Source organism: Oncorhynchus nerka, linkage group LG27 (genome assembly GCF_034236695.1).
Source record: "Oncorhynchus nerka isolate Pitt River linkage group LG27, Oner_Uvic_2.0, whole genome shotgun sequence".
NCBI classification, from domain to species: domain Eukaryota; kingdom Metazoa; phylum Chordata; class Actinopteri; order Salmoniformes; family Salmonidae; genus Oncorhynchus; species Oncorhynchus nerka.
Window position 1 is genome coordinate 59,779,337 of NC_088422.1, and position 241,327 is coordinate 60,020,663.

At 43.0% G+C, this 241,327-nt stretch overlaps 3 protein-coding genes across 4 annotated transcripts; 2 read left to right on the forward strand and 1 right to left on the reverse strand.

Moving 5' to 3' along the window:
* Positions 1-12,263: 12,263 nt before the first annotated feature.
* LOC115112071 (lysosomal acid phosphatase-like) lies at positions 12,264-24,123 on the reverse strand. Its single transcript, XM_029638817.2, has 11 exons — positions 23,915-24,123; positions 23,297-23,392; positions 22,578-22,664; positions 22,161-22,313; positions 21,921-22,019; positions 20,790-20,879; positions 19,986-20,118; positions 16,757-16,845; positions 16,253-16,359; positions 15,918-16,093; positions 12,264-13,471 (listed from the first exon to the last, which is right to left on the reverse strand). The coding sequence occupies exons 1-11, from the start codon at positions 23,999-24,001 to the stop codon at positions 13,341-13,343; spliced, it is 1,248 nt and encodes a 415-aa protein (XP_029494677.1). The 5' UTR covers positions 24,002-24,123; the 3' UTR covers positions 12,264-13,340.
* Positions 24,124-58,396: 34,273 nt separating this feature from the next.
* LOC115112072 (activating molecule in BECN1-regulated autophagy protein 1A-like) lies at positions 58,397-203,588 on the forward strand. Of its 2 annotated transcripts, none has more exons than XM_065011844.1 (19): positions 58,397-58,754; positions 59,420-59,617; positions 59,724-59,782; positions 59,894-60,077; positions 61,654-61,826; positions 61,965-62,031; positions 62,114-63,630; positions 68,653-68,739; positions 79,067-79,249; positions 82,912-82,992; positions 83,663-83,766; positions 100,206-100,316; positions 120,685-120,873; positions 124,365-124,519; positions 130,010-130,149; positions 141,648-141,758; positions 142,087-142,283; positions 159,515-159,649; positions 198,411-203,588. In XM_065011844.1, exons 2-19 carry the CDS (start codon positions 59,486-59,488, stop codon positions 198,446-198,448), a joined length of 3,663 nt encoding a protein of 1,220 aa, XP_064867916.1. In that variant the 5' UTR covers positions 58,397-58,754; positions 59,420-59,485; the 3' UTR covers positions 198,449-203,588. The 2 variants fall into 2 exon arrangements, with proteins under 2 accessions (XP_064867916.1, XP_029494678.2); XM_029638818.2 differs by lacking the exon at positions 198,411-203,588 and adding an exon at positions 161,895-169,182 and having other exon boundaries at positions 58,400-58,754.
* A 20,172-nt stretch (positions 203,589-223,760) lies between these two features.
* chrm4a (cholinergic receptor, muscarinic 4a) lies at positions 223,761-239,213 on the forward strand. Its single transcript, XM_029638820.2, has 2 exons — positions 223,761-224,280; positions 235,748-239,213. The coding sequence occupies exons 1-2, from the start codon at positions 224,226-224,228 to the stop codon at positions 237,286-237,288; spliced, it is 1,596 nt and encodes a 531-aa protein (XP_029494680.1). The 5' UTR covers positions 223,761-224,225; the 3' UTR covers positions 237,289-239,213.
* Positions 239,214-241,327: the final 2,114 nt, after the last annotated feature.

Here is a 241,327-nt window from a genome sequence, read left to right on the forward strand (position 1 = left end):
ACAACCAACCGCAGAACAGAATGGTTGGGGAAATGTTGTATTTATTTTTTATCCAATTCATTTATCTAATCTTTTATTGTCGCAAAACATTTTATTTATGGTCATGTGTTTTTGTTTATCTATTCATTTGGTCATGTTCATGGAAAAAAAGTAATGTTTTTGCTCTGCAACATCTTTTGTGTTAAACTGGTGCTAATGAAATAAACGAGGAGTTACTTATTTACGAGTTGAAGAGCTAAGTATCTTTCGCTCGACTTACACAATATACTGTTTTGCTGTGTTCGAGATGGCAAGAGACCACGTAGTCTGCCATCACTGTAACACAGCACAGCACAGTTGAGAAGCCTCTTTTTTATGGTCTTTGAGCTTCTGAAAAGCCTGCTAGTTCTCATTATAAACATTCTCAGTGTTGTAACAGTAATTAACATTGACTCGTGTCTCAAACTATGCCATGTTGGGTCCTTGAATTTGAAGGAATTGGGCCTGGAAAGTCCTTGAATTTGATGATTTAAGAAGGTGTGGGAACCCTGGGATAGACACAAGGACCAGGAGGGGATCTGCCGCCATGTGCCAGAGGGGAAGTCTGCTGCTCTGCAGGATATTTCAAGGATGGTGTCCAACAAAACAGCAAGAGTGGCAATCTGTGTGCGGGAGATCTTCACCTCCTAACAGAGGGTGCTGTTCCCTGGCAACACCGTAAACTACACTATGCACAACCAAAGGCTATTTTACGAGCCATCCGCATTGCAATAAGAGTATTCTTCCATTTACTTAGCTACATTTGAAGTCTGAAGTTTACATACACTTAGGTTGGAGTCATTAAAACTCATTTTTTAACCACTCCACAAATTTCTTATTAAACAAACTATAGTTTTGGCAAGTTGGTTAGGACATACTTTTGTATGACAGAAGTAATTTTTCAAACAATTGTTTACAGACAGATTATTTCACTGTATCACAATTCCAGTGGGTCTGAAGTTTACATACACTAGGTTGACCGTGCCTTTAAACAGCTTGGAAAATTCAAGAAAATGTCTTGGCTTTAGAAGCTTCCGATAGGCTAATTGACATCAATTGCCAGGTCGCAATTGTAAATGAGAACTTGTTCTCAACTTGCCTACCTGGTTAAATAAAGGTGAAATTAAAAATGTATAATTTGAGTCAATTGGAGGTGTACCTGTGGATGTATTTCAAGGCCTACCTTCAAACTCAGTAACTCTTTGCTTGACATCATGGGAAAATCAAAAGAAATCAGCCAAGACCTCAATTCTGGTTCATCCTTGGGACCAATTTCCAAACGCCTGAAGGTGCCACGTTCAACTGTACAAACAATAGTATGCAAGTATAAACACCGTGGGACCACGCAGCCGTCATACCGCTCAGGAAGGAGACGCGCTCTGTCTCCTAGAGATTAACGTACTTTGGTGTGAAAAGTGCAAATCAATCCCAGAACAACAGCAAAGGACCTTGTGAAAATGCTGGAGGAAACAGGTACAAAAGTATCTATATCCACAGTAAAACAAGTCCTAAATCGACATAACCTGAAAGGCGGCTTAGCAAGGAAGAAGCCACTGCTCCAAAACCGCCATAAAAAAAGACAGACTATGGTTTGCAACTGCACATGGGGACAAAGATCGTACTTTTTGGAGAAATGTCCTCTGGTCTGATGAAACAAAAATAGAACTGTTTGGCCATAATGACCATCGTTATGTTTGGAGTAAAAAGGGGGAGGCTTGCAAGCCAAAGAACACCATCCCAACCGTGAAGCACGGGGGTGGCAGCATCATGTTGTGTGGGTGCTTTGCTGCAGGAGGGACTGGTGCACTTCACAAAATAGCTAAAATCACGAGGGAGGAAAATTATGTGGATATATTGAAGCAACATCTCAAGACATCAGTCAGGAAGTTAAATCTTGGTCGCAAATGGGTCATCCAAATGGACAATTACCCCAAGCATACTTCCAAAGTTGTGGCAAAATGGCTTAAGGACAACAAATTCAAGGTATTGGAGTGGCCATCACAAAGCCCTGACCTCAATCTGAAAGAAAATTTGTGGGCAGAACTGAAAAGCGTGTGCGAGCAAGGAGGCCTACAAACCTGACTCAGTTACATTAGCTCTGTCAGGACGAATGGGCCAAAATTCACCCAACTTATTGTGGGAAACTTGTGGAAGGCTACCCAAAACGTTTGACATTTCACATTCTTAAAATAAAAGTGGTGATCCTAACTGACCTAAAACAGGGAATTTTTACTTGGATTAAATGTCAGGATTTGTGAAACTGAGTTTAAATGTATTTGGCAAAGTATATGTAAACTTCCGACTTCAACTGTATGTCAACAGCAGTTATTAAATTATAGTTCCTCTCCCTTTGATTTCTCAGTTTAGCGTGCTGTTTACAAAAGAGTGATGTCTGTACAAAAACAAAACAGGCTCTTTGAAGTCACCCATATTGAAAACATTTAGGCACCTACACAGTCGTGTATCAATGTGATTGTGGGGTACAGCAAGCAGGCTCAGGTGTATTACTGTGGCTCCTTCCTCCTTCAAAGAATAGGCAAGAGGACCAACCATGGAGAATAGTAAGACACTTCATCATTTCTATAACTACGCTATATTGTTTGTCATTGTGTGTCTGTGCATGTTTTTCAGCATACAGTACTCTGCAGCCACTTAGTGTGGACACCAGCTGAGGCCACACACACAGAACACTGTTTCTTTAACCACCTTATTTTCTCAATAAGTCTCTCTCCTTCACTTCATCCCTCTCTCCCCTTCTCCCTAAATCCTCTAGGTTACATCAGCTGTGTCGGTGAACCCCTCCAGCATCTGAACTGGCTACATAAGAGTGCACAGCATGATCAGAGGTGAGATGTCACTTGGTCAGGTCAACAGGAAGTATTTTTAAAGAGACGCTTTACATTGAAATACAGATGTAGTTGTTCCAGATTTAATGATCCAAGGTCAGTTCTGCATTTCACCTCCTGATGATTGATGACTGACACAAGGCTTGAACATGCTCTCCCTCTCACCATCTGTCTTTCATCTGCACTTATGTTTTGATGTGAGAGTGGATGCCAACCCCCAGTTCTATCATTGCCACCTCAACCTTCGGGCCGACTGGGAGCCCAAGGTTGGTTAGAAGACACCACTAGAGAGACTATTATGTAATTGTGAGAAACAGAGAATATGAGGATAGTACTGTGATTCATTAAATCATATGCGGTCTTCCCTACTCCTTGGCTCTTACCCTTTCTGACTTTTACACCTCCCTCACCACCTTTCTCCCTCTGTTTTATAATGCACACCAGAAGTACAGATTTAACTTGTATTTATAATATTACAATGAAATACTCCAGTTTTTGAGTATTTACATGACGCATAGGGAGTGTACTGTTATTTAAATTATATTTCTGTATATATGAATTACAAATCAGCCATTAACTAGTTAAATCATGTTTCTAGTCTATTGCATAGTTACAATGTGTACCATTGATGTCCCAGACCCAGGATTGGTAAACACTGTTGAAGTGTATACTTGTAATACATACATGCAAACACAGCATCATTCAAAAGACTGGAATTTGATACTCCTGGTATTGGATATGACTGAAAAATTATCTCACAGCATTCATACCTGAACTGCACCTTTATTTCACCACGGGGCATTAAATCTGCCACTTCCCTTGCGCCAGAGCCGACTATATGGACAGGGCCTGGCCCGCCCTACCGTACCTCCTTGCCAGTCCAATATCAAGATTTCAATATTTTATTTATTTGACCGAGATGCGCAATCACAGAAAGACGTATTCATTTCAGTTAAAGCATTCATGCGACCGACACAGCGGCCCTCTGTCTCAGTATATGAAGACCATGTATTAAATGCTGTCTGGACCAAAAGAGTATGGCATGTCATACTATTTCTGTCCAGGCAGTATCATTTACATATAGAGAGGCACTGTTTTGTTTGCACGGATGCTTTCGCTGGTGATAGTTTCAGCAGAGAGGAAGAGGCTACGCGAGAGGGCTCACTCTCTGCAAAATCTGTCCAGTATAAGCCCAATGCGTTTCTATAGGAATAATATGCAGACCTACCCTTGTCGCTTGCGTTCCTGCCTTTGAGACAAAGACTCCCATTGTTAGGGAGGAGACATGAGCATCTCGTCATTATATAGAGATCTCTGGTTTCAGTCTCTTGGGAATTGGAAAGGAAAGTTAGCGAGTGCGCTGCTAGGATGCTGGATAGTTCTTTAGTCAATTGATGTTTTGCCAAAATTAGATAATTACTCCTGTCTAAATAAAATCATTCAAAATACTTCAACAGGGAGCATGACTAACATGCTGACTACACCGGGCGCGTCCACATGTTGATTTTGTCCACCAACACCAGACGTGATCAGGACATGCAGGTTGAAATATCAAACCGAACTCAACCAACTGTATTAATTTGGGGACAGGTCAAAAATAATTCAATATTTATGGCAATTTAGATAGGTAGCTTGCTGTTGCTAGCTAATTTGTCCTGGGATATAAACATTGGGTCGTTATTTTACCTGAAATGCACAATGTCCTCTACTCCAACAATTAATCCACACATAAAAGGGCAAACCAAATGTGTTTCTAGTAATCTCTCCTCCTTCAGGCTTCTTCTTTGGACCAAACAACTTTAAGGTGCATTACCACCACTAACTGGACTGTGGACCTCAGTTAATCTTCAAATCACCCACGTGGGTACTGAATATGCTCCTAAAAACCAATGAGGAGATGGGAGAGGCGGGACTTGCAGCGCATCAAGCTTCACTAATAAAACCAAGTTCTATTTTAGCACCTGGCTACGCCGATGCCCGCAAGCATTGTGGATGCAATGATTGAATAACATGTATGTTGTTGATGTTCAAATACTGGAGAGTTGAGACCAAATCACGGACGCTGGACAGAGTGGATTTCAGCTGTAACAAAAGGCTGTTTATTGAGTCAAAAGATATCTTGTCCTGCAGTTTTACGTGCACAGACCTAGTTCATATAACTCATTAAGTGAGTCAGGTGAAAAAGGGACTTAGACATTGGTCAAAGCAGATTTTATACATGGAATATGTAGGTGGAGTCTTGTCGTGTTGGTCTTCTGACTGGTCCCGAAGGGTTGGAGGCGGACCTGCTCTAGCCAGAGCAGGAGCCCCATTGGTGCACAGCAGAGTCTTCTGTTCTGAGCACCCGACCAGTAGAGGGGGGTTGAGATGTGTGTGTTTATGCAAGGAGATATTTGTGTGTCAGGGGATCGTGAGACAGGAGAGCAGAGGGGGTCGTGAAACAAGAGAACAGAGCTGAGGGGGGCAGTTTTATGGCTGGGTGTATGTGTTCTTGCAATGGAATGTCTTTGTTTCCTGGGGTCGTGAGACAACAGAGCTGAGGGGGGTAGTTTTATTGCTGGGTGTGTGAGCTGGTTCCTGTTTTAGCAGGGGTACGTAAGATGACTTGAGTCAGGCGGTTTGGCTTGGCGCTGTATAATATATGAGCTATGTGTATGAATGTTTACATATATATATATATATATATATATATGACAATGTGTAAATATATTTTTCAGCGCACACTGTGGTCAGCATGTTCGCCACAGAGGTTCATTAGCTTCTTTAAAAAAAACAGCTGTGGGTTGTTTCAAATCACAAGTGTGTTTGGGAAGCCTGCAATTTGGGTAGTGCGCATGGGCAATAGGTCTAACTGATTTGAGTTACGGCTGTCAGTGAATAGCGTCAAAAATGTGTATGAAGATCATGTCTTGAGTATAATTTTAAAACGTTGCACCCAAGGCGCTCCCGAGTGGCGCAGCAGTCTAAGGCACTGCAGTGCTTGAGGTGTCACTACAGACCCGGGTTCAATCCTGGGTTGTGTCACAGCCGGCCGCGATCGGGAGACCCATGAGGCGATGCACACTTGGCGCAGCGTCGTCCGGGTTAGGGGAGGGTTTGGTCGGCAGGGATGTCCTTGTCCAATCGCGCTCTAGTGACTCATGTGGCGGGCCGGGCGCATGCACGCTGACACGGTCGCCAGTTGTATGGTGTTTCCTCCAACACGTTGGTGTGGTTGGCTTCCGGGTTAAGCGAGCAGTATGTCAAGAAGCAGGATGGATTGGCAAGGTCGTGTTTCGAAGGCCGCATGGTTCGTGACCTTCGCCTCTCCAGAGGGGTTGCAGCGATGGGACAAGACTAACTACCAATTGGGGAGAAAAAGGGGTATAACTAAATATATATACATACAAATAAAAAAATGTTGCATCAAGAAGGGGAGGGGTGTGTGGTGACTATATGGTGCATCTGCAGAATGCATGCATATGTAGGAAAGTGCCCATTTGGCAATGTCTTATTTCTTGTCTTAACTCACCACGTACACCACACATTATTGTTCGCCTCACACAAGTAAACAAAGTCTCTTGTTCTAACATCCATTGTGATTGCTAGTTCCTCAGTATTTAAAAATCCTTCCAACACTCCCGCCCTCGATAATCACCAAGCCTCGGTGTGAAAGAGCATAATACCTGTATCATGATCTGATGATCCCATATATCCATTGGAAATGACATAAAAATCAACTTTCTGTCCCGAGCTCACCATCGTAGTAAACTTTGTGGGCCCGGAATAGGCTAGTTGATACTTTGCAAGTTCGTTAGCAAGACAGATAAGGGAGGCAGACATGCAGAGAAGAGATTTGAATGTGAATGAAACAACCAGAATTTCACAATAATTTCTGTTTTTATTTGTCAGCTTTAGGATATTTTACTTAGTTGATGTAAGTTAAAGGCCAACTGCTGCATTGGCCTATAGGCTGAGTTCTATGCTCTCATTTCTTTAGCCACCAGTGGACCAATGTGTCAGAGGCTAGTGCTCTAGCCATAGTTGAATTTGAACTTTTTCGATTTTACTTCAGATTTGTATGATTAACCACATGACAATGATTTGGAGAAACTATAACTTTAACGCAATGAAACTGTCCCATGAAAATGTGCATATATGAATATTAATAAGAGGCACGCTTATCGGGAGAAATGGTAGGACAAATTGAAGCTTCCCCAAACTTGAAACTAATGACCTGCCTATGGTCTTCACAATTACACCCATTAAGAAAATGCAGGCAGGTGTGTGCACACACACAGGAGGTACCGTATTCACACACAAACTGTTTTTCCATAACGTTATCGAGCCAATTAAGAAGGAATATCATAGTAACTTGTAATGACGTTAGAAGCTAAATGTGAGTTTCCTCAAAATAATTATTGCAAGCTATGACATTGCTTAATCATAGCAATCAAATGAGTTCAATAGGCAGCCATGAATGAAAAATGATCTGGAAAGTTGAATAAGGGGAAATTATATTTATTTTTCTCCTCACATTCAAATCCCTATATTAGATCATAAGGTACAAGGGTTATGGCATATGGCCAATATACCATGGCTTAGAGCTGTTCTTAAGCATAACGCAAACGCGGAGTGCCTGGCTATATACCACAAACCCACGGGGTAATAAGAGCTTGTTTCCCAAAAGCCTGCTAGAATAGGCTACTGAGGATGGGGGTCATAATTTCAATCACTGAATTAAATAATATGTATATGAACTAAATATTCTTGTCAACAACCACCAGTGTTTATTTTTTTTTTTAAGGTTTTACCTGTAGCCTAATCTGACTACTGTTACCGTCAATATAATGCGTTCATAATAACAAGGCTACTACAACTAACTGAAGTCATAGGCTTTATATTAAAAACTGGTTTGCCAGATCCAGGTAGGCTACACAAGTTGCACAAATTGATTTGCTGAGACTCCAGTGATTTCAACATTTATTTTATGAAATGGTAGCCTACAATGGCATATAACGTTACATTAATGGGCTACTTGATGGCCAGAAGCAAATGTACTATTCTCCACATTTAGCCTAATGTCAGTTACATTGAGGAATTTCCACTATACAAAGAACGCGAGACTTCCATAACTTCCATTTCAAACAGTGATGTCAATTTAGCAATTTTGTTGCTAGATTTAGCAACTTTTCAGACTACCTTTTTTCAAACTGCCCCTAGCAACACATTTAGCTACTTTTAAAAATGTATTTTTACATTTGAGCAACTTTTGAAAAGTGACAAACGCTAAAATGCACGCAATTTCCCAAAAACGATGTTCTCTGTCACACACACACTCAGTCACAACACACGTGCCTGGCTGCAAAAGTGCATTGTGAGTGACGTCAGCAGCAGGCCAGCAGCAATTTCAGCAAATTGCAAATCACTGTTGGCTGACTGCAGCAGCAGTAGTACGGGTTCGACGAGCCAAACCCAATGACTATAGCTGCTCACGAATGTTTGATCTTGAACAGAACTTACATCAATCAACATGTCTCAAACAAATTTGTACGGCCAGAAGTACAGAAAAGAGTCGTAGTCTGTACTTGAACAAACGTCAAATCATATTTTTTGCCGAGCTGGCCAGTCAATTTGAGTAAAGTGAGTGTATTCAACGTAATAACGCAGTTTTACGTTATCACGCAATGACATCACAACGTAATTGAGCAACAAATCAACCTACCTCTAGCAATTTACCCTGAAAATTAGTTGGCAACACGGATTTCAAATATCTACTCGGGCTGCCCCCGAGAACCAAGATCTGAGCATGCATAAAGCCCTTCGCTTGATACCGTTTCATTAAGCAGTCAACAGTAGAATACCGTTTAAACCACCTTTGAGATAATTTATGTAATGCGCGCTAGTGCGCCAAAGTCATGTTCCTGTGCTTTGTCTACATTAATTATTGTGCATCAGTTATTGCATATAATTATGTTGTATGAAAAAAGGGGTGGAAATAGGTCTCTCCATAATGTCAAATAGCCTACCTACAACTTTAAAAGTTTTGCTGCTTTCTCTCCTCTAGCTAACGTGACTCAACCAATAACTGTAGTGTTATCTCAACAAAAACACACATACACAGCATGCGCCACTGCCCGACAGTCAGCAGCATCATCACAGTGAAATATATATATTAAGAAAAATGCCATGGCGACCGCGGTGCAATTTAGAAAACGGCCAAAACCCGCGGTTTCAAAGTAGCCCAATTTGTCCTGAAAAACCGAACATGGCAACACTGTTTGCAGGTGTGGTTCCCTTGCATGAGTTGAACACATTTAATTAATAACGGCCGAAAACCTTCCCACTTGCTGGTTAACAGATGTTCTCGTGGAGTTCATTCAATATGGGTTGCAGCACATTTATCAAAGGCCATCCTTTTAAATATGGTGTAGTGTGAATTCAGAAAGAGTGGGACAAACTGGGTCAGTTTAATACTGGCGTATTTATTTCTTGTTCTGACGAGAGAAAAAATCACAACTATTGTTACTAATCCCCTTCAGAAAAACCACATGATCAAAATCACGTCACTTCATTGGTGTGAGAGTGGGATAGATAGAGCAAGCTTCAAACAGGAAGCTCAACCCGCAAAGCACAGGGTAGGATCAGTGACATTAGGAAACATCTTGAGTATTTTATTAATGTATCATGTGTTGGGCTAATAAATTGGATAGATGTCGAAAGAGGTTACAGAATATGGAACTGCAAAAAGTGCTCACTTAATCCAAATTCACTTTACCAATAATTTGAATTTTCTCCACAGACTCACTAAAATATAGAGAACAGTTCAGAATATTAGGTATCAATGAAAGAAAGTCATGTATATACACCATTTTCAGCACCAATTGTAAGCTTTGAAAATCTGATACTGTATATTATTTAGGGTTAGGAAAGTTCTTATGAATACTTTTAGAAAACGGGATGGAGAGCTTTTATGCACAACATGTATTGGTGGATCAAAAATAGTGGTTGGATTCATCCTGAAAGTTAACATATTCAATGGATCCACCCATGAATATTGGAAGGTGAGAAGTGTACAATAGGTGTTGAACAGTAGTCCTACAAATCTACCCTAATAATCATCAACTCTTGTAGGTTTGGCCCTATACGGTCATTTGCGCATGGCTACAGAAGCCGACAACTTGGGTCTCCAAATTTCATCCCTGAAAGGTTATAAAGCCAGCATTTCACAAACTCCACGGTGGAAAAGGTGTTACAGTATGTTGATAGTCACATGTGTCTCCAGGTAAAATAGATGTAAAACAATTGTCATTTATATTTACAAACCCCTTTCCCAAACAGTTTATTAATTTACGTAGCTCTTATCAATTTGTAAATTAAAGTGCATGTAGAATGGTGTTAATTCCATCGGGAAAAATTATGTCGTTCCAGTAGGAACCGACACGTTGCTCGACCTTATTCATCGTGCGTTAAAGTTGTGGAATGAGGGGAATTAAGTCAATGTAAGAATACAGTATCTGTAGACACACCGACACACGTTAATTTCTTTGATCTCCACCCAAAACGAATAGCGGGTGAATCGCATGCAATTTTCATGCTTAAAGTCAAGGTCAGAACACGCAGAAAGAAATGTGCATTTAAAGGATATTACTGTACGTTCCATTTACTCGGGCTCCACTTGGGTAAACTCCCCCCTTGTAGAATCTATGCCAAGACGCATTGAAGCGATTGTCACCTCGTGGTGACCCAACGCCCTATTACTTAACTTTAATTCGTCAGTCACCTGTATATTCCCCTACGTCTCGGAACAAGTACTAGCCCAAATCATTTTAAGAATGGAACTTCATAAAATAAAAAAAGTGCAATAAGACTATTGATAAAAATATACTCAAAATGCAGTTTAAGCAATCCAAACATCAACAGTGACTCAAATAAAGCCTTGCGAATTCCCAGCGCATAAAATGCTTACAACTAATTTCCAGCATATCAGGACATAAAAGCATTAATATTAAACAGCATTGCAAGCGTAAAGGCAAACAATCTCAAAGTATTGTTGCAATAATTCAAGCACTATGGTGAAACCAATTATCTATGACTGTTAGCACAACATATTACAGATCAGAATTACTTTCCAGTCTGTCAATACACATAAATGATGTACAGCTCGACTGCAGCGACGTGTTAAAATTGAGACATGATTTGGACCTGTAAAGAAATGCTATTTCTTATGCAGGTGACCAACCTATTGCTATTACATTGATACAACTCACAGTAAAGCCTGTGGGGTCCCCTACAGGATAGCTCCCACATTACACACTAACTGCCAAACCAGCGCACACACATAATCTCCTTTCTAGCCGAACATTGTGTGCCCGAAGAGGATTCTACGATGACGGACAGACAACTGAGCCAATGGCGGAAGACTACAGACTACACCCAGCCTGAACCAATCCAAAGATCCGATCTTCTAGAATCAACCTACTTTCTGTTCCACATATAAGGGGTGTGCTGACTGTTAACGGTCTCTTGCCTGCTGTTCTATGCGAGCTAACGGAAGAGCCGTAATTACGCTGTACCAGATATCTTCACTCTGAATAAACTGTCGCTTGTCATACAATTTACCACTTTGTCTGAATCGATCCTTGACCGGCTCACCCTTCTACATATCTAATTACTAACAGACCCCATGATGTATGCAAAAATCAGTTGGACAACTTTAACCAGACATCTGGTTCAACAATAGGCACCATTATAATTAGTAATTGCCCATGAAAACACAATGGGATGAACACATGCAAATGAAACTACAGCCAGCGCTAAGAGATTAACCGACATGTCGGTTATTTTTAACCAATTGATCTCGGTTCAATTGTGCTTTTTCCCCCCGAGCTCAACATGCACATTGCGCCGTTTCTCGGGTGATAAAGCCAACTTCTCTGGTCTGTGTTTCTTTTACACCAGCTGCATTACGTTAGTGTGGGGAAGACATGGAGAGTGAGAGAAAAGACAGAAGAATGGGCTCTCGAGAGGGATAGCGAGTAGTTTGCTTCAAGGTATCTCTACATGAAAATAGATCTAAGTGATTAATAGTTGGTATTCAGTCATAAAATTATACCTTAATTTACTTAACTACTAAAAGTGATTGTCAGACAGCATAGGCAGCAGCTCTATAGAAATGAAAGTAAAATAAAATACAGATTGTTTTTATTTATTATAGTATAATTATAGAATGCATGATGGTTAATAAGTGATAAGCAGTAATCTACAGTCCCTACCAACATTGTGGACTTTTGTTTTATTTTGTATAGAGCTGAGATGACAGAATGAAATAGTCAAATAAAATCTAATGTATATATAAAACTGAAATATTTTATAGTAAAGTCATGTAAATAAATGTCTAATAAGCAGTCACTACAAACATTGGACTTTTATTAATTGTTTATTTAGCGTTACAGCATTCAACCCACAAGGCATTTAAGGTTTAAAAAAATACAACCAAAACACCTCAAAAAGCACTAATCACTCAGCACTAATTACAGCTGGCAGCTGCTTGAAATACTCTGACTTGTTTGATGGAGAGCCTCCTCAGTTTGTGAACTCTGCACTCTAATTTAGAAAGGTATATTACTGTAATAATTACAATGTAGTTATTTATTTTAACTTTTTTTTGTGTGTGGGGGGGGGTGAAAACTGATGTAGATTCAAAAGTAATCACTTGTGCTTAAACTAAACAACCTCAGGAGGCAGTTTTAAAAGAGCAGAACGAGGGCACAGTGACAGATACATGTAGCAGTTTCAGCAAATACATGAATTGCTGTGCCTTAAATGGAATCTAACAGCCCAAGGCACAAAGCATGACAGGCTTGTTAGTAGGTTCCTCTGACATATAGAGCAAAGCCTTCACCAAGAGTACCGTGATGTGAAGGCTTCTCCAAGTACCATGACAGTCACCACCAGGGGAAATAAATAGCATTCTTTATAAAATTACTTGCTAGAAGAATGCTCAGTACAGTGTTGGACAAAATCTGTTCTTTGGAGAGAATGAAGCACAAGCAGTCCTCAGGTTCAGTGTCACAATGATCATTATTCTTCAAGGGGAGAATCAAACAAGCATGAAGCATCCAGTGGTCCACATTTTGTAAGAACGCTGGATAGGTGACTTGGACCCGTGAGTAAAATGAGTACAAGTAGTATTTGAAAACATTAAAAAGGCAGTTGTCCAAATCCAGTAGCCGACTTCATTTACAAGCTTAGGAATACTTACCATGACAACAGATGACTAGAGGACTAGATCATCTTTGTCCTCTCAAGTAAGTTTCTGTGCATTTTTGGTAAAAGGCCACAGTCCACTTTGAAGGAAATATTTAAAAAATAAAAGTTGCACTAAAAGCAGTCCAGTGTTCCCTTTTCCTGCATCCCCACCAGAGGGCAGAACTGAGGCATTCAAACATCTTCACTATCCCATGAATCCTGCCTATGGTGGAGTTTGAACATTTGTCAAGACTCAATCTCAGTGTGAATCTGACTGTATCCGTTGGAGGGATCACGTTGCCGACAAAGCACAGCGAGCAGGAGGACGATAAGGAGGAAGAGCAAACAGCCACAAACTGCTAGTCCGATGACCACCTCTGATGAGACCAGAGAAGACAGTAGATATGACAAACACACAATATTAGTCGTTCCATGTCATTTCAGCAAACAATGACACCCAACATCTCAAAGTGTTCTGAAATAGTTCCTGCAGCTAGAAACATAAGCATTCCTGCAACTTTATTCTGTTGAAATATAATTTATCTGAAAAAAATTCCACTAATTGCACCCAAAATTGGCAATTTTAAATTTATATTATTCTTATATTTAATAAATATATTGTCCAAATGTGCTCCTTTTTCCTAATTTCTAGGTGGTGGCTCAGCTTTAACATTGTAGATAGTTTGTAGCTTCCATCAATGTAATTGTCTGCATCATTTCCAATCCCCCATATATTATTTTTTAGGGGTAAAAAAATAAAATAACATGCATACATTTGTTCAAAAGTTGAGTCACTTAGAATTGTCCTTGTTTTAGAAAGAAAATACATTTTTGTTGGTCCATTAAAATATTAAATTGTTCAGAAATAAAATGTAGACATTGTTAATGTTGTAAATTACTAGTGTAGCTGGAAACAGCTGATTTTTATGGAATATCTACGTAGGCAAATTATCCGCAACCATCACTCCTGTGTTCCAATGGTACGTTGTGTTAGCTAATCAAAGTTTATCGTTTCAAATTGATCATTTGAAAACCTTTTTGCAATTATGTTAGCACAGCTGAAAACTGTTGTCCTGATTTAAATAATATTAACTGGCCTTCTTTAGACTAGTTGAGTATCTGGAGCATCAGCATTTGTGGGTTCGATTACAGGCTCAAAATGGCCAGAAACAAAGACCTTTCTTCTGACACTAGTCAGTCTATTCTTGTTCTGAGAAATGAAGGCTATTCCAAGCAAGAAATTGCCAAGAAACTGAAGATCTCGTAAAACGCTGTGTACTACTCCCTTCACAGAACAGCGCAAACTGGCTCCAACCAGAATAGAAAGAGGAGTGGGAGGCCCCAGTGCACAACTGAGCAAGAGCACAAGTACATTAGTGTCTAGTTTGAGAAACAGATGCCTCACAAGTCCTCAACTGGCTGCTTCATTAAATAGTACCCGCAAAACACCCGTCTCAACGTCAACAGTGAAGAGGCGACTGACCTAGGCAGAGTTGTAAAGAAAAAGCCATCTCTCAGACTGGCCCCAAAAAATAAAATTGTAAGATGGGCAGAAGAACAGACAGTGGAAGCTTGGAAAAAAAGTGTTATTGACAGAAATCTAAGTTGAGGTGTTTGGATCACAAAGAAGAATATTCGTGAGGTGCAGAAAAAAATTATGATGCTAGAGGTATGCTTGACGCCACCTGTCAAGCATGGTTGAGGCAATGTGATGGTCTGGGGGTGCTTTGGTGGTGGTAAAGTGGGGGATTTTGTACAGGGTAAAAGGGATCTTGAAGAAGGAAGGCTATCACTCCATTTTGCAACGCCATGCCATATACTGTGGACGGTGTTAAATTGGAGATAATCTCCTCCTACAACAGGACAATGGCCCAAAGTATGGCTCCAAACTATACAACAATTTAGGGAAGAAGCAGTCAGCTGGTATTCCGTCTATAATGGAGTGGCCAGCAGTCACCAGATCTCAACCCTATTGAGCTGTTGTGGGGGCAGCTTGACCGTATGGTACGTAAGAAGTGCCCATCAAGACCATTCAACTTGTGGGAGGTGCTTCAGGAAGCATGGGGCGAAATCTCTTCAGACTACCTCAACAAATTGACAACTAGAATGCCAAAGATCTGCAAGGCTATAACTGCTGTAAATGGAGAATTCTTTGACGAAGCCAAAGTTTGAAGGACACAATTACTACTTCTATTAAAAAACATAATTTCCTATTTATTTTGCAACTAATTTCCTGTATGTAAGTGACCCCAAACTTTTGAACGGTAGTATATAACATTCTACTGGTTACAATAATTTTGTAAAATAATTAAACGTGTGGTGTGCGCAGAGGGGAGGTGCAATTTAATTAGGCTAATTTCTCAGAGATCAAATGATATTTCAACAAAATAATGTTGACTGAATGCTTATCTTTTCCATTTCTAACTACAGAAACCATTTCAGAACAATCAGAGACAGTGGGTGTCAAAATCTTCTTTCTTGCATCTTTTTAATTTCAAGGGATACTTTGAGATTTTGTCCCTTTATCTATTTCCCCAGAGTCAGATGAACTCGTGGATACAATTTTGTGTGTCTAGTATGAAGGAAGTAGGAGGTAGTTTTGCAAGCCAATGCTAACTAGCGTTAGTGCAATGACTGGAAGTCTATGGGTAACGCTAGTGAGCAACCTTCTTCAAACTGCACACAGAGACATAAAAATTGTATCCACAAGTTCATCTTACACTGGGGAAGTAGATAAACGGCTTCTGACAAAATCCTGAAGTATTCCTTTAAAGTGTTCTACATTCTATGGCTTCAAGGCTCTTCATCAAACGGCCATCATACCTTTATCCTTTCTAGGAGACTCCACCATGCACTCCTTGCCCCAATCCTCTGGGATGGATGGTTTGGTGAGGCGCACAAAGTCCTCCAGGGGGCAGAAGAGGTCACAGCTAGGTACAGCCAGTTGGTAAGGCGCTCTTCTGGTGTCATTGCGGTAAAACATGGCCACTGTGAATGATCTAAAGAAGAGTTAAACTTTCTATATCAGACGGACAGCAGATCTCAAAATCGAATATATATTTATTTTGACTGAATTTAGCTTATTCGAGATAATACAGTATAACCACATAATGCTTGGAATAGCTATTTGGGTCTTATTCCATCACAGTACAACCTACCCGTTGTCTTCCTGATAGAGTTCAAATATGTGGCAGGAGGCATAGGGTGGCTGCTTTCCATTGAAGATACTCAAACTCGACTGCAAAGCCACAATGGTGGTGTCATGCTGAAAAGTAACACAAGACTCAAGCATTGGATTAGGGATAGGCAACTTTGATGGGGGTGGGGGCCATACACACAACAACAAAAAATCATGAGGGGCCACAGTGGCTCGTCAGTATGAGTACCCACATTTACACAGCCCCCCCCCCCCCCAGCTGACGCACAACCAAATTTCAAAAGTCCACCATGTGTATTTTATTATTCTAACTCTAAACAGTAAGTTGAGACCCCGATTGAGTTCTCCTCCCCCAAAATTTAAATTGATCCGCGGGCCTACAAAACAGGGGCCACCGGCTGCATGAGCCACCAGTTACCCGCCCCTGCATTAGATGAACAATTTCCAGCAAACAGGCTAAAGCATCCACATAAAAGGAGATCATGCACAAGATTTAAAAGCTTACCGCAGAGAGCATCATCATCTTCAGACGGCGATTAGAGTCAGGAAGTGCAGACTCTGAGATGTTATTTACAATGCTACCCAATAGGACACCTATTTGATGGAGTAGTAAAAGCATATAAGTGAGCAGTTATCTAGACAATGAGAATATTTACCATCTCTTATCTCATTCCTTCAGTGCTATTGGCATTACATAAAACATCAGCTGACATCAAATGGTGGGTGTGTGGTTACTCTTATCTCGATGATGTGCAAAGTAGTTTAACCGTTTGGCTTAGTATGCTCAACTCAAATATGTATGAATGCATATTCAAATCTCTAGTCTCTCTTCCATATATTTGATGGCCAAATGAATAATTGCAATAGCTAAACGGAGTGGCTGCCCATCCAACTTTTATGGACCCCTCTTCCCGACAGATAAAGGTCCCGAAGCTTCTGCGCATGTGCAGTACCCTCTACTTTACGCACAGTCTATGCTCTACCCGTAGAGAACAGGCTACTCTGGCAAATGGTGCTTGTTACTAAAGTAAGATCAAAGCTGAATCAATGTCTGCAAGAGCACAGAATTATAGTCTTCAACATAATTTAATACCATTGTTTTGAAGTTATTGTAAGACAACACAACCTCATTTATTTTGTGATTTTAGGATGATTGTTCAAATGGTCACATTTCTCTCATGTGGCCAAGGATGTGTGAAGGCATTTTCTGTTAAACCTTACTAATGCTTTTGTATTAAAATAACTGTCTTTAAGCCTAGGCATTGTGCTTGAGTTCATTTCTTTAAACTCATAAGATAGAAAAGCGTGTGCGCATTAATAGAGGCCTGTCTAACTGTTCTGTGTGTAGAATGACCCCATGATGTCTGGGCACTCAGCCAAGAATTGACAGAAACGGACTGGTTCTTCTTAAGTTAGCTGGAGACAGTAAATGTTATATCCTGCACACCAACGATAAAGCTATTCTGTTTGGAGCCTGTTTCTGGGCCAAATATTAATGTTTTGTGTGTGTGACCAGTACGACCATACATAATCTGGGCCGTCAGTTAAAGGCACTTGCTTGCCCAAACTGGGGGAACAGTTGCGCTACTGTTAGGAAGTAACTCCAGACATACTTCCTCTGTCATTCTGGTCCCGATTGTCCTCACTCAGTTGTAACAGACAGAGGCAACCTTTTCACCCAGTTGTCTCCCTTCACACACACACACACACACACACAGTGGCTTGCGAAAGTATTCATCCCCCTTGGAATTTTTCCAATTTTGTTGCCTTACAACATGCAATGAAAATAGATTTTTTTGGGGGGGTTGTATCAATTCATTTACACAACACGCCTACCACTTTGAAGATGCAAATTTAAAAAAAAGAATGAAACAAACTTGAGCGTGCATAACTGTTCACCCCCCCAAAGTCAAAACTTTATAGAGCCACCATTTGCAGTAATTACAGCTGCATGATTCTTAGGGTTTGTCTCTATAAGCTTGGCACATCTAGCCACTGGGATTTTTGCCCATTCTTCAAAGGCAAAACTGCTCCAGCTCCTTCAAGTTGGATGGGTTCTGCTGGTGTACAGCAATCTTTGTCATACCACAGATAGTCAATTGGATTGAGGTCTAGGCTTTGACTAGGCCATTCCAAGACATTGAAATGTTTTCCCTTAAACCACTCAAGTGTTGCTTTAGCAGTATCCTTAGCATCATTGTCCTGCTGGAAGGTGAATCTCTGTCTCGGTCTCAAATCTCTGGAAGACAAACAGGTTTCCCTCAAGAATTTCCCTGTATTTAGTGCCATCCATCATTCCTTGAAATCTGACCAGTTTCCCAGTCCCTGCCAATGGATAAACATCCCCACAGCATGATGCTACCACCACCATGCTTCACTGTGGGGATGTTGTTCTCGGGGTGATGAGGGATGTTGGGTTTGCGCCAGACATAGTGTTTTCCTTGATGGCCAAAAATATCAATTTTAGTCTCATCTGACCAGAGTACCCTCTTCCACATGTTTGGGGAGTCTGCCACATGCCTTTTGGCGAACACCAAACGTGTTTGCTTATTTTTTTCTTTGAACAATGGCTTTTTTTCTGGCCACTCTTCATTAAAGCCCAGCTCTGCAGAGTGTAGGGCTCCAATCTCCACTGTGGAGCTTTGCAGCTCCTTCAGGGTTATATTTGGTCTCTTTGTTGCCTTTCTGATTAATGCCCTCCTTGCCTAGTCTGTGAGTTTTGGTGGGCGGCTCTCTCGAGAGGTTTGTTGTGGTGCCGTATTCTTTCCATTTCTTAATAATGGATTTAAATGGTACTCCGTGGGTTGTTCAAAGTTTTTAATATTTTTTTTACAACCCAACCCTGATCTGAACTTCTCCACAACTTTGTCCCTGACCTGTTTGGAGAGCTCCTTGGTCTTCATGGTGCCGCTTGATTGGTGGTGCCCCTTGCTTAGTGGTGTTGCAGACTCTGGGGCCTTTCAGAACAGGTGTATATATACACACTGAGATCATGTGACACTTAAATAAAGTCCACCTGTGTGCAACCTAACTAATTATGACTTCTGAAGGTAATTGGTTGCACCAGATCTTATTTAGGGGCTTCATAGCAAAGGGGGTGAAAGGGGGTGAATACCACTTTTCCATTTTTTGTATAAAAAAATGTCAGAATATTTTTTAACAAGTCATATTTTTCATTTCACTTCACCAATTTGGACTATTTTGAAATCCAAATAAAAATCTATTTAAATTACATGTTGTAATGCAATAAAATAGGAAAAACGCCAAGGGGGATGAATACTTTGCAAGGCACTGTACACAGGGTCACGTGTTTTTGCAGATGCTTGAATGGGATAACTTGACTATATAAGGCCAGGTACTCTTTGTACAGGAGGCTCTTACTCCATTTCACCTGTGTGGTGCAACCAGCCTCTTATTATAATAAGTTAATAAAAGTGATATTTTGATTATTGACTTTGCCTCTCCTCATTATTAGTTAAAGGTAGAATTTCCACCACATGTCTGTTCTATTCATTCCATTTCTATGCAATTAAACCTATCCGACAGGCGAAATCCAGATAGAACTTTTGAAAAACTGGGCCCAGGTGTGGGGAAAAGGAAACCAGAGAGGTGGGACAGGACAGTTACCTACAGCTCCGCAGCCTTGGCCATCACTAAATAGCACATACAAAGGGAATGTAGATAGCTAAGCTAAAACAAGTTTCTGCCCTTCCCATTCTGACAGTTGGCATTACCTCCTTGGAGCCGGCTTTTCTCCTGATGCTTGTAGACCTCAAACATGATTTCAAAGCCAAAGTCCTTGAGCTTTCTCAGATCATCCATGATGTTAGGGGTCACCCAGTCAGGAGCGGTCATGTTGTGCCTTGCCTGAAATTACATGGATGGAGAATGAAAACTAAAAGTCCAATATAATCATGACACTGCATCAAGGTGAAATTACACAACAATGTTTGTAAGATAATCCAATTCAATCTACATGCTGTTGTCTCTAAAGTAAAATAGCATGATATTGCTACCATTACAGTGTAGAACATCGAATAAAACAAGGTTACCAAGGTAACCACCAATAAAATGAAAGTAGATATCGGCTAAATTTCTTATTGAACACATTTCTTGATATACAAATAATTGTTTTGATCTGGCCAGAAACAATCTATGACCACATTGCTGCATTTGTGTCTCCCCAACCATTTCCAAATGTCTTTACATGTCAGGTTGATTTCAGCTGACCAGAGTAGACTGACATGACTTCCCGCACCTCTCAACAGTCATAAGACTGAGTAGCCACAGCACCAGCACACAGTTCTGTTTTCACTTTCACATAAACCACTGTGGTTTCTCACTAGCTAAAATTCTGCCTGTGGTAACATTTCCCATACTAACGTAAAAGTTTAACATTCACTTAATCTGCATGATTTATGGCAAACTGTACGGTGGAAATTCTGTAACATGTCGCAAAATATATTCTACATGGATAGTAAGCAAAGTGATAAAACTGTAAGGAATTATAGCTATCATAGGTAATATAAGCTTCGTACCTCACAGAACAGGGTGTCATAGACACTCCAAACAGTCTCAATGTTGGTGTTCTTCAGACCAGTTCTCTCCTGTATCATCGTTATTAAGTCCTGTAAGAGCAAAGGATCAAACAATGATAATCTAGACAAGGGGCATTCAAAGTTAAGATTGATGAAGTGCCAACATGTGTGGTTGGCAAGTGATGGAGAAGAAATTCAAAACAAGGTAGAAACAAGGCAACTGCAAACATGCCATCCCCCACAAATTATGCAGCGCCCCCTAGGCCAATCAGTGTAATTTTGTAAATGACGGATCTCTATGGCAAGACGCATTATTCACCCAAGTCTCGTCAAAATCGGCCAAGTGGTATCTGAAATATCACGTGGGTTAACTAGACTTGTATCCCTGAGCACGTGTACGTAATTATCACTCGGAGTCAAACAGATCAAGAGATGTAAACGTGCCCATTCTAGCGCCACCATGTGGCCAATATGAATGTTATTGTATATGTTCAGTCTCGACAGTGTTTGCAACATGTGTACTAAATTTTGTTAAAACACAAATATCCTTGACTGATTTATATGAATTTATGTGCCAGACCACGCCCATATGAATGTTTACTGGGCAATAGCGGCCATGTTGTTTTAGGTACTAGTCTGGAAAGTATTGTGTTGAGAGACCTTTGTCCATAGAGGCCACATATCATGTTTCGTGCAGATCGTCAATCGGTGACAGAATAGCGTTTTTCAAAAAAGTCTTAGTGGCAGAAAATTAATCTTGGGTCCCTGAAGCAAATTTGATCCTTGTGAGGAGAGGCAACCATGTCCATTATTTCATGACTTTAGGTCAAACGGGGTTAGTAGGGACGTGACCTTTCAAAGTTAGCATTTTCAATCACCTGTTATAGCGCCACCATCTGGCCAATCAGTTTAATTTTGTAAATGCAGATCTCTGGCAAGATGCATAATTCACAGTTTCGTCAAAATCGACCCAGAGCTGCCTTTGATATTGCGTGTGACGAACAAAAATACAGATGTACTAACGGTTTGTGCCTCAAACCATAGACAATTAACGAAAAGGTAATCCCTTTTCAAAGGAATAAGTATCTAGCCTCATTAGCCAGTCTTCGCCTTAATTTCAGTGACACTTACTTTGTATAGAAATGTCACGTTGAGGTACTTTTCTGAGTGTTCCGTCTCATTCATGAGGATTTTATAACGAGGGCAACCCGGAATGGGAAACGACAAAAGCTGAAATAAATACATTTTTAGATGGAAACATTAGTATGGAGGTAGCCAATAACTTATTATTTAAAACAATCCTATTCAGAATGTATTTTGTGGCAGCTGTTCATCTTTGGATGTAACCAAAGACCTCAGCACCCTGCTCACCCTCTCCTCAAACTGGGGTACAGTGTGAACAGGAATAGGCTGCCACTCCAGTGTTGGGTTGAAGACCTGTGATCCATTGGGAGGGTACAATCCAGCCAAGTTGGCCTCTGCACTCATCAAGGTCCGGTCATAGTCTGTGCTTCTCACAGCAATCTAGACAATGAACAATAGGAGGGGTAGTGGTTATCCCTTATTTATGCAGTTGTGGCTACAGCCTAGAGCTGGCTTTACATACTTCAAGACTTAGTGCATTATAGGAAGAGAGTCCATTACTTGGACAGAGTGCACAGTTTGTTTAACATGGGCGATACACACAATACAATTTGAAAATCTTTATCTTCACTTTTCTCATTGAAATGATTGTGTGACAGAGATAGAACCATCATAGTTTCAACAAGGAACTAAACTATAAATTACCTCACGTCGGTCATAGGTATCATTGAGAAAACCCTGATAGCGTTTCCGCAGCGCTTGTCCCAGCTCAAAGTGCTGCCTCATTCCTACCTGTAGGGATCATAGAAACGGTGTGCTATTAGTACATCAAGAACCACACCCGTCAGTGCATCAGGATCCTTCTTCAACACTCATTCTAGCTTGGGTAAAAGTTAGTTTGAAGTATCATTCCACTCCTTATCAAGTTGGCAGGTAGCCTAGTGGTTGGAGTGTTGGGCCAGTAACAGAAAGGTTGCTGGATCTAATCCCCAAGCTGAAAAGGTAAAAATCGGTTGTTCTGCCCCTGAACAAGGCAGTTAACCCACTGTTTCCCTGTAGGCCGTCAATGTAAATAAGAATTTGTTCTTAATTGGGCAGCAGGGTGGTTAGAGCGTTGGGCTAGTAACTGAAAGGTTGCAAGTTCGATTCACCGAGCTGACATGGTACAAATCTGTCTTTCTGCCCCTGAACAAGGCAGTTAACCCACTGTTCCTAGGCCATCATTGAAAATAATAATTTGTTCTTAACTGTCTTGCCGAGTTAATAATAAATAAAGGTTAATGGACTTGGCTAGTCAAATATAAAAGACTAAAAGCTAAACATGACATTAGCATGACACTGAGTACAAGTAGTGGAATGTTAGCAAAACAGGTTCTGAAATTTAGGCTAGTGTTATTCAGTCAAAATACATTTTTGGCCTTTACCTGCGAGAGCTGTCCAAAGCCCTGAGGCCAAGAGCTCTCCTGGTAGCGATCAGTAGGGTAGGCTTTGACAGGTGATCGGTCACCATGACGGTAAAGCTAGGTAAAACATGTAATAGGATACAGACATTGTTCAACATTGAAAATCTATTAAAGTCACCCAAACATGATATTCTAGGCAAGTGACAAACTGATTGAACAGCTGGGCTGTTCCATTTCCAGCACAAGCAGCATAAAGAAGTTCAGCGAAAACCACACCACAATTAGGCTAAACTCAAATGTGTATTTTGTCTTGCATTAACATCGCCACACTTACTAAAGCAAACTCAACATAGTAACAATCCAGTATCGTAGTTAGTTAACGTTACGTGAAATAGTCATTGGGGTCACTAACGTTAGCTTGTACAGACCTAAAACAGGCAACAGTTAATCGTTATTAGCTTAAAGTTAGCAAGATACAAAGCACTAACTGTCCAGACTCGATAAGGTTTACCAGAGCCAATGCTAGCCAACAGCAGAACAGGTTTTGATAGCTAACGTTATTTCCCCTAGCTGGCGAACTTAAGCTAAACAAGTCAACTTGCATATCAACTATATACGCTAGATAACTAGCATACTCACCACAGTTACAAATGTCAGTCTTCTGTCTCCAACAACTTTGCCTAATACAACGGACATTGTCAATAATAGCAATACAGTGGAGTTCATCTTCAACGGCTAGTCGGTTGAAAACTGTAGCTATAAAACAACCATTCAAATAAAGAATAGAGGCACAAACAAGCTAGAGATGAACTTCTTCGGTGGGGTTTATCGGCGGTTGGCATCCAACGTTATGGTGCATTACCGCCACCTACTGTACTGGAGTGTAGGCCAGCGACAGGGAGAACTGAAATCCTACCTGCCAGCCCCGTTGCTCTTAAAAAAGATAACAACATATTTTAGACTGCATCTAATTATGTGCCTACTCAATATACTCTTTAAACTAATTTCCTGTATTCCCTTCACCCTCATACTATATCTCATCCTCTCTCTTTCCCTCCAATAATGTTCCCGCTGTATCAATACATGCTCCACTGTCTCTGTTTCCTGGCAATACTCACATTTTCCTGTTGGATGCTTTCCGATCACATGCAAGGTCTTATTCAACTGGCTGTGTCCCACCCTTAGTCTTGTATATATAGCCTCCTCTCTTCTGTCCCTTCCTTCCATTCTCCCCTGCCCTACATTCCTCTGTACTTGAAATAAATGCCTGCCATTAGTATCTCTACTCCACTGCTCCTGCCATTTCTCCACCATCACTGTCCATATCATGCTTTTTGCCTCTGCCTTGCTCTTTGAAACTACCACATCAACATCCCCACTACTTAGTGCTTGTTTAGCCAGTACATCAACTGCCTCGTTCCCCTCCACTCCCACGAGCTGGGACCCATGTAAATATTATCTGTACACCCATTTGTTTACTCCTGCCATGGGTTTGTAGCACCTCATAAAGCAGGTCGTCTGCTACGTGATATAAAGGACTGGAGACTCCTTAGCACTGCACATGAATCAGAGCAAATAACTACACTTGCTGGCTTAACTTCCTCCACCCACTGCAAGGCCAACAGTATGGCCATCATCTCTGCCAGATATACAGCCAGATGATCTGTAATACATTTCCTAACTCTCACCCCACATTCCTGCACTACAAAAGCTGACCCAGTGCATCCTGTCCTTGGATCTTTTGAACCATTTGTGCAAATGGCCACAAAATTCTGATACACAGTATCCAGACATCTTTTAAACAAATCTGATGGATCAACACCCTCCCCATCTTTCCCTAGTCTCTCCAATACTGCTAAATCTACTATTGGAGGTGGGAGTAGCCATGGTGGGTTCACAGAGATAGCTACCATTGGATTAAACTCCCTTCCATACAGTCCCATCTCCTTCGCCTGGGTATTACCAACCCACCCAAAGCTCCTGTTCTGTCTTCGCTCATGTTCCCAGCATGCCTGAAATCCCTTTCGCAGGATGAGATACCCCATGTCCCTGTAGGCTGACCCAATAATTCATTGCCAGCTGCTGTCTCCTAATCTGCAATGGCATTTCCCCCCATCTCCACTTGTAGTGCAGCCACTGGGGATGTCCAAAACGCCCCACTACATATTCTGAGTCCTTGTCCCTGTATGACATCTAGTCTTTCCAATGATGTACGGGCTGCCTAACCATACACTATACTTCCATAGTCTATTACAGATTGGATCAATGCAACATATATGGTCTTCAATGAGGCACACCTAGCCCCCCACCACTCCTTCCCTGTCCGACAGCACATCACATTTAGTATCTTCTTACACTTCCCACCACTCTCTCAATGTGTCCTGCCCAAGTCATTCTAGTATCAAAGTATACCCCAAGGAACCTGAAGGCCCTCACCCTCTCCAAGTTTCTCCCATATAACCTCAAGCATACATCATCTCCCACCTTCCTTCTTGTAAAGAACACGGTCTGAGTACTCTACAGAGAACCTGAATCCCCACATTAATGCCCACCGCTCTACCTCATCAATTGCTTCCTGTACCTTCCTGACTATATATGGCACATTTCTTCCTCTCTTCCATAAGGCCCCATCATCTGCAAATAACACCCTCCCAATATCAAATCAAATCAAATGTATTTGTCACATACACATGGTTAGCAGATGTTAATGCGAGTGTAGCGAAATGCTTGTGCTTCTAGTTCCGACAATGCAGTAATAACCAACGAGTAATCTAACTAACAATTCCAAAACTACTACCTTATACACACAAGTGTAAAGGGATAAAGAATATGTACATAAAGATATATGAATGAGTGACGGTACAGAGCGGCATAGGCAAGATGCAGTAGATGGTATCGAGTACAGTATATACATATGAGATGAGTATGTAAACAAAGTGGCATAGTTTAAAGTGGCTAGTGATACATGTATTACATAAAGATGCAGTAGATGATATAGAGTACAGTATATACGTATACATATGAGATGAATAATGTAGGGTATGTAAACATTATATTAAGTAGCATTGTTTAAAGTGGCTAGTGCGAGCGTACCAAGTAAATAGGCGTCACTCTAAAGCGGGAAGGTGGAATAAACGAGTCAGGAGTAGGTTCTTGATTGAACACAGTTCTCTATTGAGGGCATTTTGTCAACAAAAACATTCTAACATAATCAATGAAAAATCTTCCAAGGAAAAACACACATCTTCTTCTCCAGATGAAACAAGAACACAATAGGATTATCTTTAAACTACAACAAACATAAATCACGGGTTTGTCACCGTCTTAGTGGTTCTTCCAGCACAGCTTCTCTCTCTCGGTGGCCATCTTCCAGAGATAGTTTCCCCTCTCTGCTGGTTCCATTCTCTCTTTTATAGGGGAAGGAGGGTATCTCATTAGTACTGTCAGCTGTGCTTAATTGACTCTGGTTACCTTGTCTCCCATGCTTTGTTGGGCTACTATCCATGAGCCCAGCCTGCCCTCTAGTGGTCCTTCCACATACCTTCCCCCCCAGGACCGAACCGGAGGGTCGGGCGCCAGACGCACCGTCTTGGTAGCGTCGGGACAGCGCGTCTGCATTCCCGTTCCTCGATCCGGCCCTGTGGATGACATGGAACGAGAACGGTTGTAAAGACAAAAACCATCTGGCTATTCTGTTGTTATTGTTTCTCTTACCAGCCATCCACGTGAGGGGCGCATGGTCAGTAACTAATGCAAACCTCCGACCCAGTAGGTAGTACCGGAGATAATCGAGGGCCCACTTGATGGCTAAGGCCTCTTTCTCTACGGTCGCATACCTCTGCTCCCGATCGCTGAGTTTCCTACTAATGAAGAGAATCGGCTTTTCTGCTTCACCTTTACCCTGAGCTAGTACGGCCCCGAGCCCTGTATCCGAGGAGTCGACCTGCACAATGAACTCTTGTGAGAAGTCCGGAGCCTGTAGAACGGGATCAGAACACAGGCCATCTTTTAGCAATTGAAAGGCCTCTTCCGTCTCGTCTTTCCACTCTACCTGGTTTGGCAGGTTTTTCCTGATGAGGTTTGTGAGGGGGTTGGCAATGGTTGCATATCCCGGGATAAAACGGCGATAATATCCTGTTATTCCTAAGAAGGCCCGAACGTCTCGCTTGGTCCGGGGTCGAGGCCAGTCACGAATTGCCCTGGTCTTCTCTGCCTGCGGGAGTATTTTCCCATTCCCCACGGTATACCCCAGGTATTCCGCTTCGGACAGGCCCAGGCAGCATTTATTTGGATTGGCTGTCAACCCTGTGGCTTCCAAACTCACGAGCACCGCCCGTAATCGCAGGAGGTGACTATCCCAGTCCTCGCTGTGGATGACCACATCGTCTATGTACGCCGCTGCATACTCTTGATGGGGCCATAGAATGGCATCCATGAGGCGTTGGAAGGTTGCAGCGGCTCCGTGCAGTCCGAAGGGCATCCTCACATACTGGAAAAGCCCCTCTGGGGTGGCGAAGGCAGTCTTTGGGCGATCCTCCGGAGCCACCGGCACTTGCCAATATCCCTTCGTCAAATCCAGGGTAGTGATGAACTTGGCCTTTCCTAAGCGCTCCAAGAGTTCATCCACGCGGGGCATGGGGTACGCATCGAATGTAGAGATGGCATTCACGCCCCTAAAGTCGTTGCAGAGTCTCATACTACCATCGGCTTTGGGGACCAGGACTATGGGACTGGACCACCCGCTCGTCGAGGTCTCTCACGCCCATCCTCAACATCTCCCTCACCTCTTTCTTAGCGATGACTCGGCGAGCCTCAGGAATCCTGTAAGGGCGGATATGCACTTTCTTGCCGGGTTCAGTGTGGATATGGTGGAACAGGACATCTGTTTGTCCTGGGAATGGAGAGAATATTCGACCAAAGTTCATAATCAGCTTGTCTAGCTGTCTTGACTGCTCCGGTAGGAGAGTTTGGCCACGGCGCACCTGTGGTAGAGCCTCTTTTTTTTCTTTGCCCTCCAGGGCCATCAAAGCCACCTCCTCCTCTCGTCCATGGTACGTCTTCAGCAGGTTTATGTGATAGAGTTGGACCTTCTTCCTCCTGTCAGGTTGCTTGATGAGGTAATTGACCGGTGAGACCCTTTTCATTACCTCGTAGGGCCCCCTCCACTGCGCCAGCAAGCGATGTTCGGCCGTGGGCACAAGCACCATCACTTTCTCTCCCACGGTGAACTCACGGGGGGTCGCGGACTTATCATAGGCCCGGCCTTGGGTCCTTTGGGCCTTCTCCATATGCTCCTTGACTATGGGCCACACTGCTGACAGGCGGTCTCTCATCAGGGTAACGTGTTCTATTGTGGATCGAAAGGGGCATGGTTGGGTCTCCTTGGCTAAGTCGAGGATTCCTCGACAGGGTCTGCCATAGAGCAATTCAAACGGAGAGAATCCAGTGGATGCCTGGGGTACTTCTCGCAGGGCAAACATTAAGTGTGGGAGAAGCATGTCCCAGTTTTTCCCGTCTCGGGACACCACTCTTCTCAACATGCTTTTAATTGTTTTGTTCAAGCGTTCACACAACCCATCTGTTTGAGGGTGGAATATGCTTGTACGTATCTGTTGAACCTGATATAACCGACACAAGTCCTTCATCAACCGGGACATGAATGGGGTTCCTTGATCGGTTAAGATAGTCTTGGGAAGGCCCACACGAGAGAACATCAGGAATAACTCCTTGGCAATTCCCTTTGACGACATGTTACGCAGGGGTATGGCCTCCGGGAACTTGGTAGCGTAATCTATAACCACTAGGATGTACTCGTGTCCTCTGGCGGATTTTGGGAGGGGTCCTACGAGGTCCATAGCTATGCGTTCAAAGGGAGTCTCTATGATGGGGAGAGGAATCAAAGGGTTACGTAGGTGTGGCCGTGGGGCTGTACGTTGACATTGATCACACGTCTTACAATACCTGGCCACATCTCGGGTGACACGGGGCCAATAGAATCTCTGCATGATTCTGTCAATAGTCTTGTCTCGTGCCAGGTGTCCTCCTAGGACGTGGGAATGGGCTAACTGTAGAACTGTATCCCTGTATGGTCTAGGCACCATTAGTAATTCCTGGTTTTCCCCCCTTCGTCGTACGACCCAGTATAAGAGACCCCGCCTGATTGCATAGTAAGGAAGAGGGGGCTCACCTGATCCGTCGACGTTCCTCCCGTCGATCACCTTCACCTTCCTCATGGCCTCCCTTAGGTCTGGGTCTCTATGCTGCGAGGTGCCGAACTGTCCCTTTAATTCCTGGGGCAGGTCAACCTCAGTAGAGAGATGTGGAGGTTGTTCCACATCCCCATCAGGGGGGACCGAGGAGAATCCCTTCCAGGTTCCCTCCTCGGATGGAGCTTCAAATATATCCCTTAGTGCCTGGTTGCTCCTTCCTTCCTGCGTTGTGTATAACCCTTCACAGGTGTCTTCATCGGTGGTTTCCTGGAATATCTGTCGTAAACGTTGGGTCGCTATTTCTTCCTCTGCTGTAGAGGACGAGGACTCGGCTACGTCTCCTTGTAGTACTACTACCTCGGGCTTGGAGTTTCTCTTCTTTCTTGTCCCCCTTCTTCCCGTGCATAACGTCATCTGCCGAAGCTCCTTATATAGGGGACAGTCTCTCCCGATCAATAATGGCACCTTCAGCTTGGGCACTTTCCCTGCCCTGACTGTACACCTTCCTTTTGGAGTGAGAATAGGCAGATTCACAGTGGGGTAATAGTGGGTGTCTCCATGGATACAGGATACGGCTACTTTGTCTGGTAGCAGTGTTGCGGAGGTCACCATCCGCTCCTCTACTAACGTAACCATACTTCCCGAGTCGAGAATAGCTACCACATCTTGTCCTTCAACTCGCACCGGAATCTCTGAGGCTGGGGCTATCTCTGCTAACCAACAGTGTTGATCCTGCCCCCTCAAAACGGGATGGGTGGGGGTAGGCAGTGATGACTCTGTGACCATGGGCTCATCCTTGCTAGGACATTGTGGGGCATAATGGTTGGGAGACTGACATTTATAACACCGACCCTGCTGTGTGGTGGCTGACTTCTCCCACCTCCGGGGCTTGGACGTTTCGGTGGCGGGCGCGCCGGGTGAGTCGTGGTACGGGATTGGAAGACTCCTTCCGTTCCTCCTTGTCACTTTTTAACAACTCCCCTGTAGACCGATATGTTTCCACCGCCTGGGCTATGTCGTCGGCTGACAACGGGTTGGCTTGCCCCACAACCCTTTTTAAGTCACTGGGTAATTCTCTCAATATCTTGTCCACTACGAGAGTCTCTATCACATGTCCTACTCCCTTTCCAGGTTCTAGCCACTGTTTCGTCAGTCGTATTAAGGCGAAGATCTGGGCACGGACGGGTTGATCAGCTGTATAGGTCCATTGATGGAACTTTACAGCCCTATCTCTGGCAGTCAGCTGGTACCGGGACAGAATCTCGGTTTTTAGCCGCCCATAGTCCGCAGCTTCGCGGGAATCCAGGTCAAAATAGGCTTCCTGAGCCACCCCGGTCAAAAGAGGAGCTAATGCGCTAGCCCATTCTGTGGGCGGCCACTCTTCCAAGGTGGCCGTCCTTTCGAAGGTCATGAGGAAGGCCTCAATATCATCCTCCTTGGAGAGACGAGGTAAGATGGCGTGAGCAGCCGCTCTTGGCCTAACTCTAGGTTCTTCTCGTCGACTCAGCTGTTGTTGCAGGAGTTCTATGGTTGTCTGCTGTGCCGTGATCAATTGTTGTAGTAGGGTGTTATCCATCGCTCTTGAATGGTTCCTCCGGGTCTACTGGAAGAATATTGATTTACTCACTTCTCCTTGTGTCACTCGTCCACCTAATGCCCGTATCCTCCACCAATGCGAGCGTACCAAGTAAATAGGCGTCACTCTAAAGCGGGAAGGTGGAATAAACGAGTCAGGAGTAGGTTTTCTTGATTGAACACAGTTCTCTATTGAGGGCATTTTGTCAACAGAAACATTCTAACATAATCAATGAAAAATCTTCCAAGGAAAAACACACATCTTCTTCTCCAGATGAAACAAGAACACAATAGGATTATCTTTAAACTACAACAAACATAAATCACGGGTTTGTCACCGTCTTAGTGGTTCTTCCAGCACAGCTTCTCTCTCTCGGTGGCCATCTTCCAGAGATAGTTTCCCCTCTCTGCTGGTTCCATTCTCTCTTTTATAGGGGAAGGAGAGTATCTCATTAGTACTGTCAGCTGTGCTTAATTGACTCTGGTTACCTTGTCTCCCATGCTTTGTTGGGCTACTATCCATGAGCCCAGCCTGCCCTCTAGTGGTCCTTCCACACTAGTGATATATTTTACATCAATTCCCATTATTAAAGTGGCTGGAGTTGAGTCAGTGTGTTGGCAGCAGCCACTCAATGTTAGTGGTGGATGTTTAACAGTCTGATGGCCTTGAGATAGAAGCTGTTTTTCAGTCTCTCGGTCCCAGCTTTGATGCACCTGTACTGACTTTGCCTTCTGGATGATAGCGGGGTGAACAGGCAGTGACTCGGGTGGTTGTTGTCCTTGATGATCTTTATGGCCTTCCTGTGACATCTGGTGGTGTAGGTGTCCTGGAGGGAAGGTAGTTTGCCCCCCGTGAAGCGTTATGCAGACCTCACTACCCTCTGGAGAGCCTTACGGTTGTGGGCGGAGCAGTTGCCGTACCAGGCGGTGATACAGCCCGACAGGATGCTCTTGATTGTGCATCTGTAGAAGTTTGTGAGTGCTTTTGGTGACAAGCCAAATTTCATAAGCCTCCTGAGGTTGAAGAGGCGCTGCTGCGCCTTCTTCACGATGCTGTCTGTGTGGGTGGACCAATTCAGTTTATCTGTGATGTGTACGGCGAGGAACTTAAAACTTACTACCCTCTCCACTACTGTTCCATCGATGTGGATAGGGGGGTGTTCCCTCTGCTGTTTCCTGAAGTCCACAATCATCTCCTTAGTTTTGTTGACGTTGAGTGTGAGGTTATTTTCCTGACACCACACTCCGAGGGCCCTCACCTCCTCCCTGTAGGTCGTCTCGTCGTTGTTGGTAATCAAGCCTACCACTGTTGTGTCGTCCGCAAACTTGATGATTGAGTTGGAGGCGTGCGTGGCCACGCAATCGTGGGTGAACAGGGAGTACAGGAGAGGGCTCAGAACGCACCCTTGTGGGGCCCCAGTGTTGCGGATCAGCGGGGTGGAGATGTTACCTACCCTCACCACCTGGGGGCGGCCCGTCAGGCTGTTCCTGAGAGTAAACATCATTGATCATGATTGAGAACAACAGAGGACTAATCACACTCCCCTGTGGTGTACCATTATCCACCACGTAGCTGCCTGAGAGAGACTTCCCCACCCTCATCTGGATAGACCTTCCAAACAGGAAATCCTTTATCTAGTTGTACGTTCTTCCTCCTACCCCCATAATAACAAACTGGATTAACAACCCCTCCTTCCACATCATTGGTTTTCTACACATCAAACAATACAGCTACAACAGTCCTTGTTCACCTGAGCCTTCCTGACCTCTGCTTCTCAGCAGAGCACTGGGTCCATTGTTCCCCTACCCTTCCTGAATCCGTTCTGATGTGGCGATACTAACCCCCTGCTCTCTAGGAAGTAAGTTAGCCTCTCCGTTATCATTCACTCCATAATCTTACATACATGTGATGTTAAGGCTTTTGGCCGATAGCTTGTATGCTTCGTTGGGTCCTTCCCCGGCTTCCGGATTGGTACCACTACTGCCTCCTTCCAGCTGCCTGGTAGTTTCCCCTCCTCCCACACTCTGTTGTACAACACCAATACCTTATCCAGTGCCTCATCACTAAGATGGGCCAGCATAACACAGCACACCTCATCTTTCCCAGGTGAAGTTAACCCAGCATTACATATTGCCCTTTTCAACTCTGCCATTATAAATGGTGCATTCAACACATAATTTACATCCTGCCTACTATCCAGCACTCAAGGATGCTTCTTTCTTGTTCTCGCTCTCCCCCTCTGACAAATTTGCCGAGATATGCACATGGACAAACGCTTTGGCCATCATCTCTGCCTTCTCATCTGTTACTGCCATATCCTCCCCATTCGTCAACACTGGATAATCTCACTCCCTTTAACCCCACTTCTACCACTGGTGTCGCCCTTCCAATGGTGTCACAGAATCGACGCCAACATGACCTCTTTGCCTGACGAATAGTTCTCCTCAGAGCCTGGGCCTGCTTATACGGAATCAGATGTTGGAAGTTGTGTCCTTTTCAGTGCTCTAAATGCCCTGTTCCTACTCCTCACCATTGTCCCACACTCCTCCGTCCACCGTGGGACTGCTTTCCTCCTCTTCCCTGAACTCTTAGGTATCACCTCAGTAGCTGCCCCCACTAAAGCGGCTTTCACCCAGTTATTCATACTATCCCCTTCCCCTCACAAATCTAGCCGAGCCATCACCCGCTCACTTAACTCCTGAAACTGATCCCACTTTGCCCTTTCAAACACTACTCCATCCACTGATACCTCCTCCTCCCTCTGGCTTACTGTGCATACTATGGGGTAATGATCACTCCCTACTGTCGACTCCTCCCATACCTCCCACTGACAGATTCCTGCCATCGCATCTAGATACCAGGGTGAGATCCAATGCAGACCCTTTCCCTGTAACTACATCAATCCTAGTCCCTCGGCCATCATTCAGGCACACCAGATCTTTAACTTCGATCAAATTTACCATCACTTGGCCATTTCCATCCATCCAGATCGTGTTGTCCGTCCATCCCCCCCAGAGTGTGTTGTGGGCATTAAAATCCCCACATTACAGGACCTTACTTCTATCCTGGCTCTCCACCCTCTCCAACTCTTCTAGGTCCAATACCTGACACGGATTAAGAGCTTGGGGAAGGGCAGGTGCGCGAGACAACTTTACAAGCATCATAGCATACGTGTCGATGAATCGTTGATTGATATGAAATACGAGTGATAGTTAATACACATTGTTTACACTATGTAAAAAAAAAAATATGAACGCGTTAAATTATGTGACGTGCAGTCATATTCAGGTCCTGATTGGTCAACAAGCTTATTTGCAAATCGCGCAAAAGTTTTTTTTTTTAAGTCACCCGTTTACTTATACACAATATCACAAATTGTAGTATATATTTTTGTCTGTTTCGAGATGCGTTCTGTTTCTCTGATCATACCCTCCCATTTTCATGCTATTTAAACTAGGTATTGAGGCTTCGAATATATATTTTTAAACAAACAGGTGTAGACTAACAGTGAAATTCTTACTTACGGACCTTCCCGACAATACAGAGAAAATTTGAAATAATACAAGAAGAAAAAAATAACATGAGTAAATACAAAATGAGTAACGATAACTTGGCTATATACACGGTGTACCATTACAGAGTACCGGCTTATTGTTGAGTTCTATTGGTTTTTTGTATTTATAAACTGGGTGGCGAGCCCTGAATGCTGATTGGCTGACAGCCATGGTATATCAGACCGTATACCATGGGTATGACAAACATTTATTTTTATTGCTCTAATTACGTTGGTAACCAGTTTATAATAGCAATAACGCACATCGGGGGCTTGTGGTATATGGCCAATATACCACGGTTAAGGGCTGTGTCCAGATACTCTGCGACCCCTGTCGTGCGTAAGAACAGCCCTTCGCCGTGGTATATTGGCCATACACCCCCCCCCCCCCCCCCCCCCCGAACCTTACTGCTTAAAATAGGTACTCCGTTCCTAAACATAATTATTTTAATAAGGAGCATCAAAATGTATTAAACAATAATGTTAAATGTAAATCAATTGAAAAGGAACTAATGATTTGACATTTGAATATCTGGTATAATAGTTTGATTTCCATTCCACTAGATGTCACTGTCCCCCATGCTGCTCTCTGCCATGGGTCTGAGGATTCTGAAAACAAAATAGGCTCTTGAAACAAATCTGTGCATTGGTAGATGTGCTATACATTGTTATAAACAATTATTACACTGCTAATAGACTCATCACTTATTGACTGTTATAAACACATGTTACATTATAAATGTGTGATACTGTAGCGCATGGCATTGCACCGCCAGGGTTGTGGGTTTGATTCCCAGCGCCAAACGCACGTAAAATCTATGGATAAATTACTGTATCTAGCTTTCGATAAAAGCGTTCGCTAAAAATGGCATATATTATTTCATTGTTAAAACAGACACACATTTACATTGTATGTTGCTTTTTCAAATGAATATGTGTGTGGAAAGTTCACATCAATTGGAAAGGCAGCTCATGTACGGTATCGGTTTAATTAATACCGGATTCCAAAGTTGTGGGTAGAAATAAATAAGGGAAGGGTGTAGTTAGTATTAACCTGTGATCTACTATAACACAGGGCATAATGTAAAGTTAAAATAAGATAACACATCTTGTTCTTTTAAGTCAGGGTAACTTGGTTATCATGGCTATCTGTAACAGCATTGAGATCCCCTCTGGAACGAGAACTGATTTCATTATTAGTGAACCGATAGATCACCAGCTACTGTACACACAAACACCATTCGGAAAGTACTCAGACCCCTTGACATGATCCACATTTTGTTAAGTTAGTCTTATTCTAAAATGTATTAAATTGTTTTTTCCCCTCGCCAATCTACATACATTACTCCATAAAGACAAAGCAAGACCAGGTTTAGATTTTTTTGCAAATGTATCAATAAAAACCCACCGGAAACGTCACATTTACATAAGTATTCAGACCCTTTACGAGGTACTTTGTTGAAGAGCCTTTGGCTGTAATTATAGTCTTGAGTCTTCTTTGGTATGACGCTACAAGCTTGGCACACCTGTATTTGGGGAGTTTCTCACATTCTTCTCTGCAGTTCCTCTCAAGCTCTGTCAGGTTGGATGGGGAGTGTCGCTGCACAGCTTTTTTCAGGTCTCTCCAGAGATGTTCTATCAAGTTCAAGTCCGGGCTCTGGTTGGGCCACTCAAGGACATTCAGAGACTTGTCCCGAAGCCATACCTGCAATGTCTTGGCTCTGTGCTTAGGATCATTGTCCTGTTGGAAGGTGAACCTTCGCCCCAGTCTGAGATCCTGAGCAGGTTCTCATGAAGGAGCTCTATACTTTGCGCCTTTCAGCTTTCCCTCAATCCTAACTAGTCTTCCAATATTTTTTCTTTGTTTTTTTTAATAGATTTGAAAACAATTCGAATAACCTGTTTTCACTTTGTCATTATGGGGTATTGTGTAAACATTGATAATGATTATTTCATTTAATCCATTTTAGAAGAAAGCTGTAACAAAATGTGGAAAAAGTCAAGGACTCTGAAAACTTTCCGAATGCACTGTATACATAGACACAGCAAAACTATTATGGCAACAGTATTGGAACAATGATAGTGTCTGTTGTGGAACTATTATTTTCAATGTTCAAAACCAGAAATAGAAAATGGCTCTTCTACAGAAAAAACTAAAGTGTAAACAACTTCCCCACTCAATGATAAGCAATGAAAGAAACAGTCTCTCTTGAGGATTGTCCAATAGTGTGCTCCATCATTCTTGCCAATGCAGATTAGACAAAACAAGTTTGAGTTTAGTGTTGTAATACTGTAGCAATTATTTGACAGAAGGTTGTACGAATGGGGCTTTAGAGTAGAGACATGGTAAGTAGTTAAACCATGCCCTCTCAACCCTCCTGTCCAAATTCCTCCGTGAACCTCCTGACCTTGAACACGTACGCCATGTTGACTGTGGGCCTCATGGAGGATAGTGAGCGCAGCATGTCAGTCTGGAGTGCAGAGGGACACACCGAGAGGACGAACAAAATCAGGAGCACGGTTCAGCAATTACACAAATGTGAGAGTCAGTTTGCAATACCTGGACGTGTATGTTGAAACAGCATGTTCTAGTAGGTTTGTGAGCAGTGAATTAACATGTTAAGTGTGTCTGTGCTGTGAATGTGTGATTATCATCATGCAGATAATGGGCATCAGCAGCTTGTCGCTTGGCACATCCATCCAGGTCTATTCTATGGCAGCCGGGTCCCCAGGCGAGCACCGGGTCAGTCATCCACTATCAATTGACTGTTGGCACGGGATGGCCCTCACCTAGAGTACCATCACACAAACAAACTCTCCTCAATAGTAGAGAAAGCGATACACCTTTAGTGTGGTGTACAAGAGTCAACTACAATAGAGTTCCTACATCATGTGTATAAGTTACCTTTTTGAAGTGTGTGGTTGACTGCACTTTCCTGACAGGCTGCATGAGCGCATCTCATACAAATGATGCTAATGTCAGCCCCAGGGTAGCCTGTTGTCTTTTTGGCGAGCTTACACAGGTCTGCGTCACTCAGGCTGTGGGTCAGGACGCCCAGGTGTAGCCGGAACATCTGGGTCCTTGTGGGCTCCTCTGGGTGAGGGATGTAGATACGCTTCTCAAACCTGACAGTGACATAATGCACTGACGAGAATTATGTATTGTGATAGAGACGGAGCGGATGGCTGCCGTCTAATTGGCTCTTAACCAACCATGCTATTTTGTTCGTTTTTTCACATTGGTCGTGACTTTTACATAATGTTGCTGCTACCGTCTCTTATGACGGTAGAACTGGGACATCAGAACTAGGATTACTCATCTCAGATTAGACGAAGAGTGTTTCCACATTGAGTCGGATGGGAGGGAGACCCGACACCGGACCAGGCCCAGATCCCAGTCATTCACTGGAGAAGGAAACTGAGATTTGGCGGAAAAAGATCAGGATGCCTTGTAAGGATCAGGTGACGAGTGGCAAATCTGCCTTCCGTCTTGCTAGCTAACGTTCAATCTCTGAAAATAAATGGGACGAACGGAAAGAATGTATATCCTACCAACGGGACATTAAAAACTGTAATATCTTGTGTTTCACAAGTCGTGGCTGAATGACAACATTAACATACAGCTGGTGGGTTATACCCTGTCGGCAGGATAGAACAGCAGCCTCTGGTAAGACACGGGGCGGGGGCCAATGCATATATGTAAACAAAAGCTGGTGCACAATACCTAAGGAAGTCTCTAGGTTTTACTCACCTGAGGTAGAGTATCTCATGATAGTGTGGTCTACAGCCTATCTACCGAGAGACTTCATCTGTATTTTTCATAGCTATCTACATACCACCACAGGCCGATGGTGGCACTAAGACCGCACTCAATGAGCTGTATACCGCTATAAGCAAACAGGAACCACTCACCCAGAGGCGGCGCTCCTAGTGGCCAGGGACTTTAATGCAGGGAAACTTCAATCAGTTTTACCTAATATTTTTATCAGCATGTTAAATGTGCAACCAGAGGGGGAGGGGGATTGAGACCACCTTTACTCCACACACACAGAGATGCATACAAAGCTCTCCCTCGCCTTCTGTTTGGCAAATATGACCATAACTCTATTCCCCTGATTCCTGCTTACAAGCAAAAATGAAAGCAGGAAGCACCAGTGACTGGATCTATAAAAAAAGTGGTCAGACGAAGCAGAAGCTAAACTACAGGACTGTTTTGTTAGCAGACTGGAATAGGTTGCGGGATTCTTACAATGGCATTGAGGAGTACACCACATCAGTCATTGGCTTTATCAATAAGTGCATCGAGGACGTCGTCCCACAGTGACCGTCAGTCTGTACATATCCCAACCAGAAGCCATGAATTACAGGAAACATTCGCACTGAGCTAAAAAAGGTAGAGCTGCTGCTTTCAAGGAACATGACTAACCCTGAAGCTTAAGAAATCCCACTATTCCCTCCGACAAACCATCAAACAGGCAAAGCGTCAATACAGGACTAAGATCGAATCGAACTACACCGGCTCCGACGCTCGTCGCATGTGGCATGTGGCAGGGTTTGTATACTATTACAGACTACAAATGGAAGCACAGACGAGAGCTGCCCATCGACACAAGCCTACCAGACGAGCTAAATAATTTATGCTCGCTTCGAGGCAAGTAACAAGCATGCATGAGAGCATCAGCTGTTCCGGATGACTGTGATCACACTCTCCGCAGCTGATGTGAGTAAGACCTTTAAACAAACAGGTCAACGTTCACAAGGTCGCAGGGCCAGACGGATTACCAGGACATGAACTCTGAGCATGGGCTGATAACTGGCAAGTGTCTTCACTGACATTTTCAACCTCTCCCTGTCTGAGTCTGTAAGACCACCATAGGTCACCTTAGTGTTCTTGGGCACAGCGACTGCCTAAATGACTACCGACCGGTATCCCTCACGTCTGTAGCCATGAAATGCTTTGAAAGGCTGGTCATGGCACATACACCATTAACCCAGAAACCCACTTCAATTTGAATACCGCCCTAACAGATCCAGATGATGCAATCCCTATACTGCATTCCACACAGCCATTTCACACCTGGACAAAAGGAACACCTATGTGAGAAATCTATTCATTGACTACAGCTCAGCGTTCTACACCATAGTGCCCTCAAAGCTCATCATTAAGTTAAGAGCCCTGGGACTAAACACCTCCCTCTGCAACTGGATCCTGGACTTACTGACTGTCCGCCACCAGGTGGTAAGGGTAGGTAACAACACATCCGCCACGCTGATCCTCAACACGGGGGCCCCTCGGGGGTGCATGCTCAGTCCCCTACTGTACTCCCTGTTCAGCCATGACTGCACGGCCAGGCATGACTCCAAAACCATTATTAAGTCTGCCGATGACACAACAGTGGTAGGCCTGATCACCGATAACAATGAGACAGCCTATAGGACGATCAGAGACCTGGCCGTGTGGTGCCAAGACAAACAACCTCTCCCTCAACGTCATCAAGACAAAGGTGATGATTGTGGACTACAGGAAAAAGAGGAACGAGTACACCCCCATTCTCATCGACAGGGCTGTAGTGGAGAGCTTCTAGTTCCTTGGCGTCCACATCACCAACAAACTAACATGGTCCAAGCATACCAAGATAGTTGTGAAGAGGGCACGAAAAAAACCTATTCCCCCCCAGGAGACTGAAAACATTTGGCATGAGTCCTCAGATCCTCAAAAGGTTCTACATCTGCACCATTGAGAGCATCCTGACTGGTTACGTCACTGCCTGGTATGGCAACTGCTCGGCCTCCAAACACGAGGCACTACAGAGGGTCGTGCGAACGGCCCAGAACATCACTGGGGCCAAGCTTCATGCCATCCAGGACCTCTATACCAGGTGGTCCTAAAAATCGTCAAAGACTCCAGCCACCCTAGTCATAGAATGTTCTCTCTGCTATGGCACGGCAAGCGTTAAGTCTAGGTCCAAGAGGCTTCTAAACAGCTTCTACTCCCAAGCCATAAGACTCCTGAACAAATAACCAAATGGCTACCCAGACTATTAGCATTGCCCCCCCCCCTTTACACTGCTTCTACTACACTGCTAAAAAAATAAAGGGAACACTAAAATAACACATCCTAGATCTGAATGAATGAAATATTCTTAAGTGGATAGAAGTGTGATTGACTTGGAGTTACATTGTGTTGTTTAAGTGTTCCCTTTATTTTTTTGAGCAGTGTATTATCTATGCATAGTCACTAATAACTATACATGTACATATTACCTCAACACCGGTGCCCCCGCACGAAATATAGCCCCACTATTGTCATTTACTTATCATCTTTATTTGTTATTCTTATCTCCTACTTTTTGGATGTTGGTATTTTTCTTAAAACTGCATTGTTGGTTAAGGGTTTGTAAGTAAGCATTTCACTGCAAGGTTAACATGCTGTTGTATTCAGCACATGTGACAAATATATATTTGATATTGACTATTGTATCCTTTCATTTTGTTTTTGCTTGAACAGTACAACACAAAATAGTTCATTTAATATCCATTGTTCCACAAACATTAAGAAATATTTAGCATAGTTAATCAAGAGAAACGTAAATTAACCACCTTCCATGTTCCAACACAACTATGGAAATCAAAGGTCTGGGTAGTTATAAAGATGAATGACAAACCATATGCACAAACCCTGCACTATGTGGTGGAAAGTCTAACTTTGAAAATGACAAGAGACACAATAATCAATCAAGGTATTACTTTTAAAGAAATCTAGTAAAGGAGGCTGTTGCACCACCCACGTAAGTGAAATGGATTGAGAGCCCCTGCACAGAGAGTACAGGAGCATTATACACACACTAGTCAAGCTATCCCATGCAAGCATCTGCAAAAACACGTGACCCTATGTGTGTGTGTATGGAGACAACTGGGTGAAAAGGTTGCCTCAGTCTGTTGCAACTGAGTGAGGACAATAGGGGCCAGAATGACAGGAAGTAACTCCAGACATACTTCCTCTAACAGTAGCTCAATGGTTCCCCCAAGTTGGGCAAGCAAGTGCCTTCCACTGTCGGCCCAGATGATGTATGGTCGTACTGTTCACACACACAAAACATTAATATTTCGCCCAGAAACAGGCTCCAAACAGAATAGCCCTATCACTGGTGTACAGGAAATAACATTTACTCTGTCTCCAATCAAGCTAAGAGAAACCAGTTAGTTTGTCATTCATGGCTGAGAACCCAGACATCATGGGGTCCTTCGACACACAGCACAATTAGAACAGGCCTTTATAAATGGAACACACTTTATCTTATGTGTTTAAAGAGACTCACATGCCCAATGTTTAGGCATAAACAATAACTTTAGCACAAGCATTACTAAGGTTTAACAGAAAATTCCCTCACACCTCTGACCCGTGTTTAGTTCTGACCTGCAAGCCAACATTGCTGAAGAGGCGGGTGTCTGCTGCGTTGGCCATCTGCAAAAAGGTAGCTCCGCCCCACACGAGAGACTTACTTTTAACGAGGGTGAATACGTTGAGAGAGCCTTCAACCCGAGAAGGCCTGTTGGGTTGATGGTATCCTAACTGAAATGATAAAGTACAGAGCAAATTTCAATTGGCTATACTTAAATTCTTAACATCCTCAGCTCTGGCATATTCCCCAAAATTTGGAACTAAGGACTGATCACAGCAATCCACAAAAGTGGAGACAAATTTGACCACAACTACTGTGGGATATGCATCAATCTTGGGGAAATACTATGCATTAACATTACTTGTATATTTCCTCAGCGTAAACAATCTGCTGAGCAAATGTCAAATAGGCTTTTTACCAAATTACCGTAAGACAGAACACGCATTCATGATTTGTTGATTTCAACTCAATTTGGCATGAGGGTCTGCTATACAAACAGATGGAAAGTGGTGTTGGGGGCTTAAACACACATCCTTGTAGACAAACAAGTGTACGGTTACAATTGGCAAAAAAATAAAAAATTAAAAAAACTTCCCACAGGGGGGAGAGAGAGGGATGCAACTTAAGCCCCACCCTCAACATATATCAATGAATTGGCGAGGGCACAAGTACAGTCTACAGCACCCGGCCTCACCCTACTAGACTCTGAAGTCAAATGTCTGATGATTTGAGACTTCTGTCCCCAACCAAGGAGGGCCTACAGCAGCACCTAGATCTTCTGCACAGATACGGGGGATTTTCCAGTGCATGTGTTGTGCGTCTCAGAGTGGTGAACAAAATCAATGTGGGCTTGGGGGGAGGCCATTGTGTGTTTGTGTGACTGGGCCATTGTGTGCTTGAGGGAGGCCGTTGCCTAGTCCTGTGATGGTCCTTGGACATGCATTATGAATGCATTATTTGTGTATCGTTGCTATGGTTACGCCACCAATATAATCTATTCCCTGAAGTATGCACCAAGAAGGGGAGGAGACCCAAAGTAAAGCTGGGTGCAGACAGACTAGAAGTAAGATCAGGAAACAATGGCGGCAGAATACCAAAAGATGTGGATCAAAAACAAAGAGAAGTAAATATGCATGTTGTGTCAAACTGAAACTGTATATAACATGATCTGAGTCTGGTAGCGGCAGTTGCTCCATGGACCAGCTCGGCTTGTTACTTTGTAATAAAGTCTTGAATTCACAAGCTCTGGTGTCAGATATTTTTAAGATGCATTTCCACGACAGATTCTGTCAGACCTGACCCGACAGTAAATCTCAGTAAGACAATGGTGTTCCAAAGGTCCAGTTGCCAGGACCACAAATACAGATGCCATCTAGACACCGTTGCCCTAGGAGACACACACAAAAAGAAACTATACATACCTTGGCCTATAGATCAGCGCCACAGGTAACTTCCACAAAGCTGTGAACGATCTGAGAGACAAGGCAAGAAGGGCATTCTATGCCATCAAAAGGATCAAATTCAATATACCAATTAGGAACTGGCTAAAAATACTTGAAACCGCTATAGAACCCATTTCCCTTTATGGTTGCAAGGTCTGGGGTCTGCTCACCAACCAAAAATGTTGCAATAATATCCTCAGTGTACAACATATAAACACCAAATAATGCATGCAGAATTAAGCCGATACTTGACAATTAACCAAATCTAGTAAAGAGCCGTTAAATTCTACAACCACCTAAAAGGAAGCGACTCCCAAAACTTGCATAACAAAGTCATCACCTACAGAAGAGCCCCCTAACAAGCTGGTCCTATGTTCAAACAGACCCCACAGAGTCCCAAGACAGCAGCACAATTAGATCCAAATAAATCATGAGAAAACAAAAGGGAACTACTAGGCACATTGGAAAGGATTTACAACCCAAAAAACCCAGCAAAATCAAAATGCTTGTAACGGAGATGCTAGGAGTCGAGAAGCTGGTGGTGAGTTTAATGCAAACATGGAACTAGGGATACACAAAAGACCGATATTAGCTAAAAACACCAACATTAGTGTCGGCCGATGTCTCGTTTAACGCCGATGTGCAAAACAGATGTCAAATCTGACATGCATACCTATATAAATGTACATGACAAAACCCTGTATACTCCACCACGGCCGCACTGCTAATGCACTCACGTACACACACGACCAGCCCCTAATACAACCACCTAGCTGCATCACAACCATTGATCACTACTGCAGTACTACTTTCAAAAGGCTGCAGAACACTGCACATTGTTATAAAACTTCTACAGAACACACTGAATTTGTCATGATTGAACTACCTCACATGAAGCCTAGCGTGAAAAAGAGATTCTAAAATATCCACAATACTCACTGAGACATAGAACAGTCTAACTGCTGATCAGGGTCAGCTGGCTGGCTTTAAGTCAAGGGAGTACATCTTTAAAAAATTAAATGGTTGAACACCTCTCCAAAAATAGAACTTAACCTGTAAGAGAGCAGCACAAGCCATCTACATCACCTGAAGCCTTGAGTAAAAAAAAAAAAAAAAAAAAAAAAAATGCTATAATATTCACTGAGACATAGACCGTTCTAACTGCTGCTCAGGGTCAGCTGGCTGGCTTCCCTCTGTCAAAGTACTGGACAGCAACATTAGACAGGAAGAAGAGACAGAAATATAGGAGTAAAATAATGGTAAGTAAGCAAGTTATAAGACATGTCGCAACTCCCTTATTGGAGGAGCAATTCTCTCAACAGCTCGCTTTTCTCTGCAACGCCATCGATCACCATGTCAGTATCCAGGGCCATTAGGATGTCATTCTCGGTGGCCATAAGCATGAAGGCCTCTAGGTGTTCTTGTGAGATAGTGCTCCAGAGTCTGCTGGATATACTTTAAAAGGTAGAGAAACTTTTACCCAAGTAGCTTGTGAGCAAAATTTTTTTATTTATTTATTTATTTCACCTTTATTTAACCAGGTAAGCAAGTTGAGAACAAGTTCTCATTTACAATTGCGACCTGGCCAAGATAAAGCAAAGCAGTTCGACACATACAACGACACAGAGTTACACATGGAGTAAAACAAACATACAGTCAATAATACAGTAAAAAAACAAGTCTATATACAATGTGAGCAAATTAGGTGAGAAGGGAGGTAAAGGCAAAAAAGGCCATGGTGGCAAAGTAAATACAATATAGCAAGTAAAACACTGGAATGGTAGTTTTGCAATGGAAGAATGTGCAAAGTAGAAATAAAAATAATGGGGTGCAAAGGAGCAAAATAAATAAATAAATTAAATACAGTTGGGAAAGAGGTAGTTGTTTGGGCTAAATTATAGGTGGGCTATGTACAGGTGCAGTAATCTGTAAGATGCTCTGACAGTTGGTGCTTAAAGCTAGTGAGGGAGATAAGTGTTTCCAATTTAAGAGATTTTTGTAGTTCGTTCCAGTCATTGGCAGCAGAGAACTGGAAGGAGAGGCGGCCAAAGAAAGAATTGGTTTTGGGGGTGGCTAGAGAGATATACCTGCTGGAGCGTGTGCTACAGGTGGGAGATGCTATGGTGACCAGCGAGCTGAGATAAGGGGGACTTTACCTAGCAGGGTCTTGTAGATGACATGGAGCCAGTGGGTTTGGCGACGAGTATGAAGCGAGGGCCAGCCAACGAGAGCGTACAGGTCGCAATGGTGGGTAGTATATGGGGCTTTGGTGACAAAACGGATTGCACTGTGATAGACTGCATCCAATTTGTTGAGTAGGGTATTGGAGGCTATTTTGTAAATGACATCGCCAAAGTCGAGGATTGGTAGGATGGTCAATTTTACAAGGGTATGTTTGGCAGCATGAGTGAAGAATGCTTTGTTGCGAAATAGGAAGCCAATTCTAGATTTAACTTTGGATTGGAGATGTTTGATATGGGTCTGGAAGGAGAGTTTACAGTCTAACCAGACACCTAAGTATTTGTGAGAGGGTGAGTAGGAACTTGAATCCAAGGCCAATGATATGGTATGCATCAGTCAGTAGGTTGCACCATCTCAGCATCTGGTAACACAGTGGACATTCTTAGCAGGACGAGCAGCATTTAATTCTTCATTTCCACCTCATATTAATTTCCATTAGGGCCATCATACACTGTCCTGGTCATGTATTCCCCTAATCATGAACTTCTCAGTCGTCGTTTCCACTGTACAGCGAAGCTTGTCGGCTATCAAATCGAAGCAAATATTTGCTGAGCTCTTGAAGGGCTGTCTCTGGAAGACCATTGGATGTTATTTGGGAGAGATTTCTCGGGTCCAGAAGGACTAGGTCAGCAAAGTGTCATGTGACAGAAATCACCTGTGGATACTGTGACTGTATCCATAACTTGATTGTGGACTTGAACTTTATAGGCACTCTCTGCCTCTGTCAAAGCTTCATCTCGCCAGACAGGATTTTCTTCTTTCTGGCCCTTTTGTGGCAGAGCGGCTTCCATCTCCTCCAGCGCTGTGTCCTCATTCTGTTCTTTAATCTTCTTATTTTGCAAACTGAACAAAACGTGTCTGTAGCTGCCTTAATGGTGTCAAAGTCTCTTGACATGCCTTTCAGGGTTTCCTGTGTATCCACAAGCATTCGATGGGCAGACAGGATGTCCAGACCACTTGTCTGCAGGTATTTGGACAGCGGTGACGTGTTCTCAAATACCCTAAGAAATATTTGAGCTGTCAGTATCGTCTCATACCGGAGAAGAGCCTCAGTAAATCCTCTTTCCTTCACCCTAACAGTTGTCTTCATGTTGGCCTGTCCTTGTATGGCTGATAGTGAGGAGTACTTCAACATAGAGACCCTGGTCTAGTTTTCCAAATACCTTCATCAAAGCACTATCCTTAGTCCACCAGCATGTTTCTCTGATTGGAGATAGACGTCTGTGGTCGCGTGTCCTGGCTCTTCTCCCACACATCCATCCTTTGGTAGGATTCACCAAGTAACACAGCAATGTCATTAAGGAGCACAAACAGTCACCCACTTAAGACAATTTCAGTTGTGTCAAAACCAGATTAAGGACATGCGCATAGCACCATACATGCACTTGCTTGAGGTACTTTTGAAGATAACAGAGTAGAGAAGCACATATCTGCCCTGCATATTGGATGCTCCATCTGTAACATTGCCAATGCACTTGCTCATGTCTAATTTTAGTTTATCCACGACATCTGTCAACAACCAAAGTACTGTCCAGTTGATGACAGAGCACTGGTCTTGAGAAGTTATGTCCTCAGTTGTGTCGATCTGGGCAAAGAACATTCCAGCTTGCTCAATATCACTTAACGTGGTCTCTTGGATACTGCTCTGAATTGTGTGAATGAGTGTTGACAGTATTTTTTGAATGGAGTGCGACTAGAGAACCTCTCCCTCTTGCCCCAGACTGATGTAGGTTCTTGCTTTTCTCAATGCATTGGGTGAGATGTTCTTTCAAGCACACAGCATACTTTCCCAGCAGCATTATCATCTCCAAGAAATTACCGTGATCGATACTGGTGTCCTCTAATGTATACGCAGCCTCAGACTGCATCCCCCAGACTGCATCCCCCTGTAACTGAGCCCCCATCTTGCCAATGACTTTCACCGTCTACGACATGTTCCAGCACCTGCCTTCCCCTGCGTACCTGCTCTTTGTGGGCAGACACCTGTCACTGAGCAGACATTGAATGTCTGCTTTGGAGGACCTTAAAAGTATGCCTCAGCACTACTTCTGTGCATGTTGCTCTTCAAGCGCTTCTACCCTTTGGGGAACATGTTTCCAATCGGTCCTTCCACTCATAAAACTACTGCTGTCAGTAGGCTTCGCAATTGCCATCCAAATTTAACAGTAAGGCATAGCTTTCTTTGTATGACAGCCACTTTCGATTGGTACCGTATTTAAAACAGTTTTTATTTTAACTAGGCAAGTCAGTTAATAAGAACAATGTCAATGATGACCTAGGAACAGTGGGTTAACTGTTCAGGGGCAGTATGACATATTTGTACATTGTCAGCTCAGGGATTCAAACTTGCAACCTTTTGGTTACTAGCCCAACGCTCTAACCACTAGGCTACCCTGCCACCTCTGTACCACAGAATTTTTTAAATTCCTGGATAGGGTGGAAACTTTTTTTTTTAAGGTCATCAGACTTTGGTCTCTTGAAATAATTGGTCTAGCCTTCCCTGGCTCCCTCTTCCACTGAAACGGACCAATCACCAACCTGGATATGAATAAAATATAAATTAAATACATTTAAATTTTAGTTTTAGTTTAGTTTATTTTTACAGGGACAGTGCACATTAATCAACGTTTCAGTAAAAGTGCCGGTTTTAGCCAGCCGGCTAATTTTCAACCGCAGTCCCTGGGCAGGTTATTAAAAACAATTACAATATAGACAATAGCACCATAGAACAAGCAAGACATAGCAACATAGGACAAGCAAGACATAGCATACAGACAGAACAAAAAGCAGCAAAACAAAATTAATAAAAGCAACAAAGTGTTTCCACACCTCACAAGCTACAGACAACAGACAACATGGAAAGCGGCAACACACAGCTAGGGACCATGTTCACAAATCTGATTGACCTTTAGCCAGGTCTTCAAGCATTTTGTGAAAGTGTGATATGTGGTGCAGTTGTGTGTGTCTGATGGCAGTGTATTCCAGACATGGGAAGCTCTCACAGAGAATGCAGATTTACTAAAGGTGCTTTTCCTTTAGGGGAACTATACAGTCACCTCTCATGGCAGACCTTGTGGATCTGCTGCCATATGTCTGGGTTTTCCGTTTAACAAAAATATTGAGTGGAGGGGGAGCCAGGCCATTAAGGATCTTGAATACAAGACATGCGTCGGTGTATTGCACAAGATTTTCCCAACTCAAGAGCTTATGCTTTCTAAGGATGTGACAATGATGATGGCTATTGGGCTTCCTATCAAGCACTTTGAGAGCCTGTTTGTAGACAGACTGAATAGGTTTTAATGTTGTACAGCAAGCTTGGGCCCAACTAGTCAAGCAGTATGTTAAGTGGGGAGTATCATAGAATTGAAGTACAGTTTTGCTACCTCTGTAGTCAAACAATTTCGTATAAATCGGAAATTAGCTAGGTTGAATTTGGTTATTTGAATTACCTTTTTCACATGCTTTTTAAAAGAGAGGTTGGAATCAAGTATGATGCCAAGGTTCTTAAAATCGGATACCACCTGGAGCTTCTCCCCTGACACATAGACATCTGGCTCAGTAGCATCTGTTGCCCTCTTTGTGAAGAACATGCAAACAGTTTTTTTCACATTGAGATGCAAACACGAGTCACTGAGCCACTTTGTAACCTGGACCATTACAGTAGTGAGTTCTTGTGCAGCTTGTTGTTTGCTCTTTGCATGCACATATATCACTGTATCATCTGCATACATTTGAACTTCAGACCCAGTACAGACAGAAGGCAGATCATTAATGTACAGGCTGAACAGGAGGGGCCCCAGTATTGACCCTTGGGGCACGCCCACATCATAGCTGCGAGTGGGCGACAGCTCATTGCTCACTCTGACACACTGAGTTCTGCCTTCAAGGTATGATTTCATCCATCTCAAGGCATCAGGGGAAAAGTTGAACTTGGACAATTTTGTGATGAGAATCTCACGGTTAACAGTATCAAAAGCCTTCCTTAGGTCCAGAAACACAGCCCCAACAGCACCCCCTTTGTCCATCTTGGACTTCACATTTTCCAGAAGAAAGCAGTTGGCCGTTTCTGTGGAGTGTTTCGCTATGAAGCCAAACTGCATGGAGTGTAATGTGAAGGGGCTGTTGTTGAGGTGGGCAATCAGTTGTTCTGCTACACACTTTTCAACAACCTTTGACACCACAGGTAGTATACTAATGGGCCTGTAGTTACTCACGTCAGCAGGGTCGCCTGATTTAAAGATGGCCGTTATTATGGCCGACTTCCATACCCTTGGAAACACACCGAGACCAATAGATGTGTTGGTGACCTTAGTAATGGGACCAATGAGTGACTCTTTGTAGTTTTTAAGAAAGGTAGAGTCCATCCCAAACACATCTTTGGCTTTAGAGTTCTTTAGTGAGCTAATCACCTTGTTCACCTTTGACTCAGAAACCTCCCTTATGATGAAGACAGGTTGAGTGTCATTCACTAGCACTGAGCCCAATAAATCAGTGGAGGGGTTCTGTGTCAGTAACCTGACAGAGTCAATAAAGTAGGAATTGAAGGCTGTTGCTATTTCAACTGCATCCTGTGTTAGATTGTTATTCACCATGATTTCTAGTCTTTTTGCAGTGTTACTATGGTCTTTCCCTGTTAACTTGTTTAGATTCTCCCATATCAATTTAGAATTTCCCTTTGCTTCACCAATTATGTTAATAAAAAAGTTTGCCTTGGCCTGTCTGATTTCTTTTATCACCTTATTTCTCAACATGGTAAACCTACGTCTGTCATGCTCCAATTTAGATTTTAGGGCTATTTTTAGAGCATAATCTCGTTCTTTCATCAATTTCCAGATTTCTCCATTTAGCCAAGGAAGAGTGCTCTTTTGGCCAGGTTTGGATTTGATTTTCTTTAGGAAGCCATTTATTGTAGTCTGGATTGTGGATAGAAAAACCTGACTATCAGCTTCCACGTCTGTATAGGACAAGAGATCATTCCAGTTTATTCCCTTAATTGCTTTTTCAAAATAGTTTAATTCACTCTTAGGTATTCTGAGTTGATCCGGCTTTCTAACAGTAGAGAGGTTAAACCTGCTCTTAGACAGCTTTCTGGCTATAAGTGTCAGATTATGATCAGATAGCCCAGTAACCATATTGAATGATTTAGTCACTCTCTCTGGTTTATTACTGAACACCAAATCAATCTGTGTTTTAGAGCAACAAGTCACCCTGGTTGGCCCTTTAACTAGCTGTGTAAGGTCAAAGGTATTAGTGATCCGTTTGAGCGTTTTCCTACAACACTTGTCTTCATAATTAATGTTAAAATCTCCCATTAAGATGACCTCTTTCCCAAAATCACATTCCCTAAGCATGGTATTAAACTGATCAAAAACACACTTTTGGTGGAAGGTGGCCTATACATTCCAATGAGGGTAAAAGACATTTGGGGAGACAGTGTAACGTTCAGGCCGATACATTCTAGTTCATTATCACATGACCACTCAATTTGTTTACATCGGATATGTTCTTTAATGTAAATCATCACACCCCCTCCTCTTCCTTCAATCCGGTCTCTCCTGAAAACATTGTAGCCAGGCACAATCAAAGCAGCATATGGAGAGTGTTTATGGAGCCATGTCTCTGAGAGGCAGAGAAAGTCAAGGTTGGAGTCTGTGAGTAGATGTTGAATTTGATCACTTTTTGGAATGACACTACGAATGTTCAAGTGCCCCCCTAGTAGTCCCTTGGACTTAGCTCGTGGGTCCCAGATGACTCGAGAGTGATTGACACATTGAAAAAAGTTAAATTTTCTGTGTTTTCTGACGGATGGGTTTATGCCGTTTTGTTTCGTTTTGATTAGGGGCAGTTCGGTAGCGCAATTAACAATCCCTCCCGCCTGCACTGGATGCGGGGAACTAATTAAAATAGCTTGCGTACCAGAAGCAGAGTAAGGGATCGCATATAGCAACTCTGGTATGTTTGAAGAGTCAAAATCTATCCTGGAGCCGGGTGAGTCGAGAGAAACCATAGCACTCACCCACTTCCACAGCGGCGACGACCAGTGGACGAGGCCTTCCACCGCTCTCCACTCCGGTGCGTATCACTGGCTCGGTGATATTGGGCCCAGGATTGAGTTGTACATCCCCGGAGAGCAGGAGGGTAGTGAACAGGTAGTTTAACAGTTTCCGATAAATGTTGGACTTGTGTTTGTTACGCCTAAGCGGTTCAGTAGAATAAGGAGCGAGGTAGACTTGGCCATTATTCAGAACATTATGGTATGCTGTGTACTGGCCGCTCCCGTGGAACGGTGAACCAATGTGTTTGGTGTTGATATTCTCCGGTAGTAGACTGATTGTGTCATCCCAGCAAGGACGCACTGAGATTATCAGTAGAGCAGCTACATAACTGACAATCATGGCAGAGTACTGGAGATAAAACACATAATTGCGCTTTAACTCTTTGCGTGAGTTACTTAGCTGGGGTCGGCGTACACCTGATGGTTTAGATAAAATTACAGCATTCGAATGAGAAGCAGCACCTGCCGCACCACCCTGTCTTCCGTCCGCCATTTTCCGTGTGTGCGTCAATGCGCGCGTAGGTCGTTTATTCCATGTGTAACTGTCGTTGTATGTGTCGAATTGCTTTGCTTTAGCTTTGCCAGGTCGCAGTTGCAAATGAGAACTTGTTCTCAACTAGCCTACCTGGTTAAAAAGGGTAAATAAAAAAAAATAAAGGCCCAACTTTGAAAAACTAAAAACACAACAGCAGCCCCACTATTTCATATCAAGTGAATTAATGACAAAACTTTTTTTTTTGTGTGACTTTTACTCGCCATTTTACACCAGCCTGTTGGCATGATGAGTTTCAATGCATTGTCTCGAAAGAGGCGAAGTGGTAGGAACCGGTGGCGATGAGGATCATAGTTAGCAAATCACTGTTATCACATTCTCCCGCACAAAATATGAATTTGAAAGGGTAAGGACATGATTAGTTTTACAATATGTACACTATTTGCAACCAATGTTCGCGAAATCTAGGCATCCAGAGCTTTTGCTAGGCGTCAAATTGAGTTCTTTACGCTATCCGGTTTGAACACCCGGTTACTGAACGTCTTGACCCCAGTTCTTTCTTGCACATTTACACAGCAGTAGCTGACCAATAGTATTTGCATTCCACTCAAATTCGGATATAACATACATTTGTAACACATTTAGTGCAGGCGAAGTGGTAGATATGTGCCCATATTTGGCTTCGCTGTCCTCTCAGTCTACTCTTCCACCCGCAAACCGGGTTGTGGCATCTTCCTCTTGGCCGGTCGAGCACTTCAATGTTAGCGTCTGTGGCACTAGTACTACCACCACCGAATAAGTCGGTTCGTTTTTTTACATTCACTTGCTTTTCCGTTTTCTATTGTAGCTAGTTTTCGAGCTGTCAGTGTCAATGTAAGCGAGACAAAAGGGGCTAAGGTTAACATAAACGTTCGTTTGGAATAGATCAACGGGCCTGGGGGAAAAGGGGAAGGGTTGGCCAGTGTCGCTCAACCTTCTGCCAACTTGATTAATAAATCTATATATTTTAATACTAAAGGCGGCCCACTGGCCCAGAGGTTGACTAGCCCACTGAGAATTCTCCTGGGGCTCAGTCCGCTACTGCTTGGTACCTAGCTAGCGAGGCACGACCGGACCGGGTTGTGAAGCTGGCCACAATAAGGATAAGGCTCAAGTGAAATTAGCTGTTTCCCTTCAAAATAAAAAGTATTGTAACGACCCTGCGTTTACTAGCGCGGATATCGACTCAGCAGTATGCTTTTGGGGCACAGTCGATTGCGCGCTGGACTTCGAGCTAGAAGGTCGAGAGTTCGAGGCCTGCTCCCTGCCTGTTTCATTACAGTAAGTAATTGACAGCGATGCAAATATTAGAATTATGCGACACTTATTTTTAACGCTAACCGCACAGTCCACTATTGTGTTTAATCCTTATTGTGGCTATTTTAGATGACACTTGGCTAACTAAAGCTACTGAAACAGATGTATTTGGGGAAGAACATTTTTTTTGCAACACATCCATCAGTTTAAGCTTTTACTTTTACGACAAGCACGGTCCAGAGCTTGGGGAAGGGCAGGTGCGCGAGACAACTTTACAAGCATCATAGCATACGTATCGATGAATCGTTGTGAAATAAGTGATAATTTACGTAGTTACACTAATGAACGTGTTAAATTATTATGTGACGTGCAGTCATAGTCAAGGTCCTGATGATTGTTTCTTTGGGAAACAAGTGTTATTTGACACGCAAACGGAGTTCCATAGAAGTCCTGTTTGAGGATGAAACGACTACGAAACACCAAGTAAGTAAAATAAATATGTTTTGATTATGTTTTACTTGCAAGAGGGACATACATAAATGCCAGAAAAATAACTAATTGATTAGTGGTGTGTGTGTAACCTTTATCTAACTAGGCAATTCAGTTAAGAACAAAATCTTATTTACAATGACAGCCCGAATGATGCTGGGCCAATTGTGCGTTGCCCTATGGGAATCACAATCACGGCGGGATGTGACACAGCCTGGATTCAAACAAGACTGTAGTGATGCCTCATGCACTGAGATGCAGTGCCTTAGACCGCTGCGTCTGTTTTAACTATACTAATTAAAATAAAATTAAAAAAAAAAAAAAAAAAAATCGGTATCGTTTTTTTGGCAAGGAACATATCGGTAATAAGTCACTACATGGAACAGGAGTTGACATAGCGAATAACATCACTCACCAAGGTTGGCCACCAATACTTCTTGGAGATGGAGTACTACAAGTAAAACATGGATATCCAGCGACAACGTCACTCCTTGCGGGCGGTTCTGGTTGCCTAGAAAGGAGACAACTTCCTGATGAAATTGTCACGGCTCTGCCTTGACAAATAGTTGGTTGGCCAGGAGATGTTCCAGGACTACTCAATGTGATCCTCCAAGGTAGCCAAGTAGAAGAGTAGGTTGTCGATATAGACAGCCACCTGGCATCCGAGCACGTCCCGTAACACCTAGTTGGCGAATGGCTGGAACACTGACTTTTGGCTAAGCCAAAAGGCATCAGAGTGACCAGACATCATGCTGAAAGCAGTCTTCTATTCATCTATCTCCCGGATGAGATTGTATGCACTCCGCAGAGATCCAATTTGATAAGAACGCGGCCCCGCGGAGCTGTTCGATAGCTGCCGGCACCAACGGGAGTGTAACGGGACTTGGTGAGCCACCACACACTAGCAGGAGAGGTGGACGTGTGGATGAAACTTTGTTGGATCGCTTCACGGATGTAATCCTCCATGGCCTTAGCCACAGACAGTATAGATGCATCTGCGCCGAGTCCGCAAGCAAGTCAATGGCACAGTCCCAGGGACGATGAGGGAGACTAGTGGCGCGGGTTTCGGGAACCAACTCCCACAGGTCCTTGTATACCTCCAGGATGTTGGGCTAAAAGGCAACCACAGGACTCAACCGACATGGAATTGGAAAGCAGGTCATCCAGCAGTCGGGTGCCCAGTCCGTGATTGTCATCATCCACTAATGAAGGGAAAGTTCTCATGATGGACTCCACGGTGACTGGTCCCAGATCCTAGTAGATGCACCAATCATCAAGGGCTTGAACTGGAAACAGAGGAGAGCAGGTATGAGGTGACATTCAGAGAGGGACTGTAGTCAATAAAGAGCCCCAGGTCACCAGAATCCACAAGCAATGTATTTTTAAAATACATTTTTATTTAACTAGACAAGTCAGTGTAGAACAAATACTTATTTTCAATGACTACCTACACCGGCCAAACAGACGACACTGGGCCAATTGTGCGCCGCCCTATGGGACTACCAATCACAGCCAGTTGTGATACAGCCTGGATTCGAATCAGGGTCACCTCCGCCCCAGGAGGTGGAAGATCACATGACCGTCCCTCTGCTCTCGTGGATCCCAAGTAAAAACATACCAGACACTGCTGAAGCTCCCCTTAACGACAACAGGGACAGAGCCCCAGCAGTTTCCGTCACTATGCCGCGGGGAGGTTGTGTGACCCCTACCTCCAAGGGTTCAGGCTCTGATAGAGTGGTCACTGAGGGAAGGACAGAAGCAGTGGTACCGACGCTCCCAAAGTTAGTTAAACAGACTGATGGCTATCGCAATGAGTGCAGCCAAGGAGGTTGTCATCCCGACATGCAAGTTCCATCTGGACCTCCTCATGCAGTCCTCTTCTGAAAAGCATACAGAGCACTGGCTCATGCCATCTGCTGAATGTTGCTACTGTCTGGAAGGTGAGCGTGTACTCAGCAGCAGTCTTGGCATCCCACCATAGTTGGAGTAGGCACTCATCACCTTTGCCCTCCGGTGGCTGAGCGAAGATAGCTGTGAACACTGCCATGAACCCCTCATAAGAAGCCAGCGCCTCTTCTCTCCCAGATAGCCGTAGCCTACACCCACCCAGGCATCACTGACCTGGGCAGACTGTTGGATGGGCTGGCTCAACTGGTGGTAGAGTATCATCCACTAGTATCCTCTCAGGTATGTTCGAGATGTTGAAGACCACAAAGAACCTCTTCCATAGCCGTCACCAGTTGCATCAGCTGGTCGTGGTGTTGACAAAGTAGTTATCATTGTTCGTCAAACATCAGGGAGATGGCCTGATATTCTGCTGCTTCCCTTTGTTGAGGAAGTATTCTGTAACAGAGACACTGGGAGTCAAGAAGCAGGTGGTGAGTTTAATAATGCCGTGACCATTGCACAATACAAACCAAGCATACCATCTGGAAATGAAACACATAACCAATAGTGCCTGGGGGAACAACACTAAGGGAGTGACAGAAATAGGGGAGGTAATCAGTGAAGTGATGGAGTCCAGGTGTGTTTCATGATGAGGCGCAGGTGACCGTAACAATGGTGCCAGGTGTGCGTAATGATGGATGTCAAAGCCTGTGATTAGTAAACCACCCGGAGAGGGGGAGCGGGAGAAGACGTGACAATGCTTTTTGGCCCTAAACAGAGAGTACACAGTGGCAGAATACCTAACCACTGTGACTGATCCAAAATCATGGAAATCTTTGACTATGTGCAAGAGACACATATTTCCCTCCTTACACAGACCCACAAAGAATTTGAAAACAAATCCAATTTTGATAAACTCCCATATCTATTGTGTGAAATACCACAGTGTGCAATCACAGCAGCAAGATTTGTGACCTGTTGCCACAAGAGAAGGACAACCAGTGAAGAACAAACCCCATTGTAAATACAACCTGTTTGTTTATTTAATTTTTTGTTTATTTTAATTCTGTTCATCTATTTCACTTGCTTTGGCAATGTAAACATGTTTCACATGCCAATAAAGCCCTTAAATTGAAATTGAATTGAGAGAGCCCAGGGGCTCCAACAGTTTTTGAGATGTTTTTGAGATGAGGAAGACTGTTTCAGGCCAACCAGAGTTACTCCTAACAATACATTGCTTATCTTTATAGAAAATATTATGATAGAAAATTATCTAATTAGCCTCTTGAATGTCTATATCTGTATACCAGACGTAGTAACCATCTCACATAAAGAAATGCATGTCGGTGTGTGCTTATGTCAAATCAAATAAAATTTATTTATATAGCCCTTCGTACATCAGCTGATATCTCAAAGTGCTGTACAGAAACCCAGCCTAAAACCCCAAACAGCAAGCAATGCAGGTGTAGAAGCACCTGTCTATCTAGCTCTCTGGGGTTAGGCCTAAGCTTCTCTTCTTTCAAATAGCCTATATATATATTTTTTTTTTATTAAAATGTTAATATTATACAGTGGACACCGTAGCCCCGATACATGTGGTGCTCAAATTTCTGACAGCTGAACCGTGAGGTGGAAAATGTTTTTTTGGGGGAAGTAGAATAAAAACAAAAATAGGCTATAAGGTGTGCTGCACATCGAAACACGAGGAATAGTGGTTTTGTCATTTGTTATAGGCTGTTTTTAACGAAACGAAAATGTGGCTCATTTGGCCAAAATCTTCCCTGTCATGTTGTCCCGGCGCTAAAATGTCCGAAACGAAACTCTGAAATATTGTTTTAAAGAATATTTTACAATATTCGCATGAAAATCTGTCGTCAATTGGATGGAAACCTAGCTAGTGTGCTAGTCCAGTGTCACTTTGATCATTTATGCACATCATGGTTCACCAGCAGCCCCAAACATCTAAAGAATAAACTACCAGCCAAACAATCTTGTAAGAATTGTATGTTAACTCCCCTGATACTCATCTGGAGGTTGAGCATTTTTTCATCTCTATCTGTAATTTGTCTTTATCACTGTAATTGTTTATGTATTTATGTTAAAAATAGGGACCAAAATGGAAATAAGTCCCCGACTATATTGTGCAATACCGGTCACTTTTACAAATCTTTGTTTATATGTATTTTTTTAAATGATCAAATCAATCAATCAATCCAAACTGTGCAGAAGCTAAAATGTTATGCTTGATCAACGTCCAGTGTTTTAGTAGAAAACGTGTTCTCTTTGGTATTAAAGTTTTATTTATAAATCATTCTAGCACATATGACAACCATAAGGACCGTTATTGTATGAACCGTTTGGATGAGGACCAGGATTTTATGGCCCAGACCCCGTTTGGAAAACGCTACGTTGTATAATCATGAACTTATATGTATACATGTTTTCTGTAAAACATATAGAAATAGCGATACATGTAGATTATAAATACATTGCTTACTTTAAAGCAATATTGACCCTTTGTAAGCTAGCTATTTCTTGCACTGCAACAAAAAAAAACTATCGGTTTTGTGGCGCCCACCTATGTTCCTGTGTTCAACTAGTAATGCCTGGTGAGCTGTGGCTGGTCTGGCCAGCTGGCTAATGTTTTGGAGAACATAGCTAATAGCTAGCCTAGCTACACTGCTAGCTTGTTAACCACAGTTGGTCAACACAATATTACAAACATCGGAGAAAATATACCATAATTATACGAGATAGTTTCAGTTGCTAGTAAAAGTCGAATATATGTAACTTGCTAAGTCGACAAGAACATTCCAACCGTAGCAGTGGGAAAAGGTAGGGACATGGTCGAGTATCGCTAACGTTAGCTAGTTGTGTTAGGCCAATGCAATGTCTTGATGGGGTTGGTTGTCAACGCCAGTTCTTGCTTGAGTTGGACAAACGCTGGCATGTTAGCTAGCTAGTTAGTTAATTGGGAGACCGGTAAGCTACAGATTGTAACACAAGATAATGTGATTTAACCAAAAAATATACTGGTAGTTACAGGCCTGGTTGTACAAAACGTTGTCAGATTTTTCAACTAATAACTAACCTGTTATTGGCGATACTATCTTCGACCTCCAGTATAATGGCCCACATTTGTTGGGTTAACTAGCATTTTTAAGTTTCATGACAGCGTGTTTTCGTTGTGGTTCTCTGTATTTCGGTTGTTCTTCCTGAACCCACACCACTACAGTTGTTTTGCCATTAACGTTATAATTGTGTAAAACTAACATATGTTCATTATTCATGCCACTTGTGGCAACATTTTCATCAGCACCTCATGGCTGTTAACAAATGAGAACTGCAGTGATTAGGTAACTAATAATAAACATTTTTCTTTTAGCTAGCTAGTTAGCTACAAACATGGTTATGTCATCAACAGCTGGATTTCATCATGCAAGGTAAAGGTGTAGACTACAAGCTAGCCACAGACACACTTTTATATGGCTTTTGCTTAGACCCTTTGGTGACTGAGACCAACAAACACCAGTGTGAAGGAGAGGAATGAAGGCCTGATCTTTGAGATGACTGTCTACCCAAAGAATTCGGTGCGGATCTTATCTGCCCGGGAGCGTGGGGCCCGTGGCCTTGGTTCCCAGCGCCTCCTGCAACAGCTTGTTGAGGAGAAGACCCGGCGGATGAAATGGCAGAGTCAGGTAAGGAGCATCCTTGGTGAGGCATGGATGGAAATCGTGCAATGTAACAAGTTTAACTGACATGAGAGGGTGCTTTTTTTATGTGCTCTTATTTTATTTTCCTCAGAAAGTGGAGTTGCCGGACAGCCCTCGTTCTACCTTCCTGTTGGCTTTTAGCCCGGACAGGTCAGAATGTCATCCAATAAAATGTTGTAAACATTTTTTGTCTGGAGGAGATAGAAAGACACCAAGACTGGAAGATTGTATGTTAACTGTTAATGTTTTCCCTTCATATAGGACCTTAATTGCCTCCACTCATGTCAACCACAACATTTATATCACCGAGATTAAGACAGGAAAGTGTGTTCACTCTCTGGTGGGCCATCGCCGCACTCCTTGGTGTCTGACCTTTCACCCTACCATCCCTGGTTTGGTGGCTTCGGGATGTCTGGATGGAGAGGTTCGCATCTGGGACCTGCATGTGAGTGGCTGTCATCTTCTCATGCAAAGGAACCTCGGGGACTACATGTGCTACAATAGACTTAATTAGACGACTCATCTTTGGGATATTCTCCTAGACTCCTCCGTGAACTGGAAACCGATATGTGGTTGAGGACGGTGTCAATTAATTAGTAGGCGAATGGAGGAGTTTGCTCACTTCCTTGATACACATGAGTATTCCACTCAGCGGCTAGTGCAGAATTGTTTTAAAATCTACCACACCCCCTTTGAATCAGCTGTTTTCTCAAAGGAGAAAGCATGCACACATTTAAAAAGGATACGCCACTTATTATTTCATCTGCAAAATGTCTTCCACAACTAGCTATATTTGTTTTTTATCACTTTACACATTTATCTAGGGATTTCACCCCTGTAAATGTAATTTGCCTTATGGAGCGGAGAGTCTAATTTCATACAAGCTCATTTGTTTATTCTCGCCGCCGCTCCTCGATTACCTTTGAACTTTTTCAAAAGCAGGACAGATGAGTTGAGTAAAACCAATTGAGAATCTCTCGTTTTCTGGCCCATTATGGCACCTGTAAGAGCACGGGTAGCGCCATTGAGGCCATCTCCATTTTGAAGTAGTCTATTTTCATTTTTTTTTTTTTGAAAATAGCATACAGCGTATATTGGTGTTTTACCGCCACCTGCAGTGCAGGAGTCCTGAACCAAATCTTGTCATTCATTTATTGTGGCCACAAGATGGCGGTGATACAGTTTAAAGCCATTTACAAACCAGGTAACCCAATTTGAAGAAGAAGCCAATGCTCTGAGCATTGGCTGATCCCTCCCAACCCTTATGAATCCCCATCCAGTTGACTACTTTAAAATGGTGGAAGCCCTCGATAGAGTACCACAATATGAGTCATAATACCCATAAAACCTAGAGGTCAAACAGGGAAATGGTTTTAAAAAAAAATTCACCATTTCATTTTTCCTATAGGGGATTTTAGAAACACTTAAAATAAGGGATGTTTTGTTTAGGCTTTTCCCGGTGTGATGTTTTGATAACTGTAGATCTCTCAAGGACAAAGTGGCTTGTATCAATATATTCGCCTGTATTTATCCCACAAAAATGTAATGCTAATGTGGCTATCATAAAGAACTACAAATGTTATGATGATCTGGACTAGACTGACGAATCGAGGCAAAGGTAAGAATCTCTGGATTAACTATCTAATGTTAGCTAAATCTAGTAATGAATAAATTGGTAAGATTTCTTTCAATTGACAATTCTGTGAACAACTTTTAAGTTGTCATAATCCCTGTTTGACTACTAGGCTTTATGGGTACTATGACACCTCCACTGTGAGGCTCTATGGCAGTGTCCATGCAAAAATGGGTTATATCCAACTAGAGATCTCTAACTATCTCTGTGTGTGGCACTGGTGTAGGTAACCATGTCCTCTCTTGCATCACAAGTTTTATTCCTTACCAATCGATTTCTGTGCATTCTCTTAAAAATAGTTGGATGACATTCTGGGTTTTTGTGCATGTGCATAATATTGACACTAATCTTCTTCTTTTGAACATTGTGTGGCCCCTCTGATGCCCAGGGTGGCAGTGAGAGCTGGTTCACTGAGAGCAATGTGGCCATTGCCTCCCTGGCCTTTCACCCTACTGCCCAGCTCCTTCTCATAGCAACAAACAATGAGGTTCACTTCTGGGACTGGAGTAGGAGGGAGCCATTTGCCCTGGTCAAGACTGCCAGCGAGACAGAGAGAGTCAGGTCTGACAAAAGCTCCACCTTCTTGATCTCCCTATCATTTCCACAGTGTTCGATTACTTGACTTGTTGAAATATCTGAATTTGGAAACCGAGTCAAAGCAAAATGTAGCTAATGACACATGCAAATGCTCTGTTGCAGACTGGTGAGGTTTGACCCACTGGGTCATTACCTGTTGACCGCTATAGTGAATCCCTCTAACCAACAGGTGAGACTGTTTAATACTTTACATTATTTAAGGTCAGTTGCATCATATCAAGAACATTGTGTTCCAGTTGTGTGCTTTTCAGCAGAGTGATGATGACTCGGAGGTCCCCATGGATAGCGTGGAGATGCCCCACTTTCGCCATCGATCCTTCCTACAGTCCCAACCGGTCCGCCGTACACCCATTCTCCACAACTTCCTGCACATCCTGTCATCGAGGAACTCCGGCTCACAGTCTGAGGAACAGCATCCTCCTGCACCCGCTGCCAATAGTGCTGTTGACTCTCCTAGTCTTCCCTCTGGACATTATTCTGCCCTGCGGAATCGCTCCCGACCCCCCTACCAGGGTTGTGTGCAACACCTTGGTATGGTTTGCTTCTGCAGTCGGTGCTCTGCCACCCGAGCCCCTTCACCATCTGGAGAGGACCCCTCTGACCCTGAGAGCCTGGAGGCCCAGTCTCATGCCTCCACCTTCTCCTCTGCTCGCACTGAGCCCCGGCAGCCCTCTGAGCCTCGCTCCTCACACCGTCCCTCTGCCTTCAGCAGTGTGTACGGCAGTGCTAGAGGACACTCTTTACGCACTCCATCTTCAGGCCCTGGCCAGCGCAGCATCCCAGGCCTTATAACCAACCAGGGCCACCAGCAGCCAGGCCTGGAGTGCTCTGGGCGACTGGCAGGAGCAGACTGGATGGGCAGCATGCTCAACATGCGGCCTGAGCGTAGTGGGGGTGTTGGGGTATCTCCACCCAGGACTAGTGCATCCTCTGTCAACCTGCTGTCTGTGCTGAGGCAGCAGGACGGCTCCTTTCAGTCGCCTGTCTACACCTCTACCACAGAGGGAGGAAGCTTGCCCCCAGCAGTAGTGAGCCCTCACACCAGTGGAAACAGCTCTGTAGATGGACCCAGCACTAGTAGTGGACACCACTCTCTTGGGGAGGGAGGGAGCAACAGCCCCACCTCGATCCGTAACGTGCTGCAGTGCAACTTGAATCGCTACTTCATGGAGTATGATCGCATGCAGGAAATGGAGCAGTCAGGTGGTGCTGGTGGAGAGAGCAGCCAAGAGCAACAGACACGGGAGATGCTCAATAATAACATAGAGTGTGAGCGGCCTGTCACCCCCCATTATCAGCCCCCCAACAGCAGTGATGGTGGTTCTGGTCCCTCCCGCGGCCATATGAACCGCTGCAGGGTCTGCCACAACCTGTTCACGTTTAACCAAGGGACACAGCGCTGGGAACGCACTGGCCAGACCCCATCACAAGAGGAGGGGAGCACCTCATGGCAGCCCCCAAGCCCCAACCCTGCCTTTCACACAATGAGGCCGACGGTGCTACATGTTCCCCAGTCCTCTGACAGGAGACAGTTATTACAGCCACAGCCCAGTGCTGATGAACCTGGAGGGGACACAGCCTTCACTCACCGGGGATCCCCTAGCTCACAGAGAGAACAGGCGGTGGGGTTGGTATATAACCAGGAGACAGGCCAGTGGGAGAGAGTTTACCGACCGTCTGTCAGTCCAAGTCCAGCGGTGAATGTACCACAAGAGGCCTTAAACCAAGAAATGCCTGACGAAAACCACGATGACGATTACCTGAGAAGGTGAGAGAATCAGGTGTTAAGTTCTGTGTTATCGATATTTTGTGCAATTTGTTTAAATGAAAAACATAATTGATGCATAGCTTTTTCCAATATGCTGGAAGTAGCATGAATGGCCTGGTGGCTGAACTCTGACTTTGAGGCAGTACCAGATGCAACATTCAACACATCTTATAAGCTTATAAGTCTGCCCTACCACAAGACGTACACATCATCCCAAGTCACCCCATGCTTGTCATTTGTCTAATCATACAGGCAGACTTTGCATGTTATGCTTTTGTGCTCATTCAACTGTGCAGCTCACATCAGTATCCCAGATGTTTTTTTTTATTAAAAAAATATTATATCCCTTAATATGGTAATATTTCCCCCTCCTTTTTAAATGCATTTTTATTTTTTGTTGATAAAAGGTGTTTTCCAAACTTGTGCAGTCATCAGGGTTTTTTGGACACGCCTTCTCATTCAAGTCTATTTCTTTATTTGTACTATTTTCTACATTGTATAATAATAGTGAATACATCAAAACTATGAAATGACACACATGGAATCGTGTAGTAACCAAAAACGTGTTAAACAAATAAACATTTATTTTAGATTCTTCAATGTAGCCACCCTTTGCCTTGATGACAGCTTTGCACACGCTTGGCATTCTCTCAACCAGCTTCACCTGGAATGCTTTTCCAACAGTCTTCAAGGAGTTCCCACATATGCTGAGCACTTGTTGGATGCTTTTCCTTTACTCTGGGGTCTAACTCATCCCAAACAATCTCAATTCATCTGATGCAGCACTCCATCACTCTCCTTCTTGGTCAAATAGCTCTTACAAAGCCTGGAGGTGTGTTGGGTCATTATCCTGTTGAAAAACAAATGATAGTCCCACTAAGCGCAAACCAGATGGGTTGGTGTATTGCTGCTGAATGCTGTGGTAGCCATGCTGGTTAAGTGTGCCTTGAATAAACATTTTTTTTAAATACACTGACAGTGTCACCAGCAAAGCACCATCACACCACCACCTCCATGCTTCACAGTGGGAACCACACATGCCGAGATCTTCCCTTTACCTTCTCTGCGTCTCATAATGACATGGCGGTTGGAACCAAAAATCTCAAATTTACACTCATCAGACCAAAGGACAGATTTCCACCAGTCGAATGTCCATTGCTTGTGTTTCTTGGCCCAAGCAAGTGTCTTCTTATTTTTGGTGTCCTTTAGTAGTGCTTTCTTTGCAGAAATTTGACCATGAAGGCCTGATTCACGCTGTCTTCTCTGAACAGTTGATGTTGAGATATGTCTGTTACTTGAACTCTGTGAAGCATTTATTTGGCCTGCAATTTCTGAGGCTGGTAACTCTAATGAACTTATCCTCTGCAGCAGAGGTAACTCTGGGTCTTCCTTTCCTGTGGCGGTTGTTATGAGAGCTAGTTTAATCATAGCGCATGATGGTTTTTGCGACTGCACTTGAAGAAACTTTCAAAGTTCTTGACATTTTCCAGATTGACTGACCTTCATGTCTTAAAGTAACAATGGACTGTCGTTTCTCTTTGCTTATTTGAGCTGTTCTTGCCATAATATGGACTTGGTGTTTTACCAAATAGGGCTATCTTCTGCATACCAACCCTACCACTCCCACAACACAATTGATTCGCTCAAAGAAGGAAATAAATCCCACAAATTCACTTTTAACAAGGCACACCTGTTAATTGAAACGCATTCCAGGTGACTACCTCATTAAGCTGGTTGAGAGAATGCCAAGAGTGTGCAAAGCTGTTATCAAGGCAAAGGGTGGCTACTTTGAAGAATCTCAAATATAACATATTTTGATTTGTTCAACACCTTTTTTATGGTTACTACATGATTCCATATGTTATTTCATAGTTTTGATGTTTTCACTATTCTACAATGTAGAAAATAGTACAAATAAATAATTTAATTAATGAGTAGGTGTGTTCAAACTTTTGCCTGGTACTGTGTGTATGAATTTACTTTTGCAAGATGTCTTTTGTGAAGTTATTACACTGAAAGCCATTGCGTTACGTTTTTGCAAATTGAATACCATTCAAAAAGCCTACAAAAGGCTTTTTTTCCCAAAACTACAAGGTCGACAATGTGTCGCTTTTCATACAGTATTTTATTTGCGTAGAGCTTTCTTTTGGCTGATTGTGATACTTAACAAGTGGGAAGCTCAGACCTCATCTTTCTAAAAGTTTCCAAGTTGGAAATGTCAAAGTTGTGTTGAATGCAGCATTACTCTCAATCTTGTTAATGCTGAGTTCCAAAGCAGGGATGCGTCGGGTCTCATTTTTAGAGTCTTTGGTGTGACTCGGCCGGGGATCGACTTCCCACCGTTCCAATCAAATGGTGGACACAAGCTAATTTGTAATAGACCTGTAGAAGCAGGACTGTCTCCGTATTGCTTCAGGTTTCCACTTGGTGGCAGTATGCTACTGACTAAATATTTAGAGATGATTGCCAAGACAACTCTGCCTCTCCTGTGGCAACTACCATTGACAACTTTCTAGAATAGGAGTAGTTAGACCTAGGCTATTAAGATTGGTTTGGGAATTAGCATAGGTATTTGCTGTGAACACTTATAAAAGCTATTTAATGAACAAGCTATTGTATTTGTAGTTGCACAAACTATGAGGATATGATGGGCTCTGCAAAACACGACACAAACTGAATTCTTCCGCTGCTCTATTGTTCGCAACATAATTCAGTCGGAGACTGGTTTTATCTTCATTGATGGCAATGAAGAGTATTGAAGACATTGACAAATTTTCGAAATGCCACTTTACCCATGTGTGCTCTGGCCCAACCCATCAGTTTCTGGAACCAATCAGATGGTCTAGAATGGATTTCCATTCAACAAATCGTCTGGAAGGTACTCAGATCCAGACTCATTGCGGAGAAGAAACTAACATCCTTGGGCGTGGCGTTTGGCTGGAGCAAGGATTTTGGGTAGCCAGGCAAGAAAGTAATGCCTATTTTAGGAAACAGTGAAATGGAAAAAGTGAAATATTTGATATCTTAATATTTGCATAACATTTAGCTACAGTCATTGAAAACACACACGGTAATGGGTTTTTTCCCCCCTCTCATTTTCCTTCTCGCTTCAATCCCAATCCATCCCCCGTTCCCTGGAAGGTTGCAATTAGCCTCTGTTTCAAGGGCAGTGTTGTGAACTTTAACAATGTGAAGTTGCCCTTCCTGCTCAACCCCTCATTATCTAGCCTAATGCTGGGGCTTGTTGTGTGGAGAGCTCTCCAGCACCCTGAGGGTGCTGCTCTACTTTGTCTGACACGAGGCCAAGGCATTGGGTTTAATCTGTAGGCCGTCAAGCGTCTGGAAAGCAAATTACCAAACTGAAGTTTGGTTCTCTGTTATGTTCACATCTCTTTTAGATTCTAGTCTATCTCATCGACTCACAGCTTCAGGTCACCCTAGATGGAATATGTTCAAGGTTTTATGTGACTATATTAATGATATTTGATCTTTAGGCTACTTTGTGTTGTTGAGCCTACATTGGCACAATGGGTTCTTTCTCGTGTCCACATTCTGAAGTTAACCTTCTTTGGGCAAGGCATTGATATAGCAGATTAAAAGTGATTTAACAAAATGAACAGGCCTAGGCTTATATTAGGCTGTATTTATTGCAGTAATGGCTTTTTTCTGTGAGGTGTTTTCTACTGTATTCTTAGACATTTTCTGACTTGTTTTGAGCCCAAAAGACTAGAGCGGTTGAGGTTATAATCTAACAATTGAAAATGTAGTGCTTTTTTTGCATACCAAACGTTCCTCAAAACCACTAAAGTATAAAGACCATTGTTATATTAGTTGCCTCACCATCCTCTGTATAGGAATGGCATTCAAGTCCCGGCTCAGTAAAAGACTGGACTAATTTAATGGGTTGTTACACAGGGCTGTGACATTTCACATCACTATAATTCTTTTTACTTGATGTGCTGCCGATAATGGGCAAATTAATGTCCCTTAGGAATTTAATGAGACTTTTTTTAATGACTAAAATGGTGGTTATAAAAGACTCCTCCAATGAGCAAGCTGGATAGGATGTCAATAAATGTGAATCTCAAGGAAGGGAATGCTTTGAGTGATTCCAGTAATTTGGCTATTGTATCCCTCACTGTAATGAGCACGTTGTTTTGTGACTTTGGGGTGAGGATTATGGCAGGAGGGTGGGAACTGCATGTTCTGTCTCATTAACATGTCAACCACACAATCATTTACAGACTTGTTTTCATGTTGACAATGTCGGGCTAGCTCTCCAGCCAATCACTTGAAATAGTCTGCACCGCTTATGTGCTATTTTAGAGCACGTTTTGAATCCAACAATATATATATATTTTACTTTGCATTCTAAATCTGAATTAATGATTGCTGCCTTTCCATATTTGGAGTCACTCTTTGTCTTATGGGGCACTAAAATGTCAAATTCAAGATTTGAAATTGTCATGTCGTGTCTCCGTTGCCACTCACATGTCCCTGAGCTTTTCTATATTCACTCTATTTCAAACGTTTCAGCTTTAATGGCCTGAATAACAACCTAAAGCCAATCTTTCTCTATGATACATCCAGTTTTATCCAAACTCAAAACTGAAAAATAAGAACTGGACTGCTGAATGCAAGTGGTGTATTGAAATGTTGGCATTGTTCATGGTCTTTGCAACATCCCTAGGAGACATTCGTATCCATTGAGGAAGCACCTGATATGTAGGGCTCTCTATGGTGTGTGTGTGTTTTTAAAATTTTTTATTGTGGAGATATTCATTCTCTTAATTATACCTCTGAAAAGTAATGAGATAGGAGAGAAACATTGTTTGGTTGCGTCAGTCACAGAAATGGCTCCTTTTTTTCCGCTGGAAAGCGGTTTAGACTAGTTGGCGATAATGAATATGGAAAATATTTGAGCTGATTATTAAACAACAGGTACAACAACTTTGTTTGTGCTGTTTTCATTAGTGGACATGAAGATCTAACCATCCCTTTTGCTCCGTTTCTCTTTCATAGGAGGCTTTTGGAGTCCTCTCTTATGTCGCAGTCTCGATATGACATATCTGGCTCCCGGGACCATCCTATTTATCCAGATCCTGCCAGGTGAGTCTTGTGGTCAGTGCTATTGATGTCTTACTTGTAATACGTTATTTATGAGAATACAAAAAAAAGTTCCAAGCATACTAGATTAGCATGTAGCACACACTACAAGGACCAACAATAATTTGCCACTTCGATAAATGGGTGTGTCAAACAAAGTCGATTTGCCCTCAGGTGGTTTGAGTAAAAAGAAATTGAAACTCTGCAGAAATGATATTGGACCTAAATTTATACAGTCTCTTCATTTTGTCTTCTGTCTAACAATCACTGAACATAAGGGACACTGTCAGGGAGCATTGACAATTCTGAAAACAATGGATAGAGCACCATTTTATGGCAAATATTGATGCCAAGGAAATATGACACATTTTCAGGTCGGGCCTCGGTGTAGTGCTCTAACAGGTGCAGACAAGCCAGCAAACAAATGGAAAATGGTCCCACTATCAACATCATCCTTTCACTAGCCTCGTAGAGAACCAGGCTTCCCTAATCCTGAAGTCTGGCCTAAATGAGCTTAAAAGGGGTGGAGACTTGGTCTAAATCTGATGCCTCACAACACGTCAAACCAATCCAAGGCCTTGCTTGGGTGGCGCTTAAGACGCAGCACTCCCTCAACAGTCATGTGGGGAGGGTTCTTGGAATGTAACGTCCAATAAAAATGTAGCTACTGGAAGCCAGCGGACCATTCAAACCGTTTCGGCTACTACAAAATTCTTCAGATCTTCAAAGGAGGCGTGACGACAACAACATTTTGGGAGGACTAACATTTCACTAACCTGTGCACACTTGTCTCTGTGTGGTTCTCAGGCAACAGTATGTCATAGCGTTGACATTATATACTGTAAGACAAACTAGACAGTTTAGCTTCAAGCATATGACGCTTACATGAAGTATTTGTCAAAGGTAATTTCCCTTTAACATCTGCCAGAAGGCCAACCGTGTAGCAAATATTAACTTATTCTAATGCATGCTGTTCTTTTGAAATTTATTATCACTGCTATAAATGGAATTGTAACTGGTCGTCGTTAAATATAAATGGAACTAGGACATGGTCTTTTCATGGTAATACATTTTTATTCATTGCAGCCCTACACAAGTTGTGATGTTTCTTAGACCTTTGATCAAAGTGGGGACGTTATCAACATCTATCTGTGTCCCACCTTTCTGATACTGCCTTGCTGAAGAGTGATTCATTACACCGGGTCTGCTATGAGCCTGGAGGTTCTGAATTTAGTGTCTGGGATTGAATGCCAGCTGACCTCCAAGGTGGTGCCTTGTGGGGTGGATAGTAGGGCCTAGTCCTCTCAGTAAAACCACATTCATCTAGGGACAGTGCTGCTCTGCTTAGGAACCAAGGTGCTATATAGAAAATCAATGTGTGACCCAGAGCAGTGACATAATGATCAGTACAGCCAATTTTTGTAGAGAGTGGACACTTGACAATTGACTACTCACTCTATGTCGTCATTTGCTTTGACCTTTGATCTTAAACGCCTTTCTAGTGGCGAGGATAGCGCCGACACTTCCCTCCCACCTCGTTATTCTCTCTCTCACATGTATTTATTGCAACTTTATTTAGTCAGGGTGGAGTTCCATTAAGACCAACGTGTCTTTTACAAGGGAGCCATGCATGACTAACGCTTACACAATCAAGTCAGCATAGGCGCATAGAAAGTACAGAACCTTCAAAAACACAATCATAAAAAAACAACATTCCTCGGTTAAGAGGTCTTCAATCAGAATTTTCCAAAAGGCATATTCAGACTGAATATAAGGATCCGTTAAAGGTTTTCTACTTTGAAAATCCAAATCTAGTTCCTCTTCCATTTTAATATCCTCAAACATTCAAGAGTAAGAAGTAGCCTAGGCCTATCTGCAAGAGTAACCGTTACAAATAGTTCCCACATGAAAACATTTCCCATGTGTTCTGGCCATGAACATTTTCTTACATGCTGTCAACCACTCAATACAATGCATTGATACCGCTGAAGTATCTGAGGTGAAAATGGGTCCTTTTTATGGCCAGTTCCTAGAATGCCTTTTCTAGGGAATTACACAAATAATTTCCATTGAACATTGTGAGAAAGCTAGTGGGGCTTTGTAGGTGCCTTGTCATTTGTAATTTGCCAGTATGGCTTGCATCCAGGACAGAACTACATTAAGAGTAGGTAGTGTCCAAACTCAGATATTCGCTGCTGGTAACCTGTTTCAGCGCTTGACAGTGTCTTTGATAGTGTTTCCTCGTGGGCAGACCCAGATATTCATGGCCACTGCTGTTCACCTCCTGGAGTATTGGGAACTTCATATAAAATAACACCATGTACCCTGTTACTTTCTCCTCCCTTTGCATTCTGAACTCCAGAGTAGAGATTTATGATTTTAGTTTCTAAGATGTCAAAAGATGCTGTAATGGAACCTGCCTCCTTTATTTTGGCCATTTTGAACATGTTTGTCCCCTGTCACATCAAATTCATAACGCTTCAGTGGAATTGATGCCAGATCTGACAAACTCATTTGTAGAGTCAATTTAGTATCACTTTTAATACTTGCCAGGTGTTGATTTATTTCCCTGTACTCGTTTTCATTTCATTTCCAATCCAGTATTTTGAATTGTAATCCAATTACTGACCATCTGGGTGTCATGCAATAACTTTGATTAATGTTACTCAGGTTTTTCCACCTATTCAAATAATTATCCAGGCAGATAAACTCATTTGTGACATGAATAGCTATACAGAGATTGCATAGCAGGCTACACTATAACTTGAAGAAAAATCATCTTAATACCGAAGTATTGCATGCTCCTTGAGCCCTGGTAATACAGTACAATCATTGGGAAAGCTAGACTGAGGTCTGCACACAACTTGACTAGTGATAATTGCATGGATGGGTATTGGTTTTGAAAAACCCTAATCTTCTGCGAGTTAAGTCATCTATTTATATTTGTGGAGTGTCAACATTGACTGTCCCAGACCACCTTGTCTGCTGTCGGCAGCAAAAACGAACATATTTACTTTACTGATTTAGCGATATCTCTTCATTCACCTCTTCTGACTCTTGAACTATGTTTACTCAAACCAACATTTTGGATTAAATCTAAATACTGTAGTCTGTGGCCCTAGCCCATAACTTTCCAGTTTAGGCTATTATTTATTTAACATCATCAATTTTCCTTGATTTGGGTACTCTGACTAGGCTGTAGATATACCATACAAGCTTTTCAGATTCCCAAACCATTTCTACACAATGTTCCCAGCTTAGCGAAGCCCGATGAAGACAATTGATAGGTTAGCATTTACACTTTACAAAAATGTCTACTACATTTTTACTGAGTCTTTCAATCAGTCAATTGAAGTAAATTAATTGGGCCCTAATCTATGGATTACACATGACTGTGATATATATGCATCTGTTGGTCACAGATACCTTTTAAAAGAAAAAAGGGGGGAGTTGATCAGAAAACCATTCAGTATCTGGTGTAACCTCACGCCTCGTGCAGCGCGACATCTCCTTCGCATTAAGTTGATGAGTGGAATGTTGCCCCACTCCTCTTCAATGGCTGTGCGAAGTTGCTGGATATTGTCGGGAACTGGAACACGCTGTCGTACACATCGGTCCAGAGCACCCCTAACAGGCCATGGAAGAACTGGGACATTTTCAGCTTCCAGGAATTTTGCAGAGATCCTTGTGACATGGGATCGTGCATTATCATGTTGAAACATGAGGTGATGGCGGCCAGTTGAGAACAAGTTCTCATTTACAACTGTGACCTGGCCAAGATAAAGCAAAGCAGTGCGACAAAAACAACAACACCGAGTTACACATAAACAAATGTACAGTCAAGAACACAAAAGAAACATAGAAAAATCAATGTACAGTGTGTGCAAATGTAAGGAGGTAGGCAAGAAATAGGCCCTAGAGGTGAAAATAATTACATTTTAGCATTAATACTGGAGTGATAGATGTGCAAGTAGAGCTACTGGGGTGTAAGAGGGTAAGTAATAATATGGGGATGAGGTAGTCGGGAGTGCTATTTATAGATTGGCTGTATACAGGTACAGTGATCGGTAAGCTGCTCTGACAGCTGATACTTAAAGTTAGTGAGGGAGCTATGAGTCTCCAGCTTCAGAGATTTTTGCAATTTGTTCCAGTCATTGGCAGCAGTGAACTGGAAGAAAAGGCGGCCAAAGTAGAGTAGGTGTTGGCTTTGGGGATGACCCGTGCGATATACCTGCTGGAACGCGTGCTACGGGTGGGTGTTGCTATGGTGACCAGTGAGCTGAGATAAGGCGGGGCTTTATCTAGCAAATATTTATAGATGACCTTGAGCCAGTGGGTTTGGCGACGGATATGTAGCGATGGCCAGCCAACGAGAGCATACAGGTCGCAGTGGTGGGTAGTATATTTATTTTATTTTTTATTTCACCTTTATTTAACCAGGTAGGCTAGTTGAGAACAAGTTCTCATTTACAACTGCGATCTGGCCAAGATAAAGCATAGCAGTGTGAACAGACAACAACACAGAGTTCCACATGGAGTAAACAATAAACAAGTCAATAACACAGTAGAAAAAAAAGAGTCTATATACATTGTGTGCAAAAGGTGTGAGGAGGTAGGCAAATAATTACAATTTAGCAGATTAACACTGGAGTGATAAATAATCAGATGAACATGTGCAAGTAGAGATACTGGTGTGCAAAAGAGCAGAAAAGTAAATGAATAAAAACAGTATGGGGATGAGGTAGGTAAATTGGGTGGGCTATTTACCGATGGACTATGTACAGCTGCAGCGATCGGTTAGCTGCTCAGATAGCAGATGTTTAAAGTTGGTGAGGGAAATAAAAGTCTCCAACTTCAGCGATATTTGCAATTCGTTCCAGTCACAGGCAGCAGAGAACTGGAAGGAAAGGAGGCCAAATGAGGTATATGGAGCTTTGGTGATAAAACAGATGGCACTGTGATAGACTACATCCAGTTTTCTGAGTAGAGGGTTGGAGTCTATTTTGTAAATGACATCGCCAAAGTCAAGGATCGGTAGGATAGTCAGTTTTACGAGGGTATGTTTGGCAGCATGAGTGAAGGAGGCTTTGTTGCGAAATAGGAAGCCGATTCTAGATTTAGTTTTGGATTGGAAATGCTTAATGTGAGTCTGGAAGGAGAGTTTACAGTTTAACCAGACACCTAGGTATTTGTAGTTGTCCACATTTTAAGTCAGAACCGTCCAGAGTAGTGATGCTAGTCGGGTGGGCGGGTGCAGGCAGCAATCGGTTGAAGAGCATGCACTTAGTTTTACTAGCATTTAAAAGCAATTTAGAGGCCACAGAAGGGGTGTTGCATGGCGTTGAAGCTCGTTTGGAGGTTTGTTAGCACAGTGTCCAAAGAAGGGCCAGATGTATACAGAATGGTGTCGTCTGCGTAGAGGTGGATCAGAGAATCACCAGCAGCAAGAGTGACATCATTGAGATATATGTTTACAGAGAAAAGAGTCAACCCGAGAATTGAACCCTGTGGCACCCCCGTAGAGACTGTCAGAGGTGCGGAGAACAGGCCCATCGATCTGACACACTAAACTCTGAGAAGTATCTGGTGAACCAGGCGAGGCAGTCATTTGAGAAGCCAAGACTATTGAGTCTGCTGATAAGATTGCTGTGATTGAGTTGAAAGCCTTGATCAGGTCGTTGAGACGGCTGCACAGTACTGTCTTTTATCGATGGTGGTTATAATATCGTTTAGGACCTTGAGCGTGGCTGAGGTGCACCCATGACCAGCTCGGAAACCCGATTGCATAGTGGAGAAGGTACGGTGGGATTTGAAATGGTCGGTGATCTGTTTATTAACTTGGCATTCAAAGATTTTAGAAAGGCAGGTCAGGATGGATATAGGTCTATAACAGTTTGGGTCTAGAGTGTCTCCCTCTTTGAAGAGGAGGGTCCAGATTGTCTATCCCAGTTGATTTGTAGGGATCCAGATTTAGCAGTTCTTTCAGAACATCAGCTGTCTGGATTTGGGGGAAGGGGGGGTGGGGGCGGATTGGGCAAGTTGCTGCAGGGGGTGCAGAGCTGTTGTCCAGGGCAGGGGTAGCCAGGTGGAAAGCATGGCCAGCTGTGGAAAAATGCTAATTGAAATGATTGATTATCGTAGATTTATCGGTGGTGAGAGTGTTTCCTATACTCAGTGCAGTGGACAGCTGGGAGGAGGTGCTCTTATTCTCCGCTTTAGTGTCCCAAACTTTTGGAATTAGTGCTATAGGAAACAAATTTCTGTTTGAAAAAGCTAGCCTTTGCTTTCCTAACTGACTGAGTTTATTGGTTCTTGATTTCCCTGAAAAGTTGCATATCGCAGAGGCGATGCTAATGCAAAATGACATGAGATGTTTTTGTGCTGGTCAAGTCTGGGGTGAACCAATGGCTATATCTGTTCTTAGTTTTAAATTTTTTTGCAATGGGGCGTGCTTATTTAAGATTGAGAGGAAAGCACTACTGAAGAGCAACCAGGCATTCTCTACTGATGGGATGAGGTCAACTATCTTCCAGGATACCCAGGCCAGGTCAATTAGAAAGGCCTGCTTGGTGGTCGTTTGACCGCGGACACATTACGGACGCAGGCAATGAGGCAGTGATCGCTGAGATCCTGGTTGAATACAGTAGAGGTGTATTTAGAGGGCAAGTTGGTCAGGATGATATCTAAGAGGGTGCCCATAGTTACGGATTTAGGGTTGTACCTGGTAGGTTCCTTGATCATTTGTGTGAGATTGAGGGCATCTAGTTTAGATTGTAGGACGGCCGGGGTGTTAAGCATGTCCCAGTTTAGGTGACCTAACAGTACGAACTCTGGAGATAGATGGGGGGTAATTCATTCACATATTGTGTCCAGGGCTGAGGGGGGTCTATAACAAGAGGCAACGGTGAGAGACTTACAGTGGGGCAAAAAAGTATTTAGTTAGCCACCAATTGTGCAAGTTCTCCCACTTAAAAAGATGAGAGGCCTAATTTTCATCATAGGTACACTTCAACTATGACAGACAAAATTAGAAAAAAAATCCACAACCTCAAACAGTCACATTCCAAACTCCACTATGGCCAAGACCAAAGAGCTGTCAAAGGACACCAGAAACAAAATTGTAGACCTGCACCAGGCTGGGAAGACTGAATCTGTAATAGGTAAGCAGCTTGGTTTGAAGAAACCAACTGTGGGAGCAATTATTAGGAAATGGAAGACATACAAGACCACTGATAATCTCCCTCGATCTGGGGCTCCACGCAAGATCTCACCCCGTGGGGTCAAAATGATCACAAGAATGGTGAGCAAAAATCCCAGAACCACACGGGGGGACCTAGTGAATGACCTGCAGAGAGCTGGGACCAAAGTAACAAAGCCTACCATCAGTAACACACTACGCCGCCAGGGACTCAAATCCTGCAGTGCCAGACGTGTCCCCCTGCTTAAGCCAGTACATGTCCAGGCCCGTCTGAAGTTTGCTTGAGAGCATTTGGATGATCCAGAAGAAGATTGGGAGAATGTCATATGGTCAGATGAAACCAAAATATAACTTTTTGGTAAAAACTCGACTTGTCGTGTTTGGAGGACAAAGAATGCTGAGTTGCATCCAAAGAACACCATACCTACTGTGAAGCATGGGGGTGGAAACATGCATTGGGGCTGTTTTTCTGCAAAGGGACCAGGACGACTGATCCGTGTAAAGGAAAGAATGAACGGGGCCATGTATTGTGAGATTTTGAGTGAAAACCTCCTTCCATCAGCAAGGGCATTGAAGATGAAACGTGGCTGGGTCTTTCAGCATGACAATGATCCCAAACACACCGCCCGGGCAACGAAGGAGTGGCTTCGTAAGAAGCATTTCAAGGTCCTGGAGTGGCGTAGCCAGTCTCCAGATCTCAACCCCATAGAAAATCTTTGGAGGAAGTTGAAAGTCCGTGTTGCCCAGCAACAGCCCCAAACATCACTGCTCTAGAGGAGATCTCCTCAATAAACCGTATTTTGGCCAAAATACCAGCAAGTGTGTGAAAACCTTGTGAAGACTTACAGAAAACGTTTGACCTCTGTCATTGCCAACAAAGGGTATAAAACAAAGTATTGAGAAACTTTTGTTATTGACCAAATACTTATTTTCCACCATAATTTGCAAATAAATTCATTAAAAACCCTACAATGTGATTTTTTTGGAATTTATTTTCAAATTTTGTCTGTCATAGTTGAAGTGTACCTATGATGAAAATTACAGGCCTCTCTCATCTTTTTAAGTGGGAGAACTTGCACAATTGGTGGCTGACGAAATACTTTTTTGCCCCACTGTATTTCTGGAAAGGTGGATTTTTGAAAGTAGAAGCTCGAATGGTTTGGGCACAGACCTGGATAGTATGACAGAACACTGCAGGCCATCTCTGCAGTAGATTGCAACTCCTCCCCCTTTGGCAGTTCTATCTTGTTGGGAAATGTTATAGTTGGGGAAGGAAAATTCTGGATTTTTGGTGGCCTTCCTAAGCCAGGATTCAGATACGGCTAGAACATCCGGGTTGGCTGAGAGTGATAAAGCAGTGACTAAAACAAACTTAGGGAGGAGGCTTCTAATGATAACATGCATGAAACCAAGGCTTTTATGGTTACAGAAGTCAACAAATGAGAGTGCCTGGGGAATGGGAGTGATGCTGGGGGCTGCAGGGCATGGGTTAACTTCTACATCACCAGAGTTAGAGTAGGGTCAGGGTACGGCTAAAGGCTAAAAGAACTGGTCGTCTATTGTGTTCGGAACATAGTGTAAAAGGAGCAGGTTTCTGGGTGCGTAAGAATAAATTCATGGCATAATGTACAGACACTGGTATGGTAGGATGTGAGTACAGTGGAGGTAAGCCTAGGCATTGAGTGACGATAAGAGAGGTTTTGTCTCCAGAGGCACCATTTAAGCCACTGGGCCTCAGGATCTCATCACGGTATCTTTGTGCATTGAAATTGCCATCTATTTAAAATGCAATGATGTTTGTTGTCTGTAGATTGTGCTTGGCCATACCGTAACCCCACCGCCACTATGGGGCACTCTGTTCCCAGCGTTGACATCGGTAAACCGCTTGCCCGCACAACACCATACACTCTGTCTGCCATCTGCCTGGTACAGTTGAAACCAGGATTCACCCGTGAAGAGCACACACCAGCGTGCCACTGGCCATCAAAGGTGAACATTTGCCCACTGAAGTCGGTTATGACGCCAAACTGCAGTCAGGTCAAGACCCTGGTGAGGACGACGAGCACGCAGATGAGCTTCCCTGAGATTGTTTCTTAGAGTTTGTGCAGAAATTCTTCAGTTGTGCAAACCCACACTTTCATCAGCTGTCCGGGTAACGATCCCACAGGTGACGAAGCCTGATGTGGATGTCCTGGGCTGGCATGGTTACCAGTGGTGGAAAAAGTACCCAATTGTCATACTTGAGTAAAAGTAAAGATGCCTTAATATAAAATGACTTGAGTTAAAGTCACCCAGTAAAATACTACTTGAGTAAAAGTCCAAGTTTTTGCTTTTAAATATACTTAAGTATCAAAAGTAAAATTGTTAATAATAAAAACATCTTAATAAGTAAACCAGCAAATACTTTTATTTAAAAAATTGTACAGTTAGTTAGGGGCATGGTCCAACACTAACATATAATTTACAGACGAAGCATGTGCTTATTGAGTCTGCCAGATCAGAGGCAGTAGGGATGACAAGGGTGGTTCTCTTGATAAGTGTGTGAATTAGACCATTTTCCTGTCCTCTTAACATTCAAAATGTGTACAAGTACTTTTGGGTGTCTGGGAAAATATATGGAGTAAAAAGTACTTAAAGAAAATTAGGAATGTAGTGAAGTAAAAGTAGTCAAAAATGTAAATAGTGAAGTACAGATACTACTTAAGTAAAAATGCTGAAGTACTTTACACCACTGTTGGTTGTGAGGCTGGTTGGACGTACTGCTAAATTCCTAAAATAACGTTAGAGGCGGTTTATTGAACCACACTGTAATTATGGCCATCAGAGTTGAAGCATGGAAGATAGGGAAGTTTACTTAGTTTTTTTAAAAGAAGCCTGCTCCATTTTTACCATATGTGGGCTCTGACAATACATGGTCTTGGGTTTGTTGAGGTTTTTCTGGTATTAGCACTGCTTTCTGCCTGCTTTGCTTGTTTTTATTTGTCAGTTCAAAAAAATACATATCTACACAATACATACAAAAAGAATGTGACTGGGATAGCACAAAGTCAGACTTATTTCCATTGTGGTCTATTGCTCCTGAGTTATCTGATCACCATTGATTTTAGTTGTGTGTCGTTGCTGTGTTCACAGGTTGTCCCCTGCGGCATATTATGCCCAGCGGATGATTCAGTACTTATCTCGGCGGGACAGCATTCGCCAACGATCACTGCGCTACCAGAGCCGACTGCGGCCTCTCTCATCCACCTCGGATAGCCCAGGAAGCAACCCCTCCCCCTCCATTGAGAACAACGAGGTGGACTTTGAGGAATTTGAGTGAGTTGTCATCTACCTACAACATCCAATGCCTTTTGTATCCCGTGACTATTGTTTATGAAGACATTTACAGGACACATTATGATAAAACATCCTACAATTGTTGAGAGCTTTGGGATTTATTCATGTAACAATTTGCATGAAACCATAACATAGCAGAATGCTGTGATTTCTCTGTCAGTGGATTTGGCTGTGAAGTTAGTGCCACCATTGCCAATGGTTGAGAGAAATTGATTCCCAATATTATGCCTCCACACACCCTCGGTATGATCTGGAGTGCATAATGACTAACAAAGCAAACAGCTGAAAAACACTCGTACCACAATAACTTGCGTATCGAATGCCTAATGTGTGACTCTCGAAGGTTGAATTTGTGATGTATTTTTCAAATTGATTAGTTTTTCTTTCCCCCTTCAATATGTAAATGTTAATTGCCTCTGGCCTGACTATGAATGCAGGTGAAGGGGGATGGTGTTGCTTGAGGTCATCAGTCTTCTCAGGCCTTTGCAGATGTGCTGTAGCATCTTTGGCCAAATGAGGTCAAAGGAATTCCCCTGGCGCTATTTCCTCCAGCATTTGACGACAAACTATTTTATAATGATAAGAACTGTTTGTCAGAATGAACAACTAAGTTATTTGTCGCTCTATCAACTATTTTAGAATGCCTTTTATTGTCCTTTGGGTTGGATTCAGTTACGTCAAACCAGCCAGGACATTTTCCTCGAGCATGTAAACGGTCCAATCACCATTTTGCTAGTTATAACTGGGTCATTGCATTGTGTGGTGTCAGCTCCACATCAGTGCGAGACAGTGTCTATTTTCTTCCGACAAGATTAGACATGTGCTGCCACCCTCTCATTCATTATTGAACCTGGTGGGATTTAGGGAATTCTAACAAGACGACTTGCCCTTATCTCCAATTCCAGATTTCCACTTCTGCTTACTAATTGTTTTAGATGATTGGCGTGGATCAGAACTTTGCTGCCATAGTGAGTGTAATTAACAGTATGGGGGATGGCTCTATGCATCACAGACACAACACTGTTGTTAGTTGAAGAGAGGGAGGTCTCAGATTTCTGGGGGTATGACGTTTCTCAACTTTCAATAATGAGTGATTGGCACCGTTTTAAAAAAACACATTTTGTGGTACTGTATGTCTTTGAGATGTGGAGCCTTGTGCACGTTGGCCGTTTTGCGTTCTGTGCTAGTACCACTGGAAAGTTTTTAGGGCATTCAATTTACAGTTAGGTTGATCAATTGCACAGCTAACTATGAGCAATATTTACAGTTAGCGATCTAGCAAATGTGTTTTGATTTCCACTTCCTCAGGTGGTGAATTAGCCCTAAATGAATTAGCCTATTAGCCAGTACAAACAATCATGTAGACAAATGGATCTCAAAACATTTGGAGAAGTCTGGAGCCCTATTGTGAAACTAAAATATAGCAACAATTGCCTAATTGTCAGCTCAAATTTGAATGACAAACTGGTTTGCACATAATTACTTGAATCATGCCTTCCTGCTTGGGCATGTTTGAAAAAAACGTAGTTTTTAATCACAGCATCTCAACAGTCTATTTTCCTCAATAAAGCACCGCGAATGACTTTGTAAGATTTACGATAATTTTCTATTGCATTACACAAAGTGTTGGTGCGACCAAATCATTGGGCTGGTGCCACCAACTGAAAAGGTTAGTTGGACCAACACTTTGTCTGAGCTGTGTTATTCTAGAGCAGGATGCTACGTGTGATGAAATAATAATAAAATAAAAAATACCAATTCATTCTTAACACAATACACACTTGATAGGTGTTTTTGTTTGATTTTCACAAAATCATATATTTTAACGTGCAGAATAACCGAGAACAGATTTTCACTTTTTCTTTAAACTGTGCCAGTTGCACAGTGAAAAGACATGCCCTTATAGCCAGCAAAACCCTATGGTGCTTTTGGAATGATGTAAGAATTCACTCATTGTAATGGAACCAGCAAACAGTGAAAGTAAACCTAGATTACAGTCCTGTGAAAACATATACAGCAGCAGACTCTGACTATAGATGAATCAGGATTATGCTCCCCTTGAACTGCACAGAGTGACAGTATTTGGTATTTTAAAGGGGTGTACTGAAGAAATAATTTTAGAGCTGTGGCCTAATTCTCTTCCAAACGCTCACCTTGTTTTGTAACATGCTGATCAGAGAGAGAGAGAGAGAAGAGAGCATCAGTTTAATAATGACACCACCGATGATGCTGTTGCCACTTTCCACAGAAAGCAGCTGACACTTGACCACTTATTAGCTCTCCTTCTCATCCCCTTTCCCAAATGAATTGTGGCTTAATCTAAATGAGTTATTTTTCTACACTTGCGAAGATTGAGGCTGGACATTTCTTCAACTTACTTATAGGTGTGTCTTGTCCCCATTTAGTTTTTTTAGTCTGTTTGCAAGTTTGAAGTCTTCCTAGACAAATTAACTGGTTCCTTATTTGCTGGACATTTATAACATGGCTAGCAAAATAGTTTTACTTTCGACTTGAGCTTCATACATGGAATGAAGTTATACGGCCAGTCGGCCACAGAGTATCATTGCAGTCGAAGCAAACAACATTTTGCCGGTATTAAAATGCAGTTCTGAATGACTGATTTGAGATGGGGCATCTTCAAAGCCAGAATATGACCTCACCGATTTGGTTTATGAATTATTCCGCTAACCTGACTGCCCGACTTAGAAATTAATTGCGGAGGGTATAAGAGTGTTGGCATATTTCATATCAGTTATTAAAATGTATATTTATGAAAGCATCTCTATTTCCGCCTGCTTTCCGATTTAGAATACTGTCAGAGGCTCCACGTTCGTCCGATTTCCTCTCTCTCACATCCTTCACATTGTCACAGTTTTCAGGAAGTGTAAAGCCAATTCTGAATATGAAACGTCCAGTGGATCAGAAATAGGCCGTGTCCTCTCAGCTGATACTCTCTGATGGAAATATGATGCATATTTAGTTCCTCCTGGGGTCAGTGAATAAATTACAGGAACCAATGTTCATGTTATGGCACAGTCTTCCTTTGCAAATGTAGATATTTACATTTTTAGCAGATGCTCTTACCCAGAGCGACTAACAGTAGCAATTAGGGTTAAGTGCCTTGCTCAAGGGCACATCGACAGATTTTTCACCTAGTCTCCACAGGGATCCGAACGAGCTACCTTTCGGTTACTGGCCGAACGGTCTTCACTGCTAGGTTACATACCGTCCTGATTCTATACAGTGTCTCCTCAGGCTGGAAATATGTTGTCTTTGTTTTTCCTCCTTTTGAATGTGTCCGGACTAGAGTGTTACGATGTTGTAAAAAGGGGCCTACTTACGAGCAGTTTTTCAAACCTGTAAATGGAGAAACATTGGAGCCATAAATAACCATCTTTACCATAAATGACCACCTTTATGCATTGCAGCATTTCAAACTTAATAATCACAAGCAGTACTGCAACTTCCTCCCTTTTGTCTGGGTCTCAAGCCACTAATAAGCTAGGCTAACATCAAACTTTTAAGTGAGCCTGCACTATATAGTGAGCCCAGCTTCGGTCTCTCAGTTAAGCTGAGGCTTTTAATTTGAAGTACTCCTTGTATATGTTTGTATATCTCCCTCTCTCTCTCTCTCTTCACAGGGATAACGGGGATCGTGCCAGACACAGAGCTCCACGCAACGCTCGTATGTCTGCCCCCTCGCTTGGCAGATTTGTTCCCCGGTAGGTGGCCCTGATATGATTAATTGATTGATTCTATTAGGAAAAAGATGCACGGAGTACAACCCAAGGGATAACGCATTAAAGCGATTCCACTGGTTTCCCTGATGGAATAACACACAATGCAGAGAAAACAAACAAAATCAGCCATCCCTACAATAAAAAAACAGCTTCACACAGCATATAATAAATACTGTAAATACTTAACTAAAAAAAGAAAGATACGGGAAAACAAGAAATAGTCAACCTATCCAGTTGTCCTCCTGGTACTCTGAATACATGACACTTATTGGCTCTTCATATTCCAATGGCTTTTTTTTTTGTTTGTTTTTTTGGCCAATAATATGAGCTGCCAATGACATAATGGGACTCTGTGTCCCGAGATTTGGATATAGGAAATGTTTGACATATTCTCAAACTTTTTTCATACGTTTTTATTTAGAATTTGTCTACCCAAAGCCAGTGGTGAGCATTAGCATAATCATACAGCACAATCATCAATTTGTGCAACAATGTATTCTAAAGACTTGCCTATGCTTTTTAGTCCCATGTTTTAGTCCCTTATTACGTGACATGGATGGTCTTCAATTTTCTCATGTCGTCTTCGTTATGGGGTGAGTAAACTCTCAGTTGTGTGATTCTATGCGACTTGATGCTTCTCTGTTTGTTCAAGGAGGTTCCTACTGCCTGAGTACCTGCCATATGCTGGAATCTTCCACCACGAGAGGGGCCAGCCTGGCCTGGCCACCCATTCCTCCGTCAACAGGGTCCTAGCAGGTAGGCAGAGTTATCCCTCGTGTTTTTGTCTCGTTTTCTGTTTTGGTATCTAGGCTGCAAGCAGAGCTGCCAATTCCTATAATATTTCAGATCACGTGGGTGCTTTAGGACCTGGTTGCCCACACAATGTACCATTTTCAGATGGATGAGCAGTTCAGCCACTCATGAGTATTAGTGCAGCAGCACAGGTAAGTGTTTGCGAAGAGGGCCTCTGCGTAATGACTGCCCTGTGCTCTCCACCCACGCTTTTGGAGCACAATCCACATGCTCCAGTGGTATTGATGTGGACGTTGCAGGTAATGAATTCGTCAAAGAGAGTGCTTCAGAACCTCTTTCCCCTGCCGCCCACACTCTTGCAAACATGCTGGAACGCCCACACCAGCCCCAAAGAGCAAACTTACCAAACTATTTTTTTCCCCTGACATGATTCATGTGCAAAAAATGTGAGGTTCTCTGAAGTCTCGTCTCAAGCGTGCTTTTGCATTCTTAATGGTTTCTGACTTCCTCATATCCAAAGGTAGAGCACATTCACAGCTCATGTCAAACCAAGCCAAATAGTCCCACTCACCCTTTGCTTCCATTGTCCGACAAGGACCGATAGTCACCGGAGAAATTAGAGTGCTGCTCTGGCTTCCGTGTTGTTTCTCATTGTACTGTATCACTGTCATTGTGCGTGTCTTGCCCACTGCTGAAACCTACGAATATCAAATGTTTTACAATTAGTGTTTCCTTTCAACTTGCATGAAAAGTGTCTCCGTTTGTGTGTGTGTGTGTGTCGTCGAATTAATAAACGGAGAAATAACACCAAGGTTTCATGCCTATTGAGTCAGGAGAGATGTTCTCCGCCCAGCCCTCCATTTGCTTCCTACGCTGATTACTGTGACACCTGTGTTGATGATGGTTTGTAATGTTGTATGGGGTGTTTGACTTTAAATGACTTTTCACAGCCATTCAGCATAGCTCCGTTCATAGATGGCCTAGTCTCTTGTTTTTGGATGATGTGTAAATGTAGTGAAAATTGAGAACTGGTATTTTTATATATTAATATTTATAATTTTCACCAGCAGAGGACAGTAGTAACCATACACTTGTATATGTGCCTTTTATGTAAGAGAGAGAAATGCAAATCTTTAATCATTCCAAAAATAAATAATGCTGGTTCACATTTATATAACTGGCAGTTATCTTTTTTTCAATGACAGGGTTTTGTCTTTTAGGGGTTCACTGTTTTAAATTTTTGTGATCCAAAAAGTGCATTTGAATTTAAACTGCATAAAGACACGAGGTACAGTGGACATGTCATTCAGAGTTTAAGAGACAGTCTAGACCCAGTTTAGCCTCTCAACTATGTCCCTTCCCATCTTGGTGGCCAATCAGTGTCTGAGCAGAAAGAGAATCTCTAAATGGAGAAGTGACCTGCGATGACATGTCATTGTCACCCCAAAGGTTAGGAGAGAAGGGAACAGACAGGGTGATATTATCTGCTCAGTCTGTAACCCTGAGTGTGAACCCACTGCAATTACCAATCCCAGTGGAGAAGGACCGTGGAGAAGGACTGTAATGGAGTGGACAGAGAGGGCTACAGGTTCAGTCAGCACACAAAATGGAAATGATCTGATAGAAACACAGACAATGGTTTTTCAGAATATTTTGGCTCATTTCCCCACTATTTTCATCGTACCAGTAAATCATACATCGTTAGTCTCTACCATCTCCTGTCTATGTCCAACTTCCTTTCGAAAATCTTATTAGCGCCATATTTTCGATGCCAGAAACCAAGTGGCAAGTATTGTATTGCGACGCATACTATAGAGAAGTTGCTTTTAGTTCTGCCCTACCTCTCTTGTCCCCCTTTGGCGTTTTTCTCCTTTGACTGGGCTGGTGGCAGATGTGTCAGCTTTTCACCCCTCTGTGCATTGACATGTTGGTCGGGCATCACAGATATGCATGCAACATCGATATTGCTGGAACTGATGACACCCTTACATAAAGGCCCTCAGCCTTACAGCTTTTAATGCATAACACACAATACCTCACATCTGTACACTGCTATTTCATGCTTCTTTTTTTTCTTGGACGTCTTTCTCTATGTGAAAGTTCTTCCCTTTTCGATAAATGTATTATTTTCTTCCGTTTATTACTCGCAGGCCACAGCTTATAGTCCTGTGAAACTTTGATAATGTGAGATCTTGTTAAATGTTTTGTGGCTGAGTTTGCAACGGCCTATGGCCTGTGACCATAATCTAAATCACATTTTATTGGTCACATACTAATATTTAGCAGATGTTATTGTGGGTGAAGCGAAATGCTTGTGTTCCTAGGTCCAACAGTGCAGTAGTATCTAAAGATTCACAACTATACACACACATCTAAACATAAAAGAATGGAATTAAGAAATGTATAAATATCAGGACGAGCAATGTCGGAGTCGCATTGACTAAAATACAGTAGAATAGAATACAGCATATACATATGAGTAAAGCAGTATGTTAACAAGTAATTCAAAAATATATATATAGCAGCAGCTATTGCAGCAGCTTCTAAGGTGCAGGGTTGTGTAACCAGGTGGTAGCTGGCTAGTGATGGCTATTTATTGGCTGCTCTTATATTTTATGAAATTAAAGGCACAGTGTCGTCAGCAATAGGGCAGTGGATTTAGCCCAGAGCTTGTATTCTCATCATTGGTTAAATGTAGTGCACATTACTCAGAGGTCAAACCATTGGCATGTGTATGATGCAATATATAATGGTTTGTGCTTTAATCCATACTTTAATCCATATGTTATAATTCAATATTATAGTATCAGTCTCGAAGTGCGTGTTCAGATTTGGCAGTGAGAGTATCTGGAGGCATGTTGTATCAGTGAGACAGGAAGTCTTAATTCATTAAGGCAGCTAGCTCTAAGACATTCCGTCGGTCATGTTGGCTCTTTCCCAGAAGTTGAACAGCAAGGGGCCCGATGTTCCTCTTCCCCCACTTGGGCTTTGTCTTGGGACTGCCGCCAAACATAAAAATATGAACTTCAGGGAAATCACATGTGCAGCCAAGTGGAGAGAGGATATGCCAGGTGTATTTTATTATGTGACGCTCCAGCTCTCTGACATACTGTGAATAGAGGGGCTTGTCACTCTCTTGTCACTTTGCCCTGCTTCAGCCCCCTATAACCTCATTCCCCTTCGGTCTGTGATCAGTCTCTTTCTCACTCGGTTTGCCTTCTCTTCACCCCCCACCCTGTGTCTGCTTCACCCCTCTTCCCTCTCCTCCAACCCTCCGCTGTTGTCTTTCCAGCTTATCCCTACACTCTTTTTCTCTTCAGTCCCTCCGTCCTAAATCCACCTCTCCTCCAAAGTAAATCTCTTGAGCTTCTCTTCTGTACTGAGCTACTTCTTGCTGATGTGTAGCAGAAAACAATTCCCTCCTTTTGAATGTTAACCCTTTGAATAAGTCATAATTTATTCTCATGTACCTTGGAATTTGCAGTAGCAGCTCCCATGCTGATAACAGGTGGGAGGGTTGAGAACCGCATTATACATGTTAAAGAGCACTTCGTGTTTTTCTTTGATAGCTTCCTGGCAAAAGTAACAGAGGGCATATTTTGAGATGTAGCTTATGTACACGAGCAAGTTCCAAACTGATGTGTGTACAGTGTACCGCCTCCTCATTTCCAACACCTCTTCCCGATCACTGCTTCAATTGTTTCTCTGCTCAAGTTATTTGCTTTAGCTGTGCAATTGTGGCCCCTCATCAGGAGTTGATATTTATTTGTGCCTCCCCACCACCACCATCCTAAGTTGCCCATCCCTTTTCGAAGTACACTGTCACCCAGTTGGCTCATGCTCTGTCAAACCAAGATAAGTCTAACCGTCATCCCCATGTACATTGTATTGGGAAAGCTGTTGAATATGCATTCCCTGCACTTTGTTAGCCCTCCAAAAATATGGGTGCGTAGGCTATCCCCCAAAGCCCATTTGGAAAACTGAGCCTCCGATTAGAAGTTTTTCCTGTTGAAATGCATTAGCGAAGAGTAAACCATACTGTTTAAATGTTCGTATAAAATGTAGTTTTTGTCATTTGCATTTTTCACATGTATTTGCTCTTCACAATAACAAAGATGCGGTTTGAATCAAAGCGTCCCGGCTGGGGTTACTGAGTGCTTGAGTGGCTGCGTTAGAATATCTTAGCGGGTCCTGACTCCGTAATGCAGTAGTCTCTCTTTATAGATGGAAGGGCAACTACCTTTTTTTATTTCCATTATGGGAGCTCTCTTGGAGGCGTTTGACGCTGTGGTTGATGGACACTCAAACAGAGCAGTGTAGTGGTTTTAGTTTGGGAGAGCCTGCCAACATCATGCCTGTCATTTTAATAGGTGTAACTGTTGAACCCCCTCTTATAAGGGTGGAGTGGATTGTCATGGTGTTGAGCAGAGATCTCCAGTATGGCTGATTGCAACCCCACTCCTGCTATTTACCTCCTCTCTTTTACGTTTCCTGTTTGGGTCAACTTTCAGCGGATATAGAAAGTGTGTAATGCATTCGGGTTCCTCTCTGTTGTCTTGTTTCCCATTGCAATTTGTATTGTTCTCTTGTCAATGCTCTTCGGTTTTGCTGAAGTTGTGCAGAGGTTGTCTGATAATGATGTTCCGACTACGGTCAGGGAGGGTTATGTAACAGGATGATAACAATGTTAGAATATCTGAATGTTCTTTTCTGTGACCAGACTGCAGATCGGGCTGTTACTAGCCTAAATGCTGACTGGATACTGACAGCCTGCTGTCTGCTACCCGGTTGTCACCACTGAATGCTTATGTGCACTCACCATAGAAAAGTGGACATTTCCAGCTGTCAGCATTAAGCTCAATACATTGGGGATTTAGGAAATGTCCTGCTTTTGGACTAATTTCTCCACTGCCAGACGGGCAACAGATTTTCTGTTGTGCAGTGTGTCATATCCCAGGAAGTGTACCCAGCTGAATTCTATGTGCACAGTGCCTGCACAAGATGTTGTACCCTCCTAAAATAACCCTAAAATACCTAGGATATTATTAGTCTATCATTTATTCTCAATGTTTCATCAGGATGCAATAAAGCAAGACTTTAGAGAAGGGGGTCTTCAACCTTTTCTTGCCCAGGGACACATGCCTAGGTAAACCTGACGACCAAGGGACCCCCATCATATGTTAACTCAAAACAAATGTTCTCATCTTTTCTTATCAGGTGAATAGCAAGGAGAAGTAATCAACATTATTATACATTTTTGTTGATTGTATTTTGCCCCCCTTTTTTTTTCTCCTCAATTTCGATCTTATCTCTGAAACTCCCCAACTCGGGAGAGGTAAAGGTGAAGTCATGCGTCCTTCGAAACATGACCCGCCTAACCGCGCTTCTTAACACCCGCCAGCTTAACCCGGAAGCCAGCCGCACCAATGTGTGCCGGTGGAAACACCGTTCAACTCGCAACCAAGTTCAACTCAACTCAGCCTGCAGGCACCCGGCCTGCCACAAGGAGTCGCTAGGGTGCGATGAGCCAAGTAAAGACCCCACCGGCCAAACCGTCCCTTAACCCGGATGACGCTGGGCCAATTGTGCGCCGTCCTAAGCTGTGCCACGGCCGGTTGTATCACAGCCCGGGAATGAACCCGGTTCTGTGTAACTCCTCTAGCACTGTGATGCGATGCCTTAGACCACTCCGCCATCCGAAGGCCAGTAATCAATATTTTTTAATTAATAGTTTTGATACATAGTTTTTTTATTCTGACCTCCCCATATTATAAATGGAGTAGGGAGTGTGAACTCAGCCTATTAGATAGAAACGTAACTCCAAACACATTTTCACAAATAGCAGCAGTCAAGAAAGCTTACCAGTGGCACTTGCTGCGACTGGAACTCGCGGGTGCTTTTTCAAAACAAAATGTCAGATACTCCAGTTTGTGTATTTGGCTCCAATGAGTGTACTTTTCTCAATATTAGGAGTTGAGAAATAAAGTTTACATCATTTAGAATTATATTCCCTTTTCTACTGGAGGTATGTAATTCAAAATGTTTATTTTGTTGTTGCTAGCAATATTCATAACATTGAAATACATGCTTTTTAGTTGTTGTTTGTGTATTCTTTTTTTATTGAACCCCCTGCCGTACCTATGGGTCTGTGAACCCCCGGGTTGAATACCCCTGCTTTAGAGGCTATGGTGTATTGTGCATGTTGTCTAGGAGTAGTGTTGAGCTGTGGAGCCTGTGATGGTGGCCATTACTTGAAGATGTTTCTCAACCCTCCTAGGTCTTATGAAGGAGTGACATTTTATGGGGATAATTCAGGATGAGCTGAGTCAGGGTCTATTGCAGGAACACACCAGTGCGCCCTCATGCTGTTATGGGCTCTTGAAAATCTTGCCTGGAAATTCCCAAAGGATATGCATTTGGATTTTGTAATACTTTTCCTGAGAGCTGTGTCGGACAGCTGGCAGCAGCTTTCTCCTCACCAAATGATTTTTAAAAAGTACCTACTTACTCCATGAAGTATTTTTTTTATGAAGTAAGTCAGTGCTAAGTGTCGTCAGAGGCCCAGTGGTTAGAATAGAGTGTGTCTACAGTATTATATTAAGTTATTGTTCAGAGATAAAGTAGCCATACACGATCCCTTTTGAAAAATTCACTCTACAGAGACCATCTCCTCTCTGCTCTTCGATATTAAACATGGGTTTCAGGAAGGCATTGGTAGTCACTCTGCTTTTGCTTTAGGCTCACTTCCACTTTTGAGTAAAGCACACTGGCAGTGTGGTGAGTGGCAGATAATCCTTTTTTTTAGTAGACGAATGGTTTGTTGATTTGCAAAACACAGGTAATGCTGGCTCAGTCAAACCTTTACTTGGCGGAGTCTCACAAAATTTAAGAACGCTCAAGCAGTAGTTGGACACTGGACTCTAAAAGCTACAGCTCTTCAGCTGAAAAGTTTTTATGGCCTCTGCATAATTCATTCATCGTTCTGCTGTTTATGGTACCTTCAAAATGTGTACTTGGATGAGCCCGAAAGCACATCTCTTTGCAGGCTGTGCTAAAGGCCAGTTACAGCCTATATGGACTTTGAGCATGAATAATGGGTATAGACCTAATAGTTTGTGGTGGAGCTACTCTTTCAGACACATGTTCACACTGACTCAATCATGCACACGCGCACACAGATCTTAACCACATTAGGCTCGTTTTGACTATTGTAACATTTGCTTGCTTTCGGATTCCGTCAGGAATGGCCGACTAAAGGTATGTGGTTGAAGTTCGAAGTGATTGACTTTTCTACTGGCAAAATTTCAACCGTTTAAACTGTCAGAACAGAGACTGATTGTCGGTCTGATTCCATTCCTATAATGCCCCATGTTGTTCCATTCCTTACATTATTTCATAGTGTGGCAAATGAGATTAGCATTGCTCTTGTATTAGGGCTGTCATAAATATTCCCTGGTTTTATTTGGAGTGTTTTAATCCTGTTTTCAGCCTTTAAGCATTATTTGAATGATTTTATATTCAACAAATCTTCTTTGCCTCGTCTCTACATTTCATCAGTCATGCCCCAATGCACTGTGGATGTAACCACAGCAACCAAATATTTTGTGATTTATTGCTACTTTGATAAGATAGTGATTACTCTGTTGGGCAGTTGTCACACCTCAAACTCTAGCTGCACTTGATGTGCTTCCATACTGCTACAGCACTACATTATGTTTTTCATGTGTTAGTGGACCCACTGTGATTGAGTTTATTTTTGTTTATGGTCCCTTTTTTCTCTGCCTTGAACAAATGCACTCACACTGCATAGCTTGAAGCACTTACTGAACAATTGTAGCTCAGCCAAAAACAAACACCACTAGCTGTATCCTGACAAAGAAAGCCATAAGCATCTAGCAAGCAAGCTTGCTGGAGAAATGTCATTTTCATGTACAGAACAAGATGTGCAGTAAAGTTTATCTGGTTTATGGGGGTTGACCCCATGTGGGGATATGAGGGGCCAGGAAGGGGCCATTATTTCAGACCTCCCTATGAACCAAATACCAACAGTAGTAGCCATTCAGACCCCAACTGGTATAAAAATAGCTGTGGGGAAAAAGCAACAAGAGACTTGTGCCTCCCTCTCCTTTTTAAAGTGCAAACAACCCCAGCAGAGACATTTCTAAGTGATTTTGGAAAATGACAGTCCTTATTCTGGCTAGTCTGATCTTACTCTCCTAATAGGACGTAATAAAATGTGTGTTTTTGAAAATGCGTTCATGTACTAGTTTTTCTCTGAATTTACAGAGACTCATAAGGCCAGTGGTTGCGTACGCATGACTCAATATAACCCAGGTGCTTGATCCTCATATGGCTGATCTTCTGTGTATTATAGTGTGACTAACAGAGTCTTCTCCCTCTGGTCTAATAGACTGTAGCTACAGTTGAATTCTGAAGTTTACATACATTTAGGTCGGAGTCATTAAAACGACTTTTTCAACTATTCCACAAATTTCTTGTTAACAAACTATAGTTTTGGCAAGTCGGTGAGGGCATCTACTCATGGGGAAATCAGCCAAGATCTCAGTTAAAACTTGTAGACCTCCCCAAGTCTGGTTCATCCTTGGGAGCAATTTCCAAATACCTGAAGGTACCACCTTCACCTGTACAAACAGTAGTACACAAGTATAAACGGCATGGAACCATGCAGCCGTCATACCGTTCAGGATGGAGACGCGTTCTGTCTCCTAGCGATGAATATACTTTGGTGCGAAAAGTGCATATCAATCCCAGAACAACAGCAAAGGACCTTGTGAAGATGCTGGAGGAAACAGGTACAAAAGTATCTATATCCACAGTAAAACGAGTCCTATATCGACATAACCTGAATGGCCGCCCAGCAAGGAAGAAGCCCTGCTCCAATCCGCCATTAAAAAAGCCAGACAACGTTTTGCAACTGCACATGGGGACAAAGATCGTACTTTTTGGAGAAATGTCCTCCTGTCTGATGAAACAAAAATAGAACTGTTTGGCCATAATGACCATCGTTATGTTTGTAGGAAAAAGGGGGAGGCTTGGCAGCCGAAGAATACCATCCCAACAGTGAAGCACGGGGGAGGCAGCATCATATTGTGGGGGTGCTTTCCTGCAGCGGGGACTGGTGCACTTCACAAAATAGATGGCATCATGACGAAGGAAAATTATGTGGATATATTGAAGCAACATCTCAAGACATCAGCGAGGAAGTTAAAGCTTGGTCACAAATGGGTCTTCCAAATGGACATTGACCCAAGCATACTTCCAAAATTGTGGCAAAATGGCTTAAGGACAACAAAGTCAGGGTATTGGGAGTGGCCATCACAAAGTCCTGACCTCAATCATATAGAAAATGTGTGGGAAGAACTGAAAAAAGAGTGTGCAAGCAAGGAGGCCTACAAACCTGACTGTTACACCAGCTATGTCAGGAGGAATGGGCCAACATTCACCCAACTTATTGTGGAAGGCTACCTGAAACGTTTGACCCAAGTTAAACACTTTAAAGGCAATACTACCAAATACTAATTGAGTACATGTAAACATCTGACCCACTGGGAATGTGATGAAAGAAATAAAAGCTGAAATAAATAATTTTCTCTACTATTATTCTGACATTTCACGTTCTTAAAATAAAGTGGTGATCCTAACTGACCTAACACAGGGAATTTTTACTAGGATTAAATGTCAGTAATTGTGAAACTAAGTGTAAATGTATTTTGCTTAGGTGTATGTAAACTTCCGACTTCAACTGTATATCATTCCACTTTCTTTTCATGTATGAGTGCAGTAAGTCTGTGAGTTGTCATCAATCTCCAAACCCACCATGTGGTACTATTATGAACCGAGGTCCCATGTGAGAGAATTAGGGTCCTCTCTCTCATCCATGGTTCCATGTGACAGTGGTGTAGTCTGCATGGCCATGGAGATAGAACCAGTGACTCCACTTAGTTCTGACCCCTCTACCTATAAAAGGGTGAACTGTGAAAATGGATCTGGTTTTATATATGGACTGCGAGACCAGGGGGAATAAAATGCAGTCTATGATTAATATGCATCAAATAATGCCACTTATGCTCTCTCCATCCCTTGTTTTCCCACTCCCTTTTTTTGCCCATTGTCCCCATACCACCTCCATGCGTACTGCTTGCTACTCTTCTTCCCACACTGCCCCAGACACTTCCTTTCGATCCAGTTCAACTCTCCAATCCATCTCCCCCTCCAGTTTCATTCCCTAGTAATCATTAACTTTTTATCTGATGATGGTGTGAAAATGGTCGAGGCTTTTTTAGTATCAAATCAAATTGTATTAGTCACATGCGCCGAATACAACAGGTGTACATTGAAATGCTTACTTACGAGACCCTAAACAACAATTCAGTTTTAAAAAATATATACGCAAAATACTAAGAAATAAAAACTAACAAGTAATAAAAGAGCAGCAGTAAAATAACAATAGCGAGACTATATACAGGGGGGTACCGGTACAGAGTCAATGTGTAGGGGCACTGTTTTTTTTAGGTAATAAGTACATGTAGGTAGAGTTATTAAAGTGACTATGCATAGATGATAACAGCAGAGTAGCAGCGGTCAAAAGGGGGAAGGGGGGGCAATGCAATAGTCTGGGTAGCCATTTGATTAGCTGTTCAGGAGTCTTATGGCTTGGGGGTAGAAGCTGTTTAGAAGCCTCTTGGACCTAGACTTGACGCTCCGGTACTGCTTGCCGTGTGGTAGCAGAGAGAACAGTCTATGACTAGGGTGGCTGGAGTCTTTGACAATTTTTAGGGACTTCCTCTGACACCGTCTGGTATTGAGGTTCTGGATGGCAGGAAGCTTGGCCCAAGTGATGTACTGGGCCTCCGACCACAAGCCTCTTGTGTAATGCCTTGCGTTCGGAGGCCGAGCAGTTGCTATACCAGGCAGTGATGCAACCAGTCAGGATGCTCTCGATGGTGCAGCTGGAGAAGCTTTGAGGATCTGAGGACCCATGCCAAATCTTTTCAGTGTCCTGAGGGGGAATAGGTTTTGTTGTGCCCTCTTCACAACTGTCTTTGTGTTCTTGGACCATGTTAGTTTGTTGGTGATGTTGACACCAAGGAGCTTTCAACCTGCTTGGCTGCTACCCTGTCGACGAGAATGGGGGTGTGCTTGTTCCACCCTTTCCTGTAGTCCACAATCATCAATCCTTTGTCTTGATCACGTTGAGGAAGAAGTTGTTGTCCTGGCACCACAAGGTCAGGTCTCTGAAGACCTCCCTATAGGCTGTCTCGTCATTGCCGGTGATCAGGCCTACCACTGTTGTCATCTGCAAACTTAATGATGGTGTTGGAGGCGTGCCTGGCCTTGCAGTCATGAGTGAACAGGGAGTACAGGAGTGGACTGAGCATGTACCCCTGATGGGCCCCTGTGTTGAGGATCAGCTTGGCAGATGTGTTGTTACCTACCCGTACCACCTGGGGGCGGCCGTCAGGAAATCCAGGATCCAGTTGCAGAGGGAGATGTTTAGTCCCAGGGTCCTTTAGCTTATTGATTAGCTTTGAGGGCACTATCTGTGGATCTGTTGGTGCGGTATGCAAATTGGAGTGGGTCTAGGGTTTCTGGGATAATGGTGTTGTGAGCCATGACCAGCCTTTCAAAGCACTTCATGGCTACAGACGTGAGTGCTACGGGTCGATAGTCATTTAGGTTCTTGGGCACAGGCACTGTGGTGGTCTGCTTGAAATATGTTGGTATTACAGACTCAGACAGGGAGAGGTTGAAAATGTCAGTGAAGACACTTGCCAGTTGGTCAGCGCATGCTCGCAGTACACGTCCTGGTAATCCGTCTGACCCTGCAGCCTTGTGAATGTTGACCTGTGTAAAGGTCTTACTCACATTGGCTGCGGAGAGCGTGATCACACAGTCTTCCGGAACCAGCTGGTGCTCTCATGCGTGTTTCAGTGTTATTTGCCTCGAAGCAAGTATAGAGTTAGTTTAGCCTGCCTGGTAGACTTGTGTCACTTGGCTGTGCTTCCCTTTTGTAGTCTGTAATGGTTTGCAAGCCCTGCCACAGCCGACGAGCGTCGGAGCCGGGGTAGTTCGATCCTATCTTAGTCCTGTACTGATGCTTTGCCTGTTTGATGGTTCGTTGTAGGGCATAGCGGGATTTCTCATAAGCTTCCGGGTTAGTGTCCCGCTCCTTGAAAGCGGCAGCTCTACCCTTTTAGCTTAGTGCAGATGTTGCCTGTAATCCATGGCTTCTGGTTGGGGTATGTACATACGATCGCTGTGAGGGACGATGTCATCGATGCACTTATTGATGAAGCCAATGACTAATGTGGTGTTCTCCTCAATGCCATCGGAGGAATCCCGGAACATATTCCTGTATGTGCTAGCAAAACAGTCCTGTTGCTTAGCATCTGCTTCATCTGACTACTTTTTTATTGATCTAGTCACTGGTGCTTCCTGCTTTAATTTTTGCTTGTAAGCAGGAATCAGGAGGATAGAGTTATGGTCAGATTTGCCAAATTGAGGGGAAGGGAGAGCTTTGAACGTGTCTCTGTGTGTGGAGTAAAGGTGGTCTATAATGTTTTCCTTCTGGTTGCACATTTAACATGCTGATAGAAATTAGGTCAAACTGACTGAAGTTTCCCTGCATTAAAGTCACCGGCCACTAGGGGCGCCACCTCTGGATGAGCGTTTGCCTGTTTGCTTTTGGCGGAATATGTGTGGTTTTAGTGCCAGCCTCAGTCTGTGGCGGTATGTAAACAGCTATGAAAAATACAGATGAAAACTCTCTAGGTAAATAGTGTGGTCTATAGCTTTTCATGATGTACTCTACCTCAGGTGAGCAATAGCTCGAGACCTCCTTAGTTGTCGTGTACCAGCTGATATTTACAAAAATACATAATCCGCCGTCCCTTGTCTTAACAGTCTGGGCTTCAACTGCTGTTAGTCATTAACTAGCTAACTACGGTGCTCGTCTAGATACTGTAGTTTGTAATGTTTTCCACGTATGATTCTAAGTGTGATTTTCCAAAGATGATTTATCAGAGTTTCTAAACCCTGAAATTATTAGAAATGTTTAGCTTATTGAGTGCCATCTGCTTTCAAATGTAACTAACATTTGTCATAAAACATGTAAGGGTTGTTTGATCATGCATTATATTTCTGGTGTATAGGCCTAGTACATGTGAAATCCACTCTTTAAGATCTACTTTCTTTCAATCAGTCAAGTGCAGCCAGTGCACTACAGATGGTATCTTTAGTTATAGCTCCCCTCTTCCTCTGAGAATAGGTAGTTTGTGATATATTTATTTTCCTCAATCTAGCAATCATCCGTTGTAGATAATTCTGCCATGAGGTTTTTGGGCATTGTAGACAATGATGCATGGAAATACAGTAAGACGGTGGCTAATTAGAATTTTTTGGAATATAAAACGAAATGGGTTGAATAGAGCATAAGGGCAGATAACTTCCCAGATGAAACATAATCAAATGTAATGTGCAGTAGGGGCCCTTTTTAATTGCAAATACATTCATAAAAAATCCTACAATGTGATTGTCTGGATGTTTTTTCTCATTTTGTCTGTCATAGTTGAAGTGCACCTATGATGAAAATTACAGTCCTCTCTCATCTTTTTAAGTGGGAGAACTTGCACAATTGGTGGCTGACTAAATACTTTTTTGCCCCACTGTATGCACCTGACTATGTACAAAACCTGCATGAGTCTAGGCCCCTTCTCCCCCATCTGACATGAGCCATGGTGGGTCTGTCAGAAATGAATGGAACAAGTGCCCCTCTACATGTAATTTTCTCCAACACTTCAGTGACGTTATAAATTATGCTCTCTTAATGACTTAAATAAGAGCAGATGGCAGACAGCGTACCATATGTAAAGTCCATCATACTGTAGTTCTGTATGGCTGCATTGTTGACCACATACCGTATAGGCAAATTGCAACTGTGTGTAAGTACAAATTGTAACATTTAAGCTAACCAAGCTAAATTTGCCACATTACGAAGAGGGTCATTTCTTTCACATTCGTGAAAATGTTAGTTGCTCAGCAAACTTGATGTATTCCTGTAAGAAGGGAAAGTGCAGCCTTGAAAGAGGTTTAGCCCATTACCATGGCGCAGCAGATAAAAACATTAAGCACTTAATCCCTCACACTGCAGTTTCAGTAATTTTTTGATAAAATTGTGTCATGTAAGCGTAGCTAATTATGGCAAACTCGATCGGTTTTTAATCTACTTTGCTTTTTGAACACCTTGAAAGTAGAAGAAACACTCAGTATAAACAGCCATTGTCTCTGGTCTTTATCATTAGTTTATTTTGCAGTCAAGTCAATACAGCAACTTGTTTTTGTCTCACAAGCCTGAGGCCTTTATCTCCATTTCAAATTAACTGTGAAAAAATGATTGCGGTTGCAGACAGTTGCAGTTTGTAAGTGGCCTAGACTTTGACTTGGGGAGTGACTCGCACACATTCTGCCACAGACAGAAAATGTGTCAATTGTGTAATAATTTGAGGCATTTTAACGTAGCATAAGGGCAGTTTCTATTGATGTTGCTGCCTCTGGGTCAGTTACTTCAGACATTTTACTATGTACTGACTGATGGAAGTTTGTTCTGAAATCAAATTAGAACCAGTAAATGCGTTTGCATATATGATTTAGGCCTATACCTCATAATTCATTAGGACCTTGCAATTGGCGATATTGCAGTATTATGAATGCATTTATCATATATTTTACAGCATTTTAGAGCAGTTCTTTGCCTCTTAGGTTTAGACAATCTTATGAATAGTATTTGTACGAGATTGCCCATTTTGGTATAACAGCGTACAGACGCCAGTACCCTTTTTTGATGATTATTAAATGGTTTTAGTCTACTATAGTTTTTCACCAGCACCCTTTTGATTTGCCATTAGTCCCACACGGACATAAGTGCACCTGATCAGGATTCCATTATCATCAGCCACGTTTATGTGCGTCCTATTGTAGCGAGGTTCTTATGTACCACAGGAGACCCAAGAAATGAAGAGCGACACCACGGCTGTCTTTTAGGCTTTTATGTTGATCTGCAATAGTATTGTGAAAAGACAGGACAGGAACACATCAGTCTCCAATGCACCATCTGACAAGTTGTTCTTTCTCTCTGTGTTTTCTCGGACTCACACAATCACACTCATACATAAAGCCATAATGTATACTATAAAATAATAACCAGTCCTTAATACAAAGAATGTATCATCTTAATTCTTAGACAATAGAACCATACCTGCAATAGTATTGTGAAAAGACAGGACAGGAACACATCAGTCTCCAATGCACCATCTGACAAGTTGTTCTACACAGGAGCATGAAGAAAGGTAAAACACATATCCTGTTTCACATCTCCAATACATAGCTAGGTGCTTTCAGTGTTGACTACCAAAATAGAACAACTCATGTACAAAAACAAGTTACAACGTGAAATCGCCTCTATTTCATTCAGACCGTTGAGGACCAAACTACCAATCTCCCATAATGCAACGCCAGCACCGGTCGGCAGTTCAGCTTAACCGTCTACATCACAGAAAGGCATGCTAGCTAGCAACAGCAGCACTTTTAGCACTCTGTAAACTATATTAATAACAACAATAAAACTCTCAAAGTTACATGTTTCAATAGTCTCACACTCCCTTATAACAATATCTACAGCATTAACCTTGGGATGTTTAATTGATTTCACGTTATGGACTACAAAGGAGTAATCTGCAACACCTACCTTTCTCTCTCTGTGTTTTCTCGGACTGAGGAGAACGGGAGCTACGGGTAGTACCAGGGTGTTAGTAGGTGACACAAGCACCCAGATGAAATAAAATATATTTAATTAAACAAAACCCGAAGATGTTATCATTCAGCTACTGTAGCTTTCTACCTAACATCAACAGGCAGCACCAGTAGCGCAACAATTAAAAATAGACACCAAAAGAAAAGTTCCTGGCGATCATAGCGATCTGACTCCCCCCTTCTGTCTGAACTTGGAAAATTCCTATTCGCGGGCTTTGGCCACTGACCCTCAACCTGGTTGTTCTGTTCTGCGTTGTGTACTATTCTAATAATTTGAAGTTTGATGGAATAACCATTTTAAATCTACTACACTATTAACATAACACTCCAGGAAAGCGTCAACATAATGGCCTTAAAAAATATTTACAAAACAGCGTTTACTGAGAATGACTGGGCAGACAGGAAAAAGCGTGGACCTGGACCACTGCTGTTATCCCTAATGTTGGATGACCGCTCAACAGAGGCTTGACTGAATTACAAAACTGTATAATAGAAAACACTTTTTCCCCCCATAACCTAAGTACATTTTATAGAAATTAAGTGACTCGTGCTGTTTTTTTGTTTTTGCTCAACGGGATAAAGCTACATGATGACCTTCTGTTCTCTTCTCCTAGGTGCGGTTATCGGTGACGGTCAGTCAGCTGTGGCCAGTAACATCGCCAACACCACCTACCGCCTCCAGTGGTGGGACTTCACCAAGTTTGATCTACCTGAAATCAGCAACTGTGAGTGGACCAACATTGTTGAACTTATCAATTTGTTGGGATGGAATGAGAAACTTAGGCCTACTCATACAGATCTGCCCTGCCTTTTTCCATCTTTCATTCCTCTGTGGGAATTGTTTCAGATCCAAGCCTAGCACAATTCTAGGATGCCTTCTCTCTCTCTATCTTGCCTGCCGCTGGTCTTAATGGTCCGGTTCATTTCACAGTAGTCTCCCTGCAGGACCATGCTGAGTGCATTCTACTTTAGTATTTTGAGATTCAGTGGCTCTGTTTATCATCAGGCTCACATAGTGTCGTGGTCTGGTTGTTACTCTGCTTCAGGCCAAGTTATTCCTGACGTCAGGTCACAGGACAGAGAACAGAGCCCCGCTGCTTAGAGCACCACCTCTAAATACAAAACCCACTGGTTTATTCTGCTCTAATCCATTCAGTGCCCAACCAAGCACTACTGGGTGTAGTTTTCTTGAAACATATACTGTGTTTGACAAACTGTTCTTATAGAGGTTGTAATATGATATGTAATAGTGTCTATTTAAATAAAATAATTTGTCCAGTGACTGTTACTGTAATGTACACATAGCGGTTCAGTACATCATTATACCCAGCACCTACAATAGACATTGGGGAAGGACATTATCCTCAAACTACGCCATGACTTTTATAGAGGATTTCACATTTCTGTGCGTACCTGAAGGTCAGTAACTTTTGAGTGTTGGGTAGTCGTCCAAACTTGAGCAATGTCAAAAGATTGTTATTTTGGGGGTAAAACTCATTCCAGAATATAGGAAGCAGAAGCCTATGGTATTCCCTAGACCAGGGATCAAAATGTTGCCGCGGGATGTTTTTTGTTGTTGTTGAGAGTCAGAGGGCCAGAACTTAATTACAAATAATTTGTAGACTGAAAATTGACCACAAGAAGCCCAAACGGATATTATATTTGACTAAATAGTCATAATAATTTCAAACCTTGCTTACAGCGATCACATATACAGTGCCTTCAGACAGTATTCATACCCCTTCACTTATTCCACATTTTGTTACAGCCTGAATTCAAAATTGATTAAATATATATTTGTATCACCCATCTACACATAATACCCCATAATAACAAAGTGAAAACATATTTTTAGAAATGTTTGCAAATGTATTGAAAATTAAATACAGATATCGAATGTACATAAGTATTCAAACCACTGAGTCAATACTTTGCTGAAGCACATTTTGGCAGCTATTACAGCTGGGGGTCTTTCTGGGTAAATCTCAAATTGTGCAACATTTGCCCATTTGTATTCTTCAAGCTCTGTCAAATTTGCTTATTGGTCATTTTCAAGCAAATTTAAGTCAAAATTGTAACTAGGCCACTCAGGAACATTCACTGTCTTCTTGGTAAGCAACTCCAGTGTAGATTTGGTTTTAGGTTATTGTCCTGCTGAAAGGTGAATTTATCTCCCAGTGTCTGGTGGAAAGAAGAATGAATCAGGGTTTCTTCAATGATTTTGCCTTTGCTTAGCTCCACTCCATTTCTTTCTTATCCTGAAAAACTCCCCTTGGCCTTAATGATGACAAGCATACCCATAACAGCCACCACTATGATTGAAAATATGGAGAGTGGTACTCTGTAATGTATTGTATTGGATATGCCCCAAACAACTTTTTGTCATGAATACTAAATGTTAATTGCTTTGCCACATTTTTTTACAGTATTACTTTAGTGCCTTGTGGCAAACAGGATGCATGTTTTGACATATTTTTATTCTGCACAGGCTTCTTTCTTCGCTCTGTCAATTAGGTTAGTGTTGTAGAGTAACTACAATGTTGTTGATCCATCCTCAGTTTTCTCCTATCACAGCCATTAACTCTCGAACTGTTTTAATGTCACCATTGGTCTCATGGTGAAATCCCTGAGCGGTTTATTTCGGCTTGCCATAACAAAGGGGTTGAATAGTTATTGACTCAAGACATGTCAGCTTTTCATTTTTCAACAAACACATTTTTTTGTAAGAATGTTAAAGAACATAATTCTACTTTGATATTATGGGGTATTGTGACAAAGGCCAGTATCAAAAAATATAAATGTAATACATTTTTAAATTCAGGCTGTAAAACAACAAACTGGAAAAAGTCAAGGAGTGTGAATACCTTCTGAAGGCAAGTCTTTGAATGAATGTGCTTGAGTGGCCCAGCCAGAGCCCGGACTTGAACCTGATCGAACATCTCTGGAGGGAACTGAAAATAGCTGTGTGACAACGCTCCCCATCCAAGCTGACAGAGCGTGGGAGGAACTCACCAAATACAGGTGTGCCAAGCTTGTAGTGGCATACCCAAAAATACTTCAGGCTGTAATCGCTGCCAAATGTGCTTCAACAAATTAAAGGATATGATTACTTTGGTACGTTTTTCTTATTTCTTTTTTTATATACAGTGGGGGGGGGAGTATTTAGTCAGCCACCAATTGTGCAATTTCTCCCACTTAAAAATATGAGAGGCCTGTAATTTTCATCATAGGTACACTTCAACTATGATAGACAAAATGAGGGAAAAAAATCCAGAAAATCACATTGTAGTATGTATTTTTTACTGAATTTTATTTGCAAATTATGCTGGAAAATAAGTATTTGGTCACCTACAAACCAGCAAGATTTCTGGCTCTTACAGACCTGTAACTTCTTCTTTAAGAGGCTCCTCTGTCCTCCGCTCGTCACCTGTATTAAATGGCACCTATTTGAACTTGTTATCAGTATAAAAGACACCTGTCCACAACCTCACACAGTCACACTCCAAACTCCACTATGGCCAAGACCAAATAGCTGTCAAAGGACACCAGAAACTAAATTGTAGACCTGCACCAGGCTGGGAAGACTGAATCTGTAATAGTTAAGCAGCTTGATTTGAAGAAATCAACTGTGGGAGCAATTATTAGGAAATGGAAGACATACAAGACCACTGATAATCTCCCTCGATCTGGGGCTCCACGCAAGATCTCACCCCGTGGAGTCAAAATGATCACAAGAACAGTGAGCAAAAATCTCAGAACCACACGGGGGGACCTAGTGAATGACCTGCAGAGAGCTGGGACCAAAGTAACAAAGCCTACCATCAGTAACACACTACGCCGCCAGGGACTCAAATCCTGCAGTACCAGACGTGTCCTCCTACTTAAGCCAGTACATGTCCAGGCCCGTCTGAAGTTTGCTAGAGAGCATTTGGATGATCCAGAAGAAGATTGGGTCAGATGAAACCAAAATATAACTTTTTGGTTAAAACTCAACTCGTTGTGTTTGGAGGACAAAAAATGCTGAGTTGCATCCAAAGAACACCATACCTACTGTGAAGCATGGGGGTGGAAACATCATGCTTTGGGGCTGTTTTTCTGCAAAGGGACCAGGACGACTGATCCGTGTAAAGGAAAGAATGAATGGGGCCATGTATCGTGATATTTTCTAGAGGAGATCTGCATGGAGGAATGGGCCAAAATACCAGCAACAGTGTGTGAAAACCTTGTGAAGACTTATATAAAACTTTTGACCTCTGTCATTGCCAACAAAGGGTATATAACAAAGTATAGAGAAACTTTTGTTATTGACCAAATACTTATTTTCCACCATATTTTGCAAATAAATTCATTAAAAATGTGATTTTATGGATTTTTTTTTTCTCATTTTGTCTGTCATAGTTGAAGTGTACCTATGATGAAAATTACAGGCCTCATCTTTTTAAGTGGGAGAACTTTTGCACAATTGGTGGCTGACTAAATACTTTTTTGCCCCACTGTATATTTACATTTGCAAAAAAACTGTTTTTGCATTGTCTTTGGGGGGGACTATGTAATCCATTTTGGAATAAGGCTGTAACATAACAAAATGCGGAAAAAGTCAAGGGGTCTGAATACTTTCCGAATGCACTGGATCCCTCGCGTGGAAATACTTTGGAATACATTTCCTAAATGAAATCACTTGGAGCTGATTTGCTGGTGTTCTTATTGTTTTTATGTCCAAAAAAAAAAAAAATATATATTATATAATGTTTTACTCAGAAAACCAAATAAAATCCCTGCCCTAGGCATTATTTTATTTTTTGCCCAGCAATGTACCTCAGGTTGGTGAGATGTGACTCACCTACTCTAAACAACGTGATTTTTAGCTCCGCTGTGTGGGTTTGTATAGCGATGTCGGAGGGCTTGCAACTCTTATCTCCATTTACCAATGATTTGAATTGACAAAGTAAACAGTTTTGGGTTCTATGCTCGTTAATCAATATCTGGTGTTTTTGTTTGAGCATTTTGAGCCTGCAAAGTCTGTTATTGAGTTTTTATATCAAATCAAATTTGATATCTCAAAGTGCTGTACAAGCAAGCAATGCAGGTGTAGAAGCACGGTGGCTCGGAAAAACTCCCTAGAAAAGCCAAAACCTAGGAAGAAACCTAGAGAGGAACCAGGCTATGAGGGGTGGCCAGTCCTCTTCTGACTGTGCCGGGTGGAGATTATAACAGAACATGGCCAAGATGTTCAAATGTTCATAAAAATAATAATAATCACAGTAGTTGTCGAGGGTGCAGCAAGTCAGCACCTCAGGAGTAAATGTCAGTTGGCTTTTCATAGCCGATCATTAAGAGTATCTCTACCACTCCTGCTGTCTCTAGAGAGTTGAAAACAGCAGGTCTGGGACAGGTAGCACGTCCGGTGTACAGGTCAGGGTTCCATAGCCGCAGGCAGAACAGTTGAAACTGGAGCAGCAGCACGGCCAGGTGGACTGGGGACAGCAAGGAGTCATGGTCCTAGGGCTCAGGTCCTCTGAGAGAGAGAGAGAAAAAAAAAAGGAAAGAGAGAATTAGAGAGAGCATACTTAAATTCACACAGGACACCAGATAAGACAGGAGAAGTACTCCAGATATAACAAACTGACCCTAGCCCCCCGACACATAAACTACTGCAGCATGAATACTGTAGGCTGAGACAGGAGGGGTCAGGAGACAATGTGGCCCCATCCGATGATACCCCCGGACAGGGCCAAACAGGAAGGATATAACCCCACCCACTTTGCCAAAGCACAGCCCCCACACCACTAGAGGGTTATCTTCAACCACCAACTTGACCGTAGGGGGTGCAGCATGATCATTGAGGGCGTGTAGGGACCAAGTGAAATAAATACATATTAGCAACAGTGATGAATGTCATTGGAGTTGGGGCAGAGTTAAAGTCCGTGGCTGTGGGGGGGGGGGAGATTGGGTAGGGGGGGATTGGGTAGTGGTAGCTATTCTGCAGCCTGATGGTCTGAGGGTAGAAACTATTTGCCAGTTTTCCGGTTTTTGCCATGATGCTTCTGTACTGCCTGCGTCTGAGTGATTTGAAGCGGGGAGAACAGGGCGTGGCTGGGGTCCCTAATCTTCTTGGCCTTCCTGTGACACCTGGTGTTATAGGGTTCCTGTAGGGCAGGCGGTGTGCACCCAATGGTGCTTTTGGCTGCACGTATCACCCTCTGAAGCGCCCTGCGGTCCACGGCAGTGATGCAGCCCGAAAGTATATTCTCGATGGTGCTCCTGTAGAACACTGTGAGAACCCTCGGGGACAGGCCAAATTTCTTCAGCATCCTGAGGTTGAAGAGTCGCTGTCGTGCCTTCTTCACCACGGTGTCCGTCTCGTTAGACCATTTCAGCTTCTCTGAGATGTTTTAAGCCAAGAAATTTGAAGTTATTTACTTTCTCCACGGCAGCCTCATTGATGAAGATGGGGGCATGTCCAGCCTGGGTCCTCCTGAAGTCCACAGTCAGCTCGTTTGTTTTGCTGGTGTTGAGGGAGAGGTTGTTTTCCTGGCACCACGTCTTCAGGTGCCTACCACCTTCCTGACGGCTGTTTCGTCGTTGTTAGTAATCAGGCCTACTACTGTTGTCGTCAGCGAACTTCATGATGGAATTGAAACTAAGAGGCAACGCAGTTGTGGGAAAACAGGAGGGGACTGAGGACGAACCCTTGTGTTGAGAATCCATGTCAAAGAGGTCATGTTGCCTGTCTTCACCACCTGGGGGCGGCCTGTCAGGAAGGTCAGGACCCAGTTGCATAGGGAGGAGCTCAGACCCAGGGCCGTGAGCCATGTAATGAACTTATAGGCCACTGTGGTATTGACATCTGTTCTGAAAAGCTATTTTTAATACTGGTACGATATAGAACTCAAGTAAGGATGCCCTGAGTTGAAGTCAACAGTTCTGACCTATGTATTTCTAATAATAGCTCAACACCTACAGTACATTCAGAAAGTATTCAGACCCTTTGACTTTTTACACATTTTGTTATGTTACAGCCTTATTCTATAATGGATTAAATTACTTTTTTTATCAAACTATACACAATAAAAAAAAACATTTAAAAAAAAATTGCGAATGTATTAAAAATAAAACACCTTATTTACATAAGTATTCAGACCCTTTGTCAGATCCAACCTGACAGAGCTTGAGAGATTTGCAGAGAACAATGAGAGAAACTCCCCAAACACTGGTGTGCCAAGCTTGTAGCGTCATACCCAAGAAGACTGGAGGCTGTAATCACTGCCAAAGGTTCTTCAACAAAGTACAGAGTAAAGGGTCTGAATACTTGTGTAAATGTAAGATTTTTTTTTATGTATTAGAAAAAATGTCTAAACCTGCTCTGCCATTATGGGGTAGTTTGTTTAGATTGAGGATTTATTTCATTTTTAAAATACATTTTAGAATAAGGCTGTAATGTAACCACAAAATATGGCAAAAGTGAATGGGTCTGATGGAAAAAACACAAGGTACATCTCTGGAATGAATGTAAATTATTTAAAAATAATAATAACTTTGCCTCCTGATACGAACTTCATTTCAGAACTCTAGCACAGCAGATGTTCCTCCTCTCTGTGAGAGTAAGTTGTGAACAGTGTGATGTGTCTAGCTCTCCACTAAGCTCCACAGACAGACTTGGCTATGGGCCCTCTCCGGAATGCTGCTCATATATAATTGATGTGGGTGGTGCCTTTAACAATGAACTGTAACAGCTGTTTAGGAAAGAGGAAGAGATGCGTTATCCGGGGTGGGTGGGTGGGTGTGTGGAGTGAAGTGGAGCTTCTCAGCAATGATTAAAAGCAGAGGGTCTGAAATACAATCGCAAACAATGCAAATGACTCTCCCCATCGTGATCTTGAAGTTCATGCCAAATGCAGACTGACTGATATGCTAATGCACATATTCAGCGAGACTTATTGCAAAAAGAAAGCTGTGCAATTAAAAACAGTGTGGGATGTTTCAATTTAAAATCCTTTGTATTTGAACTTAACTCTACCATAATCTTATTTGTCACATGTGCCGAATACAACCGGTGTAGACCTTACAGTGAAATGCTTACTTACAAGCCGTTAACCAACAATGCAGTTTTAAGAAAACACACAAACACAAAAAATATATAAATGAGAATAACAAGTAATTAAGGAGCATCAGTAAATAACAATAGCGGGGCTATATACAGGGGAACCGTTACAGAGTCAATGTGCGGGGGCACTGGTGTCGAGGTAATTATGTACATGCAGGGAGAGTTATTAAAGTGACTATGCATATATAATTACAGAGTAGTATCAGCGTGGGGGGAGGGTGCGTGCGTGCGTGCAAATTGTCTTTGTAGCCATTTATTAGCTGTTCAGGACTCTTATGGCTTGGGGGTATAAGCTGGTTAGAAGCCTCTTGGTCCGAGACTTGGCGCTCCAGTACCGCTTGCCGTGCGGTAGCAGAGAGAACAGTCTATGACTAGGGTGGCTGGAGTCTTTGACAATTTTTAGGACCTTCCTCTGACACCGCCTGGTACAGAGATCCTGGATGGCAGGAAGCTTGGCCCAAGCAGTTTCTATACCAGGCGGTGATGCAACCAGGATGCCAAATCTTTTCAGTCTCCTGAGGGGTATAGGTTTTGTCGTGCCCTCTTCACGACTGTCTTGGTGTAATTGGACCATGTTAGTTTGCTGCTCCATTACAGCCCTGGCGATGAGAAGGGGGGGCGTGCTCGGTCCTCCTTTTCCTGTAGTCCACAATCCTTTGTCTTGATCACATTGAGGGAGAGTTTGTTGTCCTTGCACCACACGGTCAGGTCTCTGACCTCCTCCCTATAGGCTGTCTCATCGTTGTCGGTGATCAGGCCTACCACTGTTGTGTCATCGGCAAACTTAATGATGGTGTTGGAGTCGTGCCTGGCCTTGCAGTCATGAGTGAACAGAGATTACAGGAGGGGACCGAGCATGCACCCCTGAGGGGCCCCATGTTGAGGATCAGTGTGGAGGATGTGTTATTACCTACCCTTACCACCTGGGGGCGGCCCGTCAGGAAGTCCAGGTTCCAGTTGCAGAGGTAGTCCCAGGGTCCTTAGCTTAGTGATGAGCTTTGAGGGCACTATGGTGTTGAATGCTGAGTTGTAATTAATGAATAGCATTCTCACATAGTTGTTCCTTTTGTCCAGGTGTGAAATGGCTGTGTGGAATGCAGTATAGGGATTGCATCATCTGTGGATCTGTTAGGGTGGTATGCAAATTGGAGGGGGTCTAGGGTTTCTGGGGTAAAGGTGGTGTGAGGCATGACCAGCATTTTAAAGCACTTCATGGCTACAGACATGAGTGCTACAGGTCGGTAGTCATTTAGGCAGGTTATCTTAGTGTTCTTCGGCACCGGGACTATGGTGGTCTGCTTGAAATATGTTGGTATTACAGACTCAAACAGGGAGAGTTTGAAAATGTCAGTGAAGACACTTTCCAGTTGGTCAGTGCATGCTCAGAGTACACGTCCTGGTAATCCGTCTGGCCCTGCAGCCTTGTGAATGTTGACCTGTGTAAATGTCTTACTCACATCGGCTGCGGAGAGTGTGATCACGCAGTCGTCAGGAACAGCTGATGCTCTCATGCATGTTTCAGTGTTACTTGCCTCGAAGCGAGCATAGAAGTAATTTAGCTCGTCTGGTATGCTTGTGTCACTGGGCAGCTCTCGGCTGTGCTTCCCTTTGTAGTCTAATAGTTTGCAAACCCTGCCACATCTGACGAGTGTCAGAGCCGGTGTAGTTTGATTCGATCTTATTCCTGTATTGACACTTTGCTTGTTTGATGGTTTGTTGGAGGGCATTGCGGGATTTCTTATAAGCTTCTGGGTTAGAGTCCCGCTCCTTGAAAGCGTCACCTCTACCCTTTTAGCTCAGTGCGAATGTTGCCTGTAATCCATAGCTTCTGGTTGGGGTATGTACGGGCGGACGGTCACTGAGTCTGCTAGCAAACCAGTCCTGTAGTTTAGATTCTGACCACTTTTTTATATAGATTGAGTCACTGATGCTTCCTGCTTTAATTTTTGCTTGTAAGCAGGAATCAAGAGGATAGAGTTATAGTCAGATTTGCCAAATGGAGGGTGAGTTTTGTATGCGTCTCTGTGTGTGGAGTAAAGGTGGTCTAGAATGTTTTCCCTCTGGTTGCACATTTAACATGCTGATAGAAATTAGGTAAAACTGATTGAAGTTTCCCTGCATTAAAGTCCCCAGCCACTAGGAGCTCCACCTCTGGATGAGCGTTTTCCTGTTTGCTTTTGCCGGAATACAGCTCCTTATGTGCGGTTTTAGTGCCAGCATTGGTCTGTGGTGGTATGTAAACAGCTACGAAAAATACAGAAAGGTAGATAGTGTGGTCTACAGCTTATCATGAGATACTTTACCTCAGATGAGCAAAACCTCGAGACTTCCTTAGATATTGTGCACCAGCTATTGTTTACATATATGCATTGGCCCCCGCCCCGTGTCTTACCAGAGGCTGCTGTTCTATCCTGCCGACAGTGTATAACCCACCAGCTATATGTTAATGTCGTCGGTCAGCCACGACTTGGTGAAACATAAGACATTACAGTTTTTAATGTCCCGTTTGTAGGATATACATGCTTTCAGTTCGTCCCATTTATTTTCCAGCGAATGAACGTTAGCTAGCAGGATGGAAGGCAAGGGCAGATTAGCCACTTGTCGCTTGATCCTCACAAGGCATCCTCATCTCTTTCCACGAAACTTACGTTTCCTTTTCCAGCGAATCACAGGGTTTTGGGCCTGGTCGGGTGTCTGTAGTATATCCCTCGCGTCCGACTCAATGAAGAACAACTTCTCGTCCAATTTGAGGTGAGTAATCTCAGTTCTGATGTCCAGAAACTCTTTTCGGTCATAAGACGGTAGCAGCAACATTATGTACAAAATATGTCATGAACAACGTGAAAAAAAGAACAAAATAGCCTGTTTGGTTAAGAGCCGATATGACGGCAGCCATTCCCTCCAGCGCCATTTTTTTCTCCAGGTGTTGCTGCATTATTTAGTCATAATCATATCCTAGATCTTTATTTACTTGGGCAACCAGTAGCAGACCTGCCAACATGCACGCATTTTGCGTATCAACTACGCAATACTCTGTCCATTTACGCAGGTACGAGATCCGAGTTAAAAGTACGCAGATATTAATAGGGCCTGATCTGAAATTATGTATGCCCTGCAAAGAAAGGCTAAAACACCATATTATTCTAGCTAACAGTGTTCTGATTCCCTTTGCGGTAGCCAATTTAAGCTTTGTGTAGCCAGTTTGCGGTCTCTGTCGATGCGATCATTTGTTTTTGTGTTTTCAAAATGATTTTGCTTTGATTATGAATTATGAACCGTGTCTAAAAACCATCAGACTCACAAACAGAGAACGTGGTGGGGCAAGAAACCCCCAATTCGGCTTGTGCTACATCTCCAATTTGCCACGTGCTTCTGGTACTACTGGCATGATACAGGGTTTGCAGGTGTGTAATAGTTTTAAGTGTTTAGGTAGGCTATTGGTTCTCGACCAACCCATTAGTACATCTGCAGCAGCAGGGGTTATTAGTGTGTGATGCATTGGCATGCACATCAGGGTTTCCGCCAGGAAAATCTGGCACTGGACAACGTGACCGGCAAGATTTTAATTTACCTGACATCCATATGCATTGGGTGTGTAATGCATTAGTGTGTCCACCCACTGTTCTCCAAATCGCATGTGGATTATTGTAATTAATTTGAACAGAATAGAAATTAGCCTGTTAAATTGTAACAAAATAAAGTGACTTTATTTAAGTGGGCGACTTTAACCTCCCCACGTCTACCTTTGACTCATTCCTCTCTGCCTCCTTCTTTCCACTCCTCTCCTCTTTTGACCTCACCCTCTCACCTTCCCCCTCTACTCACAAGGCAGGCAATACGCTCGACCTCATCTTTACTAGATGCTGTTCTTCCACTAACCTCACTGCAACTCCCCTCCAAGTCTCCGACCACTACCTTGTATCCTTTTCCCTCTTGCTCTCATCCAACACTTCCCACACTGCCCCTACTCGGATGGTATCGCGCCGTCCCAATCATCGCTCTCTCTCCCCCGCTACTCTCTCCTCTTCCATCCTATCATCTCTTCCCTCTGCTCAAACCTTCTCCAACCTATCTCCTGATTCTGCCTCCTCAACCCTCCTCTCCTCCCTTTCTGCATCCCTTGATTCTCTATGTCCCCTATCCTCCAGGCCGGCTCGGTCCTCCCCTCCTGCTCCGTGGCTCGACGACTCATTGCGAGCTCACAGAACAGGGCTCCGGGCAGCCGAGCGGAAATGGAGGAAAACTCGCCTCCCTGCGGACCTGGCATCCTTTCACTCCCTCCTCTCTACATTTTCCTCTTCTGTCTCTGCTGCTAAAGCCACTTTCTACCACTCTAAAGTCCAAGCATCTGCCTCTAACCCTAGGAAGTTCTTTGCCACCTTCTCCTCCCTCCTGAATCCTCCTCCCCCTCCTCCCTCTCTGCAGATGACTTCGTCAACCATTTTGAAAAGAAGGTCGACGACATCCGATCCTCGTTTGCTAAGTCAAACGACACCGCTGGTTCTGCTCACACTGCCCTACCCTGTGCTCTGACCTCTTTCTCCTCTCTCTCTCAGATGAAATCTCGCGTCTTGTGACGGCCGGCCGCCCAACAACCTGCCCGCTTGACCCTATTCCCTCCTCTCTTCTCCAGACCATTTCCGGAGACCTTCTCCCTTACCTCACCTCGCTCATCAACTCATCCCTGACCGCTGGCTACGTCCCTTCTGTCTTCAAGAGAGCGAGAGTTGCACCCCTTCTGAAAAAACCTACACTCGATCCCTCCGTTGTCAACAACTGCAGACCAGTATCCCTTCTTTCTTTTCTCTCCAAAACTCTTGAACGTGCCGTCCTTGGCCAGCTCTCCCGCTATCTCTCTCAGAATGACCTTCTTGATCCAAATCAGTCAGGTTTCAAGACTAGTCATTCAACTGAGACTGCTCTTCTCTGTATCACGGAGGCCCTCCGCACTGCTAAAGCTAACTCTCTCTCCTCTGCTCTCATCCTTCTAGACCTATCGGCTGCCTTCGATACTGTGAACCATCAGATCCTCCTCTCCACCCTCTCCGAGTTGGGCATCTCCGGCGCGGCCCATGCTTGGATTGCGTCCTACCTGACAGGTCGCTCCTACCAGGTGGCGTGGCGAGAATCTGTCTCCTCACCACGCGCTCTCACCACTGGCGTCCCCCAGGGCTCTGTTCTAGGCCCTCTCCTATTCTCGCTATACACCAAGTCACTTGGCTCTGTCATAACCTCACATGGTCTCTCCTATCATTGCTATGCAGACGACACACAATTAATCTTATCCTTTCCCCTTCTGATGACCAGGTGGCGAATCGCATCTCTGCATGTCTGGCAGACATATCAGTGTGGATGACGGATCACCACCTCAAGCTGAACCTCGGCAAGACGGAGCTGCTCTTCCTCCCGGGAAGGACTGCCCGTTCCATGATCTCGCCATCACGGTTGACAACTCCATCGTGTCCTCCTCCCAGAGCGCTAAGAACCTTGGCGTGATCCTGGACAACACCCTGTCGTTCTCAACTAACATCAAGGCGGTGGCCCGTTCTTGTAGGTTCATGCTCTACAACATCCGCAGAGTACGACCCTGCCTCACACAGGAAGCAGCGCAGGTCCTAATCCAGGCACTTGTCATCTCCCGTCTGGATTACTGCAACTCGCTGTTGGCTGGGCTCCCTGCCTGTGCCATTAAACCCCTACAACTCATCCAGAACGCCGCAGCCCGTCTGGTGTTCAACCTTCCCAAGTTCTCTCACGTCACCCCGCTCCTCCGCTCTCTCCACTGGCTTCCAGTTGAAGCTCGCATCCGCTACAAGACCATGGTGCTTGCCTACGGAGCTGTGAGGGGAACGGCACCTCAGTACCTCCAGGCTCTGATCAGGCCCTACACCCAAACAAGGGCACTGCGTTCACCCACCTCTGGCCTGCTCGCCTCCCTACCACTGAGGAAGTACAGTTCCCGCGCAGCCCAGTCAAAACTGTTCGCTGCTCTGGCCCCCCAATGGTGGAACAAACTCCCTCACGACGCCAGGACAGCGGAGTCAATCACCACCTTCCGGAGACACCTGAAACCCCACCTCTTTCAGGAATACCTAGGATAGGATAAAGTAATCCTTCTCACCCCCCTTAAAAGATTTAGATGCACTATTGTAAAGTGGCTGTTCCACTGGATGTCTTAAGGTGAACGCACCAATTTGTAAGTCGCTCTGGATAAGAGCGTCTGCTAAATGACTTAAATGTAAATGTAAAGTATAACGATGTTCTTATACCAACAAGACAGGTTTTTATTGAAAAGCAAAACAATGCCTGTTGCATCTGCATCCCTGCTGCAAATCATAATTGAATATAATTTATACTTTATCAGGCTCCCGAGTGGTGCAGCAGTCTTAAGGCACAGCATCTCAGTGCTAGAGGTGTCATTACAGACACCCTGGTTCAAATCCAGGCTGTATCATAACAGGCCGTGATTGGGAGTCCCATAGGGCGCCGCACAATTGGCCCAGCATTGAACGGGTTTTCCGGTGTAGGCCGTCATTGTAAATAAGAATTTGTTCTTAACTGACTTGCCTAGTTAAAGAAAGGTTACGTTTAGAAATGTTTTATGGAAAATAAAAAAAACATTTGGCCTAGAAGAACAAGTCACCTACACAGTAATAAAACACATCTTCAAAATATATTTGTTTAATATAATTTGCGAATTATATTTCCTATAGGCTATTTGTATGAACATTTTAATAAATAACAAAAAACAGCTGTTTTCAAATACAATCTAGACCTCTAATACAATCCAGGCCCAATAAATAACACAAAAAAATGGCTGTCTATGAACACCAGGGCCAGCCGGTCAATGGCTAGAAGCGATCCAGCTTTTGTCAAATAAACGTCAGATTTGACTTTTCGTTGCTGGTTAGGAGAATTTAACCTGGAAAATTAGGTTAAGGTTAGGAAAAGGTTTAGGGTTAGGATTATCTACACTCAACAAAAATATAAACACAATATGTAAAGTGTTGGCCCCATGTTTCATGAGCTGAAATAAGAAATCCCAGAAACGTTCCATAAGCACAAAAAGTATATTTCCGCTCAAATTTTGTGCACAAATTTGTTTAAATCCCTGTTAGTGAGCGTTTCTCCTTTGCTAATATAATCCATTCACGTGACGGGTGTCGTATATCAAGAAGTTTATTAAACAACATGCTCATTAAACAGTTGCACCTTGTGCTGGGGACAATAAAATGTGCAGTTTTGTCACACAACACAATGCCACAGATGTATCAAGTTTGAGGGAGTGTGCTATTGGCATGCTGACTGCAGGAATGACCACCATAACTGTTGCCAGAGAATTGAATGTTCATTTCTCTACCATAAGCCGCTTCAACATTGTTTTAGATTATTTTTGAAGTGCATCCATCCGGCCTCACAACTGCAGACCATGTGTATGGTGTCGTGTGGGCGAGCGGTTTGCCGAGTTCTGAATAGAGTGCCCCATGGTAGCATTGGGGTTATGGTATGGGCAGGTATAAGCTACGGACAACAAACACAATTGCATTTTATCATGGTAATTTGAATGCACAGAGATACCGTGATAGGATCCTGAGGCCCGTTGCTGTGCCATTCATCAGCTGCCATCCTCATGTTTCAGCATGATAATGCACTGCCCCATGCCCCAAGGTTCTGTACACAATTCCTAGAAGCTGAAAATGTCCCAGTTCTTCCATGGCCTGAATACTCACCAGACATGTCACCCATTGAGCATGTTTGAGATGATCTGGATTGACATGTACAACAGCGTGTTCCAGTTCCCGCCAATATCCAGCAACTTCGCACAGACGTTGAAGAGGAAAGGGACAACATTTCACAGGCCACAATCTACAGCCTGATCAACTCTATACAAGGGAGATGTGTAGCGCTGCATGAAGCAAATGGTGGTCACCAGATGCTGACAGATTTTCTGGTGTCTGTGACAAACAGATGCATATCTGTATTCCCAGCCATGTGAAATCCATAGATTAGGGCCTAATTCATTTGTAAATTTACTGATTTCTTTATTTGAACTGTAACTCAGTAAAATCTTTGTAATTCTTGCATGTTGTGTTTATATTTTTGTTCAGTATAACATGCAAAACAATTGAACTTTTGACATTAATTTGACAAAAGCTGGACCCGTTCTCGCCGTGACCAGGCTGGCCCTCCCCATTCCCGCTGCGATTCAGCACCACAGCAGTGGAAAGAGGACACTCTAGGTGGCCACAAAATTATCAATTTATTAAACTGATGTTGTACAATCCAATTTTATTTTACTTATTTGTCTAGGCAAGTCAGTTAAGAACAAATTCTTATTTTAGGATGACGGCCTACCCCGGCCAAACCCTCCCCTAATCTAGACGACGCTGGGCCAATTGTGTGATACCTCTAGCACTGAGATGCAGGGCATTAAACAACTGCCCCACTCGATATGTAAACAAACTATATTTGTTAAGATTGGTTCATTGAGAAAAATCTTATTTTACAATGCTCTTGTAAAATGAGTCCCGTGCCATGCATTTCTGAAAGCACTTGTTTCCAAAGTTTAAATTATATCTCTCTTTTTACAGTTCTACTGAATGATGTTAATAAATGTTTTATTGTAATTTGAGCTATCATGGGATCGTGACTCATGTCATGTGTGATATACATGGTTTAGTGATAACAACTCTGTTTCCTGCTATAGGCAGTTGGCTGCCTAGTGATTGCAACATTGTAATTCTTCAATGTGAGTACTTGGCGACAACGTTTCTTTTCCAAGTGCTACTGAATAAACTCAACTGAAATGCACCAATTGCGCATGATACATATAATTTCTCGAGTCTATCAATCTATTCCAAATCTTTGTACTATTCATGACACAGAGGCGGCGTATGTTGTTCTTGCCTTGGGCGGCAGCTGAACTGCTAGGACTGTGCCTGACGTACACAATCATTTGCCTCTAATTTACCTGCGTTTGCGGCAGACCTTGGCCTGCTCAAAATGAGCCGTTGCTGTTGGGAAATCAAAGCTGTCCTTCTTGCAGCAGCTTGTGATGCATATCAGCCTCGTTACTTTGTCCTCAAGAAGGCGTGATCTTGAAGCCGTCTTTACTCTGTTTTGAAGAAGAAATCCCCTCTCGGCGGGCACACTGAACATGGGGATAATCAATACAATCTTTGCCAATTTTGCCCAGTCTGGCTACACTTAGCTGAAGTCCCTTATGAGAACCTCACGTCTTTTGCGGAAGTAAAAATAGAAACACACACACCCGACACTGATTTCCAAGCAGCTTGTGGATTTATTAGCCTATGAAGTATATTTGCCTTTGAAGTTGGAGAACATCAACTAGTATTTCCATCAATGGAAAAAAACATTATTTTGCAATGTATTATTTTTTTTCTTCCAGACAATTTGTCCGGCAACAATTTTATTTATCAACTTTTCATTTATTTTATCGGCCAAAAGCCAACATTTACCGGCTAATGGAAATCCTGCCGGGACTATACCAGTATTAGTGTTGTTTTCCTTGCCGAGATACTAAGCGGATTAAACTTCTTTAGGAAAAAGGCCCTAATGTTGATATTCAGTTTTCCAAGCTATTAGCACACAATATTTTACAAACAGCAGGTTTTTAAAGGACCAAAGAGTTTGGTGTCGTTTGTGTTTTCATTTTTGCCACCCCAAAAATATTGAGATACTGCTATCGTCACAGACCTAGTTCAGATGCTAAGATTGCGTGATGTATTTTCACCCTTGCAGAGTAATTGGTGGTTACAAGCAGATTGCATTAAGTGTGGAACCATGCCGATAAAGTGGAACATTTTCAAAGGCCCCGCTCTCTATTCTCTTGCTAAATCAATTGGTTTTTGGAACAGTGCGTTCACATCAAGACTCTTGCACTCATGGAAAGCCATATTCTTACAAAAAGTGTAAAACCAATGTGTCCTCAGATGTCTTGTAGAGTGGTTGGGGCATGGAGGAAGTGGGATAGTAAATGTCCAAGGAGCGATTACATTGCCCATCCGCTGATTTAGTTATTTTCCCCTATTAATGACATTTGGGATGGAAAAGGTGGCACCTCTCTTCACTGTTACAGTGAAAGTGATCTCCACCCGGCACAGCCAGAAGAGGACTGGCCACCCCACATAGCCTGGTTCCTCTCTAGGTTTCTTCCTAGGTTTTGGCCTTTCTAGGGAGTTTTTCCTAGCCACCGTGCTTCTACACTTGCATTGCTTGCTGTTTGGAGTTTTAGGCTGGGTTTCTGTACAGCACTTTGAGATATCAGCAGATGTACGAAGGGCTATATAAATAAATTTGATTTGATTTGAAGTGATAAAAAATATTTTATTTCCCTGCCATTTCTATCACAAAGTTGGTACCAGACATGCTTTTCATGCAGTGTTATAACTTTGTTGTTTTCAGTTGAAATCTGTCTGGTACTTTTTGACCTTGCTTGCCTAGACTTATTTGTTCTGTGACACACATTGTCTGCTGTCTTTCGCAAATCCAACCCATATGCCTGCTGGGGGAGTAGAGATCACAAGTCGGCATCCTCCAAAAAACTCAACTGAATGGCCAGGAAGCTCCCATCTTCTCCTCCCAGACCTGTCCTAGATTAGGAAACATAAGGGTGGGGGCACAAATATTGCTCTCCTCTCATCCCGACTTAGTCAGAGCTTTGCACCATTACTGGCAGAATATCCCGCCTGAGAGTGGCTGAAGGGGAAAGCTAATTTGTAGTGTGACACAAACTGCCAGATCATGTTTGGAGAGAGGGCGAGGGAGCAAGAGGAAGCTGGCAGAGGGGGGGCATCCTCTGTCCTCAACGAAAATGTGATTTTACCAATCTGGGAGTTGAGTAATGAGTGGTTGAAATTGTATGGCCATGCCGGACGAGTGATGTCGATTTGATCGATGACATGATATGGCACAACGGAGTGCCTTTTAAAAAACCTAGGTCAGCTATAATATTCACGAAGCCGAGAACAGTTTAAGAAAGAATGTCCATAGTTCCATCACCTGACAAAGCCATCCGTCCTATGGATGTTTGCCATAGGACTGTTCTCTTAAAATGCTAATCACAGTATGTTGGCAGCGATGGCAGGAAACTGGGCCAATTTTATTGCTGAGAGGCTTTGACGTTTAATTTCGCAGTAAATAAATGTATTAGTTTAGCATTTGAAAGTGAAAGCGTATTGATAATATAAAATATCCCTTTTAATTTTGACAATCATCCACTTATCCCACATTCTGTGTATGAGACAAATAAATAAATCTTACGCAACACACAACATTTTGATTATTGTTGCTTTAGATTGTTTGTCAGAAAGGCCAGCCATTCATTTTAATTAGGCTACTTAATAGTAAGGAAAAATGTAATAATGGTTTCTTGCTACAGTAATATGGTTACTCCACTTTAGCTGTTGATATTGTTGTTGTTAATACATTTTCATGCTTGGACAGTGTAAGTCATGGGAATTGTACTGCTTTTTGGTAGTATTTTTTAAGTGTTTTTTAAATGTAGTCTACATGTTTTAATTTATACGGAGCCACAAGCGATAACTGAAATCTGGAACCGTGTAGACAAATGTTATCTGGAGGCTAGTGAACTTTCTCAACATTTGAATCGACAACTGTGCTCAACTCTCTCAATTACTCATACATTGCACATTGTGTACCCTGTACAAGTTAAGTGTATTTGTTTGTGAAAGCACAAATGGACTTACACAAGTCGCTGCTTCACGCCTACTCTGTCCATTTAGCTTTGCTTGACGGATTGAGCTCATAAAGCTGAGAGGAAAACACCGGGTCTGCCCCCAAGGCCCCGGCCCTACATTGCTACTACTTCACTGCTTTACTTAATTAACATGGCCCACCTTAAATCTTCCCTACAAGCAGCTGTGATCACCCCTTGTATGGGCCATACACTATGCAGTGTCCACCCCTCAGCCATCACCATGGTCCTCACTGGACTCAAGTAGACCCACTGGTATTGGTTCCATGACAGACATCCTTGGGCTAGGTTATTGTAAGGAGAACTGCTCCCTCATCCAAGATGTACGCAGGGAATGACCAGCTAGAGGAACTGGAGCATTGTCTGCTTGCAGCTAACTGACGATATCCCTCTTCTGCCTGCTGTATGTGACCCATTTGTTCACTTTGACACAGCTTTGCCATAAGGGTACTCTTTCTTTATATAAGAAACACGAACACTTTTATACTCATAATTGGGACCCTTCGCTTTTTAGAAAAGCCTTTTAGTTGTTTAATGGATAATACAATATCAATACAATGACATTGCCAATGCACTTGTTGATAGTTTCCCCTCTAAAAACGGAATGCAATTTATTTAGCCTATTTCCATCAATACATCAAGTTGTCAGTATAGTCATTACCAGTATTATTTCCCTTCTTACAGTGTCTCAACACTTGGAGGAGAGTTAGGTGTTAATATAGCCACTGCTCTCAGCCTGCTTTGAGAAATGACTTAATCATGTTTTGGATTGTATATTCCTCTCGGGAGACAGGAAGGGATTATGCCGGGTGTTTGAATGTAACATTAAGATCAATGCCAAAATAAGTATTCAAAAGAGACGCACAAAAAAAACATTTGGTAAATATTTTGAACAGACTGAAATTAGCATTTGTTTGTTTTTTTGCAATGCTGTCTGGTAGTTTATTGGAAGTGGGAACTATTCTTTTTTTTTCTTTGCCGGTGCAGCTGTCTGAGACATGCTAGATATGTAAATGTTATCAATTTACTATGTCAATGCAATGTGGACTAGCTTAGGGGGGGGGGGGGATATGACTGAATGATAATGTGAACTTTTCTTCTCCTTGCGTACTCCCTCCAAGCTTCTGAGACATTCACCTGTTTACAATGTGGGTTCTTCGTATAGCTGATGTGCACCAGACATGTACACAGTAGGACATGTGTGAAACTGAATGGTCATATCACATCAGTGCCTCTCCTCCTGCCACTGCAGCCTCTGTCAACGTGCTGGTGCAGAACTGCAAGATCTACAATGACGCCAGCTGTGACATCTCTGCAGACGGGCAGCTTCTGGCTGTGTTCATACCCAGCAGCCAGCGGGGCTTCCCAGATGAGGGCATCCTGGCTATCTACTCTCTGGCGCCTCACAACCTGGGAGAGATGCTCTACTCCAAGAGATTCGGTGAGTCATTGTCTCTCTAAAGCACGTGTCAAACTCATTCTACGGAGGGCCGAGTGTCGCTCCTCCCGTGTACTTGATTGAAATTGAAATGGAAAAAACAAAACCAGCAGACATTAGGCCCTTCATGGAATGAGTTTGACACCCCTGCTCTGAAGTAACATGGTCCATGAGCCAGGCCCCTGAATTTGGGTCGTCAGGCTCACGTGGGCTGTCTCATAGTGATGTTTTGAAGGTCTGTGTCCCTGGAGTTGGAAAATGGGTGTAAGCAGTAACTTTCTGTGTGTTGTTACTCTTTAACCCCTCCATCCCATTCATTTTTCCCATACGGATTTTACCCCATGACAGTCAGTATACAACACATGATTAGTAACTTATACTCTTTAATCATTGGAAAGCTTAGATTCACCGCTGTCTATCAGAAACATTTTCAGTATACAACACATGATTAGTATAAATGGCTTTAAAAGGAAACTACTCATTTAATCATTGAAAGCAAAGCTTAGATTCATGATCTCGCCATCACGGTTGACAACTCCATTGTGTCCTATCAGAAACATTTTCAGAATGTTCGGGTCAACAGAACTTTGACCTTTTTAGGGTACATGTCAGAATTACCTGTATAAATGGCTTTAAAAAGGAAACTTTGTTTGACAGGTGGTTTTAAAATGTCATGCAATTACATTACATAATATAACCAACTTTGAAAGCACCAGCTACAACTATTGTCCATATGCCACTGACATCAGAATGTTGGAAGTTTAGCCATAAAATTATATGTAATGGGTAGGAATTGGCATTTGAAATTGTCACTATTTGCATAATATACATGTTATAACGATGTTATTTCTAAAAAAATTTTTTTTTAAATACAATTAAAAAAAATGTTCAATGGGGACTTGCTCGCGTGACTCAGGAGAAGTGGTGCGCTCTGCTTATTGTTTCAGCACAGAATGGCGGGAGAGGAGCAGGGGCTGGTGTGTCTGACACAGAGAGGAAGAAAGTAGCCAAACCGACTCGCACAAATTAGACAAACTTGTTGCTGTGATAGACAACCTATCATCTCATCTGGATGTGTCTGTCTTGACTTCATCAAATCTATTTAAAGAAGCTAGCTAGCTACACTAGCCAGCTAGCTAGCAAGCTAGCAATGATAATTGATGCTATTTTGCTGTGATCCTCGTCCTTGTCTACAACAACTCTATTTTAAACAGCCTACCTGTTGGCTGATCATTGTAGCCTACTCCTCCTCATTTAGCCAACTTCATTCTGTAATAGTAATTCCATTTTGCGTTGATTAGAAATCTCCCACTTCACTTTCTGCACATGGAGCCGATGACTGCTGCTTTGATTGACAACAGTACGTTACACTCTTAGTGTGTAGCCTAGGCTACCAGATTTTTTTTTTGATGGGGCGGACATAAAAAACTAACTTTTGTTTTATAAAAATGTTTAATGTCAAGGTCTGTCCTTGTATGTTGCAATGTCACATTTATAATTGCATTTTAGACAAAGCCTTTCATTAAAATAGGCATATGTTTTTTCTCTCAAATGAATACTCTCGCAAGTAATCAAATACTAACGGCCGTTTGTATTTTCGAGTATTCAAATAACCGTGCTAATCCCTAGTAATAGGGATTATGTTTTTGGATTGTAACTTTGTTGATCGAGGCACCAAATTGCACACACAGCAAGAAAAAACAGGGTTTTAAAAAGTTTTGTAGATACTGGGCCATCACAGAATTCCTGCATTAACTCCATAGAAGCCTTTTTACAATATGGCCGCCAAACAACTCAATGGGATCTTCTTGGATAATTTCACATGACCATACCTATATGAAATATAATTGTAGTAAGCCCAAAAATATCTTCACATGTTCATAGTGATGTAGAATACACAACCTTGTGAGCCATCTATATGAACATGTTCAATTACTCACCTAATTCTGGCAAGAATTTGCCCAAAAACCTGTCTGAATTGCTGATTTGGGAAGATATTATGGTCAATAATGGCAATATTTAATCTTCAAACATGTCAAATGGATATGAACAGTACATGTGAATAGTTATGGATGTGAGCTGATTACAATTATATACTATTAACTGTTTACATAAAACAGAGGACCAGAAACTTGACTTGTACATTTAAAATTCCATAGGAATGCCAATACATTTTCACCTGATGATGAGAGCAGCAAACCATTACACGTAGTTACTCTAAATGAAGATGTATTCTTACTATGGGGCCATAGCAGATTGGTCTGTTACTAGAATAGTAAAAGTAATATAATTGGCCTCAACAGGCCCAACATTGGATTTTACATCATTGTAATGGAATGTATGGGGTAGGTTTATAGTTCTCATAATAAAAGCAGTTACTAGGATAACATTGTATATCATTTTAATCAGCTCTCATCCTATGACTATTCACATTTTATAGTTTTATTTAATTTAACTAGGCAAGTCAGTTAAGAACAAATTCTTATTTACAATGACGGCCCTGACAACGCTGGGCCAATTGTGCGCCCCCCAATCACGGCCGGTTGTGATACAGCCTGGAATCGAACCAGGGTCTGTAGTGCCGCCTCTAGCACTGAGATGCAGTGCCTTAGACTACTGCGCCACTCGGGAGCCGAGTCAAATGTACATATCCATTTTACGTGTTTGAAGATGAAATATAAAATCTGTGTATTGTGTAAGTATTATATTAATTAAGGCATATTAAGCATGAAGATTGATAAAGGCAAATTAAAGCTTTAATCTAGGCAACACTTTTTTGGTGGTAAGTAGATATGGGAATGTGGGAGGCCTACTTATTTAACCTAGCCATAAATACAAAACAAATTATTTTGAGCAGGTCTGTGCCCAAAGTAGCTGTGAACACTGTAATTTACAGTTCAGCTACTCTCACGAGCAGTACAAACACTTACCAGTCATTTAAGACTAGGCAATAGCTTAATCAAGTACACAAATATAGCTTTTAGATTAACAGGTGCAGGCTGCATTCAACAGAGGGAGACTCCATTTTGGATATACTCCAGATTCCTAACTGGATAACAGCAGCGGTTTCCAAATGGTTGCCTTTGATGAGAGAGTTTGTTTTACTGTATGTTTCTCAAGTGGGAACAAACATTCAGCTGTCGTCAAAAACCATTCATTAAGAAATACTTAACTGGTTTGTTAGGAAATTCTACTGACTTGCATTAACCTGCTTGTACAGTATCAATCTAAGGCATCAGAGAGGGCAGGAAAGTTTAATTTAATGGTTCCTGTTGTCTGTTATTTATAGCTGCTGAGTCAAGAGACATTCAGAATGCAATCCCAATTATCTATAAAGCAAATTACAGTATGGAGTGTTTCAGTCAGACTTTTAAATGCTGTTTTAGGCCCTCATGTAAAACCATGACAAAGGGTGTTCAATAGTTGCTTTAAGTTTATATGCTAAACACATCCATGCTCAACATAAGTAGCCTAACCATCTGTTCTTTGTCTAGGTCCTAATGCCATCTCTGTCAGCCTGTCCCCGATGGGCCACTACGTGATGGTGGGCTTGGCCTCCCGCAGGATCCTGCTCCATCACACTACAGACCACATGGTAGCGCAAGTGTTACGCCTGCAGCAGCCCCATGGTGGAGAGACTTCCATGAGGGTGAGTTTGACCAACGTTAATCCTTTGGAATTTCATGGAAAAACAACAGTATTATGCCATTTATTTGAGCTTTCATCAATGCGTCTTGATTCAGCTTTATTTGAATTGAACTTGAAAATGCCAGCAAGAACCTAGACCCAAATCACCTGTGAGCATCCGCAGGGTGACAGTAACAAAATGAAACCGCCCACATCTGGAGGTAAAGGCGAATGTAAATGATAAGCTACTTCTGGCGGGCAAAGAGTACGACTCTTTATAAATAGCTACTTTAACTCCGTCATTTTTGGGGACGAACAATAGATTTTTACCCCATTATCTAACCAACTGAGGAGGAACGTGAGACACAGACATTACAATTCAATACAGCACAGTAGCTCAATAATACCCTTGCAGCTCCAGCCCGCTCACAATGGCCAGCCAGATTAGCAACCCCAAACAAACAAACCAGCGATGGCAGAGCCTGCATTGACTCTACTTTAACTGGATTCTGAAGGTACTAAATATCTTTATTGATCTGCTTTAGAATGTTTTTGCTCCAACAAGATTGGAATAGAAAATTGGCTGACAATCAATGAGAGTATTTTTCACATGCCTCCAGGTGACTCTAGCCTTTTATATTCCAGCTGTACAAAGTGATCTTATGTAATGGAGAAACTTCTTTGGCTAGACCCCAAGTAGAATCATGGTTATGCACATTTCATTTAGTCTTTAATCTACCCCATGAAATCTCAAGGCCCTTTGGCAGACCACAGTACAGTGTTTTCCCTTTCCTCTTTCAGAGGAACTTGTCTACTGATGGTCTTGATGATCTAAGATCAACAGCACTGTGAAACATTTCATTCTCCCTTTTAATTTGTGTTTTTTATAGTCATGATTACTGTTTAGAGAATGTACCACACCGTTTACACAGTCTCACAATGGTCCACACTTAAATAGTAATGAAGAGTCTTTGAAAGTGTTCTGTGTTTGGTGGCTCAGTATGTGACTCTGTTTTGGCTGGACATGTATCAGAATGTAGCAGGGGATGTGGTAGGTGGTGTGTGAAGGATGAGGGGTAAAGTGTTTATGATGCAGGGCTTGGAGCCAGGGTTCCATCTGTGACATCCCAGTGACCCAGAACACAGCCCAGTGTCCCATGGCCACCCCAGATCCAGCCCTCAGAGGGCCTGATGAAAGCAGGAAGCAGGACCCACTGCCTGGGCAGCCTCTAATGACTTGGCTGAGTAAACAACATCAGGGTGCCACTTTGATGTTGTCTTTCTGTCTCTCCCACTGCCTCTTGCTGTTAGTGAGACTGTCGTTTTAACTTTTTTTTTGGGGGGGGGGGGGCAGCACCAGTGGCTTTTCTAACTCCAAACCTCTCACATTGCCAGTGGTGAAATTGTTGTGACATAAGATTTCTAACTGAACAGTTACATAGTCTGAGGAGAGCCGTAATTAGCCAAAATCTAATAGAACAAATTGGGAATGTTTTTGTTTTTAAAGCTGCCACATGGTGCATAAAAGCCCATGTCTGATGTCCGAGAAAAAAGTCTGGGCTGAATAGCATACCAGTGGAAGTATACCAAACCTTTTTTGATATACTCAGAGGACCGTTATTAGCATGCTTTAACCACTACGATATGAATGGTAGATTATCAGACACACAAGGTCAGATTTCATTATTACTGAAATAGGATCCAGGTTGTAAATATTAAAGATCCAGTCCATTTGAAATATTGGAGGCCCCTTACACTTCAGTGTTCTAGCAAAATGCTTAACGCGTAGAATTATTGCCGGAAATGATTCATCCTAATCAGTACTGGAAACAATATAACACTATGAAAAATCTGGGAAGCCAGGCCTGTTAATCATAGCTTACTTTGAAAAGACCTTTGATAATGTACAACTGGAGTTTATATATAAATGCTTGGAATATTTCAATTTTGGAGAATCTCTAATGAAATGAGTTAAAGTTATGTATAGTAACCCTATGTGTAAAAAGTAAATAATGTCTACTTCTCAGAAAGTTTTAAACTGCCAAGAGGAGTGAAATAAGGTTGTCCACTATCGGCATATCTATTTATTATTGCAATCAAAATGTTAGCTTTTTAAATCAGATCCAACAATAATATTGAGGGGTTAGAAATTCAGGCCTTAAAAACATAAGTGTCGCTGATTAATGTTTTTTTTTTTTTTTCACAATTTGGATCCCTCCATAGCCTCATAGAGGATCTAGATACTTTTTTCTAACTTCTCTTGATTAAAACCAAATTATGATGTGTACTTTATTACGTAATGGACCACAAAAAATACAACTTTTACATTACTGTGTAGTTTACCAATACAATTGTCTGATGGGGATGTGGACATACTCCCGTAAGAAAGAAATTCCCACTCCAATGAATTTGAATAGAAAGTAGATAAGATCTTGCTACCATAGAAAGGAAAATACCTGTCTATTTGTGGGACAATCACCCTGATTTAACTCTTTAGTGATATCACAGTTTACCTATTTGCTTATGGTCTTACCTACACCTAGCGACCGTTGTTTTTTTTTATATGAGCAAAAAAAAAAAATCTGTTGCCCCTGCATTAAAGACCCAAATTGGTTGATGAAAATAGTGATAAATATACCAGTTTAATTTAAGGACCAAACAATTGACACCTGTGCCATATAGATTGCAAAATAGTTGGGAAGAGATTTTCGATGTACTGATTCCATGGCACATGGTTTATGAACTGATACGCAAAACAACGCTGAATTCAAAACAACGCTGAATTTTTCAATTTAACTAAATTCTTGCAACCAATAGAATGTTATGTACAGTGCCTTTGGAATGTATCCAGACCCCTTGCCTTTTTCCGCCAGACTGCTTAGAGTGGCCAGACGGCTTCCGTCTGGCCACTCTACCATAAAAGCCTGGTTGATGGAGTGCTGCGGAGAATGTTGTCCTTCTGGAAGGTTCTCTCATCTCCACAGAGGAACTCTAGAGCTCTGTCAGTGACCATTGGGTTCTTGGTCACCTCCCTGACCAAAGCCCTTCTCCCCCGATTGCTCAGTTTGGCCGGGCGGCCAGCTCTAGGAAGAGTCTTGGTGGGTCCAAACTTCTTCCATTTAAAAATGAGGCCACTGTGTTCTTGGGAACTTCAATGCTGAAGAAATGTTTTTGTACCATTCCCCAGATCTGTGCCTCAACACAATCTTGTCGCGGAGCTCTGTGGATAATTCCTTCGACCTCATGTCTTGGTTTTGAGCTGACATAACCTGTCAACTGTGGGGACCTTAGATAGCTGGGTGTACCTTTCCAAATCATGTCCAATCAATGACTTTACCACTCCAAGTTGTAGAAACATTTCAAGGATGGTCAATGGAAACCAGATGCACCTGAGCTCAATTTCGAGTCTCATAGCAAAGGGTATGAATACTTATGTTAATAAGAAATTTAAAAAATAGCATAATTGCTTTGTCAATATGGGGGTATTGTGTGTAGATTGATAATATTTAATCCATTTTAAAATAAGGCTGTAACTTAACAAAATGAGGAAAAAGTAAAGCGGCGTATTTAACAGGGCTGGGATTTAACCTTCCCAGCCCTGCAGATTATGCTGCGAAGAGGCAGAATCATTAGATCATTTATTTTGGTACTGTCCATATGTAGCTTGTTTTTGGTCACAGATCCAGGAATGGCTGAAGAATTGCAACATTTACCTAGAACTAACGCTGCAGATGGCAATACTGGGTGATTTGAAAAATAATATAATACTTTTAGCAGAAATATTTATCTTTAATTTACAGTCTGTGGAAAATATGAGAATAGAAAGGTTCAGAACTTTTTTGAAGCATCACTGTACAGTTGAAAAATCCAGTATGGATGGTGTTAAGAGATAGATGGGAGGGGTTGAATGGAGCTGAAGGGTGGGACTAATAACAACAAGATAGCAAATGTAAAATATTCTTTGTCTGTAACATGTATAACTTTTGTGAAACGGCACAGTTAAAAATATATGGCAAATATACAGTTGAAGTCGGAAGTTTACATATACCTTAGCCAAATACATTTAAACTCAGTTTTTCACAATTCCTGACATTTAATCCTAGTAAAAGTTCACTGTCTTAGGTCAGTTAGGATCACCAGTTTATTTTAAGAATGTGAAATGTCAGAATAATAGTAGAGAGAATGATTTATTTCAGATTTGATTTGTTTCATCACATTCCCAGTTGGTCAGAAGTTTACATACACTCAATTAGTATTTGGTAGCATTGCTTTTAAATTGTTTAACTTAGGACAAACGTTTCGGGTATCCTTCCACAAGCTTCCCAAATTAAGATGGGTGAATTTTGGCCCATTCCTCCTGACAGAGCTGATGTAACTGAGTCAGGTTTGTAGGCCTCTTTGCTAGCACACGCTTCTTCAGTTCTGCCCACAAATGTTCTATAGGATTGAGGTCAGGGCTTTGTGATGGCCACTCCCAATACCTTGACTTTGTTGTCCTTAAGCCATTTTGCCACATCTATTTTGTGAAGTGCACCAGTCCCTCCTGCAGCAAAGCACCCCCACAATATGATGCTGCCACTCCTGTGCTTCACGATTGGGATAGTGTTCTTCGGCTGAAGGTTTTCACTCAGGCCTCTCATCTTTTTAAGTGGGAGAACTTGCACAATTGGTGGCTGACTAAATACTTTTTGGCCCCACTGTAGCAATCAGGGAATGTGTTAGATGTGTTCTCAATTTGTAAGTTGAACATTTTGCATTCTCTGCGAGCACATCTGACACACCGCCCAAGTTATGGCAGCATAGACTGTCCAATAAGGCTCTCTGAGCTGACAGCTCTTATGCAGATCCCCAATTATGCTGTCTTGCTCCTACGTTTGGAGATGAAGCAAACAGCTTTTACCCTCCTCCTTTGTTATTTCTCCGTATTTTGTCTCGGAGTGGTGTAAAATGTATGCAGATGTAGACAGACGGGTAAATGTGGTCATTCGTCTTCGCTTCACAAGGTAAGAGGCAGACAGTAGTACCCGTGTCAGTCACCTGATATGGCTGTCATAGCAGCCGTTTTGGCCAGTCATATTGAGAAGTGGCGTGACAAGCCAAGGTGACTGCTCTTAAATGGGCACTCCCAACAACGTCTCTTCTGAACTTGATTCATTGAGGGAACAGCCAACCGTTAAGACAGGGAGCTGCTCGACTCAACAACTCTAATCAGCATTTCAGCAGACAGACTAAAGTTCTAACATTGTTCTGCTATTCCCGCACTAGAAACGGATAATGTCTCAGGTTCTGAATTCTCGGGTTAATTGATAACCAATATATTAACATGAAATTAATGAATAAGTTATAACATGCTAATCTAACGTGAAAGATAAAGCTCATTAGAAGACTGCGCTAACGCAATAAAATTATTTTTAGTATTTTTGTTGTTAGGTTGTATCATATCGGGACAAAAGTGGTACTCTTTGCTCTGTCTGTAATCTATTTATTTCCGTATGTCCCCATTCCCCCCTAGAGAATGTTTGATGTGGTGTACCCCATGGCTTCTGATCAGCGGAGACACGTCAGCATCAACTCGGCCCGCTGGCTCCCAGAACCTGGCTTGGGGCTTGCATACGGTACCAACAAGGGAGACCTAGTCATCTGCAGACCTGTGTAAGTCTGCACTACGCACTCTATATACCTCTGTTTCTCTCTTTCTTGCCTTCCCTCTCGCACAGTGCAATCTGCCCCTGGCTTAGAGACCTAAGTTTGTCCTCACTACCTCTTCTCTCACTACCACAGTATGTTTAAATCAGGAGTGGCCTGTGGCTAGATTTCTCCCGAAGCACCTTTCTCTATATGTCAGGTATTTGTTTTACATTTGTACGGAAACAGTGAAAAACTAATAGCCAATTAGTGTGTATTCTATCCCCGCTTTAGATATCTGTTTTATGTTGAGGACAAGAATCCCCTCATTTGTGTGGTTACCTAATGGCCCTTAAGAGGGTCCCAGTGCTCATGGCTTTAAAGCCTTTGGCATTCGGGAAGGCAGGCAGCAGCTCCCACCCACCCACGGCAGGCAGGCAGGGCAGGAAGAGTTGGATCGATGGAGCGCCCACTGACTTATTCAGCCAGCTGTCATCAGCTAAGTCAAGTCAGAGGAGCGTGTTTTCACTCAAGTTCAAAAAGTTTTTCAGTTATGTTTTTCTCTGTTATGTCTGGCTTTCTGAAATAAATTGTCTCGTGTTACAGAGGAAGGATGATTTGTTCTCCTTAGCCCCCGGGCCTGCATTGTTACTTCAAAGAACAAAAACTATAACCAAGTTATCCAACACCAGTAAAATGCGCATTATGACCAAACAGGATTTTCTACACATAAAAATTACAAACCTTACTAACAGCGATAGTTAAGTCTAGACAAATAATGTTATGTGATTTTGAAGAGGGAAATGTGGGAATTTTTAAACGTACCTAAAGACATAGCAATTCATCAACAGCCAAATTGTCTCTAATTTATGTTAGTCATTTGAATGATCCAACCATAATCATACCTTTACCCAGAGAGTCACTGTACATGCAAGAGACACTTAAAACCGCATCTGTATTGTGAAGCCCTAATTGTGGTCTAACAAATACATGAATAGCGTTCCTACATACAGCACCACAGGTGCATAATAACCAAACAAACATCACAAGAGGATGAACACACACACAGTGCTCCCCATGGACATACTGTACCGTATACCACTGCAGCATAGACTCCACATCCCTATTGGGGAAAGCCTATTATATCCCTGAGTGTTTATTAATGGTAGAAACAGTTGTGCTGCAATCAGTGGCTCATCTCCTACTACACTGTTGAGCAGGGATCATTAAAGAGGGAAATAAAGACCAGAACCCCAGGATGTGTTTGTGTTCTCTGGTCTCTTTTAATTGCCTGCGTTGTGTAAATTACATGATCAAACATGTCTACACAGGTCTATAGAAGGACCTGGTAAATGGCCGGACCTCGTATAGCAGCACTACCAACAGCAACGATGCACACGGCTTCTTTCCTGCAGAAAGCTGCATTTTAAGCTGCATTTGAATATCTGGCATCTCTCACATGTGTTGGCAGCGTGAGAAAAATGTTTTCTGATTTGCCCACAGGCAGGCTTCTGAGGTGAAGAGGCAGCTTCCTCGCTCTGTACGTATTGACAAGAACCCTGAAATCTTCTTCAATCAATTTTGTTTTTTCTTTTCCTACAATATTACATGTTCTGCTTGGATGAAAATCCTATTTAAGGGCTGCTTGTTTAACTCGGAAGTGAACTTTCTTTATCCACATTTCAGTTTTACTGGTGATTTCCCTCCTCGCCAAAACAGCCGATCGATGGTGACTAACTGCGTTCAGTTTGACATTTGAATCCGAGCAAACAATGATCAGCCATTTTGGGTGATCCACTGTTTAGGGGATTAGTCATTCAGTCTACCCTTTCTTTGATGATGACCGTTAAATATGTGTTTCAACTACAGTCTACAGGTTTGTACTGATAGCCACCTTTTTACCTTGGCCAAATACCATTTGAGTGGAAAAAGTGGTCGCTTGCCCCACAAGAGGAGTACGGTCTAGCGGAGTTCTGTTGGTTATTGTGTGGTCAAAGTGACCGCTTTAGCGACAGAAGGCACTGGGACCAGTTGGGTAGCCTAATCAACCCATGAAAGCCTAATAGAACGCCGCTGTTCGAACAGCAGCCTGTCAAACTCGGCTGTTACCCAGGTGTCTCACCGTCTCTGGCTGTCTGATTTCTCAAGTTTAGTGGTCATCCCACACCAAAATATCTCACATTCCATTGTCTTCCATTGTCCTGGTTTCGGGGGATTTGGGTACCACTTGTTGTGGTTGTTTTCTATCGTGGGATTGATTTTTCAGCCCCATAAATCAATTTTGCAAGCCTGGCTGTTGCAGCCTTTCTGTTTTATTATATAAAATAGCAGCATGAAAAATAATGCAATGTAACTTTTTTTTAATCAAGCATGCTGTGTTATAAGCAGCTTTGCTTCGGAGCACGGACGTGTTGTTGCTGATGAAACTGAAATGAGATCAGGACAGCGAGAGATAGTGGCCTTGTTTGGGAAATAGTCTCATAAAATAATAACTTTCCCCCTCTTGGTCCTAAGACTGTCGATATTATTTCTTTATCTATCTCCTGAAAGTTTGACCCAACTCCCACCATGTATTCTGCTCTTGGCAGCTTTTCTTGGATTGTATAATTGAACTTCCTTTCAGATTCACAGCTAGTGTGCTGGGGGTCTAAAATGTAAGCTTTTCACGTGCCAAATACTCTAATGGTATAGATAGGAATTATAGATCGAATCAAAATAAATCGAATCAAATTGTATTTGTCACATGCGCCGAATACAACCGGTGTAGGCCTTACAGTGAAATGCTTACTTACTAGCCCTTTACCAACAATGTAGTTTTAAGAAAAACACCAACAAAAAAACAAGTAAGGGATAAGAAAAACAAAGAATTAAGGAGCAGCAGTGTAGTAACCTGGTATTTGCTGCTAATGAAATAACTGATCCATACTCATAAGCGTTGTCGGTGCACAGCTTAATGAGAGACCTGTTGAGTCCAGATAAACCAGGAGAAAAGTCATTCATAGATTCAGTCGAGCTATTAAAAAATCACTTCAAACTCAGTGAGAGAGTACAAAGATTCAGGTTTGATTCATGCATGAGAAAACCTATCGAATCAGTGGGGGAATATGTGGCTGAGTTGAGAAAACTAGCATTGGACTGTAGCTATGGGAATTTTAAATAACGGAAAGCCAATAAAGACTTATTGTTGCAAAGGCAAACACGCAGCGTTTGACTAAATTCAAACATGAAAAGTGTTATGCATGGGGGATAATAGGCCACATTGTGAGGGCGTGCCGCAATAAAAAAAGAACAGACAGAAAACCGAATACCTCCAGACGCTCTTGCCACCGCTCTAATCACGTGATAGAAAGTAAAAGTGAGTGCGCAGACGCAGAGCAAGCATTCTCAGTGTACAGGGGGCGAATATGCAGAAGGCGAAGCCTTTCATTGTGGAAATGGGAATAAATGGATTGAAGGTACCGTTTGAACGTGTCACGCTGATGAACAGGTCTCAATTCTCTATGAAGTGGAAAAATGTTGAAGTGCCTCAACTGAGTGAGTGGAAGGTACTGGCCCCAGCTTACTAGGAAGAGGGTGGTTGGAGGAAATAAAATTGAACTGGGATGAAATCAAACATGTCACCACAGAGACATTGACACTACAGCAGGTGCTTTCAAAGAATGAGTGTGTTCTCAAAGAAGAGCTAGGGACATTAAAAGGGGTCCAAGCTACCATTCATGTTGCTGCTGATGCTACTCCCAGATTCTATAGGCCAAGATCAGTTCCATATGCCATGAAGCCTAAAGTGGATGTGGAAATTGACAGACTCTTAGCAGATGATATAATTACACCTGTCAAATTTTCTGAGTGTGCAGCACCAGTTGTTCCTATGCTAAAACCAGATGGTTCAATCAGATTATGCGATGACTATAAACTGACTGTAAATAGAGTTTGCTTTCTGGAGAAGTACCCCATACCCAAAGTGGAGGATTTGCTTTCAACTTTAACCGGAGGGCAACAGTTTACAAAACTGGACATGAGTCACGCATATCAGCAAGTGCAAATGGATAAAGCTTCACAGAAGCACCTGACCATAAACACCCACTGAGGGATGTTTACCTATAAACTTCCAAAGAACAATGGAGGGAATTCTGCAGGGGAGACCCAGGGTAGGGGTTTACCTCGACGACATTCTTGTCACGGGACTCACGAAGGAGGAACATCTCAGAAACTTCGAGGAAGTTTTGAGGAGGACGCCGATCTCTGGCTGAAGACGAGCAGGTGTACACTGTTAGCTGATGAAGTGCAGTACCTGGGCACAAGGTGGATGCCACACTGTCAAAGCTAAAGTGAGGGCTGTTGTGGAAGCTCCAGCACCGACAAAAGCCTATCTAGGCTTACTGAATTATTATTTATAATCGCTTCCTCCCGAACCTCTCTACCCTCTTAGCGTCTCTACATCAACTGTTAAGGAAGGACGTGAAGAATGGTGCAGAGAAACCTATTGGGTTCATGTCAAGAACATTGTCGCCAGCGGAGAAAAAAGTACTCTCAGCTGGACAAGGAAGGACTGGCTGTCATATTCGGAATACAGAGATTCCACAAGTGTTTATACATAAGCCTCTGATCTCTCTGTTCCATGAACAAAAGCCAGTACCACAAATGGTCTCCAAGAGTTCAATGTTGGGCTGTGTGGCTCAGGACCTACGAGTACAGAATAATTGACAAACCAGGTAGATACCATGGGAATGCTGATGCTCTGAGTCGGCTGCCCGTTCCAGAAATCATCATTCAGGAAGAAGAAAATGACCAGGTTTTGATGATCGATGTGTTGGATGATGCACCGGTGAACACAGCACAAATCAGACAATGGACTTCAAAGGATGTGACGTTATCACAAGTGCATGAATTTATCCTGAAAGGATGGTCTACAGTGACAGAGCCTCAGATCACGCCTTACTACACTCGCCACTTGGTATTGAGTGTTCTAGATGGATGTGTTCTGTGGGGTTCAAGAGTAGTTATCCCACCAGAAGGGCGGGGTATGCCTCTGAAGTTGTTGCATCAGTTGCATCCAGGCATGTCGAGAATGAAAGGTCTAGCGAGGTCATACGTCTGGTGGCCAAAGATGGCCCACGATGTGGAAAATGAGGTTAGCCGGTGTGCAGAATGTCAGTGTAACAGGAAGTCACCCCCCACTCCACCGCGCCATTACATCCATGGGAATGGATGGAAAACCATTGACACGACTACATTACATGTGGACTACGCTGGACCTTCCCTAGGAAAAATGTTCCTTGTGGATTCCAGCTACAAGCAGTAAATAACAATAGCGGGGCTATATACAGGGGGTGCCGGTTCAGAGTCAATGGGCCAATTATGTACATGCAGGTAGGGTTATTAAAGTGGCTGTGCATAATAACAGAGTAGCAGCAGTGTGGGGGGTGCAAATAGTCTGGGTAGCCATTTGATTAGCTGTTCAGGAGTCTTATGGCTTGGGGGTAGAAGCTGTTTAGAAGCCTCTTGGACCTAGACTTGGCGCTCCGGTACTGCTTGCCGTGCAGTAGCAGAGAGAACAGTCTATGACTAGGGTGGCTGGAGTCTTTGACAATTTTTAGGACCTTCCTCTGACACCGCCTGGTATAGAGATCCTGGATGGCAGGAAGCTTGGCCCCGGTGATGTACTGGGCCTTACGCACTACCCTCTGTAGTGCCTTGCGGTCAGAGTCAGAGCAGTTGCCATACCAGGCAGTGATGCAACCAGGATGCTCTTGATGGTGCAGCCGCAGAACCTTTTGAGAATCTGAGGACCCATGCCAAATCTTTTCAGTCTCCTGAGGGGGAATAGGTTTTGTCGTGCCCTCTTCTCGACTGTCTTGATGTGTTTGGATCATGTTAGTTTGTTGGTGATGTGGAGACCAAGGAACCTGAAGCTCTCAACCTGCTCCACTACAGCCCCGTCATTGAGAGTGGGGGCGTGCTCGGTCCTCCTTTTCCTGAAGTCCACAATCATCTCCTTTGTCTTGATCACGTTGAGGGAGAGGTTGTTGTCCTTGCACCACACGGTCAGGTCTCTGACCTCCCTATAGGCTGTCTCATCGTTGTCGGTGATCACTGTTGTGTCATCGGCAAACTTAATGAATGTGTTTGAGTTGTGCCTGGCCGTGCAGTCATGAGTGAACAGGGAGTACAGGACGGGACTGAGCACGCAGCCCTGAGGGGCCCCCGTGTTGAGGATCAGAGTGGAGGATGTGTTGTTACCTAACCTTACCACCTGACGGCAGCCCGTCAGGAAGTCTAGGATCCAGTTTCAGAGGGAGGTCTTGATTCCCAGGGTCCTTAGCTTAGTGATGAGCTTTGAGGGCACTATGGTGTTGAATGCTGAGCTGTAGTCAATGAATAGCATTCTCACATAGGTGTTCCTTTTGTCCAGGTGGGAAAGGGCAGCGTGGAGTGCAATAGAGATTGCATCATCTGTAGATCTGTTGGTGCGCTATGCAAATTGGAATGGGTCTAAGGTTTCCAGGGATGATGATGGTGGTGATGTGAGCCATGACCGGCCTTTCAAAGCAATTCATGGCTACAGACGTGAGTGCTTCTGGTCGGTAGTCATTTAGGCAGGTTACCTTAGTGTTCTTGGGCACAGGGTCTATGGTGGTCTGCTTGAAACATGTTGGTATTACAGACTCAGACAGGGAGAGGTTTAAAATGTCAGTGAAGACGCTTGCCAGTTGGTCAGTGCATGCTCGAAGTACACGTCCTGGTAATCCGTCTGCCCCAGCGGCCTTGTGAATGTTGACCTGTTTAAAGGTCTTACATCGGCTGCGGTGAGCGTGAACACACAATCATCCGGACCAGCTGATGCTCTCATGCATGTTTCATGCATGTACCTGAGGAAATCTATCCTCAAATTGATTATCCCGCTCCTGCTTCTCACTTTACACAGTGGATTTCTTACATTTGAAGCAGAAAATGTAGGGACTTGTAAACCAGATGCACACTCATGATATCCAGCACCTTCTCTCTCTCTAGTACTGTATGTGTATCATCATCATAATCTTCATCACACACACACATTGATATCCCATAAAAGCCTCTAACTGTAATGAGGTGGAGTGGTTCTGTGCCCCCCGGAGTTTGGAACAGCTGGAGGAGAACTGGCCAGTCACCCAGAGACTGCTGGGTAAAGGAGCCCTGAGGAAGAGCTCTCATTATCCCTTTTATGGAGGCATTTTAAGACCTTTGGCAAAACAGTTGATGCTTTAGCTCTGGCGCATTCTAGTCCCAAACATCTTTGTCCAAACTGTCTCTATTCCAGTTCTTAGTGTTGTTCTAAGTGTGTTAAGGAGTTTCTAGCAAATCTGCACTCACTACAGCTGGATGTGGTACTGTACTTGCTAATGAACTTAATTTGCTACATATTATCCAAGACAGTGATGAATAAGCAAGCAGTTCCCATACCCAATTTCTGTCTCAGACACAGGTTTGAGTCAAAATAACAGATGCATAACTTATGTTTAATCTTCCTGGTGATATTTGCCGAGCTCAATTATAACACCCCCTGGATTTACACGTACACACAAACACACTTTAGGTTGGAGAGGCTGGAGCAGAGGGCAGCCGCAGTGCCCGATGAGCAGTTTAGGGGCTTTAAGTTCCTTGCTCAAGGGAACATCAACGGTAGGTGGCACCTGAAGTATTGATGCCAGCAACCCTCTGGTTGCAAGACTTACTCCCTGCCATCAGCCACGCTGAAGAAGCATCAGTGTCGGATTCATGCAAATGAGAGAAGACATGGATTGTCTTCCTCCTTTGGGGATTTCAGCAGGTCTCTTCTTCTGCCTGGTGTGCTTACTGTAAAGAGCCAAGGTAAAGCAGACAATCTGACAGGATTTGAAAGCAGTAGCATGTCAGGGGCCGCCGTTCCAGCGATTTAAGTGTCATGCATTCAATTTGTCTCTCAGATTATATTATTTTTGCCTGAGGGAGTGAGTGAAAAAAAAATATCCCCTCTTTCTCTCTCTCTCTCTCATCCATTTTTCCTTTCAGCACACCAGTCCATCAACTGCACTGGCTTACACACCACCAGCGTGAGAACAGTCCTTATAAGATATCTACTTTTGTGCTATTGAAATTAATATCTTCCCAGTTTAATGCCTGCCAGCAGTTTTCCTAAATCCATGGTAACTACCCCAAAAAGAGTGCCATTGCTCAGTTTCTTATCAAGTATCTCATTTCCCTGTATCACACTTATTTTGATAAACGGTTGTAGCGGAAGGGTCGTTAAGTGTACATGATTTATCAGTGTCTCTCACAGGCTGCTGATTCGCTGACTCTGCTGCCTGTCCACTGATGCTGGGGATTAATGGAACATGGAAACTATTTTCCTCATTTCCTTCTAAGATGTAGCTGATGGACACATTTGAATGGTGCTGTCTTCACAGAAACCAACTCCTTGACTATCTAGCTATTCGATGTAACCTTGGTTTATGGAGCAGCTTGCATTCTCCCAACACTCAGGCCACATTACTATGTGGGTGTGACTTAAAGACATGCTCTGCAACTTTGGTGACGACTAAGTATTTTTTTAAACCTCTCGTTTAGGTCTCAATGTGACAATGTGTAGTTCATACATGCATAACCTATGAGCAGAACTACTGTTTTACCTAAATTAGCCACACAATCCCAATTTGTTTGAAAGCGACTGTTTTTCTGGAAACTGTGCTGTGCCCTTTTCCCTACATTTTCCCCTACGTGGGCCAGCCCCTTAGCAATTCGAGTTCTAGCCAATGAGCTTCAGCCCCTCGCCATTTGAGTGTCAGCTAGCAAGATTCCCTCACAGCAAAGCAAGAGAGTGCAATGTCCACCATTTTCGCGACCACTTTTGGCTCGTGAGCGCTACTTTCAGAACTACTGGATAACAATTATACAAAAGAGCCGGAGAATGTCTTTATAGTAGTAATAACACATTTTTTCATTACTGTGTTATCACAGATCTACGTAGGCAAAGATAATACATTTTAAAAATACAATAAAAATATACATTTAGAATCAAGGCAGGAAATAGCAGTAGTAGGCTAGGTGCTAAAAGGACTTTCCAGGTTAGGACTATAAGAAAGACAGTCTGTAGAAATGTGTTTTTAAGGCCCAGTGATTGCACTGTTCAGATAAGGCTGCAGGAGGGCATGCGTTTTAAGGTGGTTGATGGTTGAGAACAGGATTCTGAGGTTAGCCTCGTTGTCAATCATGGTGGCGTAGAAGGCTGATCGTACTGCTTTTAGGGCAGTAGAATAGCTTGCTTTGGTGGTCTTTGTAGGCCAGTAGATGGGTCGTGAAGCCGTCATGAGTCTTCGTTCTGCGCAGTTCATCAGTGAACCAGGGTGAAGAGTGTAGGAAAGTTACGGGAGCAGTGATGTTCAGGGTATTACTCAGAGTGCTGTTGTACAGGTTAACCATGTCGTCGAGGGTCGCGAACTTGCGTCAGACTCAAAAGTGGGCTGGATGTGTTAAGTTTCCTTAAATTGCAGAATTGAATGGCCCCCATTGGGCAGTGGAGCAGAGTGGGAGCATTCGGACCGTGTCACAGACTTGTGGTCAGATATACCAAGTTCGAGGACATCCCAAGTCAGAGGCAGGGACATCTCCAGTGATAATGTATTGTGTGTTGACGGTTGTGGGTGGGGAACATTTACATGTTGCACATAATTTAGACTGCAAGTTGAGGAAGTCAGCCACCATAGAGCACTTGGGTGAGTCAACATGGATTTTAAAGTCACCCAAAATGATAGTGTTGGAGAGGGTGGAGCATACAGAGGTTAATAGTTCACAGAACTCAGGAATTTAAAAAAAATGGTGCTTGTCTGGAGGGGATTGGGGGCTGTAAACAAGGATAACAAGTGAGAGGATTTGGTTGTTTACATTTAAAAGCAAGGCACTCAGACTGAAAATCAGCAACAGTCTGTGGGTTTTAAATAAAGCACTCTTTATAATACAGTAAGGTCTCCACCACGGCCGTGGCTGTGTGCCTTTTCAATGTATTTATATCCAGGCGGCGCTGAAGCATTTACATTGTGAAAGTCCCCCTCCATTTTTCAGTGATGCAGATCATGTCAAAATCATTGTCCGAGATCGTTACACAAAAGAGGCGACTTGTTAAGGATTGTAGAGTGCACGACGTCTGAAAACATTGGTGGAAACACTTTCATTGCATTTTGGTTGGTCCTCTGCCCTCTGTATGGACTGTATTGGCTTGGGAGTGGGTAACGTAGTTTGCCTGAGGGTCAGCCTGCCGAAATGGCCCTTTATCACCTAACTCCGGTACTCTCATTGTGAGTGCATTACAATAGACTTTAGTTTGTTAATTAGTCTCCTACCGCCTCGTCGTCCTCACCATGTTGTCCGTTGGAGCCCGAATTGAAAGAGGCTGTTCTTCTGAGGATTTCTTCTGTATAGTAAATGAGGGTTGCTGCCATTTCAGAATCTTTTCATCCAGCCTTCGGTCGAGGAGATGAGAATCTAGAAAGATCTAGTTAGGCTGGTATTTGAATCCAAACAATTTGCAGGTTCTAGCCAAATATGTTAACTAATTTAACGTTGATGATAAAACAATAACGAGGTTCTTATGTTCTATACTTGATAAGCTATCAAAATTAAATGCTTCTCTTTAATTACTTGTTACTTATCTCTTATTCTTATCCATATTTTTTTGAAACTGCATTGTTGGTTAGGCGCTCGTAAGTAAGCATGTCACTAAGGTCTACACCTGTTTTATTCGGCACATGTGTCTAATAACATTTTGATTTGATTTGTTAAAAACAATGCGCTTAAACACTTAACAAAATGTATTTAATAATGATGGTTCATTTTGCAGGATTAATATACCAAGGCTACCTCTGGGTGCCATGGCAACCATGGAACTCCAGTGCCATTCTGTCTCTGCTTCATAAGATTTAATCCAATCCTGCTGGACAGGAATGTTTTCGATATGAATTTGAAGGTCTTCATGTTATTTTATGGTTCAACACCAATTGAACAGACACTTATTGGTAAGATTCTCAGACCAGAGCAGTATTATGAAAACGATCTCAACTGTTCCACTGCAATTATTTTAATTGTATTTATACTCTACCCCGAAGATAGCCGGAGTGCATGCCCTGAATTGATTTTTTTTATCAGATTAAATCATAATTGTGGATGCATCCAGGTCTGACAACCTCCCTCAGTCAACATGAGGGACTACAGATTTGTCATCTTAATGCTGGTGACCATTGTAAGGAGTCTGCTTGTACTGTACATCCTTTTTTGATTGGTTTGAAATACTGTAACTTATTGAAAGCTTTAGCATATCCTGCTGTATAGGTCTGACATGACGAGTGGAACATTGTAACTTAACGTTTTTAGTTCTCTGATTTAACATACAAATATGACCAAATGATGAAACATGAGCAACAACATGACAATAATGACTCATTGTACAATGTCCCTCTCTCTTTACTTCTCTTTGTTTCTTTCTCTCCCCCTCTCTCTACTTCATCTCTCCCCTCTAGAGATGCCCAGTCAGACGGAGACGGCCCCGCTGAGCACAGTGAGCCCATATTTGCTGTCAACAACAATCGAGGCGGTGGTACCGGTGGGAGCCGCGATGGAGAGCGACCAGGGTGAGAATTGGCTGGGGCAGGCCTTTGAGGATGGTGTGTGTGAGAACACTAGTTAGGCATATGTGGCTTTCAGAGAAGGGGGATGTGCAAGTAGTTTTAATTTTTTTCTTCAATGGAGATATGAAAGTCTCCTGTCTAGCAGGTATTCTCTGAACTGTGTTTACATGCTAGTTCTGTGTGTTGACATTGGACTCTCCCCTTTTGCTCACAACAATACCTTTATTTTCAACAAAATGCAATGCCAACGCTAGTCTCATACACACACACTTACATCCATGTGGCCTTTATCAACATGTGGCTTTTATCAACATGTGGCTGTGTTTTGCAGGAGCAGCAGGGCCCCCTTGAGGTCTGAAAGGGACATGAGACTTATGAACGCCATCGGTCTCCAGCCCCGTCACCCTACCCCCGTTGTGACCTCACAAGGCACACAGACACCCGTCCTACGTCTTCAGAATGCCGAAACACAGACTGACCAAGAGCCACAGGTTCCCAGCACCTCCCGGGCCTCCCAAGCAACAAACAGTACATCTACCTATATCTATACCCATCTCGCTCTCCCCCCAATCCCTCCAGTATTTACCCTCTCTACTAGATCTACAATGCCTTTGGAAAGTATTCAGACCCTTTGACTTTATACACATTTTGTTACTTCACAGACTTACTCTAAAATGGATTAAATAAATAAAAATCCTTAGCAATCTACACACATTATTACCCCATAATGAAGAAGTCAAAACAGGCTTTTCAAATGTTTTGCTAATTTATACAAATAGAAAAAACAGAAATACTTTATTTGCGTAAGTATTCAGACTCTTTGCTATGAGATGTGAAATTGAGCTCAGGTGCACCCTTTTTCCATTGTTCATCCTTGAGATGTTTCTACAACTTGGAGTGCACCTGTGGTAAATTCAATTGATTGGACATGATTTAGAAAGGTCCACACCTGTCTATATCAGGTCCCATGGTTGGCAGTGCATGTCAGAGCAAAAAACAAACCATGAGGTTGAAGGAGTTGTATCTAGGCATAGATCTGGGGAAGGGTACCAAAAAAATGTATGCAGCATTGAAGGTCCCCAAAAACACAGTGGCCTCCATCATTGTTAAATGGAAGAAGTTTGGAACCACCAATACTCTTCCCAAGAGCTGGTCACCTGGCCAAACTGAGCAATTGGGGGAGTAGGGCTTGGTCAGGGAGGTGACCAAGTACCCGATAGTCACTCAGACAGAGCTCTAGAGTTCTTCTGTGGAGATGGGAGAACCTTCCAGAAGGACAACCATCTCTGCAGCACTCCACCAATCAGGCCTTTATGGTAGAGTGGCCAGACAGAAGCCACTCAGTAAAAGGCACATGACAACCCACTTGGAGTTTGCCAAAGGGCACTTAAAGACTCTCAGACCATGAGAAATAACATTCTCTGGTCTAATGAAACCAAGATTGAACTGTTTGGCCTGAATGCCAAGCATCACGTCTGGAGGAATCCTGGCACCATCTCTACTGTGAAGTATGGTGGTGGCAAGCGTCATGCTGTGGGGATGTGTTTCAGCGGCAGGGACTGAGAGACTAGTCAGATTTGAGGCAAAGATGAACGGAGCAAAGTACAGAGAGATCCTTGATGAAAACTTGCTCCAGAGTGCACAGGACCTCAGACTCGGGTGAGGGTTCAACTTCCTACAGGTCTACGACCCTAAGCGCACAGCCAAGACAACGCAGGAGTGGCTTCGTGACAAGTCTCTGAATGTCCTTGAGTGGCCCAGCCAGAGCCAAAACTTGATCCCCATCAGACATCTCTGGAAATAGCTGTGCAGCGACGCTCCCCATCCAACCTGACAGAGCTTGAGAGGATCTGCACTGAAGAATGGGAGAACCTCCCCAAATACAGGTGTGCCATGCTTGTAGCGTCATAACCAAGAAGTCTCGAGGCTGTAATCGCTGCCAACTGTGCTTTAACAAAGTACTGAATAATGTGTCTGAATACTTATGTAAATGTGATATTTCAGTTTTTTATTTTAAATTAATTAGCAAAAAAATCTAAAAACCTCTAATTGCTTTGTCATTATGGGGTATTGTGGGTGGATTGAGGAAAATGTTTAGAATAAGGCTATAACCTAATAAAATGTGGAAAAAGTCAAGGGGTCTGAATACTTTCCGAATGCAGTGTACATCGTTTTCATAATACTGAGCTGTTCAACTATGTAATGTCTTAACGGGTAAATCTGGTTAAATCGCCATCAAATTAATCCCAGAACTATTTAATATTCTAAACCCAATATGCAGAGAGCCCAAGGCTCCCCTCAGGCATATTGTAAGGACTTTCACAAATGAGTAATTGACACATTTTCAGGATGATACTTTCATTAATTGAGCGAGTGAACCGTGGAAATCGGGTTCCATTTTACTGCACAACACAACCGTACTTCTACAATGGCCGTTTTTTTTTTCATTAATGGGGAATTTGTTCCTTGTTGCTGTCAGGAAATACAACCTGGCAAATTAGTAGCGTCATAATTTAATTCACTTTTTATGGAATCCTTTCCATTTGGCATTTAAGACTAATTGCAATCAGTGAACAACCTCCTTGACCTCATTCCATACAGAGCTAGTTAGAGGTACATTTAGTTTGAGTTACATTTCACAATTTTTCAACTTCATATTCATAATCTCCAGCACCACCCCAACATCAACACACTGTATGTGAATGTGGCGTTTCTATATTTTGGGGTCAAAAAAAGATAGAGGAAGATGGTGTGTTTCCAATGACATCATCAACCAATTAGTAGGCAATGCCTTCTCATAATTGGTTAAATTCACATGATGCACATCAATGATGTCATTGGAAATACGTATACTTCCTCTCTTTACTACAAAACAGAAACGCGGCATTTTCACACATGTTGGGGTGGTGGTGGAGATGATCAATGTGAAGTAAAGAAAAAAAAGAGGTGAAATTGCCCTTTTAAGACACAAACCTCTTAATTGCTCTTGGTTCCTAAGTCAGGTGAAGTGGATCATTACTTGTCTGTTGTCCCAGTGGTAATATAGCAATACCAATTACCCCCCATCTCTGCATTAACTGTCTTCGTAACAGATCACAGAAATGGATGTTGTGATATTGGGTCTCGTCCAAACCCGTCTCTTGGGGCACTGAAATATAATTTTCATTACTGTATCTTCATGTTTCCCAGTGGCACATCTGGGAACGTGAGTGCTATCAGAGAAAATAAGACCTGCATAGTACACTTTTGTGTCTCTGGGCTTTATAAGGTTCTATCTAAAGGGGTTTAGACTCAATTTCATAGAAGTCAATATCCACAAACAGAGCACCAGAGTCCATTTTGGCTCAGCTGGAATGTTGTACACAATACATTATGTTGCGAGAGCATTAGCACAACTCCATTATACTAATTACAAATGAATGATTGAAACAATAAACACCTGGCGAGAAATCGAAAACGGGCTCTCATGCCCAGCCTTTGCAATCAAGGCCCTTTCACCTTTCATCCAATCGGATCCAGCACTTACCATTTATCTCTGTTTCTACTCCCCTATTGCTGTTGTTAATGTACCAATGACTGGTATAATGATTATATAGCATAGCAAGGGGATAGAGAGACACTGTGCTGGATGAAGGAGTGTACTAACTGTACCTCACTTGATCTCACTGACCGTGTGTGTTCATTCTGCCATGGTCCTTGTCATACAGGTTGAGCTATGAGAGGATTCTCTGACAGGTGTCCAGGAGTTAGATGGTAATAAAGGTTGATTGCTTTGACTCCAACCTGCTGCCCTTCAAAAGTTGACTGCTCAGACTCCACATTTCTCCAGTGAAAATGTGCCTATTTCTTGAAGACTTGACTCTTTTTTTACCTTTTATTTAACCTTTTGTTTAACTAGGCATATCAGTTAAGAATTCTTATTTACAATGACGGCCTACCCCCAGCCAAACCTTGACGACGGTGGGCCAATTGTGTGCCGCCCTATTGGCCTCCCAATCACGGCCGGATGTGATACAGCCTGGATTCGAACCAGGGACTGACCTCTTGCACTGAGTTGCAGTGCCTTAGACCGCTGCGCCACTCGGAAGCCCAAATATATAAGAAACACTGAAGAAGGTGAAACACTAAGAGATCTACTTCCTTACTCAAACCTGAAGTTAGGTTTCATAATATCTAATATTATCTGATATATAAATTCAGCAAAAAAATAAACGTCCACTCACGGTCAACTGTTTTATTTTCAGCAAATGTAAAGTGTGAATATTTGTATGAACATAAGATTCAACAACAGAGACATAAACTGAAATAAGTTCCACAGACATGTGACTAACAGAAATTGAATAATGTGTCCCTGAACAAAGGGGGGGGATCAAAATAAAAAGTAACAGTCAGTATCTGGTGTGGCCACCAGCTGCATTAAGTACAGCATGGACCGCACCAGATTTGCCAGTTCTTGCTGTGAGATGTTACCCCACTCTTCCACCAAGGCACCTGCAAGTTCCCGGACATTTCTGGGGGGAATGGCCCTAGCCCTCACCCTCCGATCCAACAGGTCCCAGATGTGCTCAATGGGATTGATATCCGGGCTCTTCGCTGGCCATGGCAGAACACTGACATTCCTGTCTTGCAGGAAATCACGCACAGAACGAGCAGTATGGCTGGTGGCATTTTCATGTCAGGATGAGCCTGCAGGAAAGGTACCACATGAGGGAGGAGGATGTCTTCCCTGTAACGCACAGAGATTGCCTGCAATGACAACAAGCTCAGTCCGATGATTGCTGTGACACACTGCCCCAGACCATGACTGACCCGCCGCCTCCAAATCGATCCCGCTCCAGAGTACAGGCCTGGGTGTAACGCTCATTCCATCAATGATAAATTTGAATCCGATAATCACCCCTGGTGAGACAGAACCACGACTCGTCAGTGAAGAGTACTTTTTGCCAGTCTTGTCTGGTCCAGCGACGTTTGGTTTTTGTGCCCATAGGCGATGTTGTTGGCGGTGATGTCTGGTGAGGACCTGCCTTACAACAGACCTACAAGCCCTCAGTCCAGCCTCTCTCAGCCTCTCGCGGACAGTCTGAGTACTGATGGAGGGACTGTTCGTTCCTGGTGTAACTCGGTCAGTTGTTGTTGCCATCCTGTACCTGTCCCGCAGGTGTGATGTTCGGCTGTACTGATCCTGTGCAGGTGTTGTTACACGTGGTCTGCCACTACGAGGACAATCAGCTGTCCGTCCTGTCTCCCTGTAGCGCTGTCTTAGGCGTCTCACAGTACGGACATCTGCAGTCCTCATGCCTCCTTGCAGCATTTTTTTATTTTATTTTTTATTTCACCTTTATTTAACCAGGTAGGCTAGTTGAGAACAAGTTCTCATTTGCAACTGTGACCTGGCCAAGATAAAGCATAGCAGTGTGAACAGACAACACAGAGTTACACATGGAGTAAACAATTAACAAGTCAATAACACAGTAGAAAAAAAGGGGGAGTCTATATACAATGTGTGCAAAAGGCATGAGGTAGGCGAATAATTACAATTTTGCAGATTAACACTGGAGTGATAAATGATCAGATGGTCATGTACAGGTAGAGATATTGGTGTGCAAAAGAGCAGAAAAGTAAATAAATAAAACAGTATGGGGATGAGGTAGGTGAAAATGGGTGGGCTATTTACCAATAGACTATGTACAGCTGCAGCGATTGGTTAGTTGCTCAGATAGCTGATGTTTGAAGTTGGTGAGGGAGATAAAAGTCTCCAACTTCAGCGATTTTTGCAATTCGTTCCCGTCACAGGCAGCAGAGTACTGGAATGAAAGGCGGCCGAATGAGGTGTTGGCTTTAGGGATGATCAGTGAGATACACCTGCTGGAGCGCGTGCTACGGGTGGGTGTTGCCATCGTGACCAGTGAACTGAGATAAGGCGGAGCTTTACCTAGCATGGACTTGTAGATGACCTGGAGCCAGTGGGTCTGGTGACGAATATGTAGCGAGGGCCAGCCGACTAGAGCATACAAGTCGCAGTGGTGGGTGGTATAAGGTGCTTTAGTGACAAAACGGATGGCACTGTGATAGACTGCATCCAGTTTGCTGAGTAGAGTGTTGGAAGCCATTTTGTAGATGACATCGCCGAAGTCGAGGATCGGTAGGATAGTCAGTTTTACTAGGGTAAGCTTGGCGGCGTGAGTGAAGGAGGCTTTGTTGCGGAATAGAAAGCCGACTCTTGATTTGATTTTCGATTGGAGATGTTTGATATGAGTCTGGAAGGAGAGTTTGCAGTCTAGCCAGACACCTAGGTACTTATAGATGTCCACATATTCAAGGTCGGAACCATCCAGGGTGGTGATGCTAGTCGGGCATGCGGGTGCAGGCAGCGATCGGTTGAAAAGCATGCATTTGGTTTTACTAGCGTTTAAGAGCAGTTGGAGGCCACGGAAGGAGTGTTGTATGGCATTGAAGCTCGTTTGGAGGTTAGATAGCACAGTGTCCAATGACGGGCCGAAAGTATATAGAATGGTGTCGTCTGCGTAGAGGTGGATCAGGGAATCGCCCGCAGCAAGAGCAACATCATTGATATATACAGAGAAAAGAGTCGGCCCGAGAATTGAACCCTGTGGCACCCCCATAGACTGCCAGAGGACCGGACAGCATGCCCTCCGATTTGACACACTGAACTCTGTCTGCAAAGTAATTGGTGAACCAGGCAAGGCAGTCATCCGAAAAACCGAGGCTACTGAATCTGCCGATAAGAATATGGTGATTGACAGAGTCGAAGGCCTTGGCAAGGTCGATGAAGACGGCTGCACAGTACTGTCTTTTATCGATGGCGGTTATGATATCGTTTAGTACCTTGAGTGTGGCTGAGGTGCACCCGTGACCGGTTCGGAATCCAGATTGCACAGCGGAGAAGGTACGGTGGGATTCGAGATGGTCAGTGACCTGTTTGTTGACTTGGCTTTCGAAGACCTTAGATAGGCAGGGCAGGATGGATATAGGTCTGTAACAGTTTGGGTCCAGGGTGTCTCCCCCTTTGAAGAGGGGGATGACTGCGGCAGCTTTCCAATCGTTGGGGATCTCGGACGATATGAAAGAGAGGTTGAACAGGCTGGTAATAGGGGTTGCGACAATGGCGGCGGATAGTTTCAGAAATAGAGGGTCCAGATTGTCAAGCCCAGCTGATTTGTACGGGTCCAGGTTTTGGATCTCTTTCAGAACATCTGCTATCTGGATTTGGGTAAAGGAGAACCTGGAGAGGCTTGGGCGAGGAGCTGCGGGGGGGGCGGAGCTGTTGGCCAAGGTTGGAGAAGCCAGGCGGAAGGCATGGCCAGCCGTTGAGAAATGCTTATTGAAGTTTTCGATAATCATGGATTTATCGGTGGTGACCGTGTTACCTAGCCTCAGTGCAGTGGGCAGCTGGGAGGAGGTGCTCTTGTTCTCCATGGACTTCAGTGTCCCAGAACTTTTTGGAGTTGGAGCTACAGGATGCAAACTTCTGCCTGAAGAAGCTGGCCTTAGCTTTCCTGACTGACTGCGTGTATTGGTTCCTGACTTCCCTGAACAGTTGCATATCACGGGGACTATTCGATGCTATTGCAGTCCGCCACAGGATGTTTTTGTGCTGGTCGAGGGCAGTCAGGTCTGGAGTGAACCAAGGGCTGTATCTGTTCTTGGTTCTGCATTTTTTGAACGGAGCATGCTTATCTAAAATGGTGAGGAAGTTACTTTTAAAGAATGACCAGGCATCCTCAACTGACGGGATGAGGTCAATGTCCTTCCAGGATACCCGGGCCAGGTCGATTAGGAAGGCCTGCTCACAGAAGTGTTTTAGGGAGCGTTTGACAGTGATGAGGGGTGGTCGTTTGACTGCGGCTCCATAGCGGATACAGGCAATGAGGCAGTGATCGCTGAGATCCTGGTTGAAGACAGCGGAGGTGTATTTGGAGGGCCAGTTGGTCAGGATGACGTCTATGAGGGTGCCCTTGTTTACAGACTTAGGGTTGTACCTGGTGGGTTCCTTGATGATTTGTGTGAGATTGAGGGCATCTAGCTTAGATTGTAGGACTGCCGGGGTGTTAAGCATATCCCAGGTCACCTAACAGAACAAACTCTGAAGCTAGATGGGGGGCGATCAATTCACAAATGGTGTCCAGGGCACAGCTGGGAGCTGAGGGGGGTCGGTAGCAGGCGGCAACAGTGAGAGACTTATTTCTGGAGAGAGTAATTTTCAAAATTAGTAGTTCGAACTGTTTGGGTATGGACCTGGAAAGTATGACATTACTTTGCAGGCTATCTCTGCAGTAGACTGCAACTCCTCCCCCTTTGGCAGTTCTATCTTGACAGAAGATGTTATAGTTGGGTATGGAAATCTCTGAATTTTTGGTGGCCTTCCTGAGCCAGGATTCAGACACAGCAAGGACATCAGGGTTAGCAGAGTGTGCTAAAGCAGTGAGTAAAACAAACTTAGGGAGGAGGCTTCTGATGTTGACATGCATGAAACCAAGGCTTTTTCGATCACAGAAGTGTGGGTGCCTGGGGACATGCAGGGCCTGGGTCTACCTCCACATCACCCGCGGAACAGAGAAGGAGTAGTATGAGGGTGCGGCTAAAGGCTATCAAAACTGGTCGCCTAGAGCGTTGGGGACAGAGAATAAGAGGAGCAGGTTTCTGGGCATGGTAGAATATATTCAGGGCATAATGCGCAGACAGGGGTATGGAGGGGTGCGGGTACAGCGGAGGTAAGCCCAGGCCCCGGGTGATGATGAGAGGTATCTCTGGACATGCTGGTTGTAATGGGTGAGGTCACCGCATGTGTGGGAGGTGGGACAAAGGAGTTATCAGGGGTATGAAGAGTGGAACTAGGGGGTCCATTGTGAACTAAAACAATGATAACTAACCTGAACAACAGTATACAAGGCATATTGACATTTGAGAGAGACATACAGCGAGGCATACAGTAATCACAGGTGTTGAATTGGGAAAGCTAGCTAAAACAGTAGGTTAGACAACAACAGCTAATCAGCTGGCACGACAACAGCAGGTAAAATGGCGTTGACTAGGCAACGGGGCCAACAGATAAAACAAACAAGCAGAATGGAGTACCGTGATTAATGGACAGTCCAGCGTGCATCAGCTATGTGGCCAAGAGATCAGTGTCCAGGGGGCAGCGGTGGATGGGGCAGGGAAGCTGGACTGGCGAGTGTTATCCAGGTTTTAAAAAACTAACAATGACTAAATAGCTTGTAGCTAGTTAGCTGGTTAGCTTCTGGAGGTTCTTGAGTGTGTTATTAAAAATAATAGCGATTCCGTATCACATTAGGTGAGGCAGGTTTCCGGAAGGTATAAACAAATTAAAAATCAAAAAGAGATAAAGTAAATATGGGTGTTTGGGACAGTTCGTAGATAGCTAGTTGTGAAGATCCAGCTGAAAAATGTTCCATTTGCGGTGGGAATCCGGGGAAGAATCCGGGGATGAAAAAATAAATAGGTCCGTTATGCTCTGGTTAGAGTCGCGTTGTTCGAACTGGCGAGAGCTTTCCGGGCTGAAGGTTAGCATGGGAAGGTTAGCATGGCTAGTGGTTAGCTGGCTAGCTTCAGTTGAGGGGTTCCGGTTCCGAAGTAAATATAAATATAAATACTTTAGGAAAAATAGCTACATTGGGTGAAGCGGGTTGCAGGAGAGTATTTGGAAGCTTAGGTTTAGCAAAAAGTTTTTAAAGAGATATGCGAAGAAAAATATGTAAAAAACGAAAAAGATATATACAGGGGACACGACACGACAGGACTGCTACGCCATCTTGGAAGACACCATGCTTAAGGCACGTTCATGCAGATGATCAGGGACCCTGGGCATCTTTCTTTTGGTGTTTTTCAGAGTCAGTAGAAAGGCCTCTTTAGTGTCCTAAGTTTTCATAACTGTGACCTTAATTGCCTACCGTCTGTAAGCTGTTAGTTTCTTAACAACCGTTCCACAGGTGCATGTTCATTAATTGTTTATGGTTCATTGAACAAGCATATGAAGATCTGTGAAGTTATTTGGATTTTTCTGAATTATCTTTGAAAGATAGGGTCCTGAAAAAGGGACGTTTCTTTTTTTGCTGAGTTTATTATCCAAGCAGTTTTCAGAATGGTAGATGGACGTATTGTATGCAAGTTGTGTATTTGCCAATTTCCCCCTAAAATGGAGGTACAAAACACCACTATCAGGATGCTTAATATTACTCATCACATAGAAAAGGCTTTTAATGATTAAAACCTGAATTTATTCATCATAATAATATTGCTGTGGGTGAAAAATAACTAGGTCAAAATCATTACATCATAAATAGTCCCCAACAAATGGACAACCCTGCAATTGCGTTTGCGCTGTTATACAATGAGCCTGGTGCAAAGGGAAGTTATATTTACGTATCATTCGGATCTGAATCATCCATCCTCATACTGTGGGCTGGCTGGTTTGACTAATCGGCATCTCCATGGCTGTGATGCCTTAAGTGACTCTTCAGCCGCCCTCTCCAGCGCATGGCTGATGGAGTGTTGCCGTTGGGAGAGAGAGAGCAGGCATTGGGAACGCGCCTCCGCACATCGCATTGAATTCGTAACGGCACACTCCTCAGGCCCAACTCTTGTTCAGCAAGTTGTATTCAAGCATTGCTCGACGTGTTCATTTAAAATGGATTAGCAGCACTGTTGTGAGAAGATGATCGCATGTTATGATTATAGAGTCACTACACACCTACAGTATTTATGCCTTGGCAGTCGAGCCTTTGTACTTCAAATAACACCTGGCTCAAAGAACACTCGGCATAACTCTTGCCTATTGTTTTACTTTCACTTTTGTGTAAGGCCTAATGTGTCATTTTAGTTAAGTAATTCTGATTAAGCGTATTCCCGAAAGCCCGCTTTATTGAAGGATCCCCAAAAAAGAATCAAACCAGCAACCTCTGTTACACCCACCCACCTGGCAAAGTGACTTTAGCCAATCTTCTGTTTGAGTTGAGTCCCCTCCAGCCAGCCAGACACCCTGCGTTTTGTGTAGAGGAGAGTGTTAAATACAAGGTGACACTTCCCACATGCTTTCATTAAGGCAGCGACACACCTCGGAGAGCCCTAATGTCCCGCTGGGGTCATGTAAATCAGCCACCCTCAATCTGGCAGGACAGTGATAAAGCTAAAGCACCTGAGTTGCATTATTAGGCCAAGTTATAATTGATCCCACGGAGAGAGAGAGAGGAGAGAGCCAGAGACATTATAGGAAATGCTCAGCGCTTGTCCTCCTGATGTACCTATAGAGGCAGTGTCGTTACGGAGGCGACTTTCCCTCAAAACCTTCGGTGTTTATGGGCCACGCTTGGGAGATGACACAGGGCAGAGCAATAAAGGAGACGCTCTCTTACTCCACGTAAAGATGATTTAAATGGAGCCTCCCGCTGTTCGATGGGGATATGGACTAGATATTTGACTAATCAACAGTAGCAATAGAGGACGCCCAGGACTTTAGCATTTACTATCAGGGTCCTCAAGAAACCCCTCCAGTTTAATGACTGGAAACTTTGTTTATTGAAAAGCTTGTAATAATTACACAGGTTATACATGTGTGGGGTGAGGGATTTTACATTTTTATGGTTTGACTGAGAATCATCTTAGATCTGAAACTTCCCCGTACAGTTTTTGTAATGTACATTGTTTATTTCTTTGTGGTTAACCAACCAAGGCTTGTCTGTCATCTACTTATTAAGAGGAAGTGTCATTAAGATATATGGGTGGAATCCATCACTGAAGACATCACTTCTAAGGCAAAAATCTTAAATGGATTTGTGTCTGTCAAGCTACTGTGGGAAAACCTCCACTCTAAAAAGGTTCTGCAGTTCAGTGTGCAGGTGGACAGGTGACTGACACAGAGAGTGCTACTCTCACAGCCTCTGGCCTTGTGGTGTCAAACAGTCAGATAGAATGCCACCCACTGACAGGTCTTATATCCAATTCCCTGATGCCATACGAGTTTCAGTATAATCCCCTAGCCTTGTCAGTCTCTGGTTTGATTGGATCTAGAGGTGAAAATAGTCATGCCAATATTCACCTTTTGATGTCACAATCAGATATCCATTATTTTGGTGGTGTGAGAATACATTTTACTAGTCCAATTTTACATACGATGGACGTTGTAGCGTTTTATTTTACACACTCCTCGCCCACTCTCCTCACCGGGAGACGGGCAGCCACCCAATGCAGGCTTTCATCTCTCCACCTCGCAGATGGAGCAACAAAATACTGCACTAATCCGATTCCTCTCCCCCTCACTGAGACTAAACATTTCTTTAGGAAGCATGTTTGAGGGATATGGTTCAACATAGAATGGGTTTCTCCTAAATTCTATTTACTCAGAGTAAATCTATATTTCTACAAATATATAATTGTACAGAGTACTACACTCAGTACCGATCTCTTCCGGGCGCCGACAGAGATGGCCGCCTCGCTTCGCGTTCCTAGGAAACTATGCAGTTTTTTGTTTTTTTACGTGTTATTTCTTACATTAGTACCCCAGGTCATCTTAGGTTTCATTACATACAGTCGAGAAGAACTACTGAATATAAGATCAGCGTCAACTCACCATCAGTACGACCAAGAATATGTTTTCCGCGACGCGGATCCTGTGTTCTGCCTTACAAACAGGACAACGGAATGGATCGCATGCAGCGACCCAAGAAAACGACTCCGAAAAAGAGGGAAACGTAGCGGTCTTCTGGTCAGACTCCGGACAAGGGCACATCGCGCACCACTCCCCAGCATTCTTCTTGCCAATGTCCAGTCTCTTGACAACAAGGTTGATGAAATCCGAGCAAGGGTAGCATTCCAGAGGGACATCAGAGACTGCAATGTTCTCTGCTTCACGGAAACATGGCTTACTGGGAAGACGCTATCCGATGCGGTGCAGCCAACGGGTTTCTCCACGCATCGCGCCGACAGAAACAAACATCTTTCTGGTAAGAAGAGCGGGCGTATGCCTCATGACTAACGAGACATGGTGTGATGAAGGAAACATACAGGAACTCAAATCCTTCTGTTCACCTGATTTAGAATTCCTCACAATCAAATGTAGACCGCATTATCTTCCAAGAGAATTCTCTTCGATTATAATCACAGCCGTATATATCCCCCCCAAGCAGACACATCGATGGCTCTGAACGAACTTTATTTAACTCTTTGCAAACTGGAAACCATTTATCCGGAGGCTGCATTCATTGTAGCTGGGGATTTTAACAAAGCTAATCTGAAAACAAGACTCCCTAAATTTTATCAGCATATCGATTGTGCAACCAGGGGTGGTAAAACCTTGGATCATTGTTACTCTAACTTCCGCGACGCATATAAGGCCCTGCCCCGCCCCCTTTCGGAAAAGCTGACCACGACTCCATTTTGTTGATCCCTGCCTACAGGCAGAAACTTAAACAAGAGGCTCCCACGCTGAGGTCTGTCCAACGCTGGTCAGACCAAGCTGACTCCACACTCCAAGACTGCTTCCATCACGTGGACTGGGACATGTTTCGTATTGCGTCAGATGGAAATATTGACGAATACGCTGATTCGGTGTGCGAGTTCATTAGAACGTGCGTCGAAGATGTCGTTCCCATAGCAACGATAAAAACATTCCCAAACCAGAAACCGTGGATTGATGGCAGCATTCGCGTGAAACTGAAAGCGCGAACCACTGCTTTTAATCAGGGCAAGGTGTCTGGTAACATGTCCGAATATAAACAATGCAGCTATTCCCTCCGCAAGGCTATTAAACAAGCTAAGCGTCAGTACAGAGACAAAGTGGAATCTCAATTCAATGGCTCAGACACAAGAGGCATGTGGCAGGGTCTACAGTCAATCACGGACTACAAGAAGAAACCCAGCCCAGTCACGGACCAGGATGTCTTGCTCCCAGGCAGACTAAATAACTTTTTTGCCCGCTTTGAGGACAATACAGTGCCACTGACACGGCCTGCAACGAAAACATGCGGTCTCTCCTTCACTGCAGCCGAGGTGAGTAAGACATTTAAACGTGTTAACCCTCGCAAGGCTGCAGGCCCAGACGGCATCCCCAGCCGCGCCCTCAGAGCATGCGCAGACCAGCTGGCCGGTGTGTTTACGGACATATTCAATCAATCCCTATACCAGTCTGCTGTTCCCACATGCTTCAAGAGGGCCACCATTGTTCCTGTTCCCAAGAAAGCTAAGGTAACTGAGCTAAACGACTACCGCCCCGTAGCACTCACTTCCGTCATCATGAAGTGCTTTGAGAGACTAGTCAAGGACCATATCACCTCCACCCTACCTGACACCCTAGACCCACTCCAATTTGCTTACCGCCCAAATAGGTCCACAGACGATGCAATCTCAACCACACTGCACACTGCCCTAACCCACCTGGACAAGAGGAAAACCTATGTGAGAATGCTGTTCATCGACTACAGCTCGGCATTCAACACCATAGTACCCTCCAAGCTCGTCATCAAGCTCGAGACCCTGGGTCTCGACCCAGCCCTGTGCAACTGGGTACTGGACTTCCAGACGGGCCGCCCCAGGTGGTGAGGGTAGGCAACAACATCTCCTCCCCGCTGATCCTCAACACGGGGCCCCACAAGGGTGCGTTCTGAGCCCTCTCCTGTACTCCCTGTTCACCCACGACTGCGTGGCCACGCACGCCCAACTCAATCATCAAGTTTGCGGACGACACAACAGTGGTAGGCTTGATTACCAACAACGACGAGACGGCCTACAGGGAGGAGGTGAGGGCCTCGGAGTGTGGTGTCAGGAAAATAACCTCACACTCAACGTCAACAAAACTAAGGAGATGATTGTGGACTTCAGGAAACAGCAGAGGGAACACCCCCTATCCACATCGATGGAACAGTAGTGGAGAGGGTAGCAAGTTTTAAGTTCCTCGGCATACATCACAGACAAACTGAATTGGTCCACTCACACTGACAGCGTCGTGAAGAAGGCGCAGCAGCGCCTCTTCAACCTCAGGAGGCTGAAGAAATTCGGCTTGTCACCAAAAGCACTCACAAACTTCTACAGATGCTCAATCGAGAGCATCCTGGCGGGCTGTATCACCGCCTGGTACGGCAACTGCTCCGCCCTCAACCGTAAGGCTCTTCAGAGGGTAGTGAGGTCTGCACAACGCATCACCGGGGCAAACTACCTGCCCTCCAGGACACCTACACCACCCGATGTTACAGGAAGGCCATAAAGATCATCAAGGACATCAACCACCCGAACCACTGCCTGTTCACCCCGCTATCATCCAGAAGGCGAGGTCAGTACAGGTGCATCAAAGCTGGGACTGAGAGACTGAAAAACAGCTTCTATCTCAAGGCTATCAGACTGTTAAACAGCCACCATTGAGTGGCTGCTGCCAACACACTGTCATTGACACTGACCCAACTCCAGCCACTTTAATAATGGGAATTGATGGGAAATGATGTAAATATATCACTAGCCACTTTAAACAATGCTACCTTATATAATGTTACTTACCCTACATTATTCATCTCATATGCATACGTATATACTGTACTCTACATCATCGACTGCATCCTTATGTAATACATGTATCACTAGCCACTTTAACTATGCCACTTTGTTTACTTTGTCTACATACTCATCTCATATGTATATACTGTACTCGATACCATCTACTGTATGCTGCTCTGTACCATCACTCATTCATATATCCTTATGTACATATTCCTTATCCCCTTACACTGTGTATAAGACAGTAGTTTTAGAATTGTTAGTTAGATTACTTGTTGGTTATCACTGCATTGTCGGAACTAGAAGCACAAGCATTTCGCTACACTCGCATTAACATCTGCTAACCATGTGTATGTGACAAATAAAATTTGATTTGATTTTGATTTGATTTGATCTCCAGTATCTCTTTGAGGTATGTTTTCTTTTTGGTACAGATCACCTTGAAGAATTCCCTTAATTCACAATGAGCTTGTTTTTGGAGGATTTTAATGAGTTTGAATGTTTACCTGGGTCAACAGTTGTAATCTGACTGGATGTAGTTTTTCTCTTACATAATGAACATAAGATTCTGTTGGTGTCACCAAGTCACGCATGTTTTCTGAAGTACACTGCTCCAAAAATAAAGGGAACACTAAAATAACACATCCTAGATCTGAATGAATGAAATATTCTTATTAAATACTTTTTTCTTTACATAGTTGAATGTGCTGACAACAAAATCACACAAAAATGATCAATGGAAATCAAATTTATCAACCCATGGAGGTCTGGATTTGGAGTCACACTCAAAATTAAAGTGGAAAACCACACTACAGGCTGATCCAACTTTGATGTAATGTCCTTAAAACAAGTCAAAATGAGGCTCAGTAGTGTGTGTGGCCTCCACGTGGCTGTATGACCTCCCTACAATGCCTGGGCATGCTCCTGATGAGGTGGCGGATGGTCTCCTGAGGGATCTCCTCCCAGACCTGGACTAAAGCATCCGCCAACTCCTGGACAGTCTGTGGTGCAACGTAGCGTGGTGGATGGAGCGAAACGTGATGTCCCAGATGTGCTCAATTGGATTCAGGTCTGGGGAACGGGCGGGCCAGTCCATAGCATCAATGCCTTCCTCTTGCAGGAACTGCTGACACACTCCAGCCACATGAGGTCTAGCATTGTCTTGCATTAGGAGGAACCCAGGGCCAACCGCACCAGCATATGGTCTCACAAGGGGTCTGAGGATCTCATCTCGGTAACTAATGGCAGTCAGGCTACCTCTGGCGAGCACATGGAGGGCTGTGCAGCCCCCCAAAGAAATGCCACCCCGCACCATGACTGACCCACCGCCAAACCGGTCATGCTGGAGGATGTTGCAGGCAGCAGAACGTTCTCCACGGCGTCTCCAGACTCTGTCACGTCTGTCACGTGCTCAGTGTGAACCTGCTTTCATCTGTGAAGAGCACAGGGCGCCAGTGGCGAATTTGTCAATCTTGGTGTTCTCTGGCAAATGCCAAACGTCCTGCACGGTGTTGGGTTGTAAGCACAACCCCCACCTGTGGACGTCGGGCCCTCATACCACGCTCATAGAGTCTGTTTCTGACTGTTTGAGCAGACACATGCACATTTGTGGCCTGCTGAAGGTAATTTTGCAGGGCTGTGGCAGTGCTCCTCCTTGCACAAAGGCGGAGGTAGCGGTCCTGCTGCTGGGTTGTTGCCCTCCTACGGCCTCCTCCACGTCTCCTGATGTACTGGCCTGTACCCTGGTAGCGCCTCCATGCTCTGAACACTACGCTGACAGACGCAGCAAACCTTCTTGCCACAGCTCGCATTGATGTGCCATCCTGGATGAGCTGCACTTCCTGAGCCACTTGTGTGGGTTGTAGACTCCGTCTCATGCTACCACTAGAGTGAAAGCACCGCCAGCATTTAAAAGTGACCAAAACATCAGCCAGGAAGCATAGGAACTGAGAAGTGGTCTGTGGTCACCACCTGCAGAACCACTCCTTTATTGGGGGTGTCTTGCTAATTGCCTATAATTTCCACCTGTTGTCTATTCCATTTGCACAACAGCATGTGAAATTTATTGTCAATCAGTGTTGCTTCCTAAGTGGACAGTTTGGTTTCACAGAAGTGTGATTGACTTGGAGTTACATTGTGTTGTTTAAGTGTTCCCTTTATTTTTTTGAGCAGTGTATATAAAATTGAAGTAGATGCGAACAAGGTCTCAACACATGCTGTGTTTTATTTTCTTCCTCTCCAAGTCGGTGGACACATAAGGGACCTTCATCCAGGCAGCAGCACAGAAATGGTGCCTGAGACACCCCCGCACACACTGCAGGAGGATGGCGAGTCAGCCGAGGCCTTCACAGAGGCCAGCACCACCTTGGCTAACCCAGGTAACCTCATCTGGTCGTCCTCCTCCACACCTGATTCTCAGTGTAAATAGACTCTCAATTTGACTGGCATTTTTGTGGGATCATTTATATGCCACAAAATAGTGTTAAAAGTCAAGACAACCTTTGCCTGAGAGCAAAATAGCTGACAAATAGGAGATAATAATGTAGCTCCAGGTGAGCCAAAGAAAACTCGCATCATGAGGTCTTCTCAGTTCTATATTTATGATCACAACACTATTCCACCACCACCATCATTAGCAAGACCATTCAGTCCACGGGAGTGGTTGACTGTGATAAATGAGTTTGGTCCTCGTCTGAGGAGATGATCAGTACTCACTGTCTCCTTATCTCTGGGTTGGAGGAAATGGGGGCTCCTTCCTCATATTCCCCCCTTCATTAATGGCCTCTCCCTTGTAGGGGCAGCAGAGCATTATTATGGCTGGGATTATTACAGCCTAGTTGTCGACGTGCGTACACACGTGTACGATAATTTGTGGTCTATAACCACAAGTTATCGTAATTTGTGTATTGAATACAGTAGCCATAAACAGTGGAGTGGATGTGACTGTTGCCAGCAAACATGGTGTGAAAAATAAAGGTGGTGATTATGATATTGGACATAGTAAGCAGTAGCTCTTTTTGAATGTTTTTCCAATGTACAGTAGTAGCCTCATCCATAAGAATAATATAACTGCCAGGGCCACTGTCCTGCTGGCACACCCAGTGGTATTCTGCTGATTAACGGTATAATACCGTTGTTCATAAACTTTTATGGTTGCTTGGAGCCCAATTCAAATGAAGAACAACATACTTACAGCCTGTTTTTACTCCTCCAAATTGACACATTTCGTTCTCCAACTATTTAAGTGCCTGACAAACAGATGCAGGTACCTCCTGTTTTCAGTAGAAGGGACAGCCATAAGTACAATAATGTTTTTTTTTTTTTTTTTTTAAGTACTATGTTCATATACCGAATGCCTGAAGTTTTTAGATGCTTAAGTTGCCGTGTTTCCACCTTACAGTACTGCCATTGTTTTTTCCCCCCCTCTGTGTGCTTCTGACTGTGGCTTTGTTTTTAACACAAATGACATTATGAGTTTCTTTGCGGAGTCCCAGGAGAGTTCGTGACTGACGGATAACACACAGCACTCTGATCTGTCAGTCTGGCTTCTCCATGCATCGCTAGAGGACCGCCTCCTGACTCTCTCATTTTCATTCTCCGCATCACATTAAGTGCGATTGCAAAACATTTAGGCCGTTGACGTTCCCTCAGTAACCTTCATATACATTTTATTTTGCCTGTAGAGGAATATAAAAAATGTATGTATGGGTATAAACAGACAATCACGTTGTGGAAAAGCCAAATAACCAGGTGTACTTGACAGGTAGATGTAACACTGAGTTGCCCCATGTTCATACTTCACTGATGTTACAGTACACAGCTGTCTAGTTTCAAAGGTATATTTGGCTGCACTTCCTCCGAGATGTTGCTTAATATATTTTTTTAGGCTCGTAAAATAATATTTGATTTCCTTTCAGTAGGTGATTGGGATAAGTTCAACTCTACACCAACAGCAGCTGCCTGGGTAATATGATTACAGTATGTGGTATTATAGCAGGAGCTGGATGCTAGAGCAGACTGGTAATGCTGTTTTAGGACTGGCTTAATCCAGGCTAGTTGGACACTAAGACATTTAGCCAGCCTTGTAAGTAACTATATTATTCCCCTGTCAGGTAATGTGGGCTTCATTAGGGCTAGCGCTACGGCTAACGCAGATATCACCGTGCCGTGCCAAATCGCAGAGAAGAGGCCCACTTCGATCACGTCATGCTTGCCACTTCCACCTTCCCTCAAATAGCTTATACTGTCTGGTTACATTTATGGAGGGAGTTTCTCAACCGCCAAGCAGAGGACATGCATCTGTGTAGAAGTGGAAATTGTTTTTGTTTTTCATGTGTGTATTGTAGTTAGGTGCAAACAACATGTTGGGCAAGTAGAACATTGCAAAGTAAATCCAACATTGAGGAAGTGAATGGAACCAAGTGACCAACTACAACCTATTGAAACTGTTCCTACTGTATGTTTCAGCCGTGCTTCTACACCTGCATTGCTTGCTGTTTGGGGTTTTAGGCTGGGTTTCTGTACAGCACTTTGAGATATCAGCTGATGTACGAAGGGCTATATAAATAAATTAGATTTGATTTGTTTTACAAAGCTCTCCTTGTCTTTTCCTCCTCTCCCCAGGGGAATCTCAAGAGCAGGGCAGTGGGGAGGATGCCGTTTCTCGGCTTCGAAGGCTGATTGCCGAGGGTGGTATGACGGCCGTGGTCCAGAGGGAGCAGAGCACCACCATGGCCTCCATGGGTAGCTTCGGTAACAACATCATCGTTAGCCACCGCATCCACCGCGGCTCCCAGACTGGGACAGAGGCTCAGGATGGGGGCAGAGACACTCAGGGCAGGGGTCAGGGTCTTGATGGAGGGGGTTGGACGTCCTTCTCTCCGTCCCACCGCGGCACTCTGTCGTTCACAGAGCCCACCTCTCGTATTCTGACCCACCACAGCATGCAGCTGGGCGAGAGCTCAGGCTTCCTGTTAGAGCCCTCTGGGGCCCATAGCCGAACAGTAGCACCTCTCCCCTCCCAGTACATCACAGTCTCTTCTCATCTCAGCCCTCAGGGGCCCATTGGGGTGGAGGAGGGTGCCGATGGGACCCCTATGGACACAGACGATGCGTTTGAGGGTGTGGGACTTGTCGATGATCTAGATCTACACTTGCCCTCTGCTTCCTCCTCCTCTTCTTCAACCCTGTCCCCTGTTGTCTCCCCTCTTGACAACAACTTCAGCGCCAGTTACCATGGAGACCCCTACAGTCGATAGATGGTTATGTGCTTTCCATACCCATCTGATCTCTACCTAGAAGACTCTCCTCCGTCTAGCCTTATTACATTGACTACTGGTTTTTCTGGAGTCTTTCGAATCCCGACATTGAAATTAGGCACTTAAAACTTCATCCCACTCCTCCATTGCCTGTTCAGTTGTCTATCCAATAGTAGGCAGGATGAGACCTACCTTCAACCTAGGATTAGGCTCGGTCTCTTTCTTGGATGTGGTGTTCCTTTGCGTTCCCTGACCACTTTCATACTTTTTTGTCATTGCCTAATTGAGAGCAAGAATCCAAAGCTACAGTTTGACCATTCCATTGGAGAGAGGTGGACCTGAATGATTCTTTTACAATCAGGGTTCAGATCGGTGGTTGTCGAAAGCCACCTGGGACCAAATTCCATGATCAAATTGCAACGTTCTTGAAAACGTGTTAGGACTCTGCCCCTTGCTCACTATTAGCAAGATGCTGGTATAGTAGAAGCACATTTTATTAACCAATCACATTGGTACAATTTGATTGTGAAACTGGATGATTCTGTCTATAAGTTACATTTATTGTGTGTGTGAGAGAGGATGTTCTATGTCACCCGTGGTAGTTACAAAACGTTTCATTCTAGTCGTCATGGTGGATTAGTCGTTTGCAAAGATGTAGTTGACCCAAGATAACTATGAATCTCTTGTACTACATAGGAGAGCAGCACAACATGCTATTCCAAATATGAGCGATGTTCGTTATTATCGCCGTGCGCTGTTCATGACCAAATTATTCCAGACTTATTTTTTTATTTATGATATCATAATCACCTTCTCATTTAGACTTCTTTTGAAGACATTGATACTGCCTGACTGATAAACTGCCCGTTTTTGATTTGGAAAGTTCAAATAGGGTACGCACAATGCCGTCAGGAGAACACCTAATCGTTTTTTTTTAATTACCCCTTTTTCTCCCCAATTTCGTGGTATCCAATTGTTTTTAGTAGCTACTATCTTGTCTCATCGCTACAACTCCCGTACGGGCTCGGGAGATTTGAAGGTGAAAGTCATGCGTCCTCCGATACACAACCCAACCAAGCCGCACTGCTTCTTAGCACAGCGCGCATCCAACCCGGAAGCCAGCCCCACCAATGTGTCGGAGGAAACACCGTGCACCTGGCAACCTTGGTTAGCGCGCACTGCGCCCGGGCCAGCCACAGGAGTCGCTGGTGTGCGATGAGACAAGGACATCCCTACCGGCCAAGCCCTCCCTAACCCGGACGACGGTCGCCCCACGGACCTCCCGGTCGCGGCCGGTTACGACAGAGCCTGGGCGCGAACCCAGAGTCTCTGATGGCACAGCTGGCGCTGCAGTACAGCGCCTTCAACCACTGCGCCACCCGGGAGGCTCCCTAATCGTTTTTTTTATTTAAATTTTTTTCTCACATTTTCAAACAGTACATTTATATTTTCCAACGGGGCTATACATTTAGGTGAGTTTTTTTTCTCTCACTTGAGTAGCCTCGTTTCACTGCAAAAATACAATTAAACCATCTAGTGTTGAGCGAAATGACAACACAATGTCAAATGCAGGTAGCCTAGTCAAATACTTAACATCCAATCACATTAAACGTTACTCTCTCGCGGGAAACCTTCACTCTCTTGCGCATAGATTTAGAAACCAAACATGACCATTTGAAAAATAAGACACGGGAGTTTTTCGAGCGAGAATCAAGATGACGTTCAAGTAGTAAGACATGTATAAAAGCAACAGGTACATTAATAAGAAGGGTCTAGAAGCGTCTTATATTGTGAGCTACCGAGTGGCTAGGACAGGCAAGTCCCATACTATTGTGGAGGACTTAATTCTTCCTGCTGCCGCAGATATGGGTGGGACAATGCTGGGGGGAAAGGCCCCAAAAAACTATACTGACAATGACTTCATCAAACATTCACTGTTTCACAACGCATCAGTGACATGGCATTGTTTTGAAGCAATTACTGCTTCGCATACAAGCCAGTGAATTATATGCGTTACAACTGGATGAGTCAACAGAAATGGCGGGCCTGGCACAGCTCCTGGTATATGTCCGTTACGTTTATGGGGGTCAATTAAGGAAGACATCCTCTTCTGGAAACCAGGACAACACGAGAGGATATGTTTAAAGTACTGGGCAGCTTTGTGACATCAAATGGACTTTGATGGTCAAGATGTGTTGGTATCTGTACTCATGTAGCAAAAGCCATGACAGGTAGACATAGTGGAGTGGTAACGCGCGTGCAAGCAGTTGCTCCCGACGCCACTTGGGTACACTGCAGCATCCACCGGTAGTCTCTTGCTGCCAAGGGAATGCCTGACTGTTTTGAAAGACGTTTTGGACACCACAGTGAAAATGGTTAACTTTGTTAAAGCAAGGCCCCTGAACTCTCGTCTATTTTCTGCATTATGCAATGATATGGGCAGCGACCATGTCAACATACAGAGGTGAGCTGGTTATCAAGGGGCAACGTATTGACACTTTTTTTTAAATTCAGAGACGAGCTTACATTTTTCTTTACTGACCATAATTTTCACTAGTCTGAACGTTTGCATGATGACGAGTTTCTCACACGACTGGCCTATCTGAGTGATGTTTTTTTATCACCTGAATGATCTGAATCTAGGATTACAGGGACTCTCCGCAACTATATTCAATGTGCAGGACAAAATGGAGGCTATGATTAAAAAGTTGGCGCTCTTTTCTGTCTGCATTAACAAGGACAATACACAAGTCTTTCCATCATTGTATGATTTTTTGTGTGCAAATGAACTCAAGCTTACGGACAATGTCAAATGTGATATAGCGAAGCACCTATGTGAGCTGGGTGCGCAATTACGCAGGTACTTTCCCGAAACAGACGATACAAACAACTGGATTCGTTATCCCTTTCATGCCCTGCCTTCAGTCCACTTACCGATATCTGAACAAGAGAGCCTCATCGAAATTGCAACAAGTGGTTCTGTGAAAATATCAATTTAATCAGAAGTCACTGCCAGATTTTGAATAGGGCTGTGCTCAGAGTTTCTTGCCTTGGCAAATCGCGCTGTTAAGACACTGGTGCCCTTTGCAAACACGTACCTATGTGAGAGTGGATTCTCGGCCCTCACTAGCATGAAAACTAAATACAGGCACAGACTGTGTGTGGAAAATGATTTAAGATTGAGACTCTCTCAATACAATCCAACATTGCAGAGTTATGGGCATCCTTTCAAGCACACCCTTCTCATTAACCTGTGGAGAGTTCTTCACATTTTTTGATGAACAAATAAGGTTTTATATGTAAGATGGCTAAATAAAGAGCAACATTTTTGATTATTATTTGTGCCCTGGTCCTAATAAGAGCTTTTTGTCACTTCCCACGAGCCGGGTTGTGACACAAACTCACACTCATTCTTATGTTTAATAAATGTAGTGTGTGTGGCAGGCAGGCATACAATGATTGCAAAACACAACGTATGAGAGTGCGCTGACCCTGGTGCTAGAGGGGCTACGCAGCTGGAGGTTGAATGTTTGAAGGGGTACGGGACTATAAAAAAGTTTGGGAACCACTGGTCTAGCATATCTCAACCATATCGTTGATGGTAAATATTGCCGATATTCGAGATTTGTCGTATATTAAGCCAAGCCGAGTAGCATTACAAGATGTTGCTACCAGGGAGTTGCCAGATAATACCATTACCCTTTCCTCCCCAGTGTAATGCCTGTATCAGGTGTTCAGTATGCAGTTGGATGTGTGTGCAACAATGGTTCATCTGTTCCATAAAGGAAAACTAACATTCATCACGATTACTTATGTATTTAAAAGGTTGATTTAATAATAACAGGGTTTAGTACACATGTGCTACCGGCATTTAGATCATCAGCCCTAGATCCGCAGCCTCATAACTTCCCAAACTTGTCTTGAAAACACCCACATGCTGTGCCAAGTATTTGAAGTGAAGCATTTTGACAATGGTGTAACTCTTCTACGCTGTCAAACTGTGACCCCATGACTTGTGGCGGTTGTCTTTTATACAGTAGGATTCCTTCTCTAGATCCACTGTGGTATGTTGAGCCCAGTCATCTAAGGCTAACTGGAATTTGAAAAAAGGAGATAATACATAATGTGTTGTACATCCAGAAGGCTCTCTTTAAAATGGCCAGTTTGCCTCCCACTAGCTGCCCCGGGTGCCTTGAGGGTTGTTGTTGTTGTTGTTGTGACAGAGAGGCAGTTGGAGGTGCACAGGGGTGACGATGCGTATAGCATTCCGAGTCACCACAGGGGCAAAGCTCTCTAGGTTGAATGGACTTTGTCCTTCAAACAGCTTTGTCAGGTCTTAGTCCTTTTTAAAATTGGTTTGCCAATCAGCAGTAATCTGCATTTTAAAAAATGTACATTTTATTTATTGTTTTTCCTAGCAAGGTGGTGGGTTTTGACAGTGAAATAAACTGTGTTGAATTAATGAATTTGGAACAGCTTACTGCAGCTCCATGGTGAGTGGGTTACTTTTTTGATCTTTCGATGTGAAAAGTAATTGCATTACGAACAGGTTTTTGTCTCTCAGCCACTGTTGGTCCAGCAAACTGGCAGTGCTTATCGCTCTCTCAAAAGTATATTGTGATTGTATCTGTTGAGTTTATTTATGTTTTAAAGATAATGGTTCTCGAGGAAGATATGCCAATTTAAGCCATAGAAGTAAGGTTGATCATATTTGTTCATATAAACTCACCAGTTGCAATAGTCATGTGATCCTTGCCGCAGCAACTGTCCGTCACTGTTGTTCAGATCACTTCTAGGAGATCAATGCACCATTTGTCGGTTCATATGCTGATCTTACTACAAACATCTTCAGAATTTTTCATTGTCAAAAAATATAAATATATTTTCTTGTTCATTGTTTATCCTATTGTGAAATTGTTATATCTTCCCAGTGTTTTCCTATACTGTATTGACTGACCATTCACTTCTACAATGCCAATCTTCATTTTAATTTGTCCTCAATTAAGGGGTCCCATTATGGCTTGTAATGACTCCTGTAAGGTTATGGTAAATACTAGATTACCCCTCATTGCGTCAGAGTCTGAGTGAAATTAGATTTGGACAAATATCTGCTTGTTGTTTGAGCCTGAATGTGTTTAATGTTAGCGTTTGATCTATGAGACACAATATCCTTCTGAATTTCTACAAAAAAATAATCAGTTTACAACCACTTCTAACTGTAGACCCTTGGAAAGAGCAGAAGGCCCGAGGCTTATTTACGGCACTTGGACTTGGGATATCGGAGTGATCTGGGTAGGAGTAGAAGGGGTGGAATGGGATACAGTGTTCGCAACAGACAAACCAAGAGACCCATCAGGCATCAGAATGGTTCAGACTAACCCAGATCTGTCAGACTCTCTGCTCCTGAAAAGATCCCCCTCCCCTTTGGAAACTGGAGCAGACAGCTGACACAGTTTTTTCTTTTGTTTCCCCTTTGATTTCTTTTTGAGCACTCTCATTTCATGTTTTTGTTGTTTTTGGTTTTTGAACTTGTGGAATTGACTGTTTTCTGTTGTATTTGAAGAGGATATGATTGACTGCATTCTAGTGTCCTGTTGGTCAGGAGGATAATGGAAAGGATGGGTTTTTAAACAGAAGGCAGGGGCTTAGTGGCTTCGTGGTGACTGTTGGGTGAGATGAAGAGAAATTGAGCAGTAGAGCTGAATGCTGATCCCTGTGGGTTCCAGTCCTGCTGGGTTTTAATGTGGGAGAAAAACAGTGAGCGAAACGGCAGCATTGGATTTGGCCACCTTGATCCTCATACAGCATTGTGTTAGATAAGCTCATCGGTTTCAGCTTTCACCTTCTATCTGTGCTTTTTATTACTCTGTTCACCAACATACAATAATCAGCAGCTTGTGTATCAATTCAATCAAGACCACAGTTAAATAGTGTAACTACAGTTTATACAGTAGAAATCTCCACATACAGTTCTCCAGTTTTTCTACCGATCACTTTCCACAGCCAAGGACGTTTTGAGACTTCCAGGGTTTTTATTTTCTGTGCAATTTAAGGGCAATATGTAATCACATGACATACTCAACAGATTTAGTTATACTGCTTTACACTGACTACACAACAATAATCAAACAGCACAACTGTTCACAGATCATCTCAAAATCATTGTAAAGACATTAACACTGCAATATTTTCGTACAGGTGATAATCACATGTTTGTGCTTCAGAATAAAAATGTCTGTGACCTTCTGGATATGATTGAAATTCGGATCAAATCTGTTTATTTTATTTTTTATATATATTTGTAAGTCAGAAATGTGTTTTATAAAATGAGTTTCCTAAACAATTACTTTATGGAAAATCCTAAAGGTCACGAGTGTATTTGTTCTGTTGTCACTGACCCACCATAGTGTCTTTTTCTCACATGTATCAGTGTGTGATCTGCTGAGTGTACGTGAACTCAACAAGGAAGTGTCTTCAGTGGACCTGCTTTTGTTGTTGTAGGAGATTGTGATTTGAAGGGTTTTCTATCTACTTTAAAGGGTCAAATGCAGTATATTACAGTAGTCGATGTGCAACTAAGTGCTGTGAGAACACCAAAGAAAATATATGTTGACCATAAACAAATAAAAATACAAATGTAAAACCTGAAACAATACATTTTTCTTCTTTTTTATTCTCTCAAGGGTGAAAGACGATATCATACATTTTTCTTCCACTGTGCTGGTAAGAAGTGGTTATTTTACATGGTGAGCTGTTATGACTGGTTTGAAACCTTGTCAGTCTCTCCCTCTTGCTATGTTACAGTATGAGAAGAATTTGTCTTATAAATAATGCATTAATTGATTGCATAACAGCAACATATCCTGCCAGCTCTTTATAATCCTGGAACATTTTGTATTCAGTAATTTGAACAATACAATGTCATTGGGGGCAGTCATGTTCACAATACAGAATACTGTACACAGGATCTTCAAGACTGACCTCCTACTCTTGAGAGCTTGGACCTAGTGGTAACATTGGATGGAAATAATGATCTTTCTACGGATATTTTTGCTTCCTTCCTTTTATTTTTATCACATCTTTGTGAGTTTATTCATGGCAAATGGTTCTGGTAAACAACCCACATCCCCTCCTACAGAAATACTCACTTTTGGCCAGCAAAGCCAGGCCTTGAGCAAAAATAACGAGAGCAATCAAAATGAACAAATATTAGGATTGTTTTCCGCTTGGGGGTTTTCATGTCTTCCAGAATCATTTGCTTCTTGAGAATTACGTTTTTTTATCATGAAACTGCATCCTTATTTGTTTTTTTTTTTAAAGAAAGGATAACCATTTCTAATCTGCTGAATTATTCATATTTTCTTAACTCAGGGGAGATATAAAATCAACCAAATTATTGGATTCCTCACTGCTCTGCTGTATCAGATCTGACCAAAAGGTCCCACAATGATCTGACACATGGATGCCCTGGGGGTTTAAAGAGGTTGAGCTTTATCTAGTGTTGGTCCACCTGATCAACTGATGGTGTATGTGTTTATACTAGAGATGACGATTCAGACCGGTGTAAAGAGGTAGAGGGAAAACAAACAAACAAAGCCGTGCCTCTATATTAACTGAGATAATTACGTAACAGTGTAAATGGATAGAAATTAGAACTGTGAAATTGATGAAAGCATTGCACTTAACTTCATAAATTACACTAGAGAGTGCTGCTGGGAGTGACCTAGGACCTGGCACAGCTGAGCAAGTGGTTGGCTACAGGGCCAGTCTGATTGCCCATACAATCCCTCCCTTTGCCCCTGTCAATGTTGCTGAGGTGGAGTAGGCACAGAACAGAGAACTTACATAACTACAGTATGCTCCTCTGTGAATGGATACTCCCTCTTAAGCACCTACACAGACTAGCCTCTGACCCAGCGCAATCATCAGAATATTCAGTCCGATAGGTGGCGGAACTAATTGGATGCTAGAGCTTAAGTTACAGCACTCTTGTTGCAGTAGCCACCTTCCAGCCCCAAAATGTTCTCCCAGGAGTCCAACTCTGAGTTGCGGTCCATCTGCAGTGGCTGCTCATGTTCTTGACGAGGAGAGGCTTCAGTGGGGGAGTCGATGTGTTTAATTGTATGTCAGGTGCTCTGGGGAAATACTGCCACAAAGTAAGATGTTTTTAGGAGAGGAAGAGAGAAAAGGCCTCCCACTTTTATTTCCTTTCTTCTTTTGTTTGCCTCCTTTCCCTGTTGCTCTCTCCAGCCAAGTTTTTCTTCTCCCTCCCTCGCCCTCTTCCTTCCCTCCTCCCCCCACTCTGTTCTACAGATGCTCTCTTTCCTCCCTCTCATCACCCCACCCATGGTCTCTCCACTCCCATTATTTCTGCATGCCCCTCCGCCCCCCTGCCGTGTCTCCTGTGAATAAGAGCCTGGCACTTCAGTGTTAGAGGCCCTGTCACTTCAAAGCAATGCTTTTAATTAATCCAATTTGGTGAGAGGCAGTTCTAGGAGTGTACCTACCGTTCAGGAGAGAGGGTAGCAGGATGGATGACGGGTGTCCTCAGAGGTGGTATGGAAAAAGAAAGCCATTACCCATACTCCACCACTCCATAAGTGGGGCCTGGGGACATTCGGGGGGAACTCTTCACTTTGCGTGTCTGTAAAGACACCAGGTACTTGCACTACTTTAGTAATCGATGTGTGTGACGTATCTTTAACGAGTTCATGCATATAATCGTGCATCACCACATGCGCAAATAACGAATTAGGCCAATGTACAAATTTCACAGGAAGACTATGGAGACCACAAAGTGCTTGACTGTCTTTTAGACTCGGATCCCCTCATAATGAATTAACTGTTGCAACAACAACAAAAAGCTTGATGCAAAAAAATATCAGCACCGTCCCAGCTCCTAAATACTCCGCTTCTGGTTAAATTGGGGCACTTTTTTTATCAGAGTAAATATGAAGACAGAAATCCGCTTTAGGACTTTTAAATGGGTGTGGAGTTTGTCCTAGAAACAAACAAACACACACACACACACACCACTGGCTTCGGTGCAGCTATGTTAATGCTGGAAGAAGAAAAAATGCTGTAAAAGCTGCACCGCTAAATGTCTACTAAAACTACAGTCGTGGCCAAAAGTTTTGAGAATGACACATTAATTTTCACAAAGTCTGCTGCCTCAGTTTGTATGATGGCAATTTGCATATACTCCAGAATGTTATGAAGATTGGTCAGATGGAATTGCAATTAATTGCAAAGTCCCTCTTTGCCATGCAAATTAACTGAATCCCCCCCCCCCAAAAAATGTCCACTGCATTTCAGCCCTGCCACAAAAGGACCAGCTGACATGTCAGTGATTCTCTCGTTAACACAGGTGTGAGTGTTGACGAGGACAAGGCTGGAGATCACTCTGTCATGCTGATGTAATTGTCAATAAAAGCCTTTTACACTTATGAAATGCTTGTAATTATACTTCACTATTCCATAGTAACATCTCACAAAAATATCTAAAGACACTGAGGCAGCAAACTTTGTGGAAATTAATATTTCCATTTTCATTGTCCTCACACCACAATGAGCAGTAAAATATGATACAGCAAAACCCTCTCATACTGATCTGCTGAATCATTGTTATCTTCCGAATACATTGACTATGGTGAGATTAATTGTTAATGGTCTGTTGAGAGTAGAGGTCCATTATCTTGTTCTCTCTCCTATGCATTCAAGTTTATCTGCTTTGTTAAATTAGTCAATATTCCCTCTAGCTTCACATTGTGATTTTGATGTAATAAGTGTGTTTTATTGTGGTATGAATTACTGTACGTAATAAAAGGACACAAATCATAATCACTGTCATACATTGGTGCTGAAGAAATTAAGGTTATTGTGCAACAATAACAGGGGTAGAGCATGCTATGTACCAGTGGTGGCTGGTACATAGACTTGAAAAATTGAAGAAGATCGCATGGAGATGACAAAGTGTGTTCCAAAAATCGTCAAAGACTATTTTAACGTTTCATAAAGACATTTACAGTACAATATTATGGGGAAAGAGAAGGCTACTTACACAGTTGGAAAGGGATCACAGCAGTGCTTGAATGAGGGTATGAGGCATGAGTTGAGGTGTTCAGAGGCTTGACCAGTGCAGGACAGGATTTGACTGGGAAGACAAAAAAAACAATAACACAACACACTGCATAGTTAGCCAAAAGAGATAAGAATGAGTTAGTCCAAGCAAGGAGTGAAATGATTGTAATAATGTGATTGTGTTTGTGAATGTGATTGACTACAGTTGAAGTCGGAAGTTTACATACACCTTAGCTAAATACATTTAACCTCAGTTTTTCACAATTCCCTGTCTTTGGTCAGTTAGGATCACCGCTTTATTTTAAGAATGTGAAATGTCAGAATAATAGTAGAGAGAATGATTTATTTCAGCTTTTACTTCTTTCATCACATTCCCAGTGGTTTACATACACTCAATTAGTATTTGGTAGCATTGCCTTTAAATTGTTTAACTTGGGTCCAACGTTTCGGGTATCCTTCCACAAGCTTCCCGTTCCTGGCCCATTCCTCCTGACAGAGCTGGTGTAACTAAGTCAGATTTGTTGGCCTCCTTGCTCGCACACGCTTTTTCAGTTCTGCCCACAAATTTTCTATAGGATTGAGGTCAGGCTTTGTGATGGCTACTCCAATACCTTGACTTTGTTGTCCTTAAGCCATTTTGCCACAACTTTGGGAGTATGCTTGGGGTCATTGTCCATTTGGATGACCCGTTTGCGACCAAGCTTTAACTTCCTGACTGATGTCTTGATATGTTGCTTCATTATATCCACATAATTCCCTCCCTTGTGATGCCATCTATGTTGTGATGTGCACCAGTCCCTCCTGCAGCAAAGCACCCCCACAACATGATGCTGCCACCCCCGTGCTTCACGGTTGGGATGGTGTTCTTCGGCTTGCAAGTCTCCCCCTATTTCCTCCAAACATAACGATGGTCATTATGGCCAAACAGTTCTATTTTTGTTTCATCAGACCAGAGGACATTTCTACAAAAAGTACAATCTTTGTCCCCATGTGCAGTTGCAAACCGTAGTCTGGCTTTTTTATGGCGGTTTTGGAGCAGTGGCTTCTTCCTTGCTGAGCGGCCTTTCAGGTTATGTCGATATAGGACTCGTTTTACTGTGGATATAGATACTTTGTACCTGTTTCCTCCAGCATCTTCACAAGGTCCTTTGCTGTTGTTCTGAGATTGATTTGCACTTTTCGCACCAAAGTACGTTCATCTCTAGGAGACAGAACGCATCTCCTTCCTGAGCGGTATGACGGCTGCGTGGTCCCATGGTGTTTATACTTGCGTACTATTGTTTGTACATGAATGTGGTACCTTCAGGCGTTTGGAAATTGCTCCCAAAGATGAACCAGACTTGTGGAGGACTACAATTTTCTTTCTGACGTCTTGGCTGATTTCTTTTGATTTTTCCATGATGTCGAGTAAATAGGCACTGAGTTTGAAGGTAGGCCTTTGTCATAATTGATGCAGCTTTTTCCCAGAAGCTTGAATCTGATGTGGGCATTTATATGCTCCCTGCTTTTGTTTTGAGGTTTAGCTGAATGGTCGATTTTCTTCTGGTCACTGTACCCACCTTTTGAACAAACCTCAGACTTTCCAAAAAGCAGGCAAGGCCAGCAATTAAGGCGGCTTAATGAAATGCTCCATGTTAACCAGCTATACTTTTGATACCAGTTGGTATTGAACGCCCTCGCCTTTTCATCCTTCTTGATTAAACTGATCTCAGGCAGAGGTCGACCCTCGCTTTTAATTTGCATCTTTTCCGTGTACCCTGGAGAATGAAAGGGATTCTTCAACAAAAAGTCTACAACATTTTCGGCAACATTGGCCATTCTACGTACACCTGTCGCCTTAGGAAACTATGCAGTATTTCGTTTTTTTTATGTATTATTTCTTACACTGCTATCCCAGGAAATCTTAAGTCTTCTTACATACAGCCAGGAAGAACTATTGGATATAAGAGCAACGTCAATTTACCAACATTACGACCAGGAATACGACTTTCTTGAAGCGGATCCTATGTTTGGACCACCACCCAGGACAATGGATCGGATCCCAGTAGGCGACCCAAAACAATGGTGCCGCAGACGGAGCGGTCTTCCGGTTGCCTTCTAGAGAGACATCAGAGATTGTAACATTCTCTGTTTCACGGAAGCATGGCTTACTCGGGATATGTTATCAGAGTCGGTACAGCCACCCTGTTTCTTCATGCATCGCACCGACAGAAACAAATCTGTCTGGTAAGAAGAAGGGCAGGGGGGGGGTTTGCCTTATGATTAACGAGTCGTGGTGTGATCATAACAACATACAGGAACTCAAGTCCTTTTGTTCACCTGTCCTAGAATTCCTTGCAATCAAATGCCGACCGCATTATCTACCAAGAGAATTCTCTTCTATTATAATCACAGCCGTGTTTATCCCCCCAAGCAGACACCTCCATGGCCCTGAAAGAACTTCATTGGACTCTATGTAAACTGGAAACCACATATCCTGAGTCTGCATTTATTGTAGCTGGGGACTTTAACAAGGCTAATCTGAAATTAAGGCTCCCTAAATTTTATCAGCATATCGAATGCCGGGCTGGCAAAATTCAGATCATTGCTACTCTAACTTCTGCGATGGACACAAAGCCCTCCCACGCCCTCCTTTCGGCAAATCTGACCACGACTCCATTTTGTTGCTCCCAGCCTATAGACAGAAACTAAAACAGGAAACGCCCGTGCTCAGGTCTGTTCAACACTGGCCCAACCAATCTGATTCCACGCTTCAAGATTGCTTCGATCACGTGGACTGGGATATGTTCCGGATAGCCTCAGACAACAACATTGATGTATACGCTGATTCGGTGGGCGAGTTTATTAGCAAGTGCAGCGGTGATGTTGTACCCACTGTGGCAATTAAAACCTTCCCCAACCAGAAACCGTGGATTGATGGCAGCATTCCCGCAGAACTGAAAGCGCGAACCACTGCTTTTATTCATGGCAAGGTGACCGGAAACATGACCGAATACAAACAGTGTAGCTATTCCCTCCGCAAGGCAATCAAACAAGCAAAGTAGAGTCGCAATTCAATGGCTCAGACACGAGATGTATGTGGCAGGGTCTATAGTCAATCACGGATTACAAAAAGAAAACCAGCCCCCTCGCGTACACCGATGTCTTGCTCCCAGACAAACTAAACAACTTCTTTGCTCGCGTTGAGGCTAATATAGTGCCACCAACACGGCCTGCTACCAAAACCTGCAGGCTCTCCTTCACTTCGGCCGACGTGAGTAAAACTTTTAAACGTGTTAACCCTCGCAAGGCTGCTGGCCCAGACGGCATCCCTAGCCGCATCCTAAGAGCATGCGCAGACCAGCTGGCTAATGTGTTTACGGACATATTCAATCAATCCCTATCCCAGTCTGCTGTTCCCACATGCTTCAAGAGGGCCACCATTGTTCCTGTTCCCAAGAAAGCTAAGGTAACTGAGCTAAACGACTTTCACTCAGTAGCACTCACTTTCGTCATCATGAAGTGCTTTGAGAGACTAGTACAAGATCATATCACCTCCACCCTACCTGACACCCTAGACCAACAACAATTTGCTTACCGCCCCGATAGGTCCACAGACGATGCTTTCGTAATCACACTGCACACTGCCCTAACTCATCTGGACAAGAGGAATACCTATGTAAGAATGCTGTGAGAGGATAGGAAAATGACAGTGTTGTGGATCATCACTATGTTGCAAGGGATTGCGAAAGGAGGAACATGAATAAATAAAATTATAGAGGTGGGAATAAAGATTAAGCCCATTTAATATGCATTGAAATATGCAGTAACTGAGCATTAAAGAGATGTTACGCCAACATTTACACAAGGATATAAACCTGCAAATTGATTTTATTGGGTAGATGTAGCATGTCTACCACACTGCCACTCACCCACATGGCCTATGACAGGACAGCTCTAGGGCAGGTTCACAGAGAGGAGTGGAGGAGGAGAGGGAGGTAGAGAAAGCAAATGGACTGAGGCAGAGGGGTGAGTGGTAGTTGAAGAATGGATGAACAAAAGGCACTGACCTCCAGGCTACATTAACTAGCTCATCTCACATAGTTTCCACCTTGATCCATGTGGTATCTTTATGTATTTGTTGACCTGTGTCGTGATGCAGGAAATCTCTCCATGCTGAGATAACTGAGCCATGGTTCTCTCATATCTGGGTGAATGACCTTATAAATCTTTACGCCAATTCCTTACAGGCTTAACACCGGGGTGTTCGTCTTCACCATAACACCCCATGCGGTCAACCTCCATCAGTGGAATTCTGACATAATTATGATGCTTTAATCAATACATAATTAATTATCTGTAACCTGCTGTCAAAGGCTCTTTAATGACCAATCCAGGCCCTTTTTGGATTTTCCGGATAACCTGATTTTATCAGATGTTCTATTTAGTTGTCATAGGGCTATGTATTATTGCATTCCAGAGGCAGAACATGTAGAAATTCCACTTGGGTTGATTAGCTTATGTTTTATCACGATACATTTACAAAATATTTTAGTATTATCAGCCAGAAACCATAATGTATAAGCCATGTGCTTACATGGAGGAGAGAATAAATTCCCTCTGTGTGTGTATCTGTGTGTGCTTATGAGAAGGAGGAAAGGATTTAAAGCTGTGAGGCACAGGACACGGAACTTGAAGACCGTCTCAATCCTGTTAAGCTGTGTGTTTTTTTATGGTTTTTTTTTTTTTTGCATTCCAAATAACAACGTAATGCATCAGAGGCACGGTCTAATGAAAACCAGTCCGCAAAGGACCTTGCAAAAAGTCATAAGGAATGTCTTGTATCTGCCGCAGCTAGTATTTATTTATCTTCACCAATGCCAATGCATTCGCACATAGTGGACATAAACAGATTTGCATCCTGTGTATGACTTTTTGATGTGTGTGCAGTCAGATTCTGCTTTAGTGAGTCATGTCTAATGGTTATTCATTGGGAATTAAAATCAGATTTCATCAGCACATGTTTAGAGCCAATCAAGTTCTACTAACCTGTCTTATGTTATGGTGCCATGTTGTGGTGAGCATCAGTGAAGAGTGGAATGGCAATCAGTATGGTCAGCTATTAGCAGACATACAGTTGAAGTCGGAAGTTTACATACACTTAGGTTGGAGTCATTAAAACTCGTTTTTCAACCACTCCACAAATTTCTTGTCAACAAACTATAGTTTTGGCAAGTCGGTTAGGACATTTACTTTGTGCATGACACAAGTACTTTTTCCAACAATTGTTTACTGACAGATTATTTCACTTATAATTCACTGTATCACAATTCCAGTGGAACAGAAGTTTACATACACTAAGTTGACTGTGCCTTTAAACAGCTTGGAAAATTCCAGAAAATGGTGTCATGGTTTTAGAAGCTTCTGATAGGCTAATTGACATAATTTGAGTCAATTGGAGGTGTACCTGTGGATCTATTTCAAGGTCTACCTTCAAACTCGGTGCCTATTTGCTCGACATAAGAAATCAGCTAAGACGTCAGAAAAAAATTTGTAGACCTCCACAAGTCTGGGAGCAATTTCCAAATGCCTGAAGGTACCATGTTCATCTGTACAAACAATAGTACGCAAGTATAAACACCAATGGACCATGCAGCCGTCATACCGCTCAGGAAGGAGATGCTTTCTGTCTCCTAGAGATTAATGTATTTTGGTGTGAAAAGTGCAAATCAATCTCAGAACAGGAAAGGACCTTGTGAAGATGCTGGAGGAAACAGGTACAAAATCATCTATATCCACAGTAAAACGAGTCCTATATCAACATAACCTGAAAGGCCGCTCAGCAAGGAAGAAGCCACTGCTCCAAAACTGCCATAAAAAAGCCAGACTACGGTTTGCAACTGCACATGGGGACAACGACCGTACTTTTTGGAGAAATGTCCTCTGGTCTGTTGAAACAAAAAACTGTTTGGCCATAATGACCATCGTTATGTTTGGAGGAAATAGGGGGAGACTTGCAAGCCGAAGAACACCATTCCAACCGTGAAGCACGGGGGTGGCAGCATCATGTTGTGGGGGTGCTTTGCTGTTGGAAGGACTGGTGCACTTCACAAAATAGATGGCATTATGAGGGAGGAAAATTATGTGTATATTTTGAAGCAACATCTCAAGACATCAGTTAAGGCTTGGTCACAAATGGGTCATCCAAATGGACAATGACCCCAAGCATACCTCCAAAGTTGTGGCAAAATGCCTTAAGGAAAACAAAGGTATTAGAGTGGCCATCACAAAGCCCTGACCTCAATCATATAGAACATTTGTGGGCAGAACTGAAAAAGCGTGTGCGAGCAAGGAGGCCTACAAACCTGACTGTTACACCAGCTCTGTCAGGAGGAATGGGCCAAAATTCACCCAACTTATTTTTGGGAAGCTTGTGGAAGGCTACCTGAAACGTTTGACCCAAGTTAAACCATTTAAAGGCAATGCTACTAAATACTAATTGAGTGTATGTAAACTTCGGACCCACTGGGAATGTGATGAAAGAAATAAAAGCTGAAATAAATCATTCTCTCTACTATTAATCTGACATTTCACATTCTTAGAATAAACTGATGATCCTAACTGGCCTAAAACAGGTATTTTGGCTAGGATTAAATGTCATTAATTGTGAAAAACTGAGTTACTAGTAACTGTATACAGTATAGAAGGCTGTGCAAAATGAAAATATTTTGGGTGTTTAACCTCACTAATAAATGAAGGTGTAATTTTTTCAAGGAATGATTTATAGAATGAGAACAGACAACATCCCATTTAGCCTCTTCAAGTTTCTGTCAAACCTCCTCCATCTATAGCCTGTAATATAATAAGACATATGGGAATGTAATATTTTGTCATAACTTTGAAGGATAACGACAAAATGATGCAGTTTAGCCATTTTAGTGGCAAACTCCAAGACATATATTGATGTGAAGCAATTGTATCATGTCAATATATCCATGTTTTTCACAACACAACTTTCACAGAACAACATTGTGTCTCTGAGTCAAACGTACAACTTTCGGTGTCAGATAACCCTAATTTCTCCCTTAAAGTGATTTTCCCCCTATGTTTAGGCAAGCCTAAATTACTGTAGTTCAGGATTAAATTTGGCTTAACCAATCACATAATAAATTACATGGGCTCACTCTGTGTGAAATAACAAGGCTTGACATTCATTTTAAATGACTCCCCCCTGTCTTTCCCCCATCCATACAACATATGTAAGGTCCCTCATTCAAGTATTTAATTTCAAGCACAGATATGAACACACTTAACAAAAATCTAAATGCAACATGCAACAATTTCAATGATTTTACTGAGTTACAGTTCATATAAGGAAATCAGTCAATTGAAATATTAAATTAGGCCCTAAACTATGGATTTCACATGACGGGGGAGCCAGGCCCAGCGAATCAGAATTAGTTTTTCCCACAAAAGGGCTTTATTTATTCTCCTCAGTTTCATCAGCTGTCCGGGTGGTTAGTCTCAGATGATCCCGCAGGTGACTAAGCCGGATGTGTAGATCCTGGGCCGGTTGGAAGTTTATTTTGTCCAGAAATGTGTTTACGTCTCTGTTATTTAGCGTTTCTCCTTTGCCAGGATAATCCATCCACCTGACAGGTGTGGAATATCAATAAGCTGATTAAATAGCATGATCATTAGGTGCAGCTTGTGCTGAGGAGTAAATCTGAAAATCTATTGCAAGACTTGAAAATTGCTGTGTATCCATGACCCCCAATACATTGACAGAGCATTAGAATTTAAAAAAGAATGGGCAAATATTGCACAATTTAACCTTTATTTAACCAGAAAGGCCTCATAGAGATTTGAAATTTTCTTTTTCAACAGCCAAGATAGGCAGCACCAAGTCAGTATGGGAGGTAGCCTAGTGGTTAGAGTGTTGGACTCGTAACTGAAAGGTTGCAAGATCAAATCTCCGAGCTGACAAGGTAAAAATCTGTCATTTTGCCCCTGAACAAGGCAGTTAACCCACTGTTCCTAGGCCGTCATTGAAAATGATATTTTTTTTCTTAACTGGCTTGCCTCGTTAAATAAAGGTCAAATACAAAAATGACACAATTACAGACAGACAACATGAAAAACTACAGGTGATCTAGTAAAAAAACATATAATTCACAGGAGTATAACAAATCATAAAACAGCAAATTAAAAACATTGACAGGTCAAGGAATCAGTCTCAAAATTCTTCATCAATGATTTAAAAACACAAATTGGAACAAGGTCTTTATCAGGTTTCAGGTATGACCCAGATGCAGACAGTGTTGAAGAAACAAACATTTATTTATATTACAGGGGCAGGCAAACAACATATCAAAGGCAGAGGTCAGTAATCCAGAGACGGTGCAAAAAGGTCCAGAACTGCAGGCAATCTCAGGGTCAGGGCAGGCAGGGGTCAATAATCCTGTGAGGTGGGGCAAGGTATTGAACGGCAGGCAGGCTCAGGGTCAGGGCAGGCAGAACGGTCAACACCGGGAAGGACTAGTAAACAGGAGCAAGAATAGACAGGAGCAAGAGAACAAATGCTGGTAGGTTTCACGAAACAAAACGAACTGGCAACAAACAGAGAACACAGGTATAAATACACAGGGGACAATGGGGAAGATGGGCGACACCTGGAGGGGGGTGGAGACAAGCACAAAGACAGGTGAAACAGATCAGGGTGTGACATTCTTCCAGTTTAAAGGTATTTTGTAAGGTGTTCCAAGCCGATGGCGCAGAATACATAAAAGCCCTTTTACCAAATTCAGTTTGGACATTTGGAACAGTTAGCAGGATAAAGTCCTGCGAATGAAGAGAGTAGCCACCACATTTCTGAACAATAAATATGCCCAAATAAAATGGTAGTAATCCCAAAATGACTTTGTAAATAAAAGTATACCAGTGACTGAGCCTACAATTAACTAGAGAAGGCCCGCCAACCCTAGTATATAAAGTGCAATGGTGCATAAGAGTTTTGCAGTTTAAAATACATCTCAATGCTCCCTGGTAAAGGGTGTCAATTGATCTCAAACACTAAGCGGAAGCATTCATATATAAAATATCACCATAGTCTAGTATCGGCATAAATGTAGCTGATACTAGCTTCCTTCTGGCTTCAAAAGAAAAACAAGCTGTATTCCTAAAATAAAATCCCAACTTCAGCTTCAATTTTTTGTAAGTTGTTGAATATACAATTTAAAGAGAGGCCGTCATCAATTAAAAGTCCAAGATATTTATATGAGGTTACAGCCTCAATGTCATTGCCCTGACAGGTTGTAATAGGTGAAAGGTTCAGAGGTCTATTTCTTGCTTTATAAAACACAATTAGTTTAGTTTTGTCAACATTGAGGATAAGCTTCAATTGACAGGTATGTTGAACAGCATAAAAGCAGTTTACAAGTTCTGGAAAGCTTTTGTTAGAGATAAGGCACAACCATAAATAACAGTATCATCAGCATAAAAATGAAGTTGCGCATTTTGCACTTTTTTGTCTAAATTATTTATATAAATTGTGAATAAAAGGGGACCAAGTACAGAGCCTTGGGGCACACCATTACAGACAGCCAATTTAACACACATAAGCCCGTCAAATTGAGTGCACTGAATTCTATTAGACAGATAGTTACCAAATATGTGGGTTAGAGACTAACCCAAGAAGACTGACAGCTGTAATCACTGCCAAAGGTGTTTCTAACATGGGGGGGTGAATACATATCTAAAAAGTTATTTTTTGAATCTAATCAAGGTTTTTTATTACTTTTAATCACACTTTGTAACACAACAAAATGCAACGAAATCCAATACTTATGATACCCACTGTTACAAAGTCCCACATACAACACGTAAAGGTCAACTCAACAAGAAGTCCTTGATAACGTCATTCTCATTTAAATGAAACTGAACTAAAACCTTTTGACACCATATATATAACTGCTGGTAATTATAATGATTTGTTTGTACTTCATATACAATACACCTACATACAGTACTTACTAGAAAACAGGTGCTGCCCCTAGAACCATAAAGGGTTCTTCTTCTGTCATATTTGAAGCCTTTTTTCTAAGTGCAGGACACATGGGAGGTGAGAAAGGGATTGTGAGGGTGAGCAAGTGGTAAAAGGTAGAGATATAAGACCTAAAGGGCAGATATATAAAGTTATAGGTTATAAAGGGCGCTGAAATACTGGTGGCCTTTTCTGCAACACCATCAAAATGTTCAGTAAATATCGTGCTTTATGGAGTGTGGTTATGGCTTCATAGACCTTTCAGAGAAGTGTTTTTCACCTTTTCACACCAGCAGATTTTTTTTGTAAGGAAATGTCAAGGCACTCATGTCTTCATATCAAGGACTTTGACAGGGTTATTTTTATTTTTTACTACCCTTCATTCATACCGATGGATACGAATAGCACTGATTTGACGGTATTTAGTTTATCTCAGTATTTTAGTTATAGATGATTCCCCTAATGTTTTTAAGGTACTATTCTTTTACAGTACTTTACTACAACCATTGGCAAGAAAACTAATTCTTCAAAAATAAATGGCTGACACTTTGTCAGTGCAAGGTATTTTAAGTTGTTGACGTAATGGTTCATTTTGTTCCTTCTTTCAAGCTACTGGGATATCTTTGGTGTTTGAATGTACTCCGGTACAATTTGCTCAGTTATTTCTAGGATGGGAAAAAAGATCCTGAACCGGCATCGACATTTCATTTTCAACATCAAGAACAGTTCGTTAGAGAAAGCACATATGTTTACAGTATCTTTTCTCTTGAAATCACTGAGTCAATTTATCCAATCATTCAGAATGCTGCTGTCTGTGATATCCCTAAATTCTCTCCTGTCATCACAGTGCTTATCTCTCTGTACTGGTTCCTGGTTGCTTGCTGCTAGCATCAGACTCAAAGCTCTAGTGCATTCCTCTCTAGTTAATCCATCTCTTCATGCTACAGTTTGTGTTTTCCCACTCTTCACTCTTCACTCTCCTTTCTCCTAGAGCTAAATCATGTGAAAGTTCACTCTGTCCTTTATATTTTTCTTTGTGCGTGAGGAAATTCAGTTTTTTTCTCCGAAAAACCCTGATGAAGGCCAAGGGCCCGAAACACACTGGTTTTAGTTTTAACAATGAAGAAGCTCTTTTATAAACTAAATGTTTTCAAGAGTTGCTGAATTTCCTCTGCACTTCAGTTTGCTCCTCAATTCATGCACCTTGGTTGGACAGCGAGGTAGCAGCAATTCCCTTCCCTTTTTTCTAAAACACATATTTTGTCTTTTGAACAAACACTAGACCTGAGTAAAACAATGAAGAGGATGTACTATTAGTTGTAAGACATCTAACTCTTCATTCACAAAGGAAACCTTTTAGTTTGAAACAACCTTCAGAACTACAGCAGCAAAGCCACAATATACACACACACACATGAACAAATATTAACTCTCTGAAAATACTAAATGCCACAATACATGCATGATCACCCACATTGGGTGTCACCTTCACTCTAATTGGGCTGTTACCATTGTGCATCTTGCTCAATCAGTAAGACATCCAGAGCGCTCCACGTGGTGAGAGGACAAATGGATGCAAAAATAGAGAATATTGATTATTAATCAATATATTGATTGACAGCAAAACAATTCTAACAGGCCTTCTAAACATCACATCTATGGCATATTGTTTGTGGAGAGAAATCATGAGATACTGTGGCTTAGGAGGATAAGGTTAATTGTTGCATAGCTTCTCTACAGTAACATGTTAGTCTATGATGTCAATACTGCTTTAGGTTTCTGAATATCACCAGCATACAGTAGAACTACCTCCAATGCAATTTCCAATGGCTAATAATGTAGCAAATGGTATGGGGTCTGTTTCTTTGTATCATAGAGACTTGATTTGGTGATTATCTGTTCATAGATCAGATCTGCTCTCAAAAAGATAGCCCTTCATCACCCACAACCCACCAAAAGTTGTTTTGACAGCGTTTGGCAGTGGAGTCTGTGCTGTGATTTCACATCTTCCCTTCTGTTTGTCAGATGTGTCACGGTTCAAACAGGCCAATTTGTGACAAGGTCGGCACAGGGGGATTATGGAAGCTAATGACCCAGTAATCCTTGTGGGAAGCCGACAAAAAGCAGAGCAAATACAAACTGTATCCTGCACTGATTGCACCTCCCTGCTTCTGAACAATTAGATCAAAATAGCATCTTTCTCAGTTTCCTTTTTCACTGACAGGCTTTTTCCTCTAGTGTTTCTGCAACAACAAAAAATGTTAATTCCTGTGAACACATAACTGCCTGGAGAGTTGAAAAGGTAATCATTTGTTTATAATGTGTTGAATAAATCAATCTTTAAAGCGTCTTTCAAAACGTCTTTGTAGTTGATCTTGGTAACAAGAGGTGAATTTCTGAGAATTGTAGCGCATCCCAAACGGGGGATTAAATCTCTACGTCCTCAGACCCATAATAATCTGCATTGTCCTCGCCAATTAAATCAAGTGTTATTTGTCACATGCTTCGTAAACAACAGGTGTAGGCTAAGAGTGAAGCCCTTCCCAATAATGCAGAGAAAAATAGAAAAATAATAATAATAAATACACAATGAGTAACGATATTTTGGCTATATACAGTACACGAGATATGAGTACCGAGTCGAAGTGCAGGGGTATGAGGTAATTGAGGTAGAGATGTACTGTACATGTTGTTATGGTAAAGTAACTAGGCAACAGGATAGATAATAAGCAGGAGCAGCAGCGTATGTGTTGAGTGAAAAAGGGGGTCAATGCAGATAATCTGGGTACCTATTTGGTTAACTATTTAGCAGTCTTATGGCTTGGGGGTAGAAGCTGTTCAGGTTCCTGTTCCAGACTTGGTGCATTGCTACTGCTTACCGTGCGGTAGCAGAGAGAACAGTCTATGACTTGGGTGGCTGGAGTCTTTGACAATTTTTATGGCCTTCCTCAATGGTGAGGACACTCCTTCTTCACGACTGTGTTGGTGTGTGGACCATGTTAATTCTGTAGTGATGTGGACACCAAGGAACTTGAAGCTCTCAACCCTCTCCACTACCACCCTGTCGATGTGGACAGGCGGCGTGCTTGGCCCTCCGTTTCCTGTAGTCCACGATTAGCTACTTGCTGATGTTGAGGGAGAGGTTGTTGTCCTGGCACCATACTGCCAGGTCACTGATCTCCCAATAGGCTGTCTCATTGTCGTCGATGATCAGGCCTACCACCATCGTATCGTCAACAAACTTAGTGATTGTGTTGAAGTTGTGTGTGGCCACGCAGTCATGGGAAAACAGTGAGTACAGGCGAGGACTAAGCACACAACCCTGAGGGGCCCCGTATTCAGGGTCTGCATGGTGGAGGTGTTGTTGCCTACCGTCACAACCAGGTGGCGGCCCGTCAGGAAGTTAAGGATTTAGTTGCAGAACTCAGGACACAGTACAAATACATCTGGAAAAGGTGAGGGGTCTTTTTACTACATCATGTGATTTGAATCAGATGCATTGTGGGCTGATGAGCTACATCAAACAGTAATGGGGGTCATTTGCACACCTCATGGACTATTGACTCAAGTCTTCCCTCTTAGCCTCTTGCGACCATTATTACCACACAACCATGCTGTAATCATACTGTACAGGTCTTTCAAGGTGAAAACCCAAGGAGCTGTTAAAATACATGATTCACTCAACTCTAAAATGTGAACGCATGCAAAAAATAGGTCCTCTTTTTTTAGTTCGCAGACATTTGAGGAGTGATTACCTAGATTAATGTCAGTAGTAGCCCAATAGGATGGATTTCATGTTCGTTTCACTTTCCATGCATAATTTCCAAATGAAGTGGACTCTATTGAGAGGAAATATCTATGGAAGGACAGCGGTAACCTTTCACAGGGGACCTTTCTTGAATGTCATTGATTTTAGTGGCAACATAATCTTGTTATTTTGAGGCAGCGTTGTCGTTTGTTGCTTTGAGACAGATGGCCACCACTAGACACTGTGACGTGGCCATGGAGGAGGGGGGGTGGGGGGGGCTGACATTTACCTCAGATGAAGATAAAGGCTGAGTGACACTTGTTCTGATGGAGGTTTTGTTGACCCATGATGGCTAGTGGCTACTTCATTGCCCTGGTCGATGCACACTACTTACAGTATTTACCCTAAACGTGTCGTGTCGTGTATATATATATATTTACAACTTTTTTTTCACATACATTTTATTTTTATTTTCCATCAACTCATCTTCAATACACTCTCCTGCAACCTGCCTCACCAATTGATATGTATAAATACGTATTATTTACCTCAAATCTGCAATCAAATCTGCAATCCTCCAAGAAGCTAGCCAGAAGCTAGTTAGCTTCTTTACTGGCAATCGTTCGTATTCAGCTAACCACGGTTTGTGGTAATTAGCTATCCTTTAACTCGAAAATCTATCGAGTTTTGTACGGGCCTACCACCTCGGAACGGAACATTTTTTTTCTCTCATGTCCCTGGATTTCAACTGCTCTCTGGACATTCACTCCCGGATCTCACAGCTAGCTGGCTGCTATCCGTGTGTCTATCTGCTTTCGTCGATTCAATGGGCTTGACTCCTGAGCTCCGTCAATCACTCCTGGGCTGCAGTCACCTATCCGGACCCGTTTTACTGCCTACACGGAGCCCCTCCGGGCCCTCACAACTGGACTGCCGGACGTTATCTCCCAAGGAGATCCGGCTGGCTCCTCCGTCAAACCTGAATGCCCATCTGCGGCCTGCTAACCGTTAGCTGTCTTACCGGATGCTCTCAGAATAGACAATCGGACAATTTATTTATTTTTATTATTAACATGTTTCTTCTTGGGCCTCTATAACTATATCTATTGTTTTTATTTTTTGTTGTTGTGTGATTTGGACTAATCCCCTCTACAACACGGAACTCCACTAATCTACTGACGGAACGCAAGAGGTGGCTAACAACAGACCTCCATCCTATGCTAGCTTGCTACCGATGTCCTGGCTAGCTGTCTAAATCGCCGTGACCCCCAAACCAACCTCTCCACTCCCTGGACCCTTTTGATCACTCGTAAGGATGCCTCTCCTTAATGTCAATATGTCTTGTCCATTGCTGTTCTGGTTAGTGTTTATTGGCAGAGCCTCTAGTCCTGCTCACTATACCTTATCCAACTTATTATTTCCACCACCCACACATGCAATGACATCTCCTGGTTTCAATGATGTTTCTAGAGACAATATCTCTCTCTTCATCACTCAATACCTAGGTTTACCTCCACTGTACTCACATCCTACCATACCTTTGTCTGTACATTATACCTTGATGCTATTTTATCGCCCCAGAAACCTCCTTTTACTCTCTGTTCCAGACGTTCTAGACGACCAATTCTTATTGCTTTTAGCCGTACCCTGGTTCCTCTGGCGATGTAGAGGTGAATCCAGGCCCTGCAGTGCCTAGCTCCACTCCTATTCCCCAGGCGCTCTCTTTTGATGACTTCTGTAACCGTAATAGCCTTGGTTTCATGCATGTTAACATTAGAAGCCTCCTCCCTAAGTTTGTTCTTTTCACTGCTTTAGCACACTCTGCCAACCCGGATGTTCTAGCTGTGTCTGAATCCTAGGAAGACCACCAAAAATTCAGAAATTTTAATTCCAAACTACAACATTTTCAGACAAGATAGAACTGCTAAAGGGGGCGGTGTTGCAATCTACTGCAAAGATAGCCTGCAGAGTTCTGTCCTACTATCCAGGTCTGTACCCAAACAATTTGAACTTCTACTTTTAAAAATCCACCTCTCTAAAAACAAGTCTCTCACCGTTGCCGCCTGCTATAGACCACCCTCTGCTCCCAGCTGTGCTCTGGACACCATATGTGAACTGATTGCCCCCATCTATCTTCAGAGCTCGTTGCTTAAACTGGAACATGCTTAACACCCCAGCCATCCTACAATCTAAACTTGATGCCCTCAATCTCACACAAATTATCAATGAACCTACCAGGTACCCCCCAAAGCCTTAAACACGGGCACCCTCATAGATATCATCCTAACCAACTTCCCCTCTAAATACACCTCTGCTGTCTTCAACCAAGATCTCAGCGATCACTGCCTCATTGCCTGCATCCGTAATGGGTCAAAACGACCTCCACTCATCACTGTAAAACGCTCCCTGAAACACTTCAGCGAGCAGGCCTTTCTAATCGACCTGGCCGGGGTGTCCTGGAAGGATATTGATCTCATCCCGTCAGTAGAGGATGCCTGGATATTTTTAAACGCCTTCCTAACAATCTTAAATAAACATGCCCCATTCAAGAAAATTAGAACCAGGAACAGATATAGCCCTTGGTTCTCCCCAGACCTGACTGCCCTTAACCAACACAAAAACATCCTATGGCGTTCTGCATTAGCATCGAACAGCCCCGTGATATGCAGCTGTTCAGGGAAGCTAGAAACCGTTATACACAGGCAGTTAGAAAAGCCAAGGCTAGCTTTTTCAAGCAGAAATTTGCTTCCTGCAACACTAACTCTAAAAAGTTCTGGGACACTGTAAAGTCCATGGAGAATAAGAACACCTCCTCCCAGCTGCCCACTGCACTGAAGATAGGAAACACTGTCACCACTGATAAATCCACCATAATTGAGAATTTCAATAAGCATTTTTCTCGGCTGGCCATGCTTTCCACCTGGCAACTCCTTACCCCGGTCAACAGCACTGCACCCCCAACAGCAACTCGCCCAAGCCTTCCCCATTTCTCCTTCTCCCAAATCCATTCAGCTGAAGTTCTGAAAGAGCTGAAAAATCTGGACCCCTTCAGCCGGGCTAGACAATCTGGACCCTTTCTTTCTAAAATTATCTGCCTTGTTGCCACCCCTATTACTAGCCTGTTCAACCTCTCTTTCTTGTCATCTGAGATTCCCAAAGATTGGAAAGCATGCGGTCATCCCCCTCTTCAAAGGGGGGACACTCTTGACCCAAACTGCTACAGACCTATATCTATCCTACCATGCCTTTCTAAGGTCTTGAAAGCCAAGTCAACAAACAGATTACCGACCATTTCGAATCTCACCATACCTTCTCTGCTATGCAATCTGGTTTCAGAGCTGGTCATGGGTGCACCTCAGCCACGCTCAAGGTCCTAAACGATATCTTAACCGCCATCGATAAGAAACATTACTGTGCAGCCGTATTCATTGATCTGGCCAAGGCTTTCACTCTGTCAACCACCACATCCTTATCGGCAGACTCGACAGCCTTGGTTTCTCAAATGATTGCCTCGCCTGGTTCACCAACTACTTCTCTGATAGAGTTCAGTGTGTCAAATCGGAGGGTCTGCTGTCCGGACCTCTGGCAGTCTCTATGGGGGTGCCACAGGGTTCAATTCTTGGACCGACTCTCTTCTCTGTATACATCAATGATGTTGCTCTTGCTGCTGGTGAGTCTCTGATCCACCTCTTACACCATTCTGTATACTTCTGTGTTAACAACCCTCCAGGCAAGCTTCAATGCCATACAACTCTCCTTCCGTGGCCTCCAATTGCTCTTAAATACAAGTAAAACTAAATGCATGCTCTTCAACCGATGCTACCTGCACCTACCCGCCTGTCCAACATCACTACTCTGGACGGCTCTGACTTAGAATACGTGGACAACTACAAATACTTAGGTGTCTGGTTAGACTGTAAACTCTCCTTCCAGACCCATATCAAACATCTCCAATCCAAAGTTAAATCTAGAATTGGCTTCCTATTTCGCAACAAAGCATCCTTCACTCATGCTGCCAAACATACCCTTGTAAAATTGACCATCCTACCAATCCTGGCCTTACCCTACTCAACAAATTGGATGCAGTCTATCACAGTGCTATCCGTTTTGTCACCAAAGCCCCATATACTACCCACCATTGCGACCTGTACGCTCTCGTTGGCTGGCCCTCGCTTCATACTGAAACCCACTGGCTCCATGTCATCTACAAGACCCTGCTAGGTAAAGTCCCCCTTATCTCAGCTCGCTGGTCACCATAGCATCTCCCACCTGTAGCACACGCTCCAGCAGGTATATCTCTCTAGTCACCCCAAAACCAATTCTTTCTTTGGCCGCCTCTCCTTCCAGTTCTCTGCTGCCAATGACTGGAACAACTTTATCTCCCTCACTAGCTTTAAACACCAATGTCAGAGCATCTTACAGATTACTGCACCTGTACATAGCCCACCTATAATTTAGCCCAAACAACTTCTTTCCTAACTGTATTTAATTTATTTATTTATTTTGCTCCTTTGCACCCCATTATTTTTATTTCTACTTTGCACATTCTTCCATTGCAATACTACCATTCCAGTGTTTTACTTGCTATATTGTATTTACTTTGCCACCATGGCCTTTTTTGCCTTTACCTCCCTTCTCACCTAATTTGCTCACATTGTATATAGACTTGTTTTTTTTTACTGTATTATTGACTGTATGTTTGTTTTACTCCATGTGTAACTCTGTGTCGTTGTATGTGTCGAACTGCTTTGCTTTATCTTGGCCAGGTCGCAATTGTAAATGAGAACTTGTTCTCAACTTGCTTACCTGGTTAAATAAAGGTGAAATAAATAAAATAAAAAAAATAAACCTGCAAAATACTGGCCTGTATTAATGTAATGAGGATTTGTTTGGGTGAGGGGTATTGAAAGTGTTTGAACATTCAGGATGCCTAGTAGTAATTCAGGTAGAAATTAAATGGGGAAATCAGTTTCTGCATGATTCCTGCAAAAATAAAAAATATTTTTTTGTAGCATAAAAAACCCCCACAAGGAGTAATTCTTACAAGGAGCTTTATCCTCTCCCATACCCATCTGTCTCGTTGAAGATTCTCGTACCTGCAATCTGTTTCAGCATGTTCATACAGCTTTAAATGGGTGTCAGTGTCAAATCAGACATACACTGTTTCATGGGTTGGAATGATTTCAATGAAACATTCCAACAAAACCAACAAATCAGGGAAGATTGTTGACAGGTACTAGTATCAGTTTTGTTTATGTTGTGTATTCAATCATGATCATTTTCTAAATATATAAACACGGCATCTCCATGAAATAATAATGTACGGTGCATTCGGAAAGTATTCAGACCCTTAGACTTTTTCCACATTTTGTTACGTTACAGCCTTATTCTAAAATAGATTAAATTGTTTTTTTTCTTCTCATCAATCTACACATAATACTCCATAACGACAAAGCAAAAACAGATTTTTAGAAATTTGTGCCACTGTATTAAAAATGTAAAAATATGTGAAATATCACATTTACATAAGTATTCAGACCCTTTTACTCAGTACTTTGTCGAAGCACCTTTGGCAGCGATCACACAGCCTTGAGACTTCTTGGGTATGATGCTACAAGCTTGGCACACCTGTATTTGGGGAGTTTCTCCCATTCTTCTCTGCAGATCCTCTCAAGCTCTGTCAGGTGAGATGGGGAGCATCACTGCACAGCTATTTTCAGGTCTCTCCAGAGTTGTTAGATTGGGTTCAATTCCAGGCTCTGGCTGGGCCACTCAAGGACATTCAGAGACTTGTCCCAAAACCCCTCCTGCATTGTCTTGGCTGTGCGCTTAGTGTCGTTGTCCTGTTGGAAGGTGAACCTTTACCCAATCTGAGCAGGTTTTCATTAAGGATCTCTCTGTACTTTGCTTTGTTCATCATTCCCTCAATCCTGACTAGTATCCCAGTCTGTGCCCCTGAAAAACATCCCCACAGCATGATACTGCCACCACCAGGCTTCAAAGTAGGGATGGTGCCAGGTTTCTTCCAGATGTGACACTTGACATTCACGGCAAAGAGTTCATTCTTGGTTTCATCAGATCAGAGAATCTTGTTCCTGAAAGTCCTTTAGGTGCCTTTTGGCAAACTCCAAGCGGGCTGTCATGTGCCTTTTACTGAGGAGTGGCTTCTGTCTGGTCACTCTACAATAAAGGCCTGATTGGTGGAGTGCTGCAGATATGGTTGTCCTGGAAGGTTCTCCCATCTCCACAGAGGAACTCTGGAGCTCTGTCAGAGTGACCATTAGGTTCTTGGTCACATTCCTGAACAAGGCCCTTCTTCCCCGATTGCTCAGTTTGGCCGGGCGGCCAGCTCTAGGAAGAGTCTTTGTGGTTCCAAACTTCTTCCATTTAAGAATGATGGAGGCCACTGTGTTCTTGGGGACCTTCAATGCTGCAGAAATGTTTTCATACCCTCCCCCAGGTCTGTGCCTCAACACAATCCTGTATTGGAGCTCTATGGACAATTCCTTCGACCTCATGGCTTGGTTTTTGCTCTGACATGCACTGTCAACTGTGGGACCTTACATAGACAGGTGTGTCTTTCCAAATCATGTCCAATCAATTGAATTTACCACAGGTGGACCAAACAAGTTGTAGAAACATCTCACGGATGATCAATGGAAACAGGATGCACCTGAGCTCAATTTCGAGTCTGAATACTTAAGGTGTTCCTGTTTTTTATTTTTTATACATTTGCAAACATTTCTTAAACCCTGTTTTCATTATGGGGTATTGTGTGTAGATTGATGAGAAAAAACATGAATTTAATCAATTTCAGAATAAGGCTGTAATTTAACAATGTGTAAAAAGTAAACGGGTCTGAATACCTTCCGAATGCACTGTACATGTAATGTTACACATCTCAAAAAGCATCGCTGTGTAGTATAAAATGATTTAATTGTATTTCAACTTTTGACTCTTTGCATTTGCTTCTAAGCGTTTTTGTCTCTTCTCCAACATCGGGGACATGTGGCAGAGTGGCATGTAATCACAGCAAAGACCAAACTATAACAATATATTGTGGTGTACATCATGGTATTTTCACCAGTATGTATTGATCTCTTTGCAGTAATACAGTCCAGCATTTTCCCACTAATTGTTATTTTGTGTTGTTGCTGTGCCTGATCTCTGTCTTTATCAGAAAGGCAGCAGGAATCCATTCAGATCTATTTAAACTGCTGCTGTTCTCATTGGGCATATTTGTACCGTCCATACAGTAAGTAACATGAGGTGCAAACTCTTTCATCAATACTGTAAAATTAATGCTTTTCATTTATGTAGTGATAAAATGCCAAATGTAATATGGTTTTAAATTGCATGGTAAATTACACGCTACAGGTGATGAAAAACATGGTTTGAAAGGAAATTATACTACTGAAACTAAACAACAAATACTGTTTTATTTTCTTTTGGGTTATGTTTTGATCAAAGCCTATATACAGTGCATTTGGAAAGTATTCAGACCCTTTGACTTTTTCCACATTTTGTTATGTTAGACCCTAATCAAGTTGTAGAACCCTCTCAAGGATGATCAATGGAAACAGGATGCACCTGAGCTCAATTTCGAGTCTCATAGCGAAGGGTCTGAATACTTATGTACAGTGGGGCAAAAAAGTATTTAGTCAGCCACCAATTGTGCAAGTTCTCCCACTTAAAAAGACGAGAGAGGCCTGTAATTTTCATCATAGGTACACTTCAACTACGACAGACAAAATGAGAAGAAAAAAATCCAGAAAATCACATTGTAGGATTTTTTAATGAATTTATTTGAAAATGATGGTGGAAAATAAGTATTTGGTCAATAACAAAAGTTTATATCAATAATTTGTTATATACCCTTTGTTGGCAATGACAGGTCAAACGTTTTCTGTAAGTCTTCACAATGTTTTCACACACTGTTGCTGGTATTTTGGCCAATTCCTCCATGCAGATCTACTCTAGAGCAGTGATGTTTTGGGGCTGTTGCGGACTTTCAACTCCCTCCAAAGATTTTCTATGGGGTTGAGATCTGGAGACTGGCTAGGCCACTCCAGGACCTTGAAATGCTTCTTACGAAGCCACTCCTTCGTTGCCCGGACGGTGTGCTTGGGATCATTGTCATGCTGAAAGACCCAGCCACGTTTCATCTTCAATGCCCTTGCTGATGGAAGGAGGTTTTCACTCAAAATCTCACGATACATGGCCCCATTCATTCTTTACTTTACACGGATCAGTCATCCTACTGCTTCACAGTAGGTATGGTGTTCTTTGGATGCAACTCAGCATTCTTTGTCCTCCAAACATGACGATTTGAGTTTTTCCAAAAAGTTATATTTTGGTTTCATCTGACCATATGACATTCTCCCAATTTTCTTCTGGATCATCCAAATGCTCTCTAGCAAACTTCAGATGGGCCTGGACATGTACTGGCTTAAGCAGGGGGACACGTTTGGCACTGCAGGATTTGAGTCCCTGGCGGCGTAGTGTGTTACTGATGGTAGGCTTTGTTACTTTGGTCCCAGCTCTCTGCAGGTCATTCACTAGGTCCCCCCGTGTGATTCTTGTGATCATTTTGACCCCACGGGGTGAGATCTTGCGTGGAGCCCCAGATCGAGGGAGATTATCAGTGGACTTGTATGTCTTCCATTTCCTAATAATTGCTCCCACAGTTGATTTCTTCAAACCAAGCTGCTTACCTATTGCAGATTCAGTCTTCCCAGCCTGGTGCAGGTCTACAATTTTGTTTCTGGTGTCCTTTGACAGCTCTTTGGTCTTGGCCATAGTGGAGTTTGGAGTGTGACTGTTTGAAGTTGTGGACAGGTGTCTTTTATACTGATAACAAGTTCAAATAGGTGCCATTAATACAGGTAACGAGTGGAGGACAGAGGAGCCTCTTAAAGAAGAAGTTACAGGTCTGTGAGAGCCAGAAATCTTGCTTGTTTGTAGGTGACCAAATACTTATTTTCCACCATAATTTGCAAATAAATTCATAAAAAATACTACAATGTGATTTTCTGGATTTTTTTCTTCTCATTTTGTCTGTCATAGTTGAAGTGTACCTATGATGAAAATTACAGGCCTCTCTCATCTTTTTAAGTGGGAGAACTTGCACAAATGGTGGCTGACTAAATACTTTTTTGCCCCACTGTAAATAAGATATTGCTGTTTTTATATTTTTTATATATTTGCAAACATTTCTTAAAACCTGTTTTCGCTTTGTCATTATGGGGAATTGTGTGTAGATTTATGAGGAAAACATTTAATCAATTTTAGAATAAGGCTGTAACAACAGAATGTGGAAAAAGTCAAAGGGTCTGAATACTTTCTGAGTTCACTATATGTAACAGGGTGAAGATTGCCTTGTAACCCCTATCAGTGCAAAGGATCTGTATACACAGTGAGACTCCTTTCATCTATATTTTGGGATCATACACTCGACATGACTTATGCTACTAACAGAAAAATCCCAATTATCTTTGCACCCCACCAACATCAGAGGAAGTGGTTGGCCTGGTCACTTCTATTCATACAGCAGGCTACTGGACAAGATCAAACCAAAAACCTCCAGTACAAGTCAGAGAATATACTGTGTGGTTATAGGAGGAGGCTATTATTTCAGCAGGGTCTTTAGTTTGTATCTGTCCCCATCTCTGAACCTGCTTCAATAACCACCCACCCCCACTGTCATCACTGAGACTGCATCCAGTACTGGCCTTTTAACTCCGTATTGATCGCGTAGGGATTGTGGTAGATTTACTGTCAATTCTGGATGACACCTCTTGCAGATACAATGTACAGTGATGTCTCATGAGCCCACATCTGTCACTGCTAGGCCTTGGAAACTCAGTACAGAGTAAGTAAATAAGACATCATGGAATTTAGTTCTTACCAAATGACTTTGGACTCCTGTAAAGAAAGTCTATTGGGCTCAGTGAGCTCCCTCCTCATACTTCCTGTAATTCTATTGCACCTTGGAATTTTTCCAGTATGTATTACATTTTTTTTTACGTCCTTCTCCCCCCTGTAATCTGAAGCGATTTATTACATTACAACCTGTTATGTACTGATCAAGACAAATGAAGGAAACATAAATGCTATCATTGTGAGTAGTCCACTGGCAGTCCCTCACTCCTCATTACCTTAGCTAAGAGCCTTAGGCCTAGCTACCAAACCTCCAATCCCCTCCTAATGGATTAACAGAGGGCCGACTCCATGTGCAATTATATAACAGTTACGACAGCTTTACTTTGTGTCTGGAGCTCATGAGTTTTGAACTTGAAGATCCCAACTCAGTTTGCAGCCTTCTCATTTGGATGTACGGTATGTCAGAAAGGCCTGAAGTTACCTAGAAGCCCTCAGGGTAGCTCCGCCAGGAAAGACTCAGGTACAAGTGTTCCCCTGTGGGATTCATCCCACCGTAGAGCACCACTGCTGAGACATTGATCCAATGTGATCAGCTCCATTGCTCATGAAAACAGATAGTTAAAGGCTAACCCTTTTAAGGAAAAATGTGCTAATCATGCAGTGACAATGTTGTGCATCCTTGGGTTTTTGTTTATCAAGTTGCCACCAGCGTTTTTGTCAAGTGAAGATAATTCAATGACAAATAATATTACACAGATATGTTGCATCAGTGATAGTTACAGTGCTGTTACAACCATAATTAACCTTGACTCTAAACTTCAGTCATTTACAATGTGGTTTGAATTAAGAAAAATACCATGCGCTGTGGCAGATTCCATGAGTTCTGTGAATAAAATAATGAACTACCGCGTGTATAGGAATCAATTAACAAGACCTCTACTGGCACTGCTTGTCTCGTATGCTAGCTAAGCGCCAGGCCCCATCTGACTGGCTGTCCCAGGGGCAGGTGGGAGTCACGGAGAGTATGTGGAGGGAAGATAGCTGGGTAAAGCAACCCTCAGAAGGTGCCGACACTGTTTTAATGTAGAGGTGGGAGGAAGCTGTTTCCCTGGCAGCATAAACACAGGGTTAGCTGACTCTGCCGTGAGCACTGTGGCCCTTCCCTCTGATGGGGAGGGAGGGGTGTTTTGGGGCAGGTATGAGGTAGAGGGGGCGAGACAGAGTGTTCAGTAAAACCCCAGGAAAGCTGACAGGCTGCCTGGCATATCTTTGATGGTGTGCTTTTTTTCAACCTCTTCCACACAGACACGATGATGCACCGCTGTTGCGCTTACTAACTTATTTATTTATTGCAGCACATTCTGTACCTTTGAAGGGAGGCATAAAGTAGCTATGGGATTTTTTGAGTATCATATTATTCCTTTCAGTTTTACTAATTCAGATGATATGATCGTTTAGCATATTTATGGACAGTACAAACCATGTTAACCTACATATTTCATATTCTGTGTCAGGACATTTCCTTCTAATCATTAAACATTCAACATTCATTTACAATAATATCACTTCTTAAGTTCCATTTATAGAGTGATATGAACCCTGTTCTAGCAGCGGCAGCCCAGCCCAACAGTCCGTGACCACACTTCATTTTTCTCACATTTCCTGTCAAAATATGATGCAACCTTGACTCAAAGTTGATTGGGAAACATAGCTTGCCTTTGAGAGGCATGCTGGTGGTGTGTGTCTAAAAGTGGACAATACCACAGAGACCTGTTCTTCTCCTCGGTTTTCAAGATCTGTGGACTGTTGTAAAAAGCTACAGAGCTTTTTGTTTACGAAATAGTTGCCATTTCATGTGAGAAGCTGTCAGCATGTGAGATTTAATTATATTTCTCTGAAACAGGCCATTTTTTTGGTGAAGTGAGGTAACAAATCAAAACAATACTGTGAATATTGTTTCAGCAAAAAATACTAACTTTGATCAATTGCTGTTTTTCTCTGTTTTACGAGAAAAACATGACTTATTTTCAGCTTCTGTGTCAAAGGCTACGTTTACACAGGCAGCCCAATTTAGATATTTTGCCCAATTATGGGCAAAAGATCTGATTGATCAAAAGTGTTCTCTTGACCAATCTCTTTCCCTCCCTTAGTGACCACTCTGTATCAGAGTCTGAACCCATGGAGGTAGGGGTCACACACCTCCCTGCGGCGGAGCGACGCAGATGGAAACAGCTGGGGCTCTGTCCCTATTGTGGTCAAGGAGTGCACCAGCTTCAGCAGTGTCCGATACGTCCCAACTCAGGATCCACGTGAGCAGAGGGATGGTCACATAATCTTCCGCCTCCTAGGGCAGGTGTGAGTATCCCATCTTCATCACTTTCTGTCAAAACCTTTTTAGTGTCGATCACACTAGCTGACTGTCCCTCGTGTACCGTTTCTTCAGTGCTAGTGGATTCCGGTGCGCCGGGAAACTTTATTGACCACACCCTTGCCTCCTCTCTGAACCTCACCTCATACCCGCTCTCCTCTCCCTTTCCGGTTCAAGCCCTTGATAATCGGCCACTAGGATCCAGGACCATCACACACATCACCACACCACTCACCCTCACTGTGGAGTCTATCGATCATGAGAACATACCCTTCTTCACTATTAGTGCACCAGCTCACAAGATAATCCTCGGTCTCCCATGGCTCCAACGCCATAATCCCACCATCTCATGGTCGAGGATGAAAATCAATGACTGGGCATCCGAATGCCGAAGGACCTGCTTTCCCTTCCCCTGTGGTTCCATGTTAGCTGAGAGTCCTGTGGTTGCCCTTTAGTCCAACATCCCAGAGGTACACCAGGACCTGCGGGAGGTTTTTTCCAAAACCCGTGCCACCTGTCTCCCTCCTCATCGCCCCTGGAACTGCCGACGACCTGCTTGCAGGCTCTGTGCCCTAGCGCAGACGCATCTACCCTCTGTGGGTGGCTGAAACAAAGGCCATGGAGGAGTACATCAATGAGGCGCTCCAACAAGGTTTAGTCTGCATGTTCATCTCTCCTGCGTCTGCAGGCTTCTTCTTCGTGGTGAAGAAGGATGGAGGGTTACGCCCATGTATTGATTACAGAGGACTGAATGTGATCACCACCAAGTACCGTTGCCGTCTCCCGTTGGTGCTGGCAGCCATCGAACAGCTCTGCGGGGCCGGGTTCTTTACCAAATTGGACCTGCAGAGTGAATACAATCTCATCCGGGAGGGGGGGTGATAGGAAGACAGCTTTCAGCATGATGTCTGGTCACTACGAGTACTCGGTAATGCCTTTTGGCTTAGCTAATGTGCCGTCAGTGTTCCAATCATTCATCAACGAGGTGTCCCAGGACATGCTCGGACGCTAGGTGGTAGTGTATATCGACGACATCCTGTTTTACTTGGCTACCTTGGAGGATCACATCGCTCACATCCGAGTAGTCCTGGAACGTCTCCTGGCCAACCAACTATATGTCAAGGCAGAGCAGTGACCATTTCATCAGGAAGCTGTCTCCTGTCTAGGCAACCAGAACCGCCCGCAAGGAGTGATGATGGACGTTAAAGAAGCTAGATGTGGTTAGGTCATGGCCAGTCCCAACCACCATAAAGGGGCTACAACGGTGTTTGGGGTTTGCCTACTTCTACCGCTTTTTCATCAGGAACTTTAGCTCCATCGCCTCTCCTCTCACCTCTCTCGTCAAGGGTGGTCCCCGTAGGTTGGTGTGGAGTCCGGCAGCTGACGAGGCCTTCTGCCTACTGAAGGGACTTTTCACCTCCGCCCCATTGCTCAAACACCATCCTTTGTGGTAGAGGTGGATGCTTCAGAGGTGGGTGTGGGGGCTCTCCTGTCTCAATGACAAGGTAATCCACAAAAATGGTGTCCTTGTGCGTATTACTCTAAGAAAATGTCTCCTACAAGAGAGGAATTATGACGTCCTCGATTGAGCGCTCCTGCCGGTGAAGTTGGCATTAGAGGAGTGGAGACACTGACTAGAGGGTGCCAAGGACCCATTTGTCATCCTCACCGACCATCGGAACTTGTAGTTTAAACGGAGGCGGCTGAATCCGCGCCAAGCAAGGTGGCCCTTTTCTTTACTAGATTTGACTTCACACTAACCTATCGCCCAGGTTCAAAGAACACCAAAGCCGATGGCCTGTCCTGTCTCTACGATTCAGGAGAGGGTCCTGAATGCACCCATAATTCCTCCCTCATGAGTCAAAGCCCCTTGTGGTCTTGAACATAGATGTGGACATTCACTAGGCTCTAGAGAGGGAACCCGCACCAACTACCTGTCCTCCTGAGCGCATCTACGTTAACACTGGGATAAGGGATCGGCTTCTGACCTGGGCGCATCTACGTTCCCACTGGGATAAGGAATCGGCTGCTGACCTGGGCGCAACTACGTTCCCACTGGGATAAGGAATCGGCTGCTGACCTGGGCTCACATAGCCGTCATCGCTGGACATCCAGGTATTACTCGTATTACTCAATCCATCTCAGAGAAGTATTGATGGCCCACCTTGGCGCAGAGAGTTATTCGCTACATGAACTCCTGTTCCGTATGTGCCCAAACTAAATCCCCCCTGCACGCTCCAGCAGGGAAACTCCTTCCCCTTCCCATGCCTCAGCATCCTGGTCTCATCTATTCATTGATTTTGTCACCGATCTCCCCTCCTCTGATGGTTTCACCACCATTTTGGTGGTTGTGGATAGATTCCCCAAATCCTGTCATTTCATCCCTCTCTCTGGTCTCCCTACTGCTCTCCAGGTCGATGAGGCACTGTTCCAGCAGGTATTCCTGTATCATAGCCTTCCAGAGGACATTGTCTCTGACCGTGGCCCCCAATTCACATCATGGGTATGGAGAGCCTTCATGGAGAAGCTCTGGGTCACAGTCAGCCTCACTTCCGGGTATAGGCCTCAGTCTAACGGGCAGGTGAAGAGAATGAACCCGGAGCTGGGGAGGTTCCTGAGGAGCCACTACCAGGACAGGCAAGGGGAGTGGGCCCGATTCCTTCCATGTGCAGAGTACGCCTAGAATTCGTTACGTCACTCCTCCACCAGGTTGACTGCCTTCCAGTGTTTTCTGGGTTATCAGCCAGCCCTGGCTCCGTGGACCCTGGGCCAGCCCGAAGCTCCTGATGTGGATGAGTGGTTCAGGCACGCAGAAGAAATGAGGAGCAATGACCATGAGAGGCTCCTACGTGCCGTCCACCATCAGAAGGAGCAGGCGGATCCTTACCTCAGTGAGACTCTTGTGTTACATCCTGGTGTTAGTGTATGGCTTTCCACCAGGAATCTATCACTCCGCCTGCCCTGCAATAAGCTGAGGCCCCGGTTTGTGGGGCCGTTCAAGGTTCTCTGGAGGGTCAACGAGGTGACGTATAGATTACAGCTCCCCAGTGACTACACGTATCTCACCTTTTCATGTCTCCCTTCTCAGGCCAGTGGTTCCTGGTCCCCTGGCCGAGGCTGTCCCCCACGACACCCCTCCGTCTCCCCTGGATGCCCGAGGGAGGTCCCGTAAGATTCCTACTGGACTCCCGACGTCGTGGGGGTGGGCTCCAGTACCTGGTGCATGTGGAGCGGTACGGTGTTAGGTTCCGGTGGAGGACATTCTGGATCACATCCTCTGTGATTTCCCTTCGCCATCAGGACCGGCTCGCTCCTCACCCTCAGGTCCGTCCCCCTGGCCGGCGTCGTCCTGTGGCTGGAGTCGCGCATTGGGGATGGGGGGGGGGTACTGTCACGTCTACGCCCACCCCCCCTCTCCGGAGTTCGACGTTGCCGGTTTACTAATCACTGGGTCATGCAACCATCATTTCGGACAACTGGGACCATTGTTACACGCACCAGTGCCTCATTATGAGACTCACCTGGACTCCATCAATTCACTGATTACCTCGCCTATATCTGTCATTCCCTTAGGTTCATTCCTCAGCCAGTATTGTTTCTGTGTTTCATGTCCAGACGCTACTCTTGTTTTGTATCGTTCCATGTTCTTTGCATTATTAAACTCCCAACCTGCTTCGATTCCCAGCGTCTCCATCACAGAGGGCAGAACCAACTTCATTCTCTTTTATCATCAGTATCATAATCTATGTCAACAAACAAACCAACCTCTGTCAGACGTACAGAAGTTTGAGTGTTTTCTTTGAGTAACATCATTGACCGACAGTCATACATTGTGAAAATAACAATTAAACCTCATGAAATGAGGTGTCATGAGTAAAAACAACTGTGAGGACTCCACATTAGACAGCGAGCGGTGCAGTGGTTCCACAAAACCCAGCTACTCTCCTCCAAAAGTAAACTGCTTCATGTCTCCGTCATCCCCTCTCTTTCCCAACATGCCCCAAGTGAATGTATAATCTCATCAGCGCCGATTATCCTCCTCTCGGGAGGCTGTCCTGCACGGGTATAATTATGGCACGGTGGACTTTTAGGAAGCATATGCCATCTGTAATAGGCGGCTAATGCGCTTGATTGGGTCTGCCTGGTCATGTGAGTAGATAAGAGGGGCCCTTTGGGGGTTAGAACAACAGTGGTTATTATTCAGACAAAACACCTTGGGGTTTTCCCAAAGTTCTCATAAGACCGTACGACTAATTCCTCTATAGTATCGGTCTAAAAGAATATACAGACGACTGTCCTGTGAGCGTATCAAAGCCAGGAGAGACGTAGCATTTGGGGATGTCTATAGCAATGACATTTAGACAGATTTTCGGGGTTCATTATGTACACAAAGACACTGCAATATTGATGTTATTGATGACTTGTTTTGTTTGATTTGTCGAACACATACACACAGGTACCAAAATGTATTTGGATAACAGTTCAAAATTAACTGAAAAAATTAGAGGTTATATCCATGATTTAGAAGTTGGTTTGTTATTTTGCTTGAGCAGGCATGGAAATAGTTAACCAGTACGTTTGCTGTTTGGGGATTATCCAATCAGACAGTGTGTTTGCATGTGGGAGTTTCCTTTTCTCTCCCTTCTCAGTAGAAAGCCTATGGGATTTTTTGGGGGAGGTGAGCGTCTTTGATATTTTATTAATCAATAGTTGAGTGTGTGTTCAGATTGAGAGAGTGCAGGGTGGGGAATGTGCTCAGAAACCCTTTGATTTGCTGAAGCAAGTATCAGCCATTTTGCCAGAGTGAGAAAGAAAAACTCTTAAGTCATGGCTTTTCATCCATGTGATTTACATTTACATTTACATTTAAGTCATTTAGCAGACGCTCTTATCCAGAGCGACTTACAAATTGGTGCATTCACCTTATGACAAACAGTAGTGCATCTAAATCTTTTAAGGGGGGGGGGGGGTGAGAGGGATTACTTTATCCTATCCTAGTGTGATGGAAGCCTATGACAAATTCAATAAGGGGTCAACAAATACATTTAACCTCTATGGCATTACTGAGCACACAATAATAATTTCAATTACTGTATTATGTATTGAAGTGTCAATGATATAATAAATGGTTATGTTAGAGTGTGAAATACAAGACCCAAAGGGACTTCACTGCTGAAACCAAAGTCGTATGCATATTTGCCATATTTTCTGTGTGAAATGACTTTGGTGAAAAATGTGATCATAATAATGCTTTGCCCACAGTAATCATCCTCCCCCTTCATGTCCATCATCATTGATATTAATAACATCTGAGTGCAGCAATGGTATCGCTAATTACTAAGAACAAATTGTAAAATGACTGTGAACCCACAATGGAGGGCTAATTCATAAGAGTGTTGATAGTCAGCCTCTAATGTGTCGTGCATGGCTGATGTTTGTTGACTCTGAATTCCTCTCCCCTGAATCCATTAAAACACAGAGGGAAATGAGCTGTTCTTTGTAGCACATTTCAATCACGCTGTGACCCTTGATAATGAGTAAAAGCAAATTCAACAAGAGGTGAGCTATTCACACTGTTGGTTGGTTTTTCGACAGAATAAGTTGTGTTCAGTTTGAACAATGCCATTATGTTTTAGTCACCACCGACTGTGAAAGTCAGGTGCCTGTGAATTTTTTATCACCTGTGGTAGATTCAATTGATTGGACATGATTTGGAAAGGCACACTCCTGTCAATATAAGGTCCAACAGTTGACAGTGCATGTCAGAGAAAAAATCAAGCCATGAGGTTGAAGGAATTGTCCATAGAGCTCCGAGACAGGATTGTAGCGAGGCACATGTCTGGGAAAGGGTACCCAAAAATGTATGCAGCATTGAAGGTCCCCAAGAACACAGTGACTTCCATCATTCTTAAATGTAAGAAGTTTGGAACCACCAAAACTCTCTTTCTAGAGCTGGCCGCACAGCCAAACTGAGCATTGGGGGAGAAGGGCATTGGTCAGGGAGGTGACCAAGAACCCGATGGTCACTCTGACAGAACTCCAGAGTTCCTCTGTCGAGATGGGGGAACCTTCTAGAAGGACAACCCTCTCTGTAGTACTCCACCAATCAGGCCTTTATGGTAGAGTGGCCAGACGGAAGCCATTCATTCAGGAAAAGGCACATGACAGCCCACTTGGAGTTTGCCAAAAGGAACCTAAAGGACTCTCAGACCATGAGATACAAGATTCTGTATTTTTATGAAACCAAGATTTAACTCTTTAGCCTGAATGCCAAGCATCACGTCTGGAGAAAACCTGGCACCATCCCTATGGTGAAGCATGGTGGTGGCAGCATCATGCTATGGGGATGTTTTTCAGCAGCAGGGACTGGGAGACTAGTCAGGATTGAGGGAAAGATGAACGTAGCAAAGTACAGCGGTATCCTTGATGAAAACCTGCTCCAGAGCACACAGGACCTCAGGCTGGGGCAAAGGCTCACATTCCAACGGGACAACGACCCTAAGCACACAGCCAAAACAACTCAGGAGTGCTTCGTGACAAGTCTCTGAATGTCAGAACCTGGACTTGAACCCGATCGAACATCTCTGGAGAGACCTGAAAATAGCTGTGCAGCAACGCTCCTCATCCAACCTGACAGAGCTTGAGATTATCTTCAGAGAAGAATGGGAGAAACTCCACAAACACAGGTGTGTCAAGCTTGTAGCATCATACCCAAGAAGACTCAAGGCTGTAATCGCTGCCAAAGGTGCTTCAACAAAGTATTGAGGGTCTGAATACTTATGTAAATGTGATATTTCTGTTCTGTTTTTTTATACGTTTGCAAACATTTCTAAAAACCTGTTTTTGCTTTGTCATTATGGGGTATTGTGTATAAATTGATGAGGGGGAAAAAACTATGTAATCAATTTTAGATTAAGGATGTAATGTACGAAAATGTGGAAAAAGTCAAGCGGTCTGAATACTTTCTGAATGCAATGTATATGACAGTTTTTTATGAGATGCTATTGCGTATAATTTAGTTCATTTATATACTGTCTGTGCTAGATGAGAAGACAACTGAAATAAGATGTGTCATTGTATCTCAAACATACCTGTCCCAACCTCTGAACAAAGTATATCTAACTCTTCCCAGAGGCTTGACAAGCAAATTTCACTTTCAGCGTGAGTTGCCATGCATGTCAAAATGTGTATTATGTAGATGAAATGATGCTCCTTTCCAGAAGATGACTGTATGTCAAAAATCAACCTGCAACAGAGCATGTTGGGAAATATGACAACTTCCCACATATGTGGATAACTCCATAGATTTAACTCCCTGTCTCTGGTTACCCTTAATGGAGTAAAAAGTACTCTGTCCAATGAACACGTTATCAATAGGGAGAGTATCACTCTCTTGAGGTTTATGATAACTCCAAGTATTGTACATTTTGATTTCAACTATCCTTGATTTATTGTGTAGTGTCTTATATTAGCAAGGTGGGCACTTGAACATACTGGGGTCGTACTTGCAAACGTTAGAAACAGTACAAATGAAACCGTTTCTCTGTCTCAAAATGTGCATCAGCCAATTAAAATGCAATGATTTACTTGCATGGGATAGAATGCTATATTTCAGCTGGTCCCATCAGATAACCTGGCCCACCTTAACCCTAACCTCACCAGATGACAGTGATTATTTCCTGGAACAAGTTTTCGGCCCAAGTGTGGTTTTATTTGGCCCACTAAGTTTTCATCATTGGACATAAAAGACTGTAAAAACATCAGGAAATCAGCTCCAAGGTGATTTTAATTGAAGAAATCTGTTTCTACGTATTCCCACCCATAATAGAGAGGCACGTGATCGTATACAAATGTAAGCAGGATTTGAAATGATTAGGTATTAGTCAAACATTATATCTGTTCGGGCTTCTGTGGTCAATTTGCAGTCTACAAATTATTTGTAATTAAGTTCCAGTCCCCCGACCATCCTCTCAAGAGAAAATTAGCCTGTGGCTGAATCTAGTTGATGATCCCTGATGTAGATAGATGGGAACAAACACTTTAACGTAAGAGTGTCTTATATTATTAGCCCAGAATTATTTTGGTGTTATTACATACAGCCGGCAAGAACTTTTGGATATCAAAGCGACAGTAACTCACTAGCATTGTGATCAGGAATGTGACTTTCCCCGAGTCGGATCCTTTGTTTGTACCCCCCAGGGCAATTGAATTGATTCCAGAGGCTGATTCAAAACACCGACGGCGGAGAAGAGGTATTCGGAGTGGACTTCTAGTCCGACTCAGGAGGAGCGCACACTACCCACCGCTTCCGATATACTGTACAGCCAGTTGGGTTCTCAGTCTGTCGTGCAGACAATAATAAATATCTCTCTGGGAAGAAGGGCGGGGGTGTATGTTTCATGATTGTGATAACATACAGGAACTCAAGTCCTTTTGTTCACCCGACCTAGAATACCTCATAATCAAATGCCGACCGTATTACCTCCCAAGAGAATTCTCTACGGTTAATGTCACAGCCGTGTATATTTCCCCTCAAACCAATACCAAGACGGCCCTCAAAGAACTTCACTGGACTTTATGCTAACTGGAAACCACATATCCTGAGGCCGCATTTATTGTAGCTGGGGATTTTAACAAAGCACATTTGAGGAAAATGCTACCAAAGTTCTATCAATACATTGACCTTAGTACTTGCACTGCTGAAACACTAGACCACTGCTACTCCAACTTCCGGGATGCCTACAAGGCCCTCCCTCGCCCTCTCTTCGGCAAATCTGATGACAACTACATTTTGCTCCTCCCTTCCTATAGACAGAAACTCAAACACAAAGTACCCATGCTAAGGACTATTCAACACTGGTCTGACCAATCAGAATCCACGCGTCAATACTGTTTTGATCACGCGAACTGGGTTATGTTCCGGGTAGCCTCCGAGAATAACATTGACGAATACACTGATACGATGACTGATTTTATCAAGAAGTGTATAGGAGATGTTGTTCCCACTGTGACTTTTAAAACCAACCCTAACAAAAAACCGTGGATAGATGGCAGCATTCGCGCAAAACTTAAAACATGAACCATCGCATTTAACCAAGGCAAGGTGACAGTGAATATGACCGAACACAAACAGTGTAGTTATTCCCTCCGTAAGGAAATCAAACAGGCAAAACATCAGCATAGAGACAAATTGGAGTCGCAATTCAACGGCTCAGACGTATGTGGCAGGGTCTACAGACAATGACAGACTACAAAGGGAAGACTCAACACAACAGTGTGTTGATTACCAGCTGATTACCAGCAATGGGAGTGTGGTGTCAGGAAAGTAACCTCTCACCCAAAGGAGCTGATTGTGGACTTCAGGAAACAGCCGAGGGAGCACCCCCCTATCCATATTGACGGGAACGTAGTGGAGAAGGTGGAAACTTCCTCGTTGTACACATCACTGACAAACTGAAATAATCCACCCACACAGACAGTGTGTCGAAGAAGGTGGGCGCAACAGCGCCTCTTCAACCTCAGGAGGCTGCAGAAAGTTGGCTTGGCATCTAAAACCCTCACAAACTTTTACAGATGCACAATTGAGAGCATCGTGTCGGGCTGCATCACCGCCTGGTACGGAAAATGCACCGCCCGCAACCACAGGAGGGTGGTGCGGTCTGCCCAACGCATCACCGGGGGCAAACTACCTGCCCTCCAGGACACCTACAGCACCCACAGGAAGGACAAAAGATCATCAAGGACAATAACCACCCAAGCCACTGCCTGTTCACCTCGCTATCATCCAGGAGGCGAGGTCAGTACAGGTGCAACAACGCTGGAACTGTGAGACTGAAAAACAGCTTCTATCTCAAGACCATCAGACTGTTTAATAGCCATCACTAGCATTTTAGATGCTACTGCCCTATAAATAGACTTGAAATCACTGGCCACTTGAATAATGTTCTACATATTTTGCATTACTTATCTCATATGTATACGGTATTCTATTCTATTATAGCTTAGTCTATGCCGCTCTGACATTGCTTGTCCCACAATTTATATATTCTTAATTACATTCCTTTATTTCAGATGTGTGTGTATTATGTGTTTTGTTATGAAATTGTTAGATATGACTTGTTAGATATTTCTGCACTGTTGGAGCTAGAAACACAAGCATTTCGCTGCACCCACAATAACATCTGCTAGACATGTGTATTTGACCAATAACATTTGATTTGATTTGAAGAGTTTCCTTTAACAAAGTCAAGCTCTCTTGTTTAATCGTACAGATGGCAGTATTCCAGTAACAGTGTTAGTTATTTAAGAAGTGTATCACTCACCTCACAAGGGGTGGCACACTGTAGGCTAAGGCTACCATTCAAATATAGTCCTACATATTAGGCCTACACTAATTGTGGTAGTGTATGGTAAAGAGAAAATAAGTGCATAAAAGAAACCTTGTAAATGAAGATAACGATTACATTTTATGGGGAGCTTCTTGTTGGAGTCCCTCTTGCAGACCAACACATAGGCTACCTGCACTGCTACATAAATAACTGTCGCTACTATAGGCTATATTGCATAGACGTGTAGGCTACACTTACATGCACAACTATTTATATGCATTTTTATAATCATCTACTTTGTTATGTGACAACAGTGGAACTTTTTTTCCTCAAATAAAAACCTCTCCCCAAAAGGGAATTCAATCATCGTACCTTGCCATCTCTGGGCTTTCCTCATTAGTGGAACGCTCCACCAATTAGTGATAGCAGTTAGGGTAAATTACAGATATTTGACAATTACCACGAGTGTCTTCCACTGTTTTTTACGATGCACGAATATACACGCACTGCACAGTTTATTAGGTACACCACCCTGTTCTCGAAAATGGATCGCTCCTACAGACAGTGAGACGTGGCCGTGGCTTGCTGTATAAATCAGGCGGACAGGCATCGAGGCATTCCGTTACTCTGTGTGTCAGATCGAACCCCACAGATCCTGCCTAATTCCGTTAGATCATTCAGAGATTCCCAGTTACTTTGAACATTACATTGGGTTGGCCCCTGCTAAAACATTGTCATCTTAGATTAGGATACCGCTAAATTCAGTGATGGAAGTCACAGGAGAAAAGTGGCACATTTTCACATCTCTATCTATGAAGTGTTGAAATGATTATGCAGTGCCTTTTCGAGTAAGATAATGCCTTCCATCCATTATTGTTGTTCAAAGTGCCCCACGCAAAAGACAACCGTTATGAAAACATTTACACCATCCTATACATCATAATATTTACATCACAGCAAGCATATAACCTATGCCCAAGGCTCATCACATTTGTTTTGAAACCTCTCTTCTTCAACTTGTTCACTATCGTGTCACAAATAAAAATCAACCTAAATTAGTAATTGAGTAAACATTTAATCAACAATCTATGTATATTTCAGAGCTTTTATAGTTCTAGTTGTCGGTGTTAATAATTATGCTCAGTGCTCAAGTTAAATGTTTCTCTCACTCGGTCGGTTGCCATGAAACACCTCATCAGTCGCTACCAGGGAGGGTTAGGATTAGTGTGTGAAATTCGTCGAAAGCTCTCAACATACCCGGTAAGAAATTAAAGATGAATAAGTGTTGCGTACAATCAGGATGCCCACTGAATCCTATGAAGTCAAAGACGAAAAGGTAGGCCTCAGTGGAAGGTGGTGGGAGGAGCTATAGGAGGACGGGCTCATTGCAATGGCTGGAATGGAATATTGTAACGGTATCAAACACATCATACATATGGAAACCATATTCCTTCCATTTATTCCATTCTAGTCATTACAGTGACCCTGTCCTCCTGTAGCTCCTCCCACCAGCTTCCTCTGGTAGGCCTACCGCCCCTCCCCCCAACTCAACCATTGATTATGTCCTATTAATACTTTGTTTACCCGCTAGTTTCATGTTTAAAGCATAGCATGTTTAATTCTGGTCCGACGTCAAAGCCAAACGTTTACTACAAAAGTACAAGTTACTGACAAAATATAGGAAACCGTTGAGAAAATTGGGGGATACAAGGTATATTGAAAGCATGTCCCACTGGGCACGCCACGTCATTTTAACGTGAATAATTGGGTCATATTTGCTTAAGACGATCAATGAGATTAGAACCTACGTTCACCCACTCAAAAAAGACAGACAATAGCAGCAGTTCCAATGTGTTATCACTAAGCTTTCAATCATCTAAAAGCACAACTAAATTCCAATTGAAAAATGTCACATTTTTGGTTTTAGTCGTCACCCAAATGTTTATCACTGCATTTTCAGGCATATAAAAGCACAGAAAAGTTCAGATGGAAAACAGCGTCAGATATTTTGTTTATTCATGCGACAGATTAATGTGTTATCACTGTGCTTTATCTACGGGCACAACCAAATGACCTGGACTGAAGTTGAGATTCAATTAAAAGTACATGGTGCAAGTGATCAATGTCATTCGAGATTCTGTGCAGATTATTACAGTGAATGTGAAGAGCTCCACAGACCTGCAATGATCTCTGCATGCTATATTGAACATGCATGCTTTATATGATTACATAAGACCTTTAGTTACAGTAAACTCAAAATGTGGCCATGAATGTGGTTGAATGTTTCAATTTCTAGTTTTATTTGTCACATGCACAGTGAAATGCTTAACTTGCAAGCCATTCCCAACAGTGCAGTATTCCAAATCAAAATAGTATAACTAAAAAAAACATGAGGAAGAAAATAACTGGATACTGGACTTCCTGACGGGCCGTCCCCAGGTGGTGAGGGTAGGCAACAACATCTCCACCCCGCTGATCCTCAACACTGGGGCCCCACAAGGGTGCGTTCTGAGCCCTCTCCTGTACTCCCTGTTCACCCACGACTGCGTGGCCACGCACGCCTCCAACTCAATCATCAAGTTTGCGGACGACACAACAGTGGTAGGCTTGATTACCAACAACGACGAGACGGCCTACAGGGAGGAGGTGAGGGCCCTCGGAGTGTGGTGTCAGGAAAATAACCTCACACTCAACGTCAACAAAACTAAGGAGATGATTGTGGACTTCAGGAAACAGCAGAGGGAACACCCCCCTATCCACATCGATGGAACAGTAGTGGAGAGGGTAGTAAGTTTTAAGTTCCTCGGCATACACATCACAGACAAACTGAATTGGTCCACTCACACAGACAGCATTGTGAAGAAGGCGCAGCAGCGCATCTTCAACCTCAGGAGGCTGAAGAAATTCGGCTTGTCACCAAAAGCACTCACAAACTTCTACAGATGCACAATCGAGAGCATCCTGGCGGGCTGTATCACCGCCTGGTACGGCAACTGCTCCGCCCACAACCGTAAGGCTCTCCAGAGGGTAGTGAGGTCTGCACAACGCATCACCGGGGGCAAACTACCTGCCCTCCAGGACACCTACACCACCCGATGTTATAGGAAGGCCATAAAGATCATCAAGGACAACAACCACCCGAGCCACTGCCTGTTCACCCCGCTATCATCCAGAAGGCGAGGTCAGTACAGGTGCATCAAAGCTGGGACCGAGAGACTGAAAAACAACTTCTATCTCAAGGCCATCAGACTGTTAAACAGCCACCACTAACATTGAGTAGCTGCTGCCACCACACTGACACTGACTCAACTCCAGCCACTTTAATAATGGGAATTGATGGGAAATGATGTAAAATATATCACTAGCCACTTTAAACAATGCTACCTAATATAATGTTACATACCCTACATTATTCATCTCATATGCATACGTATATACTGTACTCTATATCATCTACTGCATCCTTATGTAATACATGTATCACTAGCCACTTTAACTATGCCACTTTGTTTACATACTCATCTCATATGTATATACTGTACTCGATACCATCTACTGTATCTTGCCTATGCTGCTCTGTACCATCACTCATTCATATATCTTTATGTACATATTCTTTATCCCCTTACACTGTGTATAAGACAGTAGTTTTGGAATTGTTAGTTAGATTACTTGTTGGTTATTACTGCATTGTCCGAAGTAGAAGCACAAGCATTTCGCTACACTCGCATTAACATCTGCTAACCATGTGTATGTGACAAATAAGATTTGATTTGAACTGAATGTAAGCTATATACAGGGTCAGTGCCAGTACCAAAAGTACAATGTGCAGGGATACTGGAGTAATTGAGGTATATACTGTATGTACTGTACATGTAGGCACGGATTAGTAGAGTAGTAGAGTGACTGATAGCAGGATATGGCAGCAGTATAAGTGGTGGGTGGTTGTGTGCATGGTGGTGAGTGTGTATATGTGTATGTGAGTGTACAGTATTTGTGTGATTGTTAGTGTGAGTATGTGTGTGTGTGTGTGTGTGTGTGTGTGTGTGTGTGTGTGTGCAAGAGTGTCAGTGTAGGCGTGAAAGGTGGACATGCAGTACATGTAAACAGGGCTGAAAAGTGACTGGTATCAGCCCGTCTGGTGTTCAACCTTCCCAAGTTCTCTCACGTCACCCCGCTCCTCCGCTCTCTCCACTGGCTTCCAGTTGAAGCTCGCATCCGCTACAAGACCATGGTGCTTGCCTACGGAGCTGTGAGGGGAACGGCACCTCAGTACCTCCAGGCTCTGATCAGGCCCTACACCCAAACAAGGGCACTGCGTTCATCCACCTCTGGCCTGCTCGCCTCCCTACCACTGAGGAAGTACAGTTCCCGCTCAGCCCAGTCAAAACTGTTCGCTGCTCTGGCCCCCCAATGGTGGAACAAACTCCCTCACGACGCCAGGACAGCGGAGTCAATCACCACCTTCCGGAGACACCTGAAACCCCACCTTTTTAAGGAATACCTAGGATAGGATAAAGTAATCCTTCTCTCCCCCTCCCTCCCCCTTAAAAGACCTAGATGCACTATTGTAAAGTGGCTGTTCCACTGGATGTCATAAGGTGAAAGCACCAATTTGTAAGTCGCTCTGGATAAGAGCGTCTGCTAAATGACTTAAATGTAATGTAAATGTAATATATAAATAATATACTAATGGTAATATTTACATGTAAACAGGCGTAATAGTGACCAGTAGCAGGATAAACAGATAGGTACTAATGCTAATGGCAATCACTAACTAATAAACAGCAGAGCAATGGAAATAATAAATCAAATCAATTTAGCAGCAGCGTAGGTGTGAAGGGGTGTTTGGGTTTATGAATGTGGCATCAGTAATGAGGGTGTATGTGAGTGTGTGTATGGGAGTAAGAGTGACAGTGAGGGTGTGTGTGTCTGAGTGGGTAGAGACCTGTGGAGGAGCATAGTCGGTGTGAGTAGTTGTTAGTTATTTAACAGTCTTATGACAGAGGAACTTGAAGACGATCAGCTCTTGGAGAGGGAAATGTGGATCTGTAGATCTGTTGGGGCGGTATTAAAGATATTGGAGTGGGTCTCGGGTGTTTTGGACAATGAAGTTGCTGTGTGGCATGACCAGTCTTTCAAAACACTTCATGATTACAAATGTGAGTGCTACAGGGCAGTAGTCATTGTTGCAGGTAGCCTTAGAGTTCTTGGGAACAGGAATTATGGTGGTCAGTTTGAGACGTGGGGATAACAGACTAGGACAAGGAGAGGTTGAATATGACTGACGGTTCCTGCCTGCTGGTCTGCGCAAGCCCTGAGAACATTCCCTGGAATACCGTCTGGCCCTGCGGCCTTGCGAGTGTTGAACAGATTAAAAGCCTTACGCACGTCGGCCTCGGAGAGCAAGATCACTCAGTGGGTGCCCTCATGCACGGCTCTGTGTTGAATTTGTTGAAGCGTGCATAAAATGCATTGAGTTCGACTGGTAGAGAGACATCATGGTTAGGTGTTCGTTTTAAATCCGTAATGGACTGTAGCCCCTGCTACACTGGAGCCGGTGTAATAGGATTCCACCTTGTTCCTATATTGACTTTTTGCCTGTCTGATGGCTCTGCAGAGGTTGTAGCTGGACTTCTTGAATGTGTTTGTGTCCTCAGCTGTAGCCTTGGGGTGTTACATTAGTTTGTAAGATAGCCTTAAAGGGATAGATCACCCAAATTACATATTAGTTTCCTTACCATGTAAACAGTCTGTGGACAAGGTATGACAGCAATCCATGGTTGATTATTTTCCCTGGCACTGTTTTCCACCTTTTAGCATTGTGGCACAAATCCAATCCAAGTCATAGTACCTATATTAGCATTTGTCACACATCATGTTCAAATCATCTACAAGTGACTTTGTTGAGCTTCACAATACATTTGAGATATTTTCAGATGATTTGGAATTGATGCGAAGAATGCTAAGATAGTTTCCCTGACATGAATTGGATTCAACATTTGAAGGAGATGTATCTTCTGCTTGGATAATTCCATCTGTGCCACTGACTTAGGGATGGATTATGTTCCGTGGAGCAGAGCAGGTGACTCCAAGAGCAGACTCAGACGAGGAGATTGGGATAAGGTATCCAAGGTTATTTATTAAAAAGCAGGGGGAAGATGGGGTGCAGGCTTGGGCGGGTTGCAGGAAGCCAGGTTCTGAGGCTGAAGCTGGAGCGAGGGGAGTTGGGGTTGGGTAAGTAGGTCCGGAACGGAATCCAAGGAAGCAGTGGAGTGGGTGTTCTGGGCAGGGTGGCAGAACTGACGAGACGTGGGGCTGGAGACAGGGACCAGAGTCAGAGCGGATGGAACTGTTGCGGAGAGAACACAGCGTCAGGCAAGGGAAAACGGACACAAGATGAAAACAGGATCTATGCATTAGCCAATGGCTAAAACGCAGACTGACTGAGCAGAGGCTACAATCTGGCAGCGTGGAAGAGGCAGGGCTTAGTATTTGTAGAGGTCTTGATTATGGAACAGGTTGCAGCTGGTGGGGATCTGCTCTAACTCCAGCACACCTGTCTCCGCCCAAACAATCACACACACACACACACAGAGAGACCGAGAGAGCACACTGGGGGAGTGGCGGCAGGTCAAGAAGACACAGGATGAGCAGTAGAGGGCGTGGCTGGAGCAGATGTAACAGTACCCCACCCCAAGTGGCGCCCGACCTGCCTTATCTGGGTGTAAGTTGTAGAAATCACGTAAGAGGGAGGGGTTCAGAATGTGACAGCGGGGCACCCAGCAGTGCTCCTCAGGCCCGTATCCTTCCCAGTCCACCAGGTACTGCCAGCCGCGGCCCCGATGGTGCACGTTCAGAAGCTGCCGGACGGTATAGGCAGGATGGTCATCGATGAGCCGAGGGGGTGGAGGAGCTGCTACAGGAGGAGACAGGGGACTGGAGCTGACAGGTTTAATCAGGGATACATGGATGGTAGGGTGAATCTTAAGAGAGGCTGGGAGTTTCAGGTGCACAGTAGAGGAGTTAATGACAAAGGGACCAATGAATGTTTCCTGGAAGCCACCTTCAAAGTCAAGTCCTTCGACAAGAGCCATACCTTTTGGCCTGGAGTGTAGACTGGAGCTGAGGCACAGCAACTGTTGGCTTGGGACTGTGTCCTGGTGGAGGCACGGAGAAGGGAAGCCCGGGCTCTCCTCCAGGTGTAATGACAACACCGCATATGGTCATGGACTGAGGGAACTGCCACCTCAACCTCTTGGGCAGGGAACAAGGGGGGTTGATAACCCAGAGCACACTCGAAGGGTGACATAGCTGACGAGGCATTGATGGGGGTGTTGTGGGCATATTCCACCCAGGGTAGCTGAGCACTCCATGAGGAAGGGTTAGCCAAAGTCACGCAGCATAGGGCAGTCTCCATCTCCTGGTTGGCCCATTCAGTCTGGCCGTTGGTCTGGGGGTGATATCCAGATGAAAGACTAACATTAATGCCAAGTGCTGAACAGAAGGATCTCCATACCTGGTATATGAACTGGGGTCCCCTGTCGAAAAACGATGTCAGTAGGAATGCAATGGAGCCGAAACACATGGGATACCAGCAGGCCCGCAGTCTCACTGGAGGATGGAAGCTTGGTGAGGGGAATGAAGTGAGCCGCCTTGGAAAATCTGTCTAATGGTGAGGATGACTGAGTTACCGTTAGATGGGGGAAGGCCAGTGACGAAATCCAGAGCCATGTGTGACCAGGTACGACTGGGTATGGGAAGAGGGCGAAGCAGACCGGAAGTGAGTTTAGTGGAGGTTTTTTTCCGGGCACAGACCGAGCAGGCTGAAACGAACTCCCGGACATCTCTCTGCATAGTGGGCCACCAAAAGCGTTGATGCAGGAAGGCAAGAGTCCGGTTCATACCAGGGTGACAGGTGAGGTGAGTAGAATGGGCCCACTGAAGAACTTCAGAGTGAACTGAATCTGGAACAAGCAGAGCCTTTCTAGGACTGTTACCTGGGTCAGGTCATTTCTGCTGAGCCTTGCGAATATGGGACTCGATCTCCCAGGAGACAGCGGCAACGATGCAGGTGGATGGCACAATGGTCTCTGGCTCGGAACCTGTGTTGTCGGTGGTAAACTGGCGGGAGAGGGCATCAGGCTTGGTATTCCTAGATCCGGGGCGATAAGTGAGTGTGAAGTTGAATCTCCCAAAGAACAATGCCCACCTGCCCTGCCGGGAGTTCAGATGTTTGGCGGTCTGAATGTAGGACAGGTTTTTGTGGTACGTCCACACAATGAAGGAGAGAACCGAGCCCTCCAGCCAGTGATGCCATTCCTCAACAGCTAGCTTCACTGCCAAGAGGTGCAGGTGAGAGCTTGCAGGAGAAGAATGCACATGGGTGGACCTTCTGATCAGAGGGTGAACGTTGAGACAGAACAGCACCTACCCCAGTGTTGGAGGCATGGGTCTGGAGACAGGGACCAGAGTCAGAGCGGAGAGAAAACAGCGTCAGGCAAGGGAAACCAGGCACAACATGAAAACAGGATCTATGCATGAGCCAATGGCTAAAACACAGACTGCCTGAGCCGAGGATACGATCGGGCAGTGCTGGAGGTGGCAGGGCTGAGTATTACAGTTTCTCAACTGCTAAAACACAATTTCTGAAACCTTGCTCCATTTCCTGAAAACATTCAACACAAAACCTTATCTTCAAGCACTATTTACATAACCTCTGACTCCTCTCGCAAACTAAAACATTCACCTCAAAACAGTTTTACCTGTAATAAAACACTGCTCTCAAATCATAAACAAAGTGATCAAAATGATATACACTCTCAAGCAGTCAGTAAACAATACACCGAAAAAAATAGAAAACACATTGTTCAAAACTTACAATTCTCAGGGAGAAGTACATTTTTAATCTAAAAAAAAGTCATATTTTTCCGTCATTGTCTTTTGATGAACGAAAACATGTTCTATCATAGTAGCTCAAAATTGATCAGAAATTACTACTCTGCTTTGCTCTTTGCAATTTTGTTTTTTGTTCTTCCTCCTCCTTGTACCCCTATTTTTACAATACTCTACCCTGCATCTCACAAACTTGTCCTTTGTCTCTGTGATACTGTAATTCTTGTTCTTTGTTGATATGAACCTGCAACCAGTCAAAGTCTATTGAGCAGTCAGTACTGTTAATAAATGGAAAGCACAATGTTCAGGGCCATACAATTTGTCCATTGTACAGTATACAGTCTACAATGCACTGTACTACAGTATACAATACTAAAAGGGACAAAAATCAAAGGAGTAAACATGTGATCAATGTGCTTCTTCTTGTCTTTGGGCTGGGTCAGGCCAGAGCACTTTGTCGACATCACAAGCAATATTGTCCCTCCTGAGGCAACGGGGGAAGAAGCCTCTTGTGTGCCGTTCCAGCCCTGACATAATTCCTCACCTATATCACCACAGGCTAAATCCATGGCTTGTAGCAGATTTACTCTGGTGTAGGGTTGTCTATCATACACTTTCCATCTCCAAGAGGAGAAAAACTCCTCAATCGGATTCAGGAAAGGCGAGTATGGAGGGAGGTACAAGTTCATAAACTGCCCATTGATGTTAAACCATTCCCTTACCTGAGCAGCTCAGTGGAAACTGACATTGTCCACCACTATCACATAGGTGGGAATGGGATTCTCATTTAGCTCTTGACTCTGCTGCTCTTGAACCTGCTGCTCAAATAAAATATCTCTTAGATTGGCAATAAATCTTAGAAGGTGCTGGGTGTTATATGGCCCGAGTGTAACATGGTGATGTAGACTGCTCCTCCGCTCTCTCCACTGGCTTCCAGTTGAAGCTCGCATCCGCTACAAGACCATGGTGCTTGCCTACGGAGCTGTGAGGGGAACGGCACCTCAGTACCTCCAGGCTCTGATCAGGCCCTACACCCAAACAAGGGCACTGCGTTCATCCACCTCTGGCCTGCTCGCCTCCCTACCACTGAGGAAGTACAGTTCCCGCGCAGCCCAGTCAAAACTGTTCGCTGCTCTGGCCCCCCAATGGTGGAACAAACTCCCTCACGACGCCAGGACAGCGGAGTCAATCACCACCTTCCGGAGACACCTGAAACCCCACCTCTTTCAGGAATACCTAGGATAGGATAAAGTAATCCTTCTCACCCCCCCTTAAAAGATTTAGATGCACTATTGTAAAGTGGCTGTTCCACTGGATGTCTTAAGGTGAACGCACCAATTTGTAAGTCGCTCTGGATAAGAGCGTCTGCTAAATGACTTAAATGTAAATGTAAATGTAGAACACCATGGTTGCTGATAGCAGCACAGATTGTGACATTGCCACCTCGTTGACCAGGGACTTCAACAATGGCCCGCTGTCCAATCATGTTTCGGCCTCTCCTTCTCCTCTTTGTTAGATTGAAGCCTGCTTCATCGACAAAGATGAACTCATGGGGTCTGTCCAAGGATTCCAAGTCAAATATTGTCTGTGTAGAAATACAATATACTGTATGTAGGATTTTGTAAGTCGTACAGAGACAGTGCTATACTGTAGAGTACAATTAGGCTTCTGATTCACATACATTGTATGTACTGAAGAGTAATGTCATTCACATAGTATGTGTTAGTTTACATAGTATACATAGCATACATAGTATGCTCACACTGTCGATTCCCTGGAAGTGTGTGTTGTCTTGTATCACTCATTCCTGGATTTCTCTGAGTTGTATTGCATTATCTTGAAGGATCATGCCAACTATAACGGCCTCTTGCTCCCGAGTGAATATAGCTGTCCTTCCACCTGCATGTGGCAGCCTTGCAATTCTACAAAAAGTAGCTGTGCAGTTACAAAACATATTCATGCAGTACAATACATACAGTGATTAACTTTACAAATGTCTATTGAAACAGCTGCATATAGTGTAGTACTGTAAATTTGCAATTACAAAAATACAGTAGTATACTGTACCTGTTCTCTTCTCTGAATGTCCTTACAACTGAGAACTTTTTTCAGCCAATGGGTTTTAGTGATTTAGCAATTGAGAAAAACTGTAGTAGGGGTCTTGATCATGGAACAGGTTGTAGCTGGTGGGGATCTGCTCTGACTCCAGCACACCTGTCTCTGCAAACACAATGAGAGAGAGAAAGAGGGGGGAGGGAGAGAGAGAGGGAGAGGGGGCGAGAGAGAGAGAGAGGGGGGGGGAGAGGGAGGGAGCGAGAGAGAGAGAGTGGGGGGGAGGGAGAGAGATAGAGAGAGGAGGGAGAGAGAGGGGGAGAGGGAGAGAGGGGAGAGAGAGAGAGAGAGAGAGAGAGAGAGAGAGAGAGAGAGGGAGGGAGAGGGAGAGAGAGAGAGCACGCGTGCACTGGGGGAGTGGCGGCAGGTCAAGAAGACACAGGATGAGCAGTAGAGGACAGGAGCAGATGTAACAGGATTTAATTCGTATCGCAGAAGTATGGCGGAAAATCCGCATTATAGGTAATTTGACATTTAAAGACAATGTTCCTGCGTTCGCGGAGACCGCATTCACGGTAAAGGCTGCATACAGTACGTCGGCTTAATTGGAAATTGGATCTTCCGCGATATGGATTGAATCAAGCCTTAGTCTGGCTTTTACTTCCAGTTTGTCTACCAATGAATCATTCATACAATATGTTGGATACCCGTCTCCATCTCAACCAAAAATCAAAGTTAAAGAATAGGACTAAATCAAATCAAACTTTAAATGCACTTTAAATAAACTTTGATTTGATTTAGTCCTGTTCTTTACCTTTGATTTTTTGTTGAGATTGAGACGTGAATCCAACACATCAATTATTAATTTGTAGACAAACTTAAATTAAAGCCCGACTAAGTCAGTGGCACAGATGGAACTATCCAAGCAGAATGTCGATATTGATGTCTATTTCAAGTTGAATCCTAGGGTGAATTGAAGCAATAGCTGTTAAGGACTTTGTAAATGCGTTATACCGGTAACTTCCAAAATAATGAAATAACGGGATACAAAGTATATTGAAAGCAAGTTCTTCCACATAGGTATGGTTCCTTAAGCAATTAACATCGCATCATGCTTCGGGTCATGTATAAAAATGCTGGTCAGGCCATTTTTTATTCTAACATGGCTATGCCCCCATAGGAGGACAATGCCACCATCCACAGGGCACGAGTGATCACTGAATGGTTTGATGAGCATGAAAACGATGTTAACCATATGCCGTGTGTTTGTCTCAGTCACCAGATTTCAACACTTATAGGAGATTCTGGAGTGGCGCCTGAGACAGCGTTTTCCACCACCAGCTGTTCTGACTCATGGTGGCCCAATACCCTATTAAGACACTTTATGTTGGTGTTTCCTTTATTTTGGCAGTTATGTGTAAGCCTAAATAGCATAATGGATGAGATGAGTGATAAAGTATGTTCACATTTCATTTGTCCGATTTAGACCTACCCTTTGGAATAACTTTGATAGCAACACTGAATCTATTTAGTTTTTAAGTGGAGATCTCTCAACAATCATTGTTACGATAGCACATTGGTAATAGTCCGTAACAAAAATCATAGCTATGCAGGGCTTGGTTAAAACCCTGGATGTGAGACCAAAGGGTAGCTGTAGATAGATCATTGCTCCAGTAGGAGGTGCTGCCCAGCCTTCAGAAAGTATTCATACCTCTTGACCTATTCCACATTTTGTTGTGTTACAGCCTGGATTCAAAATTGATTACATTTTTTTTCTCTCACCCATATACATGCAATACCCCATAATGCCAAAGTGACAACTTGTTTTTAGAAATGTTTGTAAATGTATTGGAAGTTAAATACAGAAATGTCTCATTTACATAAGTATTCACACCCTGAGTCAATAGAATCACATTTGGCAGTGATTACAGCTGTGAGTATTTCTGGGTAAGTCTCTAAGTCTCTCTCTGTACATCTTTGCACACATGGATTGTACTTTATTTACCCATTATTTTCTTCAAGCTCTGTCAAATTGGTTGTGGATCATTGCAAGACAACGATTTTCAAGTCTTGCCATAGATTTTCAAGCAGATTTAAGTCAAAACTGTAACTCGGCCACTCAGTAACTTTCACTGTCTTCTTGGTAAGCAACTCCAGTGTAGATTTGGCCTTGTGCTTTAGGTTATTGTCCTGCTGAAAGGTAAATCCATCTCCCAGTGTCTGGTGGAAAGCAGACTGAACCAGAATTTCCTCTAGGATGAATGTGCTTAGCTCCATTCCGTTTCATTTTTACCCTGAAAAACTCCCCAGTTCTTAATGATTACTAGCATACCCATAACATGATGCAGCCACCACTATTCTCGAAAATATGGAAAGGGGTACTCAGTAATGTGTTGTATTGGATTTGCCCCAAACATAACACTTGGTAGTCAGGACAAAAGGGAATTGCTTATTGACACAAGACAGTTCATCTTGTAATATGTAATTCATTTGTAAAAAATTCAAAAAACAATTGCACTTTGAGATTTTGTGGTTTTGTGTATAGGCCAATGACAAATATAAATGTAATCCATTTCATATTTAGACAGTAACATAACAACATGTGGGAAAAGTCAAGGGTATATGAATACTTTCTGAAGGCACTATATATATTTTTTGACAGTGGAAATAAAGTTAAAGATCTGATGTTGTTTTACATGTACAAATTCAACATATTTTATACAAGGTTTGTCTATATTGACCATGACGACATATTCCTGTGGTCGATATTTCACACTCAAAACAACAGTTTATGTTGATGACTTTTTTCAAATCCAACGTAATTTTCCACGCAGATTCCACGTCACAATATGTCGACAAATTATCTTGAAACTACGTTGATTCAACCAGTTTGTGCCCAGTGGGGTGCTTCCACACAGGTGTGGTTCCTAACATCTCATCATGCTTAGAGTAATGTCTAAAATTCCCAGTTGCCCATTATTTTGGCTACCATGGCTAGAAGAAGAGATCTCAGGTTTAAAGTGTGTGTGTGTGTGTGTGTGTGTGTGTGTGTGTGTGTGTGTGTGTGTGTGTGTGTGTGTGTGTGTGTGTGTGTGTGTGTGTGTGTGTGTGTGTGTGTGTGTGTGTGTGTGTGTGTGTGTGTGTGTGTGTGTGTGTGTGTGTGTCAGTCACCAGATGTCAACACAATTGAACACTTATAGGAGATTCTGGAGTGGCGCCTGAGACAGCGTTTTCCAACACCATCAACAAAACACCAAAAGATCGAATGTATTGTGGAAGAATGGTGTTGCACCCCTCCAATACAGTTCCAGACACATGTAGGTCTAATCTATGCCAAGGCGCATTGATGCTGTTCTGGCGGCTCGTGGTGGCCCAACTCCGTATTAAGACACTTTATTTTGGTATTTCCTTTATTTTTGAAGTTAACTGTATGTATGAGTTTAACACAGTAGCATAGTCTTGGTGTGTTCCTTGAAGCACGTAAACTCAATTTACAAGGGAGCTGGCCATGGTGCTGAAAACTGGATGTTCTATAACGACATCATCCTGTTATCTTACTTGGTTATTTGAAGTACCTGATATCGTGAAACTGTCACTGCACGTATTAGCTAACGTTTTTCAAGAGATTGAGTTAGCTTTTTCTTACAAGGCTACATTGTCAAAAGCACTGAAATACCTAGACGAGGCTAAAGAGCAAATCAATCAGACAGTTTGCAACAAACATCTAACACAGCACTGGACCACTAATCCCCAACTTTTTTTTACGCCACTTCGAAGAAATGACCAAATATAGGCAACCATTTTAGATCATAATACACAATTTAGTTAGATCTGTTCTCAGGAAAATTACATTTTAACTGGAGCCCTCTACACCCGTTTTCAGTTCGGCAAAGTGAAGATTGAGCGAAAAGGAATAACACTAGGCCTTCAGGTGATTGGTTAGACTTGCATGACATCATTAACAGTCCGTTCTCTCGTTGTCTGTGAGCATGCAAACTTGGAGAGAAAAAAATCAGTCTCTCACAGATGAGGGCACATCTGCCGGAGTCCGAACTGCCTCTTTCGAGAGAGACTTGCACACCTCAGCTCGGGGCGTTTCGGTCACCAGTCACTTGGAATTGTACTCTCCTTATCAAGGCTCTCACTGGTACCTGCCGAAAGACATTCTGACGTGAAAATGCATGATGTTATCCAATATGTGCCAATTATTATGATATCGCACAACATTGGGACATCGTCATCTCTATCCTTCAGGAAAAACGTCTTACAGTAAGATTGAGAGAGGGATTTTTGCCTGGTTGAGTACCATCTAAACATGCAACATGAATCCCACTAACAGCACTGGAGCTGGTGGGCTTGCGCCCTGGAACTTAAACAGTAAGTTATCATATTTATAATGCACTTTTCGCATTTGAAATACAACAAATGGGAAAGATGGGCTATTAGACAGAAAGTGGAGGAAATCGAACTCCCCTGCAAACAATATAGTCTGTAGGTTTTAAACTATGTGTGCATTCTGAAAAATCCACTTTTGCAAATGAAGGCTGTTCAAATAACCTGCCCCCGAGTTATCACGAACATTATTTTAGAATCCCAAATGATAGACTATTTGCAGATGTATTAACAATAACGGAATCAACTACAATAATTGTTCTCAGAAATACCACCGTGTCACCCCTTAATGATGTCCACCATTTGATAGCACATCAAAGTGACTGAGAAAAGATCGCGCAACTAGGTGCGCTAGATCAATTCGTATGGTTCGGCTGTGATATCTGAGTAAGCAGTCTTTGGGTTAGGCTATTATAGAAAAACCCTTGCCATGTGCACAAATAAAAATAACTAAAAACATGTTTTTCAATATGTTGTGGTCCTATCGACGTGATGTTTTAGTGGGCAATATGAGGCTAAACAATTTTAAAAGATGGTCCGACTTGAAGTAAATAAACTGTAGCCTGTATATCCTTATCTAAAAAAAAGATAAAATGTGTACTAACTGGTGATCTTCATCTTACGTTCGTGGTGTTTGTATAACTAACAGTTTAAGTAGTCGTAGATTATGAAGTTTGAAATCTCAGACACAATTGCTTAAAGTGTTGTTCTAATGAAAGAATGCAACGTAAAATGGAACCAAACTATTATTTCACAGCGCTCTTCAGATAATTTGATGAGTTAATTGGGTGTATGTTTAACCACTGGAGTTCAGGCCAATTATGAGAGGTGCATGCTTCTGGTTCTGAGGAAGTTCATGTCAACATTATTAATGCGTGACACTTGCTTCTCCATTTTGGGCTCTCTCTCTGCTTCCATTAAAATGTCCGACTCATTGCTGTTGTTGAATGAATGCATTTATTTTTTTCATTTCGGGGGTGCTGAGGTTTCTAGATCATAGCTGATCTTATAGGGAACCCCAGTTCAACCAAAGCTCCCAAATGCAAAAACTGAGCTGATGTTAATTTACATCTAACAGATGCAATTTACATTCATCTGTAGTCTAAGATAAAGTTGATATAAACATTGTACAATTGACATTTGCATCACAGTGCAGATACCCAGTCCCCTATACTCACTGCACCTGACACAAAGCCATTTGACAATTCATCTTACTCCCCCCCGTTGCTTTGTCCCAGCTGCCGGGCATTCCTGAGAGACCTGATTTAAACTGTTTAAAACTTGCTGAAGGCGGCTTTTGGTGCAGGGAAATGTCTGAACCTCATTGAGATGCAAAGCTCTCCCTGCAGCCCCTCGGAAATGAGCATCCCGACTGTCAGGATTTGTGTCCCCTCTACAATCATCAGTGGCAGCAGCGCACACAGGCAGACACCCAGAGCTCAACAAATTTCTCACAGCTGGGGCAGCAGTAGTCCTCTTTATGACTCAATCTAGCGACAATCTAGGAGTGGAGTGTGTTTTTTGTTTGTGTGTGTGCTGGGTTCTAATCCTGTCCCTGTTTTGGTCCATGGCTGTTGTGCGTGGCTGCATTTGGCGTGGTGGACACTTTCAGCTGGTCTGATATTAACTGCACGGGACAGATTGTGGATGGGGTCAGGAAAGCCAGTCCTTCAACCCAGATACATCAATTAGGGAGCCATTTTGCTAATTGAGCGTGAGAGGCTGAGAGATCTGTGATGCTCTTTTTGCCATCCCCTTGCCCCACCCCCTGGTCAGGGCTACGCCTTTTCTACCAGGGTTGGGCTCAAAGTAAGCCGCTCAATTCGAATTGAATGCAGTCAAGTCAGGAAGTGATTTGAATCAAATTTCAGAAATAGCTTCTACTTTTCAGTTTACTGAGAAGTCATTGAAAATAAATTCCCTTTTTTTTCGATTATTGGTTTGTAATTTTAGTATAGTTCTTGAATTGACTGCCTGATCTCTGGGAAAGAGTCAAACTAAAGTCAACTACAGAATTTCAATCATTTAGGGCATGTATGGAACCTATTTAGGATGTTTACTAGGGTGAAATTAGCTTAGCCCAAAATAAACTCCATAGGTATACACTATAGTCAGAGAGATAATGTAGTGTACACATTGCCTCCTTTAATGGGGTCATATGCTACACCCAACCCCCATATTAACTCCAATACTCCCCTCCCTGTCTGCCTGCTTCATAACCTAGTTTTAGGACTGAATCTGCTGCAGCACCGCTGTGTGCCAACGCTGGGCACAGATGTTTCACACTGGCACAAACGGGCATAGACTGGGCTGGATGAGTTAACACGCAGGCCAGGGTGTAGAGCGATGCCTAGGGGACACATTCCATGCCCTCTCAGATTCATGAGCTCCAGGAATTTAGTCAGCTCTGACTCAGGGAGAGATGGATCATCTTTCCTAGGGTTTAGATTTCACGAGACAGCACACTGGGCACACCAGATCATTTCAACATGGACAGTTGGGGAATATTTGGTTGAGAACTTGATTAATGAGATTACAACCTATATTCACCAGCTCAAAAATACAGCCAAAAGTTAGTTGAATTTCAAATGTTTATCACTATGCTTTCAACCATTTAAAAGCACAACAAAGTTCAAATGGGAATACAATGTTAGATATCTTGTTGATTTAATGTGTTATCCCTGTGCTTCATATAATAGCAGAACCAAATCACCTGGATTTCAGTTGAGATTGCATTACAAGTCCATGGTGCAAGTGATCAATGCCGTTCAAGAATATGCACAGATTATTACAGCAAATGTGAAGATTGCCACAGACCTGCGAGGACCTATGTATGCAATCTTGAACATGCACACTTTTAAAAATATAATTACATAAGAAGACATTTATAGTCACAGAAATCTCAAAATGTAAATGTGGACATGGATGTGTTAGTCATTTTAAGTTTGAATTTTACATTAGTTTCTAAAATAGCTTTAACTTTAGGCTAATTACTGTATAAAAAATGTTGATAGTGGAAATAACATTGAAGATCTGACATTGTTTTAAAGGTGGAAATTCAACATATTTTATGTAAGGTTTGTCAATGCCGAAATGTGGTTACCATGATATAATCCTGTGGTGGAAATGTCACCCTCAAAACAACAGTTTGTTGATTACTTTTTTCAAATCCAATGTATTTTCCATGTCACAATACATTGACAAATTACGTTGATTCGTTGGATAGCAGGTGTAACAGATATACCAGCCACCAATGCGCCCCTCTATCAACGTTGTGAGGAAGGGATGTAACAAATAAAGAGACACAGACAACCTCACCGTAACCTCACCGTAACATTAACAGAACTGCGGGAATGCAGTGATCGGCAGGTGGGGGTGAAGGACACTGTCTACCAGGGCGAAGGACACCCCACCTCTCACCTGTGTAACGGCGTCCTAGTTAGCTGCCTAGCTACTACATAGTGTCCTTCGCCCCCGCCTGCCAAGCGCCTGCCCTCGCCGTAAAGTTAACAGAACTGCGGGAAAGCAGTGTTCGGCAGGCAAGGGCGAAGGATTACTGTCTGCCGGTGTCCTAGCTAGCGAGTGGTGTCACCCCCGCCTCCCGCCTGTGTATTCGTCTTCTGTGAGGTTTATCTGCGGTTGGTATCCAACGTTATGGTACATTACCAGCAGCTACTGTAGTCTCCTGCCTGTGTACCTAGTTTAAGTTGAAACATTATTTGAATAACTAGTCAAGTGATTTCGTAACACAGCTCTGCAGCATATTTAAACAGCTACTAGCTAGACAGCTAACCAGCTAGCCTAGCTAAATAGGGTGACTCAAAGACTGTACAGTATGGGAAGCACAGAGATACCGTTAGATGGTTGTCTGGCGGGCTGCTACTGCCTGAGCAGAGATGAGATTGTGACTTTAAAGGAATGTAAAATAACATTGTATCATTTCATTTTCTATTGATGTCTAGCCAATGTGGACCTGACAGAGACAATGGAACATTTTGGCCATTGAATGTTCACTAATCCTTGGCTTTGGAATTTTCATTAAAAAGCTCTAAAATATGTGTAATGTCATTATTTCATAATGCATGTAATGTTGAAAAACATCAAAGACAGTGATTATTTTGTAATAACGAACCAAAACTGAACCAACCTCAAAAAGCACTAATGGCTCAGCACTAGTTCCCTCCATGATACCGATTATTTCAAGACAATGGTTAGCAATAACTACACTATTCTATGGTATGTGATCATCTCTCTCTCCCTCTCTTCCTCTCCCTCTCATATATTTGATCTTTATTTCAGAGCTACAGTAGTACGAAGTTTATGTCCATTGCTATGTCATAGAAGGGCCTCATTATTCATAATGCTGCTGTGCTACAGCAGCAGCAGCTTTAATTACATACGGTTTAATTGAAGAAAGCATGGCTCTTATTGTAATGTCAGCAGTTGCCTATCAGCGTTGCGCAACACCTGTTTGTAGCCACATCCTCTATTTATAGCATCCTCTCTCATCAAAGCCACAGTAGCTACTGACATTATAACTAAGATCAGATTTAATTAACGCATTGTTGTTGCATGTTGGCACAGGGGCTGTGACAAAGACACAATCCACACTAAAGTCGGAGGGAGAACAGCCAGTCAAGGCTGTAACTGAACTAAAACATGTACAGTACTAGTCAAAAGTTTGGACACACCTACTCATTCAAGGGTTTGTCTTTATTTGTACTATTTTCTACATTGTAGAATAATAGTGAAGAAATCAAAATGATGAAATAACACGTACTGTATGGAATCATGTAGTAACCAAAAAAGTGTTAAAAAAAAATCTAAATATGTTTTAGTAGCCACCCTTTACCTTGATGACAGCTTTGCACACTCTTGGCATTCTCTCAACCAGCTTCATGAGGTAGTCACTTGGAATGTATTTCAATTAATAGGTGTGCCTTACTAAAAGTTCATTTGTGGAGTTTCCTTCCTTCTTAATGAGATTGAGCCAATCAGTTGTGTTGTGACAAGGTATACAGAAGTGGTAGACAGAAGTTAGCCCTATTTGGTAAAAGACCAAGTCCATATTATAGCAAGAACTGCTCAAATAGCAACAGTCCATCATTACTTTAAGACATGAAGGTCAGTCAATCCAGAACATGTCAAGAATTTGAAAGGTTCTTCAAGCCACTGGAAACAGGCACCTTGTCATATAAATGAGTTAGATTAGAGAGTTAATAATCACATATACAGTACATGTCTTTGATTTGAATTTGAATGATGTATGTCAACATGACATATGGACATGACATACAGACTTTACCTTCCTCATTTCCTCTATCTGTCTCACTCTCTCTTTCTCTTTCTCTTTCTCTCTCTTTCACTAAATCATCCTTTAACCACACCATCAGAAGTTTCTCATAATTCTTAAATATACGTTTATTTGGTAAGGAACACAGTAACTATATTTGACATTCTCGTTAACAAGCCCAGGACATTCCTGATGGCCCTGCAGAGTTATGCCAGTGGCAGCGATGTTTCTCTGCAGGTAGTTACATGGCACAGCATGAAAGCCTGGATAATGAGAATAAAGGGAATCAAAGGTAGAGCATGTACCATATCAAGCAGCTTACAGCACAGAAGAGGATCCCTACAGCATGCAGAGGGGATGTTCACTGAGCCATGCATCCTATATTTAGCATTATTATTAGGCCCTCCCTAATGTTTAGAGCTCAGAGTGTGTTCCCATCAAAATGTACCCTTAGAAGCAGGGGTTTCAAACACATTTGCCCCACTGGCCGCATCCGCACTTAAAATGTATTTTAATCCATCTCCATCAAAATGTGCAAAAAATATTTCTCTATGGATTTGGATGCTCCTTGACTCTCTAGTTTTTGTTTCGATGACTGTTAGTAAGCTGGACAGAGTGAAGAGATGATAAATGCGGGTCCATTCTCATTTCTACACGGTTTTGATTTGGTTTTAGTCATTTAAATGTCAATTGAGATCTTTTTTCCCCAAAATATATATATATATATATATTTTTAAAAACTCAAACCACCCATGGGCCAGTTTTGCCTTATAGGGTTTGAGAGGCTGTCCCTGTTGTGTAGTCTCAATAGTTCAGAAGACCAACGCAAGAGAGCATGATTCCTGCACATACTGTTTGCTAGCATTACCTTAATTGCTGTAGATGTAGACAACGACAATGTGTTCTTGCTACAACTGATTCTTAAGTAGGCTCACCCAAGAATAGCTTGATTAACCTATGCTTGAAATGCATAACAGCCCAGTGCATATGACGTATGTTTTCGTTGTTGATTTTCTGCATGTGATTGCCCTAATCCCCTGGTTTAGTCTTTATTTAGGCCTTAGTTTAGTCTCTGTGTTCAACGTTATGTTTATTAGATGATACTGCATACAAGGATTAATATTCTACTCTCAAATCCATCATAAAAATGAAAGTGTCTCAGAAGATGGAGTAATCATATTTTGCTAAATAGTGACTATAGTCCGTGTTTGAACTCCTGATTAATGAATGGAAGTATTTGTCAGCAGCATCTGCTGTTTGTGGCATCCTGCTGTTCAGCTTTGGCAAGTTATGTAGAGAAATATCTATCCGGGGTTCTGGAACCGTAACAGTCTGGATAACTACGGTATAGGCATATAGCTTTCTCTTGGGAAATACTTACCCAAAAAGTATCACGTTGCCAAAAGTATGTGGACACACGTTCAAATGAGTGGATTCTGCAATTTCAGCCACACTCGTTGCTGACAGGTATATAAAATCTAGCACACAGACATACAATCTCCATAGATAAACATTGGCAGTAGAATGGCCCGTACTGAAGAGCTCAGTGACATTCATCGTGGCACCATCATAGGCTGCCACCTTTCCAACAAGTCAGTTTGTCAAATTTATGCCCTGCTAGAGCTGCCCTGGTCAACTGTTAAGTCCTGTTATTGTGAAGTGGAAACGTCTAGGAGCAACAACGGCTCAGCCGCAAACTGGTAGGCCACACAAACTCACAGAATGGGACCGCGGTGTGCTGAAGCGCATAGCATGTAAAAAACAACACTCACTACTGAGTTCCAAACTGCATCTGGAAGCAACATCAGCGCAATAACTGTTCATCGGGAGCTTGATGAAATGGGTTTCCATGGCCAAGCAGCCGCACACAAGCCTAAGATCACAATGCGCAATGCCAAGCATCGGCTGGAGTGGTGTAAAGCTTGCCGCCATTGGAATCTGGCGCAGTGGAAACATGTTCTCTGGAGTTATGAATCACGCTTCGGTATCTGGCAGTCCAACAGACGAATCTCGGTTTGGGCGGGAGAACGCTACCTGTCCAAATGCATAGTGCCGACTGTAAAGTTTGGTAGGAGTAATTTCCCATTTCACATTCTTAAAATAAAGTGGTGATCCTAACTGACCTAAGACAGGGAATTTTTACTAGGATTAAATGTTAGGAATTGTGAAAAACGGAGTTTAAATGTATTTGGCTAAGGTGTATGTAAACTTCCGACTTCAACTGTATATAGTGAGCCGTTGTCTTTAAAGTAGAAAACTTCTTGATATTGGTCGAACAGGAACTGGATCAAACTTATTAGAAACTGATATAAAATCACTGAGATGAATGACCTGTTATGTATATGTACCTGTATTTGATAAAATATAGTATTTTACCTGCAGCATCAAAGACCAAAACGCCTAATAACAGTATCTGGCCCGTGGCGGCTGTGTTTTTAGCAATTTTGGCATTGAGGGCTTTCAAGTGGAGTGCATCTGTATTTTCTCTTGCTAGACACAAGGATATCACAGACATTGCTTGAGCCAGGAACAGTAATTCTGAGATTTTATACTGTAAAAAATCACCTATCTATTGTATATTTAACTATTTCTTTCTAATTGCATAATCCCTTGACAGGGACTGAAATACATAAAAGTTGTCTGTTTAATTATGGATACTCCCCTGAAATTCTTACATGCTTACACCATTTTACACCTGAACAGTAGAACCTCGATCAGTAGGCTCAGTTATTCACATCTGAAAAAAGCCAAGTCACTGTTCTTTAAAGCCAAGTCACTGTTCACCTTAAGCTGGGTGGCTGTGAGGGATGTAAACTCTATTAGCTCCCCACTTAACAGAGGTACATTTTTACATCATTAATTTCAGTTAACTAAACACATTCCTTTATTTGAGGAATCCCTCACAGACAGACTTTTGGGACCATGTTGTCAAGAGGTTCACATTTCCAGAGCTTGAAGGCAGGTAAAAACACAAACCTCACACAAATGTGTTCAGCCAAGATAGCAGTGTTGGGGAAGCCTCTCTAAAATAGTTTATTAGGTACACCCATCTAGTTCCAGGTCATACCACCCTTTGCCTCCAGAACAGCCTGAATTCTTCAGAGCATGGATTCTACAAGGTGTGGCGTTCTAACGTTGCTCTATTGGTATTAAGAAACCTAAAGTGTGCCAGGAAAACCTTCCCCACACCATTACACCACCAGCCTGTACTACTGACACCATGCAGGATGGGGACATGGACTCATGCTGCTTACACCAAATCCTGACTCATCAGCATGACTCAACAGGAACCGGGGCAGGCAATGTTTTTCCACCCCTCAATTTTTCAGTGTTGATGATCACGTACCCACTGGAGATGCTTCTTCTTGTTTTTAGCTGATAGGACTGGAACCCGGTGTGGTCGCCTGCTGCAATAGCCCATCCGTGACAAGGACCGATGAGTTGTGCGTTCCCGAGATGCTATTCTGCACATTGCTGTTGTACTGTGCCGTTATTTGCATGTTTGTGGCCAGCCTGTTAGCTTGCATGATTCTTGCAATTCTCCTTGGACCTCCCTCATCAACAAGTTGCTTTTGCCCACTGGACTGCCGCTGACTGGATGTTTTTTGATTGTTGCAACGTTTTCTGTAAACACTAGACACTGTTGTGCACAAAAAGCCCAGGAAGGCCGTTTCTGATATACTGGAACAGGCTCACCTGGCACCAACGATTATACCATGTTCAAAGTTGCTTAAGTCACTCGTTTTGCCCATTCTAACATTTAATCGATCAGTAAATGAATGCCTCGATGCCTGTCTGCCGGCTTTATATAGCAAGCCATGGCAACGTGACTCACTGTCTGTAGGAGCGAACCATTTTCATGAATGGGGTGGTGTACCCAATAAACTGTTGAATGTAGTTTACAAAGCTACCAATTACTTCACACAAGAAAAAGTTAAGCTATACAAAAGTATAGTATATAATGTATAGTTTACTTGACTAAAGTTACTTTGGAAAAAGTAGTTCACTACATCCAAACCACTTCGTGAAAGATCATCATATCTAAAATACAATTTGCAAGAAAAGATCACTCGGGAGTCAGATGTTAACAGAATGTGTAATTTAAACACAAAAACTATGTTTCAAGTGAGAACTACGCAGGTCTGAAAAATAAAGGAAATTCTTCCCTTCCCTTTTTTCAGTTAATATAGCAAAAACATAGTGTGTAGTTCCAGTAGTTAGCGACACCGCTACATGGCAAAAAAAGTAATTAACTACTGCAACACGACCAAGCTACTTCCACCAAGCTACTGCATATTGTAGATAAATTACTAGTTGAACTACATGTAGTTCACTACTCCTGAACACTGCAAGATACTGAAACTAAGAGCAATTTTAAAGTTAGCAGCCGCCATCTTTGTCTGGCTGGAATCAAAAAGAATGATTTATTCAGTCACCGCCCCGCAAGTGAGTATGGATTTTAGACTGGTTTGATCCCCTCTGAGTTATTTTTAACTTCAAAGTTGGCTGAACAGTGAAAAAGAACAAACCTACGATATGACCAGAGGTGGTTTCATTTGATTTCTGCCTCTCAGTTATGGACCAACTCCCCTCATTCTCTGTTCCAACTTCTGGAGGTCAGAGCAGTATACAACAACAGAAGGCAGAGAGCATTAGAAGCAGCATTTCACATCCTATATTCCGACTGAAAGACAGGGGCCATGTCTTTGATCATTATTGATAAGATCTCCTGTGTCCCCTAGCAAAACACTGCTTTGCCATTAGAGGGCAGCCTTTCAATGGAATCATACAATCACACCATCCAGCTCTACTAAAGACATACTGGCATACACATGTTGCAGTAGCACATAGTTATAATATGGATTATGGCATGTTGTTAGCTAGTGTTTTGTATAATTTGATCTTCTTATCGAATGGGGTTTGTTTGTCGTTCTACGCCCTGCCTTGCATTTCTAACGTTGTTGTTTTTTGAATTATTTGATCATGTTTTATACAGTTGGATTTCCAAACTACAACACCACAAACAGATTAGTTAACTATAGTGCTTTAGTAGAGCCCTAGACAGAGCAGAGACCGACTCAGCTACACTTTCAACAGTATGTCCTCCTCAAGCTAGTATTGTACAGCGGAGGTGTCTTGTGTCAGGACTTACCCCTGTAACTTTTCTGTTTGCATTACAAAGCTTTACAGTTGGCTGACAACTAAGCATTTCTTGCGGAGTATCGGGGTGCTGTGCCGATGATGACGACACTTAGGGAAATGCCTTTTATATTCACAGTACCTCAATATTTAATGTGGGGGGGATCCATTGCTGACACAGATAGTTGTCCGCGATAGAAAGGAAATGGATTACTATTCAATGGTAATGGTCGGCTAATTATGCATAATTTGAGCTCAGTGTCACATTTTCTTACACGTCAATGTTACATCGCAGGCTCGGCTAGTGTATTTCTAGCCGTTGTTTTTCCATTAGTGTGCAAGGGGAAAATACCTTTAAGTACTTAGAATCTCAACTGTTTTAGAGAGGCTTAAATAATGAACCTTTGGGTCAATCTAAATGACCAGAAAGAGGCGTTGATGTTTAGTGCTGTGCTTAATTTAGTTCTCTGTGATGTCTTATTGAATGAACAGACAGCTGCACAGAGCATGCGGGAGAACACATCACTGAGGAGCAATGCAATACGAACCCAACACTCCTCACCCAAGGCCATTTACCAGGAATGCTGTCCAGGCCCATGTTCATGTCATAAACCTTTTGTCTACTCATTTGTTCATAGGAGCTAGGTAAACTGAAGGATCTGTAAAATAACTCAGGCATGCATAGCTCAAGTTGTCAACGGCTTAAACCTTTACTACTATATCTCATTTGGAATGCAAATACTCATTTGCATATGCATATGCACATGCCCATAAAACCAGAACACATGACCAAGGATGAAAACCCAACCAGGCTATTCTTCACTTGGAAGTAAAAACATATAGTACTATGTGCTTTATAATGTCTTCAGACTTTCATACTGTGTATCACATTCAAGAATGAAATGTCTTGGCGAAGAACATTTCGCCGAGGGCAATATGTTACATAACAGTGGATATGTTGGGAGGTTTGTGCTAAGCATCCAGAAATAACATACTGTTATCATTGTGCTTCCTTTTCAGGCTCCTTGAGCAACATTTCAAGTGATGTCTTCTCAGCCAACCTCAGCTGTAATGATTCTGGCACCAATGAGACCTGTGTGGCGGGGGAGGAGGTGGTGGGAAGCCCCTATAAAGCCGTGGAGATGGTCTTCATCGCCCTGGTTACAGGCTCCCTTAGCTTTGTCACTGTCACAGGCAACATCCTGGTGATGCTCTCCATTAAAGTCAATCGGCACCTCCAGACTGTCAACAACTACTTTCTGTTTAGCCTGGCGTGTGCAGACCTTATCATTGGTGCGTTCTCCATGAACCTCTACACTGTCTACATCATTGTGGGCTATTGGCCCCTGGGACCTGTAGCGTGTGACTTGTGGCTGGCCCTGGATTACGTGGTGAGCAATGCTTCTGTCATGAACCTTCTTATTATTAGCTTTGACCGCTACTTCTGTGTCACCAAGCCCCTGAGTTATCCAGCCAGAAGGACCACCAAAATGGCTGGGCTGATGATTGCAGGTGCCTGGGTTCTCTCCTTCATTCTTTGGGCCCCTGCTATCCTGTTTTGGCAGTTTATTGTTGGAGAGCGCACGGTTCCACCAGGAGAGTGCTACATCCAGTTTCTCTCCAACCCTGCCGTCACCTTCGGCACAGCCATCGCTGCCTTCTACCTGCCTGTGGTCATCATGATGGTGCTCTACATCCACATCTCTCTGGCCAGCCGCAGCCGGGTGTCCAAGCAGAAGCCTGAGGCTGAGAAAAAGAAGAAGGGCCTCAAGATACCTAACCCACTCAAGAGCCACATCCTTAACAGACAGAATAACAACAACCAGTCCCCCAAGCCCAGTCTGGAGTCCTGCAACACTGGTGAAGCTGTGAAGAATGGCAAGATTGATGAGTCTGTTGTTTCCACCAAGGCTGACGCTAGTGTCAATCGAGAAGAGAAAGAGAGTTCCAATGACTCCAGCACAGCCAGCATTGCCCCAAAAAACGCCAAGGAGAGGGCCAACAGTGAAGCCACTGTTGGGGGAGGGGTTGGTGTTGCTCCTGCACCAGGTCCTGCTCCTGCACCTGAACCTGCACCTGCACCTGCAGCGGCAACCGTCAAACTCAACCCTACCTCTAAATGGTCCAAGATCAAGATTGTAACCAAGCAGGCTGGTGACGAGTGCATTACCGCCATCGAGATTCAGCCACCCATCCAGGGGAGCGAGGGCCGCTCTATCCCAGTCAACCGTCCCCGGAAGGTGGCGCGCAAGTTTGCCAGTATTGCCCGCAGCCAGGTGAAGAGGAAGCGCCAGATGGCAGCCAGGGAAAAGAAGGTGACCAAAACCATCTTCGCCATCCTGCTTGCCTTCATCCTCACATGGACCCCGTACAATGTCATGGTGCTCATCAGCACCTTCTGCCACTCCTGTGTCCCAGACACTGTGTGGGCCATCGGCTACTGGCTGTGCTACGTCAACAGCACCATCAACCCAGCCTGCTACGCCCTCTGCAATGCCACCTTCAAGAAGACCTTCAAGAACCTCCTCATGTGCCAGTATAAGAATATTGGAACAAGATGAGCTGGCGCATACATACAGTAGTAGGGCTGGTGAGGGGTAATATTACTGAGACATCTGGAGGGCTGAGTGGTACAGTAGGAGGGAGCCTCCTCCTCAGTCAGGCTTATGAAATGATGTCACACTCAATGCTCCTCTGAGATGTCTTAGCCACAGAAGATAGTAACATCACATCTATGTCCAACTGATACAGTATAAATATGAAGTCCAATGTGAGGATCGTTCAAATGAAGAATCTGAGATCAGCTAAAGTTATGGACCCTTGATGTGAAGACCAACAGGGACTAATTCGTATCCACTGAAATGTGGTAACAATCTTCAAGAAGCCCAGTTGAATGTCAGTAGACTAAGGCCAACACCTCTCCAAGATACCACCACCTAACCAGAGACACTGAGGGCAGTGTTACATCATGTCTGGGTGTACGGCAAAAGACACATTTAAAAAGGAGCTTGGAAATCTTCCTTTATACAACAGTATAAAATGAAACAAGCATGAGATGTCTAATTCAACTATCCATTTCCTCCTCTCCCTCCTCCTTATTATTCGAGAGCGTTATTAACTCCTCGCGGAAATGGAGGCACTCCCTCACGTCAGTGAATCATTATCATAATGTGATATGTGGTCATGACATGGAGAGAAAAAGACGATACGGATTCTTTGTCGTCGCAGACTGTCTAACCTCAAGGCTAGTTGCACGTATGTCCAAGTACTGCAAAAATACTGCTGGTGACTTGAAATAAGTTGTTACCCCTGAAAGTACAGTATGCATTTCCATTCACCATCAGCAGACCAAAATATTGATGTATCTGTTTTGCTCAAAGATGATCTTCAAAGGTGACAAACTGTCGATGGCAGTACAAGGCCATGGCATAAATTAACAACCAGTGTTTGGCTCCAAACAATTAATGTATCTTGTTGTTACGTTACAAGGAGAAACACCCACAGGCAACGAACGGTAAAGCTTTAATTCTTTGCCAGATTCACAATTATGAAAGTGTTTTTAAAAATGTATTGAGCCTTCACTGCGAATGGAACTACCGGTACAAAAAACAAACACTTGTTTATAGGGGACACTTATCTCGAGAGTATTAAACATATTCTCTATGTTATCTCCTGCCTAATTAACAATGTGTAAATAGAAGGCCATTGTATGCTCTAAAAAGTGCAGTTTCTCTCATGCAGTTCATATCTGAATGTTTGTACCTCTCTTGTATTATGTTTGTGGTTTACACCTAATTTTACAAATTGAATATAAAAAAAAAATATATATATATATAACTGTATGTATATGCAAGAGATATTAAGAGAGTGTATTTCTAAATTGATGTAAAGTCAGGAATTATGGGAAAACATTTAAGCAGTTGTTTTTGTTTTGAATGCCATTGGTGACTAAGTCCCTTATATTTGTAACTTTGTCACTATTCTCCATGTTGGATTACAACGTGTGAAGTCCAGCTTGTACCTCCCCAGCCTATAATCACTTTCATGAGGTCACACCAATGATTATGTGGGTAACATTACTAGCTTATCTAACTGGTTCAATGCATTTTCAAAGAAGGACTTTCTGACAAAGCACTAGATGCATCAAAGTAGGGAGTAGTGGGGAAAATAACGGATATTGTTTGGGCGTGACCTTGTAATGTAAAATGACCAGCTACGGATGTGCATCCATATAAAACTGATTTTGAAATGATCATGGAGTGATTACTGTGGTGGTAAAGCTTGATGAATAATCTGTCTTTAATTAATGAATATAACATTGGCATGACAGGCTGGGTGCGACCCCAAAAAAGGGGTGTACGGGAGAGTGTAAAACATGACCACAGTTTCCTGTAATATGGGCCTCCCATAAAACAACCATCCAGAGACAGTGTACAGAGGATTGTATCTTTTTCTAATGCTTAATAAAGATTGTGTACCATTGGAATAGTTTTTGAAATTATTTTACATGTACAGTATGCTTTCTGATTTAATATACAGTATTAATGGAATATATTTTGCACACTACGAGTATTACCAGTCATACTATGGAATAAAGAGTTAACATTGACAGTTAGTGATATCTGTTGGAGACAATGGGAGGAGAGCTGGGGCCGGTGACCGAACAGTGACACAGTATGAGCTAATGGCCGTGCTGAATGCCCAGGGGAGTGCCAGATCCAGCAGGACCCTCAGAGCCAAAACACAGCAGCACAAATCAGGGCACCACAACTCCAGGTCAGCAAGGCCCTGTGGGCTTTATAACAAATCGTCTGGTTTGCCCTGTTTTAAGGGCCACTTGGTTTACTCATTCAACCATGCCTCTTCCTCGCAATAACGATGAGACATCGCCTGACGTTTGGCATCATTATCTTTCAACTAGTGCCATACATTTTATTACTTGATCTTACAGGTCAACAGTAACATAGCAGTGAACATGACAGGTCCTGAAATGAAATCATGTTCTTATTAAAGGGGGCTGAACGTATTGATTTAGCCTCGGTTACAATCATTCTCATTAGCAAATTAAACTGAGAATGAGATTTGGGTCTTGAAGACGTGCTTTGATGTGGGCATCTTTTATGTGTGTTTGCAGGTGGGAGGCATTTGTACATTCACTCTGCCAAAACTGTACACAGTTACAGTCACTCTACCTTCTAGATAACTTGAAACAGTCTAACCAAGTCTTTCTTATGTCTGGGTGTAGCCTAGGCTAGCCAACAAGCTAGCCAACTTCTTTCGCCAATCAGCTTCAGCCAGACGGTGTGTGACTGTGGCAAAGTTGGTTTGACTTTGGATAGTCTATCTGTGGGCTAGTTTGGGACCGTCAATATATTACACAATGTAAATGGGAAAATAATTAAATGTTGCACACCTTTTAGATGTGTGCAATATTTGTATATGAATTTCCACAATTTATAGTTGGTTTGAGGTTTTTATGTCATACTAATTTGGAGCTATTGACATCTTAAAATCAAATCATCAAATTAAATTTGTCACATATGTTAATGTGAGTGTAGCGAAATGCTTGTGCTTCTAGTTCCGACCATGCAGTAATATCTAACAAGCAATCTAACAATTTCACAACGACCTTATACACACAAGGGTAAAGGAATGAATAAGAATATGTACATAAAAATATATGGATGAGCGATGGCCGAACAGCATAGGCAAGATGCAGTAGATGGTATAGAGTACAGTATATACATATGAGATGAGTAATGTAGGGTATGCAAACATTATATAAAGTGGCATTGTTTAAAGTGACTAGTGATACATTTATGACATCCATTTTTTTATTATTAAAGTGGCTAGAGATTTGAGTCAGTATGTTGGCAGCAGCCACTCAATGTTAGTGATGGCTGTTTAAAAATCTGATGGCCTTGAGATAGAAGCTGTTTTTCAGTCTCTCTGTCCCTGCTTTGATGTACCTGTACTGACCTCGTCTTCTGGATGGTAGCGGGGTGAACAGGCAGTGGCTCGGGTGGTTGTCCTTGATGATCTTTTTTTGATGATCTTTTTGGCCTTCCTGTGACATCGGGTGGTGTAGGTGTCCTGGAGGGCAGGTAGTTTGCCCCCGGTGATGTGTTGTGCAGACCTCACGACCCTCTGGAGAGCCTTCCGGTTGTGGGCGGAGCAGTTGCCATATCAGGCGGTGATACAGCCCGACCGGATGCTCTCGATTGTGCATCTGTAGAAGATTTTGAGTGTTTTTGGTGACAAGCCAAATTTCTTCAGCCTCCTGAGGTTGAAGAGGCGCTGCTGCACCTTCTTCACCACACTGTCTGTGTGGGGGGACCATTTCAGCTTGTCCGTGATGTGTACTGCCGAGGAACTTAAAACTTTCCACCTTCTCCACTACTGTCCCGTCGATGTGGATAGGGGGCTGCTCCCTCTGCTCTTTCCTGAAGTCCACGATCATCTCCTTTGTTTGTTGACATTGAGTGTGAGGTTATTTTCCTGACACCACACTCCGAGGGCCCTCACCTCCTCCCTGTAGGCTGTCTCGTCGTTGTTGGTAATCAAGCCTACCACTGTAGTGTCGTCTGCAAACCTGATGAT

What these genes read in the sequence shown, in the direction of transcription:
- LOC115112071 (XM_029638817.2), bottom strand. Translation starts at nt 24,001, where the DNA reads ATGAACTCCACTGTATTGCTATTATTGACAATGTCCGTTGTATTAGGC. An exon ending in GACTGACATTTGTAACTGTG is followed by an intron (nt 23,393 to 23,914) that starts GTGAGTATGCTA and finishes TGTTTTACCTAG; the next exon opens with CTTTACCGTCATGGTGACCG. An exon ending in ATACCTATGACCGACGTGAG is followed by an intron (nt 22,314 to 22,577) that starts GTAATTTATAGT and finishes TTCATTGTCTAG; the next exon opens with ATTGCTGTGAGAAGCACAGA.
- LOC115112072 (XM_029638818.2), top strand. Translation starts at nt 59,486, where the DNA reads ATGACTGTCTACCCAAAGAATTCGGTGCGGATCTTATCTGCCCGGGAG. An exon ending in GGCCTCCCAAGCAACAAACA is followed by an intron (nt 142,284 to 159,514) that starts GTACATCTACCT and finishes TTCCTCTCCAAG; the next exon opens with TCGGTGGACACATAAGGGAC. An exon ending in CACCACCTTGGCTAACCCAG is followed by an intron (nt 159,650 to 161,894) that starts GTAACCTCATCT and finishes TCCTCTCCCCAG; the next exon opens with GGGAATCTCAAGAGCAGGGC.
- chrm4a (XM_029638820.2), top strand. Translation starts at nt 224,226, where the DNA reads ATGAATCCCACTAACAGCACTGGAGCTGGTGGGCTTGCGCCCTGGAAC. An exon ending in TGCGCCCTGGAACTTAAACA is followed by an intron (nt 224,281 to 235,747) that starts GTAAGTTATCAT and finishes CTTCCTTTTCAG; the next exon opens with GCTCCTTGAGCAACATTTCA.